The sequence below is a fragment of the Pogona vitticeps genome, chromosome 1 (assembly GCF_051106095.1).
Source record: "Pogona vitticeps strain Pit_001003342236 chromosome 1, PviZW2.1, whole genome shotgun sequence".
Classification (NCBI taxonomy): Eukaryota; Metazoa; Chordata; class Lepidosauria; order Squamata; family Agamidae; genus Pogona; species Pogona vitticeps.
Genome location: NC_135783.1, coordinates 251,065,014 through 251,334,977, shown reverse-complemented (window position 1 = coordinate 251,334,977; position 269,964 = coordinate 251,065,014). Strand labels below are relative to the sequence as shown.

At 40.8% G+C, this 269,964-nt stretch overlaps 3 protein-coding genes and 1 non-coding gene across 51 annotated transcripts; 2 read left to right on the top strand and 2 right to left on the bottom strand.

Annotated features, from left to right (window-relative positions):
* Nucleotides 1-21,698: 21,698 nt before the first annotated feature.
* TRNAA-AGC (transfer RNA alanine (anticodon AGC)) lies at nt 21,699-21,771 on the bottom strand. The gene has a single exon. It is a non-coding gene; the product is annotated as a tRNA-Ala (tRNA).
* A 520-nt stretch (nt 21,772-22,291) lies between these two features.
* PPP6R3 (protein phosphatase 6 regulatory subunit 3) lies at nt 22,292-102,153 on the top strand. Of its 44 annotated transcripts, none has more exons than XM_078383623.1 (27): nt 22,327-22,464; nt 35,559-35,709; nt 46,139-46,216; nt 47,022-47,148; nt 49,584-49,816; nt 51,617-51,803; nt 53,785-53,922; nt 56,501-56,566; nt 56,831-56,943; nt 61,444-61,557; nt 62,556-62,685; nt 64,711-64,863; nt 67,103-67,252; nt 68,673-68,737; nt 73,565-73,680; nt 74,561-74,646; nt 79,296-79,382; nt 80,357-80,436; nt 83,609-83,663; nt 86,875-87,005; nt 87,285-87,403; nt 88,886-89,036; nt 90,056-90,162; nt 91,290-91,440; nt 95,555-95,572; nt 95,875-95,994; nt 100,673-102,153. In XM_078383623.1, exons 4-27 carry the CDS (start codon nt 47,137-47,139, stop codon nt 100,722-100,724), a joined length of 2,634 nt encoding a protein of 877 aa, XP_078239749.1. In that variant the 5' UTR covers nt 22,327-22,464; nt 35,559-35,709; nt 46,139-46,216; nt 47,022-47,136; the 3' UTR covers nt 100,725-102,153. The 44 variants fall into 44 exon arrangements, with proteins under 44 accessions (XP_078239763.1, XP_078239756.1, XP_078239744.1 ...); XM_078383608.1 differs by having other exon boundaries at nt 80,339-80,436; XM_078383611.1 differs by lacking the exon at nt 46,139-46,216 and adding an exon at nt 42,945-43,015 and having other exon boundaries at nt 80,339-80,436.
* Nucleotides 102,154-139,294: 37,141 nt separating this feature from the next.
* On the top strand, nt 139,295-160,700 carry LOC110074211 (galanin peptides). 4 transcript variants are annotated; one of them, XM_072985587.2, is made up of 7 exons: nt 139,295-139,498; nt 140,656-140,736; nt 141,414-141,468; nt 144,935-145,000; nt 145,837-145,917; nt 147,684-147,761; nt 150,802-160,700. In XM_072985587.2, exons 2-7 carry the CDS (start codon nt 140,656-140,658, stop codon nt 150,861-150,863), a joined length of 423 nt encoding a protein of 140 aa, XP_072841688.2. In that variant the 5' UTR covers nt 139,295-139,498; the 3' UTR covers nt 150,864-160,700. The 4 variants fall into 4 exon arrangements, with proteins under 4 accessions (XP_072841688.2, XP_072841687.2, XP_072841686.2 ...); XM_072985586.2 differs by lacking the exon at nt 139,295-139,498 and adding an exon at nt 140,142-140,293; XM_072985585.2 differs by lacking the exon at nt 139,295-139,498 and adding an exon at nt 140,291-140,427.
* On the bottom strand, nt 150,621-267,891 carry LOC110074209 (sodium/hydrogen exchanger 11). 2 transcript variants are annotated; one of them, XM_078383601.1, is made up of 27 exons: nt 267,646-267,891; nt 259,640-259,704; nt 258,020-258,178; nt 252,220-252,385; nt 249,100-249,216; nt 247,205-247,366; nt 246,978-247,077; nt 242,011-242,154; nt 234,257-234,434; nt 231,362-231,443; nt 225,942-226,108; nt 223,125-223,259; nt 217,461-217,558; nt 216,365-216,484; nt 213,705-213,900; nt 203,149-203,337; nt 202,078-202,227; nt 199,812-199,863; nt 199,161-199,309; nt 196,486-196,611; nt 194,484-194,582; nt 184,969-185,136; nt 181,498-181,635; nt 179,316-179,501; nt 176,625-176,742; nt 173,030-173,091; nt 150,621-152,355 (listed from the first exon to the last, which is right to left on the bottom strand). In XM_078383601.1, the coding sequence occupies exons 1-27, from the start codon at nt 267,839-267,841 to the stop codon at nt 152,203-152,205; spliced, it is 3,675 nt and encodes a 1,224-aa protein (XP_078239727.1). In that variant the 5' UTR covers nt 267,842-267,891; the 3' UTR covers nt 150,621-152,202. The 2 variants fall into 2 exon arrangements, with proteins under 2 accessions (XP_078239727.1, XP_020639858.3); XM_020784199.3 differs by lacking the exon at nt 150,621-152,355 and adding an exon at nt 165,946-168,017 and having other exon boundaries at nt 258,020-258,145; nt 259,619-259,704.
* Nucleotides 267,892-269,964: the final 2,073 nt, after the last annotated feature.

Sequence of the window (269,964 nt, the reverse complement as noted above, 5' to 3'; positions counted from 1 at the left end):
ACCCAGCCTGAAACCCGATTGAAATGGATCCAGAAAATCCATTTCATCCAGCAGCACCTGGAGATGCCCGGCCACAACCCACTCCAACACCTTGACCAAATAAGGGAGGTTCGCCACTGGTTGGTAGTTAACCACCAGCTTTGAGCCCAGGTTAGGCTTTTTTAGGCGTGGCTGAATTACTGCCTCTTTCAAGGCGGTAGGGACCACTCCCTCTCTCAAAGAGGCATTCACGGCCTCCTGGACCAAGTCGCAACCCCCCTGGCAGATTTTCCAGTTAGCCAAGATGGGCAAGGGTCGAGCAGCGTGGTGGTAGAACAGACAGATCCAATCACCCTGTTCACATCTTCAGGTCTCAACAACTGAAACTCATCCATTAATACTTGACCTAAGCACGGCACACTGGACACATCCTCTGATTCTGAGTAATGGTAGAGTCCAACTCACTGTGAATCTGAGCAATTTTCCCCTCAAAATGAATGGCAAACTCATCACAGTGAGCTGATGAGCAGTCCGGGACCTCCACCAGATTTCCTGGTTGAAGAAGATCCAGGACCACCCAAAACAGCTCTGCTGGATGACATTCTGTGGAAGCGATATGGCTGGAGAAATATTGCCATTTCACCAGCTGTATTGCCATGAAATAGGCCTGATAATGGGCTCCAAGTCGTGTTCGATCAGACTCCCAGCAGGATTTCCTCCACCTGCGCTCCAGCCGTCTTCCCCTCTCGCTTCATCGCCCACAATTCAGAAGTATACCAAAGAACTGTCTGGGCTCTGCGTGCAGGGAGAGGGTGCTTAGGCGCAATCGCGTCAATCGTCCGGGTCATTTCCCTATTCCATAGGGTGACCTGAGCTTCGACAGGAGCGCTGGCCATATCAGACGGATAATCCCCCAGAGCGTTTAGGAAACCATCTGGATCCATCAGTCTCTGAGGGAGGATCATCTTCATACAAAAAAAACATTGTGTTCTTTTAGTGATATATGCCACCTTGGGTCCTTTTTAAGGAGAAAGGTGGGATAAAAATAAATAAATAAATAAATAAATAAATAAATAAATAAATAAATAAATAAATAGATAGATAGATAGATAGATAGATAGATAGATAGATAGATAGATAGATAGATAGATAAATAAATAAATAAATAAATAAATAAATAAATAAATAAATAAATAAATAAATAAATAAATAAATAAATAAATAAATAAATAAATAAATAAGAATCACACAAAATAGTTATGCCCATTCTTTTGTTGCACAAAGTCATAGACACACCTGGAATACAGGCAAAATCAAAAACCAATTAAAATGTCAAGCCAGTCAAACTATTTTTGACCAGAAGCAGTCAAAAGTCCGAGATGTGTGCAGAAACTTTCCCTCAACTTCAGCCATCATCCAGTGAGTCGGCATCCATGAAGTGGATGTGTTTGGTGTGGTTCCACTGCAACCCTTCTGGAAGTGCAGGATCCTGCCAGCTGCACACTGTTATCCAGGGGATGCCTGAGTTCTTTCCCACACCATGCTTTCCCACTCTTCAGAGAGGCTCCTTCTGTGTCCTCCATTCTGCCCATTTCCCATGTGCTTTTCCCAACTGTTTGCGATAAGGTTATTCTTGCCCGGGAATGTAGGCATCGTGTTCCCATTTAGAGTTTCTTTGGAACATGTAGCACCTATAGCTGATTTCAAATAAATATTTCTGATTAATAGGAGTACAAAGAAGATTCCAAAAGCACATGGATGTCTTTCACAGAAGCAGAAAGATGACTGGAACTTCCCCACTGAGTGCAACTTTTTTATGGACACCAACACTTAATCTACAAGAAACCGATGTTTTTTCTACATCATTTCCATGAAAACCAATTTTGTTCTGCAGTACCTAACCAGATATGATAGTATGGTCATGTTTCTCTTGTGTCTACCCCATTCATTCATTCATTCACTCAGTCAGCCTTGTTGTTTATGAATGAAGGAAACTTTAGCTACTTTTCTCAGTCTAGCTTACTTCTAGCTGAGATGAAAGTGACAATAAGAACAGAGCACAACATTGTAATATTAGAGGTGAGAAATAGTTTTTTGGACCACAAGTCCCAGAATTCTACAGGAAGGACGGCTGGTTGTTTTATGGGCCAGAACAAATACTTCAGAGTAAAATGGAGGAGGGGAAATGCTTAGATTCATATGTTTTTATTATTCTACTCTACTCTCTGCCTCATAAGAAAACAGCTGTGGTTGTCCCCACATTGTATTTTGCATGGCTTTTGGCTTCAGGAATAACTGAATAAAACAAACTCAACATCCAGAAAAAGTATCTAAATACTTGAAGGACTTAGTGGCAACTTGGTATATTTCGATTTTTTAAAAGTAAACTGGAAAACAGGATAGGAAAATACAGGTTTCCAAATGTTGTGAGACCTAATTTTCACTACCTGAAAAAATTACGACTGTTTGTCTTTCTACATTTTTCAGTCTATTGCTATTGTTGCAAATATGAAAAACATTATTCTATTCTTTTCAGTTACGGGAGGTTACCTTTTTGCTTTGGTACCCCGGGAAATGTAATAAGTAAAGAGGGCTGAGCTCTTGAGTTCTGCATTAATTAGTCCACTGATCTGTTACACTTGCTCCTTCAAATATAAAATATAGGGACTTCATTCACATAAATATTTCTAAGATAAAATATCATAAATGGCCGGTAGAGGGTGTCAGAGATATTCCCTCTTCCTCTAGGAATACGGTCTGGTATATATTGGAAAAATCTGGGAATCCAAAGGGAACCTAACAACATTAGGGTGGAAGATTCTTTTTGTTGAAAAGATACAGGCACAGCTAATGATGTTATCAGGTTTCTGTGGCATAACTTTATCTTCCTGGATTTCAGCTACTGTACTTAATTCTTCTCTTGCCATTTAGCATTGATAACATAAGGGCGTAAAAGCTGAAAACTTTCTGTCAAAATAGCTTTCAGAATTTTTTAAAATCTCTTCAGTGGTAATTTTTGAAAATAACTAAGTGTTACCACACACATAAGTAACTTGGGTGCTGCTTGTTACATCTAAAAATCAACCTTGTAGATACTCACTATGTTATCTGGAATCCCGAAGTAATTATGTTACTCGTAATTAGTTACTTCCAAGATCTGGTGCAAAGTATTTAGAAATGTTCAATCTCAAATAATATTCATTCATAGTTGAGCAACCCCTTAATGACAAACCTGATTATATGTCATCCCTGAGTTTTGCAGACAACACAGCAAAAATAGTCCTAAATGTGACTCATTTAGTGCAGAAGACAAATGCATGTTAATAAAATATTGAAATCACTTTTCAAGAGTCCAAGCAAGTGACTTAAAATTGGCTCAAGCTTGATATAATATCTTCAGCTCTACAAGGTTGACTGCAGCTGTAATTGCTTTTTTGGGAAGGCTGGCAAGCACCCACCAACTCAAGCGGTTTAGCATTCAAGTTTACATTTTGGTGAGATTCATGGTCCCAGATTCATGTGTCTTTTCCTAATTAGTGAAATGGCCGGAGCTGCCCTTCTTCCTTATAAAGCAAAGCAGAGAAGGCTGGAAGGCTGCTGGATGCTTTCCCACTTACTGAATATGTGGTAGCAGCCTCTTTTGATTAAGTGAAAACACACAAATAACTAGAAGCCAGCATATCTGTTCCTGGACTCTGGATGTAGGCAGGTGTTTATCCTACCTTTCTCCTGCTCAAGCCATAACTTCCATTTTTTTGCACCTCTCTAATAAACGTGATAGAACCATCACTAAGGGTGAATATTAAGAATCTTGGTGATGGCAAACTCATTTTGAGGATATATTTCCATTTTATGGTATTCAGGGAATGAAGAAGTAGCTTCAAATGGGGTAACTCTCCCTGTTTCCCCTCCATCCATAATTCTTTATTTCAATTATCTGTGTAGAACTAACTAAACACTGTAATTTTTCAGACACATTTGCATAACTTTTGTTTCTGCCAAAACTTGGAAGTGTGTTTCTGGACTATAATTTCCATAATCCTCCAATCAATGTGGCCCCAACAGCCAGGTTAAAGCATTCATTCAAACATTGCCAGATGCTGTGACCATTAAATAGGTTGAAATACTAAATCCAAGCCATAAACCGAGGCTACTTGGCAGTAGATGTGCCATGACTAGAGGGGAGGAGCCTTAACTCTCCAAATTTTGGAGTGAAGTGCTACCTCCACTCCATCTATGAGCTCGTCATGCTCATAGATACATTGACCTTTTCTGCTCTCTCTAAGTGTTCCAGCTGAGGCTGTAACTGTAATCATTCTGTCTCAGCCACAGTGTTATGTAGGGACTACATTATCATCTTATATGCAGAATACATCATGCGGAAGGCTGGACTGGAGGAATCCCAAGCCGGAATTAAGATTGCCGGAAGAAATATCAACAACCTCCGATATGCAGATGATACCACTCTGATGGCAGAAAGTGAGGAAGAACTAAAGAACCTTGTAATGAGGGTGAAAGAGGAGAGTGCAAAAAACAGTCTGAAACTCAACATCAAAAAAACTAAGATCATGGTCACTGGTCCCATCACCTCCTGGGAAATAGAAGGGGAAGATATGGAGGCAGTGACAGATTTTACTTTCTTGGGCTCCATGATCACTGCAGATGGTGGCAGCAGCCATGAAATTAAAAGACTCCTGCTTCTTGGGAGGAAATTGATGACAAACCTTGACAGCATCTTAAAAAGCAGAGACATCACCTTGCCAACAAAAGTCCGAATAGTCAAAACTATGGCTTTCCCTGTAGTGATGTACGGAAGTGAGAGCTGGACCATAAAGAAAGCTGACTGCCGAAGAATTGATGCCTTTGAATTGTGGTGCTGGAGGAGGCTCTTGAGAGTCCCCTGGACTGCAAGGAGAACAAACCTATCAATTCTAAAGGAAATCAACCCTGACTGCTCACTGGAAGGACAGCTCCTGAAGCTGAGGCTCCAGTACTTTGGCCATCTCATGAGAAGAGAAGACTCCTTGGAAAAGACCTTGATGTTGGGAAAGTGTGAGGGCAAGAGGAGAAGGGGACGACAGAGGATGAGATGGTTGGACAATGTCATTGAAGCGACCAACATGAATTTGACTCAACTCCAGGAGGCAGTGGACGATAGGCGGGCCTGGAGTGCTCTGGTCCATGGGGTCACGAAGAGTCGGACACGACTAAATGACTAAATGATGATGACATTGTCATCTTCCACATGTACCCTTACCGTTTTCCAGGTCTGATTCAAGGCTCTGGTGGTCCCTGGGCAAAAAATATAATAGTGGGGGGGGGGCTTTCCTCCTCCCTCTCTCTCCCTTACCTCCCACTTTAATAGATCACACAACATGAAGAATGTAAGGGGGGGACAGCAACACCCACAGTTCTGGCTCCAAGAATTAATCAATACTGGCAGGTAAGATAGAAGGACAATTTTACAAACACAAAATTTTAATGCATAAACTTGGTATATCATGCCAATGAGCAGTAAATGCATAACCTTTGTGTGTTATGCAAAATAGCAGTAAATGCATAAACCTTGTACATCATGCCATTGCCCTCTGTGCCATCAAACATCTTGCCTCTGCAATCTTAGCCCAAACATAGTACAGTATCTCTGTTCCATTTTAGACCCCAACAGCCTTTCTCAGCCATCTTTGCCCCTAAGACAGCCTCTAAATGCTGAGCCTGCCGCTGTCAGCTCTGCCGTGTTGGGATCCTCAATGATGTGGGTGGCGGGAGAAAAGCCAGTGCTCAAACGGCATGAGGTCATACATCATGGTCCCATCGGCACACATAAGACTTCAAAAGCCCAGTGAGCAGCGGGCAGCACAAGGTGTGCAGCACCATAATGGATGGGGAAAAAAAACACCTCTTCATATGGGCCTCTACAGATAGTCAGAGACACTTTGCTCTCTGAATAAAATGGCCCTTCTGTCTTCTCTCACCACTTTGCTCATTCTAGCTCCTTTCCGCCAAAGGTTAGTACATGAGGATGGACAGAAGAGCTGCAAGATACTAGTGGCCATTCACTTGGAAATACCCTCCTTCTGCCTTTTATTCTTACACTCCATGAATTCTCTCCTTCTAGTGAACCAGGTAGATCCCAGAACACAGTCTACAATTGGTTGAACGGGTGCTTCCATGCTTGGGAAATCTTTTCCTTATTTACACAAAGAGGACTCTCTCTGCCTCTCCTCACTCCAACCCCACCCTCCAACGTTCTGTGGTTTCCAATGTTCCTTTGCATTCAGTATATGGAGTATCAAGAATAGCTAATTCTGTTGCTCCCTGAAGAACAAAGCAGTGGAGGTGAATGTCTGAGGAGTAACTTGGGTCCTTTCAATTGTGGGGAAAGAAGAGAACCAACAAGTGACACCTGCCATATGTCGGCAGCCTGTCAAGTGGATTATGTAGCCAACAGCGTCAGCACGGCTTAGCTGGTCACACCACACACAACTAGACATGTCACTGTCCTTAATGTGGGCCACTTTGGTTGCTTCCACTCTCTAGAAATATCAGACCATCTTGCCCTGTTGCCCTTGAAGTGGACATTTCTGCATGCAACCATTACTTTCTTGTGGTGAAATACTTTATATTTGAGCTTGGCCCATGCCAAACTCTGATACTTTTAATCTATCTATCTATCTATCTATCTATCTATCTATCTATCTATCTATCTATCTATCTATCTATCTATCTATCTATCTATCTATCTATCTATCTATCTATCTATCTATCTATCTATCTATCTATCTATCTATCTATCTATTCATTCATTCATTCATTCATTCATTCATTCATTCATTCATTCATTCCATTTATATGCCGCCCACACTACCCAGAGGTCTCTGGGCGGCTTACAATAATTAAAATTCAATACAGTAAAAGATAAAATAATTAAAATACAATTAAAATAAAATTAAAATTGCCATCAGGACCCACTGTTAATGCTATTTCAATTAAAAGCCTTCTGGAACAGGAAGGTTTTGACCTGGCGCCGAAATGTCATCAGCATCGGCGCCAGACGAATCTCAGTCGGGAGGGCATTCCATAGTCTGGGGGCAGCTGCCGAAAAGGCCCTTTGTCTACAAGCTGTCCCTCTTACCTCCTTAAGGGAGGGCTCTTTCAAAAGGGCCCCCTGGCTAGATCTTAACTGCCGGGTAGGTTCATATGGAAGGAGGTGGTCCTTCAGGTATCCAGGGCCCAAGCCGTTTAGGGCTTTATATTTCAAAACAAGCACTTTGAATTGGGCCCAGGCAGCAACTGGTAGCCAATGTAACTTATATAGAATCGGCTTGATATGTTCCCTGGCGGCTGCACCACTCACCAGCCGCGCAGCTCGATTCTGGACCAGTTGCAGTCGCCGGACCGTCTTCAAAGGCAGCCCCACATTCAGCACATTGCAGTAATCTATGCGGGATGTTACCAGTGCATGTGTGACTGTCATGAGACTCCGCTCATCCAGGTAGGGCCGTAGCTGGTATAATTTCCGCAGCTGAAGGAAGGCGCCCTTGGCCACCGAGTCCACCTGGGCTTCCAGTGTTAGACTGGGGTCCAGGAGCACCCCCAAGCTGCGGACCCTGTCCCTTAGGGGGAGTGTAACCCCATTCAGGGCGGGGAAATGGCCCTCTAGCCTGTCCGGTGAAGCACCCACTAACAGCACTTCCGTCTTGTCTGGATTGAGTTTCAATTTATTAACCCTCATCCAGTCTATTATCAGGTCCAGACATGCGTTCAGCACAGAAACTGCCTCACCTGGATTGGTGGAAAACGAGAGGTAGAGCTGAGTATCGTCAGCAAGCAGACTCAAATGAGGGTTGTTTTTTTAAGCATGCCCCACCCATTTTATTGTCTTTGCATTCCAATTCCAGGCCAGCTGGGAGGAACGGACAAAACAACAACAACAAACGAACAAAACCAAAGCAGAACAAAACTACCCTTGTGGCAACCAGCTTGATAAGTGTATCCCCTTGGGGAATTGCAGCTACTTTAATTTCCACTTAAATGTGTTTGGTGTTTCGAATATGTGCTTTAGCCACCATGCATAGAAAATAGTATAACAGCACCCCCCACAGAAGAACACATAGAATCACAGAGGTGGAGGGAGCTCTCCCCCGATTTAAGTATTTTTAACTTCCTTCACAAACTGACACTGGTTCTGAAATGCGGCTTTTCTGGTAATCTCTGTACAAATATTGGCTCCTTGTTTGTATTCTTTCCTGGTGATCTTCCTCCTCCTTCGCCATTCCATTTCACGCTGTATATATGTTCCTTTTCAAGCTTGTCTCATCTGAAAGCTCCTTATGCAGCTATCCCAATTTCATTAGATTTGTCTCCCTTTTGCTCTTCATCTAATTCCTTGTGATTGTGTCTTCAACACCTGGGCTAACAGAAGCTCCCATCCATCATGGATTCCTTCTTGAACATTTCTGATAATGGGGGACCTCAAAAATTACTGCCTTGAACTTGTCCATGCCCAACGAGACTCACCAGTCTCTTTCGTCAGTATAGTGAATCCCAAGAACACATGGACGTTTTCACTTGAGGTTCCCAGCACTTTCATTGGATCAACCAGTTATCTGGAGCTGGTGAGGACTCGTCACTTCTGGAAGAATAAATGGTCAGGAAGGCAAGGCAAGGATTTTTTTTTTAAGATTTTATGTTCTTGTCAGAGCTTGATTTACAAGAGATATAAAACACCTGATTAACGGACGTGCAGAGTATCTGAGCAAAAATAAAATGCAATTAAATTATAATAAATAAAAAATAATGGTTTTTGCCAAAACATGTAGAATAGGTTAAACAATATAAATAGGTGTTCTTTTTCATCGTAAACACTCTTAGGTTCCCCCATCGAAAAATTGCTACAAACATAGCTAGGATCACTATCCAATCTATTCTGCATTTTTATTATAATTCAGGAAATCGGTTTGTCCCGGCAGCATTACAAGTTTTCAAGTCCAAAATTATTGCACAAGCGCTCTATGGTTTCCCGATTTGGGCAAATGTTATGGATCGGTTGATTGAACAACTACAATCCTCCTTCTTATGCAAAGCATTAAGATTACCTAGACAGTGCTCTGTCTAGAGTCCGGGGTATCTTTAATACAGACTGTAGCTTGGTTGAGATTATTCACATTTTGGTTAAGCATCTATTACAATTCAATGGTTTAAACTGATTGACTCCAAACTTCTATCCCTAGGACTGGACTTAGAATCCCTTTTCGACCTGGGATTACAACAGGCCCATTCCTTGATCAAACACAAACTTTGGCAGCTTGAGTTTGAGTCACTTTCAGCTGACTTAAACCCCACTTGTTCTCCCCTTTTTTTTCAGTCTTCCTCCTTCCCTAGGACACCCTTCTAACTATTTCTCTTCACTGACCAACCCTGGTCAGAGAAGAGCATTTATGTTAGCTCGCCTCAATATCTTCCCTTCGGCGGTCCATGCAGGCCGATTCGCTAAGATCCCCCGTGCAAATAGGCTCTGCTTTTTCTGTCATACCCTCCCAGATTCCCTGGACCATATTTTATTTCATTGCCCGGCGCATTCATCTCTGAGAAAGCTGTTTCTCGAACCGTGGCTTTCTCTTTTGCCCAACTCCCTATCCTTTTTCCTGAATGATTCTTGCCCGCGGATTACATCTGCCGTTGCAAGATATCTTTTGGAAATTTCCAATTTAACCCATTACCTATGATACTATTTGTTGAGTGTATCTCCTATTTTACGTTTACTCTGATCATCGCTTGGCTTGTACCCATGTTTTGTTGTTGTCCGTTTATATGCCAATAAAGGTTTCGAAATCGCAATTACAATTCAAACACGGACAGTTTAGCATAACAGCTTCTGCAGGACTCTGTCCTGCCTTTTGGGTCAATCATCCTCTTGAAAAAAATGAAATCAATTGTTATAGATAGTGACTACCTTGGAGAGCTAAGTAAAGAGCTAGCTTTCCAAATTAGTAAAAGAAAAATTTTGGATATTGCATTCCAGGACCTCTGTAGTGCTGCCGATAAATTCTGTTCACCGTTGTTTTTCCATATTCCTTCTAAAATAGGTAAACCCTATCTTTCCTTGCTCTAATTCCCCCCAAAACATAGAGCCTTATTTATTTATTTATTTATTTATTTATTTATTTATTTATTTATTTATTTATTTATTTATTTATTTATTTATTTATTTATTTATTTATTTATTAGACTTAATACCCCGCCCCTCTAGACAACGTCTACTCGGGGCGGCTTGCATGAATAAAAGAACAACAATATGAACAATATAAAAATAATCTAAAACACAGTTTTAACACTTATTGCTAAGCAGCATATTACCAAGATGGCATAACTCAAGCAAGAAAGATGGGGATCAGCTAATTGACTGGAGGGATTGACTGAAGAGCCAAATTTTTAAATGGCTTTTAAAAACACCCAGCGAGGGTGCCAGTCGAATTTCAGTTGGAAGGGTGTTCCATAGCCGAGGGGCCACTGCTGAGAAGGCCCGGTTTCTTGTTTTTTCTTTCCTGGCCTCTCTCGGCTTCAGGCCCCTCAGCCGTCCCTGCTGGCTATGTCAGGTGATTCAGGTAGATCTAAGTGGAAGAAGATGATCTGCCAAATATTTTCTTTGGCCCGATGCAATGTTATGCCTACTGCTATATTATACGGCAGATTTAATGCAGTCTCCTGTTCTGAAAGGCATTGCCTATGTGAACAAGGGGTGTTGGAAACCTTTCTTCATATGTTTTTGCATTGCCCGCTTCACTCGATCGCGTGATCAAGGTTGATAGCCTCAGTTTTATTAAAGCTGGAAGGGAGGTCAGATCTGGACAAAGTTCGCTATATGCTGGCTGCCAAGATGACTGATATTGTAGAGTCACAGACTTCCTTGATACTATTGTTAGGAGACAAACCGTTGTCCCTTTAAGAGGGGTCCCCAACCCCAATCCGCAGCAGGGTCCTGGTCCATGGGCTTGCTGGAACTGGGCTGAGGAGACAGATCTCTGCCCCCCCACACAGTGGGTGTGTCGCGCTCACGGGGTGTGCGTTGCAGTTGCACATATGCATGCAAACACTGAGCCTGCCCCCCCCCAACCGATCTGCAGTGCCAAAAAGGTTGGGAACCGCTGCCTTTAAGGATGTCTAACACTTTTCAGCCCTCTTGATGCCTATATCTGTAACTATTTAACAAACTACCGTGACTATGTCCAATTTTTACTTATGCCAATAAAGGTTTTATCTATTTACAACAGATATCAGGGTAGCTGAAGTCTTCCACTACTACTATATATTTTCTTTGTGAATGATTGATAATCTGATCTAGGTAAGCATAATTCATGTCTCCAGTCTGGCCTGGAAACCTATAGCAGACGCCTTCAGTGATGTCACTGTTGCTTCCATCTGCTTTGATTTTTACTGAAATACCAGCTTTCCATGTTCAAAGTTATGGATCTCCTTGTAGATATATACATACTTTACACACAACACTACTTCTTCCTTCCTGTTTAACATATTCCTTTTCAGCAATTTATATTTATTTTATTTATTTATTCCATTTATACCACGCCTATCTGGTCATTGCGACCATTCTAGGCGGCTTACAACACAAAATATAAAACAGATATAGTATATATATAGTGAGTTGCATCCCACCAAGTTTCAATGAGACTTGCAATATCACATCCACCTTCTAATGTTAAAAGTTCAAGTTCATGTTGTTTATTTTTCATTCTCTGCACATTGGGGCAGAGAAATAAGAAACCATGAGTCATTCCCTCCACCTGATTTCTCACTGTTTCTTCCCAATTATAGCATTATCCTATACCATTGTCCCCAGTATTTAGTGGTCTCTGCTATCTGGAATACTGCTACCCCCATAGGTTTCAGCTAAAAGCTCCTCTGGCCCTGTATGCAAGATTCCTGCCAAGTTTGTGTTTTCTGTCTCTTGTGAAGTTTAGCCATCTACAGTATTGTTATAAGTTCTTCATTGCAAAAGCACAGGAAATCATCCCCAAACCTCAAATCTTTTCCAGTGATATAATCTGCATCGTCAGTTGCTCACTTCCATTGTCCCTGGGCCACAGCCTGCAACAGAGTCATGGAATCACCACCTGGGCCCTAAAGTCTTTCACCATTTTGCTCATATCGTCATAGCCCCTTGCAAGATATTAAAGTCTGTCTTTGGCAGCATTGGTTCCCATATGGAATAGAAGAAATAATGACCACTGAACCTGATGACTTTTAGCAACCTCTCTGTCATGTCTTGGATCTTTACATCAGGTAGACAACACTGGTCCTGAGAAATCTTGCCAGGTCTGCACATTGTCACCTATGTCCCCTATCACTGTCTGACACTGGATTGTTCTTTCATCTCCAGGAATCCTTCCACCTACAAAAATCCTCCAAAGCCACCTCCGTGCTCTCTGAAGCCTGCAACCATTGCTCTTGTTCCAAAGGCTCACAATCACTTCATGTATTTTCACTTTATCTCAGATGGATGGGGGAAAAGGTGATACTCTCTAATCTTTGCTACAGTGACAGGAGGCCAGTGGGTGGCAGTAGAATATTGAGCATGTTATGCTAACTGTAAACAATGTAGGATCTGTAAACTACTGTATTCCTGTATCTCTGCATTCTTTCTGGAAAGCTCAGAAGGCCTTGATCAAGTGGAATTCTGGTGCCCTCGTGTGATGCCTTGAGGGAACTGCAGGCATATCCTTAAATTCCAGTTTTCATATTGACAACATTCTCTGAAATCGGAGCATTGGAAATTGCTTTTAAAAAGCAATAGTTGACAGTTGTAGTTCCTAGGTCCCTCATTAAATTATTACTAGTACAAATGCAAATTAAAAAAACCCAAAACTTTATTTTCCCATTTCTTAAAAGCATCTAAAAGTTACAATTCAATTTCTTTATTTGAAAAAGAGAAGGCTACAAGTGGAGGTTGGGCGTTGCAAAACAGACTCTTCTCCTGTCCCACTTTTTGTTGCCTCAACATGCTCAACAAAGCATGAGGCAGCAGCAAAACCAACGCTTGAACCATGTGATATTTCTCCTGTACCATTTAGTGAGGCCACACCACTGTAACTACAAAAAGTAGCTATATGTATTGACACTGCAAAAAGCATGAACTTACCTCCCTCTAGTTATAATCATTTTAAAAAATAGTTATCACTTTTATAATTGTAACAGAGTGATCATATAGACCAGATGGGCAGGATATAAATCAAATAAATAAATAAAATAAATAAACAGTCAGAATCCCATTTATTAGTTGCAAGGGGAGAAATGCAGCTGTTTAAAGTGGAGTGGCAAATTGCTATTCCTCATTGCTTGCTAGTCACATTATTTGGTGTACATAAAGGACAGAAAGTATTAACTTGCAGCAATTTACCATTGCAATTTACACCATTCTACTTATTAACCAGTAGGATTCTGGCTAATAATTACAAGTTACCAGAAGCCCATAACTATTTACTTTCAAGCTCTGACTGAAACATAGGATGCAGACTTAACAATAACAGTAAGTCTCTAGAACTGCCTACAACATGCCTCTTGAGTTAATGAACAAGCAAGCCATAATTCAGAGACAGAATGCATTTCTTTCAATGAACAAAGCATGTGTATGTATGTGTACAGAGGAGAGGAAAGAGTTAAAGGGTTGGGGGAGGGCCAGTTTAGGGACCAGATGTCCATACCCAATATATAGGTCACCTATTTTTCTTCCCGTAGAATCTGGATCGCTGTGCTGCATCCATGCATATAGTAATAAGGCTGCAGTGAATGTGCTCCCGCTGGGGGAATCTCATTCCAGTTTCTGAAACCAGATACTGTACTGTTGCTCAGCTGACTCTATCTGCACAGCTATTAAATTGCTAAGTATTTTAAATTAATTTTTATACACTTGTGTGCAGCTAGAGTTATTCAACTTATAATTAACGTTAAACAAAAAGCAACAGTAGAAACAAGTGTTCAAGCTTTGAGACATAGAAGAACAAAGACCTTCGTGGGAAATATGTGTTGCTTATTAACCTGCAGCACAATCCTGCACATAAAGGATACCCTCTCCCCACCCCATCCCCCAGTTTTGGACCATAGCTTTAAAAAGCCTCAGTCATTATGGCCAGTACTGAGGGGTTATGGGAGCTACATGGCAAACATTCAGCGGAACAAAGCTGCCTCAGCTCTAGTGTACATTTTCACTATAATGTAAAATCCTATATCTTTCAGAAGGATCAGCTATTGTATCCTGTATTTTGTATTGGTGAATTCCAAAGTTGGGTTTCCAGTCGTCATTGGATCACCAGTGACATCGTTATAGGTCATGCTTGTTAGGAATTCTGGAAATAGTACTGTAGTCCAACAGCATCTAGGGACCCATGTTTACAAACCATTGCTGCAGATTTTGAAAAGTTGGGCAGTAATGGGTTAAAAAAAGAATTTGCATCCAACAAACCATGAAAATGATCTAAGGATACCAAGCCCATCTCTCATAACAAAGCTCAAAGGTAAAAAGCTGTCAATATTCCCTACATTGACACATATGATTCCTCTGCTATCTTTTTTCACTTTTATATTTACAGTACTTTTATATATTCTTCCCCCCCCCCCATGAGTCTTAACTGAATCCCCAGTCTTCCATCTCCAACCCACATCACTCCTCTCTCTTCTCTCCCACCCACTCATATTTGCTTAGGCCTGGTGTCTGTCTTCTGTCTCCTGGAGGAATGTTTATGTTTACAACAATGCCCTAAAACAAAATAGTCCAAATTACTGCATGTAGATGTACCCTACATCCAAGAGCCAAAGAATATTTAAAATGTTCTACTTGTGAAAATGATATTTCATTCAATATTTCATTTCCATATGTTTGATGAAGTGGATGTGTCCACGAAAGCTGACATTAAAATATAATTGTAGTTAGTCTTTTAAGGTGCCACATATTTTGGTACTTTCTTTTAATTTTCTTTTGTTTATTCGGATTTTGCCTGAGGATACCATTTGTCCATACACTAAATATTTGTCAAGTTTAATTTTGTGCTAATTTCCTCAGATTTTCCACCTGTGTTCGTCATTATTCATCATATTGAAGTCTGACCAAGTCTGATCAAACTAAGTGTCCATGTCCAGTTGCCACCTCTATGCCACACATTCAAATATAGAAACAGATATAAGATCTTCATTGATTAATAAAGGTGGGAATTTCTCCTTCCGGTATGTTTATTTATTTATTTTACTTATATGCCGCCCACACTACCCAAAGGTCTCTGTTGTTTTGTCAACATAAGCATTCAAGAGAGTCCATTTCTTTTGACCACTGTTAATTTCCATGAGATAGGCGGTGAGGTTAACAAAATCTGCAAATTCCAAAGACTGGTCCAATACAAGATTAATCCATGTAATAACTGACCCCCGAGGCCTAGAGAGACAATTTATTTGTTTGTTTGTTTAAATTATAGCCTGCCTTTCTCCTGACAAGGGGACCCAAGGTGGCTATAGCTAGAGTATACGTTTAAGAGATGCATCAGATGTATTGCATTGTCAGCAACCAGCATGTCCACTCAAACCATTTTTAAAGATTGTAGTGGTGTACAAAATACATGGGACATAATTTTCTGCTGAATAAGCCACAGCTTTAGGTCTGTAGATCTAGTGGATACAGAAGTCAAAATTGCTGCCCACTAGTTAGACAAAGAAGGTCAATTAAATTCTTCATTCTATACTTGTTGGCAGCTTTGTATGTCATTAAATATGGGTAAATAAGAAAATGACTATAAATGATTATAAATAAATATTTATAAATGATTATACATACATTCCATAGCCATTAAAAGATTGTAAATACAGTTTGAGGGTTTTTTTCTGTACTGATGCAAAGTTCCAAAGTCAAGGAGATGCAGAAGAGCTCAAAGCTGCAGGATTATGTTGAGACATCAATAAATTCTGAATCTGTAAATACAACCATTCAGCAGAATTTGGCAAATTGTATCTAGCCATCAGCTTAGAGAATGGCAGAAATTCGTTACCAGTCAGCCGACCCAAAGTGAAGATTTCCCTGTCTGTCTTCTAACAAAAGTGGATTCTTCCAAATTTTCAATTCTGGATTGTCCCATAAACTTAAGTTAGCATGAGAAAACTGATCATATTAAAAATGCTGTGATGTCAAATACCACAGAGCTCTGACTGCTAACATTGTGGAAAGAGTAAAACTAGTTCTAACATGATCATAGTACTCTCCACTTAGGGTGAGATGACTGTAATGTTCCCCATTTATTAGATCTATGGTTCATGTACAGTATTATGTAATGGTTCAGGTTTGTTATGTAATGTAATAGTTCATGCATATTCATGATGCTGAGAGGCGGAGCCGAGAGAGATGCTATAAGAGGCGGAGTCTGAGTCAGCAAGAGTAAGAGTCAGTGAGAAAGTAACAGAGAGTGAAAAATGAGAAGAGGGAGAAGTAGACAGAGTGTGGAGTTTGGGGAATTCTTCTGAGGTGTGATTAGCTACCGAAGACATTCATGAAACAATCTTTGTAATCAATAAACCAAGTTTTTAAAAGACCTTGAAGTGTGGACCTGAATCTTTCTGAGGTAATGGTGATTAGTGATCACCTGTTGGCAGCAGTGAAAAGAGGAATTGTTTGCCTTCGTGTGCTCTGAGGCTTGATGGTCAAGCAAGGGGCACGAGGATGAACACCACAGTGACAAACTGGAAGATTCTAAAAAACACAGTGTGTGAGGTGCTCAGCAGTGCAAAAACATCCAACCAGTTACTGAATGTTAACAAGAAAGCATTGGTGATAATAACTTAACACTGGGAATGCCAAATCTTCCCTCATTAAATGAAAATTGGAACATTGATTTTGGAATTGAAATAGTGAGCAAATCTGAGCACAACATTCTGGCTTTATGGCAAGGGCAGTCAAATTCCATTTAAATAACTTTTCTTTTAAGAGCAGCTCTTCTGAAATATTAAAATAAATATCAGCAGAGGGTTCATGACCAGCCTTCACAGAAGGGGGAGTGAGGTAGCATCCACATGCAGCAGATTTTGGGTGTCATGGAAGGAGAACAGGTTGCTTGTTTAATGGACATTTATTTAAGTCAGGTGGTATAGCGCTGGACTAGAATTCAGGAGACCTGAGTTCAAAACTCCACATGGCTGTCAAACTAATTGGGTGACCTTGGGCCACTCACACTAGACTGACCCATCTCAGAGGTTGTTGTGAGGATAAAATGAGGAGGAAATAGATAGGTGGGATATAAATAAAAAATAAATAAATAAATAAACCATGTGTGCCATCTTGAACTCACTGGAGAGGTAGAATAAAAGCATAATGAATAGAATCATCATCATCATCATCTGGAGGAGACCTTCTGGATGATCAAGCCCAGCCCCTCTCAAGGGGGCACAGTGAGGAATCAGATTCCCAACCCCAGATACCTAAACCACTGAACTATCCAGCAGTTCATGACAAGTTCTTGAGTTTTTACCAATAGGTGCCCAGACAAGAACTTGTGAACGTTTCTGCCTCCTGTGTTAACCCAACTTGGCATCCACTTTGACTACTTTGCATTGTAAATTGGACAAGTGGCACCATTTTATCCTCTTCCTTGGTATGGCCCTGTGTGGGTGTCACTTTTTCCTACTTTTGAGAAAGAGATGAAACTGTCTCCCATGCCTTTCTCCTCATTCTGTCTCTCTCCTGTTTGGTGGCCTCAGATATCTTGGAAGGAGGCAATATTCCTGCTAAATCTGTATTGAGCACCTGTTCTGCCTTAGCCAACAACAGCTTTCTTTACTTCCAGGAAAGTAATAGGAGCAACGCTGGAAATGAGATTAGAAAACTTATTTTGAACATTTTGTTTTGTCTAAAGTGATATGAGGTTGGAAAAATTAAACCATTCTCTACCTCTTAGGAGCAAATCATATTCTGTGTTTGAACCAGCTGTGCTTGTTCTTCAGAAGCAGTGCATCTTTTACAGCTATATCAAGAAATTGTACTAGCTCTTGGAATATTTATTGCTATTTTTTTCCAGCATTTTCAGCCTTTGATCCCATGGCACAACAAAATGCAGCAGCTCTGGAAGCATAACTTTTATCCTTTATCATGCAAGATTATATAGGAAGCACACATAACAGCAACAGTAATGGGTAACATAAGCAAAACAAAACATGGTATGGAAAATATGGGCAGCTCCTTTCTGAAAAGCCCTCACAGCAAAAGTAAAGTGAATTTTATTTCTATAGCCATAACAGTATTATGATGATATAAGGGGGTTAAAATGCAAAGCTGAGCATGCTAAGAGTAAATTGTTTCGTCTTAAAGCGAGGGGTGGCAAACAGAATTTGCTGTTGTTTTTTCTAGCATACCAGTAATATAGAAAAACTGTTGTAAAGCATGGATTTGGGGGGTGGAGGGAGAAAGACAGATTAGTTGTGTGTTTCACAACTCATGTAATACACATAGCTATCCACCCCACACCCTGCAAGACTGTTAAGGGCCTAAAATTACCTAGCTGCACTACTGGGAGAGGGAATATTTTGTGATACCACAGTTTATGTAATGAATTTTAGGCAGACATATAATTCTGGCCTTAATAGGTGTTGTCTGGAGGGAGAGTGAAAAGTGTAACGAGACTTTGCACTTCTAATTTTAATAATGGATGACAACACTCTGCTTTCTTGGGCACATTCAGGCCATTACATTAATTTCCCCCTATACAGTCGTGCCCCGCTGGATGATTACCCCATTTAACGATGAATCTGCTTAATGTTGATGTTTCTGCGATCACTTTTGCGATTGCAAAACAATGGTTTAAATGGGGTTTTTTCACTGTGCGATGATCGGTTCCCTGCTTTGGGAACCGATTTTCGCTTTATGATGATCAGCAAACAGCTGGTTGTCGGGGTTCAAAATGGCCGCCGGCTAAAGAAAATGCCCCCCCGCTGTTTTTAGGACTGATTTTTCTCACTACAGGCACCTAAAATGACCAACCCTATGGAGGATCTTCGTTGGACGAACAGGTATTCAGCCCATTGGAACGCATTGAACGGTTTTCAATATGTTTCAATGGGTTTTTAAAATTTCATTTGACGATGTTTTCACTCTACAGCAATTTCGCTGGAATGAATTACAGTGGTGCCCCACATAGCGACGGTTAATCCGTTCCGGATTAACCATCGCTATGGGGAAACATCGCTATACGGAACGGAAAACGCCATATGGCTCTTAAACTCACCGTTCTGCGAAGTTTCTCCATAGTGCCGTCATTTTCGCACCCTCGGTAAGCGAGGGCAGGGCACAAAAATGGTGCGGGCGGCCATTTTCTGCACCCGGCAGCCATTTTGGAACCGCCGATCAGCTGTTCCCAAAATGGCCGCCGGGTGCAGAAATGATTGCAATGCGATGTTTAGCCTATCTCAACATCGCAATGCGATCGCATTAGCGACCCCAAAAACGGGTCGCTATGCGGATTCGTCGTTAAATGGTGCACTCGTTAAGCGAGGCACCACTGTAGTGTCGTCAAGCAAGGCACCACTGTACTGTACCTATTTTGAACAGAGACAGTGGCTGTGGTTGCAATCCTGTATTTACTTACCCAGGAGTGAACTCCTTTGAGCTCAATGGGACTCATTTGGAATGAAAATAATTTGCATTACACATTATGCCTATGCATTACTGAATATTAGCAGTTGCAGAGGCACATGTATAAACCCTTTCAATCTTCAGATTTGTATCTTCTATCCAACATAGTGACCAAGCCTTCCAACTTCATGCAATTTGGGCTTTAGGAACATGGGTTGTATTGAACTGAAAGGATCTAGGATGAATACCTGGATTTTTGCCTGTCTCTAACACATTAATCAATCAACCAGAGACAGAGAGATCCAATAAATGTTTATTTTCAGCTGAAAATAGGCGCAAACTTCATACGCAGAAAACATGCAGAGAAGTGAGCTCCCGATACAAAACTATACATTTTTATAAGGGATAACATGAAAGAGGGACCAATGAGGGTTGAGTAGCCGCTTAAAGTGGTTGTATAGACCAGATGGGCAGGATACAAATCAAATCAAATCAAATCAATCAATCAATAAAACAAACAAACAAACATATAAATAAATTGGGAAGAGGTGGAGAAATAGGAGGGGTTTCTATAATTGGTACACATTCCTGCATGAACCCAACTTTGAACAGTAAATTTCCCATGTCTACGGTCCAGCTTTCCAAGGATAGACTTTTAATTAGAAATACCTTAATTGTAAATTTGAAGAAACTCTGACAGACACCCCTCCTCCTCCCTTATTCATTCTTGCCTGCCTAAGCAAAACATTCATATAGTAAAGCAAGCTACAGAAAGCAAATTAGCTATGGTTAGGCTAAGATATATTTTATATTTTAAATGTATCAACTGGACGCCTTCAGAATCAATCCAAGCCTGCATTCAGGACCAGAAACAGACAATGGAACATACTGATACTGAGGAATATTTGACAGCTGCCCAAGTGTACATTCTCCCTTTGCCCCTACAACTTTTTTAGGTGGAACTGCCTGAAGAGGAGGAACGGATTTTTTAAAATTAAAAATTATATTGGCTCCCCCTCTTTTAAAGTACTTGTTCCTTTTTCTAGATCATCTTGAAAAGCTACACAAGACACATCTAAGCAAGGCACTGGGAAGACTTTCGTGAAGCCACTTCACAACCTTAGTTTTGGACTTTGGAAGGAGCAGTTAGTGCTGCAATTAACAGTGAAAACAAGGCTTGCTTAAGGTGCAGAGAAAGATAAGGGGCTACTGTAGATTCTTAGAGTATACTCTTATACAGGTTGATTTAGAAGTATGACCAAACTGTGTTCAGGCAAGTGTGTATAGGATTGCAACCTTGATAAGGATGTTGTGGTTACTGACACAGTTGCCCCAATAAAGGATGTCACAAGCAAATCAGGGTAAAGTAAACAGAATATACAAAAGTAGCCTCAAACGTACAGCCCAGAATACTCTTCCAACTTTTCACTGACTGCTGATGACACTGAGGCACTGAGGTGCACATCTTGCCACCCAGAATGTTGGAGACTGGGGTATTTTGGTTCTTGGGACCAATATTATTTTCCTCATAAAATGAAGCTGTCATCCTGAAGCGTATTTTTGATCATTTAAATCTCGATCTCCTTACAATTATTCTCCAAGGTGAACACACAAGATATGCTTTGTGATTTGAGTTCAATGGGATTCTTAGGCAAGCAGGTAGAGGACGGCAACCTTTGAAACTTTTTGTGGAAAGACTTGCCATGCATGTTGGACAAAATACTGTAATTATAACTACTTCTGAAAAAAAGTATTGCAATTACCACATTTTAATCACAGCTTACTGGACTCCTAAGAAGTTCGTTTAGTAGGTTAAGAGTAAACTTTGTGTCTTTTCTTCCATCTTTGCCTCAGAAACAGCACATTTTGAAATTGTGTTATACACAGTCTAAAAACACTGAACTTGTTATATTTATGATGTTGGGTATCTTTTCTGTAAAGTTTGAAGAGTGGGAAACTGATAACACGACTTTGGCACGAGACAACAGTGAAGTCTTTTTTTGCCTTTATCAAAGAGACACCAAGAATATGTAAGAGAATATGTAAAATATATGGGCATTTGGAGAGAATAAAGAAAAGGAAAATTAGAACTGCGCTCTCAAAAGCTTGGAGAATGCGGGCATCGATCCCGCTACCTCTCGCATGCTAAGCGAGCGCTCTACCATTTGAGCTAATTCCCCACTGTTGCTCCAGCAGTCTGTCAAGACGATAATCAAGTTCTTTTGGGGACGCGCATGTCAAACCTCTCCTACAGCTGTTAATTAAGCCCTTGTTGCCAGGCTGTTTGAGTTCCTCGATTTCATGAAAGGGTGTGGTTTGTTACTCTAACCAATAGGAAAGTACGTTCCCCTACCGTCATCCGGGAGTGAGGACTGACTTCTGTTCTGCCCAAGGTGAATTCTCATTGGTTTGCAGATCTCTGTAACTGATTGGCTAATGTTGGTTTATTTTTAAAAGGAAGTTCAGGTTCTGGATGGACAATATCAACGTCTCTCAAAATGACGTAAGACTGTTGCTAAGGCGTTGACTGTGGGCAGCTAGAGGCGCATATCAGGACATGCTGATTGGATTAAGTGAAGCCATGACCTCGTCCCTTATCCCTTTATTGCCCAATAGTGGGCTTCTTTGTTTTATGATCGACGGCACAGTGAAGCCAATAGAAAAGTAAAGCTTTCACCATTGTCCAATAGAAAAGGTGATTGATGAGGAAAGGTGTAATCCGTAGAGGAATGATTGGCAGGAATGGGGGGGACGGGGATAGAGGAGGGCTCGGAAGAGATATATCCGCCATCTTGAAGTCTCGGTAATGGTGGCGAGGAGCAATTTTCCCGCCTGAGCGGGGGGGTCCGCCGGGGGGAGGCCCAGTTGCTGAGGTAGGGGCTCTGAACGTGGGCCTGCTTTCTCTTTAGCGGCTTGAATGAAATTCTTGTTACTCTTATGGTACGGGAAGAGTGAAAGCGGGGGGCCCTCGTTTCTCTTGAGCTATGGGATCGGGTGGGCACTGGGAAGGAGAGGAATGGCTTGAGCTGAGGTGGATGTTTCTCTCTGATCACCGCCTTTGTCAACCGCAGTCTCTTTTTCTCATGTCTTAATTGGAGGGCGAGCGGAATAAGGTCTTCCCTCCACGCTCATTTCCTCCGCCATTCTACTCCGAGCAGCGGCCTAAGGGGCCTGCTTTGTTTTGCTTCCTGAGACGTGCTCCCCTTAAGCCCCCCGATTCTGTGTGGGAGCAGCCTGTGTTCCTCTGTACCGTGGGAGGAAGGGGCGCCGAGAGAGGTATGCTCAGATGCCGACGTCCTTTCTTTCCCTTTCGGCCGGTGCCTGATCAAATAACCGTTCCCCTGCCGAAAAGAGGGGGAAATGTTGGATGAGGAAGACACGTGTATGTGCACCCACACGCATTTTCATTCTCTCCTTCGTGCTGTCTTCGAGATGCAGTTGCTCGGTATTGGATTAATTCCTGTTTTCAGGCCTTAAGGGGTCATAGAGAGTGTCATTTAGATCCCCCGTTGAGCCGAGCCCTCCTTGACATTTACAAATCTAAACACCTCAAAAATGTTTGCCTGAATTGACGTTTGAAGTTATTCTTTGCTTAAGAGTAGTAGAAGCCTACATCTGTTAGGCTTTCCGGGAGGTTATCAAGCAGGATTTGAAGGTGAACCTAGATAATAAGAAGTTATGCAGTATATTGTACTGAACTGCTTCTTGATTGTGATCAGTAGAGAAATCAAATGTGAACATTCTGTTTTAGGTCAGGAGTTTTGCTGGGACATAAAACTTTTCACGCACAAAGCTGACTCTCTTCTCTCCTTCTAATAGACTGTCCCAGACTTTCTGGACAGAGTGATAGGGAAAAACTGACTTCAGTTGTTTGATTTAAAAATTTTGAAATATTTAACTTTACTTAAATCAAGTATGTATGGATATTTAAAATATAGTTTTTCATAGTATTAGTTTAGCTTTCGCTGACTGATGTATTTGAGATGTGCTGGACTTCAGCTGTTATCCCCAGGAAGTATAGCAAAGGTGGTCATCTGTTGGAAAATTTACTAGAGAAGGTAGTTTCATTTAAAAGAATTTGTATCAGAATAGTGGAAAGATGTTTATGATATTTGTTGTGATTTATTTTGGTTTTGCTAACATCTGAGCTCCAAAAAGTTAAGGACAGGAATTTATTTTTCTACCAGGAAGAAGACTATCAGCTTGACTGCTATCCTGCATAACATCTCTAGCTTTCCTGTAAGAAATGTTATTGAGGAAAAAAGTTCTTCAACAGTAGCAAGATGAATGATATTTAAGGACCAGCTGGAAATAAACTTGGAAAATGGATAACTATCTACAGAATAAGTTAGGGTCCTACTTGTCCCTCCAGATGTACATGAATTTGTTAGATTACATTACTTAGATGGCTGGGGTTTGATATTATCTAATGTTTGTGTACACTCAGCCAGATAAGGATCAGGAAGTATTTTTTTAATATACAGTGGTGCCTCGCTTAGCGATTGCCTTGTTTAACGATGTATTCGCTTAGCGATGAGGTTTTTGGAGCGATTTTGCGCTCCGTTTAGCGATGTTCCCTATGAGGAAATTTCGCATAGCGATGTTCGGGACCTTGCCTCGCTTAGTGATGACAGTTTAGGTCCCCCGTTTCACTTAGCAATGTTCCATTTTTGCTATTTTTAAAGTGTCTTAAAATGCTCAAAAACTGTTTTAAATGCTTGGGATCGTTAGTGCACCTTGTAAAACCTTTGCATACTTAATTTGGCTTTGTTCTGACTCTTCGTTAATTTTTGGTGAATTCCCCCCCCATTTTAATGCATTGAACTGTCGGTTTGACAGCTTAGCGATGTTTTCCCATAGCGATGTTTTTTTGGGAACCAATTAACATCATTAAGCGAGGCACCACTATATATATATTGGTTGCTGTCTGATTGCTTTCCTTTTTTTCTCCAGAACTATGTGGTATATTCTGTTGGTGTGTGCCATCTGGATTTTTCATCTATTGATCCATTCCCCTACATCTATCTTGATTTATGATGCACCAGTCTTCTTGATTTGAATTTGTGAATTCTTCTTTCTCAGATAATATTTCCAAGGATCTGGCATAGTATTAAAACAGAGAGTGCTTTTACATTCATAATGTTATATTTCACTACTCTCCATATCCCACCTCCTCTGTTTCACTTGATATTCATCCTGCTTTTCAACAGGATGCAAGGGGAAATTAACATCTGCAGTAAATATGAGGGTAAAAATAATGTGTTACAACACTTGTGAATGTGCCCTTAATTTACAAATAGAGATCTATTAGATGGCCACAAATTCTCTCATTTGTTTTTTTCCCTAGCTGCCCAGAAAGTCTGTATAAAGATGTCTTAAATACATTTTTTACAACCATCGATTAGAAGTATTCATATAAATAGGGCTTGTGTAGAATAAGTAAGACTTGCCACCAGTGGTGAAGACAGTTTTTGTATGCCATGATTGACAGAAATTGAAGGCTATTTTTGACCGGAAACTGAAGTTCCCAGTTTACCTGGGCACACCCACCTTACCCTGGAAGAATTTGTTGCAACTTATTTCTGAGTAGACATGCATAAATTTGTGCAGATAGCCTCTTCTGCTATCCGTGTAAATGTTATTAATGTAAGATTAAATGCAGGAGCCACTTAAAGTATAATATGTATTCTGGTCAATGTAGATTTAACATTTGTCGTAGTTGTAATTGAAGCACATTTTCTTACGTAATTTCAAAGTAATTCTAGTTTGGTTGGGTACATGGGAGAAGGCCTTCTCTGCTGCTATTCCCATACTTTGGAACTTCCTGCCACAGGAGGCCAGGCTGGCCACATTGTTACTGTTCTTTCATAAGCAGGCAAAGACTTTTTCTGCATTCAAGCTTTCCCTGAGTGACTAGCTGCTGAGTGGGTTTTTTAAAATAGATTGTTCTACTTTACTACTTTGAATGTGTTTTACTGTTGCTTATGCTTTTTAATATGGTATGCATTTGATCCCTTTTAGTAATTGTATGCTCATTGTTGTTAGCTTTAAAAGACTGTATTTTAATGATGTAAGCTGTCTTGGCTCCTTTTTGAGGAGAAAGACAGGGTAAAAGATATTTTAAATAAAATTAAAATTATCAAATAAATATGTATTATGCTGCACAACACAAAGAAGATGTGAGATAAGCCCAACATGGGGAAATCAACTATGCAGCTCTGTAGTCCCATTCAGTATGTAAGTTATTTTTAAAGATTGGTGGTGATGTGTTCATCCATGATGGTAATGGACTAATATATTTATAAGATTTATATCCCACCTTTCAACAAAACAGGTGCTCAAGGTGGCTAGCATTTTGTTTCAGGGCCAGTCTAAACCTAACATTGATAGTCAGTTCTCTTTTCTTTCTCCTTAAATGTTTCTTTAAAGTAGTTTGGAGGGCAGCTGGTTTGGATCAGGCCACAGTTATTGGGAACATCTCTGGCAATATTGGTGCAATTACCCATTTCCATGTACAGTGGGGTCTCGACTTACGAACGGCTAGACATACGAACGTTTCGACTTACGAACCGCTCTCATAGGAATATATGGACTCGACTTACAAACTTAGATTCGAGTTACGAACTCTTTTTTTCTTTTTTTTTAAGCTAAGTCATCTTAGGTTAAAAGGAAAAAAGAAAAAATATCCCCCTCTAGTGGCAGAAGGCAGAATAGCAGCTTCCCATTAGTTTCTATGGATGAAAAGAGCAGATACGGATTGAATGGTTTTCAATGCATTCCTATGGGAAATGCAGATTCGACTTAAGAACTTTTTGACCTGAGAACTGCCTTCCAATACGGATTAAGTTCGTAAGTCGAGACCCCACTGTAGCTGCTGTTTGTACAAATGTACTCAAATGTTTTTTTCCTACTAAGACAGATTGCAGAAAATGAGTAACTTTTGTTTGGAAAATAGTATATGACCCCACCGAACTCTGGTCTTCATCCATTTTTGGAGAACCTGTAACTACTATTAAAATGGATTTAAATAAAAGACTGCAGTCACAGATTTTGGATATCTATTTACTTTGGCTTATACTAGTATACTGTAAAAATGATTCCGTTTCCTCCATTATCATTAAATTGAAATTTGAGACTGAAGCTTGGAAATACTAGGTCTGGGTATGCATATTGGGCCCAGCAGCCCTGGGTTCTTAATGAAAATGTAGAAGATAGTTAAAAGATGATGAGTCATTCATCATCTACACATTATTGATTAGATAGGGTGAGATTATTTTAACCAGGGACAAATGACAAAAATTACAGTATTTGAGAACACAAAATAAAATCTGGTTTTCATAAATGTGAATAAAATACATATTGGGTAGCATATTGGATTGGATCTGGCTTCTTTCCTGCTGCTGTGAGTATGTCGTGATTACAGCTCTCTTTTGGAAAGCTCCCTCCAGCAGAAATGAGAAGGCAATTCTTGACATTTCTTTTGGTGTAGTCCTTGTTGTTACTTTCTCTCACTGTTCTGGGCTGTGTGCTCCAGAGGAGATCATTGGGGGAGAGGCTGCATGAAGCATATTAATTAGTGGGAAAGCCCCACTGATTCAGCCCACTGTGAACTAAAACAGACTTGCACGTGGAACTCAGAATAGCAGGTAGTTCTGGATTAATCCCTGGACATAAATCTGCAGTCTCTGTAAGTTTTAAATATGTTTGCATTTAGATATGCCACTTAAAGAGCAGAGTTTTGTGGTACAGCCTAAGCATTAGTAGATTTGCCTGAAGGTGAGGCAAACCAATTTTAAAATCAAATTTATTTTAATCACAATTTAAATAAAAATGTTTTTGATTTTAATTGTGATAAGATCCAATATTTAAACAATTAAATCAAATCAACCCTGAGGCAGACATTTGTCATATTTTCTCTAAGGGTGTTATCCATAATATTCTATTCTGTGACTTTCTCCCCCCCATACTAAAAGTGATAAAATTAACACACTAAACTGAAAAAAAGTCCTTTTGGTAATTTGTTTTTGTTGCTGCTTAATATTTAATTAGGGTTGGAGGAATGAGGGGAAGAGGTGCTAAAAGAGAGACAGAGGAGGAAGAGGAAAAAATATATTCCAAAGGATCTTTGTGCTTTAAAATAACTTGAAGTGGAAAGATCAATAAACTAGGTAAATGACATTGTATATATAATATTTATCTTACAGAATACTTTGTTTAGAATATATTGAAGGGATTTGTAGAATGTCTGTTCTAATTGATTTCTAAAATAGGCTAAAAGAGACATATAGACAGATCCTCTTGCATTTTCAGAGTACTTGTATTTTTAAAAGCTACAAGATTTTTAAAAATGATGTTTTGGACGTACTTAGATTTCTTCTTTCTAGAAAACTGGACTGTAAACACTTGCTAAATAAGAATAAAACAATGCAGCAGCCTAAAAGTGTGAGAACTAGGTGTCAGTGCATGGAATAAAGTAGCAAAGTTTGTTGAAACTGAGAAGATCTTGACTCAGTTGGTTTCTTGACAGGAGAGAGTTTTGGCTTCTTGAGTTCCATAGGAAAACAGAATATAAATGAATTACTGGAAAAAAATTGTAGAAGATTGCTTCCTATTTTGTCAAGTCTTTAGGCAAGTTATTCTGCAATGGATGTATTTTCCTTTTGCTTCATGTCTATCTTGAACTGTCAAAGGATGTCTAATAATGAATGATAATGAACTGTCAAAAGATGTCTAATAATGAACTAATCTCATAGTGTTTACAAAGTGTTTAAAATTACTTCCACAAACCTTTTTAAAAATCAACAGTACGCAAACTATATCTAGTCTGTTATAGATAATAATCCCAGTTTCCTGGAGAGGTCAGAAGAGGTCTAGAAAGACTTTTATGCTTGTTGGATATACTTTGCATTCACTAAATCTCAGTAAATAAAATCTCACACATTTCAGTGGTAGATTGCAGTGAATTAGTAAACTTCCAGTTTTATGCCTGGTCATGTACTAGCAGTGCAACCAGACATGCACTCATAATTTGACAGTTAGCTGCAATTTGCCACTACAACTTAAGGAATTTCTCTTCTTTTGGAGTAAAATTCTAGTATGATTCTGGCCAATATTGATTCTGCAATTGTAGCTGAAGTGAACTGAGCTAATTCTACTTTCAAACAAAAATCAACTTTGAATATGAATGCTACCTTACTTTACCAGCCTATTTTGGAAGGAAAGCCATTATATCATTGCTGTTGTTAATCAGTTACAAAGGTGTTTTAATCTGTTTACTAAGGCTGTTAAGCAGATCATTTCCTTTTGTGAATGGATTGAGGAAACCCTGGGTTCTTGATATGTCCAGCACGTGAAAGTCTGTTTAGGTGTGGTTTAATATACTTGAATATACTGGTGACGATGGGACTGTAATGTGACAGATTTGGTGCAGTTCCCCCCCCCCAGATGTCTATACATGTCATATTTCACCCTACAGATGTTTGCTTTGTATGCAAGGAGGGAAAACATGACATTAAGTGTGGGACTACTAAATGTATCCTTTACTTCTGTGTTCAAGGAAATATTCTGAATAATGCCTATTTAAGGTGGTCTAATTTACACAGCTTTCAATTAGAGATTGGGGTATTCGTATTCGTCTACGAATATCAGCCCTCAGGTGGAAATAAAGAGTGTCCATTCACCATTTCACTGCTGATGTGAGCTCAGCGGAGCCTTCCTATCGCGCCATTGCCTGCAGTGGATTAGCCACTCTGTGACCTGGCAGAGAGGCTTGTCATCCCGCCTCCTGCCAGGAGTGGTTAATCTATTGCAGACAACAGTATGATAGGAAGGCTCCATTAAGCTCACGTCAGCGATGAAATGGTGAGTGGACTCTCGTTATTTCCACATGTGGGGGGATATTTGTATTTGTAGATGAATACAAATACCCCCATCTCTACTCTCAATTTCCTTTCACATTTGTTTCTTCTTTTCAAAAGCCTGGGATCTGTTGCAGCAAGCCAGTCTGAAGATAGAGGGAACTGTCCCTTCCTACCAGACCTTCCTTATCTTTACTTCAAGAGCGTGGGAAAATGAGAGATCTCTTGGCTCTCAGAGTACTTTGTACATGGTATAGCACTATTAGTGACCACAAGTAATGTTTTGACTAGTATGAACAGTTGATGTGGATAATTTTGTCTATGGAATAGGAACATGGATAATGTGGCATACATCCCATTCTCCTCAGCAGTCAGATGTTCCAGGGTAACACCTAACTCAATCTTAGGTCTCTTTAAAGGGAGAAACCACTGGAGACTTACAACATTTTTGTAATATTTACTTTTATTTGCAGCTACATACGTTAGGTGTAGTTGAGAATAACAGCTTAAGCATTTTCACTAGCAGGAGACTATATTCCTCACTTGAAAGTATTGAAGGAAGAATACATGCCCTAGACAATTTTGGCTTGCAATTTCAACATTATCCCACTGCGATCTGTTCTCAGAATGATTTTGGTTATTCTCAAACACACACACACACCACACAATTCCCCCCTCTATTTGTTTATAAATGACTCATTTCTCTCTCTCTCTCTCTCTCTCTCTCTCTCTCTCTCTCTCTCTCTCACACACACACACACACACACACACACACACACACACACACACACACACACACACACACACACACACACACACACACACACACACACAAAACAAACAAAATATATATTCCCCCCTCTGTTTATAGGAGTCATGACTCATTTTTGCCAAATGTGTTCATGGCTATTTCCTAGCCATTTGAACTATTTTACTTGTAGTTTCACTGGCAGTAGATGTAGCTGGAGCACATGGGGCATACAGAGAATTTTAAGCAATAATGTTGACTGCTTTAGTCCTTTCTTGTGTGTGCCCTACATTCCTGTAAAGCGATCAAACAGTAATCCTGTAGTAATAATTTCTTCTGTTGAAGTAAAACTCATTAGTTTTTCAATATGGGTAGATTCAGTTATTAAAAACACGTCTGGTCATTTTAAATGCTCCTTAAAAACAATTTGAAGGGAATGTTGTCTAATTTATAGGTCTGCGCACTCATAGCATATTAAAATGAAATGTCTAGGCACTTATTGAATGTACTAAATTTGAGGTGAAGAATTTTGTTGGGCCTGATGCCCACATTACTTAGTGGGGCCAATCTGGTGTGCTGGATGTAGCCAAGGTACAAGCCTCTATTCTCCCTTGCCAGCTTTATTGGACTTCTCTCCATCGTCCACTTTACTTGTGTCTCTGCTGAGAGATGTATTCTTTGTGCCTTTGTCTTCATGGAGAAGAGACTCAGTCTGCTTGAGGGAGTAGCTTCTGTTGTTCATTACTGGCTGAATTCTATGCCTGCTTTCAATGATATCTTGATTACGATATTGCATAAAGAGAGTTGCTGTACATGAATCCAGTTCATGTGTGTTGGAATTTCCATTAGCTCCAATTGTTGATCAGAAATAATCCAAGATATTTTCCCCAGAATGCTAGCAGGGTTGCCTTTTTATAGTTTTAAGACTCCTAGTTTTGCCTCTGATAATTAATTGGAAATAAGAGTACGTTTCATTTCCCAGTGTTGTCACCAAGAGTGCACTTAGCATCTGGAGTGAGAACCTTAAATCCTCTACTTGTCTGTTTTAAAGCAGAGTGGATTAAAAATCAGGAATTATCTAAAAATCAAATTGATTAAAATAAAATTATTTTTAATTCAAATTTAATTTAGAAAACATCAGATTTTTTAAATTTAATAAAATTGATTTGATTTAAATTAAACTTATCTAGTTTTAAAGAATGAGCTAGGATATAAAACATCTTTTGAGATCAAGTATTAAACTCAACATAGGAGAACTTATATTTGTAATGCAAACTGAACATTTAGATCTTCAAGTCAGCTGTGGATATGTACTTTTAAAGCTATAGAAAAATTTCATTCTTGCTAGTGACTACTAGCTTCAGCTTTGGAAAGTTTAGGACATTGAAGGGCCCAGCTGGTATATTAGCAAACTAAAAGTGGTTTCTGGGAGTTTTCTAAAAACTAAAAGAATTGTTGTGTATGCTGCAAATCTAATTAGAGGAATGTTGGAAGGTTAACATTTTACTTGCATACTGCTCTCCAGTTAACTTTTAAATTCCCCCACACTTCTGTTCGGATTAAATGTCCCCCCTCCCACACACTGTATTTCTCTCTTGTTCTCAAGTGGTCAAGATTCTGGTCAGGTGCTTCACCTAGTTTGGCTGAGTGTTCAAACAAATATTCTTGTTTGATGGTTATAGCGTGCATACAGGGTGCTGAACAGAAATCCTTCGTTTCACAGATTCTGCTCAGTATTCTAACCAGAGATAGTAGGTCAAACAAAATATGTGGGATGTTTGACCAGAGATAGTTGAATCATGTTTCTTGGTAATATAAAGGCTCTGTTTAGTTGTAAATCACATACTTTAATAACATAGCAACCAATATTCTCTGTAAACTGTGTGCTTGTGCACCTGTGCAGCGCTACATCACAGGCACACAGCTGAGCCATTGTTGCCACCTATTTGCTTCCAGTCATGTCCAGAACTCTTTGCACATGGAGCAGAGCCTCTGCCCAGGGAACATTGATAACCAATTAGTCATCCCTATTCCAGAAGTAAATGGATCTGACTACTGGAAATAATTAAAAAGCATTTTGCCTTCAATCAGTAACCTTTAATCAAAATTATTTTATAGGCGTGGGACTTCTATATTTCTTGGACATTAGTCCCAGAAATGACCAGGAATTCCCCTAGCCAGAATTCTTGAGGCTTTAGCAAACAAATTAAAGTTCACACAGAGGTTTTCATTTAACACCGATGAAGAATGAAGGCTCTGGCAGCTGTTATCTACTTGTGCAGAAAAAAAGAGGAAGTAACAGGGAAGGTTTAAACTCCATGGGAACTGCAAGAGATAGGGATCTTGTAGTGAGGTGAGAGGCTATCTGGTCAGAATCTAATGGACAGTGAGACTACCAGTCCCCAACCTCAGTCTGCAACCCGGCTGCGTTCCGCGGCCCAGGCAGGAACGGGCTACGGACACAGATCTCTTGCGCCCCCGTGAGCGTGACACACATGTGAGTGCGGCATGCACATGAACGTGCTCTGCCCCCACAAATGTGCATGTGCAACATGCTCTCTGTGAGCGTGACACACCTGTGTGTGCAAGTGCATGAGTGCGACACACACGAGTGTGAAACAACCCCCTGCAAGTGCGACACCCCCCACAAGCATGCTGCATCCCCCCAACCAGTCCGCAGTTGGGAAAAGGTTGGGGACCACAGCTCTAATCCCTTGCAACTTCCATGGATTTCCTTGTTCTTTCGCACAAACAGCTAATAACTGGTGTCAAACTATAAACAACTACAGTATATTGACATTATTCACAGTTGGTTTCTGTACAAGATTGCTTGATGATAAAGTAGTACTCGTGAAAAAGAACAAAATACGTTTTGAAAAGATGGCCTGATGAGCATTTCACTCCATGTAAATCAGTGTCGAAAGACAGAATGCATAAATTGGAGGACCAGTAGTCATGATGAACCATAATGATGGTGATTGTAATAATCTGGACACAAAGAATTTTTTTCAGGTGTCCTTACTTTTTTCTTTTTCTTTTCTTTTACTTCCTTTCTTTTTTTTCATTTGAAGAGCGGACAAATTGCTTTCAGAAGCCCCTGTTCAAAAACAACAATTTTCGTGGAAAGAATTTTAAGTTAATTCAATTTGGGACACTATCGGTAACCTCTTTCGATAGCTTTAGCTAGCTATCACATGGTGAATGTAACTGAAACAGTTCCTTTTCTGACAACTTTCCTTTAGAATTCTAAAACTTGTCAGCAGAAATAGCAAATACAGTGGTGCCCCGCTTGACAACGCTAATGCATTCCAACAAAATTGCTGTACAGCGAAATCGTCGTCAAGCGAAAGTAAAAAACCCATTAGAATGCATTAAAAACCGGTTAATGCGTTCTAATGGGGGAAATACCTCATTGTCCAGCGAAGATCCTCGATAGGGTGGCCATTTTCCGGTGCCTGTAAAGCAAGCAATCAGTCCTAAATACAGCGGGGAGCCATTTTGCACAGCGGGCGGCCATTTTGCGACCTGCCAATCAGCTGTTTCAAAACCATCATTAAGCGAAAAATCGGTTCTCGAAGCAGGGAACCGATCGTCATAAAGCGGAAAACCCCATAGGAATTATCGTTTTGCGATCGCAATAGCAATTGCAAAAAACTCATCGTAAAGCGGATTCGTCTTCAAGCGGGGCACCACTGTAAGCAAAACAAAGTAGAAATCACATATGGAAAGTTAGTTACTTTTGGGACTAGATTCCTGTACATTAATGCCCATAGTCCCACATCAGACTACACTTTACTTGCAGGAACAGAGAAGATAAATTGAATTTGAGAACTTAAACTTGGAAGAATTTGGGTTGAGTTGCAGTGGTTGCTGTTGAACTCTCATGGTTATTGCAGATGGGTTCAGCAGTTTTGTCTGCTGATTTAGAAAAGCACCAATTTTATATTGTTTGTGGACTAATGTGGGGGTGATCATTTTCAGTTATATGGACGGGATCCCGCATGTCTTTTGATCACCATGTTATATTTGTTACCGAATGTAAACTTGGTGCACAGCCTTGAAGAAGATGATTTATCATTGAAAATTTGCAGCTTTTTTTATTTTTTTGTTTTTGCATTGTTTTGTATTCTTTAATGGTTGAATAAAGGTATCAGTTGTTCCTGCATTTGTTTTGACGATGTGTTCTTTTTCTGCTTTTTTCTGTATTAAAAATGTCCTTTTGAGGACAAAGATGGGGTAAAAATATTTTAAATGAATAAATAAATATGCAATGTTCACCTTTGAAAATTACCATGAGTTGTTTGTTCAAAGCTATTTATGTCAAAATTGAATTATTTAATGGACATGGTTTAGTATTTAATGTCATATATGAATTGAAGTCAAATGGGAACATTATTTCAGTTGACAACATGCAGTGGTGCCTCGCATAGTGATCGCTCCATATAGCGACGAAATTGCTTTGTGATGGACTTTTTGCCATCGCAAAAGTGATTGCTTTGCGATGGTCCCTATGGGGAAATTTGCTTTGGCGATGATCGCAGGGAAGTGATCATCGCAAAGCCCCCATTTTCGGCCAGCTGATCGGCAGTTTCAAAATGGCCGGCGGGTAAACAAAATGGCCACCCCGCTGTTTTCAGGCACGGATACCTCGCTTTAGAGGCACCGAAAATGGCGGCGCTATGGAGGATATATTCACGAAGGCTTTCACGGCCGGGATCTAATGGTTGCTCTGGGTTTTTCGGGCTCTTTGGCCGTGTTCTGAAGGTTGTTCTTCCTGGCGTTTCGCCAGTCTCTGTGGCCGGCATCTTCAGAGGACAGCAACCTGTCCTCTGAAGATGCTGGCCACAGAGACTGGCAAAACGTCAGAACACAGCCAAAGAGCCTGAAAAACCCAGAACAGCTATGGAGGTTCTTTGCTTAAAGGTGAGTTTTTAGCCCATAGGAACGCATTAATCACGTTTTAATGCGTTTCTATGGGCTTTTTATTTTCGCTTAGCAGCGATTTTTTTCTGCACGGATTAACATTGCTAAGCGAGGCACCACTGTATTTATACTCATGTGCAGTATTGCTATACCCATATTTAATACAGCAATTTCATATTTGTTTCTTTGTCGGGTAAATTTGGAGGTGTTATGAAAAAGTGCACAACTAAAAAGGTGACTTCCATTATATTAACACTTAGATAACATATGGTATACCGCTAGAACTTATCCTGACCAACTGAACTATCGTGTTCTGTGTCTTAATCTGTATTGGGGGGGAAAGCTGTCAGTATTGTCTATGATAATTTTTTGTTTCTATGTGAATTGTCCAATGAAATATTGCACTGACATTATCAACTTGTTTTGTGTTTACTTGTAGGAAGAAATCTGCTTCATCTTAACCTAATTGAGTCTGCTAATCTGCTAATACTGTAGGTTGAAAGATTTTGCTGTTGCCAGGGTACCCTGTAATGGGAAAGGAGTCACAAAGAAGAGAATTTTTTTTTCTTTTTAATCTTTTCTGTTAACAGGTAAGAAATGTCAGAGTCTGCTTCTATAAATGATTGTTTATATTTACTTCCCAAAGCATCAGCTGAATGCATGATGCTTTAGAAACTATACATGTAAAATACCCGTTGCTTCATATTTTGTTTTTTCCCCCTGCTAGGCCACTGGATAAACATGCAGATTATCTCCATTGAATTTATTTTGGGATCAATGTGGCATTAACATGTTATTAATTTGGTTTGTGCTAACAACAGTAGTGCATAACCTGATCTGGCACTTAAACCCTGTTTTGGAACAGGAGTTGAAACACTGGATTGCAGGGAAATAATCCATGATTAAGTTGTGTGCATGTTCACTATGCTAAATCTAGTAGAATAGGATTGCCTGGGCTTAACACCCTTGTGTGAAAAGGTTTCTTTTTAGTTGAGGTTTGTTTCCAGTTGCTGCTGCAGATTCATTTAAAGATCTGTTTCCTGGTTGCTGACATGTGACTCTCATCATTATCATACATGTAGTTTATTGATATTCTCAGATACTGCAACGTTGCTCTAAGCTGCGGTTTAAAACACTGTTGTTCACACTAGGCTGCCAGCTATAGTCAAAAACACTACCTCTTTAATGCAGACTTAGTCTGCTATTTGCCCTCTGCTTTAGGAGGCTGTAACTTTTGCAGGATGTTAGGGGCTGGACTTGATTATAGCAGTCGTCCCCAACCTTGGGCCTCCAGATTGTTCTTGGACTTCAACTCCCAGAAATCCTGGCCAGCAGAGGTGGTGGTGAAGGCTTCTGGGAGTTGTAGTCGAAGAACATATGGAGGCCCAAGGTTGGGGACCACTGATTATAGGATCTTTTCCAGCTCTGCAGTTCTAAGATGATTATGAAGTCTAGATGAATCTAAATAAACAGTGACAGTAATATGTTGGGGGAGATTGTTATGTTTTAAATTGGTGAAATAAGGGGAAAATGTTCCACTTTTTCATTGGTAAATAAAATTGTGAAAAATAATTAATTTGTTATTATTAACTTTGTTACCAGTTTACAGTTTTTAGCCATCTATGTGTCCAGACAAGGTATATTGATCTCCTTTTCCATCCTGTTTTGGAGGTGGTCAGGGTGGACAAGGTAATTGCATATTGCTGAGAAATTTTTTAATTTTCAGATTTATTCAGATTTTCAGATTTATTTTATAGAAAGAAATGATGTCTGTGAGAATTGTGTCTCATTGCAAAGTGTGGAATTTTCAGAAGAAAAAGGTTCTTGATTGTTGGAGGGTATTCATGCACTATAATGCACCATTTATAGTAGGAACCTGTGTCAGGGTGGATAAAAATCAATGATTTATTTTTAGAATTTGAATTAAATAAGGAAAACATTTTTAAATTGAAATTGTTAAAGAAATCTAATTGTTTAAATTGAAATTGTGTTTCAAATTGATTTTGTAATTGTAAATCAAATCCACTCTGCTCTGTATAATTTCTAATACAGTGGTGCCTCGCACAACAAGCGCCCCGTAGAGTGATGAATTCGCTCTACGGGGACGTTTTTTCGATTGCTAATGCGATCGCAGAGCGACGGCCCCAATGGGTGAAAATCGCAGAGCGAAGGTTCGCTTTGCGACCCGCCGATCAGCTGTTCCGCGGCTACAAAATGGCCGCCGGAAACCCCAAAATGGCCGTGCGCAGCGTTTTCGTGCCCTCGTTAAGCGAGGGGAGGGCGCGAAAATGGCTGCCGGCCATAGAGGAACATTGCTGTACGGTGAGTAAATCAGCCGATTGGAACGCATTAAACTAAGTTTAATGCATTCCAATGGCTTTTTTCTTTCCGTACAGCGATGTTTCACACAGCGAGGGTTAATCCACAGCGGATTAACCTCGCTGTGCGAGGCACCACTGTGGTAGGGTTATCTGGAGATTTTCATTTTGGAAAATTGGCTAGGTATGCACAAAAGAGGATGGTCTTTTAGTATTCTGGTCAAAGGCCATGTAAAGTTTTATTATTTAATGCCAAGTCTCAGAAATGAGACTAAAAATAAGTTGAGAAGCTACTGAAGTTAGGAGTTCATGAAGTTTGTTTACTGTTTTAAGCTCCTGTCAGACTTACTACCCTGTTTCTCCAAAAATAAGGCCTATCCTAAAAATAAGCCCTAGTATGATTTTTTCAGGATAGTAGTAATATAAGCCCTACCCCAAAAGTAAGCCCTAGTTAAGTGAAACCCCGCCCTCCACCATTGTGCAGCAACCAGAAGATGACATGACTGTAAAAATAAAATATTCCCTAAAAATAAGCCCTAATGCATTTTTGGATCAAAAATTAATATAAGACCCTGTCTTATATTCGGGGAAACATGGTACAGTATATTTGAGAGTGTTTCATGATAGTTCTTTGAGGTATTCCCCCAGTGCATCACAATCTGATATGAATGGGCCAGAGTGAGGATAGCCCATTCCAGGTAGCTCTAACACTAACTAAATTAGTTGAAAATGGATTTCAGCTACAGAGATAGCTGAGTTTTGAAAGAAAGCTGAATTTAAACATTTCTAAGCTGTTCAGAACAAGTTGAATACAGTTTGCCTGGCAATACCCTGCCAACAACTTCTCTCCTATTAGAGCTGGTTTGTTAACTGTCATCTAGCCAATTTTGATTATGTCTCTCACCCAGGACGTCCACTGTGTCTTTGGGGGAAGTGGGGGAGAGACACAAATTGTAGAGTTGAAGGTTGTCAACTTGCTGATGGTACTTTTAAATTCTGTATGATCTCTCTGTCATTAAAGCAAGGGTGAGCAGAAATTTATATGTTTACCAGTGACTTGAGAATCACATGCATGTGAACACACATAGAGCTTCCCCTGCCCTCTTGACATGTGTACAGTGGTACCTCGCATTGCGATGTTAATTCGTTCTGCAAAAATAGCTGCAGAACGAAAACATCGCTATGCGATATTGAAAAGCCCATAGAAACTCATTGAAACCCCTTCAATGCGTTCCTATGGGCTTAAAACACACCGTTCAGCGAAGATCCTCCATAGCGTGGCCATTTTCGCTGCCTCTTAAGCGAGGAATCCGTCCCTAAACACAGCGGGCGACCATTTTGAAACCGCCAATCGGCTGTTTTAAAATCGTTGCTTTGCGATGCTCGGTTCCCAAAGCAGGGAACCAAGCATCACAAAGGGAAATTCCCCCATAGGGAACGTCACAAAAAATGCGTCGCAAAGCGATTTCATCGCTAAACGGAGCGATCTCTATGCAAGGCACCACTGTACTTAGATTCTTTTGAAAGCAGAAATTGTGCAATTGACAAAAAGCTTTCAAAAGGTTTCCCTGCTGGGATGGAGAAAAGCAAAACTCTTAATCCAGCAAAAAAGCGTTATGCTTTTTGCAGCTGGAGGAGTCCAGTGTACCTTAGGTAAGATTGTGTATGTGGAGTGGGCTTTAATAATCCACCTATCCCTCCATTCCTCATGCAGCCAAAACACCTGTTCTCCCACTTTTGATATGATTGCTGCTTAGCAAGGTGATGCCAATAGTTAGGTTTTTAAAAATTTTCTTATTATTATTTATAAAATCAATCCATGCTTATTTAACATCGTGTCACCTGGGTTCAGCTTATAATCATTTGTTAATACAACTACAATACATATTAAGCTCTTAATCTATACAGCGTGCTTGTAACCATTGATTTAAAAAGTTCCATTGTGAGGGTTCGTTGGTATGAGCTGTCTTCTCTTCAATAAACGGACGAGGCATAGAAGGAACATCAAACGGTGTCGTATTTATTTCAACATTAACATCTTTGGTTACACCACCCATAAAGGGGTTCAGAGACGTTTGGAGACCATGGTTAGGTTTTAAGGGGGTCCATAAACTATGTACAAAGGGGTTAGTAGTCTCTGGATTCCAAGGACCTGTTAAGGGCGGCACAGGTCCTAGTCCAGGGTTCAACTCTTCTTCCAGGGAAATCAGGGGTAAGGTCTCCTCGTCCCCACTCCAGCCGTCCCAGGAGGATCCCTCTCCTCCTTCGGCACCCCACGGACCGGGTAACCCCCCAGCTTCTTCAACTCGGCGATATGCCATTGTCGTTTACATTCCAACTCCCTGGCGACCGCCTCTCGCTCTTCCCGCAGCTTTCTCCGCCACTCTTTGGCCTCAGTTTCTCCCCAGTAGGACGGGCGAGACTTCAGTCCCAGTTGTCGGCGCTTTTCTGCCTCCTCATGGGGGATCCGGACCTGCTCCCACTTGTGGGTCCAGGGATCCTCCATCCAGACCCACTCCCAACCGCCTGGAATGTCCCTGGCCCTCTCCCTTATATCCCCCATCCCCGCTTCTATCTCCTCCCCTCTTTTTCCCGCCTGAACTCGTCCCGGTTCGCGGGTGATCTTTAACCCTTTCACAACCTCCTCTAAGTCCCGGGTATCCACCCCCTTGCTCAGGGTAAGGGTTCCGCCGCATTCTGTCCCCCAATCAGGGGTCTCTACTCCTCTCTCTTCCCGTCGCGGTGGGGATGATGGGGGGGATGTCTGAGTCTGGCTGTTACTCTTCGGGAGCAGCGGCACTCCTACCATGGCTTCCACTTTGGGAGCCTCACATCCATGTTTGATAATATTCTGCATCTTCCTTTCCTTTGATTTTCAGTGTCAGTTTATCCATTTCAGTGCAGTCCAATATCTTTTTAATTAATTCTTGATCTGTAGGTGTTTCTTCATTTTTCCAGTATTGTGCGAATATAATCCTTGCAGCTGTTAAAATATGCAGTATTAAATATACATTTTGTTTATCAACACTTTCTGGTATTATACCTAATAGAAAGAGTTCTGGCATAAAATCTACATTTTTTTGATTATTTTAACAAGCTATGTATGTATTTTTTTTTTGCTTTATCACATGTCCACCAAAGGTGATAATAAGTTCCAGTTTTTATGACATTTCCAGCATATACGTGACCTATTAAAGTACATTTCAGCTAACCTATTGGGTGGTAAATGCCATCTATAAAACATTTCATATAAATTCTTTTTATAAGATATTGCCATTGTCATTTTATAGTTTCTAGACCACAGTTTTTGCCTTTTTTCAGTCAATATTATATCCAAAAAATTTTACCCATTGAACCACCATTTCTTTGACCTATTCATCCTCCATTTTCCAATTTAAAAGAAATTTATATATTTTCCTAATTAGTTTGACAGCTGTTAAACCTACAGTTCAATGCATTCCAATGGGGGGGGGGGAATTCACCAAAAATTAACGAAGACTCAGAACAAAGCCAAATTAAGTTTGCAAAGGTTTTACAAGGTGCACTAACAATTCCAAGCATTTTAAACAGTTTTTGAACATTTTAAGACACACTTAAAATAGCGAAAACGGACATTGCTAAGCGAAACAGGGGGACCTAAACTGTCATCGCTAAGCGAAGCAAGGTCCCGAACATCGCTATGCAAAATTTCCCCATAGGGAACATCGCTAAACGGAGCGCAAGATCGCTCCTAAAACCTCATTGCTAAGCGAATACATCGTTAAATGAGGCAATCGCTAAGCGAGGCATCACTGTATTGCTATCATCAAAATCTTTTTTTGGTTTACAATGGTGCCTCGCTTGACGATTACCTCGTTGGATGAGGAAATCGCTTGACAATAAGTTTTTTGTGATCGCTAAACGATGACTGGATGGGCTTTTTTACTTAATGTTGATCAGTTCCCTGCTTCGGGAACCAATTTTTCGCTTAACGATGATCAAAAACAGCTGATCATTGGGTTTCAAAATGGCCACCTGCTGTGCAAAATGGCTCCCCGCTGTGCTTTAGGGTGGATTCCTCGCATTACAGGCACTGGAAAATGGCCGCCCTATGGAGGATCTTCGCTGGACACTGAGGTATTTCGCCCATTGGAACGCATTGAACCGGTTTTCAATGCATTTCAAAGGGCTTTTTCATTTCGCTTGACAAGGATTTCGCTTAACAGCGATTTGAACGGAACGAATTATCCTCGTCAAGCGAAGCACCACTGTATTGTTATTTCTATCCTTAAGATTCTCCCTTCTTCATCAGAATAGATATGTTTAGAGTTTAGTGTTTTTTTCACATATAAAGCTACCCCTCTTTTCTTTTGTTGTGCAGCTGAGTAGTAGAGTTTCCCAATCTTCGGGTAAATCAAATATTTGTAATGCTGTTTTTTAATGTGTGTTTCTTGAAGACAGATTATATCTGTTTTAGTTTTTTTGTAGTTTTGAAAAGACATGATTCCTTTTTTTTGGCACATTCAGGCTGTTAATGTTCACTGAGAAGATCCTAATTTCATTCTCCATCTTGTTTACTTATATTTAGGTTTTGTTGCCCTGGTATTCTTTTTTCTCTTTGTATTTTGTTCAGATCTTGTCCAATACCTTTTTCCAATTCTCTTCTTCACTTAGTTCACTCTCCTCTTCTGGTGTTTTTTCTCTCTGTTTTCTGCTTCTTCATGTATATCTTGTCCCTGTCCTTCTTCTTTGAAGAAGGTTGTATGTTTTTCAAGGAATTCTCTTGCTTTATGGATGGAGTCAAGCCTAAATCTTCTTGAGTTCCAGTTGATCAGGATCTCTTCAGGTACCAGCCCTCTAAAATTTACTCCTTTCCTATTCAGTTTGGTAGTCAAAAATTGATATTGTTTTCCTCCCCTCCCTTATTCTCCAAGGTATCTGTTTCAATACCACAATTTCCTTTTGTCTGTATTGTATTGGGTCTTCACTGGTCCTTCACACTACTTCATCTCTTGTCGATCTTTTCACAAACTTTATGTGTATTCTATTCTTCCTCGCATAACTTGAATTTGATCTATATATTTGTTTTATCTTATTTTCCAACTCTTCTTTTGCAATTCCCAGTGCCTCTGCCAAAATGGTTGCCATCAATTCTGTTAAGCTCTCCTGTTTGTCTTCTGGTATGTTTTGGAATCTAATTGTAGTGGGCCACTCTGAAGCCTCTATCCACTCAGGCCTCCAGGAGTGCTCACTACTCTTCCTCTTCAACTGCTGCCACCAATTATAATCAATATTTAAAAAGGACAAGTGTTTCTTCCAAAACAAAACTTGTTTATTGATATAATCAAATAAAATGAGTAAATCACAGGTAGATAATCAAGTTGTAAATCACTGTTTCTCATTCTTTAAATCACACAGACTTTTCCTCACTGACTATTTTGGCTCACAGTCCTTCAAACAAACTAATCACTAACTCTCAATCTCCCAGAACCCTTTTTCACACCTCACACACCCCTTTTATATTTCAGCTCCTCCCCCTTCTGCACCACCCTCCGTCCCCTCATTGGCTGATGTTCCACTGCCCAGCTGTGACGGACAGGTGAGAGCAGGGCTGTATGTTACACTAATAATGTTTGAGGCTCTTCCCATCTCCATTACTGCGATTGAATCTGTTAGATTTTTGTTAGCCTGGACTAGTTTGTGGTTTATTGTTTTCAATGCATCCAATCTCTTCTGTTTGATCTGTGTTATTTTCCAATTTTTCAATTCTTTGTTGATTCTTTGTGGTCTTTTGCTGGATATCTTGGAGTTGCATATTCATCATGCGGATCTGTTTCTTGGCTTTATCCATTTTCTCTTCCAGTTTCTGTTGGTTAAGTTTGGCTTCTTAATGGTTTCTTCTTGATTCTTCTTGATTTTTCTTCGTCTCTTCTTTGTGCAATACAACTGTATCTTGAATCTTCTGGAGTGTTGCTTGTAGATCTTTCTGAAAATTTTCTTGAAATAGCATTGTATCAATAGATCTTTGCTGTACTGGGCTGTTGAAGATGAAGGTGCAGAGGCTTTTTTTTGGCAGTTTTAGAAAGATTTGGTAGGCTCATCATGAGTAGTTTCCCCCAAATTATCCAATCAGTCCCCCAGAGTTCTGTTGACCTGCTACACTGCCTTTTCCACCTTTTAGTTACTCAGTTATAGTCAGTACAGTGGTGCCTTGCTAGATGATTACCTCACAAAATGGTTTATTTGAAAGATGATGAGTTTTTGCGATTACTATAGCACTTTGCAAAACTTTTCCCTATGGGCGATTTTCACTGGACGATGTTTCGGTCTGTGCTTTATAATACAGCTTTTTTGGGGGACCGTTTTTTGCAAGACGACAATTTTGACAGCCAGGTCCATGACTCGCAAAATGTTTTTTTTAAGGGACTGATTTTCGCAAGACAGCGATTTTGACAGCTGGTCTGCGCTTTGCAAAATGGTTTTCCCTATGGGCGATTTTCGCAAGACGACAACTATTTTCCCCATTGGAACGCATTAAATGGATTTCGGTGCATTCCAGTGGGGAATAGCATTTCGCAAGACGATGTTTTTGCAAAACAGCAGTTTTCGCGGAACGAATTAACATTGTCTTGCGAGGCACCACTGTATATCAATAATACATTATCATCATTAGTCTTCAATTATACATTATCATACAGCTCAATATTCAGTTTATAAGTTCATTAATACAAGATAGGAGGCACTTTCAGAGCTATGTAGTATTTTCTGCCTAAGCAGGCTGCTAGTTTTACAATTTTACAATTTAATATAACAGAGCTTCAAAGATTATTTCCACTCTTTGCTAGCTGGGGCGGCATTCAATCCATTCAGTTCTCAGCACAGGGTTAAGGTCAATTTCACAATTAATTATATATAACTAGTCTAAGAGGGAACTCCCAAAAAAGAAAAAAGAAGATGGATAGTTCACATGCTGAAGGATAAATGCACATGGAAAGAGTTGAAACAGCTATTTCATACTTGGTGAAATTTTCCTTCCTAATTTGAGCCTGTGAGCTGCAGTATGTAGAGTTCCAGTTCAAGATCGGTTGACCAGTACTGACATTGCAGTTGTTTTAACCTTTACATACAAAACTGTGAATTCTGTTTGGCTTTTCTGTTAGGCACTGTTTTACTCTCTCTGTTGTGTGCATCATGTGACAAGATGGAAAGGATAATAAGTAATGCAGCTTTGATCAAAGAAGGGTTCTTTAAAAGAAACACCAGAAAGATCTAAATAAGGATATAACAGAATACTGAACAAGTTACAACAGATATAGGACTGTCAGTTAATAGCAATCTAAATTGTTGAAAGTATTAACTACTTCATTTTGAAAGGCAACACATTTTTAATTGATGTTTGTTAGACAGGTCATTGCTATAGTATCAGATATCTTGATTGTATCATTGAGTTAATAAGGTCTTGCTACAGATGAATATGAGACTCTGAGGGAATGTATGCCAGTTCCTTGTAATTAGAATGTAGGTAAGTGGGAGTAATGTTTAGTAAAATTTACATTGTTGATAACTGAATGAGATAGCTTTGTTTGAATTGTAAGTTCTTATATAAGGGTTGGTGTCCAGACTTCAGCTTCTCAGTTTGTTAGATACAAATTTCCTGTTTCTTTTCACTTGGTAGAAATTATCTGCCAGACAGAGAAAAGCAATTGATTTTTTATGTAAAAGAGACTAATTGTTTTCAGTAAACAGAGAAAATAAACCAAATGTTGGTGTTTTTTTTTTTATTCATTTTTTCATTTCATTAGAGAACTGTAATTGAAATCTCATAACTTAGGAATTGTGTGCCATTGTATTCGCAGATATGATCCAAATTCCTTACAGTCCCACCAACATTTAGGATCCAGCTCTTTACTAATATAATGTCATTTATGTTATTACCATAAGACTGCATTTTTTAACAGCTGCTGATATTGATTGAAACAGCTTTTCTTTAGAGACCAGTCTGTTGTTGTAACAAATGAGTAAATAAGCAGTCACTTCTTCATGTTGAGATTGAATTATGTTTTGCTCTACCACTTGCCAATACTGTACTAGCAATGTACATTCCTGCTGTCCTACTATTACCTGAAAGTCTTTTGAGGATTTAAACATGGTAATTTTTGTTACAAAACATGATTAATTTTTTTAATCATTAAGAGTACCAGAAGCATTGCACTCCATTTGTCTTGGCAAAGTAGAAGTTGAAGGAAGCCACAGAACTGCTTAGGTTAAGGTTTAAAACAGTACCTTTACCCCCTGTTGTTGAGTGCTTTATTATTGTAGTAGAATGTATTTTCCTGAAATAGAGGCATAAGTGCACTTGTTGACTCTTAAGGGTACTATGATGAAGAGGAAAATATATCTTCATAAGAAAAAGTTATGTTTGAAGTCTGGCTTCTGAAGTTATCTGAGTACTTGCATACTGTTGCTAGCTAGTTCATTGGGATAGACCAGATTCTTGAGGTTTCAGAAGTTACTGAAGCTAGCCACAAAACAGCATTATACCTTTGCTAGAGTTCTGAAACTTTATTTACTTAACATAATGGTCTGATAAAAATATATAATTTCACACTCCTGACTACAGGGAACTCTGGGATAGTTAAGTTTTAAGCAAAATATGTTTCAGTGTACACAAATGCCAGACTTTCTACTTATTTATTATATTTATATCCTGCCCTTTTTCCAGTTTACCAAAGATCTGTTGTACATGACTCTCTCCTTCCCATCTTTGTCACCATGGATGAGATAGGCCAGACTGAGAATGGTAACTGACTCAAAAAAAGTACAATGGTTTAAACCTAGGATTTTTTTTAAAAAAATTTGTTCCATAACATATGACTAAAAGCTTTAAAAACAAAAAAGCTTCTATAAATATTTTAGAATGGATTTATTGACTACAGTTACTGAAATAGTCAAATTAACTGGCATTTTCAGTAGCCAGATTTATACTAACTGCTTCTTTGATGCTGATTATTTGTAACAGGGCACATGAGAACAGTTCTCAAAGCCTGTTTAAAAAGAAAAAGGCCGACCTTTGAAGAACTTCAACACTGCTTTAATTTTCATTCCTAGACTTGGTTTATTCTGTCTGTTCTAGTCTCCAGCTGAAATTCTATACTTGTTCTGTTGGGAGTAAACACCACAGAATTCATAGGAATTCACTTCCAATCCTGTGTAGAATGTGGTGGCTTTTTTGCATCTTAAAGTAGGATCTAAAAGTATATATTCTAAAAGTATTAGCGAAAGGTGAAATTTACTGAAACTGAAACATGAGCTGTAATCCTGTTGATGTTCATGTATGGCTTGTGTAGATTTCTGTGGCTAATTGGGAAGATGCTTGAATGAATCTTGCTGTCACAATCTGGCACCCAAGTAAGATGTGGCCTGGTGTCTTGTACACTTAGCTGCAGTAAGTTATGCAAATACCAGCAGGATTCTGTCTAGAGAATCTAAATTTATAAACCTAATGAAGTCTTAATGCTAAGTTGAATACAGACAAGTTGCCTTCTTTTAAGGGTTCCTGTAATGTGCCCTTTGATCCATTTTGTGGTGTTTTTCCTTATTCCAAGGGTCCTGGCCTCCTGTTGAAAAGTGATGGAGTAGTCTGGTCAGCATCTGCCCTATTGAGAAACCAGCCTCTAATACGGCTTGCCTGGGAGAAAGTTTGTGAAATAACGCAGTAACATGTTTGCAGTAGTATGCTTTTGTTTTTTGTTGCTATTCACTTTCCTGTATTAACACACTGAAAATATGGTGTTTATATATTATGGCTTGGGGAGGTGTTCATGAGATATGCATATTTTCTTAGAAACCCCTCTGAGTTCAGAAGGACTTACTTCCAGGTAAATGTGCAAGGCATTGTAAGTTTTGTGTGTGGGAAATTCTTCTGGAAGCTGCTATCTGAAACTGTTTATTAATAAAAACATAACATTTGTTTCACGGGTAAAGTCTGAGAAATGATTATTCTAATGGGTGTAGACTAGATTTTGCTTTTTGGATTGAAGTTAATGGTATTTGTCAACAGGAAATGTTTGCCGTGGCCTAACAAATAAGCCAATGTTTGACTTTGGTTGTGCTTGTATGTGCGTGCACAAGTGTGAATGATATGTGATGTACCAAATCTGAACAACACCTATAAGAGTACTAATACTTTAATCAGTCAGTCAGTCTTTATCTGATTGCTAACTTCTGGCCATCTTTGCTTTTTAATCTTCCAACTTGATGTTTTGAACTTCAATACTCTGTGTATCAAAATGAACATTATCAGATTTTAAGGGGGTTGACAGAGAAGAGGCAGACACTATACAAATTCCTAAATGAAAAACCCAGTAATTGAAATAGCCTTAAATCCTCTTGGCAACTTTCCATGATTAAACTAAATTATGGTTCTGATATCCTTATTGCCTGTTGAATATCACCAAACTGTTGATTGGCACCATGATATTAAGCATACCCTTTCAGAAGGAAGCAGATGAGTTTCACTGGAATTAATTTCTAACAAATGTGCTGATGGGCCTGCAAGCTGTGCCTATAAGCCTGAGGCACAGAAACTTTAGTCAGGCTTGGTAATATAGCTTACTCTTCAGAGGCAAAATAAATGCTTCTCTCTTGTACTTTTACTGCTAGCCATTTAAGAAGACCATCATGCATGCATCTAGATTAGTGTTGGCATGTGTTTAATAGAGGGTGATGTATATCCAGCTCTTGTTTTTTCTGCTGTAGTCTTAAATTGTGAGAAAATAAACTGCTGTAACGGTGCAGTGCGATATATTAGAAATAGCAGTATCACTATCTGTAGAAAGTGCACTGCAAGAGTAGCTCAACTGTGTTAAGTGACAGGGTTTTTTTGGGCATGAAATGCTGTTTGCATCTTGAAATTCTAAATCTACAGAAAGCACTGTAGCAATTCAAGTCACCATTTTCCTCTCAAGTCTAATTTCCTGATGCTTATTTGTTGTATCTATCAAAATTACTTAGGAATTTCCTGTATGCATTTATGCCAACCTCTCTTCGATGCAGCGTGTCTACAACCTGGATCTTTCTGGATGTTTGGGCCTGAGACTTATTGCTCTAGCCAGTGTGGCTAGTAGTTAGAAGAGACATCTTGCACTCTGAAACAGCTGAAGTGGCTCTTGTTAGGAGAAGGATAGGTGAATGTTCGAGTGCAGTTTCAAATGTGGGGATTACATTTTCCTTGAAAGAGATTTTATGATAACCCACAACTGGGGCTTGTTCTGTAGTTTCTTTGAGGTTCCATAGGACTTTGACAAGGAATTCTGGCTTTGGCCCCAATTTCTTTGATCTTTTACAGTTTTTAGTATATAGCTATTTTTCTTGCAGCAAAAACAAGGAAGTAGTCTGCATTTCTTAAATTGTATGTTTATCAACCATTTTAAAAACTGCTTTCTCTGATATATTTGGATCAGTGGCAACGGTGAGTAAAATTACATAAGGCTGTGCATCACTCTGAAGCATCAAGTATGTGCATAGTGTCAATGAGTTAGTTCATTTTGACTGGTGGCCTTAGGTTGAATTTTACTAATTGTCAGAACATGCACCAGAGAAAGCAAAGCCGAATCTAATGGTTCAACCTAATAAAGAGCCTAATTCTATTCCTGTTAATAGCATCCATAGATGTAATGGATAATAGTGTGTGTAGACCTTGGACCAGCAGCAGTGCAAGTTAAAATTGATTCATTTAAAAAAAAAATAACTTAGTTAGCAATCTCATAAATTTGAGGTTTTTTTGGAAACTGGCTTTTAGCAAAAGGGGGCAAGACAATACTTTAAACTCAAAGTTAAACTAACATTTTCCTTATTATTTTTGTATTAACTTCTCAAGTCTTACATGTCAAAGTATTAAAATTCTTAAACTAGCTAACTACTTAATTAAAAAGTTAAGACATTGGCTTATCATTAAAGGCACTTCAGTAATATGCACATTTATCTTTGATGAAGTCCTCCTTTTGATACAGATAGGTCATTTTCCTCTACTTTCTCTTCTTGCTTTTGTAGTTTCCTTTGTTTACAAATTGAGAAGAGGGGAATATGAAGAATAGCTTTCTGAACTGTTCAAGTTATGCTACTAAGGGATCTGTAATTAAGGCTGTGGATGCTTCTCTTTTCTCTAGACCAGCATGTTTTGGAAATTTGATCTTCACTCATCATCCCACATAGACACACTTCTAGAGAGAGAAGATGTAACTCTGAAGGAACTGATGGATGAAGAAGATGTTTTACAAGAGTGCAAAGCTCAAAATCGCAAACTTATAGAATTTCTATTGAAATCGGAATGTCTGGAAGATCTAGTTTCATTCATTATAGAAGAGCCACCTCAAGACATGGATGAAAAAATACGATACAAGTAGGAAACGTGTTTATCAGAAAGATTGCCATTCAGAGAAGATCTAATACTAAATTGCATAGTTTCACTTCCTGGAAATGCTGTTAGTTTAGTTGGGGCTCAGAATTAGACTGTTGAATCTGTATGATTTGGGGTAATAATGTTATATTTTCACTAGTGTAGGTGAATGCTGTGCAGGACCATGCCACATAAGGCTGATGTCATGAACTGCAAAAAAATAAAATAAAATTTAAAAATTAAAAAAATCCAATTGCACCACCCCGAAAGGTCCTGAGGCTCCTTTGGGGTCCCTTTCTTTGTGGGGAGGACTTTAGGGGCAGTATGATGTGGCAAGGTCTTTAATTTTCAAAAGTCTCCGTTGCTGCTAAAATAATTCCAACAGTGGCAGTTTTCAAAAATCCCCATGGTGGCAATTTTCAAAAAAATTTTCCTGACAAAAGGAACTGACATAGGACTCATGATGGGGATCAGAAATTTTTTATTTCCCAAAAATTGACACAGTGTAAGTTACTGAACAGATATTCAGCTTATGATTTAGACTTTAGAAATGTATTGAGTTACATGCATAATGATGCTTCCACAAATTTATTGCATGCTTTTGAAATACAGTGGTGCCCCGCATAGCGACGTTAATCCGTTCCGGATTAACCATCGCTACGAGAAAACATCGCTATACGGATAGGAAAATGCCTATCCTATGTTTAATGCGTTCCAATGGCTTCTACACTCACCGTAAAGCGATGTTTCCTCATAATGGCAGCCATTTTTGCGCCTTCGGTAAGCGAGGGCAGGGCGTGAAAATGTCTGCGGCCGCCGATCAGCTGGCCGCTGGCCGAAAATGGGGCTGGCGCTAGGGCAGGAGGGCGGGGGAAGGCTCCCACGCCCTCCTCCCCAGCTCACCCCTGCTTCTTCAGCCGGCTGACCGGCCGGCGATCGGCCAGGAGGGGAAAGGAAGGCTCCTTTCCCCTCCTGCTGAACGCCCTTCTGGCCGGCGATCGTGATCGGCCAGGAGGGGAAAAGAAGCCTCCTTTCCCCTCCTGCCGAGTGTGCAGGGGCGTCTGTGCCGGCGATCGGCCAGGAGGGGAAAGGAAGGCTCCTTTCCCCTCCTGCCGAGCGCGCAGGGGCGTCTGTGCCGGCGATCGGCCAGGAGGGGAAAGGAAGGCGCCTTTCCCCTCCTGCCGAACGCCCTTCTGGCCGGCGATCGCGATCGGCCAGGAGGGGAAAGGAAGGCTCCTTTCCCCTGCTGCCGAGTGCACAGGGGCTTCTCTGGCCGGCGATCGGCCAGGAGGAGAAAGGAAGGCTCCTTTCCCCTCCTGCCGAGCGCGCAGGGGCTTCTCTGGCCGGCGATCGGCCAGGAGGAGAAAGGAAGGCTCCTTTCCCCTCCTGCCAAACGCCCACTGACTTTTCCCCCCAGCTGACTGGCGGGAGATTCGGAAGAAGCCCCTCCAGTCAGCAAAATCTTCTTCGTTAAGTGAATTCCTCGTTAAACGGGTCACCCGTTAAGTGAGGCACCACTGTAATATGACCATATACAAGATCCCTGAAACCTATGAGGATGCTGAAATGTGACATTGTTTCTGTCTTTCTTCCAAACATACTAGTTTGCAAAATGACAAGGTTTACTGTCTGCATTCCTTACATGTGCTTTCAGATTCTTCATTATTAAATGTGAAAATTTATCTTTACATTGTATCTTTTGGAATTACATAAGAGGGCATATTGAGCACTATCAAATATAAGCATTTTTTCTGCAAAGGTGAATTCATTAAGGTAATTATATATCACCTCATTCTCTTCTAGGTATCCAAACATATCTTGTGAGCTGCTTACTTCAGATGTTTCACAGATTAATGATAGATTGGGAGAAGAGGAGTCATTATTAACTAAACTGTATAGTTTTCTTCTAAATGACCCACCTTTAAATCCATTATTAGCCAGTTTCTTCAGCAAGGTGCTAAGTATTCTTATTAGCAGAAAACCAGAACAGGTAATTGATTAACTTTTCCTTTTAAAGATTTGTGTTTCAACAGGTGTCAGAGTTGGTTGCTTTCATTAAACTTACTGTGTGAGTGAACTATGTGTGGCCTGCAGAACGACAAGTGGTTCCTCCTGAACATACTTCAGCTCCCCTACATTCTTAAAAAAGTTTCATATCTAAAACTGATGGAGACCTCACTCAACAACCTTGATGGGAGATCTGCTGTTGAAAGATAAAGCTCGGGGTTGGAGGACAGAGCACAACCCACTAATACCCCAGAGAGGGCAAAAATGACCTCCAAACCCTCTGAAGTTGCCCTTCCTTGAAAATAGAAGCAGATTTCTTAGTTTAGGAGGAATAACAGTGCATTTGTTTCAGCAGTATGCGCTGATACCTTACAAAACACCTTGATAAAGTGTTTAGGGATAGCAGTTATTTGTAAAAGTCATGGACAATGCACCATGGGGAAAATTACTCTTTTCCTTTGAAATATGCTATAAGGTTATACCGTTGTGCTAGAGCCAAGGCATGCAGAATTAGAATTACAAATTCTAGGTGTTAAAAAGGCTGTGCTGCTTTAATTGCTGCATCATAGCGGCAGTGCTTTTCAGCCTGAAATCTATATTTCATGACCAACCTTATAGGAGCTAAATACCAGCCATAGGTAGGGCTGCACACTTAAAGATTCATTCATATTCATATACATCTGTGCATGGACAGACACAGATGCCCACCTTGACATGACAGTCATGCTTCCAGAAAAGCATCCCACTATAGTCTATAGGAGACTTTTTTCAAGGCAGGGGAAATTGTGATTAGAGGTCCAGTTGTGATTTCAGTGAAGATCTCCTTGAAGCTGTCGTCGCTGTTCAAAGAATGTGTCCATCAAATTCACTAAGAGTTCTTTTAAGAAGCATTATTGCTGCAGAGGAGGGAGTGGGGAAATAGCACATGCTGGAACTGAAGCTGTTGGTTCCTTATCTGTGGATGGTGTCACTGTTTTGAAGCAGTGGATGCTTTGGACTGTGACTTGTGTAGGCCCCAGTCGGCCTGCTATTGTTCTAAAGAGAAAGTTGGCAGGAGTAGCAGCTGTTTGCCCTCAAAGTATGGTAATCTGAGTGATCATTTTGTCCCTGCCAGTTGAAGTTGCTGGCCTCTGGACCTTGTAACCTCTTTTGCATTACTTAATTGCCGGTGCTTCTTTCTGTTTACTTTAGCTTCATTAGCAAGCAGACCATATCATTTCAAGAGAAGTGTTTCTGTCTAACAGGGCAAACTTACAGGTTGGCAGCCTCTTTTTTTTGGACAATTCAATGAACACTGCCGGAGGTGGAATTTGAAACGAATATTTCTGTCTTGACTTTGCATCCCTCCTTTTGAAATAGGCCTAGGCATCTAGGTGTGATTTTTAGAACTCTTATATTTTTTCTGCATCATCCCAGACAACTGAAGCCCCACTGGATGAAGACTCATATGGGCTGCAAGCTAGCATTTGTCTGTCATTTTAAATAGCCGGAATAGAGACTGTCACCTACCTTGCCTTTATGTTGTGTGGAAGGACTGCACAGCTTATTTCAGCATTTATAGACTGTAGTCAAGCTGTATAAATTGTTTGGTAGAAAATGGATCACTGTTTTCTACCATGTTTTCCTGAAAATAAGACAGGGTCTTACATTAGTTTTTGCTCCAAAAAACACATTAGGGCTTATTTTCAGGGGATTTTTTTAAAGTAGAACATTCTACATTTATTGAAATACAGTCCTGTCATCTTCTGGTTGCTGCACAGAGGTGGAGGGCAGGGTGTTACTTGGGCTTATTTTTGGGGTGGGGCTTATATTACGAGCATCCTGAAAAATCATACAAGGATTTTCAGGTTAGGTCTTATTTTTGGGAAAGTAGAGTAGAAATACTCCTGAAGTTTCTAATTGATTTCTTAATTTTTAACACTTAGTGCAAAATAATAATTATGTCATATTTTAATTTTTCACAGATTGTGGATTTCTTAAAGAAAAAACATGATTTTGTAGACCTCATTATAAAGCACATAGGGACCTCTGCAATTATGGATTTATTGCTTAGGCTGCTGACATGCATAGAACCTCCACAGCCCAGGCAAGAAGTATTAAATGTAAGTAATCTTTCTTCAGATTGGAGCCATTTGTGAGGAGTTAACAGAATGGCATTGGGCAGTATCCTGTTCAACATTTACGCATTTGGAACTTCCAGCTGCAGAAAACTGCCACAGTGATCTGATGAGGTGCTAGTTGTGTTGGATGTGGCTGACACTTTGTCATATTACTGTAGAAGTTTTCTGCAGATGGAGTACCACATAAATGTTGAAGAGGTTACCGCAGATGGCCTAACTTTGGGGCACATATTGTTCCAAGTTAAGAAATCATCATAGACATGATCTGTGATCAATTGTGTGTCAGTTTGTGCAAGTTAGTATGTGTTTGTTGTGATTGTTTGATCAACAAACTGAATATTGGCAAGTGTGTCTGTAACCTAGCAAACTAGCAAGCTATCCTTTGAATTCAGTTTGTAAGTGCATCATAGAAAGCCATCTTCTGTATAGTCTGGAAGTACTGTACTGCTTTTATGAGCTTCTGAAGCATGCCTTTCAACTGTAGATGAGTTTAGATTCAATACCTTTTAATTACTCATACTATAGCTTTAGGTGATTACCTGTTTGAATTACCGCATTCTTCAGTGTAAAAAAACAAGGAAAAATTGAGGGTCGTTTTGTACACTGAAGGAGGCACAGGCGAAGGCAAAGGAACAGCCACTCTCGTGGCTGCCCACTGACTGCTGCCACTGCTGTCCATCCCCTCCAGTTTGACTGCCAGGGCTCACCTCCAGCTCATGTTGCTGCCTTGTCCCCTGTCCGAAGGGAGCCTGTAGGTGGTGCTGGAGGAGGCGATCTGACAGCAGTGGCTGTCAATGGGCAGCAGTGATAGAGGGCTGAGTGCGGCTGCTCCTTTGCCGCCGCCTCCTGCTGCTGCTACTGCTGCCTCTGCCACTGGATTGCCTCCTCCAGCGCCACTCACGGGCTCCCTTTGGGCAGGGGACAAGGTGGTGACATGATCGGGCAGTGGAGGTGGCAACAGGAGGAGACGGAGCTGGAGCTGCCCCACGCAGCTGCCCATTGACTGCTCCTTCACCTCCAGCAAGGGACAGAATTAGGGCGTCCTCATATACATTGGGGAGTTGTATACACGGAAAAATAGTTTTTTAAAAATGTTTCTCTTTTGTATGAAGCATGAATGGGAAACATGTGCCACCCATGTGCCTTTAGTCCCTAGAGTCCCCTCCCCATGGTAAATCTTTTTTTAGGGAAAACAATTTTTTGAAAATCCTCTTCTGCTCTCTGGTGGACATGCCCCCCCCAGTTCTTCCATGTTCTTAGTGTCTCCCAGGATCACTGGACATCCCCCCCCCGATGACCCTCCAATTAAATTTCTTTCAGTCTTTTTTTAAATGTGTATTGGAGTGGGAGGGTGCTTTCTTGATTAGGAAAGGCCAGTTTTTGGAAGAAAAAAACAGGAAGGTAAGAAATCATGAAGCCTTCCAAGGGATGGGCATGTACAGCCCCCATACCTCTAGATATTGTCCTCCCAAAATTAATTAACACTAGACATGGGAGCTTCATATTTGTATCCTGAGGGATAAGATTATGAAGTTCAGCACCACAGGTGCCATGGCATTCCACTCCCACCCCCCAGAAGCAGCCCAGTCCACTCACCGGGCTCCTCAAAGCGCACACATTCAAAGGCAGTGACAGTGCATCCATCACTAATGTAGTCCCGCTGGGACAGCGCAGCCCTGCCTCTTCCCTCAAACAACCACTCAGCATCTTGTCTTCCTGCCTCCTTGTAGCAGTTGGCTGTGGGCAGATGTGGGACTACGCCAACTGGACTATGTGATTGGTGCAGTGCCGCCACCATCGGACACAAGCGTTATGAGGCCCCTGGTGAGAGGATTGGGCAGGTTCTGAGAAGCGGGACTGGACCACCGTGACACTTGTGGAGTTGAGCTTCATATTCCTATCCCCCAGGATACAAATATGAATTTGTATCACCCATGTCTTGATTAACACATGGCAAGTGGTAGTCACTGACATTGCCTATTGCTGCTTTTCTAGAATTTTGTGGAATGTGTGTTTTGATGTTGTTGTTAAATGTCTCTTGTGAAGTTAATCGGTTATATCTTCTGGAACTATTATCTTCTAGAGCAGCGATGGCGAACCTATGACATGTGTGCCACAGCTGGCATGCAGAGTCCTCTCTGTGGGCACAGGAGCCATAAGTCGCTGGATCGCTACCCCCGGCAGCCAAACCTGAGGGGGTGGCTGCAGCCACAATGCTAGTGCCCCAACAGGTGGCACTAGCACTGGTGCTGGCAGCAGCTGGCCGGCTGAGCTATAGGAAGTGGCGTGGTTGGGCACAACTGAAGGCAGATCTGGAGTGGGGTCTGGAGGCACCTCCGTGCCCAGGATTCTCCCTTCCCCTGCCACCATTTCTGCTTCTACTGCCACTACCTGCCACCTGCTGGGTTGTTCTCCCACCCCACCCCCCAGTTTGGGCACTCAGACTCAAACAAATAAATAAATAAATTCACAATGAATGAATGAATGAATGAATGAATTCACCATCGCTGTTATAGAGGATTAAAAATATATTTTTAAAAATCACCATGTGTCTCCACAGTGGTTAAATGAAGAGAAGATTATTCAGCGCTTGGTGGAAATTGTGCATCCTTCTCAAGATGAAGATGTAAGGAATATATTTCACTTAAATTATGCATGTCTGTTTAAATCTTTCCCACAAATTTTTATTTTCTTCGGCAAAGTTGTATCCAGAATTCTTAAGATTTCATGAGCATGTCAGTCTGTTAACTACTGGGCAGAGGGGACATCTTAATCAGTTTACTTGGAATGTACGGATGCTCATCATTTGTATTGTCTTCAAAGTAATGGGTGGAAATATATCTAAATTCTGGGTTTTTAAAACGCTATGTACTGTGCTTTGATTCTTCAGAGGCATTCAAATGCATCCCAGAGTCTCTGTGAAATTATACGCTTGAGTAGAGATCAGATGCTACAAGTGCAAAATAGTTCGGAACCAGATCCACTGCTTGCAACACTAGAGAAGTAGGTTGGCATAATACTGTTTTCTGATCATTTTGAAATGATGTGTTTGTATGGCATGGCATTTGATTTTGAATATGCTCCTTATGTCAGAATAAAAAATACAGTCTAATTGGAATCAGTGAAGTATGGCAGAGGCCTGTCTTTAGGAAATTATGCCTCCCCCCCCCTCAAAAAAGAGGGTACTGCTGTAAAAATTCTGTTTATGGTTTGGAACTGTTTTTCTTTCTTGGAAACATCCAGTGGACCTAAACCCTGGTGTGTTCTCCACTCCATTAAGAGGCAGGCTCTTTTGAAGAAAGACCTGGTTTGATGTAGTTTTAGGATACACTTTATACTAGTGTTCTAAAACTTTTCTTCCTCCTGCCTCCAACACTGGATGGATATAGGTTTCTTGATTTGCTCTCCTGTGTAGATCAGCCCGTTTCTAAAGTTCGGCTGCCTCCCACCCAGGGAGTGACAAAGAGAAGTTATAATTAGTTGTGACCTGTTTTGGGCAGGTTGGAGAACTTGGACCTGACTTCCTCCTTCCACTCTTGAATGAGGAAACATGAGAGGAAAATAAAGCTAGACATGGTTAGTCAGTTCTTCACAGTGGTGAAGAAGAGAACCCAATAATCCGTTGAGGTCATTGTCACCTATTTGACCTGCACATGAATGAGCTGAAATTAGTGACACCAAGAAGAAGGTCCTACAAGCGTATTGGAACCATTTCAGTTAGCTCTAGATCACAGAGTTCAAGATCAAGAAAGGGTGGTAGAACAAACAACTGGCATTCATCTCATTACCAAAACTACAGTGGTGCCTCGCATAGCGATCGCTCCATTGAGCGACAAAATCGCTTAGCGATGGAGTTTTTGCGATCGCAAAAGCGATTGCTTTGCGATGGTCCCTATGGGGTTTTTTCGCTTTACGATGATCACGGGGAAGCGATCATGGCAAAGCGACCCTTTTTTAACAGCTGATCGGCGGCTTCAAAATGGCCGTCGGGGAAACAAAATGGCTGCCCGCTGTTTTTCCTTGCTTAAGAGGCAGCGAAAATGGCGGCGCTATGGAGGATTTTCGCTTAAAGGTGAGGTTTTAAGCCCATAGGAATGCATTAATCGCGTTTTGATGCGTTTCTATGGGCTTTTTAATTTTGCTTAGCAATGTTTTCACTTAGCAACGTTTTTTCCGGAACGGATTAACGTCGCTAAGCGAGGCATCACTGTATGTCATTATGAATTCATTTATATCCATGAAGCCCTCCAGGCATTCCAGTAATAAGTCGTAGAGCTCAGGGAAGAAGCTGGCTGCTTCAGCTCAAAGGGTCGTTTCCAGGAAATCTGATTGGCTCCCCTGGTACTCAGATAGGGGACATCTGCAGTACTCTACAGAATTCTGGCACTTTTCTGTATTGCACATGGGAAAATTGTCCTCATTGGGTTTCCTTTGATTTCTGAGAGGTATGGTAAGACAGACCTCTGGTCCCTCTTGTGTCTTCCAGCTCTATTAAAGTACACAGACAGTAGATCTCACCTTGTTGCAAATCAGGACTCATTGAATCAGTCCTCCACCATCAAAGAGGAACGCGTGCCTGTTCTTCCATCTTCTTGTCCTCAAGAAGAATAGTGAGATCTCAGTCATCCTAAAACAAAGATGCATTAACAGGTTACTTCAAGCACACTGGTTTTGAATGCAAGTATTTCTCAACCTATTAGTCATTGCCTCAGTTGACGTCTTCATTTTCATAGACATAAAGGATTGTTATCTCCACCTTCTAACATTCCTTCTCATTGCTGCCATTTCTTTTATTGTGTACTGCTCATCAGTCTAGCTGTATTACAGAAAACTTTCATCAAGATCCTGGTGACCTTATGGATCTCAGACCGGGAAGGATTGAGGCACTCTTGGTTGGAAGGTGTCACTCCATGATTGTGCTTGATTGACAGATTATTGAAGCTCATAGTTCCATTTCTCTAAGAAGGATTTGTAGCCAAGTCAAGCAAGAACTCTTTCTCCATCTTAAAAACTACAGCATCTGCGAATGATGATAAATGTTTAATCTGTGAGGAACTTTGTTTCACCTGATTATTCAGAGTTTGAGCAATCATCTAACAGGACTTGGGGTGCCAAGATACTCACTCCTGTCTTGACTCTTAGTATGGCTCTTGTTCCATGAAGCTTCTCAGTCCTCTGTGTTTGTCCCATGAGACAGACAGGAACTTTTAGTCTCTCTATCCCCAAGCCTTGGCTTAATGACTTAAGGATAAATGAATTCTTAGAATAGTCTGAGCCAACAAGAATTGTTGTTACCTCTGCTCTTTTGCACTGTGTGGTCTGGAGTAAGAGTAAGATATCCTTGGTCTCAGCTGCCAGTACAGATTTCTGGAATCCTGGTCATGATCCTTGTGAACAGTGTGCCAGCTCTTTCATACATGAACAAAGTAGAGATGGTGATGGGGAAGAAATCAGATTTCCTGCCTTCTGCAGGAGACTTGTTCAATCTTAGGATGAGTAAAACAGACCCTGTTCTTGAGGGGGCACCTCCAAGTCAGAGGTGGGACCACTGGCCTTCTTTTGGTCTGCAACTCAGAGTCATTCAGTAAAGTCTGTGGCAAGGAACTGTGGAAGTTACAGTCCCAAATATTTGGTGGGGCAGGTAGGTCAAAGTTTTCTCACCTTTTAGACCAAAGTGACCAAGAGCTTACAGATAAGAATTATTGAACATGTGGAATTTTGGTTGAGAAGGGGAGCCTCCATAACCAGCTTATCAAACAGATTTCTACACTTTTTAGGAACCCCATAGGGAAGTTTATGTGTTTTCATGCAACATGCAGGCAACAAAGATAACTCTTGACTCAGTCGATAGAAGTATGGCCTTTGCTGTGACCGTGTCTTCTTGCCTTTTTTCTTGCCATTGAAGTCCGGAAAGAGAGGGCCAGCATTGTCCTGATTGTACCCAGGTCTCTTTGCTCTGATGGACACAGTTGCTTTAGAGGCCAACTTTTTACAGGATCTCTCTTAATTGCATAGCTGATCACATATTTCATGGAATGCACTGATTTCTCATCTGATCAGCTCAACCTGAGTTCCAAACCCTCCATTCCAGCTGGTGGGGCAAGTCTGAATTTTTAATTAGATAAAAATGTCTTCCTCATTGGTTTTGCCTGGACCTACAGATCACAGTGTCATCCCAAGAATATTCAAGAGGGCTGGCATTGTTTATAGGAAGACCCTAAAGATCTGCCTCTGCAGAATCTAGATCAACAGTAGAACTTCTTCCAAAACCACTTTTTCCAGGTAGCTCATCCTTTTGAAGTTCTGGGCAAGCAGACACACCCTCAAATTCTTCAGAGAACCTGTAGTCTCCTAGGCCATCAACTCTTGGGCTTCTGTTCAGGTGGCACACAAGGCAAGTTACTCCTCTTCAGACTTTTTCTTAGACATGACAGAATCACTGTGCTTCTGAGAATACAGTCTTTAATAGAGCTGATGCAAGAGAAAAGTGCTGCAGTGAATATTGCAGTGCCAATGTCAGTTTCAGTATTACTTTCTTTGGGTTTTCATGAGATATTGCTCAGTTTGCACTTCTGGAGTACTGGATGGCAACAAACAGGGAAAATTGAATGCTGTATATGTTTACATATGGTTTCTCTTTTGGTTGTTGGCAGTGTTCTTACACAGTCTTAATGGTCCTCCCTGGACTCCTTTACAATTTACAGAGGGTTGTCTTGCTTTCACTGCTTTGTAGCTGGTTTCTGGCTTTTGGGAGGAAACAGCAAGTGGCTCCAAAGTTTAACCCTGAGGCTTTCTTCAGAATACTGTGTCTTTTAGTGGATGGAGCAAAGAGTAATCCAGTGTTCTACACAACTGACTGAAATCCAGTAGTATGTTTCAATTAGAATAGTCCTATTGAATCAATGGAGAATTGGTGAATCAACACCTGTGTCAATTCCATTGATTCAGTGGGCCTACTCTGGTTATGACTTAGTACTGGATTTTAGGCAGTGTCTGGTGGATGAGTAAAAAGAAGAGCTGACAGGTAATCAGCTTCTCTATTTTTCTTTGCATTCCAGCTAAATATTCTGATTTGTGGACTAACTGGTTTTAGAGTAAAACTCAATTTTCTCAGACTTGGATATAATAAGGAAATCTGATGTCTTCCAGCTCACAAACAAGCTTTAGATTTCATGAATGAATATAGAAAGGGTAGGATGAGATCCATTTTAACTGAAGGCAAACACCACATAAAATGAAATGACTCGCCATTGTATCCATATCCATTCTCTGGGAGTGGCTTGTGTTTTGGTGTACTAATGCTTGCAAATAAGTCCAAGATGTTTCATTATTGTCAATGCGATCACTTTTACAATTGTACTGATAAATCCCCCCTCTGGCCATCCAGTTAAATTGACTCTGAAACATAGATAGTTTGTAAAGTTTTCAGACTTTATATGCTTTTTTGTAAAGAGTGACTTCAAAAGGAAGTGTTACATTTCAGACAATGTCTTCTTTTTTTAGAAAAGAAATCATAGAACAACTGCTGTCAAATATTTTTCGTAAAGAGAAAAATGAATCTGCAATAGTCAGTGCAATTCAGATATTGTTGACATTACTGGAAACAAGACGGCCAACGTAAGATAATCATTTGTAAATCTTTTATTTCCATAATGTTATAATAGTTTTTTTGTCTTGTACTTGTTATGTGTTGCTTGTAACCTCTCTCCCCTGGAAATGGTTACATATGGGCATGTACACAAGCAGGCAGATTGCTGAAATAGTGTATTTCTGATTTGTTCACTTAACCTTCCGTATATCAGATAATAACAGATTAAATTGCAAAGTTTATACTGATAGTTGTTGTTGGTTTTTCGGGCTTCTTGGCCGTGTTCTGAAAGTGGTTTTTCCTAACGTTTCGCCAGTCTCTGTGGCCGGCATCTTCAGAGGACAGCAAACTGTTTGCTGTCCTCTGAAGATGCCGGCCACAGAGACTGGCGAAACATTAGGAAAAACCACTTTCAGAACACGGCCAAGAAGCCCGAAAAACCCACAACAACCATTAGATCCCGGCCGTGAAAGCCTTCGCGAATACGTTATACTGATATTTGCTTGAGTCCCTAAGTTTGGAACTGGGTCCTTATTCCTAAGACAAAAGTGTACTATATGATAACATTTTGTGATATTAATAATGGCAGGCAACATTTGGGAATAAGATTGTATCACTTAAGTGAATAAATACCATTAGATTCATGTATATACTTCTGCACGTTCTTCCCAAGGAAATAACTGCATGAATCATTCAGTGAAGGCATCATTACAGAAACACCGATTACTTGCCATTTTGAGAGTGTTTGTGTCATGTCGGGGTTTTCAGCAAAGCTCTTACATAACTTAGTGAAAATTTCTAGTTTCACGTGAGTGAAATGTTTGTTTTGTTTTGTAGATGAGACATGTTCTATCTGGTATTCACTCTCCTTCCCAGCAAACTATTGCCTTTAGGTGAAATGTGAATTGAATCTCAGAATGCATTAATCTAATATTTGATGATGCCAACAGAAGCAAATCTCATCTTATTTCAAGTAGCTGTGCTTACTCTTCTAATTGCCAAGCATTTTCTTCTGTGTATATTTTAGATTTGAAGGTCACATAGAAATTTGCCCCCCTGGTTTAAATCATTCGGCATATTCGGTCAGCAAGAGTGTATTAGAAGCCATAAAAGCACGACTTCCATCCTTCCATGAACTGCTGTTGGAACCCCCCAAAGTATGTAAAATACAGATCTATTTTGCATTTTCAGCATGAGAAACACACATTGTCTTTAATAAATTGTATATCAGAACCTTATATTGATTGGCAGTTAGGCACCATTTTTGTAACGTTTTATATACCAGTCTAATTTTGATTGAGATTTAGGATGATCCTCATAATAAAAAATGAAGGGGCAGATTGTAAGAGTCTAGATCAGTAGATTGTAAAATAGACAAAATTACACTGTGGTCTAGTCTATTGTAACTTCCCCTTTTGTAGTACCAGCTGCTCATTATTGCTTTCCTTTTTTGTACTTTCCCATGACATTCTTAGGCCAGGAACATATGCAAGGCTAGGATGAATGTAACAGAACATGACTAGATGAACCTAGAACTGTTAACTTCTTAAAACAAAAGGTCTTGTATAGTTTCAGTATAAAAGCTTGGTCTCGAGCCATTCCTTGTTTCTTCTCTGTCAGTCAGTTGGCAAAGCAGATTTTCTTCTTTGTAAAAAGAAAGAAAGAAAAAAGAAAAAAAATACAGTTTATAATAAGTGACTGGTACTTGTTGCCTTAAGAATAATTTAACAGTGTTACTTGAGTGAAAACTGTTGCAAGGTGTTATATGTTTCAGTTACATACCTGATCACATGCCCAGTTGTGCAGTCAACATATGTCCTGGCATTTTGTTGATCAGTCACAATTAGTTATGGCAAGTTCTTCAAAATGTATGCAAATACGAATAGAATTTTGGCCAGTGTGGAAGCAGCTGACCTTACCTCTCGGAGTGATGGGGTAAAATGAACTAGCTGAATCTTTTATTAATCTCTCTGCTCAAGACCACTCTATAACCAGGTATGAGAGGTGAGGCAGGGATGACACAAAAACATCCTCACTGGTTGCTGATGTATCCAGGTTATGGAATTTTCTGCCCTAGGGAAAATTTTCCTCCCCTTCCCCCATGGGGTTGTGATGCTAAATGAAGCTTTACCTGTTCCACTAGGCTTTTATAGAGGGTGCTCTGTAAATTATTTTCCCATTGACACTTAAAGGTTGCTAGGTTAAATCTGCTGCACTGTCATACATTTTTATGTAAATATTTGTTCGCATGTTTTAAAATTTGGGGGGGGGTGCTAAATATATACCATTTCCCCAAAAGTAAGACCTAACCTGAAAATAAGCCCTAGTATGATTTTTCAGGATGCTCGTAATATAAGTCCCAATTTAGTGAAACCCTGCCCTCCATTGTACAGCAACCAGAAGATGACATGACTGTATTTGAATAAATGTAGATTGTGGTACCCCAAAAAATCCCCTGAAAATAAGCCTTAATGCATTTTTGGAGCAAAAATCAATATAAGACCCAGTCTTATATTAGGTAGGAGGCCCAGAAACAAAATAGATGGACATGGATATAGTTTAAGCAAGTACTTCATCTTGCCAGGTGCCACAAGATGCCAGATCTTGTGGACTCATGCTTTTGATGCTCCTTTCTTCATGTTGTCCTACCAGTGTAGCATGGTACTTCCCTTGCCAAAGTGACTGAGAGTCCATCTGCCATTATGTTGTGTGACCCTAGTTCTTTGCCTTTCTTTTTCTGACTCCCATCATGACTCTAGGTCACTGTGCCTTCCAACTTTGGTTGCAGTGATTAAAGAAGACAAGTTCTCCAGCACCTGCATTGGAGAACTTAAAGTGGCATGATAGACCTCTGCTACCTGTTGTCTTTTCCAAAAAAGTTTGCTCCTGTAGGACCTCCATGCAGATAAAGGAGATAGGTCTTCATCTTTGCTCCATAGAAAGAAGCAGAGCTCTCAGAACTTTGAGGGGGAGGAATTCATACTTGCCATAAAAGTTCCATTTATTTATTTATCTTTGGTTGCTTACTATAGAAAATCATTTTTGCAAAGAAAATTATCTGTCCCTCATACAAACTGTACTAATATTGTAAAACTGATTGTGTGAAGAGTACAGTATCTTGTTTTTCTCATTGGATAATGCTTTGGACTATTGAGTCCTATTTTCATGTTTTACTTCTCCAGAAAAGTGTTATGAAGACAACGTGGGGTGTATTGGATCCACCTGTAGGGAATACCAGGTTAAATGTAATTAGGTTAATATCCAGCCTTCTACAGACAAACACAAACAGTGTGAACCTGGAACTTATCGAGCTCAACAGCATAGGAGTTATACTGGTAAGGATATAATATATATTTGCAAGATTGACTTTTCTTCTTGTAGTAATGAGGTAGCATGTTACCTTTTAAAAGTGTGACATGCTTTCGTGTTCTTCCTGGTCGTGTCATGACACAGGTGAAAGATACCTGGCTTCTTTGATTGATGTAATGAAATGTTTTCTATGAATTTCTTTCTCTGTTGCCATGATTTCCATATTTGAAAGCCCAGTTTATTGTTATTATTGGAAACATCCATAATGAGGAAGGGGTAAAAAAGATTCTAAAATATAGCTACATGAGGCCAGAAGATTGGTCAGATTAGTGTACTGTAATCTTGTGCAATGTCCTTTTTTCCCTCTGGCATGTTCTGTTGGAAGGATGAACCATATACACCAAGGTCTTCTAATAAAACATGTTTATTGTATGACAACTTGTCAACTTCATTATTAACAAAGGTCCTAGTCTCGTGTTTCAATGCCAGGTCATAGCTCTTTTCGTCTTCAAACTGTAACAAGTCCCCTTTCAGCGACAAGGGTGACAAAGTTAAAACTCTGCAACTCCATTTAGGTACTAAGCCCGATCTATCAGGTAAATTGTTGTCAGATGTCATTGAGGAGGGTGGAAAACCCAGCCCACCTATGGCTCCCATACCTTCTTGCCCGGGTTTTGTCTCAGCCTCGGTCAGAATGGTCGGGCCCCACGGGGTTTCCCAGAACTCTCTGTACATTGTTGGCGTTCTTTCCTTTTGGCCTCTCATTGCTGCCAGGCTTTGAAGTCTTTTTGCTTTTCCTTCCTCAGTTTCCCCCGAGTAGGGTGCTTTCCTATAGACTTTTCCGCTTCTTTTCCACTCTCTTTCTCAGCGTATTCTCTCAGGACCTTAAGCTCGGTCCACCCCCCTCTTCCTGTAGGACAGGCAAGTGTTCTCCGGTGCTTTTGCTTATGGAGACCGGCGATACACTCTGTGGAGTGCCTCTGGAGGTACTCCCAGTCTCACATGTATGCATAGATGGAGTCAAACATTTGGTGTTCTTTTTGCTGCATAGACCAAATAGCCTGAGAAAGAGCCTTTTAAATTGGGAAATGGGGAACATGTGAAACTTTCACAGTTATCACCCAGTTTGCAATCCAGTAGCTGTATTTTATGGATGTATGTATAAGTTAGGAGATGAGTTTACAGGTCTCCTACATAATGTATTATTCAGCTCGGATCGCTTAACCTTTTGTTAGGACCAGGCACAATTGTAAATAGTGGGATTTAGCACAGTTTCAGGAACTCAGAAGATCTCCAAAGGGAGACCTGGATCCCCTGGAAAATCAGGAAAATCAGGGAATTGTGTAATTAGCTACATCATCATCAGAAATCAAGGTAGGGTTCATACACTTTTTAGTGCTTTGTGTTACAATGAGATGTGCTAACAGTTAATTTTGGCACATAAATCTGTATTTAGAAGTGGTAGTGGTAGCATCTCACAGCTTCATTAACAATTGTTTGTGTCTCAACAGAGAGGGACCTAGTTGATATCTGGAGTGATCTTGCTATGATACACTCTTGCATTTGGTCTTTGTAACTAGTCATTTCACCTGAGGATCTAGAGATGTATGTTCAGAAGCACTGGTATATTTTTGTGCTTACATTTTACTGATGTATCAGGCCTAGTGTATAGCCCATGTTGCCTTTAGAGAACTCTAGAACTACACTTGAATATTATTGACTGCTATTGCATATTAGTTCATTATTCATTATTTGAAATAGTTATTGTATGGTCACTGTGTTTATAATAAATATATTTTAGAGTATATTTGAGTGAATGACTTCAAAAGTTCATGTTTTCTCAACAACTGAACTGGCAGTTCTGATAAGTTTTTTTGTGTGCATGCATGTGTGCTTGGATTTCTTTCATGAACATTTTGGCCTGGCTCCTACTCTGCACTTCCTCAGTAGTAGGACTCTTTTTGCTTGTAGAATGAACTCTAATCTATCCAAGGCTCCTGTTGTTGGAAGTGGATGGAAATTTTCTTGTAATTTCCCCCCAACAACTCAAGTACTAGCTCCCATTTTGATCTAGAGAGGCTCTAGTACTTTCTAGAACAGATTTTTAGTGGGGCAGGAGAATGGTGAAAACCATCTCCCACCCCTCCATTCTGACAGTGGGGCTTTCTGTGAGTGAATTTCTGTTTATGGAAATGCAAGATCCTGGCCTGCATGTTTAGCAGGTATTAGGTCTATTTCTGACTCAGATGTCTTTTTATTTTTCAGGATATGTTTTTTAAATACACATGGAATAATTTTTTGCATACTCAAGTAGAAATTTGTATTGCATTGATTCTTGCAAGTCCTTTTGAAAGCACAGACAATGGTACAGTCTCAAATCAGGACATTACTGGAGACAACCTTATGCTGAAACATGTAAGTTCTCTTGTTTCATTAATTTGTAAACAACAACAGTTCAGAGAGAGTGTTCCAGACTATAATATTTTACCTGCTCCTGTTTACTTAACTTTCTTTCCTGATGGAACATCACATCTACTAGTCTCCTTGTAGTAGTACTAAACTCAGGAAAGGAAAAGTAGGAAGCATATTGATTTGAATTCCTTGAGATTAAGTGGCTGTTTCTTCTTTCATTTTTGCATATCCAGTTTTGCTACTGCCTACTGATTTTGTGATAATATTTCTTAAGGAGTTGAAAGCACGCAACAGTTGCTGCCCCTGATATACACTGTGTTTTTGAATGTGCCATAGTTGTAGTGCGGGCTGGGAATTACTATTACTTCCAATGTACCCTCTAATTTTCAGCCCCTCTGGGCGGGGTTCAGCCTTCTCCCCTGTGTGTACTGGGTTCCGTTGCAACTGGAATTTAATGTGATTGCTCTGCAGAGGAGGAGGACAGCTGCGCAGAGGGAAGCGGAGTTCCCCACGAGCACCCAGCTTAGCAGGAACCTTGATTACTTCTGTTCTCATTCTGAAATATTGCTTCCTTATGTCCCAGAATATGTTAACTTTATGCTTTGCAAGCCTGAGAAGTGAACAACCTTTGGTGCCAGATTCCTCTTAACAGTTGGTGCCAGAAGGTTCAGGTGCCTCCTTTTCACATGAGTAGGTAACCTTAAAAAGTTAATATTGGAACCTACTGTGAATATTTCTTTATTCAGAGCGTAGTGCAAAAATGTTCCATTGTTTTCTACAAGCATTCCATTTGTCATTTCAATTTTGATGCCTGTAACTCATGTAGACTTGGGCATTTCCAGAGAGGGACAGGACTACTGCATACTTAGACTTGTACTGGGAGAACAGTACAAGAATCCATTACAGTGGTGCCCCACTTGATGACGATAATCAGTTCCAGGAAAATCGAAATCATCGTCAAGCGGAAAAAAACCCATTGGAATGCATTGAAAACCGGTCAATGCGTTCCAATGGGGAAATACCTCATCGTCCATCGAAGATTGCCCATAGAGAACCGCCAATCAGCTGTTTAAAAATGCTGTCTTCCGAAGCCAGGGTCCGGAAAGCAGCCATTTTGAGAAGGGAGGGAAGCCATTTTGCGGAGCCAGAAAAATAGTTGGTGAACAAACGGTTCGCAAAGCAGGCTCCTAATTAACATAAAGCGAAAAAAAACCCTACTGCAATCACAAAAAACTCATTGTAAACGGATTTCGACGTCATGCAGCGTAAGCGTCAAGCGGGGCACCACTGTATATTGGTATTTGGCTATCTAATCACGAATCGAGTCATTTTGTTCTTTTCTTGCATAAAATGCTACTTACTGTGGGGCATTATGGGTATTGGTGTTCTCCACAAAGGCTAAAAAATGCCCCCTTTTTTGTAGCTTTTCCTTAAGTGCCATTTAATAGAACGAATACTCGAAGCATGGGAGATGAATGAAAAGAAACAGTGAGTACTCAAAATGTTTTCCCTTGATGTGCAGTTAAGATATTTTAGAACATTTGGGAGATAGCATATAACTTAGTTTTAAGCAAATCAAAATAAAAAATTCATTGTGATTGAGATTTTCATAAATGACATGTGATTGGGTTCTTGTTCAAGATTAAGCAATTCTTCTTCCTTGACATGATTAACCACAGGAGACATAATACTATTAACTGAAGGTCTAATTTCTTTGGAAGGGGGGTGTATAACAACTTCAGTGGGTCCAACAGGACCATCAATTATAGGTGATTCCGGCCACATTACAGATAGCTCTGTCAACACTATATTGTCCTTCAGCACGGGGACACTCCAAATCTCTCCTGGTCTGTAGGTTTTCTCAGAGGCTGGCTCCTCACCACGCAAATCATCCCACGACAAGGGTGATGAGCCCAGTCTCCCTCAAGAGGTGTCTGAGCTGTAGAGACAGGATCTGGCCATACCACCTTCTTTCAGGGACCCTTCCCTCTCGGGTAGATGTATGCTGTCTGTCCATTGTAACAGATCCACTTCTCCTAATTGGATTTCTATGCCTGCGGTGCCTCCCCCCTCTCCCACCCTCCTTACTCCTTTTGTGGAACAGTGAATATGTATGGTTCTTCCTCTCTTGTCCTGCTCCTCCTCCTCCCTTCTCTTCCCCTCCTGGACTGCCCTAGTTTCCTGAGCCCCAACTTCTCTCTTTTTCTCCTCCCTCATCTCCTCTGTCATCAAGAAACCCTCTACTATAGGTTGTCTGGTTCCAGCCTTTTCCTTCCCGTCTCCTTCCGTTGTCTGACCCACCCCTAGAGTCAGGTCCTGAACCATTGTGGGTAAGGTAGATAAAATCGTACTGATTCCTTCCTCCTGAGATGACTGAGGGGACGGCTCATTTCCAGGCTTAACCTTATTAACCGGTTCCTCTTCACATGCCCCCCCCCGGACAAGTGTGCCATCCTCTCTTCATCTGTCTGGAGAGAAATAATATTTCTCACCTGTTGAGAGAAATAATCTGCATTGACATGAGAACTCTCCTTTTAAAGTATCTCAAATGCAAAAGGTTGTAAACTTAGGTACCAGTGCATCAATCTGGAATTGGTGTCTTTTATTCAGTCTAGCCATTGTAGAGGAGCATGATCGGTGTGAAGGGAACCCCCAACAGGTAATACTTTAAAGACTGTATGGCCCACTTAACAGCCAAAGCTCCTTTCTCTATATTTGCATACTTTTGTTCTCAGGGTGATAATTTTTTTGCTCAAATACATGAAATTCCATTCCTCACCTGGGCTAAAACTGCTCCTACCCCTCGGTCAGAAGCATTGGTTTGTACTATGAAAGGTACTGTAAAATCAGGAGCATAGCGACTAGGTAATGAATTCAAGATTATCTTGAGCTCCCTGAAGGTCTGTTCTTTATTTCCCCATAGAAATTTCTTCATCTATCATTTTCTAATCATATCAGTAAGAGTTGCTGTTATCTCCGCAAAATTAGGGATGAATTGTTGACAATATCCCGCTAGCCCTACAAACTGCTGTACCTCTTTCTTAGTCTGAGGACAAGGCCACTCATAAACCTTTTCTACTTTATCACAAACTGGACAGATCCTGTCCTGTTCCACTTAGAACCCTAGAAATTGTACCTCTCTTTGGGCCACTTTGCACTTAGCTGAATTTACCCTTAACTGACCTTTCCTCAACTCTTCTAATACCTGTCTTTAGATGTTTCAGATGCTCTGTATTGCAGCTGTCACTATAAATCAGAATGCCATCCATGTAGGCCACTGCATAATTTGAAACTGACTCTAATACCTTATCCATTAACCTCTGGAATGTGGCTGCGGCTCCATGTAATCCAAAGGATATGCACATAAATTTATATAAGCCTTTAGGCATAACGAACACAATAGTCTCCTTTTCAGCTACTTTAAGGAAATCTGTCAATATCCTTTAGTCAGATCTTATGAGAACAGGAATTTGGCTTGGCCCAGTGGCTCTAACAAATCCTCTACCTTGGGCATAGGGTAGGCATCAAACTTCGATACCATGTTCAAACATTTGAAGTTATGCATAACCGTACATTCCCATTGGGTTTTGGGACAATCACAGGATAACTTCTCCATGGACCATGTGAAGATTCTATTACTCCAGGGGCCAGCATCTCCTTTACTTCTTGATCTATGGTATCTTTAAGGTTATGAGGGCAGTTACATCCCCCTGTCCTCATTATGACATGAGGGGAGTATTGATATGATGTTCTACTAGAGGAGTGGAACGTGACTTACTAGAGAAGACATCCGAAAATTCCTTCTTTAAGGTTCTTATCTGATACTTGTTCAACATCCAGTTCTACATCTAAGCAGAATTCTTTAGATGGTTGATTCCACACTAGTGCTTCCGGTCCTAAATCTTCCATCTCTCTCCAAAAGACCTCTCTTTCCCTCCATTCTTTCAACATTTACCTGGAAAGTGCCCGATTTTTTCTTTTTGTCAGGTAAAGCTACCTCATAATCTACAGATCTGGGTTGTCTTATTACTTCATAGGGACCTTGCCACTTCACAAAGAGCTTAGCTCCATCTGCAGGTAGTAGTAATAGGACTTTGTTCCCAGGCTCAAACTGTCGGGGCCTTATCTTTTGATCATACTTCCTCTTTTGCCCCTGTTGGGCACATCTCAAATTGGTTTGGGCCATTTCCGCCACCCTGGCCAGATATTCCCTCATCTCTATCACTTGTTTTATCACTATTTGGGCTTCATCTTTGTCACTCTCCCACTCCTCTTTTATGACATCTCGTATACCCAGAGAATTCCATCCATACATAATTTTGAATGATGAGGACCCAGTTAACACTTGTACTTCTCTTATAGCAAACATTAAAAGGGGTACCAGCAAGTGCTGCCCTCCCGGTCTCTCCATTACCCATGTCCTCAGCATTCACTTAATTGTTTTGTTAAACCTTTCCACTAGGCCATTTGTTTGAGGGTGATAGACAGTGGTATGTATTGGCTTAACTTCTGAAAGGTGCCACATCACCCAAAAAGTCTGGCTCATAAAATTAGTTCCCTAATCAGTTAACACTTCCTTTGGAAAACCTAGTCAGGAGAACACTTGGAGTAGTTCCCTAGCTAACACCTTAGCGGTCGTATATCTAAGAGGGATAGCTTCTTGATAACGAGTGGCATAATCTACCAAAACCAGGATATGAGTGTGGCCTCCAGCTGATTTGGATAGGGGTCCCACTATATCCAGCCCTATTCTACCAAAGATTCGGTCTACCAGAGGCATAAGGACTAGAGGTGCTCCAGGGCGTAGCTTGCTTTGGGTCATTTGACACTCCCTACAAGTTTTACAGTATTCTTCTACCTCCTTTCCTATGCCCGGCCACCCAAACCATTGTAATATATATGGTACCATCTTTTGGGATGCCAGATGTCCTGCTAGCAGGACATCATGAGCTAGCTTTATCAACTCTTGTCTCCATTTCTGGGGTACTGCCAAGTGTCTTGGTCCTTCCTTATCTACTCTGTCCATAGTCCTTCCCTCACCTCAAACCTGGTACTCCCCCGGTCCACCGACCCTTCGGGTTGTACTTTGTTGAAAGCCTCTTGTAAAGAAGGATTATCTTGTTGCCAAAACCAAGTCTGCTCTCAAGACGTCTCTTCTACAAAGTCCATTCTTTTCACTCCTTCCTTGCATTCTCCTTGCAGCCCCTCATTTAACTCTACTAGCTTGTGGGCCTCCACCCAGTCATATCCCAGCAACATTTCCTTAGCTAAACCAAACCAGGAATAATTCCCACTTTCAACCTTCTCCATTCTCCCAAAATTTCTACATCAGCCCAGGTCTCATATGGCTTTAAATCTCAATGAATAAATAAATGGTGGTGATTCCTTCCATCTGAGATGATTGAGGGGATGGGTCACTTCCAGGCTTAAACATTGACCATTTTCCCTTCACAGTATACCACTTTGGCCTTATGGAACATGTACAGTTTATCTGTTCCTTGAGCAGAAGTAGATGAGACAAATTAGTTCTTATTCTAATCGTGCAGTATTCACTATACTGTACTGCCCTTGCATTTTTGTTTAAGCAGTGTATTACTGTCCTGTCATTAATTCAACTTCAGTAGTTTGGATGAAAAAGACAGTATTAACTTGTTCTTGTACATATATGATTAAGTAGAAAAAACTTTAATGAAGAAAAGGAAAAGTGCAAGTTTAAATAGTAGCCAGTAGTACATCAGAGTGAGCATTGTTACATATTGCCGTGTTAAAAAAAAAAAGATTTCAGCATAGTGTCTCTTTCCATTTTTAACATTTCTCTGATACATAAATATGCATAAAGCTTAATCAACTTGGAAAGTGGAGTTGAAATACAGAGGTACCTAAGAAGGTGCCTTTTATGGAGAAGTAACCCATCAAATCATATTTGGTCTCCTTTACCTGAAGTAGCTGCTGCTGTAAAGGTAAAGGTCCCCCCCTTGACATTTAGTCCAGTCATGTCCGACTAGGGCGTGGTGCTCATCCCCTTTTCCAAGCTATAGAGCCAGCGTTTGTCCGAAGACAGTTTCTGTGGTCACGTGGCCAGCACGACTAGACACGGAAAGCCGTTACCTTCCCACCAAGGTGGTACCTATTTATCTACTCGCATTTTTACATGCTTTCGAACTGCTAGGTTGGCAGGAGCTGGGACAAACGATGGGAGCTGCTGCTGTAGTTCAGTGCTTTATTAATATACACAAAAGAAATGAAATGGAATATGTAAAAATGAAAATTTCAACAGCTTTCTGTGAAATGATGAAGTCTGTTTAACTCTTACAGGGCTGAAGGAGGAAGACGGTATGGCTACATGGGTCACTTAACAAGAATAGCTAACTGTATAGTGCACAGTTCTGATAAAGGGCCAAATTGTACACTAGTGCAACAACTTATTAAAGGTAACTTGTTCAAGAATCAAATAATATCTTTTATTTAACCTGCCTACTAATACATCTGCTTGGAGAATATGAATGAATTATCAATTTCAGTTTTGCGTAGTGTTTTGTCATGTGCTACATTTGTTCCTCTTTCCACATTAGTTTGCTTTCCTTCAAAATTCTGAATGAAAATTTGTTCACATCTTTATGTGCATTTCTGCTAAGGTAGACTTATTTTATGTACTGTGAACTATATAACTCACACTGCATACATATATATGTTTTAAAGTATGCATTATTCTCTCATACAGACATTTTGCCTAATTTGCTTCTGAATGTTTATTAAGATAAATTTCTTATGTGCCCCCCTCCGCATGTATTTTGTACAAATTTTTGGTTAGGCAATTTCTCTGCCAATGATGATGAGATTATTATATTTTTAAAACGCAAAAATTCTGTAGAGAATGTTGTGCCTTTTTAGTTGGTCTCATAAAGGTATTTCCACAGTGAGGATTTTAGAATTTTCTGAGGGTGCAAATAGGTTCTCATGCATTTTCTTTCCACATTGAGGTCTGTTGTACCATTCACATCTTGGGCGTTTGGGGGAAGAGAGGTGGAAATGTAAGCATAACTGTTGGAAGGACTGCAGCTAAGTTTGTGTTCTAAACTTTGTCATGCTTTCAACGTTCAACATATCGTCTGCATATAGGGATTAACCAAGGAGCAGTTCCTTAGATGTGTAGCTTCCACTTAATTTATCTTGAGCAGTGAGTGTACAAGGTGTAATATTATGGATGCTATATTGAAATGTCAGTATGTACAACAGTGTACAAGAGAATCTTGCTTAAGTGACAATATTCAGCAGGATAACATTAAACCTCTCTTCATTTTGACTTTCTAGAGCTTCCAGATGAAGTCAGGGAGCGATGGGAAACTTTCTGCACAAGCTCCTTAGGTGAAACAAACAAAAGAAACACTGTGGATCTAGTAGGTTTCATAAGATGATATTTTGGGGTGAGATGGGGACACTGTTGTTTTCAAATGCAGAATCCACAAGTTACAATGAAAACGGGAAATTCAAACAATGACCATGATGAATATGCAGTGGTGCCTCGCTTAACGATTGCCTCATTTAGCGATGTTTTCGCTTAACGATGGCTTTTTAAAAAGAATTCTATGCATCATTTAACGATGTTTCCTATGGGCGATTTTCGCTTAGCGATTTCGGGACCATGCTTCGCATAGCGAATGCATTTTTAGGTCCCCTGTTTCGCTTAACGATGTCCGTTTTCCCAATTTTAAAAGTGTCTTAAAATGTTAGGAAAGCATTGAAACCAACTTTTGACAGCTGTCAAAAGTTGGGCTCAATGCATTTCAATGGGGGAGGAAAAAATTCACAAAAAGGTAATGAAGACTCAGAATAAAGCGAAACTAAGTTTGCACACAATTTAGAAGGTGCTCTAACGAACCCAAGCATTTAAAACAGTTGCTGACTTTTCGTTAATTTTTTTTGGAATTTTTTCTCCCCCATTGGAAACAATGGAGCCCAACTTTTGACAGCTCCATTGTTTCCTGTGGGGGAGAAAGAAATTCACAATAAATTAATGAAGACTCAGAAACTGTTTTAAATGCTTGGATTCGTTAGAGCACCTTCTAAGTCGTGTGCATACTTAGTTTGGCTTCGTTCTGAGTCTTTGTTAATTTTTTGTGAATTTTTTTTCTCCCACATAGGAAAGCATGGAGCTGTCAAATTTTGACAGCTGTCAAAAATTGGTGGGGGAAAAAAATTCAGCAAAAATTAACGAAAAGTCAGATCAAAGCCAAATTAAGTTTGCACCCGTTTTAGAAGGTGCACTAATGATTCCAAGCATTTAAAACAGTTTTTGAACCTTTTAAGACACACTTAAATTTGCAAAAATGGACATAGCAAAACCATTGAAATGCATTGAATAGGCTTCAATGCATTCCAGTGGAGGAAACATTGTATCGCTTAACGATGTTTCCTATGGGTTTTTTCGCTTAAGGACGGCAATCTGCCTATTGGAACGGATTAACCGGTTTTCAATGCATCTCTATGGGAAAACGCGTTTCGCTTAACGATGTTTTCCCATAGCAATGGTTTTTTTGGAACCAATTAACACCATTAAGCGAGGCACCACTGTAAATAATATGTTCCTTTCATTTTATAGATTGCTGTTCCAACATTATAAAATATTAGTACCCGTATTCTGTTCATAACGTTCATACTAAAACTTTTGTTAAACTCTACTTTTTTATAATGCAATTTCTACTAGTGACTGTTTTCTCATTTTCTGTAATTCCAACTAAGTGTATAACTTATATATAAAGTACTCCATATTCTAGTCCACTAATTATGTATCTGTGATCCTCATGCATTTTACAATATAATTTTAATCTCCATTTGAACTCTTGTAGTGATTAAGTTACTGACCAGTTCTTGCTGCTCTGCTGAGGCAGAGGTACTGCTTCTGTAATGAACTCTGTCTTCTGCTTTATGTCATGGAGAACATAGTGTCTTTCCTTTTTTCTGCTTCTGAGAAAGGTTGTGGGTACCATCCCTACTTTTGTTTAGAATTGTATCCTACTCTTGACTTTCTAAGGAGATCTGTCAGAAGACAAGTGCTGTGCCTTCCTGTAGAAAGTCTTTTTGCTAGAAAGAGCAAGTGTGTGCGGTTCCATAGGTTCCTTAAATGAAGACACCAGACTTTACCTGTGGGCCAGTCCTACTGGAAGTTGTGCAAAACATACCCATAGCTGTCTTTTGTAGTGGTTTTCAAATAGTGCTACACTCTAGCTAGTGTTACAAGGACAGGTTTTGCACACTTTTGCCTCATCTTTCTTCCAGAGCAGCTGCAAAGGGGAAATGGGAAACTTCTGGTTCAATTTCTACTAATTGTTGTTGAGGCTAACAATTTGTCTGGATTTGGCAGACTAGAAGAAAAGGAAGAAAAAATAAAGGACCCAATATTGCTGTGCCTTAATGACTAACATTTTTTTCATTATGAGCTGTTTTGGATCAAAATTCACTTCCCTAGATGCCTGGAGAGCTCATACTATGTGATCTGTATTTATTATATATCTCCGTGTTATCTGTGTTTATTATATATCTCCATGGTTTTGGTAGTTGTAATTTAAATTTGTATTTGAAAGCCAATGCTTCTAAATTCTTCAAGTTACAAAAATATTATATATGAAACATGAGGCTGTTCTTTAATGTGCAATAAGTTACATTATAAAACAATTACAGTGGTGCCTTGCTTAACGAGCGCACCGTACAACAACGAAATCGCATAGCGATCCCTTTTTTGGGATCGCTAATGCGATCGCTCAACGTTTTTTAGATAGGGCAAAATTCGCTTTGCGAAGATCGGTAAGCGTTTCACTTACCGATCTTCGCAAAATGAAGCCCCGACGATCAGCTGTTCACCGGCCAAAATGGCCGCCGGAAGCCCGGAAATGGCCCAAAATGGCTGCGCGCAGCGTTTTCGCGCCCTCGTTAAGCGAGGGGAGGGCGCGAAAATGGCTGCTGGCCATTAAGAAGCATCGCTGAACGGTGAGTATTTGGCCCATTTGGAACTCATTAAACCATGTTTAATGCGTTCCAATGGAATTCCCTGCCCCGTTCAACGATGCTTCAGCATAGCGAAGGTTAATCCGGAACGGATTAACCTCGCTATGCGAGGCACCACTGTATTTATCTTGTTAAACAGATTAATGCTGGTTCCATAATCTACAGTGGGCCTTCAGACAGCAACAGCAAAAGCAAGGTCTCCAAGGACTTTTTTTTCCTTCTTCTTCCCCTTCAGATTTTGCCAAGATACTGAAACACTAACACATCTGTCTGTGACAGATTTGCCTGGATTTATCTGTCATGGCAAAAGGCAGTTATGTCTCCCTGTGTTATGGTTTGTCATTACATATAGATTCAATCCATATGTAATTTCTGGTCGAATTGGTCAGTGACTGAAATTATTGTTGCTTAGCATAGTAAGTTGCAGCTGAAGTAGGCCCATTTGAATCAGTGGAATTCATTGTAGACTCACTAGATCCTCACTGATTCAGTGGGCATACTCTAATATGACTTACTCCACCAGGCAACAGGATTCCAGTTTATGTGTGAAATTCCTGTTAAAGCCAATGAGAAAGGAAACAAACTAATGGTTAGAGATTTCGTTGTCTGCTGTTTAGAGGCCCATTGCACATTCTGGGGCCATATGTAGCCTGTTTAAAAAGTTAAATAATTAATTGTAAAATAATTTACTGCCCATTAAAAGAATTACCTCAATTTTGTTTCATTTTTCAGATGTAATGTTTTCATAGGGACTGGACTGTATAATCCCTAAGGCCCCTTCAAGCTCTGCAGTTCTAAGATGATGATGATTTGAGATTTTAGAAAGCAAAGCAAAAAACTAACTGTGCTGCTTATGTATTGCACCACAGCACTTAAGGCACTCTCTCGGCAATTTACAATGTAATTGTGCAGGTTGCATATTACCCTGCCCCGCCCCCATGAGCTTAGTACTCAATTTACCAAACTCAGAAGAATGAAAGGCGCAGCCAACCTCAAGCCAGCTGCCTGAGCCCATCAAGATCAAACTCAGATTGGGAGCAGAGTCTTGACTGCAGTACCTCAGTTTAACCACTGTGTCACAAGGCTCCTTAAGTACTGGCTTCTAAATACAAACTAGAAGCATAATCTTAAGTAGGGCAGTATTTTATTGACTGTATGTATTTCAAGGCAAGGTTTTGTGGATTTGGGCACAGTGCTGCAACGGGGGTTAGAGAGAGCCAGGAAAGCTCTATCGCACAAGTAGAGTTCTCTGGATCACCCCAGTATTCCTCTTGGGAGCACATCAGGTAAAACATAATACAGGTAATGCTCATAAAGTTGATAAATGAAAGAATAAATTGCTTCCCCCATTTTCTTTCTTTCTTTTGTTGTGATTAGAGTCATGTTACTGATACACTCCACCACCACCCCCGCACTTCATTGGTTCATACTGTGGAAGTATTATAAATGTACTTAACTTTGAAAGAAGAGAACGAAGAGATTCCTCTTTGTAAAGGAATCTGTGATTTGAGAACTTTGTTAACAGCAAGAACTTGTTTTTCTGTAACTATAGGAATTTTGAAATAATGCAGCAAGAAAGACATATCTGAGAAGGGTTGTGGCAGTTCCAGTCCTAGGTTTTATACTGGTGTTTTTCATTCATTAAAAAAACGATCAGAACCAAAACAAAAGTACGAGAGTGATGCCCTTTGACATATTATGTGAAAGGCTCTTATTTCTTACTGATACAAATGATGATGGGCGAGGATAGCCCTCCCTGACCTTGGGTTGGACAGAGATGTTGGACTATCCTGCTGCATTTGTACTAGCTGGTGATGGTGGGAGTTGCTGTTCAAAGCATTTTGATGGGGCCAAGTAGGAGACTTTATAACAGCTGATTTGCCTGCAATATTCCATTGAGGGATTCACAAGGTTTTATTGAGCCCTCTTGTTTTATTTCACTTCTGTTTTACTGTTAAATCTTCAGCATTTGTGATTTGACTATTTTTAAAATTAAACTGAAAAGGGGAGCATTGCATTTTAATGCATGAACTTCTGTTTCTAGGTGACAACATGCCATATTCATTCTTCCAGTGATGATGAAATTGATTTTAAAGAAACTGGGTTCTCACAGGATTCTTCTTTGCAGCAAGTGAGTTAAACTGTGGGTTGTTTGCAATGGTTTGAATAATTATCTGGGTTGAGAAATTTCCAGTGAGATGAGATGCTTTCAAATTCTGCACCTTCTCAGGGGCTTAGCATGTTTTGAGAATTAGAAAAAGAACAACTCAACTTGTGTACCCAAGCATGAGGAAAAACCCATTTCATTTTTTGAGAGGGTGCCACCTTAGTTTGTCTGGAATTCTAGAAGGAGGCCCTCTTCTCCTTCCTTTGCTTGGCTGTAAGTTACTCCTGGCCATCAAAGCTTTTCCCATTTATACTATGACAGTGTGTCAGACCTGGTTCTAGCTCTTCTGATGACAGCTAGGAAGTTAAACTAGATCATTTTTATCTAAGGGCTACACAGTGGTGCAATATTTCTGATCCCCCCCCCCGTGTGCTAGGCAGAGAATGAAAGTGTTGCCTCAAATGTTTATCAGATTCCATAAACTGGTGGATGATGTTATTAGTTACAACCACTGAAAAGAATGAATCATCTTCATACTTTTTTGAAGATGTACTAGTGGACTCAGCATTCTTAAGGATTACTTTGAAAATACTGCCCCCAAAATAAACATAATTGTTACTGTTGCTTGTTTAAAAGGTTTCCCTATACCTTTCCCCCTAAGTGTACAAGGAGTCACTTTTCTCATCCTTAAATCCAGGGCCTGCTATAATTCATATCACACTACTACTTTCCACTTCTAAAAGACTGGCTTGAAGCCAGAATCAATTCTCACTCAGCTGATTATCGAACATTTGCTGTAGCCATTCCCCCCAGTTTTCAGACATCTAATACTTCAAAGTATTTTGTTATAAACAGGTTTCCCCCATATAGATATTTATGTGTGTACTTTAGCAAACATATTTCTGGAGCAAAATGGGCAAATCGTACTTAGACTATTATTAGAATCATTATATCACTGTCGTTGGTCCTGGGGTTGCCAGGCCTTTTCTGATTATCAGATGCAACAAATGACGTCCAATTTTATTGACCAGTTTGGCTTCAACGATGAGAAGTTTGCTGATCAGGATGATATTGGCAAGTGAGTATACTTTTACTTACTGGCTGCCTTTTGTTTTCCACTTGTTTGTGTTGCAGTGTTCAGTAGCTGTCTCTTTAGTGATAGCAAGTTTTGTGTAGTCATTTTTGTTCAGTTTCTACTGATACATTGTGCCCACTCTAGAGAAAATATTTAGCTTAATATGTTTTGTATGTTAACACCAGTATCCCTAGTACTTTTTTGTGCAAAATCTTCTGACCCTCACTAAAACAATAAAAGTCTCACTGTGTAGATTATTCCTTCTGACATCCCATGATTCTGATCTGAAATACTGAGGCTTGGAATGCACCCGGCTTTTGTTTGAAATTTTTCATAGGAGCCTTGAACATAAAACAAAACAATTTCTTTGTGATGCTTGCTGTAACGGCCTCCTTCTACCTCACAAAGGAAGGTCGCTACGTCACTCCACTGTTACTCTTCTGGTAGTCTGCCACCAACCATCCCCTGCAATAAGTATCTTCAGGCCGGAATGGATTTCAAACAAAATAACTAAAGTTTATTGATTGGTACATTAAGATTGGTATAACAAATAAATCAGGTAATCACATAAAGAAAGGCTCTAGCTCACACAGACTCATATCTCCACACAATCTGATCACTATCTCATCTCAACACTCACAGATCCTGATCTGCCCTCACACACATTCACACCCCTATATATCCCAGCTCCTCCCCCTGATGTCCCGCCTTCCGACCACCATTGGATGTTAACACTCCAGCCTAAACCTTGAAGGACAGGTGACATCATAGCTGTTTGTAACACTTGCTTCTTTATAATAGTACCATGAAACAATACTATTCTGGGGAATTCTCTTTTTTGGGCACCAGCTCAGTTCATTCATTTTTTAAATAATTGGAAATAAATATTTGTGATCCATTTAGAGATGACTGTACCACCAATATGGTCCCTTCCAGGTGCTTTAGACCGCAATTCCCATCAGCCCCAGCCATTATGAGTAATAATCAGGAATTATGGGAGTTGTCATCCTGAAACAACTAAGGCGAACATGGTTGAGGAATTGTGATTTAGAGCAGTGGTTCTTAACCTTTGTTACTCGGATGCTTTTGAACTGCAACTCCCAGAAACCCCAGTCAGCACAGTTGATGGTGAAGGCTTCTGGGAGTTGCAGTCCAAAACTCCTGAGTAACCCAAGGTTAAGAACCAGTGATTTAGAGCATCGTGCAGTTCAAAAATATAAATAAATCTAATCAGTGCAGCCAGTTCATTATATTTTTATGATGGTTGCTGATTAAATAAGAATTTAAGTCATAAATAAGTTATGTAATTAAAATTTAAAAAAACATGAATTGAGCTTTTCTCTGGGTGCAGCAAGCATATGCACTAGTTGTTTTGTTTTTGCAACTTTTTGTGCAGACAGTGGAGATATTTTTTCCAATATAACACAAAGAGTCTGGAAAAGAAAACTGATAGCTTAGTTAAGTATCTGGAAATAACAGACTGAAATCTTCCAGTTGCTTTTGTAACACTGGCTGATGCTCTGTTCCAGTTCATAATAGTTTGCTATGCTAGTTTTCAGTGTGATTATTTTTTAAACATTATCAGTTATATTTTTCTAAAGTCTATTTACCTTATTTGCTGTGAACTGTTACTTTCTAAATCATATTTTTTCATAGCTCTGTAAAAACAATGATTATGCATATCAGTATGCTTCTATGAATATGCAATAAGGTCAGCAACAAATAATGTATAAAATTCACTCAAAGCAAGGATACCTCAATTTGCAAATAAACAGTCGTTGAAATACTAATTTAAAAAAAACTGTAATTTAAGATGCTTAAAAAGATGCAGTAAGATTCAGACATTTTTTACAGAACCAGATTAAAATCATAATATAAAAGATTATGTTGCCTAAGATGTTAAACTCCCAAGCCACTCAGAGTGGTTGCATAGACCAGATGGGCAGTACATAAAGCAAATAAATAAATAAAATAAATATTGACAAGGTTGAGTTCTGTTATCTGGACTTTTAGTGAGACTCGGCATTATTCACCACCTGCATCTGGGTATTTTAATATTTTGTACTGCATAGTGGATTATGATCTAATGTGAATCACTAGTGTGGAAGTGTCTGATTTCCTGTTGCAGGTATTCACATACATTTACTCATCTGTCTCATAAAGCATTACTTCTATGAGAAAGCATTATGGCCTTGCTAACAGCAGGAAGTGCTCCAGACCTTCCTCTGAGAGCTTACAAGCAAATTTCCCAGAAAGATAAAGTTATTGCTTTGCATGCAGTTCTCACCATTATGTTTGGAATTGCATTCTTTTTCTATCCAAATATTTCTTCAGTAACCTACCATATTTTTCCGTGTGTAAGACGCCCCATGTATAAGATGCCCCCTACTTTTCTAACCCAAAATTTCTTTCTTTGCAAAAAGTGGAGGGGGAAGGCAGGGGTCAAAGCGCTTTGATCCTTCCCGCCCCCCACACTGCCATGTATAAAATGACCCTCATTTTTTCCTCTGGTTATTTTAGGAAAAATTGTCATTTTATACATGGAATAATACGGTAGGTGATTTTTCCCTGCAGTGCTGTAATATATTTGCTTTAAGCACTCATTGGCCATACTGTCCAATTTCTGGGGAATTTTCCCCCCCAGCATTAATACCTGTCATTTTCCTTGCCTTACCTGAGCCTGCCTCAAAGACTTTGTTTTCTCCATACTCATGTTGTTGAAGGCTTTCATATAGTAGCTAGTAGGCAAAGAGTTGTATACTTTGTGATCCTTACTTGTCTGCATATATTGCAGGCACATGCTTCTGTGAAGTGGAGTTCCTGGAGTTTGTAGACAATTTAAATAATGATGTTTCATGGATCTTCCACCTTAGGATTCTACATTGGTGCAGTCTTTGCGTTTATAACATGTGACATGACTCTGGGACATTCTTCCTAAGAGAGGAAGAAAGCGTTTTGTTAGTCAGACAAAATAGTAAACCTGGGGCAAGCATTGCAAGAAAATTAGTAGTCAAAGCTGTTTCTCTCAAATAGGGTTTCTATTAAAAAAGATTTCATGTTTCAGTCTCAGACGTCTAGCTATGAAATTTTATAAAGTGAAATATTTTAGGATACTTGTCAACTAGAATGCCACTTCTCTTCTGTTTTAGTGCATAAATCTGTACTTTGTTCACAGTGTTTCTTTTGATCGTGTGTCAGACATCAATTTTACCCTCAATACAAACGAAAGTGTAAGTATATTTTGCAACTAATTGTGAGCATGGAGGAGAGTATGTCAGAGTGAAAGAAGCTGTTCTTGACAGCAACCTTCCCTCTAAGCTGTGCTTGCATGCACGCAGCACTGCATCAATCCTACACAGCCGTATCAATGTTGTTGCCAGTTTGCTTCCAGTTGTGGGCGGAACCCTGCCTACGGGATGGGCAGAGTTCCACGCAGTGCTGGCAGAAATTAGAGGGAATATTGCTTGACAGTATTATCTGCTCTTTGGTGGAGTTCTTGAAGTTGAGGTAGGCAAGGATTAGAAAGGAAGAAGTACTGAATTTCTAAGGCATTGTATGAGGGGATAGGCAAGACCCACATTCCATTTTGGGAGCAGAGAGGCACAGAGACCTGGCAAATGTAATATCTTTTTTATCTGCTGCTAATATTAGGTAGAACATGTAGACTCCTGTTGATGGTTTCAAATGAAATGAAATATGCGAAGAAGAAAACAATATCCAATCATTCAGGGAAGGTTGGAGAGGAAGTTTCAGCAGAAAAGATTTAAGGGAATTTTGAGGGGTCATTTATCTAAGCCTTAGTAGTAATTAGACAGTAAATATATGGATTGAAGTGCATTGTGGGAACTTCTTCCTAGATAGTTCTTTGTGAGGACTGTGAACATTTTTAAGACATGTTCTAAAAATTTAGGAAGTATGTTTTGGGACAAATTCTGGTTGTGTTCGCTGTCACCCTTTTAGTATTGAAACTAGGAATGAGATTCTTGGATTTTTTTGGTCTACAAACCACATAATTCCCCATTCTGGGAGTTCTACCTCACAACAAACATCACACAGACACCTAAATGTGACTCACTTGAGAGAAAGGCTTTAAACTAGAAGGCATTGAAATGTAGCTCTTGTCTGGTTTCCTGTTCAGGAAGAAAACTCCCAGTTAACCCAGAGACAGGAACAGGAAGCTTGGATGGAACTAGGATTAGTTAGGTTTCAAAGGCATCCACTCAGGTGAGCCACATTTAAGTGTTCATTGGGTGGCTAACTACTTGTGGATGAGCTTTCTGTATGTAGCTAGGTAACTAGGCCACCATATGTGAAGCCTTGCTAGTATGAGAACCTGTATAAAATGGCATTTAGCACTGGATAGATGTTGAGAACATAAAAAGAGTATCAGTAGGCTCACAAATGAGGTAGCGGTGATTCTGGTTCAGAGATGCAGAGAGCTGAAATGACAGCAAAGATATACAAAACCTACGAACATGAGGATGATAGGGAACCTTTTGAGGCATGTAAATCTTGTAAATCAGGGTGGCATCCACAAACTTAGCAAGGTGTAGTTATTTTCCTGTGGAACTATGAGGTGCACTGAATTCCACAGCACTGCTTGCCACCTTGGATCCTAATCCTTGCTCTTGGCAGTGATGAATGGAGTGGTGGAATTGTGATTTCTCTACTTAGTCCCTTCATGCCCATCCATCACTAGGACCACTGGCAGCTGGGACAGCAAAAGGGGAGGACCAGGCCTGCTTCTGCAACTCTGGTTCTAACTCCACACCAGCCGTGGTGCTCAGACCTTAAGGCTCCCCCACACTTTCTAAACCGTGAAGCTCTGTTCCTTAAACAGGAGCTTAAACAGAGATTGGATGGCCACATATCAAGGACATTTAGGTGGGGATTCTCGGCTTTGTCAGGCTTTGTCAGGAGACTGGGCGCAATCACCTCTGCAGTCCCTTCCTGCTGTAGTCTTCTGCGATTCTGTAACATGTCTGTCTGACTGTCAGGCAAAACTCCCAGAATGGAGAATCACAGCATTTATAGCTCCCCCTGCATCTGAAAATACCATCCCTAATTGTGTGTGAGTATAAAGGACATTATCTTTTAGAGTTTTCCAGCTATCTGTTGGTTTCATGGCTGTCAGCTGTATCAAGTTCTAATTCTCATGTATAGGAAGAAAGACAGCTACTCCAGTGTAGCAGAGAAAGTCAGCTGACAACCCACAGTTTACATGCAGTCTATTCTCTTTTTTAAAATTCTTGGCCATTGGACCACTCTTTTTGTCTGACCAGAAATGTCACACAAGCTCCTGCTAGGAACCTACAAATGAAGAAATGGTCCTTTGTCTCCCAGTCACAGGGCAACATGGGAAAGAGTTATATTTAGGACTAGGAAAAAGGTGTAACGATACTGCTTTTTTTTTTTTTGCAAGTGTTCTTCCTAGAAAATAAAAGCCACTCTTGAGGCCTCCGTGTTGAAGGTGTTGCCTTCCCAGAGATACTGAATAGTAAAATTGTGTGTAATTCTCCTTACATGTTTTTGGCCACATCGGCACTAGGCTGTGCAGCAGATTTCCCTTTCGAGTGTGGCAGAGGTGGGGGGGGATGACTTGCATCAACGTCTCTTTTATGTGTGTTCTCTTCCCTCTGACAAGCATGCTTGCAAGCCAAGAAGTTGAGAGCATCTCTCACACAACACTTCTTGACTTTTAGACCCTGATCTCTATGTATCTCTCCGTGGTCTTACTGGCTGAGATGGTGGGTTTGGGGAAGGGACTTGGTAGTGGGGTGGAATTTGGCTGCTGCCATCCTGAATAACCTGTCCAGAATGATTGTAGCACATCAGATGGCTTAGGAAGTAGGCCATTCTGTGGCTACAGATCATCGTCCATGTACTTCGGCGTCTATGCTGTGGTTAATTGCTATGTATCCTTGTACATTATAAAAAGTACTGAAGAGAGCCGGGCAGGGAGTTCCCATTGTTTTCTCTGCCATGCCATGTCCAGGGCAGTCTTTGACAGCAGTAAATGGGCAATGGGCCTGAGAAACATTTAAAGGCTTCTTTAAATAGGAGAAGCATAGAAAATTGCCACCAGATGAATTTTGCCTTGAGGCAGTAGTGGGCAAAGCATAGCCACAAAGGTATTGTTGGGCTGTGTCCTGTCATCCCTTAGTGAGTATCTTCAGTGGTGAGGAATGAGGAAGTTGCCGTATGTCCATGTCTGGAAGCCTGCTCCTTACTTCCATTTTCTATAAACCCTGAATATAACAGGACAATGGACATCTACAGATGTCTTCCTCTCCCTTTTAGTTTTCTTGATGGAGCCATTTTTTCTTTTTTCAGAGGTTACACCAAAAATTACTAGACATGCAAATGTAGTGTGTAGGAAGTCTAGCATTTGTGAATGATGATCTTAGTCTTTTTCATTGATTTGCGTCTAAAAAAATTTAGGGCAACATTGCTCTGTTTGAGGCATGCTGCAAGGAGAGAATACAGCAGTTTGATGATGGTGGTTCCGACGAGGAAGACATCTGGGAGGAGAAACATATTGCTTTTACTCCAGAATCTCAGAGAAGATCCAGGTAACTTCAAGATGGCAAAAAATGTGTGCTTTTACCCATAGACTGGCCCACCATTACTAAATTTGTGCAAAGTGCTGTGTGTGTGTGTGCACGTGTGCGTGTGTGCGTGCAATGGACAATTGAATATAGTACATATCAATGCTAATATATCACATCTAATCAGCATATATTGTACAACAGCATGGTTAATGTTCCTGTGCTGTTGTTGTTTTGACTGTGTGAAAAGCCAGTGATGATAATCTCTCTCTGTCTTTTTAAAATAAATGAATAAATAAAAAGCTCTGGCAGTACAGACAGTGAAGAGAGTACAGATTCTGAAGAAGAGGATGGAGCAAAGCAAGACTTGTTTGAGTCCAGCACCAATACAGAAGACAAGATGGAAGTGGATTTGAATGAAGGCAGGTGCTTTTTTTTTTTTTAAATTCCACTGCTTCGCAACCAGTCTGATAGGGCTACGGTCCCCAGTGCAGTAACTAGGTGTGGGACTTTTGGATTTTCTTTAGCAGCAATCCCTGGACATGATGCCTCTGGGAGAATGGCCTAAATTAGAAGGCTTTGAGCTTAGGTAGGCTGATTTCTGCACAATTTTCCTACTTCTGCCCCAGTGGCAGCTGGGAGCTTTCTTTCTGAGCAGGAAGCTTGAGCAGAGCTTGGCTAGCTAAGCCTTGAAACCTTCAAGTTTAGGCCTTTTTCCCAGGTGCATCACATCCAGATATTCATCAGGTGCCAGTAAGATAGGTAGAACTCCCAGAATGGAAACTGGTATTTGCAGTCCAGAAAATCCAAAAATCCCATTCCTAGAAGTAATTAATAGAAGGGACTGTGGGAAGCCATGATCTTGTTCAGAGATTCTCTCTCTTGCAAAGAAAAATCTTAACCATTTTTATCCTGCTACTAATGCAAGCAGCCATCTTGGATTAGTAGCTTATCCTGCTACTAATGCAATGCAACCTGGTTCACCTGATCAGTTCTGGATCCTTCAAAGAAATAAACAGGGTAGTTTGGACTTGACTCTGTTTTGGGATGAATTGACAGTGTAAACTGGAGTGGCAGCCTGGTGCTCTTCAGATACCTGTCATCTCAAAGTGTTGGCCACGATGCTTGGTACTTGTGTGAGTTGCAGTACAAATTGTCTGGAGGGCACCAGGTTGTCTCCCTGCCTTCACATGTAAGCCATAATGTGGTTATTTCCTAAAATACAGTATATTTTGGCACATGTTGTCTCTGTGATGAGCAAAAGTGTGTGGCTACAGTTTAAAATTAAGCAATATTAATTCTGAATCAAACTTTAGATGGGTTACAATAGAGTCAAGCTGCTGCGGATCATTTCTCTTTTAGGTGAATGATACAATCATCCTAAGATAGGCTGAGAAGGATCTGAAATGTTGCTTCCAGCTCTTCTAATCAATCAAAATGTGAGGGTTTGTCAATCTCTAGTTTGGAGAAATGAAAGCGTAGTGCATATTCCTCAGGTCTTTCCTGATAGTAACTGTGACAATGTAATGTACTAGTAGGATGACCTGTACAGGGCTTAGTTTAAGTGAAAAAGGAACTTCAGTGTTGCTCATTGTGTCTGCTATCTTGAAACAGAACCCAAATCATAGTCATGTTGCAGACTTACTATGAGTCCCAGATGTTTGCTCTAGAGCAGCGGTCCCCAACCTTTTGGGGACCGCGAACCGGTTGGGGGGATGGGCTCTGTGCGCGATGGTCGGGGTACCCCTGCGTGAGTGTGACACACCCATCGTGCATGCAAGGGGCGGGGGGCGGAGATCTGTCTCCGTGGCCCAGTTCCAGGAAGCCCACAGACCAGCACCAGGCCGTGGACCGGGGGCTGGGGACCCCTGCTCTAGAGAATATAACATACTGATTTTTTTCAGCACCCAACTGGTCAGCTACCTTCGATGTTCCAATGGAAACCACACACAGCACCAATTTGGATTCTGTTGGATCTGATGTTTGGAGCACAGAAGAATCAGTACCAGCAAAAGAAACTGGCTGGGCTTCCTTTTCAGACTTCACCTCTCTAAGGTGGGAAATGGAAATTATGCAGTGAATGAAATAGCTATGCTATGAATCATCCAGTTTTGTCTTGAGGTATTTTACTTTCAAGAGATTAACATTAAGTTGTGGTTTTGTGTGATACTTTTAAAGGGTTAATTTATAGTAGAATATTCTTAACCAAAGATGAAAAGACACTTCACATGGTGATGTTTTTCTCCAAGACAAAAAAAGTGTCCAGGTGAACAGTTAGCAAAACATAGCACTAGACCTATTCCACTTATTTGTTTGGGAGGTGTCAGCAGGAGAAAACAAGTAACACAAATAATCCAGCAGCCCTTTTTTCTCTTGTGCAAATGAAACATTTCACATGGAAGCTTGTGTACCATACTCCACCTGCAAAGTAGAATGAAAGAGCCCCAAAACCAAATCCTCTTTCTCTTCCTGTCCCACAGTTCAGTCTATTGCATTGTATTTTTTTCAGTCCCAGGCTAGTTTTCTGGTTTAATCCCACATTAAAATATTTCTGGTTTTTGGTACTTTCTGTGTTAAAAATGGCTTGCTCATATTGGTATCATATGTGCTAAAATCAATCCTTTCCTTCCTGTCATAATTTCAAAGAGTAAAGTTGAAATAAATATGAAATGGATTGAAAGTATGAGATGGAGTGATTCCAGAAAGGAAGTGACAGGTTTGAGTTTACAAGAGCTGAGTATGGCCGTTGAGGACAGCACTTTTTGGAGCTCATTCATTCATAAGGACATAGGTTGGAAGCAACTTGATGGCAGAGTTGAAATACGCAGTTATTTTGCTTCAAAATGTGTTATTTCCAGTAGAGTCTAAGACACATGACTGTGTTCTGTTTCCTCTTACTTACCTTTCTTGAGCGCAGATGTATCTTACACCATAACTCCAAGGTTGTCATCACAAATGTTGAGATATAACTTCTCTTGATAAGGAATATACAGTCTTTATTTTTTTACTTTACCACTTGTCTAAAAGTACCTGACATTAAATAGCTCTGAAATTCTTCCATTTTGTTTTTAAAGTTCAAAAGAATCATTAAGAAGTAATTCACCTGTGGAGATGGAAACCAGCACAGAACCCATGGATCCTCTGAGTGCAAATGTAGCTGCACTTGCAACTCAGCCAGAAGGTAAGAGTACAGTGGACCCTCAACGTACGGAATTAATCCGTATTGAAATGGTGGCTGTAGGTCGAATATGCATTTCCCATAGGAATACATTGAAAACCATTTAATCTGTAACCGGCCCAAGAAAACTCCACCCACACGCAAAAAATGAAGGGGAAAAAAAGACCTTACCTTTCCAAAGCCTTCCAGGGGTCCCCCGCCACCGCCATAGCTGCTCTCCGAGGGCTTCCCCGCCGCTGTCGGAGGCGTCTTGGAGGTCCCCCACCGACGCAGGCTTTCCCAGGGTGGACCGGGCCTACCAGGGGAAGCCCTCCCCTGGTAGGCCTACTCCACCCTGGGAAAGCCACCGGGGGCGGGGGACCTCCAAGAGGACTCCCATGGTGTCAGAGAAGCCCTGGAAGGCCTCCGGAGGCACAATTGGTGGCCTACGGACTGGAAGGGGGAGGCAGGGAAAGCGCCAAATTTGAATTTGTTGCTTTCCCCGCCTCCCCCTTCCGATCCGTAGGTTGGTCCTCCAGCCACAAGTCGATTGGAAATTTTGTGGCCGGAGAAGTCCATACCTGGAAAAGTATGTACATCGAGCCGTGCGTATGTCGAGGGTCCACTGTATTGAAATAATGAAGAAATACATTTCACTTCCACTAGGGAAGCCTTGTTTTGCCACCCAGAACTATAGAATTTGGCACTCTGCCATCCTGCTGAATTTCTTCCATGCTGCACAGCTAATGAGTGGTCATGTGGCCATTGAAACTGACATGGCTTCAGATGTGATGACATCAGTATTTTTATGGGTCCAGGTTGTGAAATAGACTGAAAACATGATTGTTATGGGCTGGGCATAATTTTTTTAAAAAAGGTATTGTCATCAGTTGCATACTTGCATCTTGTGAATAATGAATAGCTGCAGAAAATGGCAAAAATGCATATATAGTTCAATCGTAAAACACCCAAATTGTTGCAGTTCTTTTTCAACTATTACGTTGACATGGTCATTGTTCTTGCTTGAAATGATATTTGCTTATTAAGTTTATCGATGTTAGATTTATTGCTCTGGGATCCTCTCTGCTCTGGTTAAAGTACTTTAAAAGCAGTTGTTAGATAAATATTTAAATTAGTCTGGTTCTTTCTAGTTGCAGGAAGTGTTGCAATGGAAGCTGGCTCTGATGGAGAAGAAGAAGTCGAAAGTGCAGATAAGGTGACTGAGACAGTAATGAACGGCAGCATGAAGGAAACCCTTAGCCTTACTGTCGATGCTAAAACTGAAACGGCTGTCTTCAAAAGGTGAGAAAACAAACTCTGCTTTGAGCCAGTGTGATGAAGACACAAACTTTACAATGTAGACATAGCATTCCTTCTTCTTTGTGGTCTCTGTGAATGCACACTAATGGGTTAATTTGCGCCTGCTCAGGCACATGGTGCTGGGACTTCTCACATGCTGGCTATAACCCCACCCCGGCACCGAGTGCTTGAGCATGTGGGAGGTCCTGATACCATGTGCTTGAGCTCTCGAAGATTCCAAGGCTGCTCTGCGCAGGTGCAGATTAACCCATTAGTGTGCATTCATTAGTATGAATTCACAGATGACCACTCGAAGAAACAGTTACAGGTAGGTAACCTCTTTTTTCATTTAGGAAACATTTAAATTGTGGATGAAACAGGCTCTATCAGTCATTATTGTCCAGTTAGGAGGAAAGAGAAAATTGTAGGAGTGGCTAAACTCTTGAAGGCAGAACGGATTAGGGGAGTGATAGGGTTTTTTTGTTTTTTTGTTTTTGAGTGGTACACTATACAGAGTCCAATGGGCAGAGAGATTGCCAGCTCCCTGATCTTTTACAGACTCTTGGGGCTTAGCCCCTCCCACCCATTTTCTCTTGTCTTCTCCATGGGAACAAAATGGCCAATGGAGCCTTCATTCCTCACCTGTGAGTAACTGAAAATTCCTATGAAGATTTCTGATTTCTTGGCTAAAGCCCCCAGTATTTTTGCTGGGGGAATTCCTGTTGAAATTTGGAGGCTGAGGTCCAAGAAAAATGGAAGTCCCATGTCTGAATATTTGCATTGGAATTTTCATGGTGTTTTGAAAATGCTCCACAAATATCCCCTCAGATTTTTTACGTTAGAATCTATCTGCTGTCCTTCAAAGTGGCCCTTTCAGTTGCTGTTATCAGAGGAAGAAGCATTTCAAAACTAAGATACGTTCTATTGAGCATCTCTTTTCCTAGTTTTTTAATAACAAGGTTGCCCTTAAGTCACCAGAGTCTGAAGGAAAAACAAAAATGGTTGTGGGTTTTTTGGGCTCTTTGGCCGTGTTCTGAAGGTTGTTCTTCCTAATGTTTCACCAGTCGCTGTGGCCGGCATCTTCAGAGGACAGCACTCTGTCCTCTGAAGGACAGACTAGAGCACAGAGCACTGTCCTCTGAAGATGCTGGCCACAGAGACTGGCGAAACCTTAGGAAGAACAACCTTCAGAACACGGCCAAAGAGCCCGAAAAACCCACAACAACCATTAGATCCCGGCCGCGAAAGTCTTTGCAAATACAACGAAAAACAAGAACTTGATCTGCAAAGGTATATATCACATACATAGACAGTTTTATTAAAATCAAGGCCTCTTTTCATTTTATATAAGGCTAATTCCACTATACTTTGGTGGGTCAAGACGCGAATCTTCTGATATTTGAGGTGCAAAGATTACTGGCTCCGACAGAGATTGTTCCTATATGGGTTATTCTGAAAGAAATGGGTGTGCCTCAGCACCTGATTGTCCTGATGCATCCTTTGTAGACAAGAAGCTACTGTTGGGACAGAATATGGAGAGAGAGAATGGTTTCTTTATAAGCAAAGATGTCAGACATGGATGCATTTTATCCTCATGCTTGTTCAGTCTGTACATAGAACATACACAGAAAGCCAGACTACAGTCAGATGAAGTATGAGTGAAAATTGGTAGAAGAAATATTAATAATTTAAGATACGCATATGACACTATCTTACTGGCAGAAAGCAAGAATGGCTTGAGATGACTTCTGATGAAATTGGAAGAAAAAGATGCCAAAGCAGGATTGCAGTTGAACATTGAAAAGACCAAAATCATGATTGCAGAAGACGTTGACAATGAAGAAATTGAAATAGAGATTTTGTGTATCTTGGTTCATTCATCAATCCACATAGAGACTGCAGTCAAGAAATCAAAAGACTGAGACTCAGAAGGGCAACAGCGAAGGAATTAGAAAAGATCATCAAGTGTGTGTTCCTAGAGACCAAGAGAAGAGATCATCCACACTCTTGTATTTCTGGTCACCATGTATGGATGTGGAAGCTGGACAATAAGGAAAGGTAACTGGAAGAAATTTGATTAATTTTAAATGTACTGGAGGAGACCTTTGTGAATACTCTGGAGTGCCAGAGAGACAAACAAGTGGGTCCTAGATCTAATCAAACCTGAACTATCTCTGGAGTGCTGAAATTGAGACTGTTCTACTTAGAGTACATCACAAGAAGGCAAGATTTGCTGCAAAAGACAGTAATGCTGGGAAAAGTTGAAAGTAGGAGGAAATAAAGGCAAATATGAGATGGATTGAATCTCTAAAGGAAGCCTCAGGCTTGAATTTGCAAGAGCTGAGCAGGGATAGGATATTGTGGAGATCACTTATTCATAGGGTTTCCATAAGTTGGAAGTAACTTGATGGCACACAACAACAACAGTAACAACAACATACAGGTTAGATCAGCAGTGCTCTACTGGAAGAGAGAGATTGGGCAGCAAACTGATCTTCACTGTTCAGGATGACAGGGAAGGTTCCCTTTGTTTCCATGGATGCTGTATTGGGAAGAAGGCTACTTTAAGATGGTTCTCTACTTCCCCACCTCTAACCACTTATGTGGCCCAGATAGTGGGTTCACCCAAGAATATACTCGAATGACTGACCTACATTCCTCTGTGAACCTCCACCAATAAAGGAACATTGGAGTTGCCATGAATGTTTCTTCATCTCATGAAGGGGAGATAACCTTCTCCAAAGCCTGTCCTGCTTTGTTTAGGGTAGGGTGGGGTGGCCAGTCCTGGCTTCCAAAGCATCACATTGGAATACTTAAAATGCTCGAGACTGCGTTCTGTCCTGGATTTTTAGGAAAGGCCTATAGGTTATCAGCAGAGTTTGCATTTACCTTGAAAACATTCCCGGTTCAATCAGTGGGATCACATGGTAAAGCTGGGAAAAGTTCTTTTCTGAAACATGGAGAACTGTCGTCTGTTCATGGACCAGTAGTCAGCTCAACTGATGAGTTTGCGACCTGGAATAAGTCAATTTCCTGTTTTCTTCCTTCTCTGCTGTAATAGTTCTACAGATTATTTTGATTCTGAAAAGTGGCTGTCTCAGCTTTGCTGCATACCCACAGTTATGTGGATTCTCTTCCACATAAAAGGGACAAAATGTGGCTAATTTGCATAAGCTGGTACAGCAGGTTGTAAGAAAAATTCTACTCCAAATGCCCCTTGTCTATCAAACATAGGAAACACTGGTGGTGTGGCCAATATTCCTGTCTTCACAGTTGCATTGATCAGGGGTATTCTTTCTTTTGTCAAAAGGATGTTCTTGAAAAAAACAAGTATTTTTGTGCTTAGCCAACTTACTGATGTGCTCTTCCTGTGTTTTTCTTTAACGGTATTAGACACTTATAAGAAGTGGCCATTAGATAAAGCATAGCCAGCCACTTGGATGATCATTTACAAAAGTTTGCATATGGGTGAATTGCACTGGTTTCTTTTTAGATATATACAAATAGTGACTCAGAAAGGTTGAAACACCTACCTGTGTTTTCTTAAATTTCTCAGAGTTGTATCCATTCCTTTCCTTTGGGAGGCTCAGAGAAGCTTGCCCCAGGATTCCTTATCTGCTCTCTGACATCCAAACTGAGGCTTCAGTCTCACAAAATAGTAGGTCAGCCAGTGAAAGTGTGTGTCCTAATTGACCACTTCAGATTGCAGAGGCTGGTGTCCTGCATTTGATGGTTCGTCTCTACAAAAACCTCACTTTCTCATTTTAAAAAGCTACCTTCCAAGGGTGATACGTACATGTGAGCCCTTATTTGCAGCCTGAATTGGACAGTCCAGACACAGATTTATTACTTCTTTGCTGTTTATGAGAAATAGGCCCAAAATTAGCTTAGGCAAAGCAGTGTAACAACATCATGTATCCACAGTCCATTCTCAACAACGGTGAAGACTAATTTAGCTAGAGCATTTGAATAAATAACATGAAATAAGCCACTACGCATTGGGTTGCTGCGTAAATAAAGCTAATGCCGAGGACTATTTTTTGATAGAAAAACCTTGATGTTTTTTTTATATTCCTTTTCTGTTTTTTTCCCCCATCACCCCTCACTTTGGCTTCAGAGTGTTGAAATCCTATCGGTATGTACAGAAAAGGATAATGAATGTTTTTCACTTTGGGCACCATGTACATTCTTTACTTCTCTTTATACTATTCTGTAATCTTACATCCTGCATTTTTTCCAGTCCAGTTCCTAAGTGAACATAAACTGATGCCAGTGATGAATGTGAACAGAACCCACAACCTTGTGCCTGTTTTCCATGTTTCAGTCATATGTCTAAAACCTATTTGCATGTGACCTTCCCCCCCAAACCCTCCCACAAATGCATGACAGTGCAGATCTGTAAAGCATAAATGAAACTGTAACCTGTTCCTTCATTAGTGAGGAAGGAAAATTGTCTACCTCGCAAGATTCTTCTTGTAAATATGTGGTGGAGAACACAGAAGCTGGAGAAGAAAATCCTGTCACTCCACAGCCTGCTTGTAGCAGTCTGGAGCAGAGGTAGGTTTTTATCACTATTTCACATCCTGTTTAGTTTCCCTAACTGATTTATTTGCGAGTTTGTTCATTCAAGGCATTTATACTTAGCGGTTTAGATAGAAAGGCTCTCAGCATGGCTTACAAATTAAGAAAAGCAAGTTATCTAAAGAAATATGAACCAAAAAGGGAAATGGAATGGGTGGAATGAAAACAAGAGAAGGTCAATACAACTTAAGGCTATATCTGCTATCAGTACTTAATATTACATGCACTTTACAGTAGCACGCTACATATCAAACACAATGTTGTACAGTATAAACGCTGATGCTTGCATACAAAATCATCCACAGTTTGGGACTGCTTTACTTGTTGGAGCATCTTTCCTCAAGGTTAACTACCCACCTCACCAGACCCTCCCAGGCCTTCCTATGGGTGGCCACTCCAAGGGAGGCCAGGAAATCAGCCAGAAGTGGCTGGGCCTTTTTTGCAGTGGCACCTACACTTTGGAACCAGCTGTTGGTGGAGCTGCACTACCTTCCCCTCCCTCCTAACATTCAAAAGGCTTCTGGAGACTTTTCTTTATAGAGAGAAGCCTGTCCTTATGCCTCCTGACCTCACATTTAGAAGATAATGCCTCTTCTGCTTTTAGTGGTTCATGTTCTTATTTGATTCAGGAGTTAATTCTAATGCCAATGTTTTATTATATTGTTAAACACCCAGGAAAATGCTATGCACTAATGGGGCTGTATATAAACAAACAAGCAAACATTGTAAAGCTGGTTATCACAACCAGCTGAAGTCACTGGTTTGGAGAACATATTTAAAACACTCATTGGAACCCAGTAGTCTGTTGCAGTGCACTTTCACAGAAGGCTACCTCCCCCTGCTCTGCTACCAGCCAGTTTACCCCCCAGTCTCTCCCTTTCACATTCTCTCTCTTTTTCTCACACCCACTTGGTATTTGTCACCTCACATACTCTCCCAAGCCATCTATCAGTTTCCTGATCCTGCTTGTGAAATTTGGATTGGAAGCACTTGTTTAGCTTTCGTCATCCTGTTAGGTAATGTGATAATTTCATCTTTCTTTCCAAGTTGCTGCTGTTTTATTCTTCTTAGTGATCTCTTGACATCAACCCATATAAGTCTGTGCCTGCAGACAGCCACTGTTTGGAGCCTTCCAGGTGGAGAGTTTTGGTGCAAGCGCCACCCTGTATCTACAGTGCACATGTTGGTGGACTGCTCTTCTGTTCAGCTTTGTCCACCAGAGCAGCACATATAGTAGGGCAGCTGATACTTTCAGGGCATTTGTGGTTTTGTCAGTTTACTTTTTCTTCTCAGATTTTTTCTTCCTCAGATTTGCCTAAGAAAAGGGTAAGACATGCCACAGTGCTGCTGAGATCAAAGAGGGGCAGGTATTCCCCAGTCATCTTCTATTAGGCATCATGCAGGCTCTGAGTCTCTTAGCTACACAGCTACCTCTCCTGATACCCAGCTACTTGGATCTCTATAGGAGATACAGAGATTCACAAAGAATATCGCACCTTTGTCATGCACACTCTGTATAAGGTTTACTGCAGAAAACACACTGTTAATGACAACTCTTGATACCATGACTATTGTTCCTAATCATGCTGTCTGTGTTAATACTGTAGAGATTACAGTAGAGTCTTTGTATCTGCCACTAAAAGTATGCAGTCTGAAAATATTTAAAATATTAAAAGAAAAAAATTACCAGAACTACTAGAGGGAGCCAAAATGGATTTGCTATTATCCATGGGTTTTGGCATTTGTGGTGGGAACTTGGGGGGGGGGAGGTCTTTACTGTACTCACAATCTTTTTGTTCTTGCCATCTTCTGTTTCCACTCCATATTAAGTACCATCACTCCAAGGCGCTCTCCATGTTCATAAAATTTTAACCTTGATTTCTCTGCACTCAGGCTAATAGCATTGAGGATGCAGCCTTCTGTAGGATAATTCAAATTATTCAAACTGCAAGAAAACCATCTACACATTGTTTCTACAATTATGCATGTTGGACCTTTTGCTCTTTCACCATGGATCACAATTTTGATCCAAATAGTTTTTTGCTATCTAAGGTTCTTCAATTCCCTGTTGGATAGAGGTTTATCATTCTCTTCCAGTTAAAGCTAATCAACTTTCATTATCAGCCTAGCTACCCTGCTTCCCTGAAAATAAGACCTAACCTAAAAATAAGCCCTAGTATGATTTTTCATGACTACACAAAAGCCTTTGACTGTGTGGACCACAGAAAACTATGGCACGTCCTTAAAGAAATGGGATTGCCTGACCACCTTATCTATCTCTTGAGAAATCTATATGTGGACAGGAAGCAACAGTTAGAACTGGATATGGAACAACTGGTTGGTTCAAAATTGGGAAAGGAGTACAACAAGGCTATATATTGTCTCCCTGTTTATTTATACAGTATGCAGAATACATTATACGAAAGTCAGAACTGGAGGAATCCCAAGCAGGAATTGAATTATGATTGCTGGAAGAAATATCAACACCCTCAGATATACAGATGATACCACTCAGATGGCAGAAAGTGAGGAGGAATTAAAGAACCTCTTAATGAGGGTGAAAGAGGAGAGCACCAAAAATGGTCTGAAGCTCAACATAAAAAAAAACCAAGATCATGGCCACTGGCAAATAGAAGGGGAAGATGTGGAGGCAGTGACAGATTTGACCTTCCTGGGCTCCATGATCAATGTAGATGGTGACAGCAGCCACGGAATTAAAAGACCCCTGCTTCTTGCGAGGAAAGCGATGACAAACCTAGGCAGCATCTTAAAAAGCAAAGACATCACCTTGTGGACAAAGGTCTTCATAGTCAAAGCTATAGTTTTTCCAGTAGCTATGAAGTGAGAGCTGGACCATAAAGAAGGCTGACTGCTGAAGAATGGAGGCTTTTGAATTGTGGTGCTGGCTTTTGAGAGTGCCCTGGATTGCAAGGAGATCAAACCTATCCATTCTAAAGGAAATCAACCCTGAGTGGTCACTGGAAGGACAGATCCTGAAGCTGAGGCTCCAGTACTTTGGCCATCTCATGAGAAGAGAAGACTCCCTGGAAAAGATCCTGATGTTGGGAAAGTATGAAGGCAAGAGGAGAAGGGGACGACAGAGGACGAGATGGTTGGACAGTGTCATCGAAGCAACCAACATGAATTTGACCCAACTCCAGGAGGCAGTGGAAGACAGGAGGGCCTGGCGTGCTCTGCTCCATGGGGTCACGAAGAGTCAGACACGGCTTAACAACTAAACAACAACATGATTTTTCAGGATGTTCATAATATAAGCCCTACTACAGAAATAAACCCCAGTTAAGTGAAACCCTGCCCTCCACCATCGTGTAGCAACCAGAAAATGATAACATGACTGTAAAATAAAACATCCCCTAAAAATAAGCCCTAATGAGTTTTTGGGAGCAAAAATTAATATAAGGCCCTGTCTTGTTTTCGGGTAAACATGGTAGCTAGCTTCACATTCCATACAACACTCTCTGCTCTTCAGGCTCCCAGAGGTCAGAAAGTTTCCATGCACGGTGGCACACAAATACCCAACTCCTGCTTTGCGGATTCCACTTTGAAGCCTCCCCCTATGCCTCACACAACTCAGGAAGCTTTTCAAATCACTGGACCCTTACCTCTTTGGAGTTGCTTCCAGGCAAAGTAACCTTCACACCATAAAAGAGAACTCTTTGCAGTTGGACAAAGCATATATACACTGAGACCCAGTAAAGTCATCCTCCATCTCTAATTCTAATGTCTAATTCTTATCAATATTTGTCTCAGCCTTTCCCCTCTCGTGGGGCAATGTTTTCCTAGTCTTTTCTCTACACATCTTCAGTTCTGTTGCAAAATCAGATGCCAAAAAAGTTTTAGCATATTATGTGCCTAGGACATCTCTGTATGGTAAATTTCTACAGCTTTTTGGTTCATTTATGCCCCGAGAAAGGATTGCCAGTTTCTTTGCAAAGCTTTGCCAAATGGATTGTGAAGATGATCATGGTGGTGTACAGACTGCTGAAATTCTGTTGCCAGCTGACCAGAGGAGCCACTCTGTCAGGGCAATGGCTACCCCCACTGTCTTCCTGCAGCAAGTTTCCCTAGTTGAATGGTGTCATACAGTGGTTTGGTCTCAACCCTTGTCCTTCCGCCTAAATTGCTGATTCAACCTCCTGCTCTCAGAGGGATGCTTTTATTGGGGATTGCTGGTCTCCCTGCAGTGTTCCAGTTAGAGGAAGTACCTGTCTCACCTGCCTTCCAGGTGCCCTGTTAGTGTTTGCCATTTTATGTGAATGAAGATACCACAAATGTAAAATAAGTTGTTTACCTGTAAGAGTCGTTTTTCAGCTGCCCACCTGTGCATTTACACAATCGGCTTTTCCTCCTCTCTTTAATATCTGTAGGTAGTTTGACATACAGCTACTGTATTGTCCAGTTTTGTTTTGTTTTTGAACCACTGAATGTGCTTTAGATAAGAATAGTGAGGTTGCCGCCAAAACTCCGTGTCTACAAATTTCCAAATTTGCACAGCCAATGACCTCTACAAATGAATGCACAGATGATTGCTCAAAGGAAAAAAACATTACTGTGAATGCTACAGCATGTACGCCAGTTATCTGCATTGATTGCATGAAAAAGCTAATCTTAAATCTTCCTTTTCATTCCCTAGGACTGATCAACAAACTCTAGTAGCAGAGACATCTGTCAATGGCCCTGTATGATATGTGATACTGACTGCTGTTGGCTGAAGAATATGAACTTAAATCCAAGGATTTGGATCTCCTGAGGATTTCACCTGGAGCTTATTGGAGCCAGTCACTGCTGCACTAATTTCACAAGGGATCAGGACCAGCAACATTTATATTCTAGATTTTAAGACATTGTACAGAAATTCATAAGTGTAAAAATTGCACATTGAAAAATACCAATAAATTTTTGCGTATGTTTATATTGTATTGTTCTAAATGATGGGTGGCTTGTGAAATAACATCTTGCTACCCAAGTACCAATAGTAGTGATACTATAGTTAAAATGGTTGTAAGAATAGTTTTATAAAAAAGTGAATACACAAATCTAATGTATTTGAGGCATAACTATTGACAATTAGTGACCAAAGTATTTAGCAGTTTCATTATTTTTCACCTCCCCCTCAAAAATAATGCTGATGCCCATGTTTCTTTCAGTTTGGCAAAAAAGAAAGTTCAGCTGCAGTGCCCTTTATATATTTTGGTTGCTTTAGATTTAAAACAATGATTTAAAAAGAAATTTGGTGTTCAACATTTTACAGCAGGCTTTCAATTGACAATTGTTTTCCTGTATTGTTTAAACCAGATAAAATGTAAGTCTGTTAGTAGAGATTTTAAGTATTTATTGCTACAACTTAGTTGACAAATTGATGTTACCGTAAAGCCATATGTTCTGTTAAATCTGTTTGCTTGAAAATACCTTACAGGTGAAACACTAGAATATTTTGAAGTGCACATGGCTTGTTGTGTATTTTTAAGTGATTCACCTACTTTTTTAACCCATTCACCAAGATGTACTTTAATTCAGAGCATTATAAAACTCAACATTTTGGAACAATCTTCGTATTTAAAACACTGTAATCCTTTCAACAAATCAACTAAACATAATGAAAATGCCCATGCTGCTCATGTAATTACAAGTCATGTGTTTTAAAGGTATAATATCTTTAAATATCGAAACTGGGCACTTGAGCATGTTAATTGTTATACTTTCACTGTTTTGATCTGTGTGAAGTTTTTCATTTGTAAGTTTTAAACCAGTTTTTTTTTCATAACTGGCTTGTGTATATATATATAGTGATTATGGAAACTAATTGTAATTTATAATTTTCTATGTTATGAAATTCCAACCGCCTTCTCAAAAAGAAGCAATATAATGTATATTGCCACATTGTCTGGTGGAAGGGTTAAAGTATTTCACCTCTTGCACTTTTAGATGCAAATCCATTTTTATTTCTTTAATAGAAATTTACTCTTTATTTTTACATCATTTGTTTTCCTGACCAGTATTTAAAAGCCAAAAGGAAACTCTAAACAATGGCCAATGACTTATTTTAGAAAGTGTCCCAAGCTATGTGCCTAATACTACATTGCATACAGAAATAAAAACAAATGTATACTGGTACTTTCTTCTTCCCTTATTCCTAACATCTCAAAACCAGTGTCTGTGTAAGAATCTCCAATTCTGTTCCAGATGACTGTTCAGCTGTAATCTGAGCACTATTCACATCTTACAGAGAAGGGTTAGAGGGGAGAGCAGAAGGGTGCTTCTTCAGCGTGGTCTTCTGTGAATGCACACAATGAAGGGTTAAGTCAGCGCCTGCGCGGGTCCCTCGGAACGTTCTCGAGCTCTGTAAAAGAAACATAATTAGGAGTGCCTATACTGCGCATGCTCCGCCCGCCCGAACCTCAGTTCCATTTCTCCGCCGTGTGAAGTGGTTCTTTCGGCTTGAGCTCTTACTGTTTTTCGCTTTTCTATCGTATTTTCGCGGATTGTCTGCTCGGATTTTTTACATTGGACTGTTACGGACATTCTTTAAGCCTTACGAATTGGTTCTGGTGCCTACGGTTTTCCTCGACTCTCTTGTGAGTCGTTACCCCTTTCCCGCCCTTTTTACCGGCCGTTTTTTCCTAGGGTGTCTATGCCGCCTCCACCCTCTGGTCCTTTTGGTCGGTGTGTCCGTTGCTCCGCTAAGATCCCTTTCCAGGACGGACACGATACGTGCCTTTTTTGTTTAGGGGAATCCCATTCTCCCCAAAACTGCGAACATTGTCAGGCTTTTACTAAGGCCGCCTTGAAGGCGAGGCAGCAGCGCTTAAAATTACACCTGTGGAACACCGCTCTTTCTGCCTCTACGCCTTCCTCTATGGAGCTCCCTGCTTCTTCCTCTACCTCCCATGCAGAGGGTTCGGCACCCCAACCTTCGACTTCCAAAGCGGCAGACGTACCTGCTGAAAAAATGACAAAGAAGTCGTCCGCTTCTAAGAAGAAGTCCGCCCCCAAGACAGCCTCAGCTGCAAAACCTGCGAAGAAAGAAAAATCAAAGGGGTCGACTAAACCTAAGGACCCCACTTCGCAAATGTCCGCTGTAACCACCAACCTCCCGTCCCCTATCTTGGAGGACTCTTCCAGGGACAAGGACTCTGTTTCTGAAGCGTTTGCGCCGCTTCCCCCACGACAAGTTGAGCCGCTCTTACCCCTTGGCATTACTTCACCAACGCCAAGCCAGCTTGTACAGACCACTGCAAGCTTGGGTTTGACCCCTGTCAGTCCCGCATCCAGCGGGCAGGGCTCTCCGGCTCATTCTGTGTCTCCTGTGTCTTCTCACCACCATTCACCACCAAGGAAACGGTTGAGAAAGACGAGACACTGCTCCCGAGATCGCCATCGATCCCCTCACAGGGATGGCGCGGGGAGACACGGACGTTCCCGACATCGATATGCATCGACGTCGGATGACTCTTCTTCAGTGGATCGGCGCAGGAGACGTAGACATCGCCGTCGACGCCGTTCCTCCACATCTTCGGCGTCGACGTCGCCCGAATACCATCGGCGGCGGCGCAAGATTCGCTATATCTACGTCTCCTCGTCATCTTCCGCGTCGACCCCTCCCAGGAGACGTCGACGCCGACGACGCAGAGACACCGAGGCTAACCCTCCGCAGCCTCCATCGCTGCCACAGCCTCCGCTTGATCCTTCTCTCCCGCCTTCGACGTCGAACGCACCCACCCCGCAGCGCCCCACTCCTACGTTGCCGCAGGGGCAATCTCCACGTCGGAAGAGGAGGCGTGTTTCCTCCTCAGACGAGGACATTTCATTTTCATCTCGGTCTTCGGGCTCGGAAGCAGAGCCTGCTCCCCACCCTGAACCTCAGGACTTGCCAGAAGGGGAGACTGTGGGGTCGGACACGGGTGACCCACACGACCCATCTCCCTCGGAGGACTTTACTTCGTACTCACAGATGATGTCACGCCTCGCTAAAACTTTGAAGCTGCGGGTAGACGACCCGGTCCCCATTCAGGAAGACCTCATTTTCGGTGATATCCATAAAGACCGCTCCCCGCCCCCTAGCATCCCTTTTTTGCCAGCTTTATTGGACATAGTTAAAGAACAATGGGAGCATCCTTCAGCCTCCATACCTTTGGCGAAGCGTACAGAGAATATGTACAAGATCAATGGGACTGATGCAAAATTTTTACTTAAGCATCCAATCCCCAATTCTCTTATCGTGGAGACAAGTTGTACTAGACCATCAGGCAGGGCCCACGTTGTCCCCACCAATAAGGAGGGGAAGAAGTTGGAAATGATTGGCAGACGTCTCTACTCTCTCATCTCTTTCATTCTCCGTGTGACTAACCACCAGACCGCACTAGAGGCTTATCAGAAGCAGTTGTGGCTTAAGACCCTATCAGGTTTGAAGATGATACCTGAGGACACCCGCCAGGCCTTCCTTAACATCTACGAGGAAGCGCAGACTGTTTCGAAGCATCAGAGGATTGCTACCAGACACTCCGTTGAAGCGGCAGCGAGGATATTGGTCACAGCTGTCACTCTACGCAGGCATGCTTGGCTGCGCGCTGCAAATATTTTTGAGGATGTGAAGGCTAAAGTAGAGGGTTTGCCCTTTGACAGTTCTGGCCTTTTCAGTGAAAAGACTGATAATCATCTCGAAGAACTCCATAAGGCTAAAAGAACTGCCAAATCGTATTACATCCAACCTCAGCCTAGATTTAGCAGATATCACTGGAAGAAATCCTCCCCTCAATATAATCAGTCGGTTCAGCAATATAGGCAGTTCAAAACCCAACCGCAGTCGAGACCTCCCCCCGCCGCTTCCGCAACGTCTACTTACCGTTCGCATGTGCCATCCCAGCGTCGACAGTCTTTTAAGCAGCCTACGAGAAAACACAAGCAATATCTTTGACTCAGAGCCATCACAGATAACTACCGCCCCAGATACAAGACTGCTACCTTTTTTCCCAAACTGGTCCACCATTACGACCGATTCCTGGGTGCTAAGCATCGTCTCTTCAGGGTACCGTCTAGAGTTCACAGAATATCCTCCTTTAGGTCGGGTAGAGTATACTACATTCGATCCCGTCCTAGAGGAGGAGGTTCGTTCTTTGCTACAAAAAGGTGCCATCCAAAAGGTACCAAAAAGGGACATTGCAAATGGCTTCTATTCGAGGTACTTTGCTGTAACCAAAAAGGATGGAGGCATGAGACCCATCCTCGATCTCAGAGAGTTAAACACTTACCTGCATCCCCGACGATTCCGGATGGTAACGTTGGAATCCATTATTCACCTATTAAAAGAAAACGATTGGTTTGTAGTCATCGACTTAAAGGACGCTTATTTTCATATCACCATTCACCGCGATCATCGCAAATTCCTCCGCTTCATCTTCCAGGACACGATTTATCAATATCTAGCCCTACCATTCGGGTTGGCGACGGCACCTCGGACTTTTACGAAGTGCATGGCCCCGGTGGCGGCATACCTCAGGCTCAACGGGGTCCATGTCTTCCCATACATAGACGATTGGTTAGTGGTCTCGTCCTCCAGCAAAAAGGCCATAAAGGACACAAGGTTCACCCTCTATGTCCTAAACAGTCTGGGCCTCACGGTGAACTACAAAAAATCACATCTCAGGCCTTCCAGAATAGTAAGTTATATTGGTGCCACAATCGATGCCCGCAAGGGAAGGATCTTCCTACCAGGGGACAGAATCCTGAAAATCCGCAGAGCAATAGCGAAGTTCCGACCCGGACGAACAGTGCCAGCCAAACTTGCTCAACATTTACTGGGCCTTATGTCATCCACCACCCCAGCATTGGCGCATGCACGTCTCAAGTTACGGTCCCTGCAAGTCTGGTTCCTATCTCTATTCGACCCTCTTCGGGACCATCCCAAGAAACCCCTCCTTGTCACGCAGGAGCTAGCTTCACAACTTCAATGGTGGACATATGCACCGCATCTACAGATAGGACGACCCTTTCGTCCACTCCGCCTAACTGTTCAGGTCACCACCGACGCCAGTCCCACCGGATGGGGGGCGCATTGTGGTCCACATCGAGTTCATGCGCTTTGGTCGCCACAGCAACGCACGCTGCACATCAACCATTTAGAGATTCTGGCCGTCTTCAAGGCGCTCATCGCCTTTCTCCCTCTGGTGCGCGGCCATGGAGTCCAGATTGTCACCGACAACACTACAGCGCTCCACTACATAAACAAACAAGGGGGCACGCGGTCTCAGTCCCTGTTGTTCATAACAGTAATTCTATGGGAATGGTGCTACAAAAACCACATCTTTCTCAGGGCGGTCCACATATCGACCACCGAGAACGTAACTGCAGACAGGTTGAGCCGGTCCATGAACCAGATGCACGAATGGGAACTCCACGACTCAGTCTTTCATCAGCTGTGCCATCGATGGGGCACTCCAGAAATAGACTTATTTGCCACCCATCGAAATGCCAAATGTCCTCTGTATGCGTCCAGGGCTGGACGGGGGACGAACTCAATGGGCGACGCTTTCATGATCTCATGGAGGCACCGTCTACTCTACCTGTTTCCGCCATTCCCTCTTATTCAGAGAGCTTTGGTTCAGCTACGATTTCAGTTAGCAGAAGCAATTCTGGTGACACCTTTCTGGCCTCGACAGCCCTGGTTTCCAACTCTCATGGACTTGGCAATAGACTCTCTGAGACTTCCCAGCTTTCCAACCCTACTCACTCAGGATGCGGGCAAGGTTTGCCATCCGGACCTGAACACGCTACACCTCACTGCGTGGAGGATCTCCCCGAGATCAGGGAGATATTAGACAATTCCATAAAACCATCCACCTCCACGTTATATTCTCATAAATGGAAAAGTTTCCTCAAATTTACCAGTTCTAGAGGACTTCAAGCATCACCAGCATCCCTTTCCACCACGCTGCAGTTCCTGCGCTATTTGTTTGACCTTCAGTTATCCCCCGCTACGCTGAAGGTGTATTTGGCAGCTATTGTTTCTTTTCAACCAAGAGATTCCCCTTCCTCTCGGCTTTTTTCTCATCCCACCGTTAAAACCTTTCTTAAGGGAGTCACTCACCTGCGTCCACCGCTGAAACCGTTGGTACCCCAGTGGTCCTTACATCTGGTCCTTAATGCACTTATGCATCCTCCATTTGAACCTCTGGCTACCTGTTCTCTTAAATTGTTGTCTCTTAAAGTTTTGTTCCTCGTAGCCATCACATCTGCCCGCAGAGCCAGTGAGCTGGCTGCCCTCAGAGCTGACCAACCATTCCTCCAATTTTTCAAGGATAAAGTTGTTCTACATACCGATATCTCCTTTCTTCCCAAGGTCGTTTCCGAATTTCACCTCAATCAGCCGTTGATACTCCCCACACTATTTCCTCAGCCCACTAGCGATACCGAGCGCATGCTCCATACCCTCGACGTCAGGAGGGCGCTTTCCTTTTATGTTGCCCGCACCAAAGACTTTCGCTTATCTCCAAGACTCTTCCTCTGCTACTTTGGTTGTAAAAAGGGCCTCCCAGCCTCTTCCTCCTCAATATCCCGTTGGCTGATTACTACCATAGCTTTGGCCTATCAGCTCCAGCATCAATCCCCTCCTCCTGGCCTCCGTGCCCATTCCACCAGGGCGGTAGCTTCGTCGACGGCACTCTTAAGAGGGATCGACTTACCTGACATATGCAGGACGGCCACCTGGTCCAGAGTGTCCACTTTCATTTCCCATTACAGATTGGACACGAGGGCTCAAAAGGAAACAAGATTTGGAAGAGCTGTCTTGGCATCTGCCTTACAGTGACGGCCCACCTTCCGGTAAGCAAGCTTGCTAGTCACCCTTCATTGTGTGCATTCACAGAAGACCACGCTGAAGAAAGAGAGGTTACTTACCTGTAACCATGGTTCTTCAAGTGGTCATTCTGTGAATTCACACAAGCCCGCCCGGCCTCCCCACTATCCGTCACTGTACTGTTATTATCACTGCACTGTTATTATCATTATTGCTTGAGTGGCGGATAAATGGAACTGAGGTTCGGGCGGGCGGAGCATGCGCAGTATAGGCACTCCTAATTATGTTTCTTTTACAGAGCTCGAGAACGTTCCGAGGGACCCGCGCAGGCGCTGACTTAACCCTTCATTGTGTGAATTCACAGAATGACCACTTGAAGAACCATGGTTACAGGTAAGTAACCTCTCTTTTTTCATCTTATCTACTAAAGAGGAAGAAGTAGGTGTCCTTCTCTAACAGCTACGTATCATATACAGTACCTTGGAGTTCTATTGCTGGAGAACTAATTGGATGAATTTCCTATGGCATTGGGGACTAGATACAAAATACATAATACATCAGAAATAAATGCTTCCACAGTCACAGCTTTCTTTTTCTTTTTTGAGATTTCATGGTGTTAGGGGAAAAAAACACATGCTGGCTGGCTCTATGAAGTTGAAATTTAAACATCTGGTGAATGGCAGGAGGGGAGCACTGTGCAAGGAGTGTCAGGTGTCTTAATCAAACACATTGTACCCTACATTGTTCTGCTGCTGTGTTATACGTATGAGGGAGTGCTGATAAGTATTGAGCCTTTCCCAGAAAAAATTAAGCTAGGAAGCTGTAACTGCCAGACTATTCTACATATTCCCCCAGGAAGTCAATGCACTTGTGACATCTGTCCTGCAGCTTCTTAAGTAAGTCCCTGCAAATAAAATTCTTCCGACTGCTGGTGTAACCACTCATTTGCAGCATTAGTTGCCTCCATAACACTCCCAAATCATTGTCCCTTTAAGGTGTTTTTTGAGTTTGGGGAACAGGTAATAGAAGGAGCCAGGTCAGGAGAATAGGGTGGATGGGGCATCACTTGAAAGCCTAAGGACATCAGTTTTGCCATTGTTTCACCTGCAATGTGTGACGAGGCATTATCATGCAACAGGATTACACCTTTGGAAAGTTTTCCTCAATGTTTTTCCTTGATGTTTTGCCTCAGCTTCATCAATAAAGCACATTAATATTTTGCATTGATGGTTGAACCCTGTTGGAGGTAGGCCACCAGCAGAACTCCCTTCTTATCCCAAAAAACTTGCCATTTGCTTCTGCACGGACCTTTGCACTCGGAACTTCTTTGGCTTGGGGGAACCACTGTGCCTCCATTCCTTAGACTGTCCCTTTGTCTCAGGATCATAACAGTAGATCCATGTCTTATCACCAGTTACCAGTTTGCCCAGGAAATGACTAATTTCTTGCAAAGTGTTCCAAAATAGCCACTGATGACTCCACACGTTTCCTCTTTTGTTCGGTTGTCACTTTGCTGCCAGCTTTCTCATTTCCAAGTCATGGATAATGGCACCAACTCTCTCACGTGATATTCTCAGATATATAAATATATATATATATTTTTGGCTGATCGGCGGTCCTCCATGATCATGTCATGGATGGCTTTCACATTTGCAGGCACAGAGACAGAAACAGGCCTTCCACTGGGTTTCCCACTTTCCACACTGAAATGCCCAGTTTTAAAACTGACAACCCAATGCTTAACTGTTGCATATGAAGGGCCACTGTCACCCATAGTTTGTGACATTTCATCATGGATCTGCTGTGCACCTTTCCCTTGGAGAAACGGGAACTTGATTATGGTCCTATGCTCTTCGACACTGAACTTTCCTGGAGGTGCTGCCATGTTCACTTTGGACTTGAACATGAAAGATAAGTTAAAATCATCGGTAGTTGATTTTTGCACCATTGAGTACAGACAAATTGGCCAATAAACACTGCAATTTATAGCTTCCTAGCTCAGTTTTTTTCTGGGAAAGGCTCAATGCTTACCAGCACCCTCTCGTATTTGCGCTCATACTAAAAAGAAACTTAACTATTGTTCACTTTTCCCTATTATCCTGTTCATTTCTAAAGGTACCTTTGCAGGAAAGACAAGAGGAATTACTGTGAATTGGGAAATGACAGTTCATCAGATTCTGCTTTTTAATTTCTCAGCTTCCACAAGCTGCTGCCATCACCACCACCACATTTTTCAAGTAAATAGTATGTGATTTGTGCAGCAGCGTAGTGCAACTTAGGAGTCATCCAATTTTTCAAAAAAGCATCACAGTTGATGTAATGATCATTCTCAGATATGGAAGCATTTGATACTGGCCCATGTGTGCCTGCCTTAAGCCTCAGAGGAGGTAAGAAATGAGTGGACCTCGACATGCAGTTGAACAAGCATGTGGTAGATTCTTTGAAAAGAAGTTAAATGTCTGGAATGAAATGTTACAGAGCAGGGACAGGAAACGTGGACATCCACCACAAGGTTCTTTTGTGGTTCTCACTGCCCTGCATGTTCTGCCACCCCCATCAAATTGCTGCTGAAAATTGGGAGGGGCATGGGGGAAGGATGAATCCTCTCTGCCACAAGGTACGATTATTATGGTTGCAGAACTGTTGTCGCTTCCACTGATTTTTGGCCCTTGCTGGATTCTCACAGTGGATTCCCCACAATGTCTCCCAGAATTTTAGAAGGTACCACCTCTTACAGTTGTATTACGTCAGACATTCCTTATTTTCACGTTAGGAGAAATTGAGGTTTCCCTTTGATGTCTGGCAGCTGTCTTGGAAAATAAACTATTTTGAGTTCTTTGACATGAAGGTCCCTGAACTATGTAGACTTGTGATTTGTGTCATCAGTTTTCTTCATGATGACACTGCATCTTGTTAAACTTTGCACACATTGGAATCTTTTCTCTTCTTGGCTATTTGGGCGATCAGATCGTTCTGTTTCGGGGGGAGGATTTGAACATGGTTCAGCACAAGCTGTTGGTGGCAAGAAGAACCATCCATCACAACTTCATCACATTAAAAGTTGAAGAATTAGCTTCAGTTTTATAAAGGGTGTCTGAAGTTAAAGAAGTCTGCCAACGAACTAAGGGACAGATAGGAAGCAGACAGCAGTGACAACAGCAGGTGGGCGTGTTCTAGGACAGGTCATCAACCCCCGATCCGCGGCCCGGTGCTGGTCTGTGGCCTGAGCCCAAGAGAGAGAGAGAGCGCATGCACCTGAGAGCACACGTGCTCCCTGGTGAGCCCAGAGGTGTGGGTCCATGGTCCCAAAACAGTCCATGGTCCCAAAACGGTTGGGGGCCGCTGTCTAGGAGGCAAATGACATTTTTGTAGCAGCAAGGTTACAAACAACAAGCATGCTAGAGGTGCCAGGAAGCTTTGGAAGCCACTATAACCGGAGAATGCGGATGGTCCTTTTCACTCCATGGTAAACTGATTCCGCTGAGTTTCTGCAAGAAAGAGCCCTCTGTTCAAAAAGAAAGCAAGCAGGAAGTTGTACTTCTAAAGAAGTGCTATTCTTTGGTAAGAAGGAGGTTCCATTCCATGTATGGATAAGAAGGGAATTGGGAGTATGGAACTAGTGAGCTAACTATGTTGGAGCATGCAAGAGGGAAAAAAAAATCTCTTAAAGCTATTCGGCTCTGGAACATTCCAGAAACTACTCTATGAAGGCACAGAACCTATAAGTGTACGTCACGGAGAGCACAAAGAAGAAGCAGTGATTTCATTTCCTTCTAACTGATGGGAGATCTGGTTTTTTGTTAGTGTTACAATAGCAGAATTGTGGCGATTGTAAGCAAATGATAAATTAATTCAGTTTCTTGTCTTCAACCTGCTTCACTATCTTAACTGATATTACAATTACAGAGATAAATTGATTCCAGCAACCTCTTATAACCTACTCTTATTTTAACCCTTTTCATTCCATTTGGCATAATGTACACATGAGTATCACATATACATCGTATCTGTTCTTCTATACTAACATCCATTCTGACTGATTGGAGTCATAATGATCAAGTATTGTCATAAACACACAAGGACACTGTCATCTCTTCATGCATACATCTAAATATTATCTTCTATTCCGCTATTTAAATCCATATTCCATTTTCAGTTATATTCTTACGCATATAGATAGTTTCAACATCTATTCATACCTTTATCTGCATCCATAAATTATTGGTTCACATTTGTGTTTCTTTTCTTAAGCTCTCAATTTCTCTTAAACCAAATGCCCTAATTTTAAAAAATGACGTAAAAGGAATGGTTTATTATTTTTCCCAATAATTTCCAAAGAATTAGCTGGGTTAGTCTGTCTCAGGTCACTGTCAAAAATAAAGGTGAAATGTAACAGTGCAAGCATCCCCAGAACAGAACTGAATAATACTCACCTGGTTTGGAAGTGATTCCTTAATATTTATTTTGTTTGTTTATTAGATTTATATACCACCCATCTAGAATGTGTCTACTCTGGGCGGCTTGCATATAAAAAAAAATAAATTAAGATAAAATCCAGATTTGTCCAAGATGGGAAAGGAAAAAGAAGAAAAAAAAAGAGGGAGATAAAAAAGAAAAAGGGAGATAGGCTAGGTAATGGCAGTAGGGAAGGCCTGCCTGTATAGCCATGTCTTCAGGCTGGTCTTGAAGGCCCTCAGCAAGGGAGCCAGGTGTAGGGTTGCCAGATGTCAGGCAAAAGGAGGACATGTCCTCCTTTTTAGCCTAATGTTCTCCATCAGGCAGGCAAAGATGGGAGGGGGAGAGGTGGAAGGACCCCCTTCCCCCTGGCTTTCCCCTCCCCCACCTGCCTGCCCACTCCCGGTATTTTGAAAAAAAGCCTCCATTGAATTTATTTTTATTTTTTAACATGACTTTCTTAGTTGGTTCACTAAAAGACATTTATTGGCAGCTATTGTAATAAAATTGTATTGATTGTGGGTTTAATCTGGAATTATTCAAATGAAACATTCAATATGTCCTCCTTTGTCCTCCTTTTTGTTTTTCTATGTCCTCCTTTGTCCTCCTTTTTGTCTTTCTATGTCCTCCTTTTAGTACCTATGTATCTGGCAACCCTAGCCAGGTGGATCTCTGCAGGTAAGTTGTTCCAGAGGCAAGGGGCCACTGCCAAGAAGGCCCGATTTCTAGTTTTTCCCCACCGGGTCTCTCTTGGCGTTAGGCCCCTCAGCCACCTGGCCTGACTGGAGTGGGTGATACAGTTAAAACTGGGCAGAAAAAGACACTCTGCCTGGTATCAAGGTCCTAAACCGTTTAGGGCTTTATATGGTGGAAGCCAATAGGTAGCCAGTGTAAGGCAGCCAAGGTGGGAGAAATATGATAAAATCTTTTCACCCCTGTTAATAGCCTAGCTGTTGTGTTCTGGACCATCTGAAGCTTCTGTATCAGTCTCAGAGGAAGCCCCACATAGAGAGCATTACAGTAGTCTGTTCTTGAGACTATGTGTGCATGGACCAGCGTGGTGAGTGCCCCTGTGTCTAGACAGGGACACAGGTGATCCGTCGAAGATTTAAGTGGGCAGACTGAACCATGGACGCTACCTGGGTCTCCATGGGAAGTGCCGGGTCAAGATGGACCCCCAGACTGTGAGCCGAATTATTTGTGGTGAGAGTCACCCCCCAAAAGAGAGAGAATACCCCAAACCACTTACATTGGGGACACCCACCCACAGGACCTCTGTCTTGTCTGGGTTCAGCCTTAGTCCGTTCGACTGCATCCATTGCAGAACGGCCTCCAGGCAGCACCCAAGGGATGGAACAGCATCCACTGCAGATGGAAAAAAGGAGATGTAGAGCTGGGTACCATCCGCGTATTGGTGACACGAAGCTTCACATCTCTGGATGACACTACCCCAGCGGCCTCATATAGATGTTAAACAGCAATGGGGAGATGATCAAACACTGTGAGACCCCACAACTGAGGGACCACGAGGGCGATACATTCTCCCCAAGCTGGACTCTCTGGAGACTACCCTCCAAGAAGGACCGGAGCCAAGCAAGGGCAAGGCCACCAATCCCCATCTTGGAGAGCCTTCCCAAGAGGAGACCATAGTGGATGGTATCAAAGGCGGGTGAGATCTCAAGGAGGTCGAGCAAGGACATATTGCCCCTGTCGGCCTCCCTAAGTAGGTCATCCAGCAGGGCGACCAATGCTGTTTCCGTACCATGGTGCGGCCTGAAGCCTGACTGAAATGGATGCAGGTCATTGGTTTCATCCAAGAGAGCCTGAAGCTGGTCGGCCACCACCCTCTCAACTATAATTGCCAATGTTGTCCGCCGCCAAGCTCAGTTTATTTCTAATGGGTATAATGAGCATTTCCTTAAGGGCAAGAGGAACCTTGCCCTCAAGAGGAGACCCATTTATTATTTCAGTGGCCCATTCAGTTATCACCAGCCTGGCAGCTTTGATTAGCCAGGCCGGGCAAGGGTCAAGGGAGGAGGTGGTGGCTCGGCAGCAATCAAGGACCTTGTCCACCTCTGTGGACGTCACAGGTTGAAACTGAGTACAGTGGTGCCTCGCATTGCAAAAATCGCTGCAGAACGAAAACGTCGCTATGCGATATTAAAAAGCCCATAGAAACGCATTGAAACGCCTTCAATGCGTTCCTATGAGCTGGAAACTCACCGTTCAGCGAAGATCCTCCATAGTGCGGCTATTTTCACTGCCTCTTACGTGAGGAATCCGTCCCTAAACACAGCGGGCGGCCACGTTTTTTTCCCGGTGGCCATTTTGAAACCACCGATCAGCTGTGCGAAAATGGTCGCTTTGTGATGCTCAGTTCCCCAAGCAGGGAACTGATCATCGCAAAGCGAAATTCCCCCATAGGGATGTCTCAGTTCAAACCCCTGTTTTCAAATAGGGTGCAAGATCCCGGCAAATGGCCTCCACTGTTGATTTAAAAGATGATGCAAATTGTTTTGAGAGCAATATCAATAGCAATTTTCAGCCATACTTTATCTTCTAAGTTGGGTTTTTCTAAAAATGTATCAAAAGCTTCAAGCAAATCATCTGTAGAGATAAAACATGTCTAAAAAAACCCCCCAAAGACATGAGAAATAAGAGACTTCCATTAATGTTTATTATAGTACTGTGTTAGCATATTTCTAAACATTATGAATTGCACAAAAGTTGCTAAATTCTGCAAAACAAGTGGTGAAAATTTCAGTGCCCCTCAATTTTTTTGTATGTTTCATTTAAAATGTATACTACCTGAGGAAAAAGACACACATGTCTGTCTTTCAACTTTATTTACCTGTGTATTATCTGTTTAGAAACAATTTCAACATTTCTATGTCAGGGTAATTGCTACTGAAAGTTCCTTCTGTGAAGTCAGGGCTTTTCTTGGCAGAGAAAATTCCAAGATGTACTTTAAACGTGTAAAACATTTTGTGAATGTCCAGTGAGTCTTCTCATTAAAAAAAAAAAACTTAAGTTGCTAAATTCCACAACTTTGCATTCTTAAATTACACAACTTTGAATAAAAGTAGTAGCCCTTAATCTGGAAAATAATTTTTATTTCATACCTGGAAAAAGGCAAAAGGAAACTTGTGTTAGAGATGAATAAATAATCCATAACACAAAACTCAAATTAATTAACTACTAAGCCCTCATTTTGCCTAACAGTCACAGAGGTTGCTGTTGTTATGTGCTGCCAAGCTGCCTCTGATTTATGGCAATACCTGTATTATGAATGAGCAATCTCCAATATGTCCTGTCCCAATCTCTAGCCTGCGGTTTCCTTAGGGAAGTAAATTCATCTCTTATTTCCTCTTCCTTTTCCTATTGCCTCCAGCTTTTCCCAGCATTATTGTCTTTTCCAGAGAAAAGATGTGCCCAAACTATTTCAATTTCTTCATTGTCAATGTTAAAGTTATGTAGCTCTTCTGTAGTCTTAAAATGCAGCTACGGTCCTGCTTTGGCACTTTCTTTTTGATTTCATCAGATGTCATTTGAAGCCATTGCTGCTTCCTGCCAATAAGATATTCTTATCTATTCACTCCTCTTTCACCTAAATCAAATCTGGCTTTCTGTATGATAGGCTCTGCATACAGATTGATGAGATAAGGGGATAAAATGTATCTTTCTTTAACAACTTTGCTTATAGAAAACAATTCTGGCTCTCTGTATTCTTCTAATGGTAGCTTCTTGACCACAATACAGATTACACAGCAGGACAATCATGTGCTGAGGCATATCCATTTCTTTCAAAACCACCCATAGTTTCTCACACAGTCAAAGAGCTGTAGACTATAAAGCACAGACTGATCATGCAGAAGAGTAATTCTGTTAGCTGGCCATGTTCCTTTCTAGACAGGAAGGATAACTCCAAAAAATGCCTATAAGGCTCTCCTGCATCTCATGGAAAATGAAGTTGAGTCATCATACTGCAGAAAGGTATTGCACTGAATAATTAGTATGGAAAGCAATTCATTATGCCAGCAACACTTGACAAAGGGACTCCGAAAAACGGGGCTTCCTTTTCAACTACAAAATATTTCATTTCCTTTAAGAGTACTTTGATGGACAGACTTTAACAAGTGATAAACATTCCTTTCTTGCTAGGGACAATTTCACCTGCGGATTTGTTCTGCAGTAGCTGTTGAAGGAATCCAAAGAGAAAAGCAAGATGATCCAACGGGAATGGAGCAGATTCATATAAATTAAAAATTGTGGAAGATCAACAGAAGACTCTAAAAACAGTATGGGAAATGGATTTGGGGAAAGCATTAAAAGAGGGAGTATGGAAGAATATATGGGATAAGAGAATTTTAAGAATATGCCAGGAAGAATAAAAGAAAGCGATCGGGCGTGATATTTAACACTGCTGAAATTATATACTATAGACAACACACTAAATACTTCAAGCTATGTTGGAGATGCAATCAAATTATGGGTATGCACATGCGTATGTGGTGGAAATGTGGAATGGTATTTCAATTTTGGAAGCTGATTTTTAATTAGATAAAGATAAATGGATCTAAATATAAAAGTCTGCCCTAAAATTGTATTATCATTATCTCCTAGATGGGGCACAATGTAGTTGAAGAAAGAAAGCCAGAGAGTTTTCCCTCCCCGCCACTTCAAATGACTTCTCTCAAAGTCAGTATTATTCCCTGATGCCTGGATTCCTTCCAAATAAAAAAAAATGGGGCTGGGACAGACAGGGAGTTTGGTCTTTTCAGTGTATTTGTTCTCTTATATATCTGTAGACAGAAAAGGTCTGCAGATGTCTGCACAGTGGGGTAAATCAATTTTATTTTCAAAACCAAAATTCATAATTTGGAAATCGTTTGCCCAAACATTCCCAAATTTGGCACAGAGTGAGGGCAGACTGTCTATTGCATCTATGCTGAATGTAGTATCAATTCAAGGTTTAATTTCAAAGGGGTTTTTTTTTTAAATTTGGGCTGCCCCCATTTTTTGAGTTGCCTTATGGAATGCTGATTTGCTCTACTGCAGAATATCTACTGCTGCACTCTCATGCAGCAATATTTGTGTGGAGAAACAAATGTCACCCAAGATAGCTTGCATTAAAGGCTTCAGCTGCTGACATTTGATCTTCTAAGCAGCTACTAAAGATACAGGAACACTGCTTCATTATCCATGTGCTCACCCTAATGTAGGCGCACTTGAAACAATGGTTCTAATCTGGCAGATCACATGTAGCTGGGTTTGTAAAATTTCAAAAAACACTTTTGTGCATGAGTAGTTGTTGAGGCCTACCAAGCCAAAACTTTAACCCTTTCTGCAATATTTAATGACACAGAATAAACATTTTAGATGTATGGTTTACATGTAGTATAATCTATTTACTTTTTCTTACTGATCATACTTTATAAAATGTCAGATTCTTGACCATTTACCAGACTGCAATTTTAAATAAAAAGTATTATCAATATATCATAATAAATATTTAAAATGTGAACCAGTTTTATGATACACAAGTTCTGAAGAATCTCTTTCATATAATACTGTATAGGAGTGAAATCACTTTCCGAGAGCATAGAGATGATTTAAAACAGATGTGAAACAGCCTCTATAAAGACAATTATAGGCACTGGTTGATGACATTAGATACATATGACTAATTATGGTAAATGCCTGCTGTTGTCAATTAGCCTTATTAGCACAAGCAATTTGTGCACAGGATGACATTAATTGCTTTAAGCAGCTTATGCATTTATTGAGTTGGATACATTTAGGCAGGCCTTCCCCTCAGCCAATTCCTGATTTCCCCCCTCCTTTTCCTAGTGTCTGTCCCATCTTGTCCAAAGTTTTTCCCCTTATATAAAATTGTTTTTAATTATATTGTTTTATTTTGTTGTAAGCCGCCTAGAGTGGTCTTAATTGACTAGATAGGCGGGATGTAAATAAAATAAATAATAAAAAATAAAAATAATAATTTGTATTAAAAAGGTTATTTTATCCATAAATTAATGAAAACCTTCTTTATTATTATACATCCAAAAAAGCTGAGGAAAATATTTCCAGCCACAGTGAAAATATAGATTTTGAAAGTCAAAGAGTAATTTACTGTTATTTTACTGATATTTAGTTGATGCTGAGGTGAATGAAGGTATTATGTCCATTTTATCAGAGTGATGTTATCAGCAGGAGACAAAATTGCCAGCATGGTACTGTACTATGGTCGGGAATAAATAAAGCAAATAAACAACAGCACTAGGGTTGCCCAGGTATTGATAAGAACATTTTTTTCTCTTTTGCATCAAGGTCTGAATGCCACCTTCACTCTACCAAAGTACTTGTTGCTGAGTAACAATATAAGTTCTTTGTTGTTCCTTTGTAGTTTTTGTGGCTACCTATATATTTGTAAGTTTTCTGGTCCTCTAAACATCGAATAAACTATCCATGAATGAGCTCATAGTTACTCTCCTCTAAGAATTTGCCTTTTTTCATGTGGATAATAGCGCATTTATCAACACTCAAGTTTGTCATAATATCTGCATTGTAAGATTCACTGATGTTTAAGAGACTGTTCAGTTTACAGCTTGCAAACACCTAATATCCATACACATTAAGTATGAAACATCAAGGCCATTTCTGTGGTAATTAGGTTATAGTCTTTAGCACTACTGCTGAACTGTCTAGACAGAGAATTTAAAGGCAGGCAGATCAACAAACAGCTTAAAGATTCACCCTGAAAAATATCTCTTCCAATAAGAATTTTATTAGAGAGGAGATGCCTGCAGTTTAATTTCATCTTTCATTTTGTCATGAATTTGGATAATAAAGAAATAATTGTATTATGAACTGCCATGAGTGGGCTGCAAAATCAAATGCCTTTTGGTAAACAACATACATGCCTCATGAGGAGTTCCTCATAACTGTAGGATTTCTTAGTGTAACCCTTCTGTTGGTCTGCGTAGGTACCTAGCTCCTCCATGGGCAGTGGGGATATCAAAGAGCTCATGGGCATCATCATAAGAACACTTCAGTCCTCAACAGGCTGCCTGCGCACTAACTTTATTACTTATATATTTATTGCAGTCTTCCAAGTCTGCAGTACCCCTTTAGAGAAAGATCCCCCCGTTGGTTCAAAGGCCTCCCACAGTCACTCATGTCCAATTAGGTTAGTTCCCATCACTGCCTGGTCTCTTATTAGGGAACAGTCCATGGATTGGCATCAACAGGGGAACCCTTCACAAGTCGGTCTGGGCCTCTTGGGCTTGGAGGCTTTTCTCCAGTTGGTAGAGCTACTGGAATTGGCAGTATCTTAGAATCATAGAATCACAGAGTAATGAAGTTGGAAGGGGCCTATCCAAGGCCATTGAGCCCAACCCCCTGCTCAGTGCAGGAATACAAATCAAAGGATATCTGACAGGTGGTTGTTTGTCTACGTTTCTCTTGAATGTCTCCAGTGTTGGAGCCTTCCTATTCCCCACTGAGTTCATATCATAAATTTGCGGTCACATGACACATGGCCATTGGCAAAGCATGCTAATTGTGGATCATTCCTCGCTCAGCCAGAGGCTTCTTTTTTTGTGTGGATCTTATTTTTTGCACTGTTTGTGTTGATGCATCGGTTAACTTCTGCCAAACAAGGCACTTTCGGCACTTATTAAATTGGAAGGATATATTGTAGTACGTATTTCAAAAACACATTGGACAATCCTGGGATATATGCCATGGGACTGCAAAGCACAACAAGAACGCAATTAAAATTCGTGTAACAACGGGGGGGGGGGGACATTTTGCTGGTATGGCTGCAGCCTGAGCTGAAAGAGACAGCAAGAAATGGGCTTCACACTCTCTTGACCTTAGAGTAGCAAAGTACCCAGTTCATACAGCTCAAAATTTTGTTATTTTTCTAAGTTTGCGACATTTCACGATTAAATCCAAAGACTGAACATTTTCTGAGTATTGTTTTTTTCTATGATTTTGCATTTTACCTTCCATTCTTTTCTTTAGTTCTTATTTCTTCTATTAAAATAAATTACATAAAATGTTTCCTGGCCTTGCAGTTATTATAGAAACACAGAGGGTTAATCCTGGTTTAAGGTTTTCTAACATAATTAGGGTGGTGGCAGTGATGTGCACAGAGAGAGAGAGAGAGAGAGAGAGAGAAAGAGAGAGAGAGAGAGAGAGAGAGAGAGAGAGAGAGCCTTCTTAGGAGTTTGGTAGTTTCTCCCCAGGTTTCCCCAACCTGAGGGAAAGGAGCTGCGGATCCAGAGACTGCTGAGGGATAACTCCAAAGGAGCCTGAGTTTTGTGACGGTAAGCTTTCCCCCAGCGTTGGTGGAGGAGACCAGTGGGAGGAGCCACACAGCACCATCCCGGAACCCAACTGAGAGAGGCCCAGAGAAGGTTGCTTAGAAAGAGAGGGGATGGGATGGTCGTGAGAAAGTCAGCACTGGTGGTTGCAATGATCAATGTGGGACGAAAGCTGAGGTTCAGTGCTCAGACCCTGGTTTAGGTGAGAACAGAGGCAAAGGCGGTTCTAACAAGGGTCTCTTTCCAATAACAACGGAGCCAGTGTGGACAGAGCAGTTCTGAGTGGCCCAGTCAGCCATTTTATCCCATAAAAATAGCCTCCATTTAGAATGGCACAGCTTGAGGACTTATTTAGTAAACTGTGGCAAATCAAACAGGACTGGGTGAAAAGGACAATGGAATTGGTTATGTGGGAGGGGGAAGGGATCTTCCATCCACAGGCAGAACGCTTCTTGAGAAGGGCAGAGCAGCAGCAGCAGACTTCATTGCCAGAAATAGGCACGCAGGCAAGATGAAGAGGCATTTAACATGGACCACAAACGATATCTACCTTTACACATGACTGACTACAATCCACAGAGGCTATAACTTCAAAAAGCAAACTGCCTTTCGCCCTTACAGAAAGAACGTTCTTGCTGCCAAACACTTTGATACTTCTGGGAGGTGCTAAAAAAGAGTTGATGCATGAAGAACTGACACAGGCCATATATACTCCACAGTTATCTGTAGAGCTGAAGCTAGTACAGAATAAGACTTCTTCCCAAATGAGTCTATTATAGAACGTTACTTCTTCCAAATGAGTCTAGCTTGCTCCCCATATCATAAGAATGCATATTCTGAGCTAGTGCAAAAGTACTGCACCTCGGAAAAAGAAACCAATTGCACAGTTACAGGATGGAGGATACCTGGCTCAGTAAAACTATGAGCGAGAAGGACCTTGGAATTGTCGTAGATCACAAGCTAAATATGAACCAATGGTGTGATGCAGCTACAAAAAAGGCAAGTGATATTTTAGGCTGCATTAACAGAAGTATAGCTTCCAAATCCCGTGAGATGCTACTCTGTCTCTATTCAGCACTGGTTAGGCCTCACCATGACTATTGTGTCCAGTTCTAGACACCACACTTCAAGAAGGATGCTAACAAATTGGAATAAGTTCAGAGGAGGGTGACAAGGATAATTAGGGGGCTGGGAATCAAGCCTTATGAGGAAAGGCTGAAAGAACAGGGCATGTTTAACCTCAAGAAAAGACTGAAGGGTGATATGATTTGTTGTTGTTTAGTCGTTAAGTCATGTCCAACTCTTCGTGAGCCCATGGACCAGAGCACGCCAGGTCCTCCTGTCTTCCATTGCCTCCTAGAGTTGTGTCAAATACATGTTGGTTGCTTCAATGACACTGTTGAACCATCTCATCCTCTGTTGTCCCCTTCTCCTCTTGCCTTCACACTTTCCTAACATCAGCGTCTTTTCCAGGGACTCTTCTCATGAGATGGCCAAAGTACTGGAGCCTCAGCTTCAGGATCTGCCCTTCCAGTGAGCACTCAGGGTTGATTTCCTTTAGAATGGATAGGTTTAATCTCCTTGCAATCCAGGGGACTCTCAAGAGTCTCCTCCAGCACCACAATTAAAAAGCATCAATTCTTCAGTGGTCAGCCTTCTTTATGGCCCAGCTCTCACTTCCATACATATCTACTGGAAGCAGGCGTCTTTAAATTTCGTGGCTGCTGTTACCATCTGCAGTGATCATGGAGCTCAGGAAAGTCGTATCTGTCACTGCCTCCATATATCTCCCTTCTATTTGCCAGGAGGTGATGAGACCAGTGGCCATGATCTTAGTTTTTTTGATGTTGAGCTTCAGACCATTTTTGCGCTCTGCTCTTTCACCTTCATTACAAGGTTCTTTAGTTCCTCCTCACTTTCTGCCATCAGAGTGGTACCATCTGCATATATGAGGTTGTTGATATTTCTTTCAGCAATCTTAATTCCGGTTTGGGATTCCTCCAGTCTGGCCTTTCACATGATGTATTATGCATATAAGTTAAATAAGCAGGGAGACAATATACAGCCTTGTTGTATTCCTTTCCCAATTTTGAACCAATCAGTTGTTCCATATCCAGTTCTAACTGTTGCTTCCTGTCCCACATATAGATTTCTCAGGAGATATATACGGTGGTCAGGCACTCCCATTTTTTTTAAGAACTTGCCATTGTTTGCTGTGGTCCACACAGTCAAAGGCTTTTGTATAGTCAATGAAGCAGAAGTAGATGTTTTTTCTGGAACTCTCTGGTTTTCTCCATAATCCAGAACATGTTAGCACTTTGGTCTCTAGTTCCTCTGCCTCTTCGAAATCCAGCTTGTACTTCTGGGAGTTCTCGGTGCACATACTGCTGAAGCTTGCCTTGTAGGATTTTGAGCATAACCTTGCTAGCGTGGGAAATGAGTGCACTTTTACGGGAGTTGGAGCATTCTTTGGCACTGCCCTTCGTTGGGACTGGGATGTAGACTGATCTCCCAATTTCTTGAAGAGATCCCTGGTTTTTCTCTTTCTATTCTTTTCCTCTCTATCTTTTCACTGTTCATTTAAGAAGCCTCTTCTTGTTTCTCCTTGCTATTATTTCGAAGTCTCTGTTCAGTTTTCTGTAACTTTCTCTATCTCCCTTGCATTTTGTTTCCCTTCTCTTCCCTGCTATTTGTAAGGCCTTGTTGAACAGCCAGTTTGCTTTCTTGCATTTCCTTTTCTTTGGGATGTTTTTTGGTGCTGCCTCCTGTACAATGTTATGAGACTCCATCCTGCCTTGTAGGATTTTGAGCATAGCCTTGGTAGCGTGTGAAATGAGTGCAATTGTACGCAGAATTCTTTGGCACTGCCCGTCTTTGGATGTAGATCTTTTCCACTCCTGTCGCCATTGCTGAGTTTTCCAAACTTGCTGGCATATTGAGTGTAGCACCTTAAGAGCATCATCTTTCAAGATTTTAAATAGTTCAACTGGAATGTCATCACCTCCACTGGCCTTGTTGTTTGCCATGATTTCTAAGGCACACTTGACTTCACTCTCCAGGATGTCTGGCTCAAGGTCAGCAACCACACTATCTGGGTTGTCCAGGACATCCAGATCTTTCTGGTATAACTCCTCAGTGTATTCTTGCCATCTCTTTTTGAGGTCTTCTGCGAGGTCCCTACTATTTTTTATCCTTTATCATGTCCATCTTTGCACTAAATGTTCCAATTTTCTTTAACAGATCTCTGGTTTTTCCCTTTCTATTCTTTTCCTCTCTTTCTTTGCACTTTTCATTTAAGAAGGCCCTTCTTGTCTCTCCGTGCTGTTCTTTGGAAGTCTGTGTTCAATTTTCTGTAACTTTTCCTTTCTCCCCAGCTGTCTTGCATTTCCTTTTCTTTGGGATGATTTTTGTTGCTACCTCCTCTATAATGTTACGAGCCTCCATCCATAGTTCTTCAGGCACTCTGTCCACCAAATCTAGTTGCTTAAATCTGTTTTTCACTTCCACTGTGTTTTCATAAGGGATTTGGTTTAGATTATACCTGACTAACCCAGTGGTTTTTCCTACTTTCTTCAGTTTAAGCTTGAATTTTGTTATGAGAAGCTGATGATCAGAGCCACAATCAGCTCCAGATCGTTTTTGTTGACTGTATAGAGTTTCTCCATCTTTGGCTGCAGAGAACATAATCAATCTGATTTCGGTATTACCCATCTGGTGATTCTCATGTGTAGAGTTGCCTCTTGTGTTGTTGGAAAAGAGTGTTTGTGATGACCAGCTTGTTCTCTTGACAAAACTCTATTAGCCTTTGCCCTATTTCATTTTGAACTCCAAGGCCAAACTAGCCTATTGTTCCTTTTATCTCTTGACTTCCTACTTCAGCATTCCAGTCCTCTATAGTGAGAAGAACATCTTTTTCTGTTGTCAATTCTAGAAAGTGTTGTAAGTCTTCATAGAACTGGTCAATTTCAGCCTCTTCAGCATTGCTGGATGGAGCGTAAACTTAGATTACTGTGATGTTGAAAGGTCTGCCTTGGATTTGTATTGAAAGCATTCTATCATTTTTGAGATTGTATCCCAGCGCAGCTGTGCTGCAGGGTCAGAAGACCAGCAGTCGTAAGATCGAATCCACGTGACTGAGTGAGCTCCCGTCGCTTGTCCCAGCTCCCACCAACCTAGCAGTTCGAAAGCATGCAAATGCAAGTAGATCAATCGGGACCACCTCGGTGGGAAGGTAACAGCGTTCCATGTCTAAGTCGCACTGGCCATGTGACCACGGAAGATTGTCTTTGGACAAAACGCTGGCTCTATGGCTTGGAAACGGGGATGAGCACCACCCCCTAGAGTCGAACACGACTGGACAAAAATTGTCAAGGGGAACCTTTACCTTTACCTTTACTCCATTTCTTCTACGGGGATCTGAGTTTAGGGACTTGATAGCATTTCTCTCATTTCTTGTTACGTTGCTGTTTGGGGTTTTTGCTTTCGTAGGATCCTTGCCACTTCACCTCTTCTTTCTTCTGCTTTTTCTTCTGGAAGATGGTATATGGCTGATTCCACATTGGCAATGTTGTCTTCCCCTGGAATTTTACTGGGTGTGACTGTGAAGTTTCCTCTTTTGACTAAGACCAAGGTTTCTTCCGGGGAGAGTTGGCATTCAGATAGGTTGATGATGATGCACAAGGTGTCTAGTGTTTTTAATGATGTACTAACTATATACTACCTATACTAACTATATACTATATACTAATTTTTAGTATGGAAGTGCTTTAGAATAGATGTAAGGAGACTTAAGAATAATTAAATAAGGATTTTATTCTTAATTTTTTGTCTTTTGATGATGTTGTTGTTGTTTAGTCGCTAAGTTGTGTCCAACTCTTCGTGACCCCATGGACCAGAGCACTCCAGGCCCTCCTGTCTTCCACTGCCTCCCAGAGTTGAGTCAAATTCATGTTGGTAGCTTCGATGACACTGTCCAACCATCTCGTCCTCTGTCATCCCCTTCTCTTGCCTTCACTCTTTCCCAACATCAGGGTCTTTTCCAGGGAGTCTTCTCCCCTCATGAGATGGCCAAAGTATTGAAGCCTCAGCTTCAGGATCTGTCCTTCCAGTGAGCAGAATTATTTACTACAGTTATATTGAATGAAGGTAAGCAGGACTGAAGTTTTAATTCCTTAGAAGTATGAATGTTAAGAAACTCATAATGACTGACATTTTGAGAATGTAAGAATTATGTATTTATACCAATCAACTATTTAAAATTTGGAATAGTCACAGTTCACACACATTAGGGAGATTTCCCTCTCACACTTGTCTGACTGCAATTTCACAACAGTTCATGAACACATACAAAACAATTCTACTTAACTTATGCAAAAAAGACAAATTCACTTACCTACCATAACCCCTTGAATGGTTCTCCCCCTGAGTTTGGGATACTGCTATAGCTTGGTTAATGTCCAGACATCACCCAACTCTATCCCCTCAGCATATGCTTCATTAGGCACAGTTCCTGCCTATTTGCTCAGTTCCACTTCCAATCCCATACGTCAATTACAAAAAACACAATCAACAGTAGAATCATGGCTGAAAGAAGCACTTATATCAGAACAGGAAGGTGGGGAAAGATGGCCCTATAGCTCAAGCAGAGGGGACTCCCACCAAAAGTTCATTCCAGATAATTATTACATTATTGTCAAATATACAGCATGCTCACAGGGGTCCCAAGCGAGTCCTCCATTCTAGTGGTGGCACTTCCTTCTTACTGAGCTATAAAGTATGCTCGTAATGCTCTGAGCAATTGTGCATGATCAGAATGTTCCCTAAGGTCATCCAACCATCTAGCAGCAGTCACTGAAAGCAGTGTATCCTTCCAGAACCATTCTGCTTCAGTACTGCATTATGGACATATTTGACCCACAATGCTGTGAACGACATCAAAAGCTTTTTACTTTGTGAAATCAGAAGCCCACAGCCCAATTTCCTGGTTTTATTTTTAAATGTATTGGCTGAAATCCTGTTGCACACTTACACAAAAGGCATGGCTTTTCAAAGTGAATTGCTCAAGTTAAGAAATCTCTGTAGACACTATCTGTTGCATGCTGAGACACACAACTTTACTTAACTCAGAATGATTCAAAGAGATAAAACAGTAAAAAGCATCCAATATATTACTCAGAAATATTATGAATTAATAAGGAAGAAAAAGGTTAAACAGAAATTAAATCAATTAAAGATGGTTCCCGAAAGAGGACATATGACATATTTGCCAATCATTTTAAAGCTGTGTACTCATTCACGTCCTGCAATGACTACTTATTTGACAATATCCTAAACAAATCTAATCTTCAAAAATTAATTTAAAAAATACTTCCCTAATCAGCCCATTATACCCAAGGAGATGCATCAATACAGTAGAAAATTAAAACCTAATAAAACACAAGAAGTAGTGGCTTTCTGTAAGGCTTTATTTGAAGGTCAACTGCTTCCCCTTCCACTTTTACTATGTAACTCTGTCTTACCAGGTGATCTCACACCAATGACCTTACACACTACCAGACTAATATTAATGTACAACAAGTCAGAGACCCAAAGGACTCAGACACATACCATCCCATTACATAAATGAACCAAGGGTCACAGGCATCCTAGATAATAAGTTAACTTTCATCCCTGACAGTTAGAACAATTTGGATTCTTATGGGGATGCTACATAGCAAACTCAGTCAGAAGACTTTTGAATGCCTATCATCATTGTTTCATTAGCAAGGTAAAAGAAATGGCAGTCATCTCAACCAATGGAAATCAGAGCATCTAATATCATTGAATGGAACTTTCTCTTTCAATTGGGTGAAAAGACAGGGAAAAGAGAATTCTTCAACAAGGTTATAAGGAAATTCTACTGAAACCACAAAATAATTATCATGATAAATGGACAGAACTCTATACCACATGAAATCAGCAGAGCAACCAAATATATGAGGTGAAAATGTTGGCAACTTGTGCTAGGTCAGACTCAACACTTAAATGGGCACTGATATGCTTTCATGTTATGAGTGTGGGGATATTCCAGTCCATCAGTACTTACTGTGTTACGGAATTAAAAATCTTTTTAAAAATTGGAAATGTTTTTGGACAATTTAAATCAAAACTAATTTTTTAAAATCATTATTTAATTTGATTTTTTTATAACATTGATTTAAAAACATTAATTTTTCTCCACCCTGTTTTGTAAGAGAGACTTAGGGAAAAGGCTGTGTGGCCCTCAGGATTGCCCTAACGCAAAAGCAGGGTGGTACATTTTGAAACAGTTTTTTAAAAATTAAACAAATTGGAAGCTTGGCATGTCATGGACATCTGCCCTTAATTTTTAGGACTCTTAGCTACAGTTTTTTCTGTGCTACCATGAAGCGGTAGTGCCCAGCCTGATAAAGTGGAATTTTCCCCATGAATGCTGGCAATTTATTTGATTATTTTAGCGGTTCAATAAAGATATCACACTACTCTTGCATTTTTATTTTATAAACATACTGTAGCGGTCGCCTTCTCTTTAGTGACCAGCAGGGTGGATTTGATTTAAATCACAATTTAAATTTTAAAAATTAGATTTTTTAACAATTTAAACTAAATTTTTAAAAAAATTTAAATCACAATTTAAATCAATCTGATTTTTTAAAAAATCTTTTTTTAAATCCACCCTGCCAACCAGCTGCTTCACTTCACAGTGCAGAAAGACACACTGGAGGCTCTTCACTAAGCATAATATTAGCATTTCAACAGCAAAAGAAAGTTGGAATGTAACATCGGAATATTGGCTGAACCTATTTTATTTAGTTCTCTGTTTACAAAATCCTAATGAAAAGAAATTCCGTTTCATCATTTTCAGCATCATGAACTGAAGCAAAACATTTTTCATACTCTTTCAGAGCACTCCCATAAAAAGTGATACCAAAAACAGAATTGATGCTCTCATTTTATATACTTGATGAGTAACTATTACACTTCTGGTAGACTACAAAGCAGTACAACCAGCAGTTCTAGAAATAAAACAATCAAAAACCCCAAAATATAGTGCCAGGCAAATCCAGAGAAGCCCTAACATGTATGTATGTATGTATGTATGTATGTATGTATGTATGTATGTATGTATGTATGTATGTATGTATGTATGTATGTATGTATGTATGTATGTATGTACGTACGTACGTACGTACGTACGCACGCACGCATTTATTTATTTATTTATTTATTTATTTATTCATTCATTTATTTATTTATTTATTTATTTATTTATTTATTTTATATGCCGCCCACTCTACCCAGAGGTCTCCAAGCAGCTTACAACAACTAAAATTCAATTAAGATACAATAAAAGATAAAATGATTAAAATACAATTAAAATTGCCATCAGGACCCACTGTTGATGCTATTTCAATTAAAAGCCTTCTGGAACAGGAAGGTTTTGACCTGGCGCTGAAATGTCATCAACGTCGGCACCAGATGAATTTCAGTCAGGAGGGCATTCCATAGTCTGGGGGCAGCTGCCGAGAAGGCCCTTTGCCTACAAGCCATCAATCTTACCTCCTTGAGGGATGGCTCTTTCAAAAGGGCCCCCTGGCTAGATCTTAACTGCTGGGTAGGCTCATATGGAAGGAGGCGGTCCTTCAAGTATCCAGGGCCCAAGCCGTTTAGGGCTTTATATGTCAAAACAAGCACTTTGAATTGGGCCTGTGCAGCAACTGGTAACCAATGTAAATTAAACAGAATCAGCTTGATGTGTTATCTAGCGGCCCCACCACTTATCAGCCGCGCAGCTCGATTCTGGACCAGTTGCAGTCGCCGGACTGTCTTCAAAGGTAGCCCCACGTAGAGCGCATTGCAATAATCTATACGAGATGTTACCAGTGCGTGTGTAACTGTCACGAGACTCTGCTCGTCCAGGTAGGGCCTTAGCTGGTATAATTTCCGCAGCTGAAGGAAGGTGCCTCTGGCCACCAAGTCCACCTGGGCTTCCAGAGATAGACTGGGGTCCCGGAGCACCCCCAGGCTGTGAACCCTGTCCCTTAGGGGGAGTGTAACCCCATTCAGGGCAGGGAAATGGCCCTCCAACCTGTCCAGCGAAGCACCCACTAACAGCACTTCTGTCTTGTCTGGATTGAGTTTCAATTTATTAACCCTCATCCAGTCCATTATCAGGTCCAGACACGAGTTCAGCATAGAAACCGCCTCACCTGGATTGGTGGAAAATGAGACGTAGAGCTGAGTGTTGTCAGCATATTGCTGATCCCTCAGCCCAAACCTCCTGATGACCTCTCCCAGCGGTTTCATGTAGATGTTGAACAGCATGGGGGACAGTATAGAGCCCTGAGGAACCCCATGACATAAATGCCATGGGGCAGAGCAACTGTCCCCCAGCACCACCCTCTGGACACGGTCAGCTAGGAAGGAGCAGAACCACCGTAAAACAGTGCCCCCAACTCCCAATCCAGCCAGCCTATCCAGAAGGACACCATGGTCGATGGTGTTGAAAGCCGCTGAGAGGTCCAGGAGTATTAACAGGGTCACACTCCCCCTGTCTCTCTCCCGGCAAAGGTCATTGTACAGGGCGACCAAGGCAGTCTGTACGAAAACCCGGCCTGAAACCCAATTGAAATGGATCCAGAAAATCCGTTTCATTCAGCAGCACCTGGAGTTGCCTGGCCACAACCCGCTCCAACACTTTGCCCAAATAAGGGAGGTTCGCCACTGGTCGATAGTTAACCACCAGCCTTGGGTCCAGGTTAGGCTTTTAAAGGAGTGGTCGAATTACCGCCTCTTTCAAGGCGGTAGGGACCACTCCCTCTCTCAAAGAGGCGTTCACGGCCTCCTGGACCCAAGTGCAACCCCCCCTGGCAGATCTTCCAATTAGCCAAGATGGGCAAGGGTCGAGCGGAGTGGTGGTAGAACAGACAGATCCAAGCAAACTGTCCACAACTTTGGGTCTCAACAACTGAAACTGATCCATTAATATTTGACCTAAGCATGGCACACTGGACACATCTTCTGATTTTGCAGTAACAGTGAAGTCCATCCCACTGCGAATGTGAGCGATTTTCCCCTCAAAATGAATAGCAAACTCATCACAACGAGCTGATGAGCAGTCCAGGACCTCCACCAGATTTCCCAGTTGAAGAAGATCCCAGACCACCCTAAATAGCATTGCTGGACGACATTCTGAGGAAGCAATACGGCTGGAGAAATATTGCCATTTCGCCAGCCGTATTGCCACGGAATAGGCTTGATAATGGGCTCTAAGTCGTGTTCGATCGGACTCCTAGCGGGACTTCCTCCACCTGCACTCCAGCGGTCTCCCTTCTCACTTCATCGCCCACAGTTCAGAAGTATACCAAGGAGCTGTCTGGGCTCAGCGAGCAGGGAGAGGGCGCTTAGGCGCAATCGTGTCAACCGCCCGGGTCATCTCCCTATTCCATAGGGTGACCTGAGCTTCGACAGGAACACCAACCATATCAGACGGATAATCCCCCTGAGCATTCAGGAAACCATCCGGATCCATTAGTCTCCGAGGGCGGATCATCTTAATAGATCCCCCACCCTTGCAGCAGGGAGAAGAAGCTAATAGACTAAACTTGATCAGGAAGTGGTCTGACCATGACAATGGGGTCACGACCAGCCCCTCTACATCCAAACCACCATCTTCCAGTCCCGTTGTGAAAACCAGGTCCAAGGCATGGCCCTTCTCATGTGTTGGGCCGATGACACATTGAGACAGCCCCATGGTTGTCATGGCGGCCATGAAGTCCTGAGCCGCCCCAGTCAAGGCAGCCCCGGCATGGATGTTGAGGTCCCCCAGCACCAACAACCTGGGAGTCCTCAACACCAGGTCCGAGACTACCTCTGTCAGCTCAGGTAGGGAGACTGTTGGTACGCAGCAGGATGGGCGGTACACCAACAGAATCCCTAATCAGTCTCACAAGCCCAACACACAATACAGGCCCTCAAGACCTCCTCTCAAAGGGTCAGGAATCCTGGTCAAGGAGATAGAACTCCTGTAGACAATATCAACTCCCCCTCTCTGACCCTCCGAGCGACCTTGGTGTTGGACCGAGTACCCAGGTGGACACAGCTGGGAGAGGGGGACACCACCCTCCTCTCCCACCCAGGTCTCAGTAATGCACGCCAGGTCAGCACCCTCATCCAGAATTGCATCATGGATGAGGGCAGTCTTATTTTGTACTGACCTGGCATTCATCAACAGCACCGTGTTTACAGAGTTTAGATAGGAATTTTCTGAACAGAATTTGGCAAACAGCAAGACAAATAGCCGCTTCACCAAAGTGATTCTCGTTGGTTAAAAAAGCACAGTAAAAAGGATTCCCTCCCCCCCCCCAATACTGCTGTTTGATTAAATTATTATCCCTTCCCATATCTGCTCTTTCTTTTTTCTAATGAGATCTAGTCACAGATTTCACTGTGTTACTTCTAGCTTGGCATCATGCCACATATTGATGATCATCAGACAGAAAGCAGTGAAAGTAAATTGAGCCAATTAGCAACCATTACTTACATACAAGAGCTTTAGAAAAATGTATAAACAAGTATTTCTGAGATACAAGAGAAAAAGATCAATTCCAAGCCTATCCAGCGGATGCTGTAAACTGCGGATAGCGAACTCTGTATGGTCTCTGTCTCTCTCTTAGTGGGCAGATCTGGTAAATATATTGTGAAAATACGTAGTTCTCAATTTGTTTCCTTTTAATATTTTTATATTTTCAGACTGCTGATACCAATCCCATACATACAGAGCTCCTACTGCACTTTAAAAGTGTTCCTAAAACTGTGTGCAGAAGCAAGACCTTACCTCCCGTTAAAGATTTTATTCTTCCAAACAGAATCAGGACAACAGGGAACTCAATTTTTGGCTGACCACTAAGGCCAGTAAAAATCTGCAGATTCTTGAGAACTAACCTGTTATCTCAAGATGTTGCTTTTTTTCTTATTTCTCTTCCAGCCTAAATATTTCTTCACCAACTAACTTCCATGATAATTCATCCACTTGCCTTGTGTCCACATAAAACATAAATAACCTTGTGTTCAAATATAATTCCTTCTGCAAAGTGCTAAAGAGCTGGAGGGCAATAAATTAAAGCTTAACAGTACCTCTATTTACAGAAAAATGAATATGCTCTGAGCAAATTTACATCTTTTTTGATTTACAGGTTCTTACCACCAAAAGTGGTGACGAAGTGAGCTCCCGTCTCTTGTCCCAGCTCCCACCAACCTAGCGGTTCGAAAGCATGCAAATGCGAGTAGATAAATAGGGAACACCTCGGTGGGAAGGTAACAGTGTTCTGTGTCTAAGTTGCACTGGCCATGTGACCACAGAAGATTGTCTTTGGACAAACGCTGGCTCTCTGGCTTGGAAACGGGGATGAGCACCGCCCCCTAGAGTCGAACACGACTGGACAAAAATTGTCAAGGGGAACCTTTACCTTTGCCTTACCACCAAAACACGTTATTTAGTAGCTACTGTGCTGACTGCTTGTGAAAGAATGTCAGTCTGAGAAAAAGTATATTCTATTACACAGATTTTTTTTTTAAAAAAAGAAGCTACGACATTGCAGCTATTACCATTGGCTTTCTTCCCCATTTCCCCCTTTTAAACCCATGGTGCTAAAATAAAGGGGGTTTTCAATCTACAAAATATGTATAGTACGACTCTTCCCTGCGATCCAGCCGTCCTCCCTCTTCCATCTCCTGCTTGCTACCAAACAACTTCAGCCATTACAAAGGGAGGGAAAGATCCTAGGAATTCCTTTTTTAACTGTTGACTATTTAAAAAAAAACAGGTGTTGAATTTGAAAATAAGATGTATGTTAATCTATTTATTAGAAAATACTAAACTGGCATTGCCACCCAAGACAGACAGGTCATAGTGGAGAGTTCCGACTAACGCAATCCACCTGGAGTAGGAAATGGCAATGCCACTCCAGTATCTTTGCCAAGAACGCCCCATGATCAGAAACAAAAGGCTAAAAGGCTGGAAGATGGGCCCCTCAGGTCGAAAGGCGTCCAACGTGCTACTGAGGAAGAGCGGAGGACAAGTACAAGTAGCTCCAGAGCTAATGAAGTGGTTGGGCCAAAGCCGAAAGGACACTCAGCTGTGGACGTACCTGGAAGTGAAAGGAAAGTCCAATGCTACAAAGAAAAATACTGCATAGGAACCTGGAATGTAAGATCTATGAACCTTGGTAAGCTGGATGTGGTCTAACAGGAGATGGCAAGAATAAACATTGACATCCTGGGCATCAGTGAATTAAAATGGACAGGAATGGGTGAATTCAACTCAGATGATTATCATATTTACTATTGTGGGCAAGAAGCCCATAGAAGGAATGGAGTAGCCCTCATAGTCAACAAAAGAGTGGGAAAAGCTGTAATGGGATATAATCTCAAAAATGATAGAATGATGTCAATACGAATCCAAGACAGACCTTTCAACATCACAATAATCCAAGTTTATGCACCAACCCCCATTGCTGAGGAGACTGAAATTGAACAATTTTATGAAGATTTACAACACCTTCTAGAACTGACACCAAAGAAAGATGCTCTTCTCATTCTAGGGGACTGGAATGCTAAAGTAGGAAGTCAAGAGATAAAAGGAACAACAGAGAAGTTTGACCTTGGAGTTCAAAACGAAGCAGGGAAAAGGCTAATAGAGTTTTGTCAAGAGAACAAGCTGGTCATCACAAACACTCTTTTCCAACAACACAAGAGGCGACTCTATACATGGAAATCACCAGATGGGCAATATCGAAATCAGATTGATTATATTCTCTGCAGCCAAAGATGGAGAAGCTCTATACAGTCAGCAAAAACAAGACCAGGAGCTGATTGTAGCTCTGATCTTCAGCTTCTCAATTCAAGCTTAAACTGAAGAGAGTAGGAAAAACCACTGGGTTACTCAGGTATAATCTAAACCAAATCCCTTATGAATACACAGTGGAAGTGAAGAACAGATTTAAGGAACTAGATTTGGTGGACAGAGTACCTGAAGAACTTTGGATAGAGGCTCGTAACATTGTACAAGAGGCAGCAACAAAAACCATCCCAAAGAAAAGGAAATGCAAGAAAGCAAAGTGGCTGTCCAATGAGGCCTTAGAAATAGCAGAGAGAAGAAGGGAAACAAAATGCAGGGGAGATAGGGAAAGTTACAGAAAATTGAATGCAGACTTCCAAAGAATAGCAAAGAGAGACAAGAGGGCCTTCTTAAATGAACAATGCAAAGAAATAGAGGAAAATCACAGAAAAGGAAAAACCACAGATCTGTTCAGGAAAATTGGAGATATCAGAGGAACATTTTGCGCAAAGATGGACATGATAAAGGACAAAAATGGAAGGGACCTAACAGAAGCAGAAGACATCAAGAAGAGGTGGCAAGAATAGAGGAATTATATCAGAAAGATTTGGATATCCCGGACAACTCAGACAATGTAGTTGCTGACCATGAGCCAGACATCCTGAAGAGTGAAGTCAAGTGGGCCTTAGAAAGCCTGGCTAACAACAAGACCAGTGGAGGTGATGACATTCCAGTTGAGCTGTTTAAAATCTTGAAAGATGATGCTGTTAAGGTGCTACATTCAATATGTCAGCAAGCTTGGAAAACTCAACAGTGGCCAGAGGACTGGAAAAGATCAGACTACATTCCAATCCCAAAGAAGGGCAGTGCCAAAGAATGCTCCAACTCCCGTAAAAGTGCATTCATTTCACATGCTAGCAAGGTTATGCTCAAAATCCTACAAGGTAGGCTTCAGCAATATGTGGACCGAGAACTCCCAGAAGTACAAGCTGGATTCCGAAGGGGCAGAGGAACTCAAGACCAAATTGCTAACCTGCGCAGGATTATGGAGAAAGCCAGAGAGTTCCAGAAAAATATCTACTTCTGCTTCATTGACTATGCAAAAGCCTTTGACTGTGTGGACCACAGCAAACTATGGCAAGTCCTTAAAGAAATGGGAGTGCCTGACCACCTTATCTATCTCCTGAGAAACCTATATGTGGGACAGGAAGCAACAGTTAGAACTGGATATGGAACAACTGATTGGTTCAAAATTGGGAAAGGAGTATGACAAGGCTGTATATTGTCCCCCGGCTTATTTAACTTATATGCAGAATACATCATGTGAAAGGCTGGACTGGAGGAATCCCAAGCCGGAATTAAGATTGCCGGAAGAAATATCAACAACCTCCGATATGCAGATGATATCACTCTGATGGCAGAAAGTGAGGAGGAATTAAAGAACCTTTTAATGAGGGTGAAAGAGGAGAGTGCAAAAAATGGTCTGAAACTCAACATCGAAAAAAACTAAGATCATGGCCACTGGTCCCATCACCTCCTGGGAAATAGAAGTGGAAGATATGGAGGCAGTGACAGATTTTACTTTCTTGGGATCCATGATCACTGCAGATGGAGATAGCAGCCACAAAATTAAAAGATGCCTGCTTCTTGGGAGGAAAGCGATGACAAACCTTGACAGCATCTTAAAAAGCAGAGACATCACCTTGCCAACAAAAGTCCAAATAGTCAAAGCTTGGTTTTTCCTGTAGTGATGTATGGAAGTGAGAACTGGACCATAAAGAAAGCTGACCACCGAAGAATTGATGCCTTTGAATTATGGTGCTGGAGGAGGCTCTTGAGAGTCCCCTGGACTGCAAGGAGAACAAACTTATCCATTCTAAAGGAAATCAACCCTGAGTGCTCACTGGAAGGACAGATCCTGAAGCTGAAGCTCCAATCCTTTGGCCATCTCATGAGAAGAGAAGACTCCTGGGAAAAGACCCTGATGTTGGGAAAGTGTGAAGGCAAGAGGAGAAGGGGACGACAGAGGATGAGATGGTTGGACAGTGTCTGCGAAGCAACCAACATGAAATTGACACAACTCCGGGAGGCAGTGGAAGACAGGAGGGCCTGGCGTGCTCTGGTCCATGGTGTCACGGAGAGTTGGACATGACTTAACAACAATGACGATTGGAAGCCTCTGTGAGTTTAGGAAACGAAGGATGTGCAAATTCAACTCTTCTGACCCTGATCTTATCTTTACTGTTCCTCTTGATTTCCCAAAAACCTAGCGGACAGGACATTCCATAAAAAGAACTAGTGCAGTTTCTTTTATCCACCTGGATCAGAATTAAAATAGCATCTTGAAAAAAATCTATTTATAATTTTACAGTAATATGTGTGTTTAGATATCACAGCCAGATTGTTGGACCAGCAGTCCTAGGTGGATTCCTTGACACATTTCATCCATTTTTCCATTTCTCTTGCAGAAGAAACTACACTTTTCCCTTGAATAGCACAAGTTCAAGCAGCACTATTTTGGTTATACACAGATGTTTTTCAATAAACAAAGAAATAGTCAAGAAATAAATATTCAATAAACACTGTGCTGCTATTCATCTTCAGGAAGTGGCTGGAGAGAGGTGGGTTTCAGACTTACCGAGGCCGCTATGGTTGGTGGTGTGGATGGCCTCTTCTCCTGGCATGGCATCCAGGAAGGTGCTGGGACATGCCAGGAGGCTCACAGGACGTTATAGCAGCACACGGCTCAATGGGGCGGGGAAGATATCACGCTTCCATTCTCCCCTCCCAATACTTAGAGGCTGCAGTTACGTTGGAGGCGGGCATAAGAATCATACACGGGTCTTTTAACTACATGGGGAGGGGGAGAGAGTCTGGTGTCCCTAATCCCAGTGCTGTTGGAGGAAAAAGTGTACACATTAACACTGTAACCCTAAACATTTGTCCCATCCGATTTTCCTGCAGGGCTGCAATACTTTGTTCTTTGCTGGAACCGCAGTCACACTTAGTTGTTTCTACATGTCTCATTGTTGTTCTTTAGTTGTTAAGTCATGTCCGACCCTTCGGGACCCCATGAACCAGAGCATGTCAGGCCCTCCTGTCTTCCACTGCCTCCTGGACTTGGGTCAAATTCATGTTGGTAGCTTTGATGACACTGTCCATCCATCTCATCCTTTGTCATCCCACTGCCTCCATATCTTCCCCTTCTATTTCCCAGGAGGTGATGGGTCACCAGTGGCCATGATCTTATTTTTTTTGATGTTGAGCTTCAGACCATTTTTTGCACTCTCCTCTTTCACCCTCATTATGAGGTTCTTTAATTCCTCCTCACATTCTGGCCATCAGAGTGGTATCATCTGCATATCTGAGGTTGTTGATATTTCTTCTGGCAATCTTAATTCCGGTTTGGGATTTCTCCAGTCCAGCCTTCCGCATGATGTATTCTGCATATAAGTTAAATAAGCAGGGAGACAATATACAGCCTTGTTGTACTCCTTTCCCAATTTTGAACCAATTAGTTGTTCCATATCCAGTTCTAACTGTTGCTTCCTGTCCCACGTATAGGTTTCTCAGGAGATAGATAAGGTAGTCAGGCACTCCCATTTCTTTAAGGACTTGCCATATTTTGTTGTGATCCACACAGTCAAAGGCTTTTGCGTAGTCATGTCTCATTATTGGACTGTAAAAGAAATAATGCATTCTCATGTATCTATGAAGATATATTCTTGAATTTTTAAATTTCAGAGTTCTATGAATTCATAATATTTTGTTCTTTAGGAAATAAATCCACCTGAAATGTGGGCAATTGAGTTGTGCTCTTTCCTGGGCTTGGATATGGTGTGCCTTCTTCAGCGATTGTGTGTAATTCTGAATGTGGCATCTCGTCTGTTACTCAAGATCTGCTGTATCTTTTAAAACAAGCACCTTTTGGTTTACAATTAAGTGACAATTCCATAACAGTAAACTGCTGCTCTGTATGGGTGCAGGTGGATGTGCTGGCGTAGTGTACTTTGTGCACTGCTGGAGATATATCACAGGGATAGCAGGAAACAAAAAATAATACCCATATGAAGATACAGGATGAAAGCTTTGATTTCAAACATTCGAACTATATAGCCAAAACAAAGCTTATGTGATACACAACTAAGCAGATTTTTTTTTAATTTTTTTTTTTTGGGCTGAGTACTGGGTGCCGGGATCACTGAGTTTGGATGGTAGGATACGTTGTAGTCCAAACTCTTACTTTTCTCCCATTCTGTAACATTGATCTAGCAGTATGCTACATTGAGATACATTAAAACATATTAAAGTAAATATCAAAAATAATTTTTAAAAGAACATGGCTTTTGGACATGATGAAGGATCCAGAAAAATTGGGACTGGAGTGCCAAGGTGTAAATTGGTTTAAAATGCAACAATTTCAAAGCCTGTATAGTTCCCAGGAGTGATATACAGTATTACACAGCTTACAAATGGACTGAAAGCTGTCCCAAGAGGAAGCACATCCCCCCCCCCAAAAAAAACCACATGGCTTTAAATCAGCTTCAAGAAACCCCAGTCGATTTCTCCATTCATTTCAACAGTGGAGCTGCACCCTGAGACAGGGCCCTCCTCCACGTCGCACCTATGAAGAGACTCATTGAATCCATTGCTCTTCATATAAGTCAACGCTTGGGTGCCCAATGTGGGGTTGTGGATACACAGGACTCAGGCGACGTGGGTTTGAGCCTCTCATTTTGCCATGGAAACTGGGGGGAGGGGGGAAGGGACTGGTAAAACCACTCCTTGAATTCCTCACTTTCCTGGAAAACCCACCGAGGGTCGCTAAAAGTCACTTCTGACTCAAGGGCACACAGCGACTCCAAGTTATGTAAAGCCCCACGAGTCAACAGGTCTACTCTAGTTGGAACTCCCCAAAGGATTTGTTATTTTGTGCGGTCGAGTGAGATCCAGCTTGTAGCGACCCTAAGAGGGCTCTCAAGGCGAGCGATTTAAAGAGCGGCTTTACCAGTCAATCCCACACGCCCGGTGAGTTTCCATAGCTCAGGGGAGATTCGAACCCAGGTCCCCCGAGTCCTCGCCTGTCACTCCATCCGCTCCTGCACCACAGGACAGCAGCTTGTACTCTTAGCAAGGAACAAAAGCACCGACCGCGGCCTGTGGTCTTTGAAAAGGCCGCCCTGAAGTCCAGCGGCTGTCCGGGGGGGGGGAGGCGGGGGGGCTCAGAGGGATCCCAAAGGGAGCGCCGGGGCTCCTGAGAGAGAAAAGGGCCGCCGGGAGCTGAGCCGTAGCGCTGAAAGGGGGGCCGCCAGGAAAGCCGCCACAGCCAGGCGCGGACACGTCAGGAAGGGCAGCCCCCTCGCCCTCCACCTCCCCTGCCCGCTTCTCCGACGGGCGTTTGCCGGCTTCTTCCTCCCGGCCCCGAAGAAGTGGGCAAGTGGCCCGAGGCAGAAAGCGGGTAGCCCGAGGGCCCGGCCCGGCTCCCTCCCTCCCGTGTGTGTGTGTGTGTAGGGGTGTGTGTGTGTGTAGGGGTGTGTGGGTGTCTTTGCCCGGCCTCGCCGCGCCCGCGCTAATTGGCCCGCCGGCCAGCCCTCAGCACCTCCCGGCGCCTCCCTGTCATCGAGTTGCGGCCGCGCGGGGAAGTGGCCCGAGGGCGGTGGGCGGCTCTTCTTTCTCCCCGGGGGAGGGACACGCCGCCCAGGTGAGCCGCCGCGCATAAATAGCCGCGGGAAAGGCCGGCTCGGGCGCCGCCGGGACCTCCGCTCAGTCCCCCCCCCCCCCCGCCGCCGCCTGGTGCATCGCCGGGGCCACGACCGCCGCAAGGTATCCGCGGGGCTCGCTCGCTCGCTCTCCGCTTTTCCCTCTTCGGCTGCAACTTTGGAGGTGGCGGGTCGTTGGCAAGACCCGGAGCGGTGCTGATTAGCAAAATGGAGAGGCAAAAGCATCACCAGGGAAAGGTGTGTGTGTGTGCTTGTGTGTGTGTGTGTGTGTGTGTGAGAGAGAGAGATTGAGAGAGAGAGGGAGAGAGGTGCAGATCGTGCAGAAGGGCAATGCCTTTGCCTCCCCGCTTCTCCACTAATAAGACCCGATCATCATCCCTTCTCTCTCTCTCTCTCTCTCTCTCTCTCTTTCTCGGAGAGGCGAGGCGGGCGCGGGGGCTTCAACGGGCTCTGCTGTCCTTTCAGATGCAGCGGTGTCGCAGCGTCCTGTGCGTCTCCTTAATCTTTTGCGCGGCCCTCTCGGAGACCTTCGGGCTGGTATTATCCGTAAGTATGGTTTCTCCCTCCGGCTTTTTGGTCTGAAAAAGGCGCCAGAAGCCGCCTCGTGGCACGTGGTCTGACCGCCGCGCTTCTGTCCCTGAGGCGATCGGGCGGCTTGAAGGGCAAGTGGCGGGAGTGGGGGGGACGATGGTGGTTGCACGGGGAGGTGACTTTTTTATCCAGGTGCGAAGGGACCCGTCCTTGGCTGAAGAGGAGGAACCCCGGAGCCTGGCCTTTCCAAATGGCCAGAACCTTTTGGCAAGGATGTGGGAACTAGCAGAGTGTGAGAGGTTTTGCTACTGATGTGTCAATGTATACACACACACACACACATATATATATACTATAAACACAACACACACATTGGGATTCCTCTGAGCCCCCCCCCCGTGTGTGTGTGTGTGTTTGTGTGTATAGTGTAGTTTATGTTATCCATGCAATAGGGGTTCCAGTTATGCTTTAAGCAAAGCACTGTGGATCAGCCAAAATTGAATTACATTATTTAGCTGAAAAGTAAACTCTTGAAATAGTTACAGTCACAGTTAGGATGTTTGCTTTGTCTTCAAAACCCTGGTGTTCAGGTATCTGTTTTCCCAAAACAATATCTGTGTATTTTAAAAGTATGACTGTGTATTAATGACAAAAAAATACTGTAATCTTCTCCCCATTTTCCCTTCTGAAAGGCTAAAGAGAAAAGGGGATGGACTATGAATAGTGCCGGTTATCTGCTGGGACCACGTAAGTTCAGATGTTTCATATTATTCAAAGAACTGCTGGATAGCTGTTCAGACATTTGGCTGCAAAGCTAGAGAGGTTGAGAGTTCTATTCCCCTCTCCACCTCCTTGACCAGGGGCTGGATTTGATGACCCATAGGGTCCCTTTTAGCTCTGCAGTTCTAATATCATGATGATGATTAAAAGAACTGGGAGAATAACAGAAAATGAGCAGTCAAAGGTTTCGAAAGCATTTTGCATCTGGGTTGAAGGGCTCTAGAGAGAAATAATATCCCATAGTAGTGCTCACTCTCAGCAAGGGACAGTGGGAGATATTAAATCACTCGTTTACTGCTCTCTGATATTTATTTTAACCTACTTACAATAGGGTACTCTGAAAGAACAATTATTCTATTACCACGCTTGAGTTCTGAGAGTAAACCAATTTCATCTGAAAGCTCATCTTTCAATTTTAAAGCAACAACATGCAGAGACGCATTAAACAAAACCCTGGCATCTCTCTAGACAGCCGTGTCAATTTTTTGAAGTCATTCATAATGAATAAACAAGAGAAATATAGAAGAAGTAGATTTTTCTGCTTGGATCTTGGCCCTAAGCTGCTTCTGTTGTGTTCTACTTTGTTGTGTTCTACTGAGCACTACTAGTACAAACTATGAGTAGTGTATCTTTATGTAGATTGTAAAACATTGGGGAACTAGTGATGCCATCAAGACATGGCTTTAAGGCAAAATGCCAGGGAGGCTGAGCCATGGGGGTTCCCACGCAGTGAGACAGGGCTAGGTCACCAGATGTTGAAGTAAGCAAAGCAATGTGGATCAACCAAAATTGAATTATGTTCCCACTGAAAATACAGTATTTTAATAAGACTTTGGCTAGGCTATATCTTTGGTCCTTGTTTTCCAAAGGTACAGTGGTGCCTCGCTAGAGGATGATAATCCGTTCCACTGAAATCGCTGTTTAGCGAAATCATTGTCTAGCGAAAAGCGTTTCCCCATTGGAATGCATTGAAATTTGTTTAATGCATTCCAATGGGGAAGAATCATCGTCTAGCGAAGATCAGCCATAGGAAAGCCGCTTTGCGAACCACCGATCAGCTGTTTAAATCACTGTCTTGCGAAGCTTAGGACCCGAAAACACCTGCTTTGCGAGCACGGAGGGAGCTGTCAAAATCGTTGTCTAGCGAAAATTGGTTTGCGAAGCAGGGACCAAACATTGTCCAGTGAAATTCCCCCATAGGAAGCAATGTTTTACACTGCTATAATGATCGCAAAAAGTCAATGTCTAGCGAAAAAACTGTCATGTAACTGTCTAGCAAGGCACCACTGTATAATGCTTGGGGTTGAGAAATGATTTTTGCCACCTGTAAACAGGCCATTTGACGTGTTGGTAGTGGAAGGAGGCCAAAGAGATCTGGAGAGGGGAAAGATTTTGCAGCAGTTTTGAAAGCTTGCTCTTGAGTAAATGCAAGATTATGGCTGCTTTTCCAGTAGCCCAGTTGTCGATTGTTTATATGATCCACTTGCCCGTTGATTCCTCAAATTCTAGAGAAGATTGTGTACAAGCAGTGCATGACTGTTTCCTTTTAGCTTTTAAAGAGCTGGCTTGCAGTAATTTTTTTTGAAGCTTTGATCACACTTATAGTGTAACTACTGTGAAGTGCTGGAGGTCTCTTCCCTCCTCTGATTTTGGAATGTGATTTGTGATGATGTGAAACCCTGTCACACACTACTACTTAACCATCCTTCCACAGTTCTGAGTTTTAAAATGAAACTTCCCCCTGCTGTGGGGTTCATACAGCTCAGTGGTTCCTGAGATGTTCTTGGACTGCAGCTCCCAGAAACTCCAGCCATCCCGCTTAGTGGCAAAGGCTTCTGGGTGTTTCAGCCCGGGAACATCTAGGGAGCCAAGGCTGGGAAGCACTGCTGTAGCTAAAACTTAATTATATATTTTGTAAGGGGGGGGGTCTATCAATTTCATAGTAATTTCTTTTCTGTTTTGAATTTGTAGCTGCACTTATGGCAGAGGTCAAGGGGGAAACCTTGTTTCTCTTACAGGCATTTGAAGTAAGCATTCTTTGCATTCTCATGTCACTTCCACATGGGCGAGAACACACATTGCTTTTATGAAACAACCAGATATGAGCGTCTCAATATTCTCTTCCTCTTTTTATTTCTGCAAGGAGCCCCCATGGTTTCCACAGTACCATGAAATGTACCATCTGTCAATCCCCACACCTTTTCTCGTTGTCATTACTCCTTCCTATGAGAAGTAGCAGCAGAGAAATGGGTTAGGAATTCTTACGGATGAGTTTTTCAAGCAGTGTTTAATGCACTGCACTTTGTAGAAGAAGAAGGTGATTTTCTCCCTTCATGGATCAGTGGCAGAGCTCGCTTTGGGCAAGAAACGCGGGGAGTATTTGAAGTGTCCACAGCAACAGTTGGTGGGGTTCTAGATAAAAGCGAAGAGGTGGTTGAAATATCCTGAGCATTCCGTAACCTTCTGAAGTAGTCTGTTATATGGAGACGACACATACCTTAACTAGCAACTGAAACAGGCTAGCAGCTCTTGTATGTATTTAGCCACACACACACACACACACACACACACACACACACACACACACACACACACACACACACACACACACACACACACACACACACACACACACACACACACACACACACACACACAGAGCCATGCCCCTTTTTACTATCAGCTGGAAGCATCCTTTCATGTTTACTTTTCAAACCATATACCAATCAGAGATGTCGGTACTTTTAAGGAAGAATCAGATGTAGTATGAAACATTAGTGGTGAAGGAAATTAACACACCCTGCCCTGTCAGTGGCTGCCCTGTCAATGAATCTGGGTTCAAATGCACATGCAGTGTTTTGTTGATGAGCAGATATATTGCAGTGAATTCTAAGGAGAAAATAATTGAATAGCCTTTCTCTGGGGCATTTTTAGACACAGAACTTCCCCCTAATGCCCCTGAAAGCTACAAGCAAGAAAATTTAAAAACAGATGTTATGACACTTCCAAGGCCTTCGGTAAAGCATAGCTGTTTCAATTGCAATCAGGCTACACTGATGTAAAACTATTTTCAGAGGTTTACACCCTATGCAAATCTTTGTTGTTTCTTTTGTGTATTAAAATGTGTAACCACAATCATTCTGTATTTTGATTATGCTAATACATCAGTATATTGTATATAGAATTTGACAGGCCCAAAGGATGAGGTCTTTACTTATTAAAAGTAAAACCCAGCAAATGTTTTGAGAAGTACATCCCAGAACACTGACCCGAACACATCTACTTTGAATGTAGTAGTCCATGTTAGTGTGAAATGGACCATGTCAGACTATGCTGTATTAATCAACAGCTGAATAATCTTTCCAAACAAAGGAGATTTATTTGCCAGCATCCATTTTCTTTAAGTTTGGATAATAGCCATCGTCTGTTTCAGGTCGTATTGAACAGCTGCTCATGGAAATGCTCAGTACAAGGGGGAGAGAAGAGCCACCTGGGGAATGTAAGATGACTTGTGCAGGTTATCTGTGTAAATTAACTGGAGTATACTGTTGCAGCAAGCTGTCTGACGAATCATTTCTTAAAACCAAGGGAAGCACCAGTACTATGACATTTTCTAAATTGGACACATTGAGCCAAAGACTCCACACTTTGTGCATCCAGATATTCTCACCCTTTCCAGCCAAGGCTTTCTAGGGATGATGACAAACAAAGGTTAAAAAACCAGATGTTGTTCAGAAGATGTCTTTATCTGATTCCTTGCTAATGACTCAGTGCCCTGTTTGGCTGCGTCAGCACTGAAGTGGTTAGGATGCACTAAACTAACACTGTCGTGAATCTCTCCCATCAAGGCCCAGTCCGGCAGTCAAGAGACATCCAGATTTCTCAAAGCTGTCCACAAACAACACTTGCTTCCTGCACTGATTTAGCACAGGTGCCAAACCTATATGGGGCCGTGGTGATTAGACATCACTTCCAGCTCTGCTCCCCAGCTGATTCCCTTCAACACTTACAGCCTGGTCTCAGCTAAGCCCTCAACTGAACCACCACACTCGCTTGCACCACCGTGGCCTCATGAAATGTGGCATTGTGCTGCTGCTGCATTTATGTGTCAATGCTGCAGCCAGAATGCCACATAGGTTTACAACTGGTGTGCTAGCTGAAGTGAAATGCTTCGTTTTGTTCATTCACGGTGCATCATTCCTTCACAAATATCTGTTATGCTCTTGGTGAGAATGGAGATCTTCTTATTTGGTGTGGTGACATGAATGACTCTCCCTATAGTCCTGGGCGCACTAGAATAGTAAAAACCTCTCCACTTTCTCATGTTCTTCACAGATGCGATAGACAGAGTTTTTAATGACAAGCATGGACTAGCTGGGAAACGTGACTTACAGCCTGAAGAAAGCATAAAAGCAGGTAAAAAAATAATCTCCTTCTAATACTTTTGAGGTATATGTCTCTCTCAAAAATCTCTGAAAAGCTGCCTGTGAAATACTGTCTGACACCTTTCTAGTTTCAAAAGAGTCTCTCCTCCCAATCCCCCTGAGAGGATAAGCAATCTTGCAATAGTATTAAGGTTCTAAAAAGTCCAGATAATCATCTGGAGGGTTGGTTGCCACTTTTTAACATGTTGGAATCTCAGTATCTCTTCCTGGACATGAAGCTTCTGTAATCATCATCCCCAGCCAGAAAAAGAATAAGCATATTAATATTCCATTCATCTTTTATTAAGTGCCAACCACCATTCAAGTCAAGAAATGCCACCAGAAAGAATTTTAAACTGGAGATTGCCCACCACTGAAGACTGTTAGAAGCCTGGAAATGTGTGTGGTGGTTGTGGTGTCGCACTGATGGTAGCGGTGACAGCAGCAGATCCATAGCAGCCAGGAGCCTAGGAAGGAAGTGATACTGCCAGAAACACTGTCAGATGTTGCTTCTGATGTCAGCTATAGCAAGTTGTCCCTTTTTCTCCTGGAAGGCATGTATTGTACAGAGACAGTGGACAAAACCTTTGCATGAGGGTCCTCATGAATAGATTAACATGGACTGCCCCTCTGCTAGTGCAATAACACTTTTAGCACTAACTTTCCATGTTTTGCTTTCAATCTTCTTTTCCAACACGTTTTTTCATGCATGTTGGTGTCCCCTGGCCATTGAGAATTTCATGATCGTAGTACAAGGGAATCCTCTCTAGATATAGAAAACCATTTTTTGAGGAAAATATCTGATTGGAAAAGTCAAGTGGTTTTTAAGCGTTGGTTTTAAATCAGTGCTGGGGTTTTTCTTCTTCAGCTGCAAACTAATGCAAAACTTCATTTTGGGGAGGAGATATGTATATTTCCCATTTCTTGCAAAACAAGGGTGATTAGAAAACCTCAAACTCCTGAAACAAGAAGGGAAAAAAAGGCCTTGTCCTTGTGCAGAACAATGTAGGTGATACGTTTGTCAGACCACTGAAAGAGTGCTCTAGAACTCTTCTTGAGGTTGGGCATTACAGAGTTTGGATTGAGAGGAGAAACAGGAAAATGCAAAATTCATTCTGGCTGGATGTTGAAATATCAAGAATCTAAGATGGATAGTGGAAACATGTAAAACCAGGTGCACATGTGTTGGTCAGATTTCACCTGGACATGAGGCAATTGTCCTTTCTTATTTTTTGAAACTCTCACATACAAGGGAGGCATCAGTTAATTGAGAAAGATGTGTTTGGTCCTACAACCACCACTATGTGGAGAGACATCTGTTCATACCATAGGATGCTGCTGTCAAGGTCAAAAGTGTGCTGTGCAATGGATACTTATCTGATCTGCCTGTCAGTGGAGGGGGGGAATGTTGAAGATTGACACTCCCTTCCTTTCCCTCACCTCAACACCACCCAGATCTGCTCCAGAGGGTTTCTCAACCTGCTGGTGCATATTTGAGGGGTTGCAAGTTAGTGAATCAATTCTATCAATGTTGTCCATTCTGTTGGTGAAAAGACATTGCTGGATAGGGCTCCAAGTAAGATGTGACACACAAGCACACACACGTGCTACAAGGTATCAAAACATTTGGTATTCTTAATAAAACATGGCTTGGTCTATTGATTAGTTCCCACTTTACATGCTATTGTTGCATGTTTCCCCTCTTTAATTTTCCTATGATAACAGCAAATTCAGTAACTTCAGGTTAATATTTTCTAGGTCCTTTTGGAAGAGCCTTGACTGATGAAAATATTATGCATACAGTAATTGAATTTTTGACGTACTTGCGTCTTAAAGGTAAGTAAACTTCTTTCTTTGCTTCAAACAATTTTGGTAGTAACGTGGAGTATCTAGTTACGTAGAGAACAAAGCACTCCCACTAACAGTGAACTCAGGTGGGGATACCAGCAGGATTTGTAGCCATAATGGGGACACTAATTATGGAAATATCAGAATATTGGGGTGGAAATCCCAAGAATTACAGGAATGCTCTTGTCATGGGGACAGCCGACTTAAGAAGGCAAAAAGGCCCTTCTGCATAACCCAGTGAGCATTAAATATAGAAAATAGGTTGTAGTGGAATAGTATATTGTTTGACAAGGGCTTGCCTAGCTGGCATACTGAATATAAACAACGTGGTGCCCGCTATACGCTTACCAACATGACGTTGAAATAGCTTAACGACTTTTTTGCGATCGCTATTGCAATCGCAAAACGATGGTTCCTATGGGAAAAATCCACTTTATGACAATTAGGAGCCTGCTTCGTGAACCGTTTGTTCACTTAACGATGATTTTTCTGGCTCCGGAAAATGGCTTCCCTCCGGAAAATGGCTTCCCTCCCTTCTCAAAATGGCTGCTTTCAGGAGGGAAGCTTCGCATTACAGTTATTTTGAACAGCTGATTGGTGGTTCTCTATGGGGAATGAGTGCGCTGGACGATGAGGTATTTCCCTATTGGGATGCATTGACCGGTTTTCAGTGCATTCCAATAGGTTTTTTCCTGCTTGACAACGATATCGCTTAACAGCGATTTTCCTGGAACAAATTATCATCGCCAAGCGGGGCACCACTGTACTCCACACTGTACTCAGAGATACGTGTGTCACTGAATTCAGTGAGACCTAAGGTATAGAGCTATTGAAGATGTCAAGAGCATCACCCACCACCCACCAGGGGTATGTGTGCAGGAGGAGAGTGGTCTCATGGTCTCATTGGTTTTCCAGCTAGGCAGACACAGGTATACAGGAATATGATGGCCATAACTTGCAAGGAGAATCTTATGTGCTGAGATTTTCTATATATGCATTCAAGACCTCATGCCAACTGTGAAATGCTCGCAGCCCATGTAATCTATGTACTGGGGATCAAGAGACAGTTTGCTGTATAAATGGAAAGTGGTACACAGGGATCTCCTGCGATTGCAATGGCCATTGTATTGCATGCACACCCAGCTGAGGGTGAGTTTGGAACAAGAAGAAAGGGGAGAGAGCCATTGAGCCCTATAGTGATGCCTTCCTTGAAGCCAGTCCATCGTCTGTACAGCTTGTGCTTGCTGAATTTGCATAATTGCCTTAAAAAGCAGTTTTATTTGGGAAAGATCAGATCAGTTTATTATGCCTTACCTCAGCTTCAGCTTCTCTAAATAGTTTGGAACCAGGATATTTAATCTACCCCCCTCTACTTGCCACCATTAGTAGAGGTATAGTTGGCTAGGATGTAAGACAGGGTGTGCCACCCTGACTCTGGAATGTCAGCTTTCAAAAAAGGACACTCATTCCACCATAACCTTGACTTCTTTAATCCCCTCCATACTGTTTGTTCTTTAGCTCTGTTACAATGCTCTAGGGTAAGGGTCCCCAACCCCTGGTCTGCGGCCCGGTGTCGGTCTGTGGTCTGGGCCACACCGGGCCACAGAGACAGCTCTCCCACCCACCCCACACGCACTGCTGCACCCCACACAGCTCCTTTGTGCATGCGTGCAAGTGCCCTCCCACCCCTTTGCAAGTGTCCCCCGAGCACCCCAGCCCTTTCCGCCTGCGTGCGAACATCTGCATGCCTGCGTGAGTGCACGCCCGCTCCATCATGCATGCGAGTGTATGCACCCACACAAGTGTGCATCCACGCATGCACGCGAGTGCAGGGGTGTGTGTGCCCCGCCTTCCCCAACCAGTCCGTGGAGTTTAAAAGGTTGGGGACCGCTGCTCTAGGGTTTGTTTGTTTCCAGCATGTAATTTTAATGTTCAAATGACCTTGGAGGATGGTTGTTATGGGTTTTTCGGGCTCTTTGGCTGTGTTCTGAAGGTTGTTCTTCCTAACATTTCACCAGTCTCTGTGGCTGTCATCTTCAGAGGATAGGAGTAGCACTCTGTGCTCTCAAGAGGACCTTGGAGGAGCCTGTCCGAAGTCCAAACAGGATACAATTGGTTCTTTAGTTAATAATTATATATAATAAAACATTGCCAAACTTAAAATTCTATCTATGCCAATAGTAAACATCTCTTCAGTCATTAGTAAGATCATTATAAGTGGATTATTTAATATAAAAACTCAAGACAAAAGCTCGTGTTTTAAACCACCACTCTTTTCCAATGAGAAACAATAGTTCCATAATTATTTGAGGGAAATTATGTTAATGAAATAAATTGGTTTCAGGGAATTCCAACCTTTCTTTAGGTTTTTAGACAATGTGGTTTGTTCCCTTTTTACATGCGTGGTGCATAGAAAATGCTAGAAACTGTTTATACCATGAGAGCCTAGTAACAGCGAGATGAAAGGCAGGCGCAGTAATTGCAAGCCCAGTTATCACTGAGGCAACCTGTGAGGCAAAGCCAGCCAACATCTGCAAAGTATCTCTTCTCTAAAAGGCATGAGCGGCGCAGAAACTGAGAGGCAAAGAGGCTGTTCATAGATGGGCATTCCTTGTGCAGTTGCCTGCAGGAAGGGAAGCGTATTCAGTGCTTACTGTATCTGGTCAGCCCTGAGCAGCATTGTTTATGTGCCCCCGTTATGTTCCCCAGCTAGAGCTTGGAAAGGTTATTTTTTCAGACTACATCTCCCAGAATCCTCTTAACAAGGAGGGCCATGGAGGTGACCTTCTCAGGCTCTATCCTGAGCATTCTGTTAATACATACCTATGAAATAAAATGTATGGGAAAGGAATTTCAACCCTAATACTGCATTGGTTGTTGTAGGTTTTTCGGAGAATCCAAATGACAGAATATTTTCGTTAGATCATATTCTATAAGAGGGTGGTCTGTTCCATTAATTTGTTGCTGACCACCTTTCTCTCTACACATGCACACACTTATTTCCCCCCTCTTTTTCTGTTTATTGCAGAAGCTGGAGCCTTTGATAACATTTCTACAACAGTCTCTTCAGAAGAAACAGATCAGTCCTGAAAGAAAATATATGCATTCTATGTTAGAAATTAAGATCCTGAATCAGAACTTTGAACAAAATAAGAGGATGATTTATTGTTTACATTTATCTGATAAATTATCACCCATGGTCCACTTTCCTTTTGTCTTTTCCTTCCCATTGATATTACATTGTAAGAGTTTTCCTCAATTAAAAAAAAACTATGATTGATAAAGTGACAAAATAAAATGAAACAGCAGCTGCATCTTGTTTCACTTTTGTTAGAATACACAGAAACGTCTCCTGGACTATAGACAAGGGGGCTACTCTGCCTTTTAGAATTCCATTTTCATTTAAGAATGGAGCTAGAAATTACAGCAGTTGTCCTCTATTCTGATCTGGAGAAAACAAAGCAATGTGTGGAAGTAAAACTTGCTTTTCAGGTAAGGGAGAACCTCTGTGGATCTTTGTCCAGGTATCTCTCTGAAGCAGTGGTGCACAACCTGTTCTCCTGACTGAGGTTGCGTTTGGCTCCTCTCTCTTATTTACTGAAATAACCTTTCCCCCTGTCTTAGCCATCTTGAGCAAGAACATTGCAATGGTCTTGGATCTCTCATTGTCTGAGCAATCCTGTCATTTCCCCTCTTTCTCTCTCTATGCATGTGCATGCAGGCATGGATGTACATGTGTATGTGTGCTGCCCTTGCCCCATCTAGACTTGAAACTGAAGGTGATAGGCAGGCTCCATAAGGTGGCATGAGGCTCCCAGAGTGTTTTGACTTAACCAGAATCTTGTTGATAAATTGTTGAAATTCTCCACAGAGGAGGAATTGTACCCTTGGCTGCCCTTTCTTTGTAAGACCAGCAAAATTAAATCTGCATCTTCTCCTGAGGAAGGATGCCTCCTTTAGCCAGTTTGGATATCCAAAAGTTGACAAATTAAGAAAGGAACAAATCAAGACATCCAGATTGGGAGGTTCATAGCTAATGAAATGGGCATCTTCAAGAACGTGGTAATGTGAAATCCTCATAGCTTACATGAAGATGAGGGAAGCACGCCAAACAATGTTCTTTGAGATGTCTCTCCAGAGACTTGGAAGAAGACGCAACTGAAGCAAAAGACTGCACAGAAGAAATAATAATAGAACGTATCTGGAACTCTTAGTTCTTTGTGTGGAGTACTTTTTCCTCTAGTGCTTTCTCACGTAGTGGCACCAGAGGGTACTGTTGCGCAAAAAAACAGCAAAGCCTTCGCAAATACAAAGTTGCATTAATTTTTATATTGTTCTTTGATAAGGCAGGCCAGAGAAAGTGGAAACAAAAGAATGTAATGCTCATTTTCTCCTAAAAAGATAGATGCAAACCCCATTCAGAAAAGGGTTAACCGGAATGTGTAAGCATGAAGAGAGTTTTAACCCCATCCCTTGCTTGTCGGTTTCTCCATGTGAAGAAAGGCAGTTTGAAGAAAAAACAGCTTGTCACGTATGGCGTTCTCTCACACGTGGAGGCTTTTCTGTCAGATAGCCCCTCACCCTGTGGAGACAAAAATAGACAGGGGTGGTATTACTGATAGATTTAAACATTTATTTAATTGTTTAAATCCCATGTTTCTCACTTTTGTTGCCAGTGGTTTAGACATTAATGGTTGTGTGTTGCGTTATTTTGAGGGGACAGCACATTTGCACTCTTATAGAAGCTGTATACTCACTGCTTTACATTGTAGCCAAGTGTCATTTCTTCAGTGTTGTCACATGAAAAGATATACTGAAATATTTATGAAATGTAAGGGGTGTACTCACTTCTGTGATATACTGTATACAGCAGCAACAGCATTGCAGTCCACAACCATTTACATTAGCCAAGAGATGAAATCATTACACAGTGTCTATATATGCTATCACTGTCCAATCGGTTGCCAGAGACATTACATCATCTTCACCCTCAATATGTGCATTCCAGTGTCCTTGTCAGGCACACTTGTTGACACTTTGTACGTGATCTCTGTGCTTAGTGTTCATGGCTGTGAAATTCAGGTTCCATTTTATTTGGCTTATTTTATATAACTTGACATGTGTGACCTCTCTTCTAGGGTTGTGGCTGGCTCTCAGAAACCCACCACAACATTTTAGGAGGAGCTTCCCACCTCAGACCATGACCTATGTGTAAAGAAATGGAAGGGAACTGGGAACTGTAGTCATTCAAAAACGGAGTCTGTGAGGCACAGAGGTTTGTTTTTCTTTCCCGGAAGAAGGAGGGAGGAAAAGCCCATCTTCTAGCCAAGATGATTACCTAGACTTAGCTGTTTATTATTTTACTTAGAAATTGTAAGTTTATTTAAACATTGTAATGGTCTGAAAATGCCTAACACTTATGCTTTAAAGCTTCAACTGTATTCTAATGAATCTACTTTATTTTCTTAATAAAAACATAGTTCTCCAACAGTTGGTCTCCTAAAACATCAGGGTTAGATCTAAATTCAGTGTGGATTTGAGAAGGTCAACAGTTGCTACTGTAAACTGAGAAGTCCTACTTTGCAAGGCTGGTGGTGTATTCTAAGGAAACACAAAGCCTATGGTTTATTGCTTAGAAAGCAAGCAAAGGTTACTTTTAAGGTCAGGCTTGTCTATGGTGCTTATACTACGCACTTCTGAGGCTTAAAGGACTTACCTCAGGCAATAAAGGTGGCAGTATTGCACCCAGAGGGACTCCCTGACCTGCAATCATCATCTCTTTAGGGAGAGGTGTACAATACTGTATATTGTTACCCTATATATTGTATATTTTCTTCACAATATCTGTCCCAGCACTTCCGCACAGACACAATAGTAACAGTAAAAGTCTTACTACAATCTGCAAAGATATATGAAGGAAAATACTTGATATATATATTTGAACCCTTGTTTAACCATGAACACCAAAATGGTGTGGAGCTGATAAAACTGGTCCTTAAATATCTCATTTTTTGACAGCACTATTAAGCTCCCTATAAGTCAGTTTTGACTTAACAACACATCACAAACATAAGGCTGTTAGCTCTTAGCCTAAATTTCAGCACCTTTCCTGCAAGTGAGAAGTCCACGTCTCTGTTCTGATAGCCCATGCAGTGGAGAGAAAGAAGAGAGAGATCCACCTATTGCCAGTGGATTATCCACAACCTAAGACACATGAGGGATCCTGCCCTTATTAACATCAAGAGCAATAGGCTAATATGGGATCTAATAGTTTGCGTCTTCTGTTAGGCTTCTAACTCTTTCGAAAGAGTCATGTCCAGCATCTTTACTTTATTGACATTTTGCTTTATTTAATAGACATTTAACTACGGTATAGAGATGGTTACATTTCTAAGTTTTTGATAGGATAAATAATGTATCTGTTTTCTTGAATTCAAAATCCAGTGGGCTTTAATTAACTGGTTCATGTGCAGCCTTAACACTAATGTTTCCATTTGATTTTTCTTTCACCAGACTATAGATCTGGGATAGCTAGAACAATTTTTAGGGAGTTAAAGGAGAAAATGCGGTGAAACCATATTATTAGCTTAATATATCCCTAAGACTCAGGATGTCGGCATAGCGTCCTCCCTCTCACATGGGCATGAAATCTGTGCTATTAAGAAGGAGGCGCTCTATTGAATAAGTGCTTTTGAGATTAAAACATATAGAAAATTCCTTCCCATTCCATTGGTGGATAAAAGAATAGAATGAAAGGTACATCATTGGATAGGAAAACAAAAGGAAATAGAGCTGATCATTAAGAAATGCAAGCTCCCATACCTTGGACACATAATTCATCATTATAGAGATAATATATAGCTAAATATATACAGCACTAAAGAGGAAAATTAAGGGTTAATGTGGAAGAGGTAGGAGGCAGGTTTCTTGGATTAAGAGCATGAGAGCCTGGCTGCACTTTAACAGAGAACAACTAATCCAAACACAGTTAGAACTGGATATGGAACAACTGATTGGTTCAAAATTGGGAAAGGAGTACGACAAGGCTGTATATTGTCCCCCAGCTTATTTAAGTTATATGCAGAATACATCATGCGGAAGGCTGGACTGGAGGAATCCCAAGCCGGAATTAAGGCTGCTGGAAGAAATATCAACAGCCTCCGATATGCAGATGATACCACTCTGATGGCAGAAAGTGAGGAGTAATTAAAGAACCTCTTAATGAGGGTGAAAGAGGAGAGTGCAAAAAATGGTCTGAAGCTCAACATCAAAAAAACTAAGATCATGGCCCCTGGCCCCATCACTTCCTGGCAAATAGAAAGGGAAGATAAGGCGGTAGTGACAGATTTTACTTCCTTGGGCTCCATGATCACTGCAGATGGTGACAGCAGCCACGAAATTAAAAGACGCCTACTTCTTGGGAGGAAAGCAATGACAAACCTTAACAGCATCTTCAAAAGCAGAGACATCACCTTGCCGACAAAGGTTTGCATAGTCAAAGCTATGGTTTTTCCAGTAGCTATGAAGTGAGAGCTGGACCATAAAGAAGGCTGACCGCCGAAGAATGGATACTTTTGAATTGTGGTGCTGTAGGAGACTATTGAGAGTCTCCTGGACTGCAAGGAGAACAAACCTATCCATTCTAAAGGAAATCAACCCTGAGTGCTCACTGGAAGGACAGATCCTGAAGCTGAGGTTCCAATACTTTGGCTATCTCATGAGAAGAGAAGACTCCCTGGAAAAGACCCTGATGTTGGGAAAGTGTGAAGGCAAGAGAAGGGGACGACAGAGGATGAGATGGTTGGACAGTGTCATTGAAGCTACCAACATGAATTTGGCTCAACTCCAGGAGGCAGTGGAAGACAGGAGGGCCTGGCATGCTCTGGTCCATGGTACCATGAAGAGGTGACAGCATACAGATAGTAGACAGGGTTCAGATAGGACAATGGTTACATCATGTTATTAGGATTGGTCTGGGGAAAGGCAATTAATAAAGCACTCTGATTGGTCTAAGGAAAGGCCTCTATGGCAAGCTCTCTATGATAATGAGAAAGAGGAGGAATGGTGGCAGCTCCTCAATTTATAACGCTCACTTGACTGCACTCTCCAGGATGTCTGGGTCAAGGTCTGCAACCACACTATCTGGGTTGTCCCGGATATCCAAATCTTTCTGGTATAATTCGTGTGTGTATTCTTGTCACCTATTCTTGATTTCTTCTGCTTCGGTTAGGTCCCTACTATTTTTGTACTTTGTCATGTCCATATTTGCACAAAGTGTTCCTTTAATATCTCCAATTTTCTTGAACAGATCTCTGTTTTTCCCCTACTGTATTATTTTCCTCTATATCTTTGCACTGTTCATTTAAGACGGCCCTCTTGTCTTTCCTTGCTATTCTTTGGAAGTCTGCATTCAATTTTCTGTAGCTTTCCCTATCTCCCCAGCTGTCTTGCATTTCCTTTTCTTTGGGATGATTTTTGTTGCTACCATCTCTATAATGTTACGAGCCTCCATCCATAGTTCTTCAGGCACTCTGTCCACCAAATCGAGTTCCTTAAATCTGTTCTTCACTTCCATAAGGGATTTGGTTTAGACTGTACTTGATTAGCCCAGTGGTTTTTCCGACTTTCTCCCCCCCCCCATTTTTAAAGTATTTATTTGAGGACAGGGGTAGGGAATACAAGAAGTAAAGGGGAACAGGTAGGAGGGGAAAAGGGTTAGGGGGGGATAGGAGAACACAAAGTATGCCATCATCCAATCAATTCATATTACAATTACAAATCAACTTTTTGCTTTTTCACAGCTTGATTACCCTCCTGCTTTCATCTTATCATTTAATTTTAGTTTGATTCTATGTTACTCCAACGCTATCTGATAACTGCAGCCATTTATACAATACATCCCATCGTTCAGTTTCCTTTTGAATTGAACAATCTTTCAGCCCATCTGACATTTTTTCCACTTCCCATATTTTCACAATAAGAATCTCTTGTTTCAGTATCTCTGCTTCCCTGAGATTTTAACATAATGCTTTTTAATTTTAGAAGCTGCATAGGTCACTGGACATCTCTCTATCCCATTTATGTTGCCTGGTGTCATGCCTAATAAAGACGGTTCTAAAGTTTGTACAGCTTCATTTTGGGTTTTTTTTGCATCTACTGTCCCCTCTTTTGTCACTTTCATCAAATCCTCTATTTTGCTAAGACCTTCATTCACTTGCTGAAATCCTGTTATTATTATCTTCTGCATAGTAATCTGCCATTCCTTTTCTATTTCTTGTACCACCGTTCCAAAACTTTGGGCTTGAACAGACCCAGTCTCCATTTTTTGTCTTAAATTTTTGGGGGCCATCTCAGGCTTTGGGGTTTGTATAGATAATACTATGCCCTTAACCACAATGCTCACCCCTTAGATATCCTTCAGCAGTTTCCACAATTTTATCAACACTCGAAACCTCTCATCATAAACCTCCCCTTAAATCTCCCTCCAATCTTTATCCAAATATTATAATATAAAAATCAGCTTTTAACCCAGCAAATTCAAAATCAAATAGAACCGTGTCACAATTATTTCTTCTTCTCCCGAGTTCAGCAAGCTTCTATTCTCAAACTCCCAGACAGTCCGACAAGCAAAACAACAATCACAGAGTCCCAAACTGTTCAGTAATTGTCCTTGAAACTTGTTTTATAATCTTTCCATTAACCCTTTGATAGTCCTTAGTCCAGTCGACCACGTCAGCTCCTTCTTTCTTCTCCAGAAAACCACCAAATTCTGTTATTAACAGTTCACCAAGTCCAGAAAAGGGCAAAGAGAAATACATCCAAGCCAAACTGTGTTCACAAAACTCAAGTCTCTTAAATCCTGTCAGATGGTGTTATCATCTGGGATTCTTTTCCAGAAACATAAGATTTATTTTTCCGTCTCACTCTCTCAGCTTTGAAATCAGCCTGCTATATTAAGAGTTCACTTGGGTAGGAGATTTACTTTCACTTTTGAAATAGACTGATAAGATAGGCTCACCGGTGCTTTTCTTCTTTCAGCCGAGTATTTTCATTCTTATTTTCAGCTTAATGAGGCTGTTTCATAAATCAGAGGCTTCGGCTTACTTAGTTGTTATATATTTTAAGCTAATATTGGTTGTTCTCTTCTCCCCTGGTTAAGGGTTACTCATGGTTCAGTGCCAATAAATATGGCTCCCCATCTCCGGTCCGTGTATGGTGATTTCTTCAGAGGGAAGAAGTCCGGGTTTGTTTCCCATTCTTCTCCTTCTGCTGCTCACCATCTGCTTCAGAGAGACTTCTCCTAGTCTCTCCTTCGATCCCCATTTCAAAAGGGGAATCCCGGACTGGACGGTTCCAGTTTTTCCAGAGAGAGCTCTTCTCTGGAGCTACTGGCAGCACTGCAACAAAGCTTTCTCAAGTACTGGCTTCTAAATACAAATTAGAAGCATAATCTTAAGTAGGGCAGTATTTTATTGACTGTATTTCAGGACAAGCTTTGGGCATAGTGCTGCAATGGGGGTTAGAGAAAGCCAGGGAAACTCTATTGCACAAGCAGAGTTCTCTGGATCACCCCAGTATTCCTCATGGGAACATATCAGGTAAAACATAATACAGGTAATGCTCATAAAATTGATAAATGAAAGAGTAAATCGCTTCCCGTTTTCCCTTTTTTGTCACTAGTCATGTTACTGACACATCCACACACCCCCACCACGCTTCATTGGTTCATACTGTGGAAGTATTGTAAATATGCTTAACTTTGAAAGAAGAAAGAGAATGAAGAGATTCCTCTTTGTAAAGGAATCTGTGATTCAAGAACTATGTTAACAGCAAGAACTTGTTTTTCTGTAACTATAGGAATTTTGAAATAATATAGCAAGAAAGACATCTCCGGGAAGGGTGTCCATTGTGGCAGAGATCCATGGCTTGTGATTTCTTTCACCTTCCTTAGACCCCACACCTGCTGACCCTAAACTAGGGCAAGACTTTCCACCGAGACCTCCACACGCTACATCCCACAGCCTGGAGGATATTGTCTCGGTAGCACAGGTTTTAGACTACCCCCAGAAACCTTCAACAAAAGCTTTGTTGAACATCTTTACAAGATTTGCATCAGCACGTAACTTACCTATCACTCCAACAAGACTGGGCGCTGTTCTAGACTTCCTTCTTCACCTTTTCCAGCATGGCCTTTCACACTCCACCTTGAAGTTTTATATTGCAGCCAATCAGTCTCTGCTTCATTGTTTAGGCATCCCACTCTCAAACAATTTCTGCATGGCCTAAAGAACATTCCCCCCCCCCAATACAGGGCACCTACTCCTCAGTGGTCACTCCAGGTGGTGCTTGCTCACCTAATGCAACCGCCATTTGAACCCTTGGCGACCACATCAGAGAAACTCTTAACCCTGAGGACTGCTTTTCTTATCGCCTCACCTTAGGCCGCAGGGCCAGTGAGCTCTCTGTGTTGACCGATCCCTTTTTATTTTTTTTGGCATTTTATGTCTCCTGTTCTGCTTCCTTTCAGAAGTCCAAGACATTCTTTATTAGTTGTCATGGACATTCTAGGGGTTCTTCTGTTACCTTCCAAACAATCTCCAACTGGATCGTAGCCACAATTCATCTGGCATATGACCTTGCTCATAAACAAAGAACATTGCACCTGAATTGACTCTTTTGCACTCTGTACATAGTTTACTGCAGAAAAGAAACAGTTAATGACAACTCTTGGTACCATGACTGTTGGTCCTAATCATGCTGTCTATATCAATACCATAGAGATTACAGTAGCATCTTTATATTGTATCTTCAGGATTGATATCTGCAGTTTCACTTATGCACAGTCTGAAAATATTTAAAATATTGAAAGAAAAAATTACCAGAACTGGCTACTAGAGGGAGGCAAAACGCATTTGCTATTATCCATGGGTTTTGGCATCTGTGGTGGGAACTTGGAGGTCTTTACTGTACTCACAATCTTTTTGTTGGTGCCACCATCTGTTTCCACTCCATATTAAGTACCATCAATCCAAGGCAGTCTCCATGTCAATAACATTTTCCACCCTGATTTCTCTGCACTCAAACTAATGGCATTGAGGATGCAGCCTTCAGTAGGATAATTCAAATTATTTAGATTGCAAGAAAACCATCTACACATTGTTTCTACAACTATACATGTTGGACCTTTTGCTCTTTTGCCATGGATCACAATTTTGATCCAAACAGTTGTTTGCTTTCTAAGGTTCTGCAATTCTCTGTTGGACAGAGGTTTATCATTCTCTTCCAGTTAAAGCTAATCAAGTTTCATTATCAGCCTAGCTAGCTAGCTTCACATTCCATACAACACTCTCTGCTCTTCAGGCTCCCAGAGGTCAGAAAGTTTCCATGCACGGTGGCACACAAATACCCAACTCCTGCTTTGCGGATTCCACTTTGAAGCCTCCCCCTATGCCTCACACAACTCAGGAAGCTTTTCAAGTCACTGGACCCTTGCCTCTTTGGGGTTGCCTCCAAAGTAGCCTTTCCACCATAAGAGAGGTCTGTGCATTGCAGACCATATATACATTGAACCCCAGCAAAATCATCCTCCAACCCAATGTCTAATTCTTATCAATATTTGTCTCAGCCTTTCCCCTCTCAAGGGGCAATATTTTCCTAGACTTTTCTCTCCACATCTTCGGTTTTGTTGAAAAATCATTCCCTGCACTGGATGCCAAGAACGCTTTAGCATACTAACCTGTTTCCCCGAAAATAAGACCTAACCTGAAAATAAGCACTAGTTAAGTGAAACCCTGCCCTCCACCATTGTGCAGCATCCAGAAGATGACAAGACTGCAAAAGAAAACATCCCCTGAAAATAAGCCCTAATGCGTTTTTTGGAGCAAAAATTAATATAAGACCCTGTCTTATTTTCAGGGAAACACAGTATGTGCACAGGACATCTCTGTATGGTAAATTTCTACAGTTCTTTGGTTCATTTATGCCCCGAGAAAGGATTGTTAGTCTCTTCACAGAGTTTTGCCAAATGGATTGTGAAGATGATCATTGTGGTGTACAGACTGCTGTGGTTCTATTGCCAGCTGACCAGAGGAGCCACTCTGCCAGGGTAATGGCTACTCTCACTGCCTTCCTGCAGCAAGTTTCCCTACTTGAATGGTGTCATACAGTGATTTGGTCTCAACCCTTAACCATCTGCCTAAACTGCTGACTCAACCCCCTCAGAGGGATGCTTTTATTGGGGACTGCTGTTCTTCCTGCAGTGTTCCAGTTAGAGGAAGTGCCTGTCTCACCTGCCTTCCCTGTTGGTGTTTGCCCTTTTATATGAATGAAGATACCACAAATAAGTAAAATAAGTTGTTTACCTGTAAGAGTTGTTTTTCAGCTGCCCACCTGTGCATTTACACAACCTGATTTTCCTCCTCTCTTTGATACCTGTTGGTAATTTGACATACTGCTGCTGTATTGTGCAGTATTTTTTTTGAACCACTGAATGTGCTTTAGATAAGAATAGTGAGGTTGCCACCAAAACTCCCTACAAATTTCCAACTTTGCACAGCCAATGACCTCTACAAATGAATGCAGATGACTGCTCAAAGAAAAAAACAAACACCACGAACCTCTTTCCATCTTAGCATTAATCACCCATCCTAGCATACAGGCATGTAGATGATCTTTGTAATTAGAGTCCATGTCTTCATCTGTCACCATAAAATCTTTTTCATACTATTGGCCAGAATTGTAGTCATTTTTCCAGATGGATGGTCATCTTTTTTCTGGACCTTCTTTGCTTTATCCAGACCTCTTTTGCCAAAATCAGCCCACTTCATAATTCAGAAAATTGCTTGTATTTCATAGAATTATCGTAAGGTTGGAAGGGACCTTGGAGGTCTTTTAATCTAACCCCCTGCCCAAGGCAGGAGACCTCATACCATCCTGGACAGATGGCTGTCCAATCTTTTCTTGAAAACCTCCAGCAATGGGACACCCACTACATTGGGAGACAATCTGTTCCATTGCTTAATGATTCACACTGTCAGGAAATTCTTATTTCCAGGTTGGATCTCCCTCTGATGAGTTTCCACCCATTGGTTCTTGTCGTACCCTCAGGCGCAATGGAGAATAAATCAATGCCCTCTTCCCTGTGGCAACCCTTCAGATATTGGAAGACTGCTATCATGTCTCCCCTCGGTCTTCTCTTCGTTAAGCTAAACATACCTTGTTCTTTTAGTTGTTCTTTATAGGATTTAGCCTTCAGTCCACTTATCATATTTGTTGCTCTTCTCTGCACCCCTTCCAGGGCTTCAAAATCTTTTTTATATTGTGGTGACCAGAACTGGACACAGCACTCCAAGTGTGGCTTCACCAGCGCGGTATAGAGTGGTACTTCCCGTGATCTTGATGCTATCCCCGTTGATGCAGCCTAGGACTGTGTTGGCTTTCTTGGCAGCTGCAGCACATTGCTGACTCATCTTTAGGTGGTGGTGCACCAGGACACCCAAATCCCTCTCACAGGTACTACTATAAAGCCAGTTACTATCTATCCTGTACTTGTGCATCTGGTTTCTCCTGCCTAAGTACAGGGCCTTGCTTTTCCTGCCACTGAACTGCATCTTATTGGATAGGGCCCAATGTTCAAGTCTGTCTAGATCCTTCTAGATGTTGAGTCTATCTTCCAAAGTATTAGCAATTCCCCCCCAGTTTTGTGTCATCAGCAAATCTGCGGAGTGCTCCTTTAATGGGTGGACCATTTTTCTCCTTTTCCTTCCTTCAGATCCATTCATAGGTACCAACATTGTTACCTCCAAAGCTTTTTACCATCAGGTTCTCACTTGTTCTCGCCAAACCCACAACCCTTTAAGGATATTGCCACCTGAAGGAGGAGCAGACAATCCATGCCTCCCCTTTCCAGTTTGAGGATACCTCAGACCACCCCAATGAAGTTGCAGCAGCTTAAAATATGAATGAATACAGTGCCTTCAATAAAACCGTAGATGGACCACCAAGAGAAAAGAGGGTGGGTGAAGGTCTGGCCATCCCTAGGTAGCCTGATAGCACTTGCATCCTTCCCAAGCAAACAGGATTGGAAGCATCCTGCCATACCCCTGTAAGGAGCCCACCCCTGGCTCCCTTCTGATTGTTCAGGGGAAAGTTCCTGGGAAGGTTCCCAATCCAGTGCAAAATGAGAGCGGCCCACACTGCAGGCCTCTCATGCTGTCAACCAGCAAATCTGGCCCAGGAATGAGTTCTAAACCATAACTGGCATAATACTTTTGTTTTTGTTTCTTCTGAAACAGACTTGAGTGCTTCTATGAAGTCTGAGAAAAGGCAACAGCATGTGCACAGCTGTTATTTGCATTGATTGCATGAAAAAACTAATCTTAAATCTTCCTTTTCATTCCCTAGGACTGATCATCAAACTCTAGTGGCATAGGCATCCGTCAATGGCCCTGTATGATATGTGATACTGACTGCTGTTGGCTGAAGAATATGACCTTAAATCCAAGAATTTGGATCTCTTGAGGATTTCATCTGGAGCTTATTGGAGCCAGTGATTGCTGCACTAATTTCACAAGGGATCATGACCAGCAACGTTTATATTCTAGACTTTAAAGACACTGTACAGAAATTCTAAGTGTAAAAATTGTACATTGAAAAATAAGAGAGGTTACTTACCATGGTTCTTCAAGTGGTACTCTGTGAATCCCCACGAATGGGTTAAACTTAGCCTGCGCAGGTCTCTTTGGAATATTCTAGAGCTTAAATAACTGACCAATAGAACGTTTCTCTGTGGTGCACATGCCCCTCCTGTCCATGATACCTCAGTTCCGAACATCCACCGCTGTCATAGCTCTGATAATTAGAAAGCTGTAGACAACCCATGACGGACAGTGGGGAGGTTGGGCGGGATGTGTGGATTCACAGAGTACCACTCGAAAAACCATGGTTACAGGTAAGCAACCTCTCTTTCTTCTTTGTGTCTCTGTGAATGCACACGAATGGGTGACTAGCAAGCTCACTTACCAGAAGGAGGGCCGTCACGGTTTATATCATCAAAAACAGGGTCCTGCTTGGGGGGGGGGGGGGAGGTTGGTCTATATTAAGTTCCAATGATTTGGCCATGTGTGGAATTAACTGAGAATATGATGTAAAGTCTTTGGAGGGAGATGGGAGATGGATAACAGTGACATCTGAATCTGGTGTAATTTTGAGGGGGATTCCCTAGAAGCCTCCGAAGGTGGGTCCTGCTCAGAGACCGATGAGACTGAAGAAGCTCTAGATCCCCTATGAGGAGACAGAGGTGGTGAAGGTGAACAAGGATGAGATCTCAATATGGAGGCTGGGGCTTGGGAAATTGGTGTGGCAGTCTCCGTGTCAGGTGGATAAGCGGTTCTAGAAGATGCAGCCGGGTGAGATGACTGAACATGAGATGCTTTAGGATGGGATACTGAGGGTGATGGTATCGATGGAGCCTGAGAACACTTCACAGGATGTGATGATTGCGGATCCTGCTGTGGTAAATGGCTTCAAGTCCATAGGCTCAAGTTGGAGATAAGCTCAATGCCGATGTCAAGGTGGTGAAGGCGATAGAGATGAACCAGCCAGGGAACCGTAGACATATCGTACGCTCTTGGGCCTGACATAATCGTCAGTGTCATAAAAGGGATCAAGATTGTCCCCATGGTACCGACGTCGACCGCCACACCAATCAATTTCCACATAAAGTGGCTCTTCATAGTCAGTGAAAGCATGCTGCTGAGGTGGACACAGAAGAACTATAACCTCCCGATGTTGAGAGAGTTATCAGCCTGGAGAAACATGCCAACATTTTGCTAGATGCATACATGGAGGGGATTGTTGTGGTGACACCTCCGAGCTCGACAGCTGAATCCCTGTTGCCTGCCGGATTGACATAGGGCTTGAATTGGCCAAAGCTGGGCTGGAGATTACATCAGCCTCAGAACGGCCATGACTCGGATACAGGCTCGGAATCGATACCGAAGCCTGCGTCTATGGCTGCAGTACAAAGCCATCCCCTTCAGAAAGCGATTTGGGATCATGAAGCTCGGCTATCAGCAAGGGCAGGGTGACTCGAACTGGAGGACGTTCCCTCGGTTGAACAGACTTAGAAGGCTGTTTAGCTTTTTAATGTTCAACTACCTCCTCCTTTTTCTTGGGATCTTTAACTGATGGCAACTTTGATGTCGATGCTGACCCTGACTTTGAAAACTTCTTCGAGGTGGAAACCTTCGAAGAAGCTCTCGAAGAAGGTGTAGCAGGCACTAGCGAGACAGTGGGATCGGGATGAGGAGAGGGAGGAGCAGGAGGCACAGTAGGTTCCCTGGTTGTCAAGCTCGACGGTGTTAACGGCTTCTCCCAAAGATACAAGTGGAGTCGCTGTAAGCGGAGCTTCAGGGCAGGCTTGGTTAATTTTGCACACTCTTGACAAGGGTTGGGCTGGTGTCTTTCCCCCAAACAGAATAAACAGTGGTTGTGGCTGTCCGTAAAAGGAATCTTGTTAGCACATGACGTACAGCATTGAATGGGCCTGAAGAGGCCATAAAATTTGGTGGGAACAGAGAAAGATGGGTGGAAAGGAAAGAAAAAGACTCACGGGAAGTGTTAACAATAGCAGTCCAGGATCAAAAACCAGGGAGTCAAGCCGAGAAGATAAAGATCCAAGTATCAAGTCCAATTCCGTAATCCAAATCACAAACGGTAACCAGTCCAAAAGCCAAAAACCAGATGCAATAACGGCAGCCAATCCAAAATGCAAGAATTGAAAATCAAGTCAGTCCAAGTTGAAATACTCCAGATAAGAAAAACTGTAGTCAAGAAAACACGTCAAGATCAAAACCAGAAACTGTAAATGAATTGAAAATAGCTCTAGGTGTCGTGAAGGAGTCCAATTGCAGCAGCGGCAAAAAGGAACTGAGGTACCACGTGTGGGCAGGGCATGTGCACCATGAGGAAAAGTTCTATTGGTCAGTTATTTAAGCCCTAGAATATTCCGAATAGTCCTGCGCAGGTGCAGTTTAACTCATTTGTGTGCATTCACAGAGACCATGAAGAACCAATAAATTTTTGTGTGTGTTTATACTGTATTTCTTTAAATGATGAGTGGCTTGTGAAATAAGATCTTGATACCCAAGTACCAATAGTAGTGACACTGTAGTTAAAATAGTAAGAATAGTTTTATTTTAAAAAGTGAATACACAAATCCAATGTATTTGAGACATAACTATTTGACAATTAGTGACCAAAGTATTTAGCAGTTTTCATTATTTTTCACTTTCCCCTCAAAAAAAATGCTGATGCCCATGTTTCTTTTAGTTTGGCAAAACAGAAAGTTGAACTGCAGTGCCCTTTAAATATTTTGGTTGCTTTAGATTTAAAACAATGATTTAAAAAGAAATCTGGTGTTCAACATTTTACAGCAGGCTTTTGAAGTGCACATGGCTTGTTGTGTATTTTTAAGTGATTCGCCTACTTTTTTAAACCCATTCACCAGATGTACTTTAATTCAGAGCATTAAAAAAATTAAATATTTTGGAACAATCTTCATATTTAAAAAACTGTAATCCTTTCAACAAATCAACCAATAATGAAATGCCCATGATGCTCATGTAATTACAGGTCATGTGTTTTAAAGGTATAATATATTTAAATATCAAAACTGGACACTTGAGCATGTTAATTGTTATACTTTCACTGTTCTGATCTGGTGAAGTTTTTCATTTGTAAAGCCAAAAGGAAACTCTGAATAATGGCCAATGGCTTATTTTAGAAAGTGTCCCAAGCTATGTGCCTAATACTACATTGCATACAGAAATAAAAACAAATGTATACTGGTACTTTCTTCTTCCCTTATTCCTAACATCTCAAAGCCAGTGTCTGGTCCACTTCTGTTCCAGATGACTGTTCAGGTGTAATCCAAGGGCCGTTCACATCTTACAGAGAAGGGGTAGAGGGTAGAGCAGAAGGGTGCTTTTTCATTTCATCTACTGAAGAGGAAGAAACAGCTGTCCTGCTCTAATAGCTACATATCATATACCTTGGAGTTCTATGCTGGGGAACTAATTGAATGAATTTCCTATAGATACAAAATATAATACAACATCAGAAATAAATGCTTCAACATTCATAGCTTTTTTTTCATGGTGTTAGAAAAAAACCCTGCTGGCTGGCTCTATGAAGTTGAAATTAAAACATCTGGAGAATGGCAGGAGGAGAGCACTGTGCAAGGAGTGTCGGGTGTCTTAATCAAACACATTGTAGCCTATATTGTTCTGCTGCTGTGTTACATTCACGCTCACACTAAAAAGAAACCCTTAACTATTGTTCACTTTTCCTTATTATCCTGTTCCATTCAAAAGGTGCCTTTGCAGGAAAGACAAGAGGAATTACTGTGAGTTGGGAAATGACAGTTCATCAGACGCTGCTTTTTAAAGCTTCCACAAGATGCTGCCATCACCACCACCACGTTTTTCAAGTAAATAGTATGTGATTTGTGCAACAGCGTAGTGCAACTTAGGAGTCATCCATTTTTTCAAAAAAGCATCACAGTTGATGTGATGTAAATAATATGGAATGGTCGTTCTCAGATATGGAGCCATTTGCTACTGGCCCATGTGTGTGCCTGTCTTAAGCCTCAGAGGAGGTAAGAAATTAGTGGACCTGGACAATGCGGTTGAACAAGCATGTAGTAGATTCTTTGAAAAGAAGTTAAATATGTGGAATGAAATGTTACAGAGCAGAGACAGGAAACATGTGGACATCCACCACATGGTTCTTTTGTGGTTCTCACTGCCCTGCATGTTCTGCCACCCCCATCAAATTGCTGCTGAAAATTGGGAGAGGCATGGGGGGAGGGTGAATTCTCTCTTGCACAAGGTACGATTATTATGGTCGCAGAGCTGTTCTTGCTTCCAGATTTTTGGCCCTTGCTGGATTCTCACAATGGATTCCCCACAATGTCTCCCAGAATTTTAGAAGATACCACCTCTTGCAATTGTATTACGTCAGACATTCCTTATTTTCACGTTAGGAGAAATTGAGATTTCCCTTTGCTGTCTGGCAGCTGTCTTGGAAAATAAATTATTTTCAGTTCTTTAACATGAAGGTCCCTGAACTATGTAGACTTGTGCTTTGTGTCATCAGTTTTCTTTGCGATGGCATTGTATCTTGTTAAACTTTGCACATACTGGAATCTTTTTTCTTCTTGTCCTTTTGGCCGATCAAATTGTTCTGTTTAAAGGGAAAAAAAAGGTTTCAGCATGGTTCAACACAAGCTGTAGGTGGCAAGAAGAACTACCCATCACAAGTTCATCCACAATAAAAGTTGAAGAATTACCCTCAGTTTTATAAAGGATGGCTGAAGCTAAAGAAGTCTATCAATGAACTAAGGGACAGACAGAAAACAGACAGCAATTACAATGGCAGGGGGGCATGTTCTAGGAGGCAAATGACATTTTTGTAGCAGTGAGCTTACAAACAACAAGCATGCTAGTCGTGCCAGGAAGCTTGGGAAGCCACTATAACTGAAGGATGCAGATGGTTCCTTTCACTCCATGGTAAACTGATTCAGCTGAGTTTCTGCAAGAAAGAGCCCTCTGTTCAAAGAAAGCAAGCAGGAAGTTGTACTTCTAAAGAAGTGCTATTCTTTGGTAAGAAGGAGGTTGAAAGTGAATATGATTCTCCCTCACCACCCAGTTGCACTTGCCATTCCATGTATGGATAAGAAGGGTATTGGGAGTATGGAACTAGTTAGCTAATTATGTGCTGTCAAGCTGGAACTGATCTATAACCAACCTAATAGGGCTTTCAAGGTAGGTGAGATGTTTAAGGAGTGGTTTTACCTATTCCATTTCCCCCAGTGAGGTACCATAGCTAGGCCGAGTTTCAGACTCAGGCCTCCAGAGTCCTAGTGCGTCATTTGATCTGCTACAACATAAAAAAGGTAAAGGTAAAGGTTCCCCTTGACAATTTTTTTGTCCAGTTGTGTTCGACTCTAGGGGGCAGTGCTCATCCCCGTTTCTAAGCCATAGAGCCAGCGTTTGTCTGAAAACAATCTTCCGTGGTCACATGGCCAGTGCGACTTAGACACGGAATGCTGTTACCTTCCCACTAAAGTGGTCCCTATTTATCTACTTGCATTTGCATGCTTTCGAACCGCTAGGTTGGCGGGAGCTGGGACAAGCGATGGGAGCTCACTCCATCGCGTGGATTCGATCTTACGACTGCTTGGTCTTCTGACCCTGCAGCACAGGCTTCTGCGGTTTAGCCCGCAACGCCACCACGTCCCCATACCAGGTGCCATATGGAATTAACATGCTATTTTTTAAGTAGCTGGAAAATGAGGTTACAGCTTGAGATGGGCACAAACCTTGTTTCATAGGTTCGTGCTGGTTCATGTGCATTCCCTTCCCCCATTCCCTTCCCCCACTCTCCGGCTGGATTCCCCCATTCACTGGCTGGCTCCTGTCCTCATCCTCTTCAGCTGTTCAACCATTCAGACAAGGAGGCAAGCCCATGCTCCTGCCAGGGACTGGTTGAACAGCCAAAGAGGAGGAGGAGAGAAGCATGCACCAGCTGGTGAGTGGGGGGATCCAGCTGGGAGGTGGGCAAAGGGAATGTGTGGCACCTGTGGTGTCATGCATACAAACCAGCACGAACCTCCGAACTGAGATTCATGCCCATCTCTAGTCACTGCTGAAATGATGCTTGGTTCTTTCTGTTGTCTCTCCTCTTTGGTTGAGCTTGGCAAAGAATTTGTCAATGAAAGTGTGCCTTTGTGGTCTGGTTTTATTGTTTTAGTAGTCCCTGAAGTTTCATCTGGGACAGATGAAACCTGGGGAGCTTGAGAACATTTATTCATGTAATTATTGGTAGGGAGAGATAAGGTAAGAAATTCCAGCCTGACCAATACAGAAGGAAAGGTTTCTGGTTATCTTTTCCTCCTTTCAAGTTTGAATCCAAACAAAGACAACAGTGGATTTTCCATTGCCACCAAACCCTCCTTCTTAACAAATTAGCAAAAAAGGAAAATGTCATCCAAAATCTGATTGTGGGTGAGAATGTCGACTGGAGTGTAGTAAAGCAACCTGGGGAGGTTGGTCCCATCCAGCACTGTCTGTCTGTTTGTTCTGTAATACAACAGGCTGGAGCAGAGGCGATGTGGAGTGGCTGCAATCTGCCAAAGATCATCAAGTGTAATGATGTGTCATCGGAAACCAAGACCAAGGTCATCCACATTCTTATACAGTGGTGCCTCGCTTAACGACATTAATTCATTCCAGCGAAATCGCTGTAGAGTGAAAATGTCGTAAAGCGAAATTTAAAAAGCCATTGAAACGCATTAAAACCTGGTTAACGTGTTCCAATGGGCTAAAAACTCACCATCCAGCGAAGATCCTCCATACGGTGGCCATTTTCAGTGCCTATATAGTGAGGAATCCGTCCCTAAGCACAGCTGGGGAGCCATTTTGAGCACCTGGTGGCCATTTTGAAAACCTGATGATCAGCTGTTTTGATCATCGTAATGTGAAGAATCGGTTCGCGAAGAAGGGAACCGATCTTTGCAAAGCGAAAAAAACCCATTTAGACCATTGTTTTGCAATTGCAATCGCATAAACATCGTCATGAAACGAATTCATTGTAATGAGGGGTAACTGTTAAACGGGGCACGACTGTATTTCCAATCAACCTGTATGGGTGTGAAAGCTGGACAGTTAAAAAAAGAGAGGAAAAAACTGATTCATTTGAAATGTGCTGCAAAAGAGCTTTGCAGATATCTTGGACTGTCAAAAAGACAAACAAGTGGATCAAAATAACCCTGGAGGCAAAAATGTTGAAACTGAGGCTGTCCTTCTTTGGTCACATCATGAGACAGTAGAGTTCTCTGGAAAATATCACAGTGCTGGGAAAGCTGGAAGGCAGGAAAAGAGGATGTCCCAAACCAAGATGGTCTAACTCCCTAAAGGAAGCCATAGGCTTGAGTGTGCTGGAGCTGAGCTGTTGAGGACTGCATTTGGGAGATTGCTCATTTATAGAGTCGCCATAAGTCAGAAGCAACTTGATGGCACATTACGACAATAATGCAGGTTTAAATTTCCTTTTGATTTCTTGGATCTTAGCAGTGTTGTAAAGCAGGGATATGAATGAATTGGCAATAGATTGGTCTGGGGAATCAAGCAGAGAGTTATCAAGAGTTAATTAATTAATAATTTATCTACTTAATATATTTTATGCCACATTTTTCCTGAAAAGGATTCAAGGAGGCTTACAGTATGAAAAGAAACAATATTAAAAGGAAAAATTCAAAATATTACAATATTTAAAAAGAATTAAATAAATATATTAAAAACATGTACTTAAAGCCAAGGTTTTGCCTCTGTGAGCAGTAAATAAGGTGCACCTGAGAAGAGAAGTACTTGTGAAGAAAGTTACAGAAGTTGGTCCTGCTTATGCTAGATTAAGTGGAAATATGGCGCAGGCAACAAGACATACAGGACAGAGGAGAAAATCTTGGGACAGAGTTCAAGAGCTGGGTGTCATCAGCTCGTAACTGGTACTGAAAACTGAGAATGAATGCCTAGGGACAGAGGAGCAGAAAGAGAAGAAAATCCCTGTGAGGCTCTTAAAGAAGAGATTCACCTCACAGAAGAACCGAAAGAACAGCTTGGAAGAGAACTATCTCAGGAGAGAATCACTAAGGAATTAAAGAGGAAGTGCTACCTGCTGAAGATGACAGAAAGATAAAGGTGAAAATGGACTGAATAGAAAAATCTTTAGATCACTGACAGCTTTTGAGGGTAATAGACAAATTTCGAGCAGACAGGTCAAAAGCTGACAGGAAATTAAGACATCAGAAATAAGCAACATCTTCCAAGAATAATTGAGACAAATGACAAAAGGGCCATTGGTAGTGGTAACTAGCGAGAAAGTGGATTAAGAGGGTGGCTTTGGTGGTTCATTGAATAATGGAGATGGTGATGATCTTAATCAGGGCAAGTATGAAATCAAGTGTGGTGTAGTAGATAGGCTGACAGACTAGGACCTATGTTCAAATCCTTGCTTGGCTATAGAACCTCATGGGGTTGGGTGAGGAATGATAAATTGACTCCTTAAATATCTGACTCCTTAAATATCTGACATGTCATGAAAATCTTATGAGGGTTGCCGTAAGTGGTGGCATATAATACATAAGGAGGTGAAGGGGAAGGAAGAAATTGGTCTTTGATGGAGAGGAAATTATAGTGAGGGGGGTCGTTTCAGTCAGGAAGGGATTGGGGGCAGGGGGCAGATTGATAGGTTAGATGAGGACACAAGGGTAGCCAACTTATCAAGTGAGATAAGAAAAAGCAAAAAGGTAGGAGGTGGTGGAGTGAAGAAACTGGGAGATAGAAATGTAGAGAACTCAGGGCAGATGGTTTCAGTTTCAGTATTGATGGAGGCAAGGCTATGAGCAGAGGCAGAGTAGTGGGGAGGCATCTGGCCAGCCCCTTAAGACTTTAAAATGTTCAGAAAAGACACGGAGGACTTCTAGAGCACGTCAATCAGAACAGTATAGTAATGTTACTTGCTCCAGGTGCATGGCTGGTGAATGAACATGTGATGCACAGTCAGTTTAGTTTCTCTTCATTCTTCTTCAAAGCACAATGAGCTACAGAAGACCATGAGCAAAGATAACGGGCGAGTGAGCCACAAGTAGAGACAAGAGGAGCAAATGGTTCAGTGCAAGAATGAACCAAGTGCGTCCAGAGTGGCAGAAAAAGATGAACTGAAAGTGATTAATGCAGATTCTATGAAAGAATACTTTGCAGAAGAAAATGTCTGAAAAGCGCAACAGAACCACGCAACCATTGGTATGTGTGAAGTCCTATTTCTGGCATTGTGCTATGGTCTATTTTCCTTTATCTCATAGTTAATTAGATCCAACCACTTTGGGTGCTTAGTTGCTATAATCTTAGAAAACTATCCTGAGATTCATTTGTTTGCTCCATGGGTAAAAAGATGTGTGCTAACCTCACATAGGTGTTGCTTTCCATGTCCTGGGAGACCACTGCTAAAAGGCAAGTGAGGGCATCCCATGGGCAGAGATCACACAGAAGGAAATTAAAGTAGACACTGAAGACATGGATCCTCTATTACAACATGCCATCCTTCTATTAGCAGTTCTTAGGGCAGCATTCTGTAAAATTCTTACTCTACTCAGTTATGCTGAAGGCACTAGAACCTAATTGAGCCTACATACTTACTGGATCTGTAGTCACTGAACCAGGAGAGGTTGAATGAGCTGAAAAAACATTCCCCAAGGCCTCTGTAAATTCAAGAGGAAAATGTTTTAATATTTCATTTGGCTTTTTTTTTCAAGATATCCTCCACTTTAAAAAGTATGTGAAAATACTGATTTCCCCTATCCATTCTGTTTAATTATCCTTGGGAAATTTGGGAAGGAACTGTTTAAACAACATGGGAACTTCCGTAAGGAATGGGAAGAAAACCTCTAGCTCACAAGCCTCGTCTGACCCCATAACAGTCAGGATATGTCCTTTGAGGATTCCAAGGGTTCCTCCCCCTCCACAGACCTCTACTCCTTGGATATGGGAAGATTCCTGAAACACATCTCACCTTTCACCTGATAAGGCAAGCTACAAGCAGAGAAATCCTGCTGCTATTTCTGATTTGAGATATAATTCTCCTAATACTCAGATTAGGGATATTTGCCAGACTTATTTCTACTTCACTCCCCATTGGGAACATGTAATACGGACCCACTACCGTTACTGATCTCAGACACTACTAGGACTCCCCACCCTATCCCACTCCTTTTCCAAGAGAGAATGTAAGCAAGGTAGCAGAGATCCCACAACCATCCCTGATTCAGGACCACAATGGGATTACAACTAGAGATAGGGGTATTTGTATTCGTATACAAATACAAATATGCCTGCACAGGTGGACATAAGGAGGGTCTGGCCCCCTGGGGCCAGACCGTCCACTCACCCATCCGCTGCTGCTATGGGCTCTGTGCTCCCTTCCAATCACTCCAGAGCTCACAGTCAACTAGCCACTTGTTAGCCTGGCAGGGAGGCTCATCTTCCCTCCTTCTGCCAGGAGTGGGTAGTCAACCACAAGCTCTGGACTTATTGGAGGGAGCATGGAGCCCGTGGCAACAGTGGACAGGTGAATGGACAGTCTGGCCCTAGGGAGCCAGACCCTCATTATGTCCACCTGTGCGGGGGTATTTGTGTACGAATATCCCCATATACGAATACCCACATCTTTAATTACAACTATTATCTCTGGTTGCAGTTCCAGTGTGGGCCAGAAGTGGGCCAGGAGGATATCTTACTGTCATCTATAACCTGAAATGGAGGATGGCAGCAGGATTCCACTATGACCACTCACTCATGTTTCCCATGAGCAACACAATCCCGTTCTTCACCTGCTGTTATCCTGAACTTGGGAGTAACAAGGCATTCTTGGTGGAGAAAAAGCTTGGATGCCCAACCACCCCTCTATAAGGAGAAGGGGAGTGGTTTTACAGGAAGGGGCAGGTATAGATGTCAGATGAATAGTAGAGTTTAAGGATCAATTGATCCCAGGAAAGCAATCAAGCCATCAGAGTTAATTTACTTTCCTCATCTCGACTACAAAGACTCTCTAAAAATCTTACTTGTACAGAATATGCATAATATTTATAACAAATGTAAAGTTGTTCTTTGTTTGCTGCTTATAACATATTGCAAGATATTGCACAGAATATCATTTGTATTTGTGTTAAGTATTTGTCACTTGCCATAACTACTGCATGAGGTGCCAGAGTGCATTTCAGTTACATAAAAACCTAAGAAGAGCCCTGCTGGATCAGGCCAAGGGCCCATCTAGTCCAGCTTCCTGTATCTCACAGGAGTCCCACCAGTTGCTTCTGGGAACACATGAGACAACTAGATACCTGTCTCCTGATACCCCTCCCCTGCATCTGGCATTTGGAGGTACCTTCCTTCTAATACTGGAGACTGTACATCCCTATTATGGCTGGTAACCTGTGATGGGCTTTTCTTCCAGAAATCTGTCCAATCCCCTTTCCAAGGCATCTACTGTAGGCCAGATGCCATCACCATATTCTGTGGCAAGGAGTTCCACAACACACTGGGTAAAGAAATATTTTCTTTTGCCTGTTCTCACTCTCCCAACAATCAACTTGAGTGGATGTCCCCTGGCTCTAGTGTGTGAGGGGGGAAAGAGTTTCCCTCTCTCCACTTGATCCATCCTCTGCAGAATTTTATATGTCTCCATCATGTTCCCCCTCAGGTGCCTTTTCTCTAGATGAAAGAGCCCAAAACGCTGTAGCCTTTTCTCATAAGGGAGGTGCCCTAACCCAAGCATCATTTTAGTCGCTGTGTACCTGGTCACATGCATAGTTGTATGATGCGCACCCATGTACCTTGTCAGTAAACCACAAGTGTCAAATATGTAGCTATTTTACATTTACTTCAAAGACTCTTATTCCCCACTGGAGAGATTTTTTTTGACATGTCAGTAATCCCCTATACATAAGAAATAAAGGCAGTTGAACTTTATGATGTTTTGCCAGCTGGAGGTCCATAGGATCCTTGCACTGTTTGCATTTAAACGATTGAATCTAGCTTTACAGTTGTTCAGCAACTGAAGAGAAATAAAGAACGGGCTTGTGACAATTGCCCCACGTCACTCCTGTCACTCATATCCAGGATCTCATTTGAATGAGCCTATGAGAAGAGTGGGGGGGCTGAGTCAGGGGATATAAGAAGGTTTGGCAGGGAGAAATAGAGGTTGCGGAGAAAAGGAGGGATATAGAAGTTGCAGAATGAGAGAGAGAGATAGTCAGGGAGATAGTGAGAAAATATACTTATAGAGATAAGCTGGTCAAGGTTAATAGATAGAGCAAATGATGACTGAGTATGTGGGAAGATATAATATTTTAATGATTTGATTTTATGCACTGAAGAAAGAACATCTGTGATTCTGATTTAATTTAATACACTTCAATAAATAACTTCTGTTGGCAGTAACCAGACAAGTGTCTGACTAAATTCTTTTACATTGTGGATAAAGGAAATCCACTAGTAGCAGTGAGAAAAAGAGGGAACGTCACAATTGATATCTGCTGGTGGGAGGACTTAGCGTGAGCTCCTTTTGGTTTGGTGAAACCAGCAGGGGCCATGTGGTCAATGTCACAGGGCTGAAGGTTACTCAGTAGTGCATGGGGATTTGACCATCAATGGCAACCAAATTGCCCTTGGGCTTGGGTTCCCTTCATTACACAAAGGGGTGTGTTTTTGACAAGGGAAATAGAGTTATAAAAAGATAAAAGGCAAGCAGCCCACCTTGAGATGGTGCTGAGTACACGTCCATACCAAATTCATAGAGTAATTCAAACCCATTAAAGCAGTGGTCCCCAACCTTTTTAACACAGTGGACCAGTGGGGGAAGGCAAGGCACGCCCCTGTGCTTGCGTGCAAAGTAACGGGGGGCATTTGCGTGAGGCCACACAGACTTGCACACATGCATGAAGGCGGGAGCAGTTATGCACATGAGCGAAGGGGTGGGGGTGCTCACACAGGCGCTCACACACGTGTGTGAAGGGGCTATGCAGGGGGGAGTGCGTGCAGGGTGGGTGGGAGTTCTGTCTCTGCGACCCAGTTTGGCACCGGGCCACAGACTTGCACCAGGCCACAGACCGGGGGTTGGGGACCCCTGCTTTAAAGGACTACGGTATTGTTAAATTTGGGAAGTGATATCTGCCTTCCACACAGCCATGCATTTCTATAACTTCGCTAGAAATATGGTTTCCATGTAATTTCTCACCACGTCTCCGGCTCGAATGATACTGGCAAAGAGGATTGCATACTTCACTGCTCGTCTGAGCACCTCGATTGGTAGTTCGTATAACTAAGAGTTTTGTTACTGTTGCATTGCCTCGTACCTGGAATATTACCATAGTAAGAGTTAGTCCATGTCAACCTGGGAAAATTGGTTTTTTTTTAAGCCCACAGCTCCCAACCCCACAGCGCCATTGGCCATCCTGATCAGGGGATTCAGGAAGCTATGAGCCAAAAAAAAAAAACTAACTTGCCCAAACTATACTCACGAATAGTATCAAACACAGCTAGTGATACACATCTGGAAGTCTACTTTGCTGCATCTCTTTGGATCAGGCCAAACATATTCTTGGCGGGGAAAGGCCATTTTCTTTCCTCCTGCCAGAATGAGGGGTGAGTGCTGTGGTTTGTTTGTTTGTTGTTCAGACGTATATACTGTCCCATAGTGCTAAAGCACTTGTTGGGTGGATTAGGCTATAGAAGTTTAAAGGCAGCTTTTGGAGGTTAACCACAAGAATACAGCTGCCTGCCAGAAATTCCCTATCCAAGCCATTTTGTGAATTTCAGAGAAATTAATAGCATGTTGGTCTGCTAGCCTTGTTTGGTCACATGTTCCACCAATGGAAGACCAAATTGAAAAAAAAAATTCAAGAGCCATCCTTTAAAGAAGGAAACATCAGCAATTGCTCTCATGATCATCTTCTCCTCAGGATCATCCAGATGGAGCAGATGTTTCCCATTTTTCACACTGGTAATGGGATTTTTCCTGCCACCCACACAAGCAAATGTCAACTATGAAAAAGTGCATCAAAAACTACCTCCTGTATGTTTTTGTTTGTTTGTTTCACTTTGCATCACAAAATGGAGCTGACAGCAAGAGCTCCCCTGGCTGGAAGCTTTCACTCTGGCATTATTCCACTATTTAAACAAAAACATCCAGTAAAGAAAATCATTTTGAATGGATTTCTGCAAGAATTTTAAAGGAGAAGACGGTGAAAAAAGAGATGATTTCCAAACTTGATTCACAATGGATGTTCACAATGTCATAAGCTTTCAGTTTAGCACTATTTGAGTTAAACAAATCTGCAAAACAAAGGCAAAACAAAACAAAAAAAACCTAGTAGTTTCCTTAAGATTTTTAGGAGCTGTTTTTGAATACAGTGGACCCTCGACTTACAGACGGCTCGACTTACAGACTTTTCAAGTTACAGACTTCTCTGGCCGCAAAATTTAGATTCGACTTGCAGCCGGAGAATCAACTTACAGACCAGAAAAAAACCAAAATGGAACAAAAATAGAATAAAAACTGCCAGTTATGGGATTAATCGGTTTTCAATGCATTGTAGGTCAATGGAGATTCGACCTACAGACTTTTCGACTTGCAGCCACCGTTCCAATACGGATTAATTCCGTAAGTAGAGGGTCCACTGTACAGCTGATTTCCATGGTGGGCTTCCAGCAGTTTGCCATCATGAGAAGTTTCAATTTAGCACTAATCTATTAAAGCAAAGGGGAGAAAAGACCTATCAGAAAAGAACATTGCATAGGTTTTAAACAGTTTCGTCAAGGTTTCTGAAATATTTCTTTAAAATATGCTTATTTCTTGAAAGAGAAAAGAAATGAGATTTTAAGAATGAGCATGGACAGAAAGCTCAGTAACATCTGGATTCAAGTGGCACAGAATACATCATGCGAAAGGCCGGACTGAAGGAATCCCAAACCGGAATTAAGATTGCTGGAGGAAATATCAACAACCTCTGATATGCAGATGATACCACTCTGATGGCAGAAAGGGAGAAGGAATTAAGGAACCTTGTAATGAGGGTGAAAGAGGAGAATGCAAAAAACGGTCTGAAACTCAACATAAAAAAAAAACTAAGATCATGGCTGCTGGTCCCATCACCTCCTGGCAAATAGAAGGGGAAGATATGGAGGCAGTGACAGATTTCACTTTCTTGGGCTCCATGATCACTGCAGATGGTGACAGCAGCCCCGAAATTAAAAGACACCTGCTTCTTGGGAGGAAAGCAATGTCAAACCTCAATAGCATCTTAAAAAGCAGAGACATCACTTTGCCAACAAAAGTCCGAATAGTCAAAGCTATGGTTTTCCCTTTAATGATGTACGGAAGTGAGAGCTGGACCATAAAGAAAGCTGACTGCCGAAGAATTGATGCTTATGAGTTGTGGTGTTGGAGGAGGCTCTTGAGAGTCCCCTGGACTGCAAGGAGAACAAACCTATCCATTCTAAAGGAAATCAACCCTGAGTGCTCACTGGAAGGACAGATCCTGAAGCTGAGGCTCCAATACTTTGGCCATCTCATGAGAAGAGAAGACTCCCTGGAAAAGATGCTGGTGTTGGGAAAGTGTGAAGGCAGGAGGAGAAGGGGACGACAGAAGATGAGATGGTTGGACAGTATCATTGAGGCAACCAACATGAATTTAACCCAACTCCGGGAGGCAGTGGAAGACAGGAGGGCCTGGCGTGCTCTGGTCCATGTGGTCACGAAGAGTCGGACACGACTAAACGACTAAACAACAAAAATGGCCACAAACAGGATAAATCGGGGAGGAACAAATGCTCTGTCTTCACAATCCCATTAATTTTGCAGGATTTGTGCTCTCTCCCATCTAGTGCTGAAGCTGTACTATGGACTAATTACAAACATTCTCCTTACCTGGTGGCATGTTTTAGGTAAAATGCAGGGTGCATAGTAACACTGCCCCAGTTGGCAATCTTGTACAGCTCCATGTACAAGAATGACATCATCCATAGTTGCATCATAAATGTCATGTTTTGTGTGGTTTGGTATATCCACCACTTGCACGTTAGAAAACTGAGCACATATCTTGTATGCCCAGTCCTACAAGACAAAACCACATAATTTTAATTATGTAATAAGTTATACCAACAGCAGTACAAAAACACTCATCCATGATTTGTTTTCATAAGAAAAGTTTAGAAAATAGTGAAAGGCAACGTACATCTTCATTTCTTCAGTCTCATATTTTCAAATTTTATAATTTATGTTTGTCATTTAAAATCAGAAGCTCAGTACTTTCAATTATAAGGATGACACACAACATTATCTTGACATAGGAAAGACATTTTTTTAAAAAATCTGGTTATATTTTGATGCTGATTTTTTCATAATTTCACATATGATAATACAAGACTTTAGTAAATGCAGATATTCATTTATCTTTATTAATAATTTCTTTGGCCACTTTTCCTAAGAAAGTAAATTATAGGTCAGAATTTTCAGTAGAAGCAGACTTTTAAAACTTCTGAACATATTATGCCCACTTAAATTATATTCTTGACATTTTCTTAAGTCTTTTGTTAACAAAGTATTATAAACAGAATCAATTTGCAATTTGAATATAATTAAGTCTTTACATGGTTGTTGTGGGTTTTTCGGGCTCTTTGGCCGTGATCTGAAGGTTGTTCTTCCTAACATTTCGCCAGTCTCTGTGGCCGGCATCTTCAGAGGACAGCACTCTGTGTTGTCTTTACAACCTAACTCACCTAATTCACCTCATATCACCAGACTCAACATGGATGTCTGCCATGAATTTTTAAGATTCTAACCTGCAGTTTTTCTGCACTGTCCAAGAAAGGTGGTGCCCAGCCTGATAAAGTAGGATTTTATCCACGAAAGCTTGCAATTTGTATGATTTTAGTGGTTCAATAAAGGTATCACTTTAATTTTGCATTTGTATAATTTAGTCAAATTTCAAGCACATACACAACACTACTTTAATAAACATCCATTTGAATGTGTAACAACCACTACCTAAATTATTTGCTTATACATCCCACCTTTATATGATTTAGAATTACCATTCCTTTTGCAATACAGAAAAAATGTCAACGCTGGGAGGGGGCCCAAAGGGATCCCCCAGGAGGCTTTGCCTTTGCCAACCTTCCCGGATGCCACACGAGGCTACAGGACTTGCCCGAGATTGGCCGAGGGGCATGGGCTGAGCAGGGCATATTTAAGGGGGCAGCCACGTTGGTAGCTCCCCTTTTGTTCTTGTTAGAGCATCAGGAGAAAAAAAAAATCTCTTAAAGCTATTCAGCTCTGGAACATTCCAGAAACTACTCTATGAAGGCGCAGAACCCATAAGTGTACGTCACAGAGAGCACAAAGAAGAAGCCGTGATTTCATTTCCTTCTGTCTAACTGATGGGAGATACGTTTTTTTGTTAGTGTTACAATAGCAAAATTGTGGTGATTGTAAGCAAATGATAAATTAATTCAGTTTCTTGTCCTCAACCTGCTTCACTGTCTTTATCAACTGATATTACAATTACAGAGATAAACTAATTCCAGCAACGTCTTCTAACCTACTCTTATTTTAACCCTTTTCATTCTACTTGGAATAATGTTGTACACATGGAAATGAGCATTACATATACATCGTATCTGTTCTTCTATACTAACATCCATTCTGACTGTTCAGAAATCATAATGATCAAGCATTGTCATCAACACACAAGGACACTGTCATCTCTTCGTTTCATGCATACATCTAAATATTATCTGCTATCCCGCTATTTAAATCCACATTCCATTTTTAATTATAATCTTATGCATATAGATAGTTTCAACATCTATTCATACCTTTATCTGCAGCCATAAATTATTCGTTCACATTTGTGTTTCTTTTCTCAAGCTCTCAATTTCTCTTAAACCAAATGCCCTAATTTTAAAAAATGATGTAAAAGGAATGGTTTACTATTTTCCCCAACAATTTCCAAAGAAGTAGCTGGGTTAGTCTGTCTCAGCACACTGTCAAAAATAAATATGAACTGTAACAGTTTAGCATCCCCAGAATAGAACTAAATAAAACCCACCTGGTTAGGAAGGGCTTCCTTAAGTGTTTTGAGAGCAATATCAAGAGCAATTTTTCGCCATATTTTATCTTCTAAGCTGGGTGTTTCTAAAAATGTATCAAACGCTTCAAGCAAATCATTCGCAGAGATAAAACATGTCTAGAAAAAGGCAAAGACATGAGAAATAAGAAACTTCCATAAATGTTTATTATACAGTGGTGCCTCGCAAGACAAATTTAATTCGTTCTGCAGTTAATGTTGTCTTGCGAAAAATTCATATTGGGAAACACGTTTTCCCATAGGAATGCATTGAAATCTAATTAATGCATTCCTATGGGCAAAAAAAGTCAGAACAAAGTCAAATTTGGTTTACAAGAGAGTTTATTAAGTGCTCTTTAAAGCCATACATATTGTGCAGATGATTTTAAAATTTTCAATCAAAAAACTTTAACTTTTTAAACATCATAGAAAAACAATTAAAAATCAGCAAACAGGAGGCAGGAACAAAAAACGGAAAACATTTGTCTTGCGAAGCACAGCCATAGGAACATTTGTCTGGCGAGTCATCAATCCCATTTCCAAAATCATTTGTCTTGCGAGTTTTTTGTCCTGCGAGGCATTTGCCTTGCGAGGCACCACTGTAGGACTGAGTTAGCATATTTAGGAATTGCACAAAAGTTGTTAAATGCTGCAAAAAAAGTGGTGAAAATTTCAGTGCCACTCAATTTTTTTTGGTATGTTTAATTTAAAATGTGTACTACCTGAGGAAAAAGACTCATATGTCTGTCTTTCAACCTAATTTACTTCAGGATTATCTGTTTTTATTCTATCTGTTTAGAAACAATTTCAACATTTCTATGTCAGGGTGATTGCTACTGAAAATTCTTTCTGTGAAGTCAGGGCTTTTCTTGGCAGACAAAATTCCAAGATGTACTTTAACATGTAAAACGTTTTGTGAATGTCCAGTGAGTCTTTTCGTTAAAAAAAGTTGTTACAATGCATTCCTAAATTTCATGACTTTCCAGAAAAGTAGTAGCCCTTGGTCTGGAAAATAATTTGTATTTTGTACTTGGAAAAGGGCAAAAGAAACGTGTGTTAGGGACGCATAAATCATCCATACCACAAAACTCACTAGTATAACAAACTTCTAAGCCCTTATTTTGCCTAACAGTCACAGTGATTACTGTTGTTATGTGCTGCCAAGTTGCCTCTGACTTACGGCAACTTTATGAATGAGCAATCTCCAAAATGTTGTTTCCTAGCTCTCACAAACTCAAGCCTGTGGTTTCCTTGGGGGGGGGGTAAATTCATTGCTTATTTGCTCTCCCTCTTTTCCTACTGCCTCCAGCTTTTCCCAGTATTATTGTCCTTTCCAGAGAATCCTATGTGCCTGAAGTAGGACAGCCTCAACCTCAACATTTTTAACTCCAGATATAGTTTAGGCTTTATTTGATCTAGGACCCACTTGTTTGTTTTTCTGGCAGCCCAGGCTGCTCTTCTCCAGCACCACATTTCAAAATAATCTTTTTCCTCTCAGATTTCTTTACTGTCCACCTTCACATCCATACATGGTAACTGGAAATACAAGAGTGTTGGTGATCTTGGTCTTGGTCTCCAATGACATATCCTTATACTTGATTATCTTTTCTAGTTCCTTCATTGATGCCCTTCCTAGTCCCAGTCTTCTTCTGATTTATTGGCTGCAGCTTCCATTTGAATTGATGATTGAACTAAGATATACAAAATCTCTATTTCAATTTCTTCATTGTCAATGTTAAAGTTCTGTAGGTCTTCTGTAGTCTTAACATTCAACTACAGTCCTGCTTCAGTGCTTTCTTTTCAGTTTCACTAGAAGTCATCTGAAGGCATTGCTGTTTCCTGCCAATAAGACAATCTTATCGGCATATCTAAAATTATTGATGTTTCTTCCACCAATTTTCACTCTTTCGCTTGAATCAAATCTGGCTTTCTGTATGATATGTTCTTCATACAGAGTGAAGAAAGAAGGGGAATAAAATGTACCTTTGTTTGACAACTTTGCTCATAGGAAACCACTCTGGCTCTCCATATTCTCCCAATGGTAATTTCTTGATCACAACACAATTTACATAGCAGAATAATCATATGCTGAGGCATACCCATTTCTTTCAGAACCACCCATCATTTCTCATACAGAAGAAATGTTTCATACATACAGTCAAAGACTTAGCTGTACTCTATAAAGCACAGACTGATCATGCAGAAGAGTAATTCTGTTAGCTGGCCATGTTCCTTTCTAGACAGAAAGGAATACTCCAAAAAAAGCCTATAGGAAAATGAAGTTGAGTCATCATAGTGCAGAAAGGTATTGCACTGAATGATTAGTATGGAAAGCAATTCATTATGCCAGCAACACCTGACAAAGGGACTCTGACAAACGGAACTTCCTTTTCAATTATAAAATGTTTCATTTTCTTTAAGAGTACAGTACTTTGATGGACAGACTTTAACCAGTGATAAACATTTCTTTCATGCTAGAGACAGTTTCAGTTTCTGCTACTGCAGAACAAATACTGCGGATTTGTTCTGCAGTAGCTATTGAAGGAATCCAAAGAGAAAAGCAAAATGATCCAACTGGAATGGAAGAAATTGGTACAAATTAAAAATTGGTACAAATTAAAAATTAAAAATTGTGGAAGATCAGCAAAAGGCTTTGAAATCTGTATGGGAAATGGATTTGGGGGAAGCACTAAAATAGAAAGTATGGAAGAATAGATGGGATAAGAAAATTTTAAAAAATATGCCAGTTAAAATAAAGGAAAGCTATGGGAGGTGGTATTTAACATTGCTGAAATTATATAGCATAGACAACACAGTAAATACTCCAAAACTATGTTGGAGATGCAATCAAATTATGGGTACGCACATGCATATGTGGTGGAAATGTGGAATGGTGTTTAAATTTTGGAAGCTGATTTTTTAATGATATAAAGATAAATGGATCTAGTATAAATTAATCTCAGACTACAGATATTGAGCAGGAATAACTGTCATGACTATCTTGACTCACCAATGTGGCTTGTGAGGTGGCAATGGTAGATTTGAATTTTATTCAGATTTGAATTGGTAGATAGCAAGGAAATATTGCTGAGGATTTCAGCAGATGCACCACAATATTTTACATTTTATAATGACCTAAGAAACCTTGGCTTATATTGAGTCCATTGAGATGAGTTTTAAACTTGTATATATTTTCATCCCATCTGTCTCTTTTTGGATTCTTGTCCTGCAATTTTCCTTCTCCAGAATGGCAGCTTTCTCAATGTGGGGCCGTGTATAGATGTATGAATATTTGTCATGTAGTCCCATTCTTATGTCTGGAGACTTATCTACCAAAGCTCAAGTTAAAAACATACAGACAATTTCATTTCAGCTTTGGTTGAAATCTATTGTCATTTTAATTACAATTTAAAATAAGCATCATGAATTGGTTGGAAAGCACTATTCTCCAACCTGCACAGCAGTCTCACAAGTAACTGTATACTCCATTTCTTGCTTGGTTAGACAGTTGACCTCTCCTATTATAGTCCCAGTGCCCAAGTAGTCTGTATAGGGAGTTGCTGCAAGATGTTTCTCAATTTCTTTATTATAAACTCCATAACGAGGTGTAGAACCAGAAAGCTAGAGAACAAAGAACACAAATAATTATTTTTATTAAAGAGATGAACATTTGATTTTGTCCAAAGTAACTATAAGATATAACACCCAATGTACAATGTTATCCCAATAACTTTAAAATACACAGTTGAGAGGCACCTTTTAGGGCACAAAGGTACATGGCGCAGGCTGCAATCCTATATTTACCTAAATGTTCAACAGAATTTAATGACACTTACTTTTAGAAGACATTGATTTCTCTCACATATGTAATGGCTTCAATCTATTTACTAATTACAACTACAGTAAATCCAATATACTGATTGCTGAATAATAACAAAAAACAAAAAATAAAAACAAAACAATCAAATCTTCTATTGCACAAGCAAATTTATTTCTGTGTGAGCTTTTAAGGGTTACTGTATAATAATCATGTTTTTGAGCTTCTCATGTTTTGAGAACAAGCCCATGTGCACATTTAAATTTTTGCTGTTGCTTATAAGAGAGCATGGGACCAGTAATCCGGAGCTGCTTATTTCCAGGGACAAATGCAAGCAACAGTTTGTAAGCTTAGCAAATGGTTTATGTTCCCCTGTAATAGCACAAGATTCCGTTCATTTACCTGGTTTAGGTAAGCTACATGAAACATTGTTGGTACTCCAACTAAAGCACAATTTGCTTAGTGTAAAATGCTTAACTAAAAACGGTTTGAGGTAATATTTAATGATGAAGGCTGTATTATTAAAAGAAATGTGATGCCTGTAGGCAAGGAAAACAGTGTAATGGCTTGTATAAATTAATTTTCACAGACCAGGTGCAACCAGAGGGATGTCTAAGCCTAAATAAACCTGATCATGACCAGTGCATACATTTACTACACAGAAGATTTGGTCACATGGGGTACAACCTAATTAAGAAGACAATTGAACACTCAGATGGTTTAAATGGTAAAGGATTGTGCCAAGTACTTAAATTGTGATGTACGTCAACAAACTAAAAGTAGAGCTGTGTCCGTTGCTAGATGTAGCAATAGACAACGGAACATCCTTTCCAGATTGTGGCAGTGGGTCTCATTGGACCCATGCCAAAGTCATTAGGTGGTGCTAAGTACACAATGAATATCATTGATCACCACAGATTATATTCATTTACTTACCCATTGCATAATAAGGATGAGACAGCTAAAACTTTAAAAATTGGATAAAAATTTGTTGAGAAAAAATATCAATCTCACAAGGTGGCAGAAGTCCAATCAGATAAGGGCACTGAATTCACTAACAATGCATTGTCTAGTTTGCTGAAGGCCAAAGGCATAAGGCAAAGATTAACCAATGCAGCTATTCCTATAGAAAATGAATTAATAGAAAGGCAGAATGGTAGACTGCAAACAATAATGGAAGCTCTATTAAAGGATGTAGGGCTTCTATTTGCATTTTGGGCTAAAGCAGTAAAAGTTGCAAACTATCTTATTAATAGATCATATAGAAATGCAATTAAAACAATGCCCTATTACAAGTTGTATGGCAGGAAAGCAAACTTAGCACATTTGAGAGTTTTGGGGGCTAAATACAAGGCAAATGTTCCTAAGAGATTCAGGAGAAAGGGCCAGCCCCATGCACAGAAGGCCATGATGCTAGGTTATGAGCCAGGACAAAAAAGTTACAGGTTGTACTGTCCTGACTGAAGGCTCATATTTTCTTGTTCAGTAAATTTCAACGAGCAGAACTGGAATAACGTTGAATAGAGCAGTTCTCCTTTTTTGTGCCTGTGAGCTTAAATGATACACTCTGCACTGTCAGTGTTTCTTAGCGCAAATCGCGGTTTTAGCAGAGTGATTCGCAGTCCAGGCAGTCCAGAAATAACTCACACACAGTCCAGCAGCATTTCCTTCAGCAACGTGTATTTACAGCAGTATTTACAGCATTCTGGCAGCATAACGTGTAGAAGTGATCTTCAAGCAGGAAGATACAACTGACTGTACAATTCACACTTATATATACATACAGAGCCAATCAGATCACAGGTTGCATCATCCCTGAGTTGCATCAGCCCTGCTGAGTCATCCTGACTCAGTTTTAACACACCTGATCATTATGGTTTCTCATTAATACACTCTATTCTGCTCAGGCTGTAATGTTCCTTGACACCCCTCCAAATTTAAGGTCTGAGCAGAACATATACCCAACTTTTCAGTTATTTCCATGTGTTTCTGTATGTTCAGGGGTTTTGTCAGAATATCAGCTAAGTTTTTCTCTGATTCACAATATTGCAACTCAATTAATTTCTCCTTTATTGCTTCCCTGACATTATGATATTTTATGTCTATGTGCTTACTTCTACTTCGCATTTTATCAGTTGTCGCCATCTGGATGCACATTGTATTGTCTTCAAATACCATAATTGCTTGGTTTACTTCAATTTTCAAATCTTTGATTAATTGTTTATACCAAGTAATCTCTGAACACAGCTCAGACAAAGCTGCAAATTCAGCTTCACTCGTTGAAGTTGCAATGGAACTCTGCTTTCTTGACTTCCATCCCACTAGAACATCTGCAAACAATACTGCAAATCCTGAAATTGACTGTCTGTTACGTCACCTGCCCAATCAACTGTCCACAAATGCTTTTAACTTTAAATCATTTGAAGGTTTTATAACTAGACATTTGTCAAGCGTTCCTTTTAAATACAGTGGTGCCTCGCACAACAAGTGCCTCACACAACGATAAATTCACACAACGATGGCTTTTTCTGAAAAATTTGCCGCATCACACAACAATGTTTCCTATGGGGAATTTTCGCACAACGATTTTGGGACCATGCTTCACAGAACGATTGCATTTTGGGTCCCCTGTTTCACTTAATGATGTTTTCAAAAAAGAGCGGGAAAGGTGGCTGTTTGGCAATGCTAATTTGTTCTTCTAACTACCTGTACCCAGGATGCATTGCGCCTGTGCAGGGAAGGGATAAAAAACCTTCCCCATGCATCCTGGGTTTACTTTCCCACATGCAGTTCAAAGGTTGGCTTTGCCTCTTTGCTCTGTCTTGTGGGTGCTTTCTGTGCTGGAGAACCTTCAAAGGTAAGCTTGCATTTCTTCTCCTGGGTGGGTGGTGGGTTTTACAGTGTATCTGTACTGTACTGTATTGTTGCAAGGGGGAATTTGGGTCTGTCTGGCTTTGGTTATGGGGTTTTTTCATTGAGGAAATTGCAGGGGTTTTTTTTGGCTGGGGGTTTCTGTGGATCTGTGTGGGATTTGAATGCCCAAGTTCAAACCTGATTTTAATTTTTTTTTCCTGCATGCTGCTTCTTGGTTGGGGGGGGTTATGCTTTGTGTGTGTGGAATTCTGCAAGGAAATGGTTGCTGTTCTCTTGTGGCCATGCCTGCCTCTGGGATTTGGATGCCCAAGTTCAAATCTGATTTTAATTTTTTTTCCTGCATGCTGCTTCTTGGTTGGGGGGGGTTATGCTTTGTGTGTGTGGAATTCTGCAAGGAAATGGTTGCTGTTCTCTTGTGGCCATGCCTGCCTCTGGGATTTGGATGCCCAAGTTCAAATCTGATTTTAAAAATTTTTTAACTGCTGCCATGCTGCTTCTTGGTTGGGGGGGTCTATGCATCTCAATGGGGCAGAATTTTTTTTACCAAAAATTAACGAAGACTCAGAAACTGTTTTAAATGCTTGGACTCGTTAGTGCAGCTTGTGAAACCTTTACAAACTTAATCTGGCTTTGTTCTGAGTCTTCGTTAATTTTTGGTGAATTTTTTCTCCCCCATTGAGATGCCTTGAAGCCTACTCAATGCATTTGAATGGTGGATACATTGTGTCACACAACGATGTTTCCTATGGGGATTTTCGCTTAAGGACGGCAATCTGTTCCAATTGGAACGGATTATCTGGTTTTCAATGCATCTCTATGGGAAATGGTGTTTCACAGAACGATGTTTTTACAGAACGTTTTTTTTTGAACCAATTAACATCGTTGTGCGAGGCACCACTGTACCTGAATACTCTTTTTTACCCCTTGCCAATGGTTTTGTGTGGGTTTTGACACGTGTCTACCCAGGATATTTACCGCAGCAATATCTGGTCTAGTCCAATTGGCTAGGTACATCAGACTTCCTTTTGCTGATTGGTGTATCTCCTGATTTTCAAACTCCTTACTTTCAGTTTCTGATTTCTGAAAATCCACTGTCATTGGGGTTTTTGCAATTTTACACTCTTGCATGTTATACTTTGTAAACGTTTGTTCTATTTTCGTCTTTTGACTTAACACAAATCCTTTCTCTTGTTTCTGGATTTGAACCCCCAAGTAACTTTGTATTGGGCCTAAGTTCTTCAACTTGAATTCCTTTTTCAATTGCCTCTCAAACAAATCTATTTGGCTTTGATCTTTAGACATGACACAAATGTCATCTACATAAGCCAGCAAAATGTTTAGTTATTTTCCATGTTCTTTAACATACAAACATGGATCTGCCAAACTATTCCTGTATTTCAATTTCTCCAAAGCTGAATGCAGACACTGGTTCCAATTTCTCGCTGACTGTCGTAGGCCATAAATTGCTTTGTTTAATTTGTACACCATTCCTGGTTTGGAGTTTTCAAAACCAGGTGCCTGCGCCATGTACAATTCCTCCTGTAACTCTGCATTTAAGTAGGCAGTTGTAATATCAAAGTGATTGACAACATAGTTTCTTGATGCAGCTAAGGCTAAGGCCAATCTTACTGTCTCAGTTTTCACTGTGGGCGAAAATACCTCATTGTAATGAACATTTTTCTTCTGTGTGTACCCCTGAGCCACCAATCTTGCTTTGTATCTGTAATCACCATTGTTTTGCAATTTTCTCTTGTAAACCCACTTACTACCTATTACATTTTGCCCTGGTGGCAACCTCGTTTCAGTGAACACCTCATGTTCATCCATTGACTTCAATTCATCTTTCATAGCCTGTTCCCATTTCTTTCTTTCTATTTCAGGAAGAAGCATCACTTCTTCAAAATTCTTTGGCTCTTGGTATATGTGACACACTCTTATCTCTCCCACACCAAACCTTTCTGGAGGGATTCCCTTATTAGCCCTTTCTGACCTTCTTGGGATTTGTCTTTCTTCTTTAACTACAGGTTTACTTTCTGCCTCACTACACTCTCTATCATCCTCTTCTTCTGAGTTGCTGTGACTGGTACTTTCTTCAGCCTCTTCTTTTGGCTCTATCTGATTTCCCTGACACTTCTGTCTTTCTGTGAAGAGAATGTACACTTTGGGAGTTTGCATGCACTTTATCCCAGTTTTCATGTTCACAAAAATTTGCAGATCTGGAAATTACTACATTTTTGTTTCCATCCAGGAAACGATATGCCTTGGACCCTCTTTCATAGCCCCAAAACCCATTTTTACATGATTTTACTTTCACACCCTTAGCAAAACTTTCCATTTTCTGTACTACTCTGAAATTTGCATGCCCCAGCCTTCTATGCAACAGGTGGGCACATTGATTATGAAAGGGTACCTTACTAACTAAATTTTGTGCCACTTTGTTCTCTTTTAGTACATATAAATTGTTTTCTAGTTTTGCTGTGGCACAAATCTCATTTCCTTTCTTAATTGTACAAGTGCTGTTAGCAAACAATACTGTATAGCCTTCTTTATCGAGCTTAGAAATGCTAAGTATGTTACAGTCAAGTTTTGGAACTAGCAGAACATTCTTAATTTGTTTTTTCAAATCTGGTATAAATATTGTCCCTTCTCCAGCCACAGTTTCCCAAACTGATGAAGCTGTGTTCTGAAGCTCCTAGAAAAGGAAACAACTTCCTGTCGTTAGCTAAATGGCAAACAGCTCCACTGTCCAGGATCCAGGTGGTGACCTTGTTCTTATCAGCAGCTGCCTGCACAAGAAAAATCCTCCCTTTTCTGTCAGTTTTATTTCTGCTGGAGGCTTCTGAACAGTCTTTCTGAAGATGTCTCTGAGAGTTACAGATGAAGCAACGTTTCAGTGCAAATGTTTTATTTTCTTGCTCTCCCCTCCTGAAAGCAGTTCACCTTTGCTGTGGGCTGTATTGTCTCCTTCTTTCTGGGCTGTCACGTTTCCTTCTATCTTCTGATCTTCCTGCTGTATTATGAACATAAATTCGCTTCAACTGTCCCAGCATTCTTTAGCTGAAGTCAGTCCACTTACATGAGTCAGTTGGCTGTCTTCCAGGCAAAGATTTATTGTAGATAGAGCTTTCTCATTTTTCCTTTGTTCCTCCTCATCTAGGGCAGCAGGGGGATTGCTTACTACCTCCCACAATTCCTCCCGTCTCAGGAACATCTCAGCTTTCACTCTAAACAGCAGAACTCTCACTTCCTGGACTTCTTCTTGCCTCTCTGGTACCCACTGGTACTCACCAGCTTCCTTGATGCAACACAGGTATTGCAGGGCGCAGCACTGGGCCCATAACCTTCTGTCAGCATTTCTTAGCACAAATCGCAATTTTAGCAGAGTGATTCGCAGTCCAGGCAGTCCAGAAATAACTCATACACAGTCCAGCAGCATTTCCTTCAGCAACGTGTATTTACAGCAGTATTTACAGCATTCTGGCAGCATAACATGTAGAAGTGAAGATACAACTGACTGTACAATTCACACTTATATATACATACAGAGCCAATCAGATCACAGGTTGCATCATCCCTGAGTTGCATCAGCCCTGCTGAGTCATCCTGACTCAGTTTTAACACACCTCATCATTATGGCTTCTCATTAATACACTCTATTCTGCTCAGGCCTGTAATTTTCCTTGACATGCACAAAGGCCAAACAAGATATTAGAAAAAAAATAAACATTCTGAGGCTGATGAGCAAGAAATGTGCCAAAGTTCACACAATGAGGAACTTTCCCTGAAATTCAAGGAATTTCAGACAAACGGAGTTAAGAAGATCTGAGAGAAGTACCAAAGGAATTTCACCACAAAGATATGGTAATGTAACAATTTGTAACATAACAGTTCCACAAAATTATGTGCACATACAAACATTGCTTGAAGATGGACGAAATGGTGAAACTGCATGGCAGAAACAGAAAATTAACAAATCCAGAACAAAACATGTGGGAATCAGATTTGGAAACTTGAAAGAAGCAGTTCAAAGAAAGTTTGTTGAACTAAGATATTGTCCAACAGAAAAAATGCAAGCAGACATACTAACAAAACCACTTGGGGGTAATAAGGCATTACCAAATGTTAAAAAATATTGGTTTAAAGAAATGTAAAGTATTTTGTTACTATTGTAAATGTTGGGACAATATGTATATATATTCTGGAATATGTAAATTTGTAAATGTGTTTACAAAGAACAAGGCAATTAGGAGGGATGTCAGCATTTTGTATAAAATGAAACATGGAATTGCCTTGGTGGTTTGTGGGAAACCAGAAAAGGCTTAGTCACTCAAGTTGGCAATTAGCCAGAGTGAAAGTCATGTGACACTGCTGCACATGTGCAGAGTTCAATTTGCTGTGTCACTATTACATCAGACTACACTACATAAGCAAGGTGCTTACTACTACTACTACTACTACTACTACTACTACTAATAATAATAATAATAATAATAATAATAATAATAATTTATTGTCATTGTAAGTATATACACAGAATAACCATACAATGAAATAACTAAGCTTAGTTGTTGGGTTGAGGTATGGAGGAGCAGCACGTTACTTTGTTCGAATCGCGGAATTGCTAGTTCTGAGGTGTGGCGTATGTATATTTGTAAATACACTCTTGGTGAAGGGAACGTCTCTCTGTGTCCAGTGTATTTGTTTTTGCTGTTTGTAGATTATAAGAAGATCTCTAGCAGTTTAACAATTTCCACTGTGTAACTCTTAACAAATCTCATCAAATCACTTTCAGAGATCATAGAGGTGATTTAAAACAGATGTGAAACAGTCTCTATAAAGACAATTATAGGCACTGGTGATGACATTAGATACATATGACTAATATGGTAAATGCCTGCTGTTGCCAATTAGCCTTATTAGCACAAGCAATTTGTGCACAGGATGACATTAATTACTTTAAGCAGCTTATGCATTTATTGAGTAAGAAACATATGTAGAAAAGATTATTTTATCTATAAATTAATCAAAACCTTCTTTATTATTATAAATCCAAAAAAGCCGAGGAAAGTATTTCCAGGCATAGTGAAAATGTAGATTTTGAAAGTCAAAGAGTACTGTCCTATTTCTGATATTTACTTGATGCTCTGGTGAATGAAGCTATTATGCCCATTTTATCGGAGTGATGTTAACAGCAGAAGACAAAATTGCCAGCATGGTACTGTGGCGATCACCCTGCTTTGGCTCATGTAGGAGGTTATTTGGATGTACCAATGGGAGCTGTTGGCAGGCAGAGCCAGAGAAACTAGAAGGGAGGGGTGAGAGAGAGAAGAGCACTTGGTTAGTTAGTCAGTTTCAGTCAGAGATGAGAGTTTGAAGTGAAAAGTTAGTCTGTGAGAGTTAGAGTGTGAAGAATGAAGGGAGGCAGTTAAGAGTGTAATTTATAGAGAGTTAAGAGTGAAACAAGTTATTACTAAACTACTGAATAATTTAAAGTCTGTGAAGAATCTGTTTAAGTGAACTGTATCCAATAAACCTGTTTTTGTTAAACTTTACACTCAGCATGGATCTCAATTTTTCTAATTGAACACTGTTGACAGAGATCAACTGATGGCAGCGTAAAGGAGGGAACGTGTCGTGGGCCTCAGGTAATCTGGGGACATGCAGCGGCACATCACAATTGGTGTACAGTGGTGGGATTTGAAGTAATCCAGTGAAGTCAAAATTTGAAAGTGAATTTTCTGGAGTCATGGGTACCTTTTTAGTTAGAATCTGTGGTAAAGAAGTGGGTGACCTGCTAGAGCTTTGTGGAAAGGCTTAGTGGTGGGGCTTCTGAACCTAGGTCTGGGAAACTTGAGATATGGAACCAACTCTAAAGAGAATTTCTTTTATCTCAGAATTTGAGAGACCCAGCAGGATAGCTTGAAATCTAGGGCTCTGAGAGAAATGATTCTAGCTTGCTGCCCATATCATAAGAATGCATATTCTGCATTATCTGAGCTAGTGCTGCCTCCACAGTGAATGAATTTGGAGAGGATGGTGAGGTAAGAAAAACTAACAATCTGTATTTTGGGGGAAAATAGCATTATTTTGTGATAGAACAGCATGAGGAGTTGTGCAAATAACCAATGAAAAAACTGGAGTACGCCTTAATAAACAACTAACGTATCAGTGGCAATTAAAAGTTACAAGTGGTATGTAGTACAACTAACTCAACAACATTATGTGGTGTACCTTTACACATTGTCAGTTAATTCAGTCTACTGTAACTAGAGCTTACCTTAACCATCCCTGAGACAATTAAATGGATTCCTTGCGGTAAGTCACCTTCTTTAGATACGACATCTCCATAGTCAAAACAAATTTTTTTTGCTTTTTCCTAAAGGTACAAAATTAATGTATAGGATACATGAAGTATAATGATGATTGCACCATACAGAATATATTGCCTGCTACTTAGTACACACACAGAACAGGGTTTAAAAACTGTACTTCCGTTCCATAGGGTCCCTTCCAGCTCTGTAGTTCTAAGATGATGAAGATGAAGGTTTTTAAAGCAGTGGCTACAAAGATTACGTAAGGATTATGGAATTCAGCAAGAATTACGGAACACTTAAAGTGCTTTTTTTTTAAACTTAGAATGCAGTATGAGACAATAATAATGCATGTTTTACAATTTATTATTATTGAAAGGCCAGTTCAACATATTCACTGTTGTTACTTGAAAGGAAAAACAATTTTGGCCAGAGAATGCCAGACAAATCCTGAGATATAGATGTTTGAAATATGTACATAAGTAGGGATGTGCACGGGAAAAACTTTTTGAGTTTCATTCAGGGGTGTGTCTCATTTGCTCTCCAGTCCTTCTGGTACAGGTCCTATCATTAAATACAGAAGGCCTGGCTCTTTCAGATTCTTTCATTTCACATTCACCTATTAAGAATCCATTCTCTCTTGGATTTGTCTTACAGCTCTAAAGAATCCTCAAACTACTACAAAAGTAGGGATAGCACAGGCAACACACACACACACATGTCTCCCAAAAACTAAGAAAAAGAAGCAAAGAAATAAAATTGACAAAAATATTGTCAACTCTCCCAAAAAATGACTAAAATAGGGGGATTTTTTTCCCTTCAACCACTGATGTATAATAGTGATGACGATGATGACGATGGGTCTTTCCTTTTGTGAGTCCATGACCAGTATGCAACTGAGTAGAGGGGAACTATTGTCTCATGGGATTCGGAGAATATAATGCATCCTAAAATAGCATTTGCTTTTTTTTTGTAGCCACATCACACTGATGGCTCATATTCAGCTTGCAATCTATGAAGATTCCAAGATCCTTCTTGCTCATAGTATTGCTGAGCCAGATATCCCCCATCTTATAATGGTGTGTTTGGTTTCTTTTTCCTAGGTGCAGTACTTCGCACTGATCCCTGTTGAATTTCATTCTGTTGTTTTCAGCACAGCGCTCAAGCCTATCCAGATCATTTTGAATTTTGTTTCTGTCTTCCAGGGTATTAGCTATTCCACCCAGTTTTTTCTCATCAACAAATCTCATTAGCATTCCCTGCAAGTCAACTGGGATGATTTTTAACCTTTGTACAAACAGGGAGAGAAAATAAGAAATTCAAATGCACATAAAAGAAGAGTGGGGGAGGACAAATCAGCATGTTGATCTCATTATGAGAGTGGATCAAGGCCAGGGTTTCAACAGGAAGGAAAAAAAATGATAATGTTACGATGGTATCCCCAGGTCTTTGTAAGGGCCTAATTGCATATTACACTTCTAGGGCTGCTTTGACCTACATCAGGACATATTTTCATTTTCTGAACACACTGTAGTGCATGGTAAATATGATTAGTAATCAAAATGAGGAAAAATGTTTTAACCATATCTAGCGTATAGATGAAAGACAGGCAGGCAAGAAAGCAAACTGGTAAATAAAGCAGGTGGGAACCCATTCCTTCTTCTACTTTCCAGGAGCCATGTTTGGACATGACATAGAGCCCAGAATCCTACTGGAAGCCCTGGTCTGTCCTGTTATATTTCCACTGATTTCTGGCATTTGTGGAGGCCCCTAGCAAGCAGCCAGATAGCACTAAACTGCTCTGGCAATTGTAAAGCTACGTAGCAACCTCAACTCTAAATGGTACAGGATGCATCCTTGTGCAAATGCCGAAACCATCATCAACTTGCACAACTGCAGTTGCACAATCATAAGGACTGCACAGAATTCTGGTCAGGGTCTTTTAAAATACTGGAATACAAACATTACCTGAATGTACTCAAGCTGGTGTTCATTATCGCACAACCACATAACATTACGCAAAAGTTCTGGTGCAGTAGGTGGTGCAATGGTAGGTGGAAGTGTTGCAAGCTGTTTTCTTTTAAGTAGAATAATCTAAACCAGAAAAGTATTCAAATATACAGACCATTTAAAATTTATTTTAGGCTTAAAATAAATATTTTAAGTTTTGTTAGATATTAAGAACTATCCACTACAAAACTGTTTTTACACATCCAGGCTGTTTTGGAAGACATCAGTTTAATCGTCTTCTGAAATTAATGAACAAGTTAGGATTACTGTATTTTTCCATGTATAAGACACCCCATGTATAAGACGCTCCCACTTTTCTAACCCAAAATTAAGAAATTTAAGTGGGACTTAGCAAATGTAGTGTACAAAGGATTAAAGTGCTGACTTTGATCCCTGCTTTCTCCCTTTGTGCTAAGCCCTGCATGGCTTAGCAAAAGGAGAGGAAAAGGGACCAAAGCAATTCCACAACTGCACAATCATTTTGATCTCTTTCCCCCTTATATAGCCACAGGATTGCTTTGATCCTTTCCCCTCCTTTTGCTAAGCCCCATGGGACTTAGCAAGCAGAGGGGAAAGCAGGGATCAAAGCAATCCTGCAGCACTTTGATCCCTGCTTTGTCCTCCACTTTTTTCTCCTCAGCTTACTTCCGTGTATAAGACGACCCTCAATTGTCAGTCTAAAGATGTTAGAAAAAAGTATAGTCTTATACATGGAAAAATACAGTAAATAATAAACAACTATGGCAAAACCCAGATATTATATATTTTAATTAATATTTAATGAATTAATTTTCCCCCACCATTCTCCTTGTAGGTAGCTTGTAGTTAGAGCTCAAAATGTTTTACCTGCAACAGCAGACTTCATAGGCATACCATCCTTAAATACTGAAGTCTGGACACCAAAGAAAGCACACTAATTTTTACACTCACAGAGGTGGGAAAATCTCTTGCTATGATACTCAGATGTTTTTATCAATTAGGGATCTTCCTCTTCTATTTTAAAATATTTTTTTCCAGAAAGATATTTGTACTTAGAACAACTATCTCAAGTGAACATGAAGAACACATGCAACTTCTACTGACTAAAAGACTATTGCGCTAGTCTCAGATAATGCAAGAAGGACACGGAAACAATGTGCCCATTACAGTGGGTAAGCCAGATGTGCAAATGCTGCAGGGGGCTTTGAAATAATAGTGTTTCTTTTGGAAACCAGTCTTCCTTCACTCAGAGTTTAACCATGAAAGGAAAAAAAAAAGAGTTTTATTCTTCCCACTGTCCCATTATAGTTGTTTAACACTGTGGGTAGAGTGGTACCATAAAATCACTCACACTTCAGGTACACATTTGTTATGAGTATCCCCAAAGAGAGCTGAGACAGACTTCATTTTGTCTCTACAAGGCGACAGGAGAATGGAAGTGTCCTAGGTTGCCTGAATAAAAATGCGAGGCTAACTCTGCACCATTTTTAGCTCTTAGGAAATGCAAAACACTTTTCAAAGACTACGCATCGTTTGTGAAATGGTCTGAGCTTGTTTGCAAGGCAGTATGTGAATACAGTGGTGCCTCACACAACGATGTTAATTGGTTTCAAAAAAATCAACGTTGTGTGAAACATCGTTCTGTGAAACACCATTTCTCATAGGAATGCATTGAAAACCGGTTAATCCATTCCAATTGGAACGGATTGCCATCGTTCAGTGAAAATCCCCATAGGAAACATCGTTCAGTGAAACAATGTTTCCTATATTGGAATGTATTGAAGCCGACTCAATACATTTCAATGCCTTTGCGAAGTCCTTTTTCGCTCCTGTAAAAGTGTCTTACAATGTCTGGAAGCTGTTTTAAATGATTGCAATGGTTAGTCCACCTCCTGAAACCTAAGCAAACTGATTTTGGTGTTGTTCTGACACTTCGTTAATTTATGATGATTTTTTGAATTTTCTCCATTGGAAACCATTGGATGGTCTGTCTAATGGTTTCCAATGGAAAAAACAAAAAATCATCATAAATTAACGAAGTGTCAGAACAACACCAAAATCAGTTTGCATAGGTTTCAGGAGGTGGACTAACCATTGCAATCATTTAAAACAGCTTCCAAACATTGTAAGACACTTTTACCGGAGCGAAAAGGGAGATCGGGAAAGGGCTCTTTGATCTCCGTTTGCCTTTTAAAGATGGGGAAACTATTGGCTAAATTTGACTCACAAGGTCCACCCATCTAGTCCACAAGGATTCTTTTTTCAATAGCAAGAATGGGAAACCTACAGGTCAAATTTGGCTTGCAAGATCGGCCCAGTCAGTCCACAGGGTCTCAGAAGGGCACTACTTTTTCAAAAAGGAGGCAGATCAAGAGGGCAAATGAGTACGGGCTGGGAAAGGGAATGAACTGACTGACTCAAAGGAAAAATGCACATAGCGCTTTGAGGCACCAGTTGAGTGACCATTCTGCCTTCATCTTCTCTGTTGCTTCATGGTGTCGGGTTTTGGTAGCTTACATGCAGTGAAACCCACAAAGTGCTGGCTTCACACCTTCCTCACCTTCCCCACATGGGGAAACAAGTTGTGGTACATTTAAAACATTATCATCATAAATGTGTGAACCGTGTGTATATAGATGGTTTTCTAAAGTTACCTTATAAAGTTCAGCTCCTTCATTTTTATCAACAATACATCCCGATATCATATACTGAAGTGCTTGAAAATCTGTGTTAATCACTGTTTGAACTGCCTGTTTAGTTTTCACAGCAGTCACAATATCTGGATAATCGCGCTGCATTAAACCTAAAACAAATAAAGGTGTTGTTTTTCATGCAAAAGAATGTACGGTAAATGCCAGTTAACTGAAGAAAAGTTATGCAGGAGTTAATTGTTTTGTTATAGCAATTCTCTCATTTCTTCTTTGACTATAAGTGACCATACTTTCTGAAAATCTGCCAGTTCATTCAATTCATTTTACATATTGTTATAGCCCAATTTTTAAAAATATATAAGAGAGAGGCAAAGAACTTTGATATGGCCACTGCTGAATGGAATACAGAACAACATGGACGTATGGGGATGACAAAGATTTTGTTCTTTTAGCCACAGGCAAATCAAACAGTTGGATCATCAAGAGGAAGGAAGGTTCAACACTTATGGAATACATTCAGTTTTAGTAGGATATCATCAACAAGGTTAGTACTTTAATATTTCCTCAGAAGATTATAGAAGCTTTGGAAGTTTTAACTAAATACATCTCAACAGAAGTACAATGTATGTACAGTATATATATTTAAATGCCTACCTAATTCTTTCAAGGCATCTTGTTTGTTTTTTTCCAGTATTTTATTTATTTCCTGTTTTAAAAAGACATATAATGAGCAAAGTAAAGATTTACTTTCAAGATATTTTAATCTCCAGAATGCAGGACAGTCCTTGCTATTTCATGACCTTTGTCCCTTTCCCATCTCAGTTGGTTGCTGTTGATCTGAAAGCCACTTTTGGGATTGCTGTAGATAATCACCAATGAATAATATGAGGCTGGGAGTACCTCTAGAAGCACTCCTCAGAATGTACCATCCGTTTCCTCCATCAAAGACACCGAGGGATACCTGTCTACCCTGGTAGAAGATTTACAGGGACTGTGTTGGAGGAGGAGTCACTAGAGGGTGCTGTTTCAGCAGGAAAAAAAGAAGATATACAGTGGTGCCTCGCTTAGCGATGTTAATCCATTCCAGGAAAAACGTCGCTAAGGGATTTCGTCGCTAAGAGAAATAAAAAAGCCCATAGAAACGCATTAAAACGTGTTTAATGCGTTCCTATGGGCTTAAAAACTGACCTTATGCGAAGATCCTCCATTGTGGTGGCCGTTTTGGGTGCTTCTAAAGCGAGGCAAAACAGTGGGCAGCCATTTGGTTTACCCGGCGGCCATTTTGGAACCACCGATCAGCTGTGCGAAAACGGGGGCTTTGCGATGATCACATCCGCGCGATCATCACAAAGCCCCCGACAATCAGCTGTGCGAAAATGGGGGCTTGATAGGCGGGGGCTTTGCAATGATCGCGGGGAAGTGATCATTGCAAAGCCCCCATTTTCGCACAGTGTCATGATTGCAGCTGAAGACCTGGAACCAGAAGGGTTAACTCAGGCTGAGGAGAATGCTGAGCAATCAGAAACACCCGAATTGCCTCCAGATTCTCCTTCCTCAGCAGACAAGCTTCGGGCCAGGCTTTGGGGAAGACTTATGGCAAAAAGGTCAGAAGGCTGTCCACAGAAACATTTGTTCAACTAGGCTTGAGTATTGACAGGATGGAAAGGTTTCCAGCAACTCAAGGGGCTGTTTTGCTATAAAAACAGCTCCTAGTCAGCTAGAATTTCTGTGGAAGCAACAAGTCAAAACCTCTGGCTAGCATCCACGCTCCTACAACCTTGAACCGTGTTCCTGACTCTGGACTCTGACCCTGGATTATGTTGTGTATTTGACTCTGGACTCTGACCTTGGACTATGTTGGGTGTTTGGCTCTGGACTCTGACCTTAGACTATATTCTGTGAGTTGGTTTGGTAAATAGTTATCGACTTTGCATTCTTGGTATTCCTGACCTTGGACTGGTTTATCAGACTTTGGCTGTTGTAACCCCCGGGAACATGACACACAGCTGATCGGTGGTTCCAAAATGGCCACCCCGCTGATCAGCTGTGCGAAAATGGGGGCTTTGCGATGATCGCTTCCCTGCGATTATCGCAAAGCGAATTTCCCCATAGGAGCCATCGCAAAGCGATCGCTCTTGCGATGGCAAAAAGTCCATCGCAAAGCGATTTTGTCGTAAAACGGAGCAATCGCTATGTGAGGCACCACTGTAAAAGAAGAGGGAAAAGGAAAAAGGGGGCAGTTGGGAATAGAAGAGGAAAAAGCTTGCTGGGTGCAGGAGGTGGAGAAAAAGACTGGGTGTAAATAATACAGGAGGACCCTGGACGGGGGAGCAGACTGAGTTTAAGGTCCCCACAGAGTACACAGAAAAAGACTGGAAGAGACAGGTCTATAGAAAGTCACCTTGTTGGGGAGAAACTGAGGAGAGAGAAAGGAAGGAAGGAACTAAACATTGAAGAAAAGAGGTACTGCCTTTCAACTGTAAATAAAGATAGGATGGACTGTCAGAACTTCAGACATGAGCAACGGTCTGCTTCCTAGGCAAGGGCTATGTATTTTTATCTCAATCTCCTTCCAAATTGGGTAAGAGAACTGTAGATAGATTCTAGGTAGAAAGCAGCTACCTCCCTCCCTCCAATTTGTCAGTATAAAGGCTACAGAGGAGAAAGATATTAATGGACCACTGACATGGTTGCAACTGAATGTCTTTTTAGTGGCTTCTGTTGTTACCTGCTCTTTTGAAAAACGTACAGCCTCAAGCATTTTCCTCTTCTCGAGTGGTTATTTATGCATATACTACGGAATTTCTGTAATACCCTTGTACAGAGTCTTCCTCAAAATACATTTTTAACTTAGTAAAGAATATAGATGAAGTATAATTTATGTTTCTTTTAAAAATATACATGTAGTTAGTTTACTTACTATGCAAACCTTCTCATGACCAGCAATCTGTTCAATTAAACATTTAATATCTTCTTCAGCTTGTATATATCCTTTGGCAATATCATAACAGAAAGAGCGCTGTTTATTTATTTGCCTCTCCAGTATTGCAATAATTTTGGGTACTACATGCTAAAACACAGAACATATTAAACATATTCAGAAGTTATAAACCTATAAAATCTATAAATCTAGAATATGTCTGCAAAATAATTTATACAAAAATAGATGTTTCTGCAGTATATGTCAGTCAGTGACCATAGTAGCCCAACGCAAAGTATTCAACAAGACTAATCAACCTTGATCATCCAATTGTTTCGCTCCTGAAAGACTACTTAAGTCCATACAATCCAATGGTTTCAATACAAGGACAACAGTACCTCATAAGCAGAGACATAGCAAGCTTTGTTGCTAAATACTAAGGATGAAAATTATCTAAAACCTGGAAGCCCTTACAAAGTCATTTCGGATATGGAAACTGAAAAGGATGGATAGGACATTATGAATTGAATGGACTGAGAAAAAAGAGATTGAAGCAATGGAATTCTGCACCTAGACATGTATCTTTAGAATGAAGTACAACAGCTGTTTGCGGCAGTTCACAATCTGGGTAAATTTACTGTGAGGTATTCATTTAGAAGATTTTGTACCATCCTTGAACAAATCATTTCTAAGATGATTATGCATTTGTTTGTTTAAAAATGTTTTACCCCACTTTTCTCCTTAAAAATGACCCAAGGTGGATTAAAAGAAAATATTTAAAGCTAAAAATAATGAGTATAAAAGGTGGCAGGGAAGTGGTGTTTCTTGAGAGGAAGAAGAGGAAGACCTGAAGTGCATTAATAATATCAAACTGTAAATTATGTTGCTTTAGCCAGAGAACCAGACTAATATGGAACTGAATGGATTTAAGCCAAACCATAATTAATGAAAAGAAAACTTTCCAAATCATTGGAAACTAATTCATTTTCTTTACATATTTGAAACAAGAAAAACAATTAAATTTGAACTGCACAAAACCACACTGCAGAACGATGACAAATACTTGCTTACCTTCAAAAGTCGAAGCAATCTTAAAACACGAATAAACCGGAATACTCTAACAGTGCTGACCACACCGTAAGGTCGATCATCTGCTCTAATGATATTAATAACAATAACATCTACTATTCCCACTATTATCACTAAAAGATCAAACTTATTCCAGTGGTAACGGATGTAGCTTCTTCCCATTGCAATAATCTGTTAAAAACAAATATTACTATATTAGGCAGAACACACTGAACATCACATACTGCAACTCTGTACTTCATATAATAGATTCATATAACAAAATTCAATAAATATGCAAACTGGTTATCTGATATATTAGAGCAGAACTATAAATCTTGGAACAAATCAGAACTATACAACAATATACTGTATAATAATGAATTAAAACCATACCACAGCATGTGGTGCAAAAAAATGAAACAGCATATAGCATAAAATCCAAATAAAATAGTCGTGTAAGCACATTATGAAAACTTAGAAAAAGTTTGAATAGTTCTTCAGGAGTCAAGACTGCTCTAAAGCAAAGTTGTTATGGTAGTGTCAGTTTAGTAATACTAGTTCTACGCCTCGCTTCTTTAGCAAGGTGGTCAAACAAAATACAACATCCAGAGGAAGATGATCTCATTCTATACGACAATTCCACTGGATAACAGAGACGGGCTATCAATCCGATAGCTAGTATACCAGCCATCAAGACACTGTGTGTGCTTAGAGTGGAAGAAAAGCATGGGAAAGCTGCAAGTGTCCTAAATCAACAAAAGCCATAAATTACTGCATGTAAATGTAACATACAGTTGTAATCAAAATTATTCAAACCCCATAGCAAATCAGTTTTCTTGTCAAAATCTGTTTGAATTCCAGCTGTTTTCAATGAAAAAATTAAAAGCAATTGAAATAGCTCTACACAAGAAATGCTTCAAGTCGTTTTCCCAAATTCAACTGAAAATGCAACTTTTAATGAGTTCTCCATTCTCAAAATTATTCAACCCCTTCATGGCAAACATCTTAGTAGTGCACCCTTTTGCTGTTATAACCTGCTGCTAACAAGATACATAACCAGATACCAGATTCTGGCATAAAAGTACTACAATTCTATTGGTCATTTGTACCCCAAGTTTGGATCCAGTCCCTCATTGGGTGATGATGCCAACTAAGTTAACCTATTGGCTACTTATAGATATGCAGATTGTGTGCTTCATGTGTCCTTTGCTTATATTCTGGAAGCGTCTAAATGTCTGGGGAAAGAATCTTATCTTTTGGTATGTTTATGTGTAGGCTTCCTGGACCCTGATATATGGCCTTCACTCTCCAGCTCTCCTGCAGGTGATGTTCCGACTATTATTGCCTAGTTCCTCAATGGCCACATTGCTTAGCTGGCCATCTGCTAGATCAAAGGTGAAGGGGTGCAGGGAAGAGTAACTAAAGGAAAATCCTATACTATCTGTGAATGTTTCTTTTTTTGCCTGAGCTATGTGTGAATGTCTTGGGCCTAGTTGCTCTGAGGCCTGTGTTTTCTCTGCTAAGGGTTATACTAAAATCTAGTTTGATTCTGCTCCGGTATCAATTGGGAGTTCGATTCCCCACTGTGCCTCCATGACCAATGGCCTCCAATTCAATAATATTTGTTTGTTTGTTTATTAGATTTATACCTTGGCCATCTAGATCAAAGTCAATTCTGGGTGGCTAACAATCCAAAATGGAATGAAAACAATATAATAAAGTAAAAAACAATAGTAGTAATTTGGCACAAGATGGGGAAAAGGAAAAAAATTCAAGTGACGACAAGAGGGAAAGCCTGCCTAAAGAGCCAGGTCCTAAGTCTGCTCTTAAAAACACCCAATGAAAGAGCCAGACAGATCTCTGGGGGCAGACTGTTCCAAAGTCGAGGGGCCACTGCTGAGAAAGCCCAGTTTCTTGTTCTTTCTCTCCGGGCCTCCCTCAGTGATAGGCCCCTCAGCCGCCCTTCCTGGCTAGAACGAGTGGTTAGGGTAGATCTAGGTGAGAGGAGGCATTCCGCTACATACTGAGGTCTTAAACCATTTAGGGCTTTATATATAATCATTAACACTTTGAAATCAATGCAGAAATGAACGGGCAGCCAATGCAAGGCAGCCAGAGTGGGGAAAATATGTTGATATTTTCTCGTCTCACTGAGAGAAGTCTGGCCGCCACGTTCTGCATCATTTGAAGCTTCCACATCAATCTCAAAGGTAGCCCCATGTAGAGCACATTACAGTAGTCTAATCTCGAGAATACAAGTGCATGGACCAAATTGGTGAGTGACCCTACATCAAGACGGGCAATCCGCCACAGATGGAATTAGGCAGAGCGGACCACTGACGCCACCTGGGTTTCCATAGTGAATGCTGGATCCAGATGGAGTCCCAAGCTGCGAACCTCACTCTTTGTGGTGAGAGTCATTCCCCCAAGAGAGAGGGAGTTTCCCAAACCACCAATGGAGGGGGCACCCACCCTCAGGACTTCCGTCTTATCCGGGTTCAGCCTCAGCCCATTTTCCTGCATCCATTGCAGTACAGCCTCCAGGCCATGCTGAAGGGACGGAACGGCATCCACTGTGGTTGGAGAAAAGATGTGGAGCTGGATGTCATCAGTGTACTGATGGCACAAAGCCCCACACACCCCTGATGACCCTACCCAGCGGCTTCATGTAGATATTAAACAGCATTGGGGAAATAATTGAGCTCTGTGGAACCCCACAATTGAGGCTCCACGGGGCCGAAACACTCCCCCAAGCTGTACTCTCTGAGGACTTGTAAAAATTCTGATTGGGTCAAAATGGAAAGTGAAATGAAAACAGACGTAGTAAATAAGTATATTTACACTACAAGAAAATTGGAAAAGGAGAACAAATACAGAACCCATTCATTTCTGAAACATTAAGGATATGGAGAAAACATAGTAAAACATTGCCCCCCCCCCGTATCCCCTTTATGTCCCCTCATGGATCACCCAGATTTTAAGTCTAAAGAGAAATATGCACAATTTAAGGAGTGGAAGCAAATTGGAATATATAGAATTAATGACTTATTCGATTCAGGGGAACCAATTACTATTAGGCAAATAGAAAAGAAAAGAAAGCAAATAAAAAGCAATTGGCTACAAATAAAACAAATAAGTTTCGTTACTCACTTACAACAAAAAACTGGCTTTCTAAGAATATTAAGTGAATTTGAACAATATTGTATTCAAAAAGATAAAAATAAAAAGATAGGACTAACCTCACTAATATATAAAAGCATATAAAAGAGGATCTAAAACAGTGTGGGAAACAAATTTAAATATTAATATACCTGAGGAAATTTGGACAGGAATTTGGAAAAAATACCCATATAAATCTATATCAGCAAGTGCAAAAGAAATGGATCTAAAGGTAGTGCATCGGTGGCATCTATACCCTACAAAGCTACATAGAATAAATAAAGATATATCTGATAAATGTTGGAGGAACTGTGGACAAAAAGGAACTCTGCAACATATGTGGATCAGTTGCCCCAAAATAGAAGCTTTTTGGCAGGAGGTAATTAGATGGATAGAGACACTGACTAATCAAAAAATAGATATTAATGAAACATTATTGTTATTTTCATTATTCACAGGGGGAAATGAGAAACTAGAATATAAAGAATTAATTGCAAATCTTATAGGCACCACAAGATCTGAAATCGCTAAAAATTGGAAAAAAGCCCAAGATCTATCATTGCAAGCATTTACAAGTAAAATATGGCATACATTACTGATGGAAAAAATGACTAATAAAGTTAGATTACATAGAGGAGAAATAAGCCACAGTAAATTCACTAAAAATTGGAAGCCATTATTAAAATACGACGACAAAATAGACTTTGAGACATGTGGATTGAAAAGAAATTTAGATTGTTTGTCAATATTTCTTTAAAAGGTGACGAAGAATGGTATATATGTGATTTGGAGAATTGTGGGTGTAAGCAATCCCCCATCTCCAAGGAGATTAAGGGGAAGCCGGAGAAGGAGAGATTCCAGAAAATTAGTCAGTCCTTATGAGCTAAGACGAGCCCTAGATCTCAGCCAGGCCCTGCACTAATTTTCCTTCCTCAAGTCCATCCCCTTTGTTAAGTAAAAACAGGAAACACAGACAATCCATGAGTTTACACTCAGGCAAATCTGGGCTCTATATGGTAGCAAATACACATGGCCAATTAGATAAGTTAGTCTGTTCAAGAAACTAATGCATGCAACTCCAAAACATTACTGCTTTATTAAGACATATGGTTCAGAAAATAATTCAGATTATAGTAAAGCATTTCAGTTAGAAACATTTTCATATCAAGGCTGACAAATCACCCCCACTACTCCAGCTATAAAAATAAAACAAGAAATGCATTCTAAACTAGGATATGCATAAGCGTAGTCATTCTTACGTATCCTGAGACTTCACAGTCCATAGTCCAACAGGTAAGGTAAAATCCAGTTGTAATCCATTAGTCCATGTTGGCAAAAAGGCTCCATTCAAAAGTTATAATCCATTTTGGGAAAAAGCACATGTCTGTCTTTTCTCAGTCAAACTCCATCTTTTTTTCTTTTTCCAACTTCTCCCAACTTCCTTCTTCTTCCCAGGATGCCTCATAAGGAACACCCCCTCCTGGGTCTTGTTGTCCTGCCTAACTTTCTCATGGGAGTTTGAGTTGTTATCATGTCTTGTGGCAGAACTATTATGACTACCAGGAATGTAACTCTCTGGCTCTCCTTAGCAACTACTGTATATAACCAGAGAACGAAGCTTCTCTGAAACAGCATGTAAAATTTTCCTACCACAGACACAGACATTAAACCAAGATGGATGCTATTGGGACAATCTTAGGACTACATATCCCATTCTCGTAACACATAAAAACACAAATCATCACAGTGGGGAATAACTTTGTATTTACTATTTGTAATATGGTCGATTGTCTTTTCATTCTTTAGAGATAAAATTAGAAAGAAGTAAAAAAAAAAAGAGGACAGTCCTCCAAGAAAATTCAGAGCCAAGCAAGCACCAGACCACCGATTCCCAGCTCGGAAAGCCTCCCCAGGAGGATACTGTGGTCGATGATAATGAAGGTGGCTCAGATATCAAGGAGGAACAAAAAAGACATTTTGAACCTGTCAGCCTCCCTCTGCGGGTCATCAAACAGGGCGACCAACACCGTTTCCATACCATGGTGCGGCCTGAAGCCCAAATGCAATGGATCAAGGGCACTGGTTTCATCCAAAAGACCCTGGAGCTGGTCAGCCACCACCCTCTCGACCACTTTACTGATGAAAGAAACATTGGCGACAGGCCTATAATTGCCAATGTTGTCCGCCGCCAAACATCGCTTCTTCCTTATGGGCCTAATGAATGTCTCCTTGACACTCCATCTGATTTTGCAGATGGAGAGACCCATTAATTATTGCTGTGGCCCATTTGTTTGTTGTAGGCGTGGCTGCTTTGATTAGCCAGGCCAGGCAAGGGTCAATGGAGGAGGTGGTGGCATGACAACGATCAAGCACTTTGTCCACCATATCTGGTGTCATAGGCGGAAAGAGTCTCATCGGGCAAGGCGGAGCGCTGGACATCTCTGCTCGATCTACTGTGTTCAAAAAAGGAGAGTGCTCCCGGTGGATGACCTCCACTTTAGATTTTTAAAATGCTGCAAACTGGTCAGGTGAAATACTAGTAGGAGGCCCATCACTTAGATCAATTCTGGATAGACTGTGAACTATACGGAAAAGTTCCGCCTGCTGATTTGAAGCTTCGCTTATCCAGACAGTGAAGTGAGCTCGACTGGCAGCCCACACCTTAGTAAGGTAGTAGTTAGTTGCGATCCTGACAGTTATCCAATTATAATCCGTTGGGTTCCATCTCCAATTGCACTCTAGCCTTCTCCTGTTTTGCTTCATAGCTCGCAGCTCCTGGTTAAACCAGGGCACTGGCCAAACTCTGCAATGGGGAGGACATTTAGGAACGATCGTGTCAAGAGCCCTGGTGGTGCAGCAAGCGAGCCATCAACCAGAGCCTCGAGAGCAGCGCCAGTCAGATCAGCTGGAATCCCTCTCATGGAATCCTGGAATCCTATAGGATCCAGTAGCCTTCGAGGGCGGACCATTAAAATAAGTCTTTGCCCTCTGCAGGGAGGGCGAGCTACTGAGAGGTTACATTTTATTAGGTGGTGATCTGACCATGATAAGGGAACTAATACAATGTCAGTTACCATCAGACCACACTCACTCTGCCCAGTGGAGAACACCAGGTCTAGTGTGTGACCACTCATGTGGGGGGGGGCATTAACATGTTGTGACGTGTCCATGGAAACCATGGTTTCCAAGAACTCAAGAGCCGGGCTGGAAACCTCTGCCTCCGCATAGATGTTGAAATCACCCAAGACCAGAAGCCTCGGGGATTCCAACAGTGTTGCAGAGACAAAGTCCGCGAGCTTCGATAAGGAAATGGCTGGGTCGTGGGGAGCCATTATATTCTTGGGTTTGTATGCTGCAACCATCTTCTTCAAATCCCACCAGAGATTTTCTATGGGCTTCAAGTCAGGTGACTGTGATGGCCAATGTAGAATCTTCCTGGACTTCTTCTGCAACCAAGCCTTGGTGGAATTTGAGATATGCTTGGGATCATTGTCTTGTTGAAGGTCCAAAGATGTCAGCTTCAGCTTCCTCACAGATGGCATGAAGTTTTTTCTTAGGATTCCCTGATATTTCAATGAATCCATCTTGCCTTCCACACCCTGCAGGTTTCCAGTGCCAGAGGATGCAAAGCAGCCCTAGAGCACTACTGAACCACCACCATGCTTAACTGTAGGCAGTTCTTCTTCTTCCAGACACATTGCTGATCCGTAGGGCCGAAAAGTTCCAGTTTTGTTTCACCACTCCATAGAATAGAATCCCAATACTTCTGTGGCATATTTATATGATTTTGAACATACTGGAGCTGACGTTTCTTGTGCTTTTGGATGTCAGCAGCGGTGCATTTAGTACGCTCCTTACTGTGCAAGCTGAAACCTCAGTGTCTGTTGCCACCTAGTCTTGCTTGCACGGCTTTTGCAGTCACTCCAGAGTTTTTCTCAACCTGCCTTCTCAGAAACTGGCCTGGAGCCATTACTAGATTCTTTTTTCTGCCCCATCTGGGTAATGTACCCACTGTTCCTTTAACTTTGAACTTGCAAACTATGCTTCCAACAATGTCTCTAGGAATATCCAGTGCCCTCACTATCTTTTTGTATTGTGTTCCTTGCTTGTGAAGGCCGATGATCTCTTCTCTTAATGTTTTGGGCCTTTTTTTTTTTTAACTTAGACATATTTCTAACATGCAGTCAAATGTGACACTCACCAAAGCCCTAGCCAGTTCAGGTATTTCGTGTGTTTCAGCTCAAGCACATCTGGTACAACTAATGGGAGTCCCTGATTCGTTGCATCATGTGTGCTTGAGACAACAACTGTTTTGCATATTTGGACTGTTGTGAGGGATTCTGTTCAGGGAGTTGAATAATTCTGAGACTGCAGAAAAATTTCATTTTCATTTGAATTTGGGGAAATCACTTGAGGCATTTGTTGTGTTGAGTTATTTCAATTGCTTTTTTTGAATTGTTTATTGCAAACAGCTGAAAGTCTGTAAATTTTGACAATAAGCCTGATTTGCAATGGAGATTGAGTAATTTTGATTATACAGTGGTGCCTCGCTTAATGATTACCTCGTTAAATGACAAATCTGCTATACGATGGTTTTTTGCCATTGCTATAGCAATCGCATAATGATGTTCCTATGGGGAAAATTTGCTTAACATTGATCGGTTCCCTGCTTCGGGAACCGATTTTTTGCTTAACGACAATCAAAAACAGCTGATTGTCGGGTTTCAAAATGGCCACCCGCTGTGCAAAATGGCTCCCCGCTGTGCTTTAGGACGGATTCCTCGCATTACAGGCACCGGAAAATGGCCACCCTATGGAGGATCTTCGCTGGACGCTGAGGTATTTCGCCCATTGGAACGCAATGAACTGTTTTCAATGCATTTCAAATGTTTTTTTAAATTTCGCTTGACAAGGATTTCGCTTAACAGCGATTTTAATGGAACGCATTATTGTCGTCAAGCGAGGCACCACTGTAACTGTACATCCAAGAGCCAATCTGTTTCCATATCTCTGACAGAGTGGATGTGTCCACGAAAGCACACATTAAAATATAATAGTTAGTCTTTAAGGTGCCACAGGTTTTTGCCTTTTTTGGTTTCTTTGGATTTGGCCTGATACACAATATTTAGTTGTTGGAAACATTTGTACAAGATGTTAATAGCTACTCACTTAAATGGGTTTAAAAGATAATTAATCAAACACAAAAAGAATTGGTCTATGAAATGCTGTTACGTCATGATGGTGTGTATACTTTAAATCACTGTGGAAACAATACTACAGAATAACTATTGATCAATTTTCCATCAAATAGCAAAATAATTACATAAAGCTAGCCAATTACAGATAACTAGTAGAGGGATAATCCAGGCTGTCCCCAACTGTGTAACAATGCACAGATAATCTACATATATGGTAGCTGATACAATAAGATCCCCCATATACATTGGGGATTACTTCCAAGCCCCCACAGATACTGAAAACCATGGATAATAGCAAATACTATGTATATTGTATGGTAAAAAGAAAAAAAAACAGGAAAAAATTATACAGTGGTGCCTCGCTTGATGAGGATAATCCGTTCCGTTGAAATCGCTGTTAAGCGAAATCCTCGTCAAGTGAAATTAAAAAACCCATTGAAATGCATTGAAAACCAGTTCAATGCATTCCAATGGGCTAAATGCCGCATCATCCAGCGAAGATCCTCCATAGGGCGGCCATTTTCTGGTGCCTGTAAAGCGAAGAATCCATCCTAAAGCACAGCGGGGAGCCATTTTGCACAGCGGGCGGCCATTTTAGAGCCGCCGATCAGCTGTTTTTAAATCGCTGTCTAGTGAAAAATCGGTTCCTGAAGCAGGGAACCAATCATAGTTAAGCAATTTTCCCCCATAGGAACATCATTTTGCGATTGTAATAGCGATTGCAAAAACTTCATTGTAAAGTGGTTTCGTTGTTTAATGATGTAATCGTTAAGTGAGGCAACACTGTATCCTAATACATTAACAGAACTGTCCACTAGAGGATGGCAGAGGCTATGGTACTGTATTTTTCCATGTATAAGACAATAGGTAAAGGTAAAGGTTGCCCTTGACATTTAGTCCAGTCATGTCCAACTCTAGGGCATGGTGCTCATCTCCGTTTCCAAGCCATAGAGCGAGTGTTTTTGTCCGAAGATAAGTTTCCGTAATCACGTGACCAGCACGACTAGGCACGGAACGCCTTTACCTTCCCACTGAGGTGGTACCTAATTATCTACTAGCATTTACATGCTTTCAAACTGCTAAGTTGGTAGGAGCTGGGACAAGTGATAGGAGCTCACTCCGTCACGTGGATTTGATCTTACGACTGCTGGTCTTCTGACTCTGCAGCACAGAGGCTTCTGCGGTTTAATCCACAGTGCCACCATGTCCTGCTATTAGACTTTTGTCTAAAATCTTTAGACTAAAAATTGAGGGTCATCTTATACACGGAAGTAAGTCGAGGAGAGAACCACGCAATTGCAAAACTGTCCATAGCTTGACTCTGCAAACAGGTTTCTCTCAATCATGAGTCTTAGCTGCCTCCAATCAGGAGGCTTAACTTCCTCCAATCACGAGCCTTATGTAACCGACGTCAGCTGATGCTGAACAAACCAATTGGAAAACACCTTGTTGGAGATGGAGCACATAGGCAGTGCTCAGATGCAACAGGGACTGGTAATGTCCAAGCGTTCTAAACCAGAGGCTGAATAAAGTGATATGCTCAAATCAAAGTGTGATGTATAATATGACAGTACTAGTATGTAAATGTTACCTAATTACTAAGTAAAAATGTATTCTGTTTTATGTTTTAAATATTGATTTCTTAATGTGTGGTTAGAAAATTTTAAACATGGGGGCATCTTATACACAGAAAAAATGTGGCATGTATTTTTCACTAGCAAGTATTCATGGCATGCTCTCTGACTTATTCTAGTGACCAATTCTGGTAATACATGTGGAAACGTGTTTTTTTCCCAGGAGTTTTTTCTTTTAATATTTGTAATATTTTCTGATGATGGATAGTGAACCAGTGGATTGTAATCCTGTGGATAAGGAGGTCCTACAGTATAATGAACCTGCTGCATTATGAACATCTCTGTGACCTGGCAAGGTGTGATCCAGAGACGGCTTGGATTATCCCCAAGAATTAAGTGTCTGTAGTTGCTTCATACATCATTTTAAGTGTCAGAATAATCAATTATAAAAGATGACTAGCACCAAAAGTCACCAATGTAAGTAGAGCATATTACTGTTTCTCATTTCCAGAGTGTTTCACACTCAATTTGTAAAACAAAATTCCATATATTTATAAAAATATAGTAGTCAGTAAACAACATTATATTAATATATACACATTTAAACAGTTTATATAGTCAGTACCTTCAACATGGCTTCCATTATATATAAACTCAGAAAATAATAGTTGCATATCTTAAGTTGTGGAAGAAATTCCATATTCACAGTTGGTATCAAGCGAAGAAGAATAGGAATGAAGTTCAAATATGTTATCAGGGAACTTGTATGTTCAAAAGTGTCGTTATACACAATTAATTGACATAACTTCAGAAACCTGTTTCTGTGGAAGAGAAAAAAAAGATTCTCACTTTAAGTAATTTATCAGAAAGCCATTTAGAAAATCTGCTAGTTTGTTTCTCTTTTATCCATAATATACATAGGCACTGATAACTCTTGATACTATCCCCCCCCCCCCCCAAATTGGCTAGAGTACATCAACTGGAAATGTCACTGTCTCTGGCAAGAAAGCATAGGGAAGTTCCAGTAAAGGCTGCCAGCAACTCTCATGCTCAGAAATGGTCCTTAAGAGATGCCAGCTTTGAGGGGATGGTGACAATAAGAGTGGTGGAAATGGAGCAGGTAAAGAAGGAAGGAGTGACTGTAATCCAGTTGCCAAACACAGTTAGTTGCAACTAGAGTAGGCCCACTGAATAAATGGAGCATACAGAACAGTTAACTCAAAAAATCCCGAATGATTCAATGGGACTCCTCAAACTGTGATTTCTTATACTAAGCAACAGGATGTAGGGGAAAGGAGCTCACCAAGGTAAAAAAAATCCTTGTATAAATCTGAAGAACACAAACCAGTTTGCAAAACAGAAAAAAAAAATGCTTTCATTTAATACTAGACTGGTCTCCTCCTGCAAATACAGCTAGGGATGGGATTTTTTTTTTTTTTTTAAAAAGAGGTTTGGATTACAACCTCCCATGGCATAGTGGTTAAATTGCAATACAGCAGTCAAGGCTCTGCTGACAATCTGAGTTCAGTCCTAATGGTTTCAGGAAGCCAGCTCAAGATTAACTCAGCCTTCCATCCTTCCAACCCTGGGGAAATGACTGCCCAGCTTGCTGTGGGACAAAGTATCCTTTGCATAATTATGTTATAAACCACCCACATACTGCTTCAAGCACTGTGAGGTGGTATATACGTTGAAATAATAAAGAAATACAAATCCCCAAATTCACGATTCTGGGAGTTCTACCTGACAGAGAGTTTTCAAACACCTAAATGTGGATCTCCTAGGACAGTGGTGGCGAACCTTTTTGAGCTTGTGTGCCCAAACTGCGGGGGGAGGGGGGAACAGAGGGTGGTGTGCCGCCACCGCAATAGCAGCGGACCTGGAAGACCCAGAACTGGAAGTGGTGGCGGAAGGGGGAATCCCGGCACGGAGGTGCCTCAAGGCCCCTCCGCTGCCACCACCAGTTGCTCCAGATCTGCCTGCCGAAGCACTAGCACTAGCTGCAGCTCCCTCCTGAGGTTTGGCTGCATAGGGGGGGGCGGGGGGGAGTAGTGATCTGGCGACCTATGGCTCGCGTGCCAGCAGAAAGGGCTCTGTGTGCCAGCTGTGGCACACGTGCCATAGGTTTGCCATCGCTATCCTATGAGAAAGGCCTAAGCTGAAAGATTTTGAGTCCACCGAAGCTTCCTGCTCCTCTGCAGGTGCTACCTGGGAGCTTTCTTTATGAACAGGAAGTTAGGTGGAACAAGGCCTCAAAGACATATACTTTAGGCCTTTCTCCTAGGTAAACTACATTTCGGTATCTCTAAGGTGTCTATCAGAACTTCCAGTAGGCAGAGTTATAGGACTTGTAGTTCAAAATCCGAAATTTATTTCCCTATATATTGCTACAGACTATTATGCTACATTGCTGCAGCTGTCATCTTTGCAAAGGGCAGCCTGGATTCCCTTAAGGCAGCCGAACGGAATCCTGGTTGCCCTTTGCAAAAAATGGCGGCTACAATGTCCCTGCCCTAAAAGAAGCTGCAGCTGCCATCTTTGCAAAGGGCAACCAGTGTCCCTTATGGCAGGCTGTGGCTGCGAAGGCCACCGCAACGGGTGGCAATGGATAGTGGCGGCAGCAGGCGACAGTAGATGATGGCAGCGATGGGTGGTGGTGGATGGCAGCAGCCAAGGTAGAGAGGGAAAAGGGATAGTCTGTGTGGGTGGGTGTCTGTGGGGCTGTCTGGCTGCCTATCAGGAAAGCCATAGGAAGACAAATATGGGGGACAAATAAAAATGGGGAAATATTCATCCCTTTGTGTTCGTTGGAGGACTCTGGAACTGACAAATATGAAGGGATGAATATGTAACGAATCAGCCATTTTTCATGAATATCGTGATCCTTTTTTTATTCGTCACCATGTCTAATCCTATTTACATGAACCATATCTGACCAAATTTTCTGCTCTTTTCCCCCACATGACTGCCTGTGGAATAAACTACCTGCCCGTTTAAACCTTCCTGATAGCTGGATCCTGATTTTGGAGATTTTGCCCACTTCTGGCCCTTCAGATCTTCGCTTGATGTTTTAGGATTTAACCACTGACTATCTGGAACTAGTCTTCTTTTCTCTAGCCTTACAAGACTAACAAACTGGTTTCCCATGGACCTTGATCAATCACTTTCAGAACAACAAACAACATTATTAGTAATCTTACCATAAGAAAAAATATGTCATTTTTATTTTTTATAAATGTGGTACCTTTTGATTAGATCACATTTTAGTAAACATTATATACTAACTCTGATGTCCTTGATGTTTCAGGCTTCACATTGTAAGCCCAGTCAGAAAGGTATTTCTTCATCGACATCAGTAATCCTTTGTCTTCCCAGTATTTCTTTACTTCATGAATATTCATGAACCTGAAGTTTAAAACAACATATTAAGAATGCAACAAATATAAAGAAAAGAAGACATCGGCTGAAGCCCTAGAATGGACGGTCGTGGTCTTCCCACGGGGACAAGGTCAGCCAGACCCTTCCTTCAATCATCCACCCCCGGAAGGAGATTGAGCCTTGTTGTGGGACAATATGTGCAGTTTGGAGGGGTCCATTGAGGAAGCCCACAAATGAGGAATGTTTTGGGCTAGTCCCTCAATGAACCTTGTCAATTTACAGACAGAGTTATCGTCCTCACAATTGGGACAGTTACCAGATCTTAGTTGTTTTGAACTGATAGAAGTTGTTGTAGATTCACCCAATGTCAAATTAAATAAACCTGTTAACATTCAAAAAGAGACTCAGTCGTCATTTCCTGCCAAAAAAGGAACTGTTTCAGATCTTTAACAAACCCAATCACAGTCAAGTTTCAGGAATGAAAATTTGCACCATAGATTATGCTAGAGCCAAACAATCAGACTGGTGACACTGAACCTTATGAATACTTGCTTTATATCACACTTGACTGAACATTTAAAGAGATTTGATGAGTTTACTATATATAATAAATTGGATAGGTATTTGTATGAAATAAAGGAGGAAAGATAAACCAAGCTGATCAACTGAACACTGAAACAAATTTGCTTTCAAAGTAGAACCAAAGTAATTATTGTTTTTCTATGTTGATTGGATTAACATAGATATTCCTCTAGAAACTGTTAGTGAAGATAAAAGGAACACCACAGGTATCTTAATTTAGTAAGCTCTGAACACAGCATGAATTCATGCACAAACAGGAAAGGATTACTTTTTGAAGTAAAACTAAAAACCGGCATCTATACATTGTAAGTTTAGAATATTAAGGCTCAGAAGAGGCACAGTTAAATAGTAATAGCAATCATTCAACAACAAAAATAATGCAACTTTAAAAAAATGGCTTTGTTCAAACCGATACACTTACTTTCCTGGAACATCATAATAGCATTCCGCTGCACCTATTAATGTCTGCGTTGCCTTTTGGCTCAGCATTCCACTGTTGTATTGCTTCTGATAACTGGCCTACATTACAAAAAATAAATATTTGATGAATAAATAGATATAATTATTAATTTGTCTCTTCATATAGCAACAATTGTGTAACAAAATGTATCCATGCAAAGTACTTACTTGCCAGTAACTCCACATAAACACAACCACACCTATCATTTGACTATGAACTTACCACTCATATTGATTTATTCCACTTTAGTTAGTTAAGTTTTATTATATGGTCATAGACCTGAAAATTCAAAGATAAAAATATAATACGAAATATACAGAAAAAGTAAGTTGTTATAACATAACGACAGTATAAAACTTGAGACAGGTGGTTGTCTTAATATAACATTTTACGAATTCTTAAAACTGAGAATAAAAACTTGGCTACTGACTGTAAAGGGACGTGGTGGCGCTGTGGGCTAAACCGCAGAAGCCTGTGCTGCAGGGTCAGAAGACCAAGCAGTTGTAAGATCGAATCCATGTGACGGAGTGAGCGCCCATCACTTGTCCCAGCTCCCGCCAACCTAGCGGTTTGAAAGCATGTAAATGCGAGTAGATAAATAGGGACCGCCTCGGTGGGAAGGTAACAGCGTTCCGTGTCTAAGTCGCACTGGCCATGTGACCACGGAAGATTGTCTTCGGACAAAAAACGCTGGCTCTATGGCTTGGAAACGGGGATGAGCACCGCTCCCTAGAGTCGAACACGACTGGACAAAAATTGTCAAGGGGAACCTTTACCTTTACCTTTACCTTACTGACTGTTATTAATTGGTTCTCTCCCGACAGCAGAAACTTCAGGTAGTCTGTGGGAGATATACTAGTACATTTACACATTATTGGGTAGAGATAGTGGATATGTTCAAACCTACCGTATTTGCCAGCATATAAGATGACTTTTTTGCCCTGAAAAACATGCCTCCAAGTGGGGGGGTTGTCTTATATGCTGGGTGCACACAGAGCGCGCAACACGTAGCGCAAGGAGGAAAAAGGAGAGGTGAACAAGGAAGAGGAGGAGGAGGAAGAAGAGGAGGAGGAGGAAGAAGAGGAGGCGGAGGAGGCGGAGGCATCTTGGAATAGGAGTCGCAGAGAATTTCATAGAACATTTTCAACTGAGGGATTGAGACCATTTATCCAAATCACAATGCCATACAGGAGCTGCACAAGAATTTTATACTTAACTCTCTGTAGAGCACCAGGGATGAATTGCCTACCCTGGACATAGTGGTATCGTCTAAGAACTTTGCTTGTATAATTAGCCACCTGCACTGCTGCTTGTCTATGGTGAGACCAGGATAGGGTACGTGAAAAGACAACTCCCAAGTATTTAAATGTTTTAACTTGCTTTATATGCTGGCCCTCAATAACCCATTCTTTAACTTTACTATGCCTAGATAAAACCATTATTTTGGTTTTCTTGAAATTAATTGTTAATAGGTTGTTCCTGCAGTAACTCATACATGCACATAGAATTCATTTAAGACCAACTTCCGATAGCGACATGATAACTGCGTCATCTGTGTATAGTAGTAAGGGCGCACTGATTTTAGCCAGTTTCGGGGAATGAAATTCAGGTGCTGAGCAGCTTTTAGGAAGGTCATTTAGGTACAGATTAAATAATGTAGGCACCAGAATACAAACTTGGCGAACTCCTCTCTATGTCTGAGTGGAATTTGATAGATTACCATCGACTCTACATCTTACCCTAACTGTGGTCTGTTGGTAGAGGCTTCAGATAAGATATAATAGCCTCTTATCAATTGAGGAAGAGTAGAGTTTTTCCCATAAATTTCCTCTGGGTATTAAGTCAAAGACAGGCTTTAAATCTATAAAAGCTGTAAACAGGCCATTCCCGTGACAGCCCATATACTTCTCTGCAAGGTGATTCAGTACTATACAGTGATCAAAGGTGTAGCAGTTCTTCCTAAAATCAGCCTGTTCATTCCCTAAGATATCCTCCTGCTCAATCCATGTGATTAATCTATTATTAAGATATCTAGCGTAAAGCTTGCCCACTATTGATAGAAAGCTGATTGGTCTATAATTTGAGGGTTCATCTTTGTTCCCCTTCTTATAGATTAGTATCACTATTACCTCTAACCAGGAGTATAGAAGTTGCCCAGTGTTATTAATGAATGTAAATAGATGAGATAAAAGGTGGGCCCACCAATCTACATTGGTTTTTAAAGACTCTGCTGGTATTAGATCGGGTCCCAGTGCCTTCCCTGATTTTAGATATTAATGGCCTTATTTCATTTTCGGTTACTGGATCCCAGTTTGGCAATTTGTTTAGATCTAGGGATATGATGTTAACAATTTGTGAGGGTTTGGTTTCCTCAAATATTTGGGTGAAGTACTGTTCCCATATATTTGCTGGGATACTACAACAAGCTGATCCTGTTTGGGTGCCCAGTGCCTCAGAGACCAAAGCCCTGAAGAGAGCCTCTTAACACATGCATGACATGTATCTGTAAAAGAGGGGGAACATGGAAGTTTCATGTCCTTTGTATTTGAAACGGCCTGATAGATTTTCCATCTAGGAGCATTGTTAGGGCTATTCCAATGACTTGGTGGCATGATCAGGGAGGGCTCCCAACAGCCAATGAGAACATCCAGCAAGAGGGAGGGGAACATCAAACCCTGTTTTCACACTTTAACTCCTTTTCACTCTTTGTTGTGTGAAATAAGCTGACAAACCTTCAATACTTTATGTGAGGACTATTGCAAAGGTTCCGGTTCCAGCAGGGTGCGCGTTCTCTCGCTTGCGTTACTGCTCTTTTGTTTTTATTCAACCCTTTTAACTTTTATATATACATGTTTTTTTTTCTTTTTTAAACTACACTTAACTCCCTCTGAATAGCTTCTAAACAGCTCTTGAAGAAGCTTTTGAAGCCAAACATTTAGGGAGCCAAAACAACCTTTGGAAATTCCTGCTGTTTTTATCAACACTACAAGGAAAGGGAGAGAAGAAACAGCTGTACTGCTGACCTACTGCTCTGAATTGTGATCTGCTTATCCTCCGTCAAGTCAACAGAAGAATTTTTCTTCAGGCAGAGGTTGGTCGAGGCGGCGGTGGGCCATTGCTTTCTCCTTTGAGATAAAAGGCCACCAGGGAAGGCAAGCGAAGGGGGGACAATTTATAACAGCTGTTATTCAAGTTTTTAAGTTCAAGATTCTGCCCCAACTGTTATATGGAATACCAACTTGGATCCTAGGATTTCACACAAGTATAGAAAGTGTTCTTTCAATTTTCCTAAGATCAATTCTGGGAATGCCAAGATGCATCCCTGCAGCTGCCTTACGATTAGAGACTAGTCTAACATCACTAGAATGCAGTGCTTGGCTCTTTGCTTTTAGATATTGGAACAAGGTAATACATGCTGATCCCTCTATGGGATATCTTAACCTTCTACAGAAAGATGTCCATAACAGCTCATGGCTTAAAGCTTTTCCAGCCAAACTGCACCTATTAGGGCTCTCTTTGGACTTTCTTTATGCACAGGAATCCAAGGCAGCCAACTCTATCTTAGAAAAGCGGATCAGGGAAATTGACTTCTAGTATTCTATTTCAATGGCTCGCAAAACATCCTCCATCTTCTTGGCCTAATTTCTCCCAAAGTGCTAGGTATTTAGAGAATTTGATTATCCCAAAATACAGGCACATCTTCTCAAGAGCCCGATTTAACTGTCTCCAATCCGCAATTTTAGATGGGCAATATTCTGGCACCCCTTACGAAAAAAGATTGTGCCCTTGTAAGGATAGAGAAATTGAAACTTTGAAGAATGTTCCTTTTTAGTGTAATTTTTACAGAAATGAGCATATCAAATTCCTCAAGCCCATAATGAATGTCTTTCCATGTAGGACTCTGATTTGGTATACAAAATATTTATTAAGCAACACAAACAAGATAACCACCGAATCAGTGGCCAAATTCCTTCTCTCTGCTCAAAGAATACGGAAAAACAGTCTTGACCTCTACCTAACCCCGTCATAAAAAACAAAAACAAAAACAAAAAACCAATGTATGGGTAATCTATTTTATCAACTTTCACTGTTTTAGCTGTCTTGAAATGTTTAGCTGTCTTGAAATGTTTTAATTGTTTCCATTTATTTTAAATATTACATGTATGTATTTTAATGGGCCGGAGACCCCAAAATAAAGATTGATTGATTGTATATAATATTATAAAAAACAACGTATGGGTAATCTATCTTATTACTGTATACTCTTTTAACTGTCTTGAAATGTTTTAATTGGTTCCACTTATTTTAAATATTACATGTATTATTTTAATGGGTTGGAAACAGCAAAATAAAGATTGATTGATTGACTGTTGCAAAGACTGTTGCAAAGACTAAACCAGGAGGGCTGTCAGCAGCCAATCAGAATTTACAGGAAAGGGAAATTTTTAATCTGTCGAAGGAGCTGCAACTCAATGAGCAGTGTTACTTTTACTTCAGTCTTTTCCCTTCTGGACGAGATTACTGTGTACAGGGCTGTTGCTGCCCTCCATCCCAGTTCTCTGACTGCCTCTATCTTTCCTTTCCCCCCCTTGAGTCCCCTCCCCACACAATTTCTTTAGATCTCTCTCTCTCTCTCTCTCTCTCTCTCTCTCTCTCTCTCTCTCTCGTGTGTGTGTGTGTGTGTGTGTGTGTGTGTGTGTGTGTGTGTGTGTGTGTGTGACAGTAAGCCAGACTGTGTCAGCATGGGATTCTCTCTTTTTTTTAGAGAGTACCCTCCCTCCTCCAATTTCTTTGAGGACTTCCCCTCTCTTAACCACTTTGCTTTGCTTTCTTTTGCTTTGTGAGGCAAATATTTTTGAAGAAGAGGTGCTCTACCCCTCCTTCCCCCTTCCTCAGGCACCAGCCAGAGGCTAAGCATTGCCCCCCACCCACATGCTTAACTCAACGCAGTAACTCCACTTCCCCCTGGCCTCTTCCTCACAACACCCACCTGCCCGCTAACAGAGGAAGTGGAACTCTGCTGATGGATGGGGAATGGGTGTTGTGGAAACCCAGGGCACTTCCCGTGAAAGTGCTCGGCAGTCCACAGGGGCTGGCTGTGCAGGTGCTAGGCTTTCTACAGCAACAAGACTCCCCTGTGTCACGCATATACCTTACCTCTCATCCTTCTCAGGCCTAAACCTCAGGGCTACGTAGGATGTAAGGATTCCGCGGCACACCTTCTGAGGTTTGCTAACACACCAGAGCTCAGCGGCGCACACTTTGGGAAGCCCTGACCTTTGGGGACTGTCACTATGAGTACCTGTAGCTCCAAATTTACCATGACATGAGTCAGGAATCATAATTATTAAGAAAAAACTCTGCTCTCATTGGGTGATTAACTCTCCATAGTAAGTTAGCATTAACACATTGGTCCTTTAATGAGTCTAGGAGGCTCATTAAAATTTGTAACAGCGGCACACGTCAGAGAACATGGACTTTCACCTCATTGTTAAATATGTATCTCAAAATGAAAAAAAATCTTAGGTGTTAGATTTTTTTTCTTGAAGCCTCACACATTCAAATATGTTAAGTATTTAAATTTCTAAGCTTAGAAGAAAGACAAAAAAGGAAAAAAATACAAACTATTTGTGCAGTCAAGAGACGCAACCTGGCTTCTTCCATTATGTCAGCCATCTGCTGAGAATTCTCAAGTGGAGTATTAACATTACAGTTTGGACATCTAAATGTTTTCATCAGTTGCTTAACTACTGAATCTATCTGCAGAGAGGAAAAACAAGAAAATAAAAGTACTTTCACTAGAAGTCTCAACATTAAACCCACAATAGTGGCATTAAAATTATAGTTAGCTGATGCCACCATTATTCAACTTTGTTTTGGTGCTTACTTGTTTTAACAATGTCCCTGGCTGGTTCTGTGAACTCCAGAAGAGCTATTTAATTATTATTATAAATAGAAAAAGGGTTGCCATAAGATTAAAGTAGAGTGAGATGAAAAGCGATCTATCTCCTGCTTGTTGTCTCAGATAAGACTGGTTGTCCTAGCACCATGACTGCCAAATGACTCCTGTGGTTCCTGAATATCACAATACTACTTCTGCCATCTTGATTTAATTGTTTGAAAGGACTTTCCTTGTTTGTGTCTGAGACCTGAATAACTCTTATGACTTCACATCTTAATCTTCTGCTATTAAAGGTTGGGTTAAGAGAGGTCTGGACAACCTGTGGTCCTCCAGATGTCCTTAATCTGTAACTCTCTTCAGCTCTAGCCAGCAGAATAATTACTGAGAGGTGCCAACATCATCAGGAGGACCAAAAGTTGCTCACCCTTGTTTAAACAATGAGAGAAATCACAGAATCATCCAATTATGTTTCTGCTGATGAAGCCCAATAATGTATTCACGAAGGCTTTCACGGCCAGGATCTAATGGTTGTTGTGGGTTTTTCGGGCTTCTTGGCCGTGTTCTGAAAGTGGTTCTTCCTAACGTTTCGCCAGTCTCTGTGGCCGGCATCTTCAGAGGACAGCAAACTGTGCTGTCCTCTGAAGATGCCGGCCACACAGACTGGCGAAACGTTAGGAAGAACCACTTTCAGAACACGGCCAAGAAGCCCGAAAAACCCACAACAACCATTAAGCCCAATAATGTGTTTCAAAAAAAGAAAGAAAGAAAGAGAGAGAGAGAGAGAGAGAGAGAGAGAGAGAGAGAGAGAGAGAGAGAGAGAGAGAGAGAGAGAGAAAGCAGAACCATAGTTGTAATGATATAAAGAGAACAACATATATAAAGAAAACATCACAGATCTCCAGAATATTAAAAAATGACTACACCTGAAATAACACTTTTTAAGGATACATACCTAAAGAGAGCTGCATCTATCAGTGCTTTAGCCTTCTTTTGCTGAGGTATAACTCAAATACCTTCAGCTTCACTCACTCATTCTCTGCACTAATTTTTTTACATACTGCACGAGATTTTATTAATTTTCAATAGGAATAGGGGGCTGGGGTACAGATGGGGGGGTAAAAAGGGGGGAAGGGTAAAATTCCAGAGAGTGAAAGAGTATTCTTACATCAACTTACATAGTTATATTAAAAAGGGAAATCATACAAAAAGAAGATAATACAATAATTTTTAGAATATCTATAGTTACTAATCTTCCATTTCCTTGGACCTTCTCTTTATTTTTTTATCTTAAAGCTTGTTGATGTTGTAAATTTAATATTATTCTACCAAGTTTATGTCCACCACTCTACATCAATGTTATAACCAATATTTTGTGCCCATTTTATCATTTAATCTTTCACCTCAAAGTATCCTTTTGCATTTTACATTTCCAGCATTTAAGAAATATTTTCAAACATTTTTAGACAATTTAATTGGATTCATATACCACCTATAGAACATTTTATATATTATTTTCTTATTTTGCCATATTTGTATCCACTGCTCTACATCAATATTACAGCCAATATTTTTTGCCTATTTTATCTTTCACCCCATCATCTTCCTTTATATCAGTCTCTTATATGTAGTTGTGGCGGTCGCCCCACTTCACTCCTGTCAATCACATTCAGGGTCTCATTTACATGAGCCTATGAGAAGAGTGGAGGGGCGGAGTCACCAGAGAGATAAGAGGCTTGACAAGAGAGAGAAGGGCGTTTAGAGTAGTTGATGGTTGTTGAGAGTGGTGGAGAGAAATTGCAGAGAGAGAGAGAGATACATAGTCAGGGAGATGATGAGATAATTAATAGTGATAAGCTGGTTATGATCAATAAATATAGTAGGTGGTTGTTGTTTATGTGGAAAGTATCTGACACTTGAATGATTTGATTATAAGAATTAAGTAACGAACATCTGTGATCCTGAGCAACTTTAATACACCTTAATAAATAAATAATAAATAACTTTTGCTGATAGTAATCAGACAAATGTTTGTCTACAGTTCTTGGTACTGTGGATAAAAGAAAATCCACTGGTGGCAGCGATAAAACGAGGAACTGTCTCAAGTGGTCAGAAAGCATAGTATGCACTCCTTGTATGGAGAAGCAGGCGGGGGCCACAAAGAAAACGTCATAGTAGTTAAATCTGCTCCCAAAAGTTTCATCAACTCCACATACTGTCTCCTCCTCCGCCCCATCTGCCACAGCATATGTCCCAGGATCTCATTTCCCCTCTCCTCCATAGTAAAATCCCCATCCAGTGTGGTCCTTTTAGCTACTCTTAGCTTAATGTCCATTGTTTGCTGCGCCTCTTCTGTAGACGTCTCCATAAGTGGGGCAAACCTTTAATAATCTTTTATTGAACTCTGTGGTGGGTTTTTAGATTAATCTGTTTGTTTTTTAATCATGTTGCAAGCCCTCTTAAGTCCTTCATGGGAGAAAGGAGGGATATAAATAAAAAAATAGACAAACATATTTATTTAACATTAAAATAACAAGACTCACTTCTTTAGGATCTTCCACTGAAATACATTTCTCAGCCAATGCCCAGTTCGCATCAGCTAAGAACTTGTCAAGCTTCAACATTGTGAAGTTATTGGCCTCCATTTGTTTAATACGCTGAAAAGCATTATGGAATGCCACACGCTTTGGAAGACTAACATTACAGAGTCCTATGAAAACAGAAAATAATTAATTATTCACTGTAAGAAGTGTAAGGAAACAATAAATACCTATAATAACTACTCTGGGCATTTTTATTTGAAGGGTGAAATTTAAATAGTCCTAAGCTATGAGAGACATTCAAGTTTCACTTTCCTAGGGAAAACAGGAGTTATTCAAGAAACTAAATCAAACAGAAGCTTTACCTGCCTCGTGTATTCTCTTTTTGTTCCTGTACAGAACAGCACCATAAATATATACATGTTTTCCCTTTCTAGCAGATTTACACAACTACTATGTTTTAAAGGGAGAAACCAGAACTATTTGAAGAGCTTATTAATTTTGTTTCTCTTGCTCTTCAGCCAGAAAAGTCCAAGAGCAGTTTACAAAATATCAGCTATAAGATCAACCCCTTATCAGCTATAAGGTCAAAAACAACTGAAAACATGGATGTTTAGGCAGGCCTTCCCCCTTTCTACCTAATACCTTCTTTTTTGTTATAATATATCCCGTTTCTCGCCATCTTTGGGAAAAAAAATTTATTCTATCTTTTAATTTATGTAATTATTATTTGTGATGTGGTTTGTTTTTTGTTTATTTTTTAACTGCATGTTGTCAGCCGCCTAGAGTGGTCACAATTGACTAGATAGGCGGGGTATAAATGAAATAAATAAATAAAATAAATAAATAAACCCCAGCTTACTCTAGCAAGTATATCTTTATATATAACAGAAGACAGTACTCTGCAGGAAACATGTTTTTCTCTCACACATTTTCTCTTCTAGTCCTAAGGTGTTTTTCTCTTCATATCTCTAGGTATGTAAAACCTTTGTGGACTGCAGTCACTTTCACAGGTGTAATGACCACATCTAAAGAAGTGGCCAGCAAAATACAAGGTGTGAATATTAACATAAAATCAGAATGTATCTCACAATGCAGCAAATCTTCAAATATTTGTTCCAGAGTACCGGTAAGTGAGACATAGAGAAAACAAGACTATTCACAATATTTTCTTATGAGTAGATTTTTTTCAGGTAAACATAATAGATTAGACCCAGTAAAGTCACGCAGTGGGCAAATTACAAATGCTTGTGATTTCAGACCTAACTGTCAGGTAGCTAAATTTGAAACAAGGGAGATAATATAGTTATGCCAATTCTATTTGAATTATAGAATAAATAGATATTAAAATATGATAATTTTTATTTTTCAAAACAAATTTTATTTAAAATATTCAAGACATTTAAAATGTTCAAGACTGAAGGTTTTCTTAAAATAAAATATTAAAATTTTAAGCTGTAGTTTAATAATTTTTGCTAGACTTTCATTGTAGAACTAAACTGATATTGGTGGCATGAGAGGTCTCTCTCCTCCTCCCTCTGCATTCTTCCACACTGCAAACGCCTGGTGCAGAGAGATCAGCAATCCAGGTGAGGTTTTGAGGACACACCGGGAAGTGCAAGGAGGCAGGGAGATGCACCCCTTTAGGTTCTGTTTACAGAAGCAGTTCTGTCAGTGAAACAAGCCTACATAATCTTAGGGCAAATCTGTGCTATTCATTTGCATCTCCGTATGCAGTGCTGCAAGAGGGACATGGTGGTGCTGCATGTTAAACTGCAAAAAGCCTCTGGGCTGCAAGGTCAAAAGATCAGCAGTTTGAATCCACACAAGGGAGTGCGCTCCCGTCACTTGTCCCAGCTCCTGCCAACCTAGCAGTTCAAAAGCATGTAAAAATGCGAGTAGGTAAATAGGTACCACTACAGTGGAAAGGTAATAGCATTTCGTGACTAGTTGCACTGGCCATGTGACCATGAAAACTGTCTACGGACAAACACTGGCTCTATGGCTTGGATGTGCACCGCCCCCTAGAGTTGGACACAACTGGACAAACTGTCAAGGGGAACCTTTACCTTTTTATTTATGCAGTGCTGCAAATGACAGTGATTGAAAAACCACGTGACAGTTACAGTGGTACCACCATTTATGAATTTAATGCGTTCTCTGGAACATTTTGTATTGCAAAAAATTCATAAACCGAAAGGAGGTTTCCCATAGGAACACACTGAAAACTAATTAATCCATTCTGGAGGTCAGAAAAAAAAAGTCAAAAAATGGTTTTTTATCTGTTCAAAACTCTTGATAAAGTGCAGAACACACAGTAAAAGGCATGCAAACGACGAAGCTCAGCTCCCTACCTTTCCACTGCTTGAAAAATGCACCAAAAAGTTCCAAAACCACTGCAAAAAAATTACAGAACTCGATGCAAAAATCACTCCAACATGTCTAACACCTCCACACTCGACACCACGTGCTACCCACAGACTCCAGCATGCACAGGGGCAGTGCTATAAACCTCCCAGGTGCAATGCCTCCTGGGGAAACTTACTTCATATTGAGAAAAAAAAATCGTAAGCCCAGGCATTATTTTCAATGGATCTTCATTTGTAAACTAACAATTATGTTAACCAAGGTATTCATAAACTGAGGTACCACTGTACATGGTTTTGAATTGCTATTTGTGTTTTGATGGGCAGAGTCAACCATCAGCTGATTGGTGCTGCCCGGCAAACTGAAGAAGCAATGGAACTGAATCTCCCGGCTTGGAAGAAGTCCCTATCTGCAATCACTGCTGGGGGATTTGACTCCAATGCGTCTTGCGGCTTCTGGGCGCTGATGGCCAGCCTTCCAGCTGCTTGGAAGAAGCTGTGCAGGGAATCCTCCAGGTGAAAGGAGGCTCCCGCCACCACTGCCCACATTGCCTGACAAAACAAAGTTAGTCATGGGTGATGGGCAATCAGATGGCAAGGGAATGGAGGGGAACGAGAATGAGAGGGAAGGGGATGAGAAAGGAAAGAGAGAACATGGGGTAAGGGTGGGAGGGACAGGCTATGGAGGGGTGGGTGGGGATGAGCTATGCAGAAGTGCTTTTATTTTATTTATTTGAATTCTTGCTCTCTGGTATAACGCTATATCACATAAGAGGGATTTTTTTTAAAAGCAGCAGTGGTGCTTACATATGTGGAAATGATTCCACATCTCCCCGTAACAAACTGACATCTGGCACGGGAGCAGAATAACTCGTTCCCCTGGTACGGTAGTCCACACATGCAAGTACGCTATGTGTATGGTTAGATTTGTGTAGAGGTTATTTTTCAGCAGAACCTGATACAACATGGTTTTTATTGTCAGTGGAATTGCGTGCCTTAGCCACCAACTTTAGAACATATATAGAGTAAAAAATATAAAAATAAAATTTTTTTGGCATAATTTCTCTTAAAAACACATCTGAGAAAAATTGATTTAAGATATTATAAAGCAACATATTACAGTTTTCTGTCTCTATAAGATAATACGGAAGTATAATCCAAATTGGTGGCAATGTTAAAAAAGAAATAACAACTTTTCTATTGCATATTGTTGTATATAGCTGCCCAGCTAGATGTAAGAAAGAAATTTGTTGATTTAGGGCTCTGTGCAAAAATACCCATTTTAAATCTCATCACTGCCATAGAGAATGAACACATTGTGCCTCAAAAAATCACTTGCAAAGCTTGTGAAACATTTCAGAAAGAAAAAAAATGCATTTGAAAGTACATTTGATAATTCACAAAATGAAAAATATGCATGTTTGGAAAATACATAAAAATATTCTTTGGTCAGCACAGAAGTAAAAATGAAAATGAGTACAAATATGCACTCAGGTGAAAATGTATGCATGAGAATGAACATGTTCCTGCCAGGAAGAAAGAGAGTGAGCCGTCCACTCAAACATCCACCACGGAGGGATATGAGACAGTTCGTACCCTTTTACCAACGATGACCCAATTAGAAGTACAGGAGAAAAGAGTGGGAAAAGAGAGAAAGGAGGACAAGAACAGGGAGGAGCCAATAGTAGAGGGGTATTTAGTGACAGGGGCAGAGGAGAAGAAGGAGGGAGAGTTAGACTGGGAAATGGAGGCAGCGCAGGAGAAAGAGGAGAGAAAGAAAAAAGGTGGTGGTAAAGAAGAGGAAATTCCTTTAGGATGGGGATGGTTAGAGATGGAGGATTCATGGACTTGGGAAAAGGTCAGAATGAAGCTGCCAATTGTAGAGATTGAGAGAAGGCAGCAATACGGTATGCCTCAGTTGAAGGACAAGAGAGAGAGGAAAAGGGGAAGATTGGGAAAGAGGGAAAGAAGGGATACAGCTAGGGGAGGCAGAGTCTTTAGAATGGACTGTATATATATACAGTACCTGAAGGGGAAAGATCTCTGAAGGAAGGAAGTCAGACCGACCAATCATTTGACCCATGGCACCCACAGAAGGAGAGTGGGCTTGGGTCTCCTGTTGTGGCACCATATGTCCCAACCTGAGGAACCTGATGAGAAAACCAACCAATAGACAGCGCTTTGGAGTGAACCCCCATTGGTGAATTCTTTCATCACGCCCGAGTTAAAGGACAGTTATAGAAAACAAAATGTGTTAGAACAGCCCGTTGGTCCTACAGAGGTTATTGTTCACAGTTCTCCTATGTTAGAAAATAAAAATACTGTTTGTCAAAAACAGTCACCAGTGTTTTTTTTTGGGAGGGGGGAATGGAGGCTGGAGATTGCCCAACCTTGAACTCCCTCACAGTATGCACAAAAATTCACACAAGTTTCTATTTGTGAAATAAATGTTACAACCCATTTGGAAAAGGGACAGAAACAAACTAGCAGAAAATTGAGAAGCAAAATGATGCTGACAGATTTTCAGAACCCTAATTCCCGCCATCATCACAACATCTTTGCACAGCATTTTAAACAGCAATGAGAAAAACAGGTTGTTTTTCCTACCAGGTTTGGAACATGAATTTACTTAATTAAATTATACACATTTAGCATGTAACAATAGCTTACATCATAATCATCATTATGGCAATAATATGGGACAAACAGCACAACCCTATCTCTGTTTACTCAAAAGCATGTCCCAGACAATCCAGGAATGAGTACGTGGGATATCTGTCTATGTACTGAAGCTTAGACGGTGAAGCAAGCATAAAAGAGGGACAGAATAAACCATATGAATATGTGGCCTCTGACAAATAACATATCTGAGATAAGAAAAGGGGTTGACAAATTTATCTTCTGGGCAGAACAGGCAACTTTAATTGAAAAGCACATTTCATCATTCAACAACTAATTTTTAACTGGCTATAACTATTTAATTGTTCTGTAAACTATATTAGAGTATCAACAAATGTATTATTCTTCCAAAATAAATGAATATATTAAACATTTTACCTAAAGTCATAACCAGCTTTTCCACAGTGGTAGAATTAATTACCAAGGTTAGCAAAGATACTGCTACAGAATACAATAGTATCTGAAATATAAAAATGTGTGCAATTAGCATATAACAAATTCACTACTTTTTAAAAATGCTACAATATTTTGTTCATGCTTTTAATCCCCGCCTTGTATTAGGCTATTTTATGATACAATGATCTAAAGCGTATTTATTCAGTCCCAGTGTGCTCACTAGTACTTACTACCCAGTAAATTCACTTACAAAAACTATCTAGTTATCTTTGAGAGATTAAAGCTACCGTATTTTTCGCTCCATAAGACGCACCTTTCCATAAGACGCACCAATTTTTAGGAGAAGAAAACAGGAAAATATAATCTGTTTTCTTCGCTCCATAAGACGCACAGACTTTCCACCCCCCTGTTTTGTGGAAAAAAAGTGCGTCTTATGGTGCGAAAAATACGGTATTTTCACCAAGACAATTATTTTTACTCTCTTTAACTTAAAATAATAGGTCAATAGCAGCAAAGTGCATATATAACTTCTGTATTACAGCAGTCAAGGCACATATTTGAATTTACATTTCCCTTAAGTGCATATCAAAAAAGTAAACATAAGTAAAATTGAAGGCATACATTAAAATGATCAATTGTGAGCATTAAAGTTATATAATACACTTTCCCATCCTTCCAAAAGCTTCCCCAGGGAAAAAAGAGCCCTAGGGAGACTCCAAAGCTGAAATAGGCAGACAGGAAACTTGGAATTAATTGAAATTAATTATTTCCAGTATCCTGATCCAGTAGAAGCGGAACAGTACCAACAGGACCTTGCCCATTATTGCAAGCTGTCCAAGTTCTAATGGAAAGTATTTTGTGGTGCCTTGGCCTTCCATAGGCTATAAGATCCACTGGCTTTATACAGTAGTCAATTTGCTGTGGCTGAAAACTGGCTAAACCAATCTGACGACTGCAATTATGTTTTGATGCATTGTGAACTGCCTAGAAAGTGTCAGCATCGATGGGGTTATGTAGAAGTTGGAATAATAAATAAATATAGATCAAAACAGCAGGGTGCACATATGGAATCTCCTTACGAGCATTCCCATGGGGGAACACTAGTGATGAGCACATTAACTTCAATATTTACTATACCATTGGATCTAAAGCCTGGACAGTGGACAGTTAATAGCACCCTCAAATACTTCAAACACCATTTCTTGTGAAGAACCAGGGCCAACGTTCCCTCTGAGCTGTGAGGCCACGCATGGCTGCATCGGTACCACACAGCTGAGCCAGTGTTGCTACCCATTTGCTTCTGGTTGCGGCTGAAATTCCCTGTGTGGGGGGCAGGGGGCCTATCCAGGAACAGTAAAAAATTAGAGGGAACATTGGCCAGGACCAACAGATTATCCAGCCTCAGAGTTATTTCAACCTTGCATGCTACCTTGAGTAGACTTGGCTGGGAGGGACCTTTCTGGGCTGGGGCAACTGTCAATCAATCTAGCAGTGACCTGCCTGTGATTTCAAAGGGAGCGGCCCCTCTCCGCTTAGAAGTCTTTTTATTCTGCTGGTAGTTAGTGCACACTTAGTACAGTATGAATGTAATCTGCAGATGTCTTCCGGAAGAAGGCTCTGAGATTGTTGAGGCCTGTTGCTCTAAACAGTCATTGTTTTGTACAGTATACTGTTTTTGATTTCTTTAACTGAGAGTAAATGGAACCTTTTTATTCTTTCTCTGACCAGTATCTCAGAGTGAATTACTGAGACTGAAAGAGCCATTTGTTGAGACAATAAGGGTCATCTACTCTGGGGAGACTTCTGAAGTGTAACTCCCTGCACTTCTGCCATGCAGCTACAGGTTTTTAACCAAAATTCAATACTCTGCCAAAACTCATACTTTCATAGTATTGGTGGAAGGACACTATTTTTGTCATGAGATCACAGATGAACAATAAATGAGTGCTTTCGTAGAAACAATATCTAAGGCTTGGGAAGTAGACAGTTGACAGAACTGGCACTCTAGAATTAAGGACAAAATGAAGTGGACCAGCTGTAAGTATTACCGGTGCAGACAGTTTCTCATCAAGAATGCAAAGCACAATTAAATTCTGTATGTGTCTATGCAAATATAAATCCTCTGGACCAGTGGTCTCCAGCCTTGGGTGTCCAGAGGTTCTTGGACTTCAACTCCCAGAAATCCTGGCTAGCAGAGGTGATGGTGAAGGCTTCTGGGAGTGGTAGTCCAAGAACATCTGGAGGCCCAAGTTTGGGGACCACTGCTCTGGACAACACTATCCTGCCCACAAAGAACAGCTCAGTTCTTTATGCAGGATCTTACCATCCATTGGTCAGAAAAGTACAGGTAACTTGGAGCTGAACTTTTGCACCCTGTCTCCAGTATGGACTACTTGTTTTCCATCTCCAATAGTCCCTCACTGCAATCCCTCAATCACAATGCATATACAGTGGTGCTTGGCATAATGAGTGCACCGTTTAACGAAGAATCCGCATACCGGTGCGGATTTCCCCATCGCTAACGTGAGGGCATCCTCGCATTGCGATGGGGGAACAGCTGTTCGGCAGTTCCAAAATGGCCGCCGGAACACTAAAAATGGCCACCGGGACACCCAAAATGGCCGCTGGACACCCAAAATGGCCACCAGAACACTAAAAATGGCTACCGGGACACCCAAAATGGCCACCGCAACATGGGGAAACATCGGAGACTGGTGAGTTTTGGGCCCATTTGGAATGCATTAAACAAAGTTTAATGTGTTCCAATGGGTTTCCCCGTCCCACTTAACGATGTTTCCCAATACAGTGGGGCACCACTGTAGAATGCACCATATATACGTACGTATATGAAGTAATTTCCAAAGTATTTATGTTTACCATGTTCTTAATCTCAAGTTCAGCTGAATTTTCATTTGGGGTTTGGCTAACTTCCAGAGCCATGTTTAAAGTGAAAAGGCCTCTCACTCCGCTCCAAACAATGACAGCTCCCCAGCGCCAGTTAAATCCATAGCCAAAACGATTCAACAAAGGACTCAGTATAAAAGTAACTAAAGCCCTGAATAAAAATAGAATAATAATTAATGAGGATGTATTTATATATTGCATGTGTTAAAAATTTAAGCAAATGACTACCAAATGTATTCATTAAACAACAGATTCATATTATATCTGCCTTCATATAACAATCCTCTCTTTTTGCCCCTTGACTTGTGTTAATATGTCTGAAGATACCAGAATGACCTGTGGGACAACTTCTAGAGATGGACTGCTGGAAGATTCTGATTCCACTTTCTTGTGTTTCAAGGAAAAACTCATCACTATAACTCTAATAAAATGAATTAGCTGAAAGGTTTTGCAAATTTTAGTGCTCTCTCATTTTATCCAAGATCATTTTCATAGATTTTTCTATATGCTGTGTTTTACAGTGCTTTAATAATTAGCAAGTCTGCGATGTCCCAGTCCAAATTAACAAAATGAGGTCCTTACAATACTCCACCATAATGCACAAGTCAAGGAGGCCACACTGCTACTTGCAATTTGAGGAAAGGCAAGTACCGTCTTTCTAGAAATATTATAGTTGCTTAAGAACAATTTAGTTAAATATCCATTTTTTATCTGTTTTTATTCTCCTAGAATAGTTTGTAAGCTGCTGAATGCTATCTTCCAGTGGAAATATGTGGTATGTATGTATGTGTGTGTGTGTGTGTGTGTGTGTGTGTGTGTGTGTGTGTGTGTGTGTTTGTGTGTGTGTGTGTGTGTGTGTGTGTGTGTGTGTGTGTGTGTGTGTGTGTATGTATGTATGTATGCATAAAAGCTTCAGTAGAAGGCAGTTTAAAAAAAACCTCCCCATTATTTCAATAGCAAGAATATGCAACTTAAAGCTGTGCTTTCCATTTTCTGCACTAGACAATTTAAAACTATTTAAAATCATATATTTGAGGAGGTATATTCCATCTGATATATTGGATTGTTAACTTAAAAATCTTTAATGCGAAAGCCCACACCAAAACATTTATGAAGTACGACAGTGGACATTCATACAAAAATAAGATAAAAGAACCATTTACAAAACCATTATTGATGCATCCTACATACTAATAGAAAATTAATTATGACAGTGGTATTAGCCATGCAGCTTGAGGGGATGATATAGGCCAGAGGATGTATGAGGGGATGCAGCTTTACTTGTTCTCCTAGATGGTGGTGGGCAACTGGGACTCTCCAGATATTGTTCAACTGCAGCTCTTGTGATGATGGTGATCACGGAACAAAGGAAGGCTAATTGCCTTAGAGATAGAATAAAGGAGTCGACAGCGGATGTCCAAGCCAGCGGAGCCTACTGACAATGCCCCCGAGAGCTCTTTTATTTACTTAGCCTGATTACATAGTACTGTATGTTGTTAGAATTCAGATAAGATACTAGTAACCTAATCACAACTAGGATTGGCTAAAATAACCCTTTGATCTTATGCTCTACCTCTAAGCAAAAGGGAAGAACAAGGGGTTACCCCGCCTGCTGGCAGCTGCCATTTCCTGCCAGGAGTGTTTGCACATCACTGGAACAGAATGCAGCTACAATCTTTAAGCAGAAGTTTCCCATACTGTGGTAACTCACAATGCTGCATGATAGGATTCTGGAAGCTTCAGTACAATGGCATTTGAATAGCCACTGTTGCCCACCCATGTCCTAACCCTCTCTTAGTTGCTTATAATGTCAGCACCCATAGTATCTTTCTCAACCATTTAGCCAGACTGGGCTTGTGAAAAATATTACAGTAGTTCAGGTCCTTCTGGGGAAGCAATCTTAGAATATGAGGCGGGGGAGGGCTTCTGTTGCACCACATGGCATAATTGCTGGAGTCAGCATTTAGAGTCTTAAAAAGTTGGGGGCCAAACTACTTTAAGGATTGCCTTCACCCGTATCAACCTCCTGATACTCCTAAGTTTTCACATACTGACTTTTGAAAACAACTATGTTTGTGGTCACCAGCCACAGGTCTTTTTCAGCAGTGACTCACTTTTAACAAATGCTTTGCTAACACGACCCCATCACCGGATATTGCTGAAAAACCCTAAAGACTTCTTGGCTGAAATCCTGTTGCTCGGCATAGTAAGCTGCAAGCAAAGTAGGCCAACTAAATCAACTGAACTTATGAAGGAACTGACTCATCAGATCTCTAGGGATTCAATGGGTTTAATCTAATTGGAATTCATTATGCTAAGCAATTGGATTCTCTACATTAATTCTCTACAGAACTTTTGGGAACATAATTTTCTTAGGTTGTTGAGTTTAAAAAAACTGTTTTAGAAATGGTAATTTATTGGAAAATCCTCTTGATCATTGCATCTTGAGCCAAAGCAGGGAGAAAACCAAGCACTCTCCCAGCACCTGAAGCTCTTGTACAGCTAGATTTGTTCTTCATTTATTTTTGGTTCTTAGTTGTTTTTTTATTGCGATGATCATTTTAAAGGACATTGTTAATTATTTTCTGTTTCACAGAATTTGTCATGGCTCTTTTTCTTTAAAATATGCTCATCAGTAAATAAATTATCCAAATTCTGATGTTTATGTACACAAAATAGCACTATCTACATATGACCTTTCCCATTCCGTATATGGTAAGTCTCTTTGTTAAAAATTCTCACTCCTCTTCTATCATCTTTTAGTTCTACTTCTAATCTGTCATGAACAATTTAAAGAATTTCATCAGTTATCAATTGAGGCTTTAAAATGATGGGTATAGTTGATTTGCCTTCTTCCCTAATAACTCAAATTCTAATTCACAATTCCTCTGGTTAAGTTTAATGATACAATCAGTTAAATTTAATGATACAAATCTTTTCTTTACATGGACTTTGGCTTCTTCAGAAATATTATTTAATTTATACTTAGGCTCTGTGATTGTTCAACTGTTCTTTAGCTTTACACTAATGTTTGACATTAACACTTTATGGTTGGTACCACAGCCAAATCCTTGTCTTCTTTTGGCAGACAGAACACAATTTCTCCATCTCCTACCTCTAATGGTATAGTATAATGATTTGAACACTGTTCATCTACTGGTGTCCATGTGTACAGATGTCAGCTGGGTAATCTGAAGCATGCATCTGCAATAAATTGTTGGCTTTACAAAATTCTATGAATAGCTCTCCTGTTTCATTTCTTACTCCCAGGTTAAACTCTCCAACAAAGTTTCATTCTTCTTTAAACATTCTTCTCTAAAACACTTATGTTTTAGTTACCCATTATTTGAACTACATATCCCATAATTCTCAATTCTGAGAGACAGAAACCTACAAACACCTAAATGTGACTTACATAGAAGAAAGGCTCAAACAAGAAGATTCTGTGGCACAGCTAGGCCTAGCTCCCTGTTCAAAAAGGAAGCTTCCCAGCTACAATCGAGGTATCTTTCTTTCTGAATATAAAACTCAGGAGGAACTATGCCTAGCTAGGCTATGAAGACTTTTGGCTTGGGCCTCTTTCCCAGAAGAACCACATTTAGGTGTCTATAGGTGTATCTTCCTCAGATGGAGCTCCCAGAGTGTAGACTTATGGGACTTATAGTGTAAAATCAGCTCCACTCTAAATCTCGTGCTGTTGAATGCCAGGTCTGTATCCAACAAATCCCAGATTATTCAAGACCTTATTCTGGAGGAGGATGCAGACCTGGCATGCATAACCGAAACTTGGATGGGCGGGGAAAGGGGTGTTCCCTTGACTCTTGCCTGTCTTCCCGGTTATGCAGTCCAGCACCAGGGTAGACTGGAGGGGCGGGGAGGAGTAGCCATTGTTTATAGAAACACTCTGGGGGTCATTAGCTACTCTGTGGTGGTGAAGCCAGGTCTGGAGGCCCTCCATGTGTCATTTGGGGCCAGGGATGATATTGGGATCTTGCTGGGTTCCTGTACTCCCTGCGACCCAGCCATTTCCTTACCGGAGCTGGCGGACTTTGTCTCTGCGGCACTGTTGGAATCAGGTTAATGGCCCCACCCACGTGGGTGGTCACATGCTAGACCTGGTGTTCTCCACTGGGTGGAATGAGTGTGGTCCGACGGTAGCTGACCTTGTGTCAATTCCCTTGTCAATACTTGACAAGGGTGCAATACTTAACATGGCAAGTGAGTCTGGCTGTGTAAGGAAAGCTGAAAGCAAAACCACCAGGAGGCTATGCTCTGTAATGAGTTTAGCTTCCTAGCCAGATCAGCATAGGACATAGTGATTCCCAGCCTTCGGTTCCCATAGGTTCCTGGATTACAACTCCCAGAAGCTTTCACCACTACCTGTGCTTGACAGGATTTCTGGGATTTAAAACAATAATAGCAAAGTAACAAAACAAGTAACAAACAGCAAAGTAGCAAAACAGCTCAATGAGTGAGTTACTATAAACAAATGCAACAGAAGTTGTAAAAAAAAATTAGTGCAGGGGCCTTAGGAATGAATCACATAATTATTATATTTTAAGGAGTAACTGGTGTTCCACCAATTTCCTGCAATGTCTGTTAGGTGAAGCAGCACATAATTACCCAGAAGCACTTGGGGCCTTTTCAAAGAACTACTGTCACATGAGCCACCTTTTAGTCCAGAGTTGAGCAAAATGCAGCCTGCAGGCTGCATACATGTTTTGTAGCTGGCACTGTATTCACTAGAGCCCACAAACTCCCCATTTCAGGGGAGGAAAAAAATCACAGAAAAATGGCAGATAACCACATAGAACTAGAGAGGAGCAGCCACAATTTGCCTTGTAAAAGCTTTTGGGGACTAGAAATAGCTTTTTAAAGTGACCTTAAATTACATCCTCTTTCTATGAAAACCCCCTCCCCCCTTTTTGGAAGAAACTTGTAGGGAGGAATAACATTTAAGTGACAAGGGAAATCACACTCTAGAGTTTTTGGCAGGCCATAATTTGTTCTTTTCCACAGATTTTCCAGCCCCAGGATGGAAGGGGTCAAAGTATGTGAAGAGGAGTGTAGGACTAAGATTTTGGAGAAATGGCTCTCAAATCCTCTAAAGTTGCCTTGCTCTAATCTCTCTGGTTCACAGCATGTGGATCACCCAACAGAACTTTGCTAACATAAAAAGTGGTGACTGTTTCAAGGAGACTGAAAATTATTACATAATGTAAGGAATCTACGTGTAATTCTAGATATATCTACTCAAATGTAAATCCTACTATGTTCAATGGAGTTTAGTCCTCAATAAATATGTATTGGACTGAAATCCAAGAGTGTTTAACTAATGAGTTGTGAATAGGTGGGCAACAGTAAGTAAAGCAAACTTATTTGTGTATAGCTGTAGTCATTACAAAATAAAGTTTGAATAGGATAAAATATCAAATATAGTACAATGGGGTCTCTACTTAAGAACTTAATCCGTATTGGAAGGTGGTTCTCAAGTTGAAACGTTCCTATGTTGAATCTGCATTTCCCATAGGAATGCATTGAAAACCATTTAATCTGTATCTGCTCTTTTCCGTCCATAGAAACTACAGTGGAACCTCTACTTAAGAACTTAATCCGTTTTGGAATGGTGTTCTTAAGTTGAAACGTTCTTAAGTTGAAGCAAAATTTCCCATAGGAATGGACTGAAAACCAATTAATCCGTTCTGGCTGTTTTTTTGTTATGTAGAGGTGAGTTCGTACATTGAAGCATTAGTTCCCATATAGGAACTAATGCAAAGCTGGTTAATACGAACTCTACCACTAGGGGGAGAATTTTTTTTTAACCTAAGATGACCTAAGGTTAAAAAAAGAGCAGGAAAGGTTTTTTTTTCCTGTTCTTATCTTGGATTTCTGTTCTCAAGTAGAAGCAAAATTTAGCAAATGGAGCTGTTCTTAAGTTGGATTGTTCTTAAGTAGGGACATTCTTAAGTAGAGACCCCACTGTATATGAATAAAACCATTCTAAAAACATTGTCATGTGAAACAGTTCAATCCTTAGTGAAAACATGATCATTATAACTACAAAACCTCTTTCTTTAAACCATTTCTCTAAAAGCAAAGCTGGCTGCCTTTTCAGAAATGTATGGTATCTTATCCCCCAATAGAAAATTTATCAAATATGCATCAGATCTATCAAATGTGAGATCCAACTCTTGGAACAAAGCTATTCTCTGATCTTTATATGATTGGGCAGTCAAAAATAGTGGTGCCTCGACTTACAAACTTCCTGACTTACGACCATTCCAAGTTATGACCAGCTCCGGCGCAAAATTTTGCTTCGACTTGCAGCTGGAGCTTCCAGTTACGAACAGAAAAAGTCAGGGAAAAAAGGCGGGAAATTCAAATTGCTAAGTGTTGGTGGCAAAGAGGCTGCTTCTTTGTAACTCTTTTGCCCCAGCAGTTAGAGTGAGTGCGATCAGAGGAGACTTCAGACCACCTGGTAAGGTAAGGTGATGCGTTCTGCTTTTTAAAAACTGTTCTGGGTGGGTTTTACAGCGTGGTTTTGGGCTGGGAGGGGGTTATGTTTCTGTGCTGTGATGGGTCTTGCGGGGTTTGTTTGTTTTTTTGGTTTCCCCCCATTTCCGATGGGTCTTGGGGGTTGGTTGTTTTTTTGGTTTTTTTCCTCATTTCCGACGGGTTCTTTGGGGGGGTTGTTTGCTTTTTGGTTTGTTTTATTTGCATTTGCAATGGATCTTTCTTGCATGCTTGATTGCTTTTTGCTTTGTTTTCTTTGCATTTGCAATTGGTCTTGCATGTTTGATTGCTTCCCCCCACCTTCAGCCGGAACGGATTAATTGTGTTTCTGATGGGTCTTGCAGTGATTTTTTTGTGATTTTTTTCTTTGGCTGGAACGGATTGATTGCATTTCAGAGCATTTCAATGGGGAATAGTGCTTTGACTTAGAACCATTTCGAGTTACGACCGGAGTTCCGGAACCAATTAAGTTCATAAGTCAAGGCACCACTGTAGTGGGTTAGATCTTAAACTGTATTAGTTCCACATGGGCAAACTCTTTCCTCCAATGGAATCCATTGGTAACTTCCTTCAACCACTGCAGAACTCATACACTGGCAACATAATGCTGTAAAAGTGTTTCTCCATTTAAAATGTGATATATTAGTTAAATACTGTGGACGAGGTGTTTGAATAGGTAACTTAGTATACCAGGGTGCACATTTTGACAGACAGGCAGAAATATGGTCAGTTCGAAAATCATATTTTAAAATATGGGACTACAAGTATCGTGCTGCCATTTCTAAATTAAAAACATTTAAAAGATCATGAGAAAGACCATACATATCAATAATTTGTAAAATTTCCTGATTCCAAGATAAAATTGTCCTACTGTTAAAATTTAGCATCTCTTTAAAAGCAGCCAGTACTAGATCCGATCCTATCCCCTTTTTCAATTTCAGCCAGAATTTAATAGCATAGGTGTGTACTATAGCCTTCGCAGTGCAAAGGCCTACTTCCAACTGGAGAATACAAGTCTCAGTTCCTTTAGGAAGGCCTAGGATAGCTTGCAGATATTTATTCTGGGTTGTTTCTAGGTACATTTTCTGGGTGGACCCCCATATTTCAGCACCGTAGCATATCTGTGATATAACTTTGGCCTCGTAGATTTTAAGAGCAGGTGGGAACTGCCAAGTGGCAATATTAAACAAAACAAAAAGAAAAACAATTCTTACCGTATAAGATTTAGTGAAAGGTAGATTGTTACAATATAAAAGATGGAATGGAAATTCATATAAGGAAAGGTTTTTTGTGCGATAACAATTCCCATTGTAAGATACATCATAATCTCAGCCAAAAATGTCAACATTGACCAGAACCTGTTTAAGAAAAAGCACATGTTAAATGATGACACCTGGGGAAGTGTTATAATTACTTATCACATGAAACATTAACTTATGTAGAGTATCTTCCATCTCTTTCCCATCTCCTACAAAGATACCTATTAGTAAAGTTTGGTCAACGATGCACTTGGGATTATATTTTGGACAAACTGAATAGGGAGACACTGGCCCATTTAAAAAAACAAACCCTGATATTCAGAGGTACATTGCCTTCAACATTAAAGTTAGCTAGTATTTACTATCTCTAATCTGCACTTGAGTGGCTTTGATGCAGGTTCTTCTCCATTTATGTTTAACTGCACATTTCTGTCATGTCAGATAGGGTCAAAGTCAATGAAGATGCACTGTGAATGTTTGTACTTGCATTTCTATCCCACCTGTTCAATTCTAGATTCACTATTGGTAAATATTCTACTGTCTTTTACAGCAACTGGGTACTTCAAGTGATAATTTAGCACTTGGAGAGGAAGGAAGGAAGGAAGGAAGGAAGGAAGGAAGGAAGGAAGGAAGGAAGGAAGGAAGGAAGGAAGGAAGGAAGGAAGGAAGGAAGGAAGGAAGGAAGGAAGGAAGGAAGGAAGGAAGGAAGGAAGGAAGGAAGGAAGGAAGGAAAAACATATAGGGCAAAATTTTGTTAGCATAACCTTATGTTCTGTTAGCACAACTTTGTGCCACCATAATCTGGATTGGGTGCTGGAAGCCTCCCATCTCCGTCCCTTTGGGATCCTAAGGCTGGGGAGGGAAAGCTTTTAAATAGTAAAACAAATTCTGCCAGATCACTGCCAGCAGTCTCAGTCCTGCCAGTGGCAATTTGAAGCACTTTCTGTTCTGTTCTGAAACCTTTAATGGCATTTACAAACTACAACAACAGAAGCAAAATAGGAGAAGTAAAATTACACAAATTTCACAAATGAGGAGCAAGAAGCAGGGGACAATTTCAGAATTGCAGATCAGAAACCTGCAACAGTAGCGGTCAGGGAATTACACTCGTCACTCATGAAAATAGAAAGAATGGACTCAGAAGAATTGGGAAAATAAGAGATCTAAGGTTCAAGAAAAAAAATTCAGAAGTGAGAATGAGCAGGGCATTGAAACAGTGTGTGAATCAGGGTGTCAGGAGTCTCTAAACAAAAAAAAAGTCTTTTTTCACGAGGGATGTTAGTGCAAAAACGCGGAATAATAGCAGGTTTAGCAGAGTATTTAAGCAGTCCAGGGAGTCCAGAATAACTCACGCACACTCCAGCAGCTTCTCCTCCACCAATGTGTATTTACAAGGTATTTACAGCAGTTCAGTCTGGCAGCATAACAGGTAGCAATCATCACCAAGCAGGAAGATACATCAGCTGTTCATTTCACACATATATATACACATACAGATTTGCTTGTGTCCAATCACATTATGTGTTGCATCAGCCATTAGTCAGCACTGCTGAATTGCTGAATCATCATGACTCAGTTTTAACACATCTGTTCATCATGGCTGCTCATTAATATGCTTTATTCTGATCAGACCTTTAAATTTACCTTGACAAGGGATATTAAGAAATCGACCAGCATGGGTGGCCAAAGGAAAAATATTAAAACGGGCTAATATAAAAGCTCTTCTTAGATGTGGGCTTACTAGGGAATGGAAATATTTGGGAGAATGATCCTGAGATGGAAAGAATCCAACAGAAACATGGGAACATACAGGATTAAAGTTATTGCATAGGTAATTGAATTCGGTGTGACAGAGCTTGTCCTTGATTATGGAATAAGCCCTAGGGAGATTCATATCTAAAAAAGATTCCAGGGATATGTGAAGAGAGAAGAGTTTCTTTTCAAGAAGCCAGAACCAAGAAAAGGAGTAAGAATCACACAATAAATCATATATCAGGGATCCAGAATGTGAATTTAAAAAAAGACGGAGCCAAAATTTAAATGTGAGTAACCAGGCAGTTGTGGAAGGTAGGTGAATGCCCAATTCTAAAGAAATAGTAGAAAGCTGAATTAAGTTGCGAACTCCTAATATTCTGCGAAAAAACGTTGCTGCAACTTGATCAATATCCAAATTAACCGAGTGCATCCATATAGGCACACCATATAGCAAGTGAGAAAGAATCTTAGACTGAAAAATCTGAATGGCTGCTGGGATATATTGGTTTCCGAAAAAATAATGAAACTTAGAAATAGCTTTTAATTGGGGAGAAATTGAAGAGATAGCAGCTTTTTAATGTCCAGCTGAGTTTGTGATAAATAAGAAGACCAAAATACTTATAAGAGTGTATTTGACGAGAGGAAGAAGATCCTATTGTCCAAGGGGGAGGGGACCAAGAGTGGGGGGGGAAACAAAATTTGGGGTTTACTAGGTTTAATGGATAGATCATTAAGATCACAGAAATCCTGAAATTTAAGTAAAGTGCAACGAAGGCCCGATCTAGTATGAGACATCAGCACTATCATCGGTGTACAGGAGTATAGATAAGGGAATACTGTTAAGGGCCAGAGCTGACTGACTGCCAAGGGAAAGAAAAGAGGGAAGATCAGCTAAAAATAAATTAAATAATAGAGGGGCCAAAATGCAACCTTGGCGGACACCTTTGAAAATTGGAATATTTTCAGTAAGAGTGTTGGAATTAGGTAAACGAACCTGGCAGGAATTATGGGAATGCAATTGATGGAGCAAAACAAGCAGGTGTGGATCGATATTCCAATTGGAAAGTTTTTTATTTATTTAATTTATTTATATTATTTTATTTATATCCTGCCTATCTGGTCGGTTAAGACCACTTTTCCATAGTAGATTTCTATTTACGGAATCAAATGCCCCTCAGAGGTCCACAAAGGTAACAAAAGTTTGGTTTTGTTGTGGATTGCGTATTTTTCAGCAAGAAAAGTCAGCAAAAAGATATGATCCAGAGTGGGCACTCCAGCATGAAAGCCTATCTGTTCCTTTCCAGGAAGAAAGGAGAGTTTTTTCAAGAGATATTTAGAATATAATTTTCCAATATTGGATAATAAACTTATTGGGCAATAATTTGAGGGTTAAGAGGGATCGTCTTTTTTATGAATAGGTATAAGAAAGGATGATAACCAGAAGTTTGGAAAACAGCCAGAGTGATTTATCAAGGTAAAAAGAGTAGCTAAGGGCTCTGCCCACTAGTGAGGGTTTACGGTTAAGATCTCATTAAAAATGAGATCAGGGCCAGGAGCTTTACCTGGTTTAAGTGAAATAATTAATGAAGTAAATTGTTTGTTTAACTATTAAAGTCTTCCCTGCAATCTGAGAAATCCAAAGGCACTTCAGGTCTAAACAAGTTTCAGGCATTGACCACAAATCTCCCACTTTATACATAACCACACTGTAAGATTGGCAAAAGATCTGATAATATATTTCACTTCTGTGCCTCTAATAAACTATTCATTTACAACTATATCAATCTCTAGGTGTACTTTTTACTTTTACAAACTACTAAAATATTATTCAAAGTTCCTAATAATTATTTATCTACCTCTTAATGGTTTTTGAAGGGTTTTAGTACAATACTATGCACCTTTTTTTATAAGAGTTTGAAATTGAAATTCTATAAATTGAATACTCTATATCACAATGTACTGAAATTAGCTTTCAACCTCAACAACTACTTCAAATTCTTTGCATTTAAGTTCCTTAAATGATACGTGGACGGGCAAAATTTAAAGTTATCACAAATATTTACAAAACTATTCAAGTAGAAATTTAAGAAATATACTACTTACTTAGAATTTATAATCCAAGACCTTTTCTTTTGTCTTCTACCAAAGGCCATAATTTTTGTTTTTTGATAATTTATTTCTAGTTCCTTCATTCTGCAGAAGTCTGCAAATTTCTTAAGGGCTCTCTTTAGGCCTATTGGAGTTCTCCCTAGAAGCACGGCATCATCCACATAAAGAAGGATAGGAATATGTCTTTGATGTAATTTTGGAGAGTGAAGACTAGGAGAATTCAGGTGTTCTACTACTATGTCATTTATATATAAATTAAACAATGAGGGGGCCAGTAAGCAGCCCTGTCTAACTCCCCTACAGGTGTTAATCGGTTCTGTTAAATTTCCTTTCATATTGAGCCTAACCTTGAAATTGGTATTATAATGTAGCACATGCAACAACAGAAGTAATTGTTTATCTATTGCGGTGGCTTCTAAATTGGCCCATAGTTGCTGTCTCAAGATTGAATCAAAAGCCACTTTCAGATCAACAAATGCAGCATATAATGAGGTTGGGCCCTTTGCTGCATATTTCTTATAAGGTGTTGAATAATAAGACAATGGTCCATAGTGGATCTATACTCTCTAAAACCGGCTTGCTCTACAGCAATCCTATTTTCTTCGATCAACCAAGTCTCAAATTTGTCCTGCAGATGCCTAGCATATAGTTTACTGCATATATTTAAGAGACTAATACGGCGATAATTTGCTGGCTCATCTTTTAGTCCTTTTTGCTGTATTCCGTTCTACAGGAAAGAGGCTCGTAGAGTCAACAGAGAACTGGTAGCAAAATTTTGGGTGCCATGCTATAATAGCCAGAATAGACAGTTAAACCCTTAGACCTTGGTCTTACATTGCTGTTTGTTGTTTTAGATATTTTACTTTTTGTATGTCTGGTATGGCTCTTTGTAGTGCATGCCAGTCTTTGAAGTTTTGTATTCAATTTTGTATGGCTCGATGCCGTAACAATAAAGTATGCATGCATGCATGCATGCATGCATGCATGCATGTATGTATGTATGTATGTATGTATGTATGTATGTATGTATGTATGTATGTATGTATGTATGTACTTACTTAGAAAGGACCACATCCATTCCTGGACTAAAGCTTACAGAATCCATAAGAAGACCCAATACACAAACAGCAATAATTCCAGACATCCCAAGCCATTCAGCTAGAGACAGAAAAAAAGAACAAAGGATTAAAATCACAGTTGCAGTTTGATTCATCATCATACATGTCTCTGTTAAAAGTTAAGCATTAGTCTTTGCATTTGGTAGGTATTAAGATGGTCAGCTTACCCAAATAGAAAACTAAGTATGTCATTGAGAAACTCAAAATTACTTCAGTGATCCGATCATTGAAAATGTTTGCCAACCAGAAAGTTACCATTTTTGAACTCACAAATCCAAATACAGCACTTCCAAAAAATTTTAAAGTCAGCTTCACAAAAATCTCTTGAACTGTGAAAGGAAACAAAATGCAGTCATTTGCTATTTGCATTACAATATTTAATTTTCAAAGAATTACACCTGCTGTTGTATAATTAATTGTACTCTGCACACTCCACCCGGCATCAAGGAGAATTTCAAGACTCCCCGAGTAGACATGGTCTAGAGGGGTGGGGTATAAATTTAATTAATTAATTAATTAATTAATTAATTAATTAATTAATTAATTAATTAATTAATTAATTAATTAATTAATTACATAAATAAATAAATAAATAAATAAATAAATAAATAAATAAATAATACTCCTATCTTATGCGCCAGACAACTCGCCTGTGTTAACCTATGCTTTATAATTTTTTTAAAAAAATCATCTTTTAATCCCTTTAAAATCATTAGGACAAATTACAGAACAGTTCTATCTCAAAGACTGTTAGCTAAAGGGATTAGAATTAAGTATAAACCTTTTTTGCTAATTTCAGAAATCACCTGCCAGAATAATCTACCAGCAGAACTGCCCTGCTGTCTAAGATCTGCCCAGCAAAAGAGTCAGATCCAAATCTCTTGCAGTCCAGGAACACAGCCATCATGCTGTCAAAGTTAGGCTAGGGCAAGAACGGCCTGAAAGAAAGAAGGACTTTGACTGCAGCATTACTTCTTCTGCTTTAGTGATGCTTATCAGGCCCATGACCATCTTGACCATTTTAGTGTTGAACATTTTAGTCCATTCAAATCAGTGAAAGGTTTTGTGCTGACTTTAGTAAGAACATGAAAGCACCTTTTAAGCCTAACCCAAAGCAAAACTAATCGGGATATAATCCTCTACTTTTATCTGGAAGTACCATGACACTCATTAGGAATTACCTCTGAGTAGACTCAGGATTTCATTATTAATTCTGATCCAACCCAGTATCACAGAGGGCAATATGCAGAAAACTAACATTTATACAACATTGTTAGTATAGTACATGCATATGTAACATAGTCTCCTGCCAACCTAGCAGTTTAAAAGCATGTAAAAATGTGAGTAGATAAATAGGTAGCACCACGGTGGGAAGGTAATGGCGTTCCATGTCTAGTTGTGCCTGCCACGTGACCACGGAAACTGTCTTTGGACAAACACTGGCTCTATGACTTGGAAACGGGGATGAGCACTGCCCCCTAGAGTCAGGCATGACTGGACTAAATGTCAAGGAGAACCTTTACCTTTATATAACATAGTTAACTGGTGGTAGACTGCAGTCTTCTTTTGGGACTTAAAAAAATCAAGCATAAAACCAGAGTTCCATTGAATTCAGTGGAGCCTACTTCTAAGAGGATATGCACAGTACAGTATTTTTTTTCATGTGTTAGCAGACCACAGAGTTACATTGACTTGTTTTGGAAATGTTTATGATACCCAATCACCAGGCTGAACTATTTTAAGTCGAAATGAAGCACACCTACTCTACTGGATTTCTAATTAAAGTATAAACTTTCACAGCATCTCCAGCTCTGGAATGCTTCTACTGTACTCTGCGAATACTGGGGATGTACAGTGTGGCATGTACGTTGACAAATACCCATATGTAGGAACTTCTCAGTGTTAGGAAAGAATATTTCATTACATTTTTTTCTTCCACCTTCTAACCTGCCTTCTAAATCTCCTTTATAACCTCCCTCCTAACATTTAACAATTAGAGTCATGACACAATACAAATTGTATATTTATGCAAGAAAAAAATGACAGGAAGAAATAGACTTACCTATTTTCTGATAACTATGGTTTACCAGGTCCCTATATAACTCAAAAACAATTGTGGTGGTAGCACCATTAAACAAAGATTCACCTTTAATTAAGTTGATAAGTATTTTTGAAATGCCTAAGAAACAAAAGAAAATCACAAAAATGTCTAATTTGATGCTTGACAAATGGATAGTTTAAACAAGTGTGAATTCCCACAATTTGAATATAGTTGTATTTTTATCGTGTATAACGTCATCAACCAGAAAAAATGTAGAATAAAATCCTGATTTAAAGATTCTTAAGTCTCTAAAGCTCCCATACACTAAAAATTAGATAATATATTTAATACATCATTAGAAGCAAGGCTGTTTTAACATGTAAAATATATCTTTTTAACTTTGAATAAACTTGCTTCACATGCTTCAGATTATTTTTATTTTAACAGTGGAAGATAAGCACAACCTTTGTTTGTAAGTTCAATTGTGCAGAGCTTTGAAAGAACTGCATGCCTAGAAGGGGAAATCTGCAATATTAGAATACAGTATGTATGCTCTTTTTTAATATGCTGTTTGGCTCTCTTCAGATGATAAACTCTGTGGGAAAATGTAGATGTATGTCCCTTGCCACACACAAAAATTACATTATGTAGGAGTAACACATTTTAATTTAAATAGCCTGTCAGTTTCACTTAAATGAAAAGGTCAGTCAAATGATAGACAACTGTTCTCACAAGTTATTTCAGAGGCAAAGTACGGTAGGTTTGATTGATTTCCTTCTACTTTTTTACTTGACCGTTCCCTCTATTCCTCTATTCTATTCCACTTGTCACTCTTCTTGCCTCCAGTGCCTCAGTTATCCTCTTCTATGTCAAAGGTTTCTATGCCAGTGCTTCACCTGTGAGTCACCCCTTCACATTCTCCTACACCCCACCATGACAGCAAAAGAATTCAGGAATGAAACATTTTGCAAGTTTTTGAATGTTTAGTTGACCCTAATAAAGATACTGTCCACCTGTGGATACTGGATTTTATTTTGCTATGGTTCAAGGTGTCTTCTTTCCTGTTGTGGGTGTGCTAAACCTACATCTAGAGGTTTGCTCTTTTAGTGGGGGTCGGAGCCAGAGACAACAGGAGTGAGTGAGGCATTCAAAACAGTTGTATTCCCCTGGTGGAATACAACTGTTTTGAATGCCTCACCCAGTGCAAAGATTGGATGCACACCAATAGGTCATTTCAGATAGTTTTATACTCTTTTTAGGCAGAAAAGAGGAAGATGGCAAGAAATTCTACCAATCAACAAGTTACAGGTATTCACCTCTTCATTCATCAGCATGCTACAATCAAACAGTCTCTTTGCAAGGCAGGTATGTCCTGAATCATGCAGGCAAGAAACAGAGGAAGTGTTCTCACAATAAATAGTGCAAGACCCTACCCTTGGGAAAGGGCATCCTGAATAAGATTTCTGGTGATAGCAACTCTCTTTCAAGCTAGACAAGGTTAGCCGGACTTTAGATATGATTTGCTAGGTGAGAGATTATGCAGCAAGGACAATGAAGCTCAGAGAAATACTCTTAATAAAGGAGCATTAATTATTAAAATTTCCCCAACCTTTCCCTTTCGGAACTGCTCTTGAAAATGTCACATTTGGCTGTAGAGGCCACAACCTACTTTTTGTGAAAGAAAATGTTCTACTACTGAAGAGGGGCTGCACAGAAGATTGTGAACTAAGTAAAAAAAAATCATCCCGTTTTAACTGATTATCTATCCCTGCATCTAAGATATAATTCGCAGCTTTGTTTATGTAAGTTTGGTTATTTCTTTGTCCTTCTGCTCAATGCCACCAAAGAAACCTACTCGTTTCACCTGAAGCTACTTGCAGAAACTGGTTGCAATGATCTTTGTATCTCCAGAGGAGAACCAGCATATTGTCTTATTCTCAGTGGGCTTTGCAACAGGTTGTGTGCTATCTCCATGAGTGACTCAATCAAACCCTTACAGTCTATCCTGAAACTGACTTCAGTTACAGACCTTAATGGCTCGAAACATCTAAACTATTTTCCATCATATTTTCCTTTCTGTAATTTTGCCACCCCTACTTAAAAAGAGTTCTGAAGAAACTTGTAGGCTTTCACATTTTGAGAACTTCAAGTTGTTATCAAAAGCAAAAATTACTCACCTGAAGATTTTGTCGTTAAAATTATCTTTTTGTTCTTTGCCATCTATCAATAGCCCATCTCCACTTATAAATAAAATTGATCTGAATAATCTTACTTAGAGTCAGACATGACTGGACAAATTTAAAGATTTCATAAATTGGAGCTCATTTTCAAAACTTTCCCACAATATTGAAATTTGAATTAATAGGCAGGCATTTTAGGGAATTCATCCAGGATCTCAAAATCATTTAAAGGAATGATCCGCTTGTTGGAGTTACCTCTGATCTTAATTTGTACAAGCTGTCAAAGTTTATTTTCTCAGTTTTTGGAAAAAAACATGGAACCAGTCTTTACTCCAATATCCCAAGTACTTGATGAAGGCACCCAAATATAGCCTAAAAAATTAGGCATATTTTGCTCCTCTGTAATTTTGAGAAGAATGCTGGTTTCTTGGCCAACTACACTACATTTCCAACACAATAAAATCAAGGTCACAGCTAGACCTCTGCATTCGAGCTACAGTCTTCCCAGCCCTCCCTTCTGTGTTCCAGAAGGGTTTTCCCCACAAAAATCTAGAACAAGTTCAGAAATGAGCAGTGTAACAAACCCTGAGTAGGCACACTGACACTGTGCTGCCTCATATGAGGAAAATATGCATGAAAGCTAAGTAAGTATTAATTCTGGTTTGATGAGTCAAATTGTATTTTTTTAATTTTTTAATTTTTTATTATAAAACAAACAATTAATTATTTAGGAACACTTACAACAGTTACCCCACATGGCTGGTTAAAACCAATATTGTATAGTTGGAGCAAATAGAAAATGAAGGCTCTTAGTCTCTTGTAAAATCACTCCAGGCTAGTTCTGGGAGAAAGGAATGGACCTCCGTGGCACCTCTTCATATTCGTATCCCCAGGGATACGAATATGAAGCACCAATGTCTATTTGATATCATAGCTTGGAAAACCAATTTATTTTACTTACCAATATTTTTAATAGAAGCCACAGAGAGGTCAGGGTCTGTTGTGCAAAGAATTATTCCAAATATTATGTTGTCATCCCGGGTCCATTTATGTTGGTTAGTTTTGTAAGTTAACCATCCTAGAGAAGCACAGTTCATCACAAATCCAAGAACAGCAAGAATTAACACCTGTAAATACAATACATATATACAGTATTGGAATTAAAATATATACAGATCATTTACAGTATCTCAGAATTATTTACTGCATCCAAATACATTAAATGAAGGTAGGCAGGACTGAAGTTTTAATGCCATAGGAGTATGAATGTTAAGAGGCTCATAATGACTGAAATTTTAAGAATGTAAGAATTATGTATTTATACCAATCAACTACATTATTTAAAATTTGGAATAGTCACAGTTTACACACATTAGGGAGGTTTCCTCTTCATACTTGTGTGACTACAACTTCACAACAGTTCATGAACACATACAAATCAATTAATTAATTGTTATAAATTTTTTTAGAACTTGTTATCCTTATGTTGTAAGCCGCCTAGAGTGGTCGAAATGACTAGATAGGCGGGGTATAAATACAATAAATAAATAAATAAAAATAAAAATAGTTTTCTAAATGGAGATTTCTCTCATTGAAGACAGAATTGCTCCAATGTTCTTCCAGTCTTTTGAACCTTGTCCTTGTAGCACTGATGCAGTATTTACTTTGTTTACAACAGCTTACAACAAAAACAAAAAAGCACATCTTTTGTAGTGGAATATATCAGCCATTGATTGCACACCTCTTCACCATTTGCTACTCTCATCTTGTAGTGTATAGGAGAAAATCTTGTTTTTGAGTCTTTTGGAAAGCCATGTGACATATCCTGCTGTGGTCCATATTGTACTATAAGCTGTCGCAAATTATCACTGCAATGGTTAGGCCAGTTAGCAGGATCACTGTAATCCAAGCTGGGCACAACGTTACCTTCTTTTGCAGTCATTGCAGTAATCTCACTTTCCTTGAAATCTTTTTTTTCTTCTGTCTGTTTTACTGAAAGGCCTACAAATTCTGAAAGTTCATTCTTAGAGTTTATACCACTTGCAGAAGGAGCACTGTGTACAGCTTCCTCAGTGGTAGTTTCAACAAGGGTATGTTGAAACTTGTTCTTTGCTTTCTGTCTGCAAAGGTATTTCTGGAAGAACCCCTCTTGCTTTGCTTGCTCCTTGGCTCATTTTGCCTTTTGTTTGCAGAACTGAGCTCCAGATGGTCATTTTTTATCAGCCATAGCTCTCCCTAGGATTAAGACAATATTGTACAGTGGTACCTCACAAGAAAAATGCCTCACGCAACGAAAAACTCGCAAGACGAAAGCATTTTGCAAATTTTTGTGCTTCGCAAGACAAATTTTCCTATGGCCGTGCTTCGCAAGACGAAGCACGGCCATAGGAAAGAACAAGGGAGCTTGACTGGTTGCCTAGCAAAGTTCCACCCTCATGACCACCGCGTAGAGCGGGTCCCCTCCATGCCGGCTGGACGAGAAGACCACGGATGGTGCCGCACTGGGTTGTGGGCTGGGCGGCAGTGACGGGTGCTGCTGGAGCAGCACTGCCTCCCCCGCCAAGATGTTGTCGATGCTGAACATGCCAGCAGGCATCCCCCGAAAGCTCACGGTGTCTGCCCACAGAGAGAGACAGAGAGAGGCCAGGAAGGAGAGAGGGATGGACAGATGGATGGAGAGAGGGAGTGAAGGGGCTGGAGGGAGGAAGGAGGGCTGTGGAAATGAAACTTTTCTGCCCAAGAGGAGAAGGCCGTGCACTTCGGTGAGTCCATGCTGGAGCGAATGAGCTTTCCCGAGGGGGAATGCAGCCCTGTTTCATGACTTATAACCCCAGGAAGTAGATCACAGTGGCTGGTGTCAATGGGACATTTGTAAGAAATAGGGGTTGCAGCAGGGGGTCACCTCAGGGAGGGGGAATCAAAGGTATGCAGTACTGGCAACTCTGAAAGTGATTACTTATTTATTTTTACTTACCCAGTGGTTTTTTGCTTACTTCCACTGATGCCATGGGTGATATATGCAAATGAGATATGTTAATGAGAGTACCAGCAGCCCCTTTTCTATGAAATGACCCCTTGGTTACAGTATATAGAAACATTTTGTAAGACTTTATAAATAATTATATTCCATGGCACTGTTATGGTTTTGATCTTAAAATTTTATAAATTATCAGTTGCATTTTTTTCAAGAAACTAGTCTGTATAAAACTGTGCCTCTCTCAGGTCAGTTATACGCTCCTCTGAGTTCAGTTCTGCAACCCTCTGAGGTCAGTTTTGTGCCCCTCTCAGGTCTGCGCTCTAGGCAGTCGCCTAGTTCACCTAGTGGTAGCTCCGGCCCTGCATATACTCCAATAGGCACAGTTCCACTTCCAAGCCTATACGTCAATTACAAAAAACACAACCAACAGTAGAATCATGGGTGAAAGAAGCACTTATATCAGAACAGGAAGGTGGGCAAAGATGGCCCTATAGCTCAAGCAGAGGGGACTCCCACCAAAAGTTCATTCCAGATAATTATTACATTATTGTCAAATATACAGCATGCTCACAGGGGTCCCAAGCGAGTCCTCCATTCTAGTGGTGGCACTTCCTTCTTACTGAGCTATAGAGTATGCTCGTAATGCTCTGAGCAATTGTGCATGATCAGAATGTTCCCTAAGGCCATCCAACCGTCTAGCAGAAGTCACTGAAAGCAGTGTATCCTTCCAGAACCATTCTGCTTCAGTACTGCATTATGGACATATTTGACCCAAAACACTGTGAGGGACATCAAAAGCTTTTTCTTTGTGCAATCAGAAGCCCACAGCCCAATTCCCTGGTTTTATTTTTAAATATATTGGCTGAAATCCTGTTGCACAATTATACAAAAGGCATGACTTTTTGAAGTGAATTGCTGCACGTCAAGAAATCTCTTTAGACACTATCTGTTGCATGCTGAGACACACAACTTTACTTAACTCAAAATGTTTCAGAGATAAAACAGCAAAAAGCATCCAATACATTACTCAGAATTATTATCAATTAATAAGGAAGAAAAAGGTTAAACAGATTAAATCAATTAAAGATGGTTCCCGAAATAAGATATATGACCCCTTTGCCAATCATTTTAAAGCTGTGTACTCATTCACATCCTGCAATGGCTAGTTATTTGACAATATCCTAAATAAATCTAATCTTCAAAAATTAATTTTAAAAAATACTTCCCTAATCAACCTATCATGCTCAAGGAGCTGCATCAAGCCAGTACAAAATTAAAATCTAATAAGGCACAAGAACTAGTTGCTTTCTGAAAGGCTTTATTTGAAGGTCAACTGCTTCCCCTTCACTTTTACTATGTAACTCTGTCTTACCAGGTGATCTCACACCAATGACCTTATACACTACCAGACTAATATTAATCAACAAGTCAGAGAACCAAAGGACTCACATAACATCCCATTACATAAATGAACCAAGGGTCACAGATTTTTACAGAGATCCTGGATAATAAGTTAACTTGCATCACTGACAACTATATTAGAACAATTTGGATTCTTATGGGAATGTTACATAGCAAACTCAGTCAGAAGACTTTTCAATGCCTGTCATCGTTTCATTAGCAAGGTAAAACAAATGGTAGTCATCTCAAATCAGAGCATTTAATAACCCTGAATGGAAATCAGAGCTTTCAATAACATTGAATGGAATTTTCTCTTTCAATTAGGTGAAAAGATGGGGACAAGGTTATAAGGAAATTCTACTGAAACCAGAAAATAATTATCATGATAAATGAACTGAACTCTATACCACATGAAGTCAGCGGAGCTACCAAACATATGAGGTGGAAACATTGGCAACTTGTGCTAGGTCAACTTAAACGAGTTAAAATCAGAGGCTATCAGTGCGTGCTTAACAACTTCACGTTCTCAATATGTCACTCAAAAACTGAATCACACTGACAGCAACAATAGGTACACCAATTAATACTAAAGTAATCTAATAAATAATAATAATACAATGGTGTTAGAACTGCAAAGCTGGAAGGGACACCACAGATCATCCGGTACAGACACCATCAAGGAGACACAATGGGTAATTCAACTCCCAACCTCTGGCTCCGCAGGCAGATATCTAAACCACTGAGCTATCCAGCAGTTCACTAAACAAACAATTAAAATTAAGGAATTTATCCAACACCATTCCATTAATCTTCAAACCAATCTTCAAGAAACTGAGCCAGCTAATCAAAGAATGGAATAAAATTGTTCAGACTGACCCACATTGCAGTTTTCAGAATGACAACCCTGGCACAAATCCGACCATTTCTTCACCCAATGGCAGTAATACAATACAATGGAAAGTGTCAGGCTCTCTGACTCAGTTATTTACACTATTAAAACAAAGGACTTGGGAACTCTGCTACTCCATTATATCATGCTGCCTTTCAAATCAGGCAATTAGCAAGAATAACAGTCCATGAAGAGACCCTTGCTTGACTCCTACTAGAAGCTTCAATTTTCAAAACTGAGCTGATAAAGGGTGCTCTACTTTCAATGGAAATTGTAAAACACATTAAAAAAACCTTCAAAACCCCTCCATAACATGGTCAATATCTGGCTAAAAGCCCTAAATGTTGGAAGGGACCCCAGACATTTGCTTCTTGTTTCTAGATGTGACTGACTTGCGTTAAAGTATGCCTTTTCTTATCATTATTAGGTTTATTTTCACTTTCTATAAGTGAGATCGTAAATCTTCTACATCAAAGCACTATCTCATGCTTCACACTGTTGTTACAAAATGGTTGGAAATCCCTTGCGGATGTATGTATGAGACCAGTGGTTCCTAACCTCCGTTAACTCGGGTATTCTTCAACTGTTAACTCGGGTGTTCTCAGCCAGCACTGCTGGTGGTGAAGGACTCTGGGAATTCAAACTTATCCATGGTTAAGGAACCACTGTATTAGACAATGATGTATTTATTTATTTATTTATTAATAATCAAACAAGAACAGCAGTAAAAATAAAAAGGAAAAGTAAGAAAAAATCAAGAGTTGCCTGGAGGGAAGGCCTGAATAAACAGCCATGTTTTTAATTGGGTTTTAATTGGGATATATGAAGATCTGGAAAGAGACATGCAAAAGATTGCTGACTGAACAGATTTGAGCTCTAAGAACAAGGTGGAAAAATATTTTTAAAGAAACAAATTAAAAAGAAAAAATCTATGTAAAGATAGTTTTTTATTTTAGATACATTATAATTCAAAGGTTGTTCATAAAGAAATAAAGATTAGGTTTTAATTATGTAGCATGAGGCTGTATAATCATGCAATATTGAAAATTTTTGGTAGATGAATTCCATTAATCCATCTACAAGGATTAACCTCTTCCAGAGGGTTCAGTAAATTTATTGGACATTTTTTTCTATGTGGAAGATATTATCACCGATGTTATTGGTTTAGTTGAACAACATTATTTCAATGTTTATTATTAAGTTAATGATTATTTTTCTCCTTCCAATGAAGTTCAAGAATAACGCATAACCTATGAGGTTAACCAGAAGTCCTCAACTTGGGAGGACAATTTGGAGCAGAAACAACAGGTAGTTAAGCACATCTGCAGTCTCTGCCACTTTTTCGCCTCAAATTGTCCCCTCCTGAAACACCTGTTTCTCAAAAAGAGAGCAGTGATGACACACATTTCTGGACAATGAACAATCATGTCCTTATCCTCGTGTGTGAGGATAATAAACTACTAAACAAAGAAAACTGGAAATTATACACCTTACCTGCCAAAATGATTTTTGGAATATATAAAAATCCATCTCAAATGCAGCCGTGAAAATTATGACTGGTGAAAATAAATGCAGAAAAAGTACTGGATCTATCTCTGCAATGGTCTTGACAAAAGGTAACTGACAATATAAATGAACAGAAGATATCATTAGCTGAGAATGATTTATTTATATAATATATAGAAGATATTACATTCTTCCCTCCTTCCACAACACAGAAGTGCGGCCTCTATTTATTTATATTCTATACCAGAAAGAAGGTAGATTGGTGCTCCTGGATCCCTGAGTCGGACATCACGTTAGGTATGACACCTTACTTTTCTAGAGTAGCTTACAGTACGTTTTGGATAGAGCAACACACACACAGGCATTTGAAGCAACTAAGGCATTTAAAGCATTTTAAAACATGATACTTTCGAGACAATGAACGAACTAATCTTAGCGCTATTTGGATTTGTACTGTACACACTATCTCTTTTTTCTCCTTTCTTTTCTTATTCCTTAGCAGAAGAGAACCGACTTTCCTAAACCCAGTTCTGAAATTCAGATCACATCATCCTCCCAATTTCATAAGCAGCACAGTCGGATCCAGCTGTCTCCTCGCGCGCACACAGCCATTTCCCTTAAAAGCCCTTGTACACTGCCTTACCAAAGCCTTCTCTTCCCACCTATCTCTTGATGATGGGAACAACTGTGCTGGGGGCCACAGTGGCTTCCTTCCCTGGAACCCAGAAGACCTCAACAGTTGTGTTAAGTACACAAAAGACATGAGACATATAATTTTTAGGGTGTATTTTAGATCAAAAGTTTCTCAGCAGAGCTATTCACTTGAGGTGCTGTCCTCAGTACATATAATGGCTCCTGAATCCCAAGACATGCTTTTTCCAAGACTCTTGCAATTCATATTCAAGATTCAGATATTCCAAAAAATGACCTCTCCCTAGATCCCTGGCTTTGGGCAAAGATACACTACAGCGTTCAAGGTGCCAGAAAATGAAGGATCAGTTTAATCTGAGTAATAATCCAGAAAATTTGGAAGGGGAACATGTCAAGCAACATTATTAACAAGCAGAGGACTGGGAGGCATATGTCCTCGAATATCCAGTAAGAAATGCTAATAAATTACAACTTGCCTTTCCTGTTGTAAGTTAGCTGAACCAGCGGCTTGTATCTACAAATGCGGTCCTCACCGACCAGATAGGCGGGGAATTAATTAATTAATTAATTAATTAATTAATTAATTAATTAATTAAATAATTAAATAAATAATAGTATACAAAGTAATAAGGCAGCAAGCAGGCAAGGTGCAACTGTATCTGTATTTTTCAACTAAAACAACAGAGTCAAATTCCAACTGGCACAAGCTTTTGTGCACTGATATGCTTTTAAGTTTATGAGTGTGGGGATATTCCAGTCCATCAGTACTAACTGTGCTACGGAATTTAAAATATTTCCTGTTGCTGGAATTTATTTTTGATGTTGTGAGAGCAACCTTCCCAAATTATAAACTACTATTTTCTATTCATGCATATAAGAAAATTCATTTTCTGCTTTCTTTGTTTACTCCCATTTCCTTAAGTATAGATACAGTACCTGAGATGTTCCAATGATGACTCCAATGAAGAATACTATTACAAGAATAGGAATTTTTTTTCTTTTCAAAATAGTTCGCAGCAGGGCTGAAAGAAAGAAATGACTGCTAAATGCACAGGCAGTAAGTTAGTCAAAGCTTACCACTGGAAATAAAGCAAAGAGCCAGAAATACACAACATGTCCAATGCAACTAACATAGCTGGGCTTTCATATGCAGGGCAATACGAGGGTAGGGGTGGGGGTGGGGTGGGGTAAGCAACCTAATCAGTAACACAGGAACTCTTGTTTGACAAACAGTATTTTATCAGCTTCTCATCGGAGCATCCCGATAAGCTGATCAGAAGATGAATAAAATGACCATAATATAATCATAACATTTAAGTACATATGTTATAATTCCAGAGAATCCTGTCTTACATGGGCACACTAAAAGGGGTTCTCAATAATTTCACATAGTGATGTGGGCAGAGTAGATAGAGATGGGCACTTACTGCAGTTCAGCATGGTTCGGTGGATCAGGCCCAACAGGTGTTGCACGGGTGCTCCAGGTTCTGCACCCCACCTCCTCCAGCAGGCCCCCCCATCAGAAGCAATGCTCCAGACGTCCTTACTCCGCCCCATTCTGTGAGTGGGCACCTGGGGGGGGGAAGTGGGGTGCAGAATCCAGGGTGTTTGGACAACACCTGTGGGTGACATCTGCCAGATGGCACCAAACTGCTGGACAGCTGCAAGTGCCCATCTCTAGGGCACAGCATTGACTCTTACAAGAAGAAACACTCTGCACACTCATATCTCCTTAACAGTTAATAATTAAGGGAGTGAAATAATACCAGTAAAACTGTCGTTGCTCAAGCATTAAAAGAGACTCAAATGGGATACCATTCAAATTGGTGTTGACAAATAGTTTGAGACCATTTCCTTGAATATGAATATGTAGGACTACAAAGGGTCAAAGGGGTACTAATTATGAGAAAACAATGCTACAATGAGTTAGGAAAATGAAAAGGGGGGTTGGACCAAAAGGACTGCATTTTGTATTAGGGTTTGATTCAAATCAAGATTTACATTTTTTAAAAAAAAATTGACAACTTAAATAAAAAATGATTTTTATTTTAAATTATTATTTAACTTGAATTTTTATAACATTGATTTTAAAAAGACCATTAATTTTTCTCCACCCTGTTTTGTAAGAGAGACTTAGGGAAAAAGCTGTGTGGCCCTTAGGATTGCCCTAATACAAAAGCAGTGTGATACATTTTGAGCCCCCTTTTTAAAAAATCAAACAAATTGGAAGCTTTCAGACAAAAAAATTGGCTTCATCAGGCTGGACACCACTCCTTTCATTGACAGCACAGATAACCCTTTGTTTGAAGTTTGGGGTGGAAGTTTCCAACCATGCGGCAACAAATGGTGCTCAAGACCGCACACACACACCAGCTGATGTTTGCAACTTATGCCTCAACTCACCTCAGGCAAGCAGACATGGCATTGACATCTGCCCTGAATTTTTAGGACTCTTAGCTACAGCTCTTCTGTGCTACCTTGAAGCAGTAGTGCCTAGCCTGATGAAGTGGAATTTTCCCCATGAACGCTGGCAATTTATTTGATTTTGTTCGTGGTTCAATAAAGGTATCACACTACTCTTGCATTTTTATTTTATAAACATACTGTAGTGTTGCCCTTCTCTTTAGTGACCAGCAGGGTGGATTTGATTTAAATCACAATTTAAATTTTTGAAATAGCAAGACCCCTGTATCCACACAAGATCAATTCCAAACCTGTCCAGCGGATGCTGTAAACTGAGAATAGCAAACTCTGTATGGTCTCTGGCTCCTTCTTAGTGGCCAGATCTAGTAAAAACATTGTGGAAATACGTATGTATTTCTGTATTTTTTTTCTTTTAAAAATTTTAATATTTTCAGACCGCTGTTTTGTTGTTGTTGTATAGTCATTAAGTCATGAACCCATGGACCAGAGCACGCCAGGCCCTCCTGTCTTCCACTGCCTCCCAGAGTTGGGTGAGATTCATGTTGATAGTTTTGATGACACTGTTCAACCATCTCGTCCTCTGTTGTCCCCTTCTCCTTTTGCCTTCACACTTTCCCAACATCAGGGTCTTTTCCAAGGAGTCTTCTCTTCTCATGAGATGGCCGAAATATTGGAGCCTCAGCTTCAGGATCTGTCCTTCCAATGAGCACTCAGGGTTGATTTCCTTCAGAACTGATAGGTTTGTTCTCCTTGCAGTCCAGGGACTCTCAAGTGTCCCTAAAACTGTGGGGCAATTTGCCACCTCACTGTAGATGGTGACAAGACCCCTGCTTCTTGGGAGGAAAGCGATGACAAATCTAGACAGCATCTTCAAAAGCAGAGACATCACCTTGCCAACAAAGGTCTTCACAATCAAAGTTATGTTTTTTCCAGTAGTGATATATGTAAGTGAGAGCTGGACCATAAAGAAGGCTGACTGCCAAAGAAGTGATGCTTTTGAATTGTGGTGCTGGAGGAGACTCTTGAGAGTCTCCTGCAATGCAAGGAGAACAAACCAATCAATTCTAAAGGAAATCAACCCTGAGTGCTCACTGGAAGGACAGATCCTGAAGCTGAGGCTCCAATGTTTTGGCCATCTCATGCGAAGACTCCCTGAAAAAAACCCTGATGTTGGGAAAGTGGACAAGATATTTGGACTGTGTCATCAAAGCTACCAACATGAATTTGACCCAACTCCAGGAGGCAGTAGAAGACAGGAGGGCTTGGCATGCTCTTGTCCATGGGGTCACAAAGAGCTGGACACAACTTAACGACTAAACAACAACAACAACAAAACTGTGTGCAAAAGCAAGACCTTACTTCCGGTTATTATTATTATTATTTATTTAATTTATATGCCACCCACACTACCCAAAGGTTAAAGACCTCATTCCTCCAAACAGAATCAGGATAATAAGGAACTCAATTTTTGACTGACCACAAAGGCTAGTAAAAATCTGCAGATGATGCTTTCTTTCTTATTTCTCTCCCAGTCCAAATATTTCTTCACCAACTACATTCCATGATAATTCCTGAACTTGCCTTATGTCCACATAAAACATAAATAACCTTGTGTTCAAATATAATTCCTTCTCCAAAGTGCAAAAGAACTGGAGGGAAATAAATTAAAGCTTAACACTACCTCTATTTACAGAAAAAAATTAATCTCCTTTTAGCAAATTAACACCTGTTTTAAAACAGTGCTTAATGATTTAAAGGTGCCTACCACCAAACCACATCATCATCATCATCATCATCATCATCATCATCATCATCATCATCATTATTATTATTATTATTATTATTATTATTATTATTATTATTATTATTATTATTATTATTATTATAATATAAAATCCATCCATGTTGATTTAACATTGTGCCACCTGGGTACAGCTTATAATCATTTGTTAAAACAACTACCATACATATTACGCTCCTAATCTATACAACGTCCTTCTAACCATTGATAGAACAAGTCCCATGTTTGATAATATTTTGTATCTTCTTTTCCTTTGATTTTCAGTGTTAGTCTATCAATTTCGGTGCAGTCCAATATCTTTTTAATTGTCAAACCACATTCTTTAGTAGCTACTGTGCTGACTGCTTATGAAAGAATGTATACTTTATTACACATATTTTTTTAAAGAATCTACCACATTACAGCTATTACCATTACTATGGCTTTCTTCCCCATTCCCTTTTTTTAAACCCATGTTGCTAAAATAAAGGCATTTCCAATCTACAAAATATGTATAGGAGAACACTTCCCTGCGATCCAGCCATCCTCCCTCTTCCATCTCCTGCTTACTATCAAACAACTTGAACCCTCACAAGGGGGATGGAAAGATTCTTTGAATTCCTTTTTAAACTGTTGACCATTAAAAAAAAGCCAGTCACAGAATTTGAAAATAAAACATATATTAATCTATTTATAAGAAAATATTAAACATTTTCCTCAAACAAAAAAAATAACCCTCATTTGGAGCATTCTTTGGCACTGCCCTTCTTTGGGATTGGGATGTAGACTGATCTTCTCCAATCCTCTGGCCACTGCTGAGTTTTGCAAACTTGCTGGCATATTGAGCGTAGCACCTTAACAGCATTATCTTTTAAAATTTTAAATAGTTCAGCTGGAATGTCATCACCTACACTGGCCTTGTGGTTAGCTATGCTTTTTAAGGCCCGCTTGACTTCACTCTCCAGGATGTCTGGCTCAAGGTCAGCAACCACACTATCATAATATGGGTCCTATTATGCTGGTACAAAATGCATCTTATATGCAAGGCAGACCTTTCGTTTGCCCTTCTCCAAAGTTATTACTTTTAGACTCATCCATTGTCATTAAACCCTCGCTGCAGGGCTGGTGTTTTGTATAGGCTGCAAAAACAAACGAAGCGGCTACCACTCCCAAGTCTCTTTCTGACTAATGCCAGATCAGTGGCAAACAAGATGGATGACTTAAGGTTACAGGTCTCCTCAAGTAAGTTTGTGAAAAACTGTTGCGTGTTGTTAATCACTGAAACCTGGCTGAACCCCACTATTCCAAACACTGTTATTGATATGGAAGGTTTTTTATTACATCGTTTGGACAGGGACAGGAATGTGGGGAAGTGCAGAGGAGGAGGATTGTGCGTGTTTGTTAGAGAGAGCTGGTGCACAAACTCAGAGATTATAACACATCATTGCTTGTTGGAGCTGGAATATCTGTCTGTTAAATGCAGACCTTTCTACCTTCCTCAGGAATTCAGCGTTGTTATTATTCTTGTTGTTTATATTCCGCCGGATGCAAATGCAGATTTGGCGCTGGGTCATCTGGGCGATGAAATTGGCAACTTGCAAAGCAAATTTCCAGATGCTGTATACATTATTGCAGGAGACTTCAATCATGTAGACCTACGTGCGGTCCTCCCTAAATTCCATCAACATGTAACGTGTGCTACTAGGGGGTTGAACACCTTAGATAAGGTCTACACGAATATTGCAAATGGATACAGGACATTACAATTGCCACATCTGGGGCAGTCTGACCATATGTCCCTGTTTCTAGCTCCGGAGTATATTCCTCTGAGAAAACAGTCAGGGCCAGTAGTCAAGACAGTGAAAAGCTGGCCGGAGGGAGCAATGGAGCAGTTAAAGGACTGTTTTGAACAGACGAATTGGGAAGTTTTTGACCATCCTGATTTGGAAGAACATACAGCTGCAGTGTTAGGGTATATGGCACACTGTATTGACACTGTCACAGTGGATAAACATATCCGGGTTTATCCCAATCAGAAACCTTGGATGACCGGGAAGGTTAGACGTCTGTTGTATGCTAGAAATAAGGCTTTTAAGTCTGGGGATGATCTAGACTACAGTGTAGCAAGAACGAACTTGAGGAGAGGCATTAAGCAAGCTAAGGCCGAATACAAGAGGAGAATTGAGGACTGCTTTCTCAGCAATAATATGAGGCAAGTTTGGCAGGGGGTTCAACAACTAACAAACTACAAAGCAAAAAAGGTTTCCTTGGGCAGAGGCGTGGAGGTGGCTGAGGAGTTGAACAACTTTTTTGCTCGATTCGAGTTCGATCAAACTGAAACTGTTCATTTGCCATCATTTACTCAGCAGAGTCCCCCCTTCATTGTGACTGAGCAGGATGTGAGACAGACTATGAAGGTGGTTAATTCCAGAAAAGCAGCTGGACCCGACTCAATTCCTGGTCGGGTGGTAAAAGGCTGTGCTGATCAGCTAGCCGGGATATGGACTGTAATTTTTAATCGATCCCTGACACTATGTGCAGTTCCTGTCTGTCTCAAGGCTTCCATCATCGTTCCACTGCCTAAAAAGTTGCCTACAAACAGTCCAAATGACTACAGGCCGGTGGCACTAACTTCAATCTTAATGAAGTGCTTTGAGCAGTTAGTTCGGAAATATATTATCTCCTGCCTTCCTGATTCCTTTGATGGGCTTCAGTTTGCTTATAAAGAAAATAGATCAACTGAGGATGCGATTAATACTGTACTTTATATGGCTTTATCCCACTTGGAAACACAAGGGAATTATGTAAGAATGCTGTTTGCGGACTTTAGTTCCGCTTTTAATACCATTATACCCCACAGATTAATAGTCAAACTTAAAGATCTAGATTTTCCAGATTCTATCTGTCTGTGGATTTTGGATTTTTTAACAAATCATCCACAAAGGGTTAAACTGAATGACTACATCTCTACTGACAAGATACTCAGCACTGGCACTCCACAAGGTTGTGTCCTCAGTCCACTACTGTTCTCCATTTATTCATCGGATTGCACCAATAACCATCCCAGTAATAGGATTATCAAATTCGCAGACGACACTACACTAGTAGGACTTATTTCCGGGGATGATGAGTCTGCGTATCGGGATGAGGTATTACAGCTATCCCGCTGGTGCAAAAAAAAAAAAAACAATCTTCTATTTAACATCCAAAAAACCAAGGAATTTATAGTGGACTATAGGAAAAAAAGAGCAGACATTCAGCCACTGTATATAGATGGAGTTTGTGTGGAACAGGTGGTTGAATGTAAGTTTCTTGGGACCATCATAACAAATGACCTGACTTGGAGTGCAAACACTGCTGCGTTAATTAGGAAGGTGCAACAACGGTTGTATTTTCTAAGGACTCTTAGAAAACAACAATTGACTGAGAGTTTGTTGATCACCTTCTATTGGAGTTCGATTGAGAGCATATTATCCTACTGTCTCTGTGTACGGTTTATGAGCTGCACAGTGGCAGAGAAAAAGGCAATTCAAGGGGTGATCAAGACGGCCCAAAACATCATTGGCTGTTCACTCCCCTCTTTGGAAGAATTGTATAAGAACAGATGTAAGAGGAAGATATCTAATATACTGAAGGACTCCTCTCATCCGGGACATCAGCTCTTTGAACTATTGCCATCGAGAAGGAGATTCAGGGTATTGAAAGCAAGGACAAGCAGATTCAAGAACAGCTTTTACCCAAGTGCAGTATTGAGTTTAAATGCAGGGTCATAAGTTTTTGGCGGAATTTTAATTGCTGGGAGTAATGGGGTATCTATATTGGTATGGTGAGTGTTGTGTATATTTTAACTTTTTTTGTAGTGGTGTTGTCCAGTTTTACCTTGGGGAAGAGCACCTCATTTCGTTGCACCCACTTGTGAGTGCAATGACAATAAATTTCTTATGTCTCTTATGTCTATGTCTTATTTAAAAAAATCCTAGAAAAATTGCACAATCCAGCAAAAGGAAAACATTCTTATATCCCTTTTTAAAAAAAAAACAGGAGAGGCGCAGTGCACTTTCAGCTACAATCCTACGAACAGTTAATCACTCCCACTAAATGCAGTGGCCCAAATCTTTTTAGTTAGTCACACAGGCATAGCCCAAGTGGCATAAGATTTGGAGAGAAAGTGACTCACTGGGCAAAACTGGTATCTAGGGTGAATTCTTAACCTGGGGCAATTTGCCTCCAAAAGTTATGCCATCTGTGCAGCCATACAAGAGGATTTTGACCATGGGAACTTTCCTTTGAGAACATATGAAAAGCATCTGCTCAGATTTGGAGTGCCCTCCCCTCAATGGCTTGTCTGCCAAATTTCAAGCCTTTTTTGATGTCAGGTGAAGATATTTTTATTCTCTCAAGTATTTTAGATCTTTCTCTCCTGTACTGAGCAGGGGATTGGACTTATATGTTCCAGCTTCATTAGTCTGTGATTCCTAGTCTTTTATTCAATTTCTGTTTTTGTTTTATTGCTGCTCCTGTGCTGTGTTCTCTTCCTCTTGTTTCAAATAGATTTGCATGCAGTGTATTCTCTTTACTTATTTACTATTCCTGGGCTTCAGTGACAGAGATCAGTGTCTAAAATTAAACTGAGGATTAAAAAAAATACACATTATAGCTAAATTACATTTTCGTAAAAATCAAAGATGAACAGAAGCCGCTTATAAAGGAGCCCTTTTGGAAAGGAGGCTGAGGCTCTCTTTCGCCCTCATCATCCTACCTCCCACGGCGAAACTCGCAACGATTACCAAGAGTATGACCGGCTGGTTGCGGCGGAGGATGTGAAAGTCGCGAACATCTTTGTCCCCATTGTATTTGCTGCCAGACAAATCAGCCGCAACTGCAGCGCTCCCGGGAACTGGGGAAACGCCGGGGATGAAATGCGTGGCAGCCGCGCCGACATTAAAGTCGCCCATGGCGGTGCCTCCCTGACAGCTCCCTGGAGGGGGAGGCGGAGGGGGAGGAGAAGGAGGAGGAGGGCAACGCTCCCACGGCGTCGCCAAGGCTGCCCCTCGCTGCCGCCGGCCGACCGTGGAGGGCGAGAGAGAGAGAGAGAAAAAACCTCAAGGCTTTGGCAAAACGCTCACCCCCCACCCCGCCTGGAGTCGCCTTCGCCCTCCGGAGAAGCGGAGGCGCCCAATACCAGCCGCGACCCGAGGCTGCCCTGCGACCAACGTCCGACCAGCCCTTCGAACTCCGCTGGCCTTCCTCCAGAGAACGCGGTCGCCTCAGCAACCAACCGGCTGGAACGCACGCTTTCCGGGCCCCGCCCCTCGCCCTCCCCGGCGTTCCTGCTGCCACGAGGCCCGCCGGCCCGCCAGCGGTCTCGCGCTCGCTTGCTTGCCTGCTCGCGTGCATCAAAGCGCCTGTTCGCTGGGGAGCTCGGTGTTCTTGGGCGGGCTGCAACTAGCCTGGGATGAAGGGGAGCGAGGCATGAAGGGTGCCGAATGAACAGGGACAGCATGACGAGCAATAAGGGGCAGAATAGTTAGACCCTCACGTGAGGGTCAGGGTTGCGGGGGGGGGGGAGTCGTGAGCGCCCGCTTTTGATTTCATGGCTCCTTTCCCTTCCTTTAGGTATGATCAAGAGTTGAGGGGTATCGGGGCAGACTTGGAAGGGCAGGTGTTCCTCCTGCCTGTCCCCATGACCAGCCCCAAAAGGAATGTAGTCGGACTGGTGTATTCATACAGATCAGGAGCAGGCATTTTTGTGAAATTAATAGCTGTCAATATCCATTCAAACGAAGCCAACCCTGAGACGCTTTGCATGACAGCAGGGAGAGCCTGCCATTACTTACTGTTCCTGGGAAAATCGATTTCTTTTCCAGCTGCTCTGAGGAATTCAGCTGGAGTCTGAGGGAACAGGGAACCCTGAGAGGGTAGCGACTGACGCCGCTGTCCTTGATTAAGAGAGAGGCCTGGGACGTTGACTGCAAGCTCCGACTTCTTCACTGCAAGCATGTCCTGTCCCACCGCCCCCCCCCCCAATGTTTTGAGAGGGTGCATTGTGTTGTACTCTGTGATGTGTTCCCACTTCTGCTGCATAGCTTGAACGGGTGGACTTTTCAGCAGGCTACATGAAAAAAAATGAAGCATTTAAAACCTGGACTTACTACTGAATGGGAAGAATTTTTTGGATTGAGAGACTGACTAATAAAGAAATATTAAGGTGAATGAACAAAATGGATCTGTAATATGTATTTTTCCTTCCAAATCTAAAATCCAAATGCGCTGCTGAGAGCCATGCTGTCCTGATATTCTGATACGCAGAGTGCACCTCTTACTTAGGAAGGTTTTTATCTGACTGTGGATGAGGAACTTCATATTTATTTATTTATTTATTTATTTATTTATTTATTTATTTATTTATTTATTTATTTATTTATTTATTTATTTATTTATTTATTTATTTATTTATTTATGCCGCCCACTCTACCCAAAGGTCTCTAGGAAGAAACCCTTTGTTCCAAGCATGTGGAATGGACCTTGAGCCTATCTATGAGGGAGGATGCTGCAGCCAGCTTTTCTGGATTGCAAAGAACTATGATGTACTTGGGTTCAGTCTAAATGACCTCTTAAATATTCCTTACAATTCTAACGGTAGAAGCTCAGAGGATTGCTTCTGCTTTTGTGAATGGGTGAGAAGGTGTCTCAGCTATGGGCTACTAAGAAAGTGCAATAGTCTCTTCTTTGGACTACAGCCTAGCTAGAATGGCCAGTGGGGATTATGGAAGTTGTAGTTACAACAGTAACTTTTACATCCTGTGGTTCTTCTGGTCCTCTAAGGCAGGGTGGGCAATTTGTGACCCTCTGGTGACTGGACCATCACCTTTCACATGCTGACAAGAGTTGCACTCCTACAGTATCTAGAGAGCCATGGGATGGCCAACTGTGCCCTAATGGACTAATTTAAGATGAGACCGCATCAAGCAAATGTTGAGTGGCTGTTCTGGAGCTCAGATTGAAAGACATGCATAGCCCCCACTTGCTGGATGTGAGAATTCAGTGCAGTTACTGATAGGGTGCATTATATGTTTGA

What these genes read in the sequence shown, in the direction of transcription:
- PPP6R3 (XM_078383602.1), top strand. Translation starts at nt 42,211, where the DNA reads ATGGAGTCAAGCCTAAATCTTCTTGAGTTCCAGTTGATCAGGATCTCT. An exon ending in AAAGAAACACTGTGGATCTA is followed by an intron (nt 74,647 to 79,295) that starts GTAGGTTTCATA and finishes TTCTGTTTCTAG; the next exon opens with GTGACAACATGCCATATTCA. An exon ending in GAATCTCAGAGAAGATCCAG is followed by an intron (nt 87,006 to 87,284) that starts GTAACTTCAAGA and finishes ATAAATAAAAAG; the next exon opens with CTCTGGCAGTACAGACAGTG.
- LOC110074211 (XM_072985585.2), top strand. Translation starts at nt 140,398, where the DNA reads ATGGAGAGGCAAAAGCATCACCAGGGAAAG. An exon ending in CCTTCGGGCTGGTATTATCC is followed by an intron (nt 140,737 to 141,413) that starts GTAAGTATGGTT and finishes CCCTTCTGAAAG; the next exon opens with GCTAAAGAGAAAAGGGGATG. An exon ending in TGAAGAAAGCATAAAAGCAG is followed by an intron (nt 145,918 to 147,683) that starts GTAAAAAAATAA and finishes AATATTTTCTAG; the next exon opens with GTCCTTTTGGAAGAGCCTTG.
- LOC110074209 (XM_078383601.1), bottom strand. Translation starts at nt 267,841, where the DNA reads ATGGGCGACTTTAATGTCGGCGCGGCTGCCACGCATTTCATCCCCGGC. An exon ending in CCATAGTTATCAGAAAATAG is followed by an intron (nt 247,367 to 249,099) that starts GTAAGTCTATTT and finishes TTCCTTTCACAG; the next exon opens with TTCAAGAGATTTTTGTGAAG. An exon ending in AACTTGAGATTAAGAACATG is followed by an intron (nt 231,444 to 234,256) that starts GTAAACATAAAT and finishes TTTATATTTCAG; the next exon opens with ATACTATTGTATTCTGTAGC.